Genomic DNA, 243,793 nt, shown 5'->3' with positions numbered 1-243,793 from the left:
GCAATATATTACATATGACATGTCATGTATGGGTGTAACATTACTCATACAGTAACCCTATTGCATGAATATAATAAGCAAATACAGCATGAAATAGTTTGATCAAGAAATGTCACTGTTCTTAGCTATTTATTTATTTATTTAATCCCTGATTATTCAAAAGTGGCTCCAAAGTGGCTAACATTAATTATCACTGATGCTACCCAAAGTGATTAGGATTAGGGTGCAAGTAGGGGGTTTAGGGATGCAAGTGGCAGACCTGCCAACCTACCGAAGTCAAAAAGAGGGACATTGAGGCCAAAACCTTGTACTGACAAATTCAAAGACTTGAGGTGTGCAATTCAGGGAAGGTTTTGCAGGTCTAAATTTATCACAATAGACTACAGAGAAAGCAAAATTTTAAAGTGAAATTGGCATCATTTTCTGCTGTTCTTACATTTAGATTTGCCAACACTGAACTTTTCAGAAAAAAACAGGACTGTCCCTCTTTTTCACTTTGGAAAACCCCAAATGAGGGACAGTCCCTCAAAATGAGGGACAGTTGGCAGGTCTGAAGTGGGTAAATGCTAAATTATCTGAAAATCAAACTGGCCCTTTGCCATACGGCTAAGCGTGTAGTAGCAAACATTTATGGGAGCTTGTCTGGGGAATTGGCTAGGGTATCCCCCTTCATAAAAAATGTTTTTCCTCTTTTTCTGACTAAATATCATCCAATTCCGGAAATGTAAAAAATTTTAAAGGCCAAATTTCCAGAAAACTTGCATCCCCGAGGGTTAGAATAAAGAAATTATGGTTAGGAGCTCCAGTGATAATAAAATGCTCACTTGCTTTGAAAGCAACAAATATTGACAGCATATACATTCCCTACTAAATACAGCACGAAAAAGGAAGTCCATACTTGTTCGAGTGGTCAAAATTATGGTTATGTTTTATCACCAGCAAAGAGGATGATGGGATACCAATCACTCTGGAGAAGTATGTCGTCCAAGACATACGAAACTGTCACGTCAGTGACAAAATTTTGGTTTTGTAATATGAAAACTCCTAATTATAACATTGAAATTGATTAAACATGCAAAATTTTGTAAGCTGCAGTTTAATACCTTCACTTCAAAAAGGAGTTCCAAATCATAACATTTTAATGATTATGTAGAAAAATGGTCAATGAGATCACATGGCATAAAATTGCTTTGACTCGCCTGAACTGAGTGGTCGTCAATGTGTGCCTTGGATCCAGAGAGATAACACCGATATCACAGAAAGGTAATGATTTACGTTGCCATGATTACAAATTTATTTTAGTTTTATTAGTTTGCACAATTTTCTGGAATCAAGAGTATGATTTGAAATTGAGATGAGATTGGATGCAGCAAATAACATCAAACATAGTCCCTCCTGGTACAGGAAGGTTTGGCCAATCATGTGCCAAGTTTTCTGTATTCTTTGTATATATTGGGCTTCAGTTGAAATACATACACCCCTATGGAAAACATGACCTTAATCTCCCACATAGGGGGTGTAGATTTTGAATGGAATAACCCTTTCAGGTAGTCCCATTTGAAATTCACACTCCCTGTGTGGTAGATTAAGGTCATGTCTTCCATAGGGGGTGTATGAATATTAACTGGAATAGCCCAATTGGCATTGTCACCTATCATGGCACCTAAAATACGATTCATGTGGAAATTGACCATTCCTTTGGACTAAAACTACTTGTAATTACCTCACATTGGTCAAGCAATGGGGCTTGATTTGTAACCTCTACCTACAGCTGGCCTTTGAGATGACATCAATGATCTGATTTGGTTGCACTCCAGCGTTTCCTCTATTTGCATATTTTGTTTTTCAGAAGTCAGAAGCAGAAGTCAAATTGGTATGAATCAAACCCAATCCAAGCCTTCAAAGACAGCTTGGGGCTTATAAAAGGTTTAACATTTCTAATGCATTCCAACTCTTTGTGAAATTGGGTCACAATTACCAACAATGTCTAGAAACAAACCAATTTATGCAGGCATTGCCAAGACGCATAGCATGGACTGATTACGTACCCATATATCTGCCCAAGATTCTGGCAAATACTGCTATCTAATGATTTAAAAATATCCTTTATTCATAATTGTTGATGCATTGCTATTTCCCAAGATACTCCCCTCCCCAAAAATAAAAAAAATTGACGACACAACATATAGGACTATTTCTAGAAACAATGGCGAGAAATTGTTTAAACATTGACATTTACAAGTGTTTTTGTGAAGAGTGTGTGTGTATTATAACATTTTTCTTTATTTCTATTTACCAATATATACAAGAGAAAAAATAACAAAGTATCAAGAGATTAGCACCACAAGGATGTGCCGATGTGCTAACAACCTGACTAGTAGGCATTTTGTGCATCAGAAGAACATTTTTAGAGTCCAATTTCAGCAAACTTTGAGAGAATCAAGTTAGATTCTCACAAAGAAACCAAGAATGCATTGAATCGTATGAATTGAACTAGGAGAATATGCATGTCAATGTTGATTTCGGCACATTCGGATGCTTAAGAATCGGATAAGATTCTTACAAAGAAAACAAGAATCAGCTCAACTGTTTATTCTGCTTAGAATGTATATGGTTTTAGACGAATCAAAGATGATTTCTGAACCTTCTGTTGTTCAAGAATCAGATTAGGTTTTTACAAAGAAACCGCAAATCAACTGAATTGTTTATTCTGCTTCAAACGTTCCATTGTACAAGAATCGGATCAGATTCGCACAAGGGATGCAAAAATTAAATGAATCTTTTGCTCTGCCTAGAATGCAATGCTTTCCTGCCAATATCTCACATATCAATTGATTTCAGAAAATTGGGATCTGCATAGAATGCTCAGTTTCAGAAATTGCACATTACGTTTAGGTAAGAACATCACACATGATTCTGGTCAACCCAGCACAGCAGACAAATCAATGAATTCATACCAATATGCAATGGAATAAAAACGTGTGTAATTTGAAGATAATCCATGATTTATCCCAGCATGAATTACAAGAAGCTGTATGATTATGATTCCAATGATTCTTGGCTGAACTTGAACTCTTAGTTATCAATTATCAATACACAATGTACTGTTTTCCCCAATTACAGATGTCAGCAGAGTTGCCACTAGGTGTCATTTTTCATACAATTGGGTGCTATTTGATGGAACTGAAACACCTTACATTGTAGCAATCCCAGCACTTGAATCGCTGCATTGCACGTTATCTGTAGATCCCATGGGTACTTCTGTTATCCTTGGAACACAGGATTGCCACAAGGTTATTTAATACAGAATTGAGAAAATTGATCTGGTAGACTAAAAAGTACAACATTACAGCCTATTCTGCTAGAATATGGTCTTTGGGCTCAATTTGTCAAAATTCATTATTTATTGGGATCTCCTATATTAGACTCAAAAGACACTAGGACAGTTTTGCTGATTTAGGTAAATTAATTCCACTAACTGGCAAAACGACCAGGTTTGCCATACCCACGACTTGGTAGCCCAATAAGGCGACTTTGTTATTGTCTTGCGACTTTGAACTATTGCCTTGCGACTCTAAATGGTCACTGCAATTTTGAAACTTTTAAGCTTGAGTGAGAAAATATAAATTTTGGTCCATTTTGAATGTATTTTGCTACAAAAACAACCAATCATGAAGGTTTGAAGATTATTTTAGACTAATTTTGTCTCAAAATGCCCTCTATAAATTGTTTTCTGGTGACTTTTTTGGGTGCATTTTTGTAAATTGAAGTATCGCACTCACGATATGGCCTTGTGGCAACCATGAAAAGCATTCATAGTGCATTTCTTTTTTTATCAGAAATTGAGCTGCAACTGCTTTTGAGGTGTCAATTGTTGTGACTTTAGCTTACAAAATGTATCAATTTTGACTGTACCCAATAGAAATGGTTCAGCTACAAGCAGGTCTACATTAAATCTCACCCTGGGTGGCCTCCACTGGGACAAGGCATGGCCGGGTAACGTACAGGGTACCCCAAACCAAACCATCCGTGTGTGGTTAGGGTTAGGACACCATGTGTGGCGGGCAACTCTGACATGTACTATGAAAGGGAGGAAATGACAGATAGTCAAGATATTTCTACATGTAGCTACCTACATATTTAGTATTAGTATTGTACAACAATCAAATAGGTGCAGCAAACAAATGCACCTTTGTGTTAACGGTACAAAAGATAAAGAGTCCAACCAACTGTTCCCCACAGTAGAAATGATACATAGTTTGCAATACACTATCAACTTTTAGTGGATTTGAAATGCTATGGTGATACTATTTTGCAGTGTATTAAATCGTTCCAAATATGTCAGTCACTTTAGTAATAATTTTAATGTTGAAACGCAACAATCACTGCATCTGGATGTCACTGGGCTATTCCATCTAAAATCCACACTACCACAGCAGAGGGAGTATGAATTTCAAATGGAATTAACATATTAACCAACTCTATTTTAAACTTGCCCGCCCCCATGGGAGATTCAGGTTGAATCTTTATCAGAGGTTGTTATCTCACAAAGGCCTTCTGTGTTGGAAGGTGCTGAAATATATGCACGCCAAAATAACCACTTATATGCAATGTGTTGCAAATCAACATTTTCAAATTGATCCAGGGATTAGTTTTGTATAATTTTGTATACAATATTGAAACTATTTGATGATTTGTGTGTACACATATTCAATCCCAACAGTCAAGTTAATAGTGTATTGCAACAATGAACTCGTTCAATGAAAGTATGACTGTATGCAGTTCCAGAACCCCAATTTTGGACATGGTCCAATAAATACAACACACCTTCCAAGGTACACGAGATACCAACATTCATATTGCATAATACGAAACAATGGACTGAGTATGTCACAGTGATTACAGTGGAAAATGTCACATGTGTTACCTATACTGAAATCAGAAACTGGTAGCGGTTATCAGCGTATCTTTGTGAAGAGATTCATCAGGTTTGCTGATAATCATATATTGGGCTATTCCATTTAAAATCCAAACTACCCCTGCACACCGACACCGCCTGGCTAATAATTATTTGGTGCAGAAGGGACACTAAAATGAATACACGGGATCGATACACGAGAATTGCTATGCACGATTTTGATATCAGACGAAAATCTTCTGATACCGGGTTAGAAAATGATGAATATCTCCCGTCATGATTTTTTTTCAAGAAACCAGATTTGGTCTCATAAACTTGGAAATACGTGTTGAACAGATATGATAGTCGCTAGAATGCGCTTTGAAAATTGGCCGTGCGCTTTGAACTCAAAATTTGACCATTTTATATTGCGTTGGTCCTGTTATGGACTACAGCGTGCAGCGTGTAGTACAGCTGCACTCACTGTAGGCAGTATAAAAGTCGATGACCATTGACCTCAATGGGGTATACAAGCTTAATCACGCACAACCAAGATCGATTACCCGGCTATTGTGAGTAGCCTTAGTTATGTCCCTCGACTAATTATTAGTTTAAAAGAGCTTTAAAGGTTTGAACCAAATGGCTAATCGTGGCTGTGGATTTAACCTACCATGGCGATTCCTGCCATGAAGATATAGGGTCGAAGACACTGTGCCCTGTGGAAGATTTTGAAAATATCTTCTAAATTTCAAATGGAATGACATTAAGCAGCTCCATTTGAATTTTATACACCCTCTGAGAAAGATTCAATCTGAATCTTCTACAGAGGGAGGGCGAGTTTCAAATAGAGTTGTTTAATGTGATAATTCCATTTGCAATTCATACTCCCCATGTGGAAGATATTTCCAAAATCTTTCACAGAAGTAGTGTGGATTTTAAATGGAATAGCCCATTGGAATCTTCCCCACAAGTTAGAGCTGTTGTACCACCAGGATGATTGGACATCAATCACTCTGAAGAAGTATGCAGACCAAGACATCTGGCAGGCCAGTGTCAAATATTTCGTTTTGTAGGATAAAAATTCCAAAATATGGTTATCAGCATAAACTATCACAATTTAGGCACCAGAACCAAATTTGTTTGATCTTTGGATCGAACGTCAATGCCGCTTTGATGCTTGTAATTAATGAACTATCAACTAGTTAACCAGAATTACTGGTGAATTCGTATTGGTCAATATAATTACATGCAGATCCATATGTAATCACAATTAACAATAGTCAATTAATTGATTTTAAAATTGATAAGGATCGACCAATCATCGATGGTCAATCGAAAGATCAAACTAATTTGGTTCTTTTGCCTTAGCCATCGTGCCATTTTCATAGCTGAAACTTGGATAGACCAGACTGTACACATGAAGCAAATGTATGTCTGAGCCATCCATACTCAACCTGTACAGAACTGGCTGATCATCTTGTGTGGTGTTGTAAGCAGGAGATATGTCACTCGAGTCAAGAGCTACCATGAAGTATACACCTGATGTATGCCATCAATCTATTCCGTAAAAGTTTTGACTATGAACACAATAACAATTATACCAAGGATACAACGTAACTACAAAGCAGAATCCCTTTAATTACAAGATTTCCAGCACATATTGTAATTACTCAGTGCCAATGATTGGCTGCTCGTGCAATACGGACGGCAACAGTATTATGCCCCACCCAGTTGGTGGTCATGAATGTTGGTGGCAAACATGTAATCTCTATAATGCTGGTTTCATACTTTCCTGCCACTTGCCGCTCAGACGATAATTTTGCACCAGAAACACTAGCGGTGACCAGCGGCAAGCCGATATATCGATCACTCCACCGCTTTGCCGCCACGGCAGCACTGCTGGGAATTGAATTCAAGTCAACTCGGAGCGGTGCCGCTCTGACGTATGAGAACAAAATATGATTTTGGAGCGGTGCTGAGCGGCCAGAGTGGCTTTCAGAGTCATGCCGCTGCCGTTCATTGTTGTGCCGCTCCGCTTGCAGACAAGTGCAAGCGGCATGATGAAGCATCACGACACTCAGCGGCAAGTGGCAGAAAGTATGAAACCAGCATAAAAAGTATTCTGCTTTTAGTTTTGTACACTTGTCAGGTTATTAACGTCCTGAGTTCTGGTATCATCTAAAGATTGACCACCTGTTGTAGGCATCCACACACACACACCCACCTACTGTAGTTTAAACATATACAGCCACCTTTTACAAGTCACAAGATGAGTGTGCAACTGTGCATGCAGTAGTAACAACTTCTGGACATAACTCCTGTATGATTGAAGTCATCGTATCCCTTTAAATTTGTGCAATATTAATTGCACATAATTTCAGCAATTACCACTACAGCTTTACAAATTACAATCTATAATCATTTCTTTCTATATAAAAATTCCCAAATGATGATAGTAACTAACTTGTTCCCTCACTAGTTTGATCAAAGACAAAAGACCCGACTTGCAACATTGTGTAACGACATTGGGCGTTGAGCATAGCCATATTCTATGTCTAGTGCCTGTTGTTCGACCTTTTAGGAAGAGCTTTGCTACCCCCGATCACAAAACACAACTCTAGAGAGCCTTTTATAATTGATAAAACTAGCACGGTGTACAATGCAACGACTACTATGTATTACTTTCTTACTAGTTTTTAAAATTGAAAACAAGAGCAACCTTTCCCTACTCTCACAGTGGACATTTGGCCATATCTGTAAATGTTGGGAGAAGCAGCCATACTACACTGATAAAAACACCATGAGATTCCTTCGTTTCCAGTAGCCAAAAATTTTCCACACTATGAGCACTTTCCGTATCCATATTGGGCACTTTCCGAATCCAAATTGGGCGCTTTCTGCAATGAGCTTCCATCTCTTGAAGTTCAGATGAAATTCTTCACAATGGCTGCATCTTTTTTATCTGTCATAATTCCACCTGTTGCATCTTGCATCCATCTGCTTTCTTGGAGTTAACAACGAATAAACATCAAGGCCTCGATAAGTATCTGTACATGTGGCAGTCATGGCGGAAGTAAAATGTGCATATATCCAGTATTTCATGTGGTTTTATAGCAATAAAATATCTTCTCAGATTCCGGCAGTACAAAAAAATGTAAAATACCAACCATCTGGACATGAATTCGGTTCTCCGGCCAATGCGGTACAAAAAACTGACGACACAATCCTTCGTGTAAAATTTCCAACTGGTAAAGTCAATCAAACAAGCAAGAGTCAATCTATCATCTATTCGTAGAAAAACAATGAACGGGCTGCACTACGACGCACTATGAGTGACGCACTACTAGAGCATTATGGGTAATGTGCACACTAGGCATGCATGTGGACATGGTAATGTTCAGCCTCTGTGCTACACAAACAATGGAGTGCATATGATGTACACTGAGCACACAAGTTACACTCGTATCTCTCAATATTAAGTATACATTCTATGGGAATGTGATGCATGATTAATACTATTCCAGTTGAAATCCATAAGACTTTAACCTCAAACACAGGAAGAGTGAATTTCAAAAGGGGTTACCTGAATGGGTGACTCCAATTGAAATCTACACCCTCTGTGTGGTAGATCAAGGTCATGAATGTCTTCCACAGGGGGTGTATGGATTTCAAGTGGAACAGCCCAATGGTGTGTACATCTGGCACTTTTTTGTTGTTAAACCAGAAATTAATTAACAACTGGTATCTTTGAAATCATTAACATCACAAAGCTTCCTGCATTTAAAATTTACTTGGTAAATCCTGTTAAAGACAGAACCCAAACAAGTATAGGGCCTATATTACAAATTCAGTTTGCGGTGCAAATGGTAAAAGGACAGGAGATTCACTATGTTTCCCTTCCATTATAAGCCACATACAAACATGGCAGAGTCACAGATATCCGAGGCTCCATAAGGTAAATTGCTGATAGCGATCGTTAGGCAAAACTGATGCATGCTGAGCTCAAAAGCGGTTGAATTCGTCACCAAAGATAGCGGACTCAAGCCCTTTAAGTTCCCAGCATGCATCACTTTTGCCTATCGATTGCTATCACCAGTATACCTTATTTATTATAGGCGCTGTGTCAGACAACATGAAAACATTTAAGATGAGAAACAATTTCCTTATTGTGATAATTTTGATACTCAGATGGCCTACCGAGCAGTAATTTACAGACAAAAGTCATAAAATTAAAATTAAATATGTTGTGCGAACTTACTTGCTATAAAACTGTTGGAAAATCAATTCAGAATCCTCTGTTTGATTTCATTACTCAACATTTTTTTACATTCAAGGACATCACTTTTGGTTTTGATTGCTTCAGACGGCGATTGGTATGTGGACAAGTTTACGCACATGTGAAAAAATTAAGCCTTTTCAAATAAATTGAGGGTATACATTTGTACGCATCTGACACAGCCCCTTTCAATGTACACGCAAACCAGAAGAGCATTTTAAAGGGTTAGTGTATGACAAAAATATCACACATGTCAAAAAAACATTCTGTAGAGAGCAAAGTTCAATGCACTATGCACAGAGAAACTTTTTGTTATTCCTTGAAGTGTTTGGTCATTTTACAATGATGAATATTATTATAGTATTACTGTCAATTAGGCAACAGACAAAAAACCCTGTTCTACGGGCCTCAACCGACCTACATTTTCCACTGTTGGGAATTTTTTTAGCTGTATGGCCTTAGTGGATTGGTTTTGACTGAATTTTAAAAAAAAACAAATTTCAAAAAATTTCAAAAAGATGTTTGCAAAATTTTTTTGCAAAAATAAACACAAAAATCCCAACTGACCGACCCTACATGGCAAATCCGTCTGCCCGCAGAACAGGGTTGTTTCTTCTTCATCACCGTACCCAATGATTATCAATTTACAACCAGTAAAAATAGGATGAAGGAAACTTTCAAAAATACTGTTTCGGTAAAGATATTCCATGATGTGTAACTTTGGCTCAGTGTGCATCACATGTACATGAAGTAAACACAAAGGACTGCACTTGCAATATCATCTCAATTCATTAAAAATACACAAAGAAGGGCGAGAAGGAGAAGTGCGGTAAAATGTGCTAGAGTCTGTCTAATCGGAATGATTCCTCTGTCGCCTGATCAGCCACCATGTCATTATCAGTGAGCATATGCAAAGTGTCGATATCTAAAGGGTCTAGTTTGATTGGTTCTGGGAAAAAAGGATCAGAATCAAAGCTGTCTATGTGGTCGACACCGCCAATTGCACTGCTGATTTCTTTGGGCAAGTCTTGCCTAGGAGGGCTTTCACCAACACCTGTTAACAACAAAACAAAAGAAAACGTTATGTTGTCAACTATAAAAGGAAAACTACAATGATAAAATACCTACAGTGTAAATTTTTATTGAATGAAACCAGGTTTCAACGGCTTTACACGATCCAACCGCAATCGTATATCGCGCATTTCAAACTACAACGCGAATGCACAACATTGGATACAATAATGAATATACTAACCAATCACAAGTGCATTGACATGGTTGGATTCACTTCCGGGTTATGCACGCACAGTCGCCCATATTGGAGTACATCACACAGTATACGTAAAAAAACATCACGCTAAGTCAGGCTGTGTTTATTTAATTGAAATTTCTATCGTAGTGTTCAGCATGTATATAATATATGTGACATGATCTGCTCTATGGGGGGCAAAGAAGGCATTTTTGAAAATTGAGTTACTATAATTACTACCTTATACAAACATTAGGCCGTCAAATACAGAACACACCACAAAGGTTTAGCATACTTTGTTCTAAAGTTATGAAGTTTTGTGATGCCTATTTTCTTATGTATTTTATTGTTTTTTTACTCCATATTTTTGCCTTTATCAATTTCTAATTTGCCACCTTTGGCCCCAATGGACCAGATCATGTCACAAATAACCTTATTTAAGTATTTATTTTCTCAAAGTTTATTGAGAAAAATTAGAACTATAACCATAATGATTTCAAGTAGCTGCTCAATTATCATATTAGTAGTATTTAATGTTTATAAAAAATGTGGTAAGTGATGTCCAAAGACCCATACATTGCAGACAATGTTCACAAAAGCAATGTTGGAAATTTTCAGAGGACATTCAGGACCTCGATTTAAAAATCACTGGGCCTTAACTGACGACATCACTAGAAAAGGGTCTATAACAAGAAATTCATGGCAAAAACCCCCAACATTATAGTATTTTGTTGATAAGCTTACCTGTGAATATAATATCTGGTATTCCCATAGCTTGATTTTGTGCTTGTGTTGTCAATAAAGGAAAATTTGGATAAGCTGGCGGTGGTTTGTTCTGCTGAACTTGAGACTCGTCTAACATGTAAGACTGGCCATAAAATGTCTGAAAGAGTAAAATAGTAAAATGGTCAGTTTAATCCTGGCAAATGATTCAAATCGTTATGAATTTGGCAGACAGCCGAATTCGGATTCGGCTTTTGGTAAACTAATTTTTACGCATGCATTATTTTTGAAATAGAGAACAAGGGATCAATGCATATCAATTTTTTAACAGAGATCAGATGATACCAGCATAATAAGTAATCAAAAGAGGGCAGCATACAGGGTTAGCTAACAGTGCATCGCACCGTTAAAAAATTGATATGCTGCCCTCTAATTAAAAAAATAATGCAAGCGTAACATGAATTTACCAAAAGCCGAATCTGGATTCAGCTGTCTGCCGAATTCATATTATGTTTTGGATCCAATATTTTCCCACACTTGGATTCATCAAAACATAATAATGCTTGTATTGGGATTTAAGCTGTTCATATGAGGACAGATTTTAACCAAAAGTCTTATTAAAAAAGTCTTGGTACTTATTACTTCAAATGATCTTTGACCTCAGTATATGACCTTGAACATCACCAAAAAAAGCAAGAGCCGCTTAGATATTGAGAGCGATGGATAGTTTCACAATACTTTAGGGGACAAAAGTCTAAGCTTCCCTGATTTAAGCGAGTTATCTAAAGTTGAAGTGTGGGATTTTGTGTACATGTTCTATGGCACATTCAATTCTATTATGGTACCGCAAAGCATAATGGGATACTCCCTTCAGCTGCTGTGGGTTACAATACAGCTATTTTTCTATTACCAGCCCATTACACAGTGAAACAGGAGATGTCAAAATTCATAACCAACTTGCTCAAGTAGAGACAAAATATCCGCTCTTCATGCCAGCAGTAAGCAGAAGCATACATTAGGTATGCAACTGTGTCACAATTATTCATTCCATTTGCATGACATTTCACATAATCTGGCTCCGGCTTTGAATTTTTAAGCTAAGGGCATCAAAATGTGACTGCAACATTATATGAAATATTTGCCACTTTTTTTTGGTCTTTAAAGAATAGATTAAAGCACATGATCAGCTAGTACATAAATGGGCAATTCTTTCATATTGCTGCATCCTAGCTGATGCAGAAAGTCAGTATTCTTGCCCTAACATAACAAGGCCAAATAGAAAAAGGTAATTTGATGTTTTATTTTGACACTTTATTGACACTAAATACTACCACTTATGGTTTTATCACTATTTAGTAGTATCAAAGATAGTCTCCACGGCAGCCAGTTTGGTTCCGCTCCCTGCACACAAACAGTCTGCCAATGATAACGAACGGGTCCTTTTTGATTGGCTAACGGTTTTCTGACAACGTCAAACAAAGCTTTCAATTGGTCGATCGGCTAAACGGCTACTTCATTATTCATGAGCAATTTTGACCCGCCATCTCGCCAGCTGACTGAGGTCAATCAAGTTCCCATATGTACAGCTCTACGGCTACATTAGTGTAGCCAATCAGGTGTTATAAGTGGCCATTGGCAGACTGTTTGTGTGGAGGGAGCATAACCAAACTGGCTGCGAAGGAGACTGTATCAAAGAGATCTGGACCACACACAAAATAAACAGGATTTATTACCACTGAGGATCTAAAATATGCAATATTGGACCACAAGTGTCACCCCTTTACGTGCCCTCAATTTTGGTTCATTTATACTTGTTTTTTTGTTTTTTAAATATTTGACATAATAAAAAAAGCCACCTAGACCTTTGACCGCAAAAGCCTGCTAGCACCTCTGAAGGACACACCTAAGGATCCGTCCACTGAAATTGCATCAAAATCCATTACATTCAGCGGACAAAGCATTTTGAGCAATTATTAACCTTTGACATATAACATAGCTTGTACCTAACTACTCACAGACACTTGTGTCCACGTTGCATGGACAGAAGCCTATGGAAATGGGAACAATTTAAGAAATCTTAACTAAATTTTAACAATGACATCCCATTTGAACCCTTAAAACAAAATTCATGCATACCTCTGAGGAATCCTTATCCAAGGTTGCATAAAAATCAATCACATTCTGTGGACAAAGAAGAATTTTGAGAAATTTTGGAAACAAACCTCAAATGACCTTTGACCTGCAACCTTTGACCTATAAAACATATCTTACCCAATACCACACTACTCACTGACACTATTGCCCATGTTCAATGGACATGACCTGAGAAACTTTGGCAATGGGATCAATTTTAGAAACCTTAGTTGGACATCTAGGTTGCAAAACTCCGACTCAGCAGTACGCAGATGTATTCACAGGGACTCACAGCCGACATACCACAGAGCAGGGTTGTGAGTCAGTTACATCATGGGTGGCATCTAGAGGCATCAAACCAGTTGTCCTTTGAATATAACATCAAAGTCGTAGCACTCAAACACCTTATATACACATTTTATTGCATTTTTGGCAGCCACTTTTTTGACCATAGAAAGAAAAAAGCGCAGTGATTTATAGTGCGCTACGTACTGTACATACAGGCATAAACCCACAAGCCTCATCACAATTTACAGGAATTTGCAAAGTAAAATGTTGCTCTAGCCCAAGACACACCATATATAAACCATTTAGCAACAGACACCATACCATTTAGCAACAAGCAGGGACCAGCAGTTAAGAAGCACACCCTCATTTACACACTATAATAAACCACTGCAGCCAGGATCAGCTCTCAGAGTTCTTGTACCGAATAATATGAGACATTAAGCAGCTAGTTCCTTCCCCATGGGAACTATATATTAATTAAAATTTTATAACAATGATCCCATATGACCTTTGACCCCAAATTCCTGAGTACTTCAGATGGACACCCTCACCCAAGTATCACTTTACTGATGCGGCATAAAAACCCATCCCACTCAGTAGACACATTTTGAAATATTTTAAAAAATAACCTCAAATGACCTTTAACCTGTGAAATGTGTCCTACAACATAGCCAGCCTGATACTTCCCTTGTGTCAAAGAAGGTACTTTATAGTTTTGAAATGGGAAACACCTTCCACATACACAGACAGGAACGTGGGCTGGCAAAGTGTCCCAATGAACATTTAATCAGGCGACACAAACTTGTAGTCCATGAGAAATATGATGCGCAGTATACTGTATAAACCCTTGTCTACCAGAATTTAAACCAAAAGCTAAGTTTTACAATGGCCTGCTATTTGCTCAATGTATTTCGAAACACTAAAAGGACCTCACTAAAAATGTGTGGATTTGACATTTACCCACAGAATTTGATACTCAATGTTATTGAGGGAGAGGGGGCACAGCACAATCCTCATAAGCCAAAGTGCATGTCTCCTTTTTCTAAGGTCAGTCTTCTCCTTAGCCCAACAAAAATTATTAACAAAATTTCAAGTTTTTTATTTTGACAAATATATCTCACAAACATGACTTTTTGATTTCAATAAAAACCTTAAGATAATAGATACATCTGTTAAGCATCAAGCTCCTACTATACATAATCATATTCTGGGGAAGCATTGCCTAAATAATGCATGAGATATATAGACACAGGAAATTAGATATTGAGTGTTTAATAATTAAAGACAATTCAACATTAAGAAACGTAATTCATTTCACACTTCCTAATATTCAGTTTTTGAAATGTTTTTTTTACAACTTGTATGATGGGATGTATTTGAGTTTGATAATTTGCTTTTGAAAATAATAGGACATCGGAACAGAATTAAAAGATTGAAAATTAAATACTTTGACTTCCAATTCTCACAAGATCAGAGCATCAAAAAGACCCTATTGAAGTTAATCTTGTTTATGGGAATGCATTCTAAGAAAGCCAACCCCAATTTATTATCTTACTACCCTTGTGCTCTTCCTAACCCTGATATTTAATCACCATATTGCCATGCCAATGCATAAACAAGTCCTGTATACAATGGTTGATTTATGTTAAAACATTTATATCAAGTTTGACAATGTACAAATTATGTTTGACAACAGTAGCTTTTGAGAATATTCATAAGGTAACCGAGTTGCTCCAAGAATCACCTCAAGAACAACTACTTGACATCTTTGAGATAACAGGTTTTCCATCTCACAACAAAAATCTTGTTTTGCCAAATGAAACCCCTAAATCTTAATCCTTAATAGTTTTGCAATTGAGGGAAATGAGCCAAAAACATGCACTTTTGCTTGATTTCTAATCATTTCCATCACAAATTTAAAGAATTGGCACAAGTCTAAGCATTGAACATTTTGAGTCTAGTCTATGAGTGGGCTCATAAATTTTATGTTAATTTTGATAATTGGTTATAAATGGTATTAGAAAATATGTTTTCCAAAAAATGAGAATGCAAAACCTGAAATTAGTCTTGGTACAAGTCTTTGGGCTTGATTGACACATCATACGAAAAACACCCCAACAACGCATGTATTGGTCCTTATTTTCAAAAATTGGCCTAATATTTTATTTGACTTTATTGTCAGTTAGAATAGTAAGTAAGGATTAGGATTTACCAATGTTTCATCGGGCAAAACAGGATATTTTTTCAGTCCCAAAAAATTACTGCTGTGTTTAGTGTTTTGGTTTCCGACTATCACTTGTGTAGTTGTGTGGACTTACCTACAACATTGGTCTATACTTCAATTAACCTAGAGTTTGGAAGTGACATTATTTGTGATACAAGCATGCCAATAAACCATCCTTGTATGTGTGTGTATACATGATCAGGTTATCATTCCCAATTTGGTACTGGGACCGATTCGATACTGGGACCAATTTGATACTGGGACATGCAAAAAATGCTCATACATCACTTCCAAACTTAAGGGTGAAACCAAGTATAGTCCTGTGGTTTGCTTGTCTCCTCTGTAAATCACTTAACAATTATTACAATAATTTGTACTTGGTAAGGCTAAAACCACTGAGTGAAAGTAATGGTCCAAGACCTTGACAGATTTTCATTTGCAATGCGCTGTTCCAGTTGAAATCCATATACACACCCCCTATGGAAGACAAGACCTTGATCTTCCACACAGGGAGTGTGAATTCAAATGGGGTTACCTGACTCGTCCATTTAAAATCTATGGATTTCAACTGGAATAACCCAATGATTTGATGGGACTTACTTGATGGTACTGTATTCCCCCCTGCTGTGATACAACTATTGAAGGGTCCTGCATCATGCTGATTTCCTGAAACTGTTGTTGTAATGCATTGGTTTCCTGTTGCTGCTGTAAATAATAGGCGTCTGGATACGCCGGACTGCCCGGCGAGCCTGCTGGAACGCCGGGTGACGCTACCGGGGAATAGCTCGGGTTGGACGCTGGCGACGTGGGTGATGCACATGAGGTATTCACTAATGACTGATGGTTGTCCCTGTATTGCTGCTGTTGTATTACGGCGACCTGAAAAGGCAACATAAAATGGTTGCAATGAGTTACATGAACCACTCACAGTATGCGCATAATGCAATATACGCATTATAATGCAATTTTCATAGCTAACATTTTTGTCACTCGTCACTTTTACAGAAAAAGCTATCTGCACTATTAGCTAGCTTTTCTCAAATTGAGCCAGACAAATCACTCAAATTTAACCACCTTTGAAATTATACAACAAAAAAACGTAATTTAAATGTTAAACCAGCCAAAACAAATTGTGACCTTCTATATACAAGGTCAAATATATATGTAACATTTTTCTGTACTTATTTTTGCTTGAAGTTACAGCATCCATGCAACATGATAAATGAGGAAGAATAACAATACCAAATAATACCACCTGTCTAATTTGGTAAAATGAGAAAGTATCTATCTCAGATGGGTAACTGGTTAATTATGTGTAGCATAACTTGGTTTAATAATGATGTTGGTTATTGCTATAATAGAAGCTGTGGAACAATATATTAGCTATATAATGTGAAATTAAAAAACCCAATGCAAAGAAGCAACCCTCAAAACAGGAAATGGACCCAAGAGATATGCAAAAAGCAGCAAAAAATCTGGTCAACTACAATTCAATACCTCGGGAACATCAGAATGCATGACTTCTTTTCAAAGATGAAATGCAGATGATATCATGCATTCTCATGTTCTCCGCCATTACCAAATTGAAGCTTCAACCCCAGTGTACCATGCTGGTGCTATGTATCAGCTGCAAGCATGCTTTTTATTTTTTGGAATATCATAAATCTACCTCAACCAATCCTGCATTTGATACTTTTTGGTTAATTAGCCTATTGGTTTTCATTGGATATCTTTGGTTGCAATATATTGCCTTCTTTTGTAAATTATCTCTGCTGTTATCACTGCAGCAACATACCCTAGCATTGGAACAAACCTTGGCCATATCTAATGATGGACCATGATTTTGTTGTTGTCTCTGCTGCTGCTGCTGTTGCTGCTGTTGATGCTGCTGTTGTTGTTGTTGCTGCTGTTGTTGTTGCTGCTGCTGTTGAGCCTGCTGCTGCTGCTGTTGTTGTTGTTGAGCCTGCTGCTGCTGTTGTTGTTGTTGTACTTGATATTGAAACATATTTACTTTCATTATTTGTTGGCGTTGTGTCTGTTGGTGATCAATGCTCGTCGTATCCATACCAACAGGCTAGAAAGACAAAGAGAATAAACAACTTGTGTCTTTCTTTTCACTGGAAGTGTCCTTTATACAAATACGGTTCACCTTCTTGTACAGCTAACTGGTGAATACATGGTATATGCACATGTACTATGGTTAACACTACCATTCGATAAATCACGTATGCAATACATCCAACTTTTTTTCACAATGAGCACAACAACATCAACATCATGTACGGAAGCATTCACAGACTTCAAGAAGCAGCCAAATTTAGTTTTCCATCTTCTAAAATCTAGGTTTGGTTGCATGCACTTCATGTTAACAAGTTAAAGTTTTGAACTTCGCTGATGACTGTTAGCACAGGCCAGTGATGATTAAACTCAACAATAACATATAGTTTTATTTGTATTTACTGTATAAGTGGTAATTTTTGCGTACTGTTATTTTCACAATTTGTGGTGAGAGAGACATAGAGCAATCCACGATTCCTCAATCCTGCTCTATACTTATTACACATTATTACATATTTTTACAAGGTGCTAATATTGTGGTTTGAACTCCAATCACGAAAATAAAACCCTCACGAAAATAAAACCCTCACGAAAATTACAACTTATACAGTACTTACAAATTTCAAGTTGGGGTGGTCTTCATGTAAAGTTGGGGTGGTCTTCATGTAAATGTTAGTTTACTGCACAAGTTAATTTTATGTTAGTAAAATATATGATTGCATTGAATGCCTTGCATTAGATCCACTTAGCATAGGAGCAGAAAGGAAACAAAACTGGTCAAATTGATATATTTGATGGTAAAGTCCTATTTGAATTAATATCCACTATTTAAAGAAGAAGTCCAGCCAGAGCAGTTCTTCTGGGGTGAACCAAACCTGCCTGTTTATCAAATTAATCAGTGACAAAGTTATCTCTGAATTTGACAGGTGCTTATTGATGTTTTAATAATATTGCATCAATTAGCACCTGTCAAATTCAGAGATAACTGTCACTGATTAATATGATAACCAGGCAGGTTTGGTTCACCTCAGGAGAACATCTTTAAAGAAACAATTTGATCCAATATAACAAGGGTTAGTATTTTATCAGCATACATTATGCTGCCTAAATGGCAAACGGGAATATTTTGATTGTGGTTATCACAAGTTATTAACTTTTTTCACTACCAAAAATTGTACTGCTCAATGTAGTCACTGTCAGAAAGAGAAATTAATATAGTATGTCTCGTCTCAAGTTAAGAGTAATGCCAAGTTGGATTTCGCAGTGGCAGATTTTAATCGTGCGTATTAACCTAATCCCGCGGGCGTATACACATGTGTAGAGGGTGATCTGTCCATACGCTGGCGACTCAAGTGCATAAATGCAATGATTCGAAGCTACCTCTGCAAAATCCACTTGAGACTATGCGCACTGTAGCTAGTCACTCAGTATGTTCAGGACATTTTCTGCTTCAGAATAAGTCGACTGCTCAGTGCCAGAAGTGGGTAAGTGCAATAGCTGCCCTGTGAACATTTGTCAATTTACACACAGTATATTGTACTCATCTACACATGGCAGTTCTTGCACTTACCGTTGAAGTGTCATAACGAGGGGTTAGTGCAAGATCTGCCCAATAGACATTTGACAATTTCTGCATTCTATATCATACACGACTAATAATACGACACCTGGCAGCTATGCATTGGGGCATTCTTCCACAAACTCCTCAAAATGCATGGGTTAGGGGCTCTTTAAAAGTCTTGATTAACAAAGTTTTCAGCTAATTTATGAAACATCAGGTGGTGCAAGACTGACATATCAGATGAGAGCCGGGGGGTCTTGAACTTTGATGATACACATTTAATATATCTACCTAGTTTTAAAGGCTTTGTTAAACTCTGCTAGTATGAACATGTAAAACTTTTAAACATCTATCACTGCAATGGAAATGGACTAGAATTAATTTATTCACCAGGAAACACTCTGTTTGTCTGCTTGCATAATTGTAAGTATGTATTAAAATACATGAAGTGTGTTAAAGTGAGGTAAGTCAGATTTGGTACAAATTTATTTTAAACAAATCCAAAATGTGTTTTCTCTCGTTTATCAGGCACTATTACTGTTCTTTTCAGAAATTACTGATCATTTACACCTGGTATTGGTATTCTTTTGTACTTTTTTGCCAATTTTTAATGTCCTTTTTTGTTGATATAAATATGGTGACCATGAAATTTGCATTTTGCCAAGAAAATTCTTGAATAATTATATTTAATAAACATCCTCTCATGAATAAAATAGCATAATTAGGAATTTTTAGCAGCAAGTGTTGGCATTTTTTTTCATGCTGAATGACAATAACTTGACTCAGGAGGCAAGCTTAATGGAATTATCAGTTGGGCGCTTAATAATTTGTTTTCTAACTTGAAAAGTCACTGGTTGGGTATCAAGATTCTCTAGATCAGTGGTGGCCAACCTTTTAGATCGCTGCATTCAATCATTTCAATGTTATAAATACCCTTTCTTTTAGATATTCGTAATGTCCGTTTTTGTAAGAAAAGGCTTTGCAGGCTGCATTGGACATCACCCAGGACCACATGTGGCCTGTGGGGTCGCAGTTTGGCCAACTCTGGTCTAGATGGCTGTACACAATGCCACTGATCTTGCATACCTCCTGGTGAATAAAGCATTACTTTGTACTCATAGCAAAATTTCATGCATATCATAACTCATTCACAGCAATGGATGGATGGATGGACGGATGGTTTTTGTTTGTTTTTTCGGTGAGAAACCCTACCTGCGGACTATGTTGATGTTGCCATTGATGTGACGTCATTGCAATGGGACTGCTAGGGTTACTCATAGGTCGTTTCTGCAACTATATACATACACCAAGGAATGGCCAGGCAAAACATGTTTCAGAAAGACGCATATATAGAGTGTAAAAAAGGGTAAAACAAAGATTTTATCAGGCATTATTTTACATGCTAGTCCACATACATAAAGAGAATTCAATAAAATTTGATTTACAAGCATAATTGGCTCTTTCGACTTAGTTGGACATGGGTCATCACTATTTCATTACAATTGATAAATTAAACCGATATTGTTCGCTTTGCTTTCTGTTGCTGTAATAAACAACCAAAGAACCAATTCAACTATAAAATAAACCCACACCTCTGATATGAATACATGGCCAAATCGTCATACAGGTCGATCAAATGGCTGGTTTTATTTATCCAAAAACATTTGAAAACATTACTAAAATAATGTTAGCAAGGTCTCCAACACCCAATATTCTTGGTTGCTTTACCGTTTTCCTTTTGGTTTTGGAGGTTTTTGGATTTTCACCTTTTGTCTTTCTTGGTGCTTTTGAGGTGCTTTGGACTGAAAGCGCTATTTGCCAGCGTAATGATATGTGTAATCCGATTATCACTATGTTAACTGGATCACGCTTTTGAGTTCTGCACCATGATCGGAATGATCGCAACACAAAGTCTATGGCATATACTACTAATTCCAAAAGGTGCGTGATCCAGTTACCAAGCACTATCATAATGATCATAAGCTTCCAAACTGAGTTGAGTCGGTTCTCGTTCCATCTATTCTCTTTAGTGGGAGTAGGAACTCCACATGGAACCGACAGCATTATTTTTGTTGCTGCAATTTTGTTTAGAGACCAATAAAAGAATATTGCCTAGAAATTCATATACTACATTCACTATCATGCATACCATTTTCCTACCTAATTTCTATCCCAACAATATAAAATCAAATTTTCAGGCACATGCATAAAAGGATTGAACAGCCAAACAATAAAAAGAGATGTAATAAACTTTGGAATTGACACAGAATTGATAGAAAATATCTATTTTATATGAATTATGGCAGTGTACTTAGAACAGAATATTACAGAATATATTAACATGACCCTTTACAATGTCAATATTTGCAAATGTTAAGCAACTTTGCAATTTATGCCATTTGTTGGATCGTAAGCGCAAATAAATTTTAGCTTTTAAAAAACATAATTGCTGTATGGATTACACTTCATAACAATTTGTTTATAGTGTTTGCTTTCCTTTTAAGTAATACATTAAAAGAATATTAGAGCAAAGCCCCTGCTCCTCACACAAAGCATTAATATGAAAGAGAATATCTTAAAAGGGGAAGCGGGATAGTCTTCTCATTACTATAAAAGTGGGTGTTTTTTTTGCAGGTTATTTTTTTACACTTCAACAATGATGAACATGTTTACTGAAATTATGTTTCATACATTGCCTTTACAATTTTGGACACAATGACACAAAGCAAAACAAAATCCACTTTTAGAGTACAAAGAAATGTCAATCTTCCGTCACCATTAAAGTTCCCCATATAATCAGACGAGAATTAAAATAAATTGACCACAGCACCTCTGTCCAAATCATGTATCATCATTTTCATTAACCGTTTGTATTCTTCCATTGTCGTAATACAATTCAAGGTTAGAATTTCAGGTAATAATCTGTAAATCGATTCTTACCGAATTCTTGTTAAAATATACGCACAAATCAAATTTAATCTCATAGTCTGAACAGATTATTTGTGAAGATCAACCGATCCTTACAAATTCCTCTACAGGAATCAACACCGATTTCAATAGCGTGCAATAAAATTCTAACCCCAAATTGAACCGGTGCAAATTTACATACACTCTGCTGTTTTCCAAATTTGATTAATGAATGACAATGATGTTAATTGGACACTGATGCTGTGACTAATTTGAAATATTAGGCCGATGGCTAATATCGGACATGACAACCCACTCACCTGTGGACTATACTGCTGCCGCCTTTGGTCGGCCGCCGCTCCTGCGATAGGACTACCAGGATTACTAACGGTCCGCCTCTGAAGCTGAGGACTGATTTGTGGACTTATCTGTGGACTATGTTGTGTGGGCGACACCACCCCTGCCGTGTGATTTGTTGTGGTGATAATACCCAGTGTCTGTGCAGGCATGCTACTCGACAGGTTCCCTGTGCTACCGGCGTGGTTATACGTCTGGTCCTCTGGATCCAGAGGTGTCGGTAATGGGGAGGGGATGTGTAGGTTGGTCAGGTCAGGAAGTGACCCTGTGTTGTTAGATATAGGTATGGGTGCACTTGTGGCTACCTCATTTGTATTTTGCTCTGACGGGCATATGCTGGAACGAAAACAGATGTGAAATTCAATTAGCTTTTGTTTTTGTCATATATATTTAATAGTTACATAACTATTACTTAATAGTTGTACCCATAAAGCTAATTTCAAATCAGACATAATTATCAACAACTTATTTGAGAACATGACGATAGCAAAGTTTATTCTCTGGACAAATATATAGGCCTATATGTTCTGACGTGGGATTCAAGCTGCGATCAATCGCACCATCACGACCCATTATGGCCATCCGTATTTCGCAATATCAAAATGATGACTGTCGTACAACATTCAGACTGCGATACTGCATCACAAATTACCTTCTCATAGGCATTTAGTTGACCACAATTGAGACTTTTTAAAAGGAAATTGTACTCGAAATTGATCTCAGTTGGGATTTTTATTGGACTGGTTATGCATTATATTAATAAATTCTTGTCCGAAAGGGACGGGGTGAGGATTTTTCCACATCTACTTTTCCTGTCGGATCACCTTGACCAGGTGTCACATTTCTGAGCATATGCAGCAGAAATTGCGAAAAAGGCTCATTTCCAAACAGCAAAAGTAAGCAGAATTACAATGTTGATTGATTGCTTTGTCTGCAACTATATTTATCAGTTCCCCATTTCATCCACGCATCTGCCAAAATATAACCTACAAATCAATTACATCTTGACAATATTTGATCATCTTCCAAGTCGCTAATCTCTTACTATTACTTTTAATAACATCAGATATTTTGGGAAACAAGGAAACCAACCATTTCTATTTTTAAAATCAAATCAAATTGAATCTGAGAAACATGTGTGATTGACAATTCTGGTAATAACATGCAAGTACGAGTCTCAGAAATTATATAACTGCGGAGGACACCTGTGACTTTTATTAATGTCATCTACTGTATAGCAGGCTGTTTTCAGTCCAAATTGTTTACAATTTTTCTATAACCATAATAAAACATGTTGACCCTGTTTTTAAAATGGCAGCTGTAGAAAATTGAATTATATTTGTTATTTATAAGCTGGAAAATCAAAATACTGGCTGCGCACCCGTACAAGTATCGCTGCCTTACTAAGGACACAACTTGAAATGGGTGCTTTATCAAAATGTTTGGTATTGATCGTCAGTTCTCAGTGATTATGGACAAGACTGCTTCATCAAAATGCAACATAAGATCCACCAATTTTGTTAGATTATAAACTATAAAGTTGGGCCATTCTAAGAGGATCCTATGTTGCATTTGGAAGAAGCAGTACTTTTCAATAAACACCAACACCAATGGGTACCAATCATTGTGATACATCCTGTATCCTCAAAATGTGTTTACAAAGTAAGGGGTAATTTTGAAAGGGACAATTCCACCACATTATGTTTATCACTAGTATGTTTTAATCTGTGTCATCATGTCTCGAATACAAATGTCATTTCCATGTTATCCTTTCTGCATGCACATGTGGGTGCACACTCACACTAAAAATTAAAATAACAAAAAAAAAAAAAAAAAAACTTTGCTAAATTTGGACAGTTTTCTTTCATATTACTTGACAGAAACACTCAGGCCTTTACTTTTCACTGATGTTGGTCCTCCAGACATTCAATCTAAGAACCAATTTTCTACTGTTTGGGTGAATGCCTTGTTCACTTTCTAATATTAGAAATCTTCCATAATATGTCACTTAAGATTTCTATAACAAATTAACCATGAAGAACCTGATCCTGTTCTCTCAGACAGGCATCCCTGGATATGTGAATGTACTAAACAAACACATGTACATACATGTATGTTTACATCAAAGGTTATATTTCTACCAGGAAAGACCAAAGTTTACCGTTTTATGAAAACAGAAATATAGCATGGAATTGGCAATTTTGAAAAAGGAAATGGAAATATTAAAAAAACAAAAATCAATGAAGTAATAAAACAAGACAGTGGAGTGTCTATTATTAAAAACAAGATTTTAAAGGACATAAATGGTTATTTACCCATTAACCCCCATGAGAACTACCTGCCAATTGGCCAAAAAGAAGTTTTCATTATCAATTGGACCAATCAGCAATATTGTTAGAATAATTTCATCACACAAAAAAATTGGGGTGAATTATTTGCAAAGCTCCATTCTGACTGGTGATTAAAGTGAAGATATCATGTGATTGACCAATCAGAGGCAATGTTAGATCGGCAGGTAGTGCCCAGGGGGATAACAGACCCATCAAAACATTTCTTACTTATTTAGGTAAGAAATTAGGTAAGATCATAGTAATGTAGTTTTAATTCCTTATGAAACAACTATTTTTGTACGTTTTTAATGAAAACAAAAAAATCTGGAAATTAGCATGTTTGTAAAGGGAATTTGACTAAGTAAAACGGCAAACTTTGGTCTTTAATTACCAGCATTTCAGTTCTCAATTCTTTTACAATTTTTTTGTTCAAAATTCACAGTGGCAGAGTCAAAAGTGAATTTGCCTCAAATTAAGAACCATAAAATCAGTAATAGATTGGCATGCCTTAAAAATGCACATGTTTTTTTTTAAATTTAAAACAATTTATTATTTTCCTGTTGGTAATGACATGTTGTCAAAATGGTGGATGACCTGAGAAAGACATTCAATTGTGTACAAAAAGACACTTTTTGGATGCATCATCATGAAAGCAAAATAGTTTCCATTTTTTCTTACCAAAAAAAAAATGTCATTTTGTAGATGTTGCCATGACTGTGACATAATTTGCAATGTCATTTGTCACATGTAGATTGAGTAAGCATCCACAACTTATATATAGGAGTAGTAATAACTGGCTATGTTCCAAATAAATCATAATTTTGATAATTAATAATCAACAAGTCCTTCCTGGTTAAATCAATGTAGGTGGGATAAATCAGGTTATTATAGCACAGGCTACAGCAGACTATCAACTTAACATAATTTTGATTGCAATTTAAAACAACATACCAAGATTGGATGGACATAGACGCTCTCCAGGACTTTGTATATTTATTGTATAAATTGTCTCAACCAGACATAATGCCAGAAAAATGCTCATTTTTTACTATTCCTTGGTTTTGTCGCTTTTGCTTTGAGCTTTTTTGCACCATAAATTCTTTCTATGTAGGCTTGCGTGTGGTATAAATGTACAATATCATTATTGTTTCATTCAACCTCATAAAATTATTTGGCCAAATGGATTTTGCAATAGGCAGCACAATTTTGACCCAGCTAGGGTTAGAGTCAGATTTAAATAGACGTGAAATGCAATGTGTACAAGGCAGTAAAAACATATTGAAAAGTTTTTACTGCCAAGGACACATTATTTGGGTGTAAAGGATAAGGCAGCAACTTTTCTATTTTTGTGTTACAAGAATAGAAATAAAGGTTGCTAACTTGGGAGAAAAAATCTGAAAATAGGTACATTCCCGAATTCTCTATACCTTACTGTAGTCATATTTTTGCCAAAATAGGGACATGGTAAAATCGCTCTCTTTTATGCTTTTTGTTTCTGTAAAAATAGGGAGTTGGCAGGTATGTATAAGCGAAACCCACTAAATACTCTGCAAAGAATGTGCAAGCTTTATTGCGTTCCATACATGCATTTAGAGCACATAATTTCAAATATAGTGCTTTCATGTGACATGTTTCGACAAATCACAATGCATGATTTTCGATAGGGTGACTGCACGAAGGTCATTGCTTCAAATCGTTGTCCAGAAGACATGGAAATGCATGGAGTACAAAAGAATCAATACGACTTTAACAGGTGACTGGTTTTGTGCTTTATATGGATTTGCATGTCTTCTGGAGGATGATTTGAACTGATGACCTTCTGTGTAACCGCCCTATGATGGGTCATGAGGGTAATAGAATTATGGCTAAAGGATGGAAGAAATGGACGTAGTGACAAGAGGACAAATCGGTTACAACAGATGCAGCTTCATACAACTTACTTTATTCCAGGTACTTCACAGGACCTTGGTCTATTTTGAGCTGACTGTAATTAAGAAAGTAAAAAAAAGTAAAATGTATTAAATACAGAGTGTAATATCAACATTTCAAAATAGTTTGTATTGCTTATCATATCATATCATATCATATCATACACATGTACAATACACTTTGATACAAAAATTAATTCCATATCTAACTTGTGTGTTTGTGTGTGCTGTGTGGGAGTTATGTGCTCTAAACATCAATTGCAATATCTCAAGACTTATAAGATGTTCAACCACTATCATCTTGATGTGCATTGAAAATAAAAATATTGAAGGAAAAAATATGCAACATGAAGCGTAATTCAGAAAGAGGTATTGAATAATTGTCTGTGCATGTTGTGTATAATTTATTCAGTAGACATCCTGTGTAATTTTACTGTTCAATTAACATAGTATTCTATAAACATGATTAATGATGTCATTAACATAACTGAATTGTCAACCATTAATTAGTCACTGAATGGAAAATTAGAAAAGAGCTGCAGAATGCTCTTCTGGTCTCTTCAAAAACAGCTTTAGAAGAGCTGTTTGCACCTGTGGCCATTAAAGCATAAAGAATTTAACTAGTCATCTAGAGGTGCTATAAATCGCTCTTGCAAATGCAACTTAAGAAGAGCTGTAGAGGAGTGATTGCTCTCACTCCTCTAAAACAGCAGTCCCCCCTTTTTTTGTTGTTGATTTGTTTGGATTTTGACAACCCTGGATAACCCAAGAAAGCCTCTATTGAAGCTTATTTCCATTGGGGTCCATTTGAACACCGGGACGGGTTGGGAACAGTCAGGGGTTAACACCCTACTCTTTTCGAAACTGGCTGCGAAATACATGTACAGGTATGGCTCTCTGCACACGGGACCGACGGCTTAGCGGCCCCTCCGAAGGACGGAGTACTTTCATGATTCATTTACCCAATTCTAAATAAACCATGGGGGGGGGGGGAGCGGAAGTCTGAATTTAATCTACAGATGTTGCCAATTAATTTCAGATTTTTTTTTCCAAGTCAATATCCCAGCAAATCGCCACTGCCGGGAATTGAATCCGGGACCTCATGCACTAAAGGCAAGTACCCTAACCATTGCGCCACGCTCTCCCTGCTACATTACATACTGTATAATGTTCCAACCAATGCAAGGCTATAAAATAATTTCAATGGTGAATGTCACTAAAAAACCAAATGCTATGCTCCTTGCAGCTAATTAGTATAATATAGGCATTAGGCATTACAGTCCTGTTCATAATTGCTATAATAGCCCTTGAATATGTATTTATTTGATCCCATACTGAAATGAAATGAACAATGATCATATCAATTGTATGTCTATGTTCAGCTAATGTTTTGTACATTGTACATAACTGGAATTACACTTAAGCCCCTTTGATTGATGGTTTACTTCTTTAGCTATCAACATAATACAATCCTTATACAAAATTAATGCCTTTTTATAAAACAGACTGCAGCCAGGGCCGTGGTTATTCCCTATTCACAAGCTTAGATAATATGTTTTCATATTATACATATAATATTAATGTTCCAGTGAAACAGAGCAGTTAAAGGTGCATGATCTTATTGACTTCCTCAACCCCACCCACTTTACCCCGTAAAAAAAAGATTTTCTTATAACCCCTGCAAAATGTTAGGCCTGAAATATGTTCCTGTAGGAGATAAGAACAACATGTCTATGAGCCACTGTGATACGCATTTTACTTATAGAATCCAAACCACTGGAGCAATTCTACTACAAACTTGGAATTATGTTAGGGTGATGGGCCTCAGTGCCAGGATAGAAAACACCAAATGTTATTATTGGACCACCCACCAATTCCTCCAGGGTGGTGTGGTCTTCAAACGGAACATTTGGCCCATTTATCTACCATTTCAATTATGTTGATGGTATATTTGAAACTATCACTGTCGCCCATTTCATGTTATCCATCACTGTACTTTGTTCAAGGTATAAGTAGCGAAATTGTTTATTGTTACTGCAGGCATCAATTAAGTCACAATGCTTGCATAATTCACATAAGCGTGCGCAATACACATTACACAACGCACGTTTAGCATTCAGTGCACTTAAAAGGTTGAATAAAGTATACATAAATCAGCTGTGTGCCTGTTTATCAACTTAAATATCAGTTCATCAACTTGCCAATCTAGCCAACTATCTTTGATCAAACTATAGATGTTAAATAACAGTTTACTGTTTACAATAAAGGAGATGTGTTACCTAGGCAACATGTTTGTGTGAGTTTCTCAAGTGGTTCAAAATTTGACAAGCAAAGAGAAGAATCACACTTATTTGACTTGGTAAATTATTTATAACCAAACTTGACACTCAATGAAATGATTAACAAATACGTAAAGATCATCCTCCTTTCACTGTTTTTGAACCAAATAAGAAACATAATTTCACATGTGCATAAGCTCCTATAATGGAATCAAAGCATTGCAGAAAAAGGGAATGGACAGCACAAAAATATAGGCACTTTCTACTGTTTCCTCTTTCTTGTGGAGCATGAACTGCCCTGCATAACGGTTGGAATCATGGAATGCAGTACATGTACATGTGCAACAGGTGTGGGTATGGTGTAATACATGGATCTTAGGTTTCTCTATATTAAAAGTCAGTTTGTACCATAATTCCTTCCCACAAGGTAATAGGCATATTGCATAACATTACATCTAATACAGCTCAGGGTTTATTTCATATATCTTTTGGTTTGGTATTGCAATACTCATACATGTAGGCCTACTATTGGAAGGGATTTTGGTCAAATTGACTGCCAGGGTAAAAACCCAGGATAAACGTATTGGTAGTTATGTAACCCTCTCCATTATTTCTGGTCATTTGAATGGTCTGACCGTATCCTGTGACCATTTCTCATCATCATGGACCATCAAATTATCACCCATGTTTATGATCACTGTCGTCATCAATTTTAAAGGGACTTGCACAAAAGTGTGCACTGTGCAAGTGGCCAAATTAAACCTGTGCTTGTTTGTGTTAGTAATACCAGCCGACAGAATTAAGATTACAATAATAAATGATTGTTATTTACAATTTGTTTGTTTGTTCAAACCATCTTTCTTAAAGAAACATGCTCAATTCCTCAAGGCACTACTGTCAAAAGCATGTTACAGCATGTTGGGCATTTTGAAAAAGATGAACAAGGCCCCAACCAACAACAAAACAGAAACTGTTTAGTTCTCATCTTTTAGCTGTGTTTCTACTAAGAATTATTTTCTCTGACAGTGTTGCAACCATGGACGAAAGAGATAACGGACCGCGTACAATAAGTCAAAGTCTCCGCATCACCCGATAATGAGGGCCGATTGTTCCAAGAAATGCAACAGGTGAGACTGCTACGCATTTATTGCATATTTTTACAGTCTCGCGAAGGCGCGCAACGCCGCTGGCTTGATTGTTAGACAAGCGGCACGATGGAACAATTGGCCCTCATGAATATGCAAGAATTCATAACATACAATGCACAGGGACTTTGACTGATTGTATGCGGTCTGTTATCTCTTTCGTCCATGGTTACACCGTTATTTATTAGCAATATTTGGATTCACCTAAAACTTAGGTGGTGAGTGAATATGATGATAATTTACTCTCTTTGATGGCTGATATTACCAATGAAATCACCTGGTAAGGGAACAACAAAACCACGCCATCCCAATAAGTGCAAATGCCTGCTATAAATTACATTTTCAAAAACAGAACTTCAATGGCAATTTTATATTCCAAATTCTGAAAGTATTTGAAATCAGAAGTAATTCCAACAATCATGCCAGTGTAAATATGTGTTATGAAGAAGAGGTCATTTCATCTTTGATGTCATCAGAACGTCAATTCAAGATATATATTGAGACTTATTTCTGGACTGCAAAGCCCAATATACATTTTTTGGACATTTTTGTTCAATGATGACCTTTCTAGTTGCAATCAAGTAGCAATTTTGACATTTCGATATATATTTGACATCCAATTTGATGCTGAAACGTCCAATATTGTGTCGCTATCACAAACATTCACTCGCATTTTACAGATATCTTGATCTTACAGAGCACCTTGCATTTAATATATCATTACTATTTGTCTAGTATCCTCTAGCACAAAATTAGTTTGAAGTCATAGAAACAAGCCATGAATTAACAAATTTATTGAATAAAATTTTAAAAACAAATTGATCATTTCAAATAAGTGCTTTTAGTTCAATGTAGGAGATCCTTATTTTTGCAACAGTTAAGAATTAATATTTTTCCTAAAGATTTCTGAAATGAAAAGGTCAAAAATAATACACTGGATTGCACTTTGGGGAGTTTGATATAACTAACTTTCATAAAATATTCATTGTTCACTGCACTTAAACCAAGCAGAATGTATACATTCTAAATCCATTATGACATGTTAAAAGCCAATATCGAGTTATTGACTACAAAAAGAATTTTCCCATACACTAACAAATCTTGAAACAACAGTTCTTCTTGCTATTTTCTTGGAAGGAAAACTGAATCACAAACCCATTTCTTGTCCCAATAAAAAAAATTGAATTGTCATTATCTGCTTATTATTATTCTTATAACAACAAATAACTTTAAAGGTTTATACAATTGAGCAAATTCACCACTTTTATGTGCATGTACGCGTTGCTTAATTAACTAAAAACCATTAGGAATGTCTAAATACCAAATAGCCCCAAGTACAGACTCCTAGCACTGTTTTTAGAAGGGACAAACTCAATAATAGATGGAAAGAAATAATTCGGAGATATCTCCCTGTGACAGTCACACTATTGCTTTGAACACTTTCAACTGTTTATGAATAATAAATGGAGCTTCATATAATTTCTAATGACTGCTATTCCGTGACCGCAGCGACAAGTGGGATTATGATTTCATTTAAGAAAAAGACCACCAAGTGCCATCCCTCCACCAAATTGCATCAATACATCTTACCAGTTCTGAGAAATTGCACTCACAACCTCAGACGGACGGATGGAATGACGGACAGACAACCAAGAAACATAATACCTCCGGTGGAGGCATACTAAATCAACTTGAGCCAAAATGACAAAAACAAAAAACAGGTATTTTTAATTACATACAGCTAAAAGAAAATCCCCAAAAACCCAAAATCTGGGTTGGCCGAGGCAGTAGAACAGGCCGGGTTTTTTTTGTCGCCTCAACCCGAGACAGTTAAATATTGATAGATTGCAAGATAATAAATGAGCCATGAAATATTGTACATGGGCTTGAATGATGAGAATAAACAATGAGAATAAAATTGCTAAAAACTTACTGGTAAAATGATATTACAAGGAGAACAAGATATTTATTTATTTATTTATTTATTTATTTATTTATTGGAACATACACTTTTGTATCAGTGGCACACGCCTAACCAGCGGTGCGTTCAAAAACAATAACAAACATAGTTTTACCAGTTTGCTTGATGTGCACATCGTTTATGAACGTTTCTGTGCAGACAATGTGTGCCACGACAATGTTCACATTGATGTGCGCATCTATTACAAAGGATTCTGGTATTTACTGAAAAAGGTCTATTGGAAAAAAATACCCTAAAAAAAAAGAGTTAAATCTTGCTCAATTGTCTTGCTAATCACAAAGGGGTCAATGATCAATTCGTCAAGACTGAGGTCTCATACCACACCCGAGGTCTTCGATTTGATTGGAACATTCATCTCAGTGCAGTCAAAGAAAACCTGATGTATATGGTGCAGAATTACACATGCCATCCTCTCATAACACAGGTGCTTTTAGTTTTCCATTGTAGTTCAATGCACTGATGAAAACACACATGTATTTCACTCAACAGTGTAAATGACCTGTTGTGTAATTTCCACTATCTAGAGGGCATGATTCAAGGTGTTCAAATATTAAAATTATCATATATAATGCAGTCCTTGTGAAGTGTGTCTCTAGGAGTGGTGTGGTTGGTTAAAATTAATGTGCATATTTTATCAGCAAAATGCACAGGCATCATAATAGTTTGTTTCTGTCATTGTACATAATTTTGTATTGCTGTAGATCCGGTTGTAATATTTTGGGGCATTATCCAAACGGTGTGATATTTGGTCTACCTACCTGTAATGTCTATATGATACTCGCTGTCATCTACCTTGTGGGCACTTGTTCAACTTGTAATAGGCGAAAATTACTCGGTTACTGTGACATAAATTAAGTTTCAATTTTCGCTTGTGTTAAGGGGTCGGTCACCCACCTCTGAACAGTATTTTTTGTGGGCCTGAGATCACATCAGACATATCGAATTGCATTCTGAATAAGAAGAATGCCCTTCTGATATCAAGTAATTTTGATTTTTTGAAATTTGCGATGTAATACAAATTTTATGGCAAATTATTAAAAATGGATATTTTTAACATTTAACAGTCCTCGAAGTAAGAAGAAGTATGTACACTTTAAGAACATAACATTAATAAATGTTAATTTGAGGACTGTTAAATATGAAAAATAAAAAATTTTTTTTTTTTAATAATTTGCCATAAAATGTGTATTATATCGCCAAATTCCTAAAGTCAAAATTATTTGATATCAGAAGGACATTCCTCGTATTCGGAATGCAATTCGATATGTCTGATGTGTGCTATCATGTCCCACAAAAAATACTGTGCAAACGTTGTTATCCGATCGCTTAAGTTATCCGAATGTGTGTTATTTGCACAATATGCATATGCATTGCACCCAATTGCATGTATGCCATCTTGTATCAATACAGGATGGTGTTATACGTCTTTCCCATTATGAGTTGAACAAAACATACCCAGGATTTAAGTGATGAAATCAAAGTAATATTCATACACTCCATGACAATGACTAAATCATAAAATTCTGCACAGCTACTCAGTCAAAGGTACTCAACAGGTACACCTTAGTTACCCTCAGCAGCAGCTTTTCTAGATGTAACCAGTAGGATTCTGGCTGTGTACAATACATTGTGAATTCCTAGTTTCACCACAGCCTAGTGTTTACATTTAATGAGCTAGTGCCACTTGACTCATCACAGTCGAAATGAATGACGGAGAAAAAAATGCAATCCTGATGTTTGGCTTACCTTTTTTGAATCCCACGCATTGGCTTTAAGTGTATCTGTACCTAACAAATCTATTTGAGAAAGAAAAACAGACAAAATATAATGATACGAGTTAATATTTCTCATAAATCTACCATATACAGGTTTAATAACATTCAAGTTGAAGATATCTGGGATTCGGTAGGTGTAGCTAGGGAAATATGCAGATTTAGGCAAAATCAATGAAATCTAGAGACATGTTTTTCGTTCAAAATGGCATTAAGGTGTGGCTCAGTGGATTGGAAAATTGTTTCATCATCATAGGATGAAATATGCGAGTACTAGTCGAAGTAACATATTTTACAGATTCTGGTAAATGCCTTCAAAAATTAAAAGCATTGTATGTGGTTTGATTATGTAGTACTCTGTTATACTTGTGTTTCGCGAAGACACCCCCACACACAAAGAGGAAAGATGAACAAAAGAAGAAAAACAAGCCAGATAGAATAAGGGAAGAGAGTGTCAGAGTGAGTATGGAAATAACAGGGAAAATAAAAATTAAAAAAACAACTAGATGTGAACACAAAGCTCCATTTTACACATTGTCTCCAACAAAGAAACTTTCCAATAGGCCATTTTGGAAAATCTCAAAAGCCCTGACAATTTCATTTGCGACAATCTTTACTCTGCATCGATGTATGTAGGATTCTGGACAAACAGATTTTCCAAAAAAGGTGAATTGTCCATTTTCAAGAATACAGAGACCAAGATGCCAAAGATCACAAAAATATATTTCAGGGCTAAAATTTATAATTTTAAGAAATAAAGGTAATTTAATGCATTATCCTCTAGTCTACACCCAAGTAATGTGTCCGGTAAAACCGTTTTTACTGCTGAGGACACAATATTTGGGTGTCAGAGATAATGATACACCCTTTATTCTTATTCTATTACCACAAAATAGTGCAATTTAAAGAAAAAATATCACTCCCCACCCCCCAAATATTTAAAGTTGTTTCATCAAGGTTACTTCAAGGTGGAGCGTGTACGCGTAACCAAAGCGTAAGTGACGGTGTGTATATAGCAGAAATATTGTACACGTAACCAAGCGTAATGCTTTGCGTAGAATGTGTTATGGTACTTGTAGTGCATCGCGCTTCGCTGTGTACTGTTGTTTCAACTTGTGCAAGATGAACATAAAGTTCATTGCCCTGGCCACTTTATTGTAGTTAAGGTCTTTCACGTGATTAATTTCGACAAACCACACAGCAATTTCGAATAATGGGTCGTGGGGGAAATAAAATGCATACGAAGGGCCAATTATAGCAGATTCTGTTACAGGTTCACAATAATAAGCTGTTAATCATATCTTGGATATTTAACGATAGGGAGTCACAAAATCCATTACAAAAACTATTGTTATGCAATATTAAAAGATTCAAACTGATCAAGCCATTGTTACATTGCCCAGTATTTATTTTTAGCACAGCCAAATATATCTTTTCTGAGAAAATGGGAAATATAATTGCTCACAGACAAAGGCAATATTCTTGGAATGCTTTAGGATACCTGGGAGTAGCCTTCTTTTATGCAATCTTTATCTTCAATTCTCTTTCTATAAATGTCAGCATGATGAAAAAATAATTTTTTGGATTTGTAGTGCAGGATGCCAATCCACAGGCCTCTGCAGATTTTTGCTGACCACTGGTGGCCCAAGATTCACCTTAAAACCATTTTAAACATTCAGGGATGCAGCACAATATACATGTGGGCGCTGTCTCCTAGTCTACCTACATATACATATTACATATCCATCACAACCAGGATCAGCTTCACGTGTAACATAAAGGTAAAACAAACCAAGGAAAATTAGGCAGTTGGTTCCTTGTCCAGGGAAATTTTAAGTTACAATCCAAACTGTGCAAAATTGATAGGCCACTTGCATAGTTAAATGACTTTCCCTGCTCTCCTCATTCAGTGTTGTATACCATTCACCAAACGCCTCAATTCCGAAATGCGTAACATGTTTGCTCCAACATTGCTTGGTGGGGGCGGGAGGGGGGGTTGAAATAGGTTGGCATCAATACAATTAAAATATCATACGGTACATAAACTTCACATGGACAAAAAGTCGAAAACCATGTGCGCAAAATATGAACAAGTGTCCCAGGGAATTCTGCACTTGATTGTAGTGCAATTATTATTAGAACATTTTCCATCCTTCTGCAGGGATGCACTTGAGTCTGATGAAGTATCAAAAGCGCTAACTCGACTGACTATAGGCCTTTTAGACCCGGTCCACAAGTGTTTTTTCCCGTCAATTACAATTGTGTCATAATCGTAATATTATGATATTAGTATCATGTGTCCGCTCAATGTCATCAGCATACTACAATTATGCCATCATTCCCGAATGATGAAAATTTCCATCATTGTGCCGGTTCATAGCATGATTGTGTGTACGCATTTTGCCGTTGTATTTATGTTTATTCAATGGACTTGGTTAATAACCAGAATGGATTATGACACAATGACGAGGTGCTGACTGTGCAGACACTCTCATCATACATTTATCCTAATTGTGTCATAATAGGATAATTACAAACACAATGACGAAAATATACTTGTGTGGACTAGGTCTTACGTTAGGTTTGAGCATGATGCTCTAAGCCGATCCCATCAAGACCCAAGCATACGGACTGACCCTATAAACAAACAAACAAACCCTGAGATGGCTACCTATCCATCTAGTATCTACCAATACACATTAAGTAACAAATGTCAACATATGCATGAAAAGAAACATTGTGCCTAATTAAATTGCCGGCGTCAGCTCGGCTGACAGATTGACTTAATATATTCAATGCAACCCTAGCACTTAAAAAAAACTTTACAGTTACAGGACATACAATTATAAAGCTAATGTTCTTCTAGATCAAACAGCAGATATTCGCAATGAAAGAGAATTGTTATAATAACTATGTAATTGGTTATTATGAGTAGTAATTGCACTAATCAATCATGTCAGAAATTCAACATCAATTGCTGAAATTAACCCCACCCACTCAATTTAACACAAACCTTGTTTATTGTTATTACATGATGTATATCATCTGCAACGCTACAGGCAAAATATCTAATTCTCGATCATGAGAGTCTACTACGCAAAGACCAAACGCTTACGGAGCAAGCACAGCTTTTGAAAATTGACCAATCCTAAACGGTCGTTAATACCAGGCAAGGTCGAGGTTTGGTAATGTAGTTTGTGTTATTACCACGAAAAGTGCGCTGATGCAACAGTACGCAGGAGGTACGTCCTGCTATCTATCGACTTTTTTCAGCATTTTAAAATCTAATTACGAGTTTTGATTGTCATATTTTTTCCCCCGACAATGTGTTGAATTAGAAATCATGTGTCGATAATAGGCCTAATGATAACCCCCTTGTCAATGTCAAGTGCCCCCCTCCTGGGCAATGGTACAAGTCCTGTTAGATAGATCTCCTGTTATCCTTAATGGGGACATACTGCAGAATCGTGCAGCTTTAAAATGTTTACCTCACATAAAAAGATGCTATAGCTCTCTACAGTAAACCATATTATTGAATTGTACATATTTGTTTATATTTCCAAGGATCTATTAGTTATTGCATCTCATTTTTTGTTTTGTTTTCTATTCGATCGCACTTGCTCCACATATTAAAAAGGGCAGCCCTGTAAAAAGGAAAACAAACCCTATTCATTGTCTGTGTTTTTCTTACCCACGCCGGTTGAAACTGAATCCTGAGACACATTTTCATATTTTACGGCAAATTTCTTTCACCAATGTTTAAAGAACTGTGAAGGAGGCTTCAACAATGTCTGCAAATTACATTCTATGAATTGAAATGAAGCATTTAGGATTTGCTTAGAATTAAAATTTTACAAATTTCCATATAAATGTAGCTGTTCTACTCCCTTTTCAGCTTATTTTCTGACTTGTTTTTACCAATAATAACCCATATTCAATACATTAGCATAATACAGCTTAGTGTTTCTGCTACTTTTTGATTAACTTCTAGAAACGAACCAACAAAATGAACGTGCCAAGCGTTAAATGTCACATACATATCTAGAAATAAATAAAAATAAATGCTCAGTAAAATTTTTAAGCTGTAAAATAGCACTAGCAGTATGACGGTACTGCAGCTGATCGCCCACAAGCTAGCTCACGAGGAATTGGGAAGTCGGAGAAGATGGGATCAAAATAGCACATGTGACAACGCGGGCCAAAAATAGACAAGGCTCAGTGCTGCATCTTCAAAAATGGGTTATCTAGGTCACTGCACTCTCACTCTCTTCCTTTACTCTCTCTGGCTTATTTTCCAATCGATTACCACAATCTCTTTATTGTAGGTCTGAAATTATAAAAAACACTTGCTGGTGGCGTGTGGTAAACAGTGTAACATCTTTGGCTATACAAGTTTATTTTTGTCCAGTGTGGATAATCTTTTTACTCCAAATTGGTTCGACTTTCCCCCCTGTAATATGTAAATTGAGCATTATTCTAAACAGATGGGGTGGTGGTACATGTGCCTGTGTATATATTACGGACATGACATACGTACATTGTACTTGGTACGTCAAATGGTAGTAAATATTTGGAGTCTACATACATGTAATCATACATTTTCTGACATATAGAATAATGTAATCTGAAAATGGTTCACAAAATTGGGGAATTTGTGCAAGGTGTTCATTCATCCACACAAGACTAACAATGCAGCAACAATATAATATTTTCTCTCCCATGACTGAATAAGATCTGCAAGTCACATTATTCCTACATAAAAGACTTGGCTAAAAGGATACCCTCTGGATTAAAGATGATGGGTAGACAGAGTAAAATGTATTGACTACGTCTTGTCTCATGTTAAAGGCAAATTTTTTTCTCAAGTTAGAGGTATAGTAGGACCCATGGGTTGAAGTTTTTGCAAAGGTAATGAAGGATTTGGGCTTTGTAAAAGAATATTATTGTGCACTTGTTTATTCATATTCTTCTTTCAGAGTTACTTTATAACATCCTACACATATAACTTAACCCCCTGAGCACTACCTGTCGATCTAACATAGTCTCTGATTGGTCAATTACATGATATCTTAACTTGAATCACCAATCAGAATGGAGCTTTGCAAATAATTCCACCCCATTTTTTTGCATGGTGAAATTATTCTAACAATGTTGCTGATTGGTCCAATTGATAATGAAAACTTCTTTTTGGCCAATTGGCAGGTAGTTCTCATGGGGTTAAGTTTCTGCAAATTTAGTTTGATGCACCAGATTTGAAGTGCTGTCAAATCATGCATCTTATCTGACATACATATTATGTTCACAGTTCACAAAATGGAAGAATTGGTGCAAGGTGACCATCCATCCACACAAGACTAACAAAGATGTAACAATATATATTTTCTCTCCCATATGACTGAATAAGATCGGCAAGTCACATTATTCCTACATAAAAAGACTTGGCTAAAAGGATACCCTCTGGATTAAAGATGATGGGTAGACGGAGTAAAATGTATTGAATTATGTCTTGTCTCAAGTTAAAGGTAACATTTGTCTCAAGTTAAAGGTATGGGAGGACCCATGGGTTGAATACATATAGCCTTTGCAAAGGTAACATGCAAGTTTTGGGCTTTGTAAAAGAAGAATGCATTTTGTTTATAACTCTTGCTTTCTGAGTTCACACACTTTGTGTTGTGACTTTCTGACATCCCACACATGTAGCAAAGTGTCAGTTTCTGCTAATTTGGTTTCATACATCATATTTGAAATGTGCTGTAAAATATGCATTGCACTAACATCACCTTTAACCTAACCAGTGATAGTTTACATTGTATATCTTATTCGCTGTCATAGTGCACATTAGAATATGGCCGTTGCTAGGTCAAGTGGCTCACACTTTCTTTGTTACGAACCACTGATCGAAATGATCACAACACAAAGCCTATGGCATATCAAAATTCGGAACAAGTGTATGATCCCAAGCTTGAACCAGTAAACAATGGTTACTAACGTGCACTACAACAGCAAATTTATACTATTATTTATCAGGTAATTTATCCCCTCTGAATTGGCTAAATAAGTGAACCTGGTTGTATCTTCAATTGATGGTTCATTTAAAACAAAACAAACCAATTAACTATTCATTCAATTTCACTTTTGGTTAAAAAAATCATAATGAAATCAACCACAGGTGCTTCCCTTTGTTTTTAAAGAATAAATGGTTTCAACCATCATGTAAATCCGTATGTGCTAGGGGCGAAAGGGAATCAGCATCAAGGGTTCTTATGTGACAGCTCAGACATGGGAAAAAGAGCAAGACACATGGTCCCCCTAACAAGGATTACATCAAGATGTTGGCAGAGGATGTAGGACTAACTAGACCTGACATCAAGAAGTGTGCTGGTTAGAGCAGTTTGGAGAGCCAATATGGGAGTTGGACTACAGGAGTCCCCATGTTAAGGCAAACATCATGATAGCAATTAGTATGGTATTATGATTGTTTTATAATTTTACGGGCGGTGTTATTGCTTGAACGTGGAGAGCAGGCTGGGCGCAGCGTTTTTTCGCTAGCCTTCACCACTGAGGTCCTGGGTTCAAGCCTTGACCATGCCCAAGGACTGTCTGTATGTGCACTTGGTTTATCCCGATCCATGCTCGCTCTCGTAGGTTTTCTGACACTGTGGTCCACAGGGCCCAAAGGCGGCAAATTTGAAATTGAGATAAAAGCAAAAATATGGAGTAAAAAAACAATAAAATACATAAGACAATACGCATTGACAGAACCAAGAATGCAAGACCTTTGGTGTTTTCAATATAATGATAGCCTAATGTTTGAATAACAAAAAAACAGGTAATAATTGTAGGAACTCAATTTTCAAAAATGTCTCCTTTGGACCCATGGAGCAGATCGTGACAGGTTTTACAGAGAAAAATGTCTGACATCCCTGAAAAAAGCAGTAATCAGGTTGTGGTTTTACAGAGAAAAACGTCTGATAACTCTGAAAGTAATGATGAGGGAATAAAGTCAACTTTTTTTTACGTGCAAGCAGGAATTTTCCCAATCAGAACACCACATTTTGGAAATCTTAGAAACCCTAAAATAAATCTTGGATGGGCCTCCTTATACAGGGGTGTGAGTGACCTCTATTGAAAAAAGAGGAACTTTGTTCAAAAAAAGAGGAAAAGTACTGAAATATGCTCAAATGGACTGAAAATGAAAGAAAAAGCTAAAATTTTGCCTCAAATAAATTTCCAAAAAAGAGGAATTCAGCTTAAAAGAGGAGATTTTACACCCCTGCTTATGATTAAATATACCCCAAGACGAGAAAATGTACAGAACATCCACCTACAGGCAAAGTCCCTGTGCTTTGTATGCTGTGCACTCTCCTATATTAGTGAGGGGTCGGTCGATTGATCGGCCATGTGTAACAAATCGCGCCAGCCATGTGTGCCTTTGTGACACAGGATAGAGCATTGGGTGTCTTCGGCTTTACGCGAATGGCTGTATGTGCATAGCAGTTTGGTCTCTCCCCTGTGAACTTTCTGTTTATGCACCCCTTCCAAAGCACTTTAACAATGAGTAATAAGGATAAAATGCTAGTTGAAAATCACAACAAAATATTAAATGCAATTAGCTGTGACACTTGTTAAATGGTTATTGTTTCTATTAAAATGTCCAGCCTGACTTTTGGCAATTATTAAGCGCCCCCCCCCCCCCACCCTTCAGATGATGTACACCTGAAGCCATAAGTAAGTTGAATTCTGTATTTTTTACTTCTAGAGTAACTTACCTCTCCTTGGTGAGTGTAAAGAAGATGGTCCCTGGAATGGGTCACCTGGGTTCATTGCACTTGTGTGCAGAGCTGAATCTGAATTTGTCCTGTAAACCACAAACAAATCAACACAAAACAATTGGTTAACTCTATGTTATTGATAAGATCTCATCAAATTACAGAAAGCAAAATGATCTGAAAGGAGAAATGTCAAAATCACAAAATTGATCAAACAGTTGGGTGGCTCACTAAGAGTTGGGTCAGAGGTCACTTTTACATTAGATTGTAACAGGTAAAATTTTTCTTGGGTTCATTTACAATGCAGACAAATATCAGGGACAAGAGCACTTTAGTGACAAGTTTCACAAATGTGACCAGTACACCACGAATGAGCCGTAAATGTCCTCAATTGTATTCTGAGTTACAGTGTAAAATGGGCATGAAGGTCGTATTCATAGGTACCTCAATTTGGTGCTACGTGTACCTCATTTAATGAGATACACGTAGCACCAAATTGAAATACCTATGAATATGACCTTCATGCCCATTTTACACTGTAACTCAGAATACAATTGAGGACATTTACGGCTCATTCGTGGTGTACGGTCACAAATATGTAACACTGAGGAAATATAAATCTGGGAAGTTTTCACAGTCATGTCCCTTTAAAATTAATTTTGAGCCAAACAAATGAGGTGGAAAAAAAATTGCTATTTAATTCCATCGCCTATGTCGCCAAATGCATGTCACTCTATCCTTTTGATGCGTTATGACCATCCTGTTGCATGAAGATGATTGAATTCCGAAATGAGTTACTTGTCAGTAAATCATATATTGGTACCCATAACAGACCCTACAAATTGTAATACAGACTTGAGCTGGCACCGGTTATCCACTAAAAAAAGGTCACCTTTGCCATAATAGTGTCCTATAATGAGCATCTTGAATTTAACAAATCGCTAAGCCTACATATAAATTGTAGATGTGCAAAGTTCTACAAACAAAGTAGTCCCAAACAAAAATGTTTGGTAGACTCATAACCGGTGCGATCTTACCTTTCCGATGTTGACTAAGATACTTCTTGCATCGATCCCGAGATGCGGAAAAACCAATAGTCATTTTGTCCCACATAAATGAATAAATAACAAAACCCCCGATCCCCGAGTGGACTCACCCATTCGGTGACGTCACACACGATAATCATCCCTTATCCGACTTGGGCAGCCCCTACTCGCCAAACTTGTAGGGGGCGGCGGGTCCGGATAATCAACATCGGAAAGGTAAGATCGCACGGTTATGAGTCTACCAAACATTTTTGTTTGGGACTAGACTCAGTACACCGGTCGATCTTACCGCTTCCGATGTTGATTAAGATACTTCTTGCATCAACATCTGAAAGATCGATCTAGCAAGTAACCGACGGATGGAGGTACAAGATTGGCCAGCATCTGATAAGGATCGGGAGAGTGGGTAGCATGGTAATCGCGAGGTCAAACTATTTCCCCCCCTCACGGCCGGGAAACAGAAAGACTACGTGAACAGACAAAAACCCTGAACTGAAAGTTCAGTGGTTAAGAATAGAAACACTGGTTCTTACCATGTTGGAATTCTGATTGTCCGCAAAACACCTGATACCCAACGGCGATATTAACTCCGCAGAAGAGCCCTGGAGAAGCTTATCGCCTGGTCGTTGGTGGACGTTCTTGTAGTAAACCGTGGAAAAGGACGACGGGTTCTTCCAAGACACAGCCTGACAAATCTCTTCTATGGGGACCCCCCTATGGTAGGCCCACGAAGATGAGATAGATCTGGTTGAGTGGGCCTTGGGGCGAGCGTCTTTTGCCGCCCCTGAGTCCACCAACACCTGGACCAGCCACCGTGCCAGAGTCTGTTTAGCGGCTGGACCGTGCGGTTATGCGTGAGTGATAAATAAGCGGTCATGAGCCCCTCTTAAGGTTTGTGTTCGGCCAAGGTAGTGCTGTAGCGCCCTCACCGGGCACCACAACCTGTCTTCGGCTATTGATTTAACCCTGCCCAATACTGGGGAGGAAGAGGGCGAGTGTCGGAATGTACTTCGCTCATTTTTGCAAGGAAATCCGGGCGAAGAAACAGCGTCGCTCCGTTGTTAGTAAATACGGAGGCCGACTTCGAGACTGCGTGCAACACTGAGCAGAGCAGTCCCGAAGCCAACGCCAGAAGACAGGCCGCCTTAAGAGTGACGTATTTAAGGGTCGCTTTTGACAGGGGCTCAAAGGGGACCCTTAATATACTCCAAGACTGTGTTGAGGTCCCATGGAGGGACCACCTTCCTTTCGGCGGCGCCGTTGAACATACCGTCGAGAAGAAGACTTAGGGACCCATCTGAATTGATAGTCGACCCGTCTTCAAATCCCCGATGAATCGAGAGAATGGCTGACTTATAGTTGGCTATCGTTGCCTGCTGAAGTCCTGACCTGAACTTTTCTGTCAGAAAATCTGCCACTAGAGGCACAGGGGCTCTAGTGGGAGATGTATTTCTCTCATCGCACCATGCGTAGTAGGGAGCCAAACGCTGACTATACGTGCGGAGGGTAGACTCGCTCTACCCCGGCGATGAGAGAAGCAGCTTCTGATGAAAAGCCTCCTCCGCCGCGACGTTCCTGATAAGGGCCATGCAGCTAACTGCAGGTGCTCTAGTGGTAGACTTGGTACCTCTCCTCCGGGCATCCGGAGTAGATTTGGTAACTCAGGGAGTACTCGCGGCTGTGCCGCTAGTAGATCCACCATTGGTCGAATCCTCAGTTGTCTCGCCAGAACGGTGCTATCAGAATGCCGTTGCAATCCTCCCTCCCGATCTTGGTCACTACCCTTGCGAGCAGTGAGATCGGGGGGAAAGCGTAAGCAGTCATTCCTCCCCAGTCTACGGACAGAGCGTCCACGGCGAATGCCTGTGGGTCTGCGACCCTCGAGCAGTACACCGGCAGCTGATGATTGCGATGAGATGCGAACAAATCTATCGAGGGGTGGTACATCACCTCGAAGAGCGTCTGGGCGACCTGCGGAGCAAGGGACCATTCTGTAGGTCCCGACACCTTTCCTCGTGACAGATCGTCCATGCGAGGATGTTGGTGACTCCTGCAATGTGCATCGCTCTCAACGTAATCTGCCTGGCCTTGCACCACCCTATCAGGCGTAGTGCGTGCAGGCACAACCGTGGTGACCTTGTGCCCCCTTGTCTGTTGAGGTAGGCTACCACGGTTGTGTTGTCCGTTTGGACAACGATATGAGATCCCACGATCACCTTCTCGAAATGCTGGAGAGTTCTCTCCACTGCCCAAAGTTCGAGAAGGTTGATATGGAACTCCGTCTCCGTGGCCGACCATAGGCCCGAGACTGAGTCCCGTGGATGTAGCCCCCAGCCCAGCTTTGACGCGTCGGTCGTCACTACGTGGCGCTTTTCGCTGGTGCAGGGAACCTGACACCTTGAGTCAAATTGGGCTGATGGGTCCACCACCAGAGTTCCTCTCGCGCGATCTCCGACATCGGAACCGCGAGGGATATTGGGTGACGACTGGGCCTGTAAAAGGCTAGAAGGTGTAGTTGTATAGGCCTCACCGAGATCTACGCTCTAGCCCTGCACGACGTCTACCATACTGGCCATAAGGCCCAAAACCTTCATCCATGCCACAGCGGGTGCTCCCTCTGACTCGGCCAAGAGTCGGGCACACCTCGCCATGTTCGTCACCCTCTCGGGTGAGGGCGCCGCGATCCCCTCCTTGAGGTTGATCTGGGCCCCTAAGAATAGTGGTGTCTGCGTCGGGACCAAATTGGATTTCTTGACGTTGATCAGAAATCCCAGGTCCCGCACCGTACGGACTACTAACTCCACGAGACACTGTGTCTCCAGTGGGGTGCGTCCGTAAATGAACCAATCGTCCAGGTAGCAACACATGTTGACTCCCCTGCGCTTCAGGTACGCTGCCACCGCTTCTGACCAGGAGTGTAAACACTCTGGGGAGGTGGACAAGCGAATGGCAGGCATCGAAACTGGTAAGTTTGACCCTGTACCTTGAAGCGTAGAAACCTCTGATCTTGAGGTGCGATCGGAACATGCAGATATGCGTCCGAGAGATCTAGCGATGCCGCCCACATACCCTTGATGGGGCAGGCTAGCACCGGCGAGAGTCTCCATTCTGAACCTCTTGGGCCTGATGAACTCGTTCAACGGCTTGAGGTTCAGAATGGGCCTCAGTCGCCGGTCTTCTTTGGAGCCAGAAAAAAAGTGCTCCAAAACCCCTTGGTGAAAGGGGGGTAGACCGGGACAATCGCTTGCTTCGTGAGAAGCTGAGTGACCTCTGATAGTAGTGCCCGGCGCTGGGGGCCGTCTGGCGGCACTACCGTGGACCTCTGAATCGTGCAGGCGCACGAGGGGTGGCTGGTAAATTCCAGCCTGTAACCCCCACTGACCACTGACAATACCCAGGCGCCCGGTGAGATGGCATGCCATCTCTGGGCGTAATGCACAGCGGCCGCCCACAGGGGAATCCCTGTGGAAGTCCAACCTGCCGGCATGGACTGTCGACCGCCCGTGCCCTCAGGACCGATCTGGTTTGCCACCCTTAGAAGAACGGCTCTTCTTAGGGGGCTTGCCATACTGATCCAGAACTACTCTTGCGCTTCCCAGATTTTTTGGGAGGTGCTGGAGTAGCCTCAGGCTCGGGTGTAGTCTGTGGTGCGCGTCCTGCTGAAGCCGGAGCTGGCGCAGAAGAACGCTTAGAAGACTTCTTCTTCTTGTGCTTCTTCTTAGCCTTACTGCCCTTCCCTTGGTCAGGGCAGCCTCTGACTTCTTCAGAGTGCTCTCATTGGTGGCCTTCTTTGCCCGGTCCTCCACCGTAGCGCAAAAGGCCTGTCCAAAGAGTAGCCCCTGTCCCACCGAGTCAGACTTCTTCATTGCTTCAGCAAAGTCGGAGCCGTAAGTTGACTGGAGGGACAGACAGGCATTCTCCCGGCGGCGAGATGACATCCTATGGGCTAGGCCCATAGAACTCTCGTTGAGGTTAGCTGTTAGCACCGCTAACAGATTAACCTCATGGGAAGAGTTCCGACGTTGCCCGTGGTCGTTCGCTACCTTCCTACCGAGGTGCTCGGCAAGCGTGGTAGCGCGCTTAGAGACTCTGATAAGCGAGCGTGCTCGCTTATCGATGAGCTTTAGCTCCTCCTCCCACTGGGGGAGAACGACCCGTCGCCTTGGCCGCTAGCGGCAGGCGCTATAACGCCTGGATCCATGTCAGGGACCCTGAGGTAGGTTTCGTAGTCCTCCTGCGAAACACGCAGTGGAAGCGTGCAAGCACGCACGCGGCGTCAAGCTCCAGCGAGCCTGACAGCCCTACGAAACCTACCCTTGAGGTCCGCCGGGAATGCAAGTGCGGGCGACCCTTGTGTGGACGCGCTAGCTGGGCATCCTACTGAAAGATGCCCTGGTCCTCCTGAACGGACTCCTCCTGAGAGAAAGCCAGGCCCAAACCTTGGGCCACACGGCTCATCACCTCAGCGGTGTCCGCAGGTAGACCATTGCTAGCGAGTTCCTCACGGGGAAGCGGGGGAAGGATACCTGAAGCTAGCTGCACAGTCTCATCAGACTGTGAGTCGCTACTGGTTTCAGCTTCCGGCTCCTTTCCCTCGCCTTCAGACTCTGACTCACTCTCTGATGAGGAAGAGATCTGACGACGGGCATCTGAAGGTGGACAGGGAGGTGTCGCCACCGTGTGGCTAGCCAACTGAACACCAGCAGAAGAGGGAGTACTCCCGCTAGACCCCGAGATGCTAGCTATAGCCCCCCGGGAGCCGCACGCTCTCGCTGCTGTCGCCCTAGCCATAGCAGTGTGCGGCCTACCCTGAGCTGTATCAGGGTTAGCCACTCGCCGCCGGGTTGGGTAACAACTGGTGGTACTGCTTGCCCAACGCTAGGCGGCACTTGCCACGGTGCTAGACCGTGGAAGAAACCACCCTGCGGCGGATACCACGGGGTATACCCTGTTGGTAGCTGACCCTGAAAGGATCCGCCACCAGGGAAACCCCATGGAACGGCAGTACCAGTACCGCCTCCCCCCCCCCTGTTGCCACAGAGACTGTGATAACCAGGACGAGTACTGCGGTACCTGCGTGGTTGTAGCGTAGGTGCCCGGTAGGGCTCCGGCCGCGCACCACTGTACCCATGCCTCACAGCGTTCCCCGCTAGAGGATCAAGCCGCAGTGTATGGGTACCCCGCTATACTGGCTGTCCCTTGGCTAAAAGGAGCTTGCCTAGTATCACGGGTAGCTGAGCGTGTATACCCTCGATCAGTCACCTCGCTACCTGAATAGGCAGTATCAATCAATGGAGCCATGCTCCGCTGAATAGATAGTGATCGATCATAAGAGGGTAATTGACCCATTGACTGTAATGGATCACCCACGCTCCGCTGGCTCTCGAGGACATAAGTGGGTTGTTGATCAGCCAGGCTGTTCAAACTACCTACCCTAACCTCTTGAGCCTCGCCAAGGTCGCTGTGTGTGGCGGACCACTCACGGCAGCTATGGGCGCGTGCATAGTGGCTACCACTGAAGTCAAGCCGTAGCTCGCCCCCGGTAGCTGCCACTGTTTGCACTTGGGTCGCTGTCCCGTGAGAGACTGCGAGCCCAACCCCGGTATAGCCGCTAGCCAGTCCCGGAGGACAGCCGGCAGCCATTCCAAGGCCCAGGGAATCACTCGGCGGTCCCACCATGGAACGCTGCCGTGTGACAACCCCAGTTGGTTCTGCTAAGACTACACCTGAAGCGTTAGCCCGGTATCGTCTCTGCTAAACCCATGCACGCGTTTCATTCGACCCTTGCGGGGAACGAAAGGCGTGCTGCGTGCCGCGGATCAACCCAGGCAAGCCCGGGGGTCCACTGGCACGCTGCGTGCTACAGACCGGCCGAGGCAAGTCAGCTGCACGCTGTATGCTAGGATTCAACCCAGGCAAGCCCGGGGCACCCTTGGCATACTGTCCGTCGCCGGCTACTTCGCGGGTGCTAGACCGCTTGTTACAGCCAGCAATAGACGGGTGTCCACCTGCAAGAAGCTCGCTAGAGATCTCACTGGTAGACTGGTACTCGCCTGTTAGGGCAAGTACCGCCCTGCTGCCTGCTACTAGCTTAGACGTAAAGTCAGTGCTTTCGCTGGCTGCTAGGCCTTCGGGCTCGCTAGCAGTCCCCCGAGGGTCCGCCTGCTTGCCCGGGACCGGAGCCCCAGAGGTTACCTTTTAGCGTGGCCCTTGCCGCCTCGCTAGTACCTACCATATCAATCTTACCTGTAGGCTTCTGTTTCTTAGTCTTCGCCTTCTGTCTGTGTCAAGACCTAAACGAGCGCTTACTTTCTAAATCCTCGAAGTGGATGTCCGATAAGCCTATGCAAAAGGAAGCACACTTATTTGATTTAGAGCAATCCCTGTGGGAGTAGCAGAGTGGATGCGGTCCCACTCTGGTACAAGGGAAGGGCATGATTGACAAGGCCTAGACATTGTAGTAATCGGGAGCGTACAGCACTACCCCCAACACAAGCTCAAGCCCAATAAACAGACCCACACGCACAGTGGCTGACGCTGATGTAGTGGTATGATATAAAAATATATATACAAAGGGATGAAAAACTGAAAACCTTTTGGGGAAGATTTGTCAGGCTGGTCCTTCGAAACCCACCGAACTCTTAGCAGTAACTCGGCCATCAGACGCCAGCATTGAAAGATATAACGTAGAGCACACCATAAACATAGCGATAATCACTCACCATACATGTATACACAGTACTGTACAAACATCTATTGTAACTTACTAGTCTGTTATAGTTGTTTTACGTGAGAACAAAAATAAAATGGCGTCTTAAGGGCGGCTATTTTGAAAACGTGTGTACCGTGATCTGAACGGAAACACACATACAAGCTAAGTTTTTGGATCGTTTTGTCACTTTTCTAGCGAAAAATGTCGTCAAAACTATCTCCCTAGCGACTATACTGGTTGGTTTTTACCTCAGTGTAACAAACAAACTGTATATCTCGTCCTTTGGTTCGTAATGATACTTAGCGTTGGTAAAGAAAAATCCACACGCCTATCTCATCTAGAAACCAAGGAGGATAAGGATGATTATCGTGTGTGACGTCACCGAATGGGTGAGTCCACTCGGGGATCGGGGGTTTTGTTATTTATTCATTTATGTGGGACAAAATGACTATTGGTTTTTTCCGCATCTCGGGATCGATGCAAGAAGTATCTTAATCAACATCGGAAACGGTAAGATCGACCGGTGTACTGAGTCTATAGAAACAAATATTGATGTTAGGTAATACAAACTTGACATTTGATCTTGCAGATCCTGATACATTTAATATTAAAACCCATTCCCCATTGCAACCAAAGACTGGTGAATGTAAAGCTACCATTTCCATTTGACAAAGCAAGGGTCTATAAAACATGATGATTCTGTAGTGTAATCTTCACTTTCATTCTAATCATACCACCAGTGACTCAGTTCCAAAACAAAGATGTTTCAACCATGGTACTGCCTTATAGAGAGACTACGGAAATAAATCAAACAATTTACGAACTCTAGGCCTGACGCATGTAAACGTACATGGACAGGTGGCCATTTAAATGTTTAGAACAATCGCTAAATGTGTAAACGTAACAAACAATTATATAGTACAGAAATTGGCAGCCTCAATGAAATCACGCCCTTCCAGACTACAACAACACCTGAGTAGGTAAAAATGTTGGTACCGTAACATCTTTACTTGAAATCCTTGTTTCATTAGTATGATAATAGATCTAATATATACCATTCATAACCTCCGCATATGACGTCCCAATCAAATTGCTCCTTAGAACACATAAATGCATACAGGTACGGATGTATATTATCCATTCATAACCTCATTAATAAACGCGATGCGTGCGATCCAATCATATTTTATTATTTGTGAAAACGCTAACGCAAATCGAGGTCATTAATATCTCACAATTGACCGCAAAATGCGTAATTGTTCCAATGTCGCACACAATTGACTTCTGCGTGCGCAGTGTTGTGCGTCCAACGAACTGCTGCTGCGCTGGCTGCCGTAGATTTGGATTGCGCGCTACCATATTTGCACAGATTCTGATACGCACTTTTTTTATTGGACGTTTGTTTTAGCCTGATCGATTTTGGGAAAGGGAAGATGTAAAAATTGTTTATTTTTACAAACTTTTGAGGAAAATTTTGTGTTATTTTGTAAAGTTAAAAGATCAAAGTGACAGTTATGAATGAGGTTAATAACTTTGCATTGGTAATATGTCGGGCATTGTGAAAAATCTAAACATTTTGCTTTGGACCTCGGAATATCCCTCGGGGCTCGGGATATTCCTCGGTTCCAAAGGCAAAATGTTTAGATTTTTCACAATGCCCTCCAAATAACCGATGCGCAGTTATTAACCTCTAATCCACGACTTCTATGTGTGGTGTTGTCTCGATTTATGTGGCACAATGACTTCCATGTGCGCGCATCTTATGCGTTAAAACTATTCTCTTGTGCGGAACTACCGTATTTGTGCATTTCACGATTGTCCAGTGCTGTAATTGGTCACTCGTAATAAATCCTTCTTTGCATAAATATTCAATTAGTTATTGGGAAATGGCCATGCGTTTTGAACTCAACACCCAAAAAGGGTGGTGGTGTCACACTTTTGACTATGATCGTTTTGTTTTTTGAGTATATCTTTGAGAGTAAAGAAGCTATGGCAATAAATTTGGTACCAAATGAAAGCTAATATATTAATGATGAAATATGGAAAGTTACATGACGGTATCTTGAACAGAAGCAGAATGGCAATCAATCCAGTGACCCAAGTCAGGGGTGGTGGAGGCAGCGGCTCACCATGTACAAACTCAATGGGAAATTTCATTTTTGGTGCCTCGCAGTGCAAAAATGTTGAAATTTTCTTTAAAAACTAGTGTACATGTATATCAATAAATTTGGTATCAAAAGAAAGCTGACATTGTTATCTGAACTTTTATTCTGTAAAATAGTTGAAACAATAAACTGCTTTGAGCTAATGATAGGGGCATGTGCTTTGAACTTGACATCTAAAATGGGTGAGTGGCATCACATTTTTCACTGTGATCATTAGGTTTTTTAATGTATCATTGGAATAAAAATAGTTTTGATAGTAAATTTGGTATCAAATGACAGCTAAAACACCAATTATTAATTATGGAAAGGTGTCAATAAGGTATCTTGAACATCTATAGAATGGGACTCAATCCAAGTGGCCAAGGCAGGGGTGGTGGAGGTAGCGGGGCACTCTGCACAAAACTGTAAGCCAAGTTTTCATTTTGGGAGCTCGCAGGCGGTGTGCAAATATGTTGCCATTTTCCTTAAAAATGAGTGTTCATCAATAAATTTGGTATCAAAAGAAAGCTGACATTATTATGAACACTTTTATTTTGTATAAAGTTAAAATAGTTAGCTGCTTTAGGGTATATGATAGGCTAATGTTCTCTAAGACAATAAGAAAAATTAATTCAATTTCGGTCACTTTTTGAAGGGTTGTATCATTTTACCAAAGTGATAACCCCCATACATTTATATATTGCAGGAAAGCCCTTACTCTAATCTATTAGAAAATGACATAAAATAAGATGCAGGGGTAACACAGAAATGTTAGTGACATTATACCCCTGTACCACTGTCAGTTGATGTTTTGTCTCATTCACATAAAGGTAGCATTAGAACGTTACATCTGTCAGTGTTTCTGAGTCTTTTGTTGGATTCCTTGTTCAATTTCCTTTCAGAAAATGTATACTTTTATCATGCTGGGGGGTATAGTTTGAAAAATATGGGCATTTGAAGGTGAAAGAGTGTTATGCAATTTCAAAAATCAGTGTGTGACTTAAAAGTCGGCGAGGTTAAAACGCATGGCCAAATGCATTTTAAAAAGTAAGTTATTAGATTTATAACTTTGCATCTATCTGTTATTCTTCAGCTATTGTGAAAAATCTAAATATTTTGCTTTGGACCGCAGAATATTCTTTGGGGCCCAGCCAAAATGTTTATATTTTTACAATGCCATCAGAACAATTATAGATGCACAGTTATTAACTTCTTATCAGTCTCTGGGTTGATCCTCATGTCATGAAAATGTGAAAACAACTGCATCGGAAGAACAGTATCTTCAAAAAATCACTTTTCAATAAATGTGAATCCTACAAGTTGTGTCATGCAGTCAGTAAAAACTGACATAAATGGGTGTACATAATTATTATTTTTAAATTACCAAAACATGAACGAGTGTGATTGAAGCCCAAGAGGCACTCCTGTGCATAATTGTACATTCTTTTAGTGCACACTCTCCTTCATAAATAGCAAATTCGGAGTTAAATACAGATTGTTTAAAACAACAAGTCGTTGTAATCACCTAATGACATCGCACACAATTTTCCTAAGCCCTCAGGAAAGAAGTCCATTACATACAAATTTTTCTCCCATGATTTCACTTTTCAAAATTGAATATATAATATGAAAATGGGGAAGCTTAAAATTTTTGACAATATATATAGCTCCGAGGCCTCACAGAAATTCAATTACCTAGTCACTCAGCTCTCAGCTACCTACGAGCTAACAAGATGGACACAACACAAGTCGTGGGGCTTTTTAACACTGGGATTTATTAAGATAACATGTATAATTACAAGTCTTTCACGCTTCCACAAGGCTTAAGCTTACATCAATAGAAAATGCTTGCTACTAAAATAACATCTGATGAGTAAAATTTATCCGCCAAGCCAAAGCAAGATATTAGAATTCAATAACCCGGTTCCTCTTCAACGAAGGAGATGTAGGTTCAGGGCGCATATATGGCTAGACTATAAATTATGTATAAATGCCAATGTTTGTGTTATTCAGTCAGAATCAGACGTTAAGTGGTGGAAATGAGTGTGTACAATCTGGTATTAACCGCATGACCCATATACAGCCTGTCTCAAAAAAAATTGTGCAAGTGAAAAGCGCCCTCTTTAGTAATTAGAAAATACCGTTGTGACATGATGCTTACATCAACGTCAAGGGCACAGTCTTAGCTCTCAAATGCCGTTTGTTCTGTTCAATTTGCTTATTTCAATTTCGAGATATGTTTATTTAACAACGAAAAGGTAAAATCATAATTGTGCCAATTTGCTTATTTCAATTTCGAGATATGTTTATTTAACAACGAAAAGGTAAAATCATAATTGTGCCACTTTTACTAGGAAGGAGACCCATATAGAACACATGATTTGATGCCAGTAGCATTTAGGCCAAGAAAAATTAGTTGTTTGGTTGTATTCCACAACCTTTCTGGGGTAGGTGCACTGGTGCAGGCAGCGAGGCAAACTTTTTAAAATTTTCATAGACCAGACTACCCATGGAACTTACCAATGAAACCTAAAAGTTGTGAATAAGGATACTTCTTCTTCCATATTAGTGCCTCCCTCATATGTATGCGTATATTACCACACTGCGTAGAGACAAGCTGTACTTATTTTTTACTCTGGAACCTAGAGTGTATTTTTGAAGTACAGTCAACAGTACCGGGATGATCCCCTGCTCTTTTTGAATAGCCTGTGACGTTCTTTAACGTGTACACTGCATTAATGTGAGAAAATAAATGTACACGGGACCGACGGCTTAAAGTGCCCTCCGAAGCACTTAGCAAGTAGAGTAAAGTGCCTTGCTCAAGGACACAAAGATTCGAACCAGGGACCCTTGGATTCACAGTCCAATGCCTTAACCGCTTATAACTTCATTTATGTTTTAACATGTCCTATGTGCACCTCGCAATATTGGGAGTTACATGAAATCACACTCTCAGCAAAGTTGTGATATTGCGAGTTGTACATTGGACAATGGCGGTCATCTTGGACACATAGTAGATGGTTTCTTCCATCCACACTGATGACCAACTCATCCATCCATACAGTGCACATAATTATTTATACCAGGGCCGTAGCAAGCGAGGCGGCCATGGCCACCCAACTTCCAGAAATTTGTTATGCTTTTCTTCAATTTAGGCATTTATTCGCATTTTGGCCACCCTACATTTGCAACCTTGCCACAGCCCTGATTTATACCCCAAACAAAATCTTGGACATGAAGATTATCTGATTCTGAATTATTTATTGACCATTTTCGTGTCATCAGTAATGCAATCAGAAATGTCAAAGAAAGTTGTTCCACTTTCTTCATATAACTCAACTTTGAACCAAAGTATGAGCCTGTGTTTATTGTTTAGACTTTGCAGGCACTGTTGCAAAGTGTGTGAAAGGACTTACACATTGAAATAAATGGCATAACTGCTGTCTCTCTGATGCACAACTGACAATGATTGATTATCACATTAGTTGTATGCATATACATGGTGTAACATACATGCATGTACATCACAACATTTAGCAGTCACCCAGGTTAACAGTGCAATAAAAATGCACTTACGTGGTTATGCATGACTTCAAATTGATAGTGTAATGATGATGGAAGTGTATGAAAATTAACGGGGAATTGGGTGGGGTGACAGTCACCTACATACATGTTCTCATAGGTTTCTGCAACACATGCTCAAAAATTTCACCAGAGCTGGAAAATTTCACCAGAGCTGGAAAATTTCCAAGGAATATAAACTTACCTTTTCCCTAACATGCAGTTGTCAAAATTTGCAATCCTCGGGCAATAGTTGGGACTTAGCCAGGGATGTATCAGCTCAATGTGTCCCCGCACTGTCGGAACTTATATGGGGATGTAATGCATCTCAATACGGCTGGGGACCTATCTGGGATGTTCTAAGTGAGTACTCTCAACTGTGGCGGGTCATATGTAGAAGAGACACTGATCTGTTCTATCGATTTACAAGGGGAATCCAGGTTCTTTGATGTAATGCTTTGAGTTGTGAGAAGTCATGTACGTTTTACACGGGAACTTAGCCGGGACTGTAGCATGTAATTTCCGAAATTACACCCCTTCCCACCTAAATCCCGCTCCTGGAGGGCAAGGAATGCAATTGACATGTAAGCACCAAGACTAAAATTAACAAACAACTTGAGCTAAGTTGGTTTAGCTGAAGAATAATGAAGAAATTTCCACATGGAAAATTTTCAAAATGATCATATGGAATGAACTGGTGAACTTTGCAGGCATACTGTTGTTTTATTCCCTACAGTACCATAACAATCACTCCAATGCCCACTGCTATCTACTGAAGACAGCAAATGTGTAGATGCACATGAGTACCTAAGGCAGGTTCATTAAAATATAAAATGCTCTTTAGTACCAACAAAATAAATCAACTAATGAGGGACTAACAATATGAAAATTGTTCCAATTTTTAAAACTTTCCATGCATTATTCATTAAGGGGGTACTACACCCCTCGATAAATTTGTGTCTATTTTTGCATTTTTTCTCAAAACTAATAACACAGTTGTAACAAAAGTTATGTATATTATAGGGAAGAATCCAATTACTACACTGTAATTTCAGTGACCCAAGACAAGCGGTTCGTTATTTATGATAAGAAATAAGGTACCGCTAGGATGTACCTCATTTCCGATCATATAATTCTGAACCGCTTGTCTTGAGTCATTGAAATTTCAGTGTAGTAATTGGATTCCTTGCCCCAATAATATACATAACTTTTGTTACCACTGCTTTATTATTTTTTGAGAAAAATGCAAAAATAGTCACAAATTTATCACAGGTGTGTAGTACCCCCTTAAGCAATAGGTTAGTTCCTTTCTTGAACCTTTCACTACCCAGGTAGGCAGGCCATTGAACCCCATTAACCAGATTAACAGGGGGCCACAACACTGCTACATGTACTATATATCCACTATCACTATGAACAAAAGCAGCATCTGTTTGTCAAACTGGAATGCAGGGGCCATTTAAATGTAGTATTGTATAGTATTATGTAAAACCTTTGCAGATCTGACCGGTGAAAATTGTGCAGTTTTTCATTTTCAAGCCAATATTGAATATTTGCTATAAAAAGAAGTATGCATTGCAAAAAGTTATTTTTAAACTGTATTTTGCAGTTACGGTTTCAGGTGTTTTGATATTATTTGAATCCTTCACTCGGGCATTTTCCTGTCTCTCTACATCTGTGTGATGGAAATAAAATACATAAGTGATAAACATTTCGTACAAGATGCATGAGAAAACACAGACGGTGCATCAATGTTTTGAATAGACCGCAGACAGTAAATTCCATGAAGTAAAAATATCCTCTGTAGATCTGTATGAGGAAGGAAAGTGTAGCACCAAGCTAGGGCGAGCTGCATTTAAATGAGCAGTTTCTAATGCTTGCTGTGACCACCTGAATACCTTAATTAAAGGAGTATACATTTTTTTAAAAATTTTTTAATAAAGTTTTCTAACAATCCAAAAATTAAAATAAAGCTTTATAAGCAGGCATGAAAACTGGTCTTGAAAAACCCCACTGAAAACCATGTTTTTTTTACCATTTTCTGTTAATATGATATATAGAAATATGCTGAAAAACACAGGTGGCGGATGACATGATCGAGCCGGCAACTTGTGAAACCGCCCGGCCGTATGGCATTTTCCAATATAGTCGGTTAGTTTAGTGGGGTTCATTATCGAACCCCAACGGTTTTAGCTTGTATTTATATTATTTATCAACATAGGCCTATTTGTTTGTGATATTTCAAGCCTTTTAAAATTTCAAAATAATCCCATTCAATTACACGGTTGACGTTGAAAATTTACTGAATTTAGAGAATGCAATGCGGCCACCACCTGGAAAAACACTGAAAACAATAACAAAAAACACTGAAAACAGCTGAAAATTTCGGTGTATCCTTCGTAAGAGAATACCAAACAAATCCTAAATCTAATCCCAACCATATAACCTTTATCCTATCCGTAAATCCTAACTCTAATGCTATCCTATTAGTATTTTGTGCTCTCTTACACTAAGGATAAACCAAAATTTCCATGCCTGTATAACACGTTTACTACCAGGAATATCTTTTTTCTGTCAAACACGTATAATGGTTCACCTACAAATAACTGAATCGAGAAGAAAACCCTTTTTTCATACCTATGTCTTAGCAAATCCTATTTTCATACCTATGTCTTAGCAATTTACTAAGAAATGAAACTTATTGTTCATAACCTATGGTAAATTAGTGGAAGCCTATATATGTTAACCTACAAATGCCCCTTTAACTTAGCGACACCTGTTTGCTTACAAACTGGAATATAGCATGAGAAGTTGAGTGATGAGAATGCTGATGAACCTTCTTATTTTATATTAAATGTTGCTTATAGAGGGGCTACTGTTGTTTGCAGGGTTGTATCGTAATGTGCACCTCTGTATTAAGGTTGGTCTGAACCCTGGAATTATGGAAACTTTTCGGGCCTCATAACTTCTAAATTGTTGGTCTAAAGTATATAAAAGTATACATATTTAGAATGGCAAAGACTTGATAAGTTCATCTGTGAGGTCAAATTTGGGCCAAAATGGCACTTTTGGCCCAAAAATCCCAAAAATAACGGTTTTGGCCCACTTCTTTTTGTGCACCATAACAAAAAAATTCTTGGGCCAAAATTTAATTTTTATTAATTTTTAAAAACTAGATCAAAATATCTAGGACCCGTTTTTTCATTTTTTTGAATTTTGAGCAATTTCACCAAAAATATTTGAAATTTGTGCCAAAATTGGGCTTTTTTATGATTTTTTTGAAAAATCAACATTTTTTGACCATTTTTGGCGCAAATTTCTCAAAGTTAGTCGAAATTCAAAAAAATGAAAAAACGGGTCCTAGATATTTTGATCTAGTTTTTAAAAATTAATAAAAAAAAAATTTGGCCCAAGAATTTTTTTGTTATGGTGCACAAAAAAAGTGGGCCAAAAACCGTTATTTTTTTAGATTTTGGGCCAAAAGTGCCATTTTGGCCCAAATTTGACCTCACAGATGAACTTATCAAGTCTTTGCCATTCTAAATATGTATACTTTTATATACTTTAGACCAACAATTTAGAAGTTATGAGGCCCGATAGTTTCCATAATTCCAGGGTTCAGACCAACCTTAAGCAGGCATTTCATAATTCAAAGCAAATATTTTATAATTTGAAGGGCAAGGTCTAATTAGTGGACTATTGCATGGCACACCCCTTTGTATCAAAAACATAAAATGTGCAATTTTTATGAAAAACATAATGCTTGTTTTTAATTTGTGGGCATTTCTGTAAAAAGTGTGTTTACATTGATCAGGGTTTATGTGCAATGAAATCTGCTTAAGAGTATAAGCCAAAAGAAATGTTTGCTTCTCAAGACTTTTGCCAAAAAACTATGTGCTTTGTTGTTGTTGTTGCTTTTAGTAAAGGGTATAGGTGTTTTAACAAACAAACAAAAAAAAGCTTAAAAACATTTTTTTCACCAAAAAACGAAGCCCTGCGCGTATGGTTACATGCTACGATGGCTTTCACATATTGCAAGCATGTTTGAGGGACAATTTTGTTTGTTTTTTTTGTGCCCAATATGTCACTTACTAAGACCCCAAATAATAAATGTCCTATACCTCAATGCTAAAGGAACATAGATAGACCTGTATCTGAGTGAGATCACTTAGCCAGGAGATCACCTCAGCAACAGCAGTTTCATGGCTCTGACCAGAACTTATGTAGTAAGTCTTGCATAAATTCTGCCTTAACATTATTTCAAGAATTGCACAGCACAACATATTGCAAAAGTCAATTGTTACTAATTTTATGGCTAAAATTGTTAAATTCTCAAATGCTTAATTTAATTTTCTACTTAAAATAACAATAGGTAGTATGTGCATAAACCTTGCCAGAGTCCCAAAATAAACTGTATTTCTACCATATGAACACAAACATCCACCAAAGACCTTGCCAATCGATCATAATTGAATATGGATTTACGAAGCAGGTTAATGTTTGAACATAATACACATGTATACAAACCCGTGTTTTTATTTTATTACAAGCAAAATATGCACATTAGCATAATTGCAATAAGCAACATACCTACTTTTTTTCAATAGTAAGTAAATTTACCATTTTTGTATAGACACACATTTTAACAATTGACCATTAATATTTTTATTTCAAAATATTACAATTTTTACAAACTTCCATAAATTGTTAATGTTATTGAATTACCAAGGATGTGATGCCCCAGAATCAGTGCACAAATTGTGGCATTGGCAAAGCAAGACAGCATCCAAGTCACCTTGCCATTGATATATACTCATGTCCCAGAACTACCAGAATGTATAAATTACTATTTCAACTTTAATTATGCCATATCACAGCAAAACAAGATTTCCACAGCAACTTATCCCTATGAATTAGAGAAAAGCAGGGTTTTAAGCGGCAAGACATTTCTTTCATGAAAGCTTTTCGCAATACACATTTTATAATGTCAAAATCCACATTACATTTAAATTTTGTACGCTATCCTCCTGAGAAATCAACAAAATCAGAATATCAAGTTGATTTAGAATATTACAATCTTGATTAGGGCAAGCTAAAATGTAATACCAACTCACATTAACAGCAAAATTAGAACATTCATAATTTTTACTAGAATCCTCTTACTATCTCCTTGCAACTCATTTTTATAAAACAAAACATCCCTCAGCGATTTAATTAGACAAGAAGCACATGTCAAATCTGCATTCATTAGTCTGTAAATCTCACATAGTGAACAAAAATACGCATTTCGAATGGTATCAAACTCACAATTTTTTTATCAACATGTAGGAGGAGGTAGGTTTGCAATGAGAAAAACAGAACTAGCTATTTCATCATGATTACAACCGACAGTGAACAATGAAATTACATAAACCAATATTTTTGCCAATTTCTTAGATCCAATAAATCAATTTTCAACATCCTAGAAGCTACTTGCATTATTTTTTCCATGACGCAAGACATTTTACGAAGCAACATTTTAGGTTGTTCATGCTTTAGAATTTATGGTACTAAATGTAGTATGTTTCCCTCAAAAACAGCCTAATTTTGGAATAAATTTACAATTTTTCCATTCAGACAATCCTCTTAAATGCCAATTTCATTTTCACTGCACCAAAATTTCAACATAAAACCCATGGTCACAACAGGGCTGTCTTATTTAGAATCACCTTAATGTGAAAAACCATTACATGTGTTGCAAAAAAAATACATCTAGCGCATTGATCACTCCTGTTTCTTTTTACGTTTCATAATATGCCAATAAATCATCCGCATCTCAGAAGCTATTACCACCTAACCGGTAGATCAACATGTTCTATATGAAGCAACGATTTTGGATATGCAACAAAGCTGGTCTGTTCAGAATCACCTTAAAATGTGATAAACCACTGCATTAAAGAAATACATCAAACCCCTATTTTTGCATTTCCTAACGCAATAAATCAATTTTCAGCATCCTTGCAGCTACTTCCATTATTTTCAAGGTATTCTTAGGAGCTTCACTAGGAACCTTCACCATGTTGTTGTAACATGTTAGCACGCAGCCAGGTTCCCAACCACCCACCCATTTCTCAATGACTACGTGGGCGAGTGCAATACTAGGCTACTTGCTTGTAAGGCAAGATTATATCCTTCTTTGAACAGAGCTACAGGCCTGGACACACTTGTCACAGGTATTCCTTTTCATAATAGAACTAAACCCAGTGTAAATTATACTAATGTCATCCTTATGTTGCGTGCAGTCTGTGGCAGAGTCTACTCACACTACTACGTATCACAAGTGCTATGAAGAAAATAATTGACAAGTTCTTACTGCATCAATGGTGTAAATAAATGGTTGCTTTTCTACATCACAAGAAGGAACACACAATAGACCTTTAATTATCTATATCACCCTCCTGATAATTGCATAATATATAAAAAAATTATGTAATAAAAGTCCTGTTCTGCTCCAATAACTGTTTAGATTAATAGGTGTAAATATCATGTGTGAAAGCAGCTGTTTCTTCATACCCTATGATATAGGCAGTGTTCGAAATAAGCACTTATCCTCTTGTCCAAAAATCACTGGGGACAACCATATTGAGCTATGTACTTATCCCCTGGACAACCACTATATTTTACCTCCAAAAGTATGACACATTTTGGGACAACCAAAATGTCTTGAGGACAAGCAGAATTTATTTCGGACACTGGATATAGAGAAATAAAAGAAAAAATGTTAAAGGGGATGAACCTGTGTTCACCATTCACAGGTTAGAGTACCCATCTTTTATTTATTTTATGACCACTACCATCTCCACTCTGCATCTCCACTATTAACTCCGATGTATACTCCACATTGTAGTCATCTGTCATGGTACGTTTAAATGAGACTGCAGCAAACCAAATTTATGACCCAAGTCTGATGTATACTTCACATTGCAGTCATGCTACCATGTCTGCAATGAAATTAGAGCCAGAATTTTAAGTCCTCTGCGATGAAAATTCTCATCAAGAGATGGATTTCTAGTCACCAACAAGAATTTTGTTCAACGATATTGCTGCGCTGGTTCCGATTAGCTGCTGGGAAATCAACGTCAGGCAAACACCAAAAGAAGAATGAAATTGTACAGTCACATCATCCTTGCAATATGTATATCGCATCATTTATACCTCAATTTAATCATGCAATGCTACATTAATATTGGAAAAAGCATTGCGAGATACTGCGATTATGGAGTATACAACAGCCTTTACTGGTCTATCCATAAAATTCTAGTGGTCAATCCATCAACAACACATTTATATCAAGAACTTCATCATCCTTCATGGAGAATAACACCGTAGCTAGATTTTGTAAGTGTATTTTTAGTACCATAGACTGATAATCACTTAATTCATACCTTAATGCCCACGAGAACTATTCACCAGTAAGCCAGCCATGTAAATGCAATTTTTACCTTGTTAAGTGGTACGTAAATACTTTAGAGGTACGTAAGAGCTCATATCTCTAGTCGTCTCTTCATATCGTTTTCCCTTCTTGATCTGTGTCTCTTGTGTCTCGCTATCATTCTATTGTTTTTATGTCTTGTCACTCTTTTTTGTCCATGTCCATCATCTCTCTTCACTGTCTCCCTCTTACATCCTCTTAGCCATCTATTAGTATTGCACTTATAACATAATTATTCATGTTTAAGGGGTACTACACCCTCGATAAATTTGTGTCTATTTTTGCATTTTTCTCAAAACTAATAACACAGTGGTAACAAAAGTTATGTATATTATAGGGGCAATTCCAATTACTACACTGGAATTTCAGTGACCCAAGACAAGCGGTTTGTTATTTATGATAAGAAATAAGGTACCGCTAGGATGTACCTCGCTTCCTATTGTATATACTGAACCTCTTGTCTTGAGTCACTGAAATTTCAGTGTAGTAATTGCATTCCTTGCCCCAATAATATACATAACTTTTGTTACCAGTGTGTTGTTATTTTTGAGAAAATGCAAAACAGTCACAATATACCACAGGGGTGTAGTACCCCTTTAATATAAAAGCATACTTTGATGAGTATGTGACTTGATCGACAATAATGCCAGGAATATTGGTAATTTTCAGGCAACCAATTTTTGACTATTGCCTGCCTGATCAGGCAAGCTAAAAAATTAAATTTGCTGCAGCCTGTACAACATTGTCAACTTAGAATGAAAAAAATAACAACACAAATATGATTAAATTAAAGTAAAAAATAATTATTTTGGTCACTTTATTGATATATATGTTTTGTTTGTAATTCATTAGGCACGTCAAGGCATGACGGAAAATTAGTATGGGTGCTCCGTAAAGAGGTCTAACCGACATGTGACAAGATTTGAATAATGATGGAAGCATGAATAAAGGCTAGTCTGTTGTTTACCAGTCTGCTAGCTCTCATTGGCAAGGTAGCTCTATATACATTTAATCAAAATACACTACCAATACAGATCACAGAATATACACAGCTTGCTTGAGCCAACGGTTTAATTAGTAATGCAGCATTAACAGGTTTACTTTCCATGGAGAGTCTCAAACCGAGTAGTAATTCATGCAGGATTTGACAGCCAACTTCTTCACGTATATTTATAATAATAATTTATAAGTGGAAGTGTATGATGTGATTGACAAAGAGTTTATTTTGATTTGTACAATATTAATATATAAAGGGGAAAATTAAAATAATCATAATTATCATAATCATAAGTTCAACTCTTTTGAAGTAAGCAGTATCAAATTTGGGAAAAGGACAATTTGTAACCACTCAAAATACGGTACTGAAAACTAATGCACACAAACTGTAGAATTAATTATCTTGTGCATGTGATCATGATATCTGTAACCATGAAATACAATCATATTTAATTTGCCATAATTTTTTGTCCATTACACACAACAACAAAATTAATTCCACTTGTAAACATGGAGATTTCAAATCAATATTCATATTTATATCATATGACATTACGATTTAAGCCAAACAGTCACCGCTTCTTAACTCTCCTAGCTGCATGTAAAACAATCATGAAAATGCTCTTGGCATATAGGTGCATTTTAAGCAGCCTACTATTCACCTGAATACAAACTCCCACGACACTAGCATGCCAAATATTGTCAATACTAGCGTGGCACACACAGTTCACAATGAAACCTGCGAATCATTGGTAAATTGACCAGTCAGAGTGACTGATCAGCTGTCAACGATCAGCGTTAATTGCTTTATATAGCCCGTCTCAACATACAGCATCAACGCACCTGGTCATCTATAACCACAGAGTTAATAGTTATTAATTGATTAGGTTATACTGCTTTTTATAATGTATGTATCATTACAAGTTGAAGAAGTCATGGATTAAATATGCATACTATAAGTATGTGATTATCTGGGTTTTTTTAATGTCAGTTTGAATATGTATGGGATCTTTACCCCATGAGAACTACCTGCCGATTGGTCAAAAAGAAGTTTTCATTATCAATTGGACCAATCAGCAACATTGTTAAAATAATTTCACTATGCAAAATAATTGGGGTGAATTATTTGCAAAGCTCCATTCTGATTGGTGATTAAAGTGAAGATATCATGTAATTGACCAATCAAAGGCAATGTTAGATCGGCAATACCAAATCAATAATTAATTGCCTTTGACAGGGGTGTTGGGGTTGGGGTACACATAATCGTGGCCAAATGCTTTTCAACATGGAATGAAGCTCAATCTTATAACATCATCTAAAGATTTTTCCTCCATTGAAGAGCGTTTTCCTATGATAACGCACACTCCCTGTGGATCTACAATGTACATAGCACCTTACTTCTGCCCATTGTATCCACAGTCAATTGCTAATGGAGATCAATCGGGTTTTATTATTGTCATATTCTGAGCTGCTCTAGACAATTGCCCCTTTTGTCTACTGCACTTTTATTTATTAGTACTAACATCTTGGCATGTCAGATTATTGTTCGCAAAAAGCACTCTCAACACAACAAAGTTAGGACTATTTTAACAGATAGGTTGAAAACATAATGGCGACATTTATACATGTACATTTGTATTTACAACAACAAAAAGGAAATACATTTTTGTCTGCCAAATTCCAGTAAAATTTTGTCCTGAAAAATATGTGTAAATAAATATTTCACTAATTTATGCTTCCACACAACTTCTGATAAGAGAGTAAGGAGGCGGAGGATACGGACACGGTTGAGTAGCAGTTCATATCAAATTTCAGTCAACCTAATCGTTCATCGCCAAACCATCACAAACGTAATAAAAAACGCTGTATAATTTCCCATTTAACAGTAATTCTGATAACACGACCATTGCAATACTGTGCCTTCCATGACAAAGCAGCTTTATTGGCTAGTTTGATTTAAATGCCTGCTCTTCTTTTTTTTTCTTTTTTTTTTATTACAAATTTTCTATGGTCAAGTTTTTATTAATCCCATCTCCTCTGCAGGCGCTGATCCTCATCATCCTCTCCCGTCTACACTTGACCCCTACGAATACCTGCTCAGGTGTAATTACCCCGAGAGATTCCAATATCCTCTTGGATTACCACTTTCATCCACTCGGATAAATCTTCTAAAGTCAACACCTTTTTATCCTCAAAACACCACTCTTTGGGTGGCTCAATATGTCTCTGCGTTGCTCCCACATTTGCAGTTTTATCTCTCTGCTTTGATTTGACATTTTGCTGGATATATGCCAGGTGTTTATTGCTAAAGAGTTGCAATAATACAAGGCGTATCCACACAAACGGCGCTTTGCTTAAGCAACACAGTTCTCAAGCAAAAACTTTGTTGAAATCTGCCATGTGCAGAACTGCCTTGATGATTCTAATCCCCAAAAGAGATCTAAGCGATATCCCAATATCCCAAAGTGAACCCCCATGTGAACTTCAAGTGTTACATGTTATGCTGTTTGAACAAGTAATTTTGCGATTTTTCGGGTGCTGAGCTTAACCTCTCACCTGGGAAAAGAATTGGAGAAGGACAACCAGGACTCGACCACCATCTTGATACAGGCATGAGGCAAAAATGGAGTATTTGGTTTCCCTCGGAATGCGATCGAGGCAATCATTGTCATGCAAGCCCGACATGGATGATGGGCGCATTTGAGAGACACAGAATTGTTTTTGTTCATCTCTGCGCACTGTCGGCATGGACCCGAATACCCCAAGTTTCTCCCCATAGCTGACGGCGCTATTGTATGTGCGGCATAAGGAGTCCGGGTTCTCCTCTAGTTCTGTGGACCTGGGTTAAGTTTTATTTAATATGGTTTCATTCGGAATACCACTAGAAAGGTAACAGTCAGCTTCCGGTTGCAATTCTAAAGCTGACATCATCAGGCATCGCAAAACTCAAGGATTTCAGTTTTTGATTGGAGTCGTGTAGACATGCTGTCGGGAATTACCTAAGGAATCGTAATTCTCTAGTACGCAAATCCGTAAAGATTCTATGACCATCTGAACACGGCTAATACGGTTTATGCTCAAGGATTTGATCTTAGCCTAATTGAGAGAAAGCTGTGCTGCTATAAATCACAACCAAGGCTGGAAATGTTGAGCCAGACTGAGATTTCTGGGGCAAATGCAAGTATCTATTCTGAGAAGAAAAAAATCATCAAAGTCAAGTTCATTTAAATAACTTGTTTTAAAACTTGTCCTGTTCCATTTGTGCAGATTAATGAATTTGATCAGTATCTGCAAAAACCTGTAGGTAACATTTTCAAGTGCATTTGCATGGTAGGTGAATCACTCCTGAAGTCCAGAACTTCAAGGATTTATTTTTTTTTAAACACAGAAGATATGTACAGAAGATATTCCTAGCTTAAAATACCAATGGCTATCATTAATATTGCTTCACTAAACAGTAAAGGTAGAGAAAACTGTTTTCAAGTTACAATGTTGAGAATGGGAGATTCTTTTTCCTGAGCAAATACAGGAAATGTTGCGACTTATTTAATCCTACTCCTCCTAGTGATTTTGGCTATTGGAAAGGAAAGAAAAAGGAGAGAAGATGAACATAGAAGTTGCTTGGTACCCCTGGGTTTCGATCGCATGAACCTTTTGTCTTCCATGCAGTGCCTCGCTGACCGGTAGCCACCTGTGTTTTGCTGGCCTGTCCAACGAAACCGTGTAACCTTTAGGGTGATGGCACCATCTCATCATGTGGGATGCATGCATGCGCATGCATGTTTTGTTAGTTTTGGCATGGTTAGGGTTAATACCTACGTAGAGATTGACTGATATGGCAAGAAAACTCTTACTATTGTCAGACTACACACATTACAAGCCTAACCCTAACCGTACCAACCATCAATTCCAAAAGCATATGCATGGGCAAGAATCCCATGTGATGCGATTGCGTCATCATGCGAACAGTCATATGGCGATGGAAAGCTTGGCCGGCCAAGCTAACCCCCCACGGCAAGGTAGGCCTATCCACGTCTCTGGCACCCGAGGAGTCGGTGGTTCAAAATCGCACCAGAGAAAAAGTTTTCTCTTCTATCTATCTTCCTTCCTTCCCCCTCACCAAAAAGCAAGTAGGGCATCAGGGTTAATGTTCACAAGCAAACAAAAGAGCAAAAGATTTCAGTACATGTGTGTTAGATAATGTTGCATAACCTAGTGCAATGGATTCATTCAGTTTGCTTTTTTGTTTTCATTCTACAAACTGGCAACCCCAACAATAGCGACAGTTTATCAATAATTAAATTGCGACTTTATACGGGTAAGCCCCCCGAGATCCCCAGAAATAGACTGTACTTGTGGCAAGTCATCATTGTTGCACTATAATCCCGGATCCAAGCAAGATAGATTGAGATGTAGGGCCTTCCACAAGCAGTCTTATTAATGCTAATAATACATTGAGTATATTTGAAATGCAAGGGATCCCCTTCAAATATATTTTCATTTCTACTCAATGACTTCATGGTCTTGCTTCGAGATGTCCTCTTAATTGCTTGTTGAAGCTGGACAGCACATAAATTTCCATGACGATATGTATTCACAAGTGCATTTGGCAGAATAGTAAGTGATTCACATTTCATAATTATACAAAATGAAAGATATTGAATTGCTAATGTAAAGACTTGTGTCTACTATTACTTTTTCAAGAAATTTATCTGAATTAATTTCAATTGAACTGAACTTAATTGAACGGCATAAAAAAGAAGTGAAATATGTTTCACCTTACCCAGCTAATGAATCTTTTCAAGTGACCATAAAAAACTAAGAGAGAAAAAGAAACTATGACTCAAAATAGTGTCATTCAAGAGGCGCAATTCATTAACCTCCATTCCACTATAAAAAAAAATATATCAAAATTTGACCTCAAGTTACGGAGTATGAGTTTTAGTACCCAACACATTCAAAGGTCATTCGTGTACAAACAAATTGAGGTTAAAGAACTGAGCCCTGACTCATGAGAATGTTTGAGGTCCTAGTTTAGAGAGAATCCATTAAGTGAGGAAGTAACATCTCTGATGCCACCACAATGACAGTATGCCTGCCGGCCTGATTTCACACAACACCATTTTGGCATGAGCCAGTCCTCTTCATTCCCATCATGATCACATTATATGGGGAGTGATGAATGAGTGGGTATGTATGTACAACAGATCAAGTGACCATACAGACATTGTATAAAATGTATCCCTATGAATCAATATAATATCATACTGCTATTGCTGATGACAATAACCATAGCAACCACATTGAACAATTGGAAGATTTATCAGCGCGTTACCTTAAGGTGGTATTGGATGCATTTTCTAGAAATAAGGAAATGCTTTGAGCATGTTTTAAACAGATTAATTGAGTAGGGTAAAGTACACTGATCAATATGCCTTTTGTTTGAAGCAAATCGGACATACGGTTTCTATACTACATCAAATTAAATTTTCTTTGTATCTTATTGTTTTTATCAATAATCAATATAGTTAATGAACTAAAAGGACTGTAAAGGCTCATTAATATGTAATTTTTGCCAATATTTTGCTAAAAATCAATGCATAAATGTTCATGGTACTTTTATTTTGCATACTTTTGCCCTGAAACTTGGTCAAAGTGTTTCTAATATGTTCTAATGTATTATATAGTGAAGCACCCCTCATTTGCATATTTGCATAATTAATGAGCTAATTTGCATAAATGCTAATTAATTATGCAAATTAGGGCGGCTAGCTCATTAATTATGCATAAATTATCTGGAAGTCATTAGGAACACATTGACCAAGTTTGAAACCAATATTCTGTTAAATAAAAATGTTATGAACATTTATGCATTGGATTTTAGCAAAATATTAGAAAAAATTACATATTAATGAGCACTTTCAAGTCATTTAGCTCATTAACTGTATTGATTATTGATAAAAACAATACAATACAAAGACATTTAAAATGTATGTATTATGAAAACCGTATGTTCGATTAGCTTCAAACAAAAGGCATATGGATCAGTGTGCTCTGCCCTACTCAATTAATATGTTTAAAACATAAATAGAGCACTTCCAAAATGGGTCCAGAACCACCTTAAAGTGAAATATGTTACATATAATGGGTAGCCACTTGAAGTTTCATTTTGGCCATGTTTCCTAATACTTATACTTGGCATAATTATGAACATAATTATGAATAATCCTCGTTCGGCTGCAGTTGCTAGACGGGTGTTGAATGTCAATAAATCACAAATTTGATAGCATAAAAACCTGGATTTATAAACAATGCCTAAAGTTAGGGGTGTAGGGTCAGACTGTACTGGGGCAACTTAACTCAAAGAGTCTGTGGTAAGGCGAAAACTCAAGTACATGTGTGTCCTCTGTTGGATCGCTACTCAATGTGTGTTACTATTGATATTTGCTCATGGTTACATGTGTGTGTGTTTTCCAAACTACATTTACTGCACCAAAGTTGCAACATGTACCTCTAAATAAACTCCAGTGACAAGTATGCACAGTTTGTCATGTTGGATTTGTAAACTAATGGTACGGTATTTACCTCTACAGTGAATCATGTACACACAGCGAGTAGCGTTCACCGTCGTGAAACACACTAATTGGAGAAGCACACTGTGAGCAAGCACTTATTGGATTCAGTGTTTCTAGTATTTCAATCACATGGTGATGCCCAATCGATGACTAGCTGCTGCCTGCCATTTGTGTGTGTAACTCTGTACTGAGCAATCACTACACATACTGTTTGAGGAAGATACATTGTATGCCTGTGCGTTCACTCAGGAGTAATCTCTACATAATGCTAGTAAGCCTCAAACATATCCTTTGCTGAGTGCAAATGTGAATTATTTACTCTTTAAATTTTGTATGGTCATTTATCGCTGTCAACATTGTGTAATATTTTGTACGGTTTTCTTGATTTAATTTTTCCAGCCGTCATATTCGTATACAGGTATATCAGTAAAAAAAAGCATGATTTTGATTTTTTGGGGGGGAGGAGGGATTTTTTTAAATTAGGTAAATCAAATTTTATTGAGCTCTTTCTTTCTTTTTTTTTTTCTAGTAAGAGCACTAAATGTGTTTTTATACTGTTTTGAAGCTCAATTTTGATGATTAATTGGTAGTATACTCTTTAAGATCTTCTTTCCGTGTAGAAGGGAGTTTCCCTGAATCGCACTGCATCCCTGTTCAAAGGTTGGCTTCCCTCTAAGGTTTCAGTTTGAATAACCTTTTATCATGATACTTAGTTCTCTTGTTTTTAAAAGCGAACGAGTAGTACAAGATAGGTGAAGTACACGGCTAATGATATATTTACCAAACTGTGTGTGTTTACTACTAGCTTGTATAATGAACAACCATTTATTTGCCCATCTAATAATATCTGAATTCATGGAAAGTACTTACCATACTCAATTACACATGCATAAATAGAGTAAGTGGACTTATTCACCATTCTTAACAAACCATTTTTTATGGAAAAGTTCTTGGTAATTACTGCAATGGAAAACTATATCCACCTGATTCTATTGGATTTTAGTTTTTATTGCCTATATTACTGTCAATTCACAAGTTACATTTGGAAAACCAGGCTCATTTTCGAAGATATGTGTGTAAAAGTATCAAACATGTTTATCCATCCATATTGTAGAAACAATATCAAAGGACACTTTACTTATTACTTAAATTCAGAAACCATGCTCCAAACAACACAATGAAACCAAAAAGCACATAATAATTAATTGAATTGGATTTTCGAGTCGATGGATATGAAAAGTATGATTTACAATGTATAAAATTATCTAGATTCTTAGAATATTATCTTGCCGCCCACCCATCTGCAGTCTTTTGAAATTCAATTCTCATGCACTATAACACAAACAATGAATTATGAATTTATCAATATGTACCTTGCCATAAATTAACCTTTCTGTAATCAGATTTAATAACAAGATTTTTTTTTTTAAACAAACATCAATTCTGCAATTTCATACACCATTCACCGGATATCCTATTTTATCATCAAGGTTTTATGGTAATTCCAAACAAATTATCATAAAATTTGCATGTCAGAGCTAGATAATTGACCCAAAAGCTAGCCTGTAAACCAGTGACATCCACTTGACAGTATTTATAATAAATTAACTGTGTAACTCACACCATACTATTTTATCATAAATTCAATGCAATGCAGAATGGACCCAGCTACGCAAAAAAACCCACACACACCACAAAATCAACTACAACAAACAAAAACTAATTTAATGATATTGGAATTTAGATGTAACTATATATAATGAAAGACAGAGATAAAAAGACCAGTTCGCGTCTGAAATTCTGACAACTAGACAGAAAATGCCATAATGCGCAGGTCAGCAACCAATCATGGTGCGCCTTTGCCCTGACGTCTGACGCGAACTAGTCTTTATCTCTGTCTTTCATTATACATAGCCTGAATGGAATCAATGAATGATCCAATCAACCTACTTATGTCGCTAAAATAATGCTATGCATTATGGAACCTCATCATTTACATGATCACTACCGCACAGCATCCTGGGATATGGTCACTTACTACCCCTTATAATCAGAGAGCATTTCAATACATATGGGAATATCATCACATTACTGGCAAGGATGCATACAGTTGCATGTCCAAACAACTCTCATTCACCATCTTATTCACTCATAGTATCGTTCCAATTCAATTGTATACGTTGTTTCTGCTTGAGGTTCATTTGGCACAAACATGATGGAGTGTTAATGAATTCAGCAGATTAAAAAGAAAATTCCATAAAATGATGGATAAGATGTTTTTTCCCCTCCAGAAACATTTTTAACCATACTGGTAAGATTATTATATTCTGACAGTATATTATAATATACATCAGCTTAATTTATTTAATGAGGATTTAAAAGCCGCAATTTTAAGATCATTTCAAAATACATTGTAAATGCATATTGAAAATCACTTCAGAAATCTTTGAGCTGCTTCATGAAAGCTGAAGGCAAAAAGGTCAATCACCTCCTCATAATATTCCATATTAACTGTATCAAAACACACCTGGAACTGAAATTGTACGGGTATTTAAATCAAAGTTACCCTTGCATATTAATCAAAATAAAATCTCATGAAACTGCTTATATTCAAGTCCATAATCGTAAAACCTTCCATGCATCAACCAGACCAATTCTCATGCAACTGTGGCCTTTCTAAGTTATAACGATCCACTCAACCGAGACAAACCAAAACCTGGAATGGCCTAAACAAACCAGGAGCTGTATTTCAAGCATGACTGATGTCGTTGTGCAGGGCTCATTCTAAAAGTGTTTATCTTGAACTTGAATGGCAACATCACAATGGTCCTAATAACTGTTGACCTTTCTTACATGCCCAATAATAAGGTCTTTAAACATCAAGAAAACATGTGTGTATTCTTTTGGTTTATGATGCAATGTATCATCTCCTTAAAAGCCAAAGACCGGCAAGAGTTAGCCTTTGAAAGTGAATGATAACCTCATTAGCATAAAGACACCTATAACAGCTATAGTCTGTCTCGTCTCAAGTTGAGAGTAACACCATGTTGTATTTCACAAATCGCACACACTAACCTAATCCTGCAGGGTGTATACACACACTTTTAAGGGCGAAATGTCTGTACGCTGGCGATGCAACCATGTAAACGTACTGATTTGAATCTGCCACTGCGAAATCCAACATGGCGTTACTCAACTTGAGATGAGACACACTGTAGTGATGAACCGATCGACCCTAGATCTGAATCTGCTGATCATTTTGCTTGTAAATGGGCGGATTTGATCCTGATCTGTAAAACCAAACATGCTACACCCTACACACCTTGAGAATATACAAGGTAAACCAAACCACACACCTCTGATAAACACTGCAGAGCAATCAACTTTTCCAGGAAAAATAGGTGTTAGCTAATTGCCGTCATCAATTTTGAAGCCTAAAAACTGATTTTACATGAAAACAATTAACTGGTTCATTATATCGGTGATGGTGACCGATCTAATCAACCAATCATCACTGATAATTGGTGCAAATACGTGTTACACATTGTGTGAGCAGAAATCTAACAAACACTGGCTTTTTTTTTTCAACATTGTTTTTTTTTTTCTGTGTAGAATGTAATTTTTGACTCTTGCAGATCACATTGACCACAACCTTAATCATTATGAGAATTAAATCTGTTCAAAAAGCAATTTGATTCCTTAAATACTTTCACATGCATAGTCAATTACACAGTTCTGTGCTGTGTACTGTACGTGTATTGTTCACTATGATATAAAACAAAAGATAACCAAGACTCCATCTATCTCTATTAGCAATGTCAAGGTCCATTTTGCAGAATCTTTGCAGAACACAGGTGTGCATACCCATCTTCAATTAGCTCCCTCACAATGCATTGAACAAATGCATGTACAAAACCTCAAGGGTGCCAACTTGGCATCTATATGTATATCATCTACTGAATCAATGAACATGAATAGCTGCTTGCAAACTGCCATCGTGCTCGTTCGGAATGATCATCCGATTTCATTCAATTTTGCAGAAATGGGAGCAGACTTACGCTAACCAATCCAAAGAAATTTATAGATCGGATTCTCCTCAAGTGCTTATAATGACAAAGACAAATATTTCAACAAATCTGCATTAAAATATGGCAATCAACTCAAATGTCCATAAATTGAGCACAACAAACCATTTTTAGCTATAACCAACCTTGAGATATAACCAAAAGTGTTTGATTTTTTTGTATACTTGTATACAGTTATTTTTAGCAAACTTGAATAGATCACAGAAACTATTAGTATTATGTCCATTTCCAAATGAATTATCAGCATTGAATAACATTGCAGCCTGTCAAATCAACAAAAGTACTGAACATAAAAAAATTTGCTTGACATGAATCTTGTACAACTGTCACTGATGGCTAGATTTGAGTTTTAAGGAGGGTAATTTATAGCTCTCCTCAAAAGGCTCACTTCAAACTTCTTAGGAGTGCAATTGATGGGTCTCCTTCAAGCTGCGGACTAATTGGAATGGCTTAAGTTCCTGGTAGGTCTCCTATAAACTCCCCTCATCATCATCAGGAGAGTAATTCATAACTCACCTCACCTGTAAGTTTCAAGAACTCTGTATTATAAATATTTTATTCTCAAATAAATGGACCAATGATGAGTGTAAAGTAAATGCTTTGATACATGGTGATGTTGTTACGGATTTGACGTGACTATCATATGTTTCACCTTGAATTTGGAAGTGATACAGGTGCGCATTTCGCTCACATCGCAGTTGAATCGTGTATATACACGAGCATACAGTGGTGACTTGTTGGCAAGCTTAACCCCATGAAAACTACCTGCCGATTGGCCATAAAGAAGTTTTCATTGTCAATTGGACCAATCAGCAACATTGTAAGAATAATTTCACCACACCAAAAAATTGGGGTGAATTATTTTTGCAAAGCTCCATTCTGATTGGTGATTAAAGTGAAGATATCATGTAATTGACCAATCAGAAGCAATGATAGATCGGCATGTAGTGCTCAGGGGGTTAAGGCAATGAAGTCATCACTACCAAAATTGAGTTGAAACAAACTATAGTGGACAGCATGCATCATCATTAACTAGTTACACTGTCATCATCTTCCCACTTTATATAAGTCCATTTCTTCAAGAAGTAATTATCTTCTCATTCCTTAAGCTTCACTCTAGGGTTTGTTTAGAACTTTGCCTAAGCAATGAGATTACATCAATATTTTTTCCACTTACCTTCTCCAACTCGTGTCACTTGGTGGTGACAAATATGGTGCTGTGTATGGTGTTGTGTCGTGTTCAAGCGAGTTAAGGTAAATATAGAGTAGCATCAAAATTGTACTGATGTAAAAAGAATGCACACATTTCAATTGGTTAGTTTGATGATTTACAGTACATGCAAACATAAAATCAGGGATGTAAGTAAGCCTGAAGAAAAAAATCCTGAAAATCTGGAAAAAACCTGGCAAAAGCGCATGAATTTGGGCTAAATAGCCCCAAAACGGGCTGATAATAAATATAAGTACGGAAATTTGGACACATAAAAATCCTGAATTCAGGATTAATCCTACAAACTTACATCCCTCATAAAATAGAATTTCCCAAGGAAAATAAAATGGAAAGATCGGAAGTATAAACACAAGTTCATAAGGGAACAAATTAAAAGTTCAATGACATCTCAAAAACGAAAGTTCTATGTTAGGGGAGAGAGGCAAAAAGGCAGATTATACTTGTAAAAACCTCGTTAAAATACCAAAAGTTGATCTTTCGGGTTGGAAATTTGGAGCAATTGCAGAATAGGGTGCAACTCTATTGGTCTTATTACAAGACTGCCCTACCCAACACTAAAACCCCGTAAACAAGGACTGGACTCAAATCTAGCAAGTTGCACCCTATTCGGTAATTGTACCGGAAATTTCAACATTTCACACCTATGTTTCAAGGAGGGGAGGATAAGCTCAGCCTCAACAAAACACTCGCTTGTACATGTAGGGTGTCATCATACTTTTGGTTTCTTCCCTAACTAGTACTATTTTAACTTGTAGTAAATGATTTGTCAATGGCAATCTATTCTTATTTCCATTTGACCGGTAAATATAAAGTACACTGAGTTAATCAGATGCCTAATTCACAATGATTTCACCTATATTTATCATACCATATATAGTTTTAAGTAACCAATCAAGAGATTACAAGCAATATGTACCACTCAGAGTTCACTCATTGTAGCTTTACGATTGTTCTTACTAGAAATCCTTAATACTTATGATACATATCATTCATAAGAGTCTAAATGGGCCCATTGTCACTTACGATGATTGTATCCAATGCATTGTCTCTTTTTATGAATGAAGCCCCAAAGGAATATTGAGAGCGAATCCTTTCCGCTTCTCAAAATTCAAAAAATACTTGGCAAGCTTATAATCACAGTCTGCTTTATAATGCAAAATGGGGAAATTAATCACAGATGAAGCAATCATCCAAATTTTGTGCAGTCAAATATTACGCAGCGACAGGCAAAAACAGCTGAATGTTTGACCCACAAAATATGCTTTGGGATATTTACAATTTCAGCCATTTGTTATTGTGGGCAGCGCAATCACAATAAAAGACCATACAACATCATTATTTTGGCTAAACAGGCTTACTAGTGTCCTGCAAATTGGAATTAACAATGTCCATCTAAAATGCTGTGCAACTACATTTGTATAGGTTGGTTCTTTCAAACTAGGAAAGCATTTATACAGTAGGGCACATATTTTTCTCTAGGAAAGCAGCAAATGATTATTTTTGAGTCAATCAAGAAACAAGAATCTATTAATGAAGTACCATACTGGATTTGACCTAAATAGCACACAAAAGCTTAAGTCGGACATTTGTGAGGGGGCGGGGGTTTATTTATACATATTAATACAATACAAGCTGGAATCACCTTAATTAGCTATATAAGGTTTGATGACAATTTTGTGAAGACATTTGACCAAAATGTATTTGTACTGAGTGCATTGAAAGGGGGGGGGCACTTTCAGTAAAAATGTCATTTGAATGAACAAAGCATGACAAACGTTTGCGTACACTGCATGACAAACTTGAAAAACCCTGTAGAGGTACTTATTAGGGAGGGGTGTTAATTAGGTTGCGTAAGGTAACTTAAAATGTACAATAATTAACCAAATGGTAATCATTAATAATTTTAATCGTAGAAATGTACTGATGGATACATTGTTTTTAATGGACAATGGTAAGTCAGATAATTTGGCACTTGCTAACCTCTCCCTGCTCATGCACAAAAAAAAAAAATGATATACATGTATTGCTTAGCAAAATCCAACCACACCCCACTCTACCTATTTAAGGAAAAGACCACACCCTAACCTTTTTCATAATTTTCAGAGATTTTTTTCAAATTTTCAGTATAAGAAAAAAGGTTACTGCACACAGATGATAGCTCTTGGAAAGTGACACCCATATAATTTTCACTGAAATTGTATCATGTTTCATAGAGTAATAACACAGAGTGATGTATTGATTCAAGAATTTGAAATGGAAGATTACTCAGAATAATTATCCTCACTATTCACCTCTTACAAGTGCCATTACTACCAACAACAAATGTGACGTGTCATGTCAAAAGGAGACACTTTTGGGCAGGATCGTAAATAGAGAAATAGCCAAAAATCTGCCCGGGGTGATTTTTTCACAATTTTGGTTTGTTGCGAATTTGTGATGTTATTAATGTTTAAAATATTGTCTGGTAGTTTCAGACCGGAATATAACTGGCATATTGTATTTTTTGAGACATTTTTCAAGGTAATTCCTACTCTCAACATTGTCAATAATATTTTTAAAGGCTGATATCTCAATTTCCAATTTTATAATACCATAACTTACAAACTCAATATCTTCGCTTAGGAATGTCCGATTTCATTGGGGAAAACGGCGCTGTGGAGCAAAATATCTCTTTATTTAAGATATGTAAAAACCTCAAAATTGATAACCTGCCCAAAAGTGTCTCCCATGACACGTCACAATTATCCTCACTATTCACCTCTCACAAGTGCCATTACTAAAAAAAAAAAAAAAAATGTAGATATTTATATAGCGCTTTATGCCGTAAACAGCCTCAAAGCGCTTTACATTTATTCCGCCATTAGAATATGTCGGAACCACGCTTGCTGCCTACAAATGGCGCAGGGTTCATCAGTACAACGACTGTGACTACCCCTAACAGCTTCCCATTGCACCTGGGTGGGGTTGTACTACAAACAACAAATGCGAGTGACGCTCAATACTAAAATAAATTGCCATTCTGACTTCAAATCTAGTGCTCAAAAATTGGTCACAAGTCAAAAAAGACCTGTCAATTTTAATCTTAAACAGTTTGGGCAAGAAGGACTCATCCGCAATAGCTGCCACATGCTATTATTTTAGATGAGAGTACAATACAGAATACACAAGTTGTCAAATGTCTACAAGGCAGCTATTCCCTTCTTGTACTAACTTCCTCAATTTTACCACCATGTCTGTCTTTGTATGAACTGGATATCCCGGTGAATCTTTTTAAGTCATACAGGTATCAACTTTCCAGACATACTATTTTTTCCCGACTAAGCCGGTGCAAATGGAAGCAGTGCTCATTTTCTATCCGCCGAAATAAAAACTTAACAAAAGCATGTGTTTTATATCCAGGTAACTGTATGATGCATGGTATTTTTTTACACATTTTTGCTTTTCTTTGTTCTTGTTAATTTGAATGACTATGTCCAGGTACCTAGACTAGTGCAAACATATTTACTGGTTTTAATTTCATGCAAGACTAGAAATGCCCAGTGCACAAAAGTAAACATTGCACAGAATTTCCATTTTTACAGTTTATGCATTGGATGTGCTTATTCATGCATTTCTCAAAACACAAACTAGATGAATTTGAGCACTGAACAGTGAAATCATTAATTGAGCAACAAACTTGCACATTGATTAGCTAATAGCGATATGAACAGGATCATCAATACTTTTTAAAGCAGAAATTTGATATGTGCGGGAATGAGGGCTTGCAGTTCTCATGTAATCTTCAGAAAATTTAATGTTTTAATTCAATGATAAAATGTATGTATAACATAGGCTGAACTGTTTATATCTTTATTTAAAAGCAAAGTAAAAAAAAAAATATTGAAATGTCCAAAAAATTATTGAATTGATGCCCCAGATGTGAAATAGTCAGAAATACACAAAACTAGTTTCACCAAATTTGATTATGTGACTACATATTGCAAGAAAAATGAAACAAAGTCACACACTCACACTGCTCCTTCTTTTAACCAGTAAATGAGGACCCTGGATATTCAACATGACCTTCAAATTAGACCAATCTAAATAACAACTTTGTACACCTGCAATTGTGAACCAAATCGTAGACCTGAGCAGTCGCGAGGAGCCTTTATTTTTCAAAGGAGTACGCTTAATGTGACTACTTAGTATGATGTGAACTTGAATTTTATGTTACTCGCAATGTGGGGCAGTTAAAGGAACAGATACCATCTGGTTGCTGTGTCTGCTGTAATGTAAAGTGTATGACCAACATCCTCGGTCGAAGGTGTGTTTACAACTGCGTCCCCCCCCCACACACACACATGTATACAAGGGATGAGCACCTGCTCTGTACTCTCAAGGAAATACTTAAAGTGAAACCCCATCCTTGCAATGCAGCCAATGTGGTACGTAATAAGATATTTCCAAGTATTCAACGCTTCAGCTATTTAATGTATGGAGAATACTATACACCGACTGACCCGTTCCGGCAATGCAGCACTTCCTCAATGATATTCATATTATAGCTTGATTCCATTAAACATTCACTAGTTTCAGTCCACAAACATCATCAAGCGTGCCGCACCGCTCTCTGAACAAGCTCTGTGCGTTCAACCACACAAAATATCAGCCGCAATATTGACAGAAATTAAATCATCATCCTATCTCTGTAATGGGAATTAATCATTTTGTTGAAATAATATTTTCTGTTTGATGCTGGTGTGTTAATATTTACTCTCATAGCCATGTGATAGTGACACAAAAAATATTTTTGTAGTTGATACATGTACTTAGTAGTTTAATAAGCACTTAAGATGAGCACTGAACATAAATAGTGCAGAGTCATTGATTGCTACTCGCATGCAATCAAAACATGTATGATGAATAGCAGCGGTTCACTTCAGTTTTACATACCGTACAAAAAGCATAAATTTGCATGTTTTTTCAAAACAAAAGGTTAAAAAAATATATTTTTCATACTGTTACAAATCAAAAGACGATGGCCTGATTTCATCTCATGCAATTTCTATCTTGCTTGAATGACCTTGATCCTAAACCTACTTGGGAGCTACATGTAGCTTCAGGTCAATATTGCAATCTTTTTTGATATGAGTGCCAAAATGTGTATTTGAAGACCCTACAGAATACTTTGTTAATTGAGGCCGTAAGCCTTTCTCCATCTTGTGGGTGAAATCTAATAAATCAATTTGTTTTTGCATTTTCTTTATTGTCATGGGTGCAAATCCGTGTACTCTTCTGTAGGTTATCATATGATTTCTTTTATACTTGGAAGGTAATTACATTGATTTATCCACAGATGGCCAAAAATGATGTCAGGGGGTTAGAATTTTGGTGAGAATCCACTCATTGATTCCTGCAAACATTGATTCTGGTTAAACAAATGTCTGTGAATCAAACTTGATTCTCATAAACTTTTTATGTTTACACGAGAATGATTGGGTGAGAATCAAAATGATTCTCACAAAAAACTATTGCAAACATTCTTGCACTCTGCAATAAAATTGTACCCCTGCGTCACAGTGGGGACCTCCCTATTATGTCACTGACCAAGCTCAAATAGGTTGGGCAAGTTATTGCCAAGGTCACTTTTAACATGAATATGTGTCAACACAGCACTTACCATGGACCAACGCTTCGTGATAGCGCAATATTTTAAAGAATTCTTCGAGGTAGCTACCTATGTAATAAACTTGTGATGGTTATCACAGAATGCCTTTTCATGGTCGCTACCATGATCTTCACTCTACCTAAAGTTAATTTCCATGAACTCGGCTCAAGATTGAGCCACAACTTGGAATGATTGACCGGTAAATCGGTTTCATAGTGATTAGTGAGCTGAATTGTATTCAAGTGTATTAGCCAGGTTTAGGGGGCGGCAAGTCCTCTGAGGATTGTGGGTAATATGGTGACCTCCAGACAAAAATTGTTGGCTGCAAAATTCCTTTCCCAGAGGTTTTGTGTGTAAAATTTGGTCAACTTCAATATTTTGTATTTTAACGAGAACATAAAGAGAAGAAACATTTCTGTACATTCAATTCCGGTGAAAACATCCCAGAATTTCCGTAATAAAATGTTTAAGAGGGTGATATGACTGATAAAATGTCACTGTCAAGGTCAATTTCAGTAATGAAAAATCAAGACACTTTCAACCTGAAGACATCACAAGCATCTCCCCAAAGCCACGCTTTCATTTGCCCAATTTTTAATTTTCTCATTTTAGTTTTTTTTTCAATAACACATAATTTACTCCAGAAGGTGAATGTACGATTCCTGAAATCGGTTAAAATCTGTTTAGTTAAAAAAAATTAGTGAATGAAGGATGAAGTAGTTTTGGTGACAAATGGGAATAATTCTAGCAGATTTAAATTACAAATACTGCAAGAAAACCGATGAAAACTCTGCACGTTTCTATTCTATGCCCTTTCTACGATAAATATTGAGGTTTCAGGGCAAGACACCATTCGCAATAGCTGCCGTGTGCTATTTTTTTAGATGTGTACGACACAGAATGCAAGAAAATTGTCACAATGTCTACAGGGCAGCTTTTGGAGATAGGGCCTTCTGGCACTAATACCTCAATATCCTGCTCAAATCTGTGAACTTTGAGCAGGTGCAATAAAAAAGACATTCTGAGTCTGAATAGGTCCCTATAGATAAGCCTAGTTTTATCACAACTCAAAATCGTTCAATTTCTCTCATTTACTATACATTTACACCTACTCATCCACTGTCAAAATCAAACACTATTCCAATTATTGTTCGTTTCATTGTTGTTTTATGTCTTACTTGTTTATTTTGGGTGTTGATTTATTTTAGATGAAAATTATTTTGAAAATCACAAATTCATCACTCTACTTCATACACTGTTGTTTTTTAATATCACAAACGAGAGAAACAAGGCAGTTCTTGAAACCAAAAGTCTTGCCTGCTTTCGTGACCACCTGCTTTTTTGATGACCTTTGGTAACAGGAAATCCTGATGATCCCCACAATGACCTTGACATTTTTGTCTTACTTTGGTGGTTGTTCCCACCAAATTTCATGAACCTGCAACGATCTATGCAGGCGAGATGAAAAATGATAGTAAAACCAACTTTTAACTCATATCTTTTTACTTCTAAGGTCCTTTCTGCAAATTCAGGGTGTCATATGTTTTGCCTCCTGCAATATCAAAATTGAGCTTTAATTTATATTGTTTTTACACCCCAAAAGAATGTTGTTTAGAAAGCCAAAATACACCATTCCATGATGTTTGGAAATACCCATGTACAGTCCATGTCTGCTTGCATGCATGTGGGGTTCTTACAAGATATTATTAGGTATGTTTAGAAAAGGATATGTGTCTTCTATGTGTGGCTGCTCCTCTCGGCGGTCTGTAACTCCTGTCAACAAGCCCTGAACGACCTGACACACCACTCGCTTTTATATCCTCTAAGCTATGTAGGGCATTCTGCAAGGAGAGTAAGAGAAATCAAACAAAATAATTACGATGAAAAACAATCATGATAATGACGCCTTTGGATATTTGAATTCCATACTCTGTCTGCTTTCATGCTGCAATGCTTCTCCAGTATTATGCTGCTGTTTGATAATGGGCGACCGACTCCCTCTGGGACAGCAAGATCCGCATCAATGTGCACTCTCGTGATCCGCATCAATAATGATCCGCATCTATAATCCGCATTATTTATGTGTTACAGTGCATGGGCATTGTTAGACGCTCGTGTCATCATGTCATCTGCTAATACACAAGTGAAGTACACATCTGATCCACATCTTAGAGGTGCGCATTGATGCGAACTTGTTTTTAGTATGGAGTCACCCAATGGTTATTCAAAGGATGTTTTTGGAGAAAATGTGCAGTACAGAGATGGTACATTAAAACTGTTACAATATTTTATCACTATGGTGCAAATTCCTTCTTTCAGTAGGACAGCATTATAGTACTTGGGGACCGTTCACAACCACTTTTAGGGAGGCCTGATGCAAAAACATTTCATCACAAAAAAATTTTGGGACCCCCCTTTTCAGATATCAAATATTTCAGGGCTCCCTTTTTGACATGAAAATTATAGGTCAACATCATAGAAAAGCATTAGAAACTCAATTTTTCTGGGAAAATTTGTGGTCAATTTTTCAGAGCCCCCCCTAGGAGGGTCAAAACTTTTTAAGGGCCCTTTTTTGCATCAGGTCACCCCTAACAAGTGTTTGTGAACGGTCCCTTGATACAGAGCTTTCTTCAATGTACATTTGAAATACTGGTAAAATAAAATTGATAAGATTCAAAATAAAACATTTTCTCTTCTTCCCATCATGCATTGCTCTACAGATAACTCAACTGTTCTAGTAAAATTAATCATAAGAATTAATAAGCTGAGCATGGTGGGAAGATGGTTGAAAAGGTTTATAAAACCTTGGGCATTTCCAAGACAACTGAACCTGAGATGTGAAAATTTTAAATTAATTTCAAACACTTAGTTTGGTTTTATATGGTAGCCAAGGGTTTAAAGTTTAATTTATGCAAATTAAAAAGACTACATATATTTCATTAATTTTATACTCAAAGAAATTTAAAAAGAACCAAAATTCATCAGTCCTCAATGTTTGGAAATGCCCACTTTTCTAGAATTAACCCCCATAATATTTAAGTTGCTATGATTTTTTTTACAACAATGCTCTAAAACAAACTTTACAAAACTGCAACAGAACACTAGCCACTTTCAAAATAATTTGCCCCAAATTATTGTGGAGAAGAGATCCAGGTATAAATATAGGCAGTAACACCATTGCAGGCCTGAAATGTTACTTGTGGTCCCCACAAAAATAGCCCTACATTGACTGATTATGCACTATCAAAATAGAGAGCTTGCACATCCAATGCTAACAATTGCAAATGACAGTCTTAACTACTTGTACTTTCCAATAACAAAACCACATGTTCCCAAGAGTGTGTTAACCAAAATGTGGCTACGATTTGATGTGGTGTAATATCAGTATTTTGAAATCATTACTTCATCTTCACATGTATTTTACCGGTACATACATATTTGAGAGATATCTAACACCTTGGATACAAGCCATCATATGGATAAGGTAACTTTCAACAAGCACTGATTTTCATAAACTATTGATTGACATGGATTCTCTGATGTTGTGCAATGCGTCCAGCACTCTAGCTAAATACTCCCCAAGGGATTCACCACTTTAGCGGGATTTCCCCTATGTGAAAATGGGGATTTCCCAGACCCACTTTTCTAACAACAAATCCTATTGTCATCAGCATGATTCAACTTTTATGTCCATTAAAAGAGTTTCATTCTTTTTTGCAGTAATTTCTGTGCACAAACTAAAGTGGATACCATACATATGTATGAAAGCTTTAGTAAACCAAGCCATAAAATGTACATCTTAAAATAAAATTTAAATGATTTATGTGAATTCGCCATCGAAGTGAACAGAATTAACTACATTACAATAGATGAATACAATTGTAATAGATTGCCCTGCACTACAACGTTCACGCGGTACTTTTGCATTTGCATTTCACTATAGATGTCAAAGAAATGCTAATCACTCGCACCAGTAAGATTAGTATCTTTGAAAAGAGCAGTATTATATTCAATTTATGATTGCAGACATACACAGGTGATGAGTGCAACCTGCTTGTAGTGCAGGGTGATCTATTCAAAAATGTGAATGTGTGTAGGGAGGTGTGCTTTGCTGTTCCTTAATTTGCACAAGTCATTTTACTTAATTCCATCTTTGGCAGACATTTCACAAAATACTTTAGTTCACCTGAAGTTCCTCGAAAATGCATTTCAACATCACATAAAACTTGAGGTGAACCAAAGTTTATGTACTAAAGTACCTGTTAACAATAACATGAACAGTAATTCAACCTAGTTAAATGGTAAGTAAAATACTACACACTTATTTATTCAACCCCAATATTAGGTAAATAATACCACATAGGCTTAAAACATTTCCACATAAGTTGTCCTGTACTTGACTCATGTCCTACAAACAAATCCAAACAGAATACTGGACACCTTCCAACTTCCTTACAACAAACAACATAATCCAGGTTAGAGAGAGGAAGTAAGTCATTCATGTTTTATGTCAATTGTAAAGTGCATCCCTAAAGTAGACACAGTGTTGCCTGATATTACTAACAAACAGCCCATTTGGGTTACTTTTGAAGACAACAAATTGTCTTAACCTGTCTCATCATTGGTCAGTAATCATTATTACAAACTACACCTTGTATTTTTTGATTGTCTACTTCAAGTTTTCTTGTTCTCTTTCCCTCATAGCGAGCCGTGTTAATCGAGCTTTGGGTGTAATTGGGCGCCAAATCATCCATCCACAGCCAGCAACCCTTGTCATTGACAAATTTGGCAATCAGATTGATCGAATCCCAGAGACACTAAGTGACATCTTTGTTCATCTTCTCTCCTTTTTAGTTTCTTCTTTCCCTTCCAAGAGCAACGGTTAGGGTGCCCGAATGGGTGACTCCATTGGAAATCTACACCCCCTGTCTGTATATGGGTGTATGGATTCCAAGTGTAATACTAATAGCCCGATTGTTTTCCCCTTAATGTAAGTCTAATTTTTTTATTTTTTTTGATCTTTTAATGTAAATCAGTAAGCAGCCAAATGACATTTAAGAGTCTAATTTAAATGTTAATAAATTTAATATCATTCACTGATCTGATTAAAACCAATGCAAGGACTTGTGAACTTTTGAATTGCTGAAATTGCATTTTATCTTTGCTGCAATCAGCACAACGGGGAACTTGAGACTGTAAACAGCACATTGGAAAAGACAATTAATACTATGTCCCAAAATTAATCGAGTAACAATTCCAACTATTAAGATTTAATTTTATGTATGTTTTATTTTCATTTATTTCCTTATTTTCATTCATTGATCAAGTCAGTCATTCATTCATTTATCATCTCTTCTATTTCTTATATTTATAATGTTAAGATGAGATATACTCGCAAAAATTAATTGTATTTGCTATGGTTGCTATGGAATATTATTGCTGCCATCACAACATCCAGTCTTCTAAGAAAACAAAATGAATGAAATAACTCAAAATCCCGGCTCAAATAGCTTATCCAATCAATCCCAGTTTAATAGAGGACCTTACTTTCATTTGCAAAACCTATTGGGGTTTAGTTTAGTTTTGTTTGGAGAATAAACAATTTATTGTTTGTTTTTGGGTAACATAAAACCCATCAACAAATTTCTGCATTTGGAAGCTTTCATTAAGAGCACTCAACACAGTTGCCTCTTAAAATGCACTGCTATTGAATTTAGCTAGTCATGGGTTTACTTAGAGGGTAGACTTAGAGAGAAAATGCAATCTTGCTTTTTCGTGCTTTTCTCATTTTTTAAAGAATCATTTCTAGCACGATAATCTATTTCTGTACCGCATGGTTGCAGAATTCGACAACTATTGGTAATAACTTTAAAATACCATTCTTATGCCGTGGTGGCATCATGGATGTGTCTGGAAGGGAAGTCCCCTAATGTGGGCTGTGCGTAGTAAGTGTAAGTAACTCAGTCCTTGTAATAAAAAGAAAAATCTTTTCCTACAATAAATGTTTCAAGCTATGTTAACTGAACATAATTAACGATCCATCTTCAAAGACTAAACATTCAGCATGTCTTACACGTCTTAACCTTTTCCTACCTACTTTTCTCTTAATAACATGATTCTCAAGGGGGCAGTATTTTCAATGGTACCAGTCTTTATATACCTCATGATCCAAATTATACTTTTCTTCCACTTCTATATGCTACTACTCATCAAAGCCTGTTCAGCATCTGGATGGTACCTCACAACAAGATGATAACACATTTTTGTCACTTTTTCAAGCAAAGAAAATTTGGCCTACTTTGTATTCACCAGGCTGACATGAAAATGCTTATACATATTGCCAATTCCATGCCAAAAGTGCCTTTTGTAACGTCCGTAACAAAATTTTAGAACATTATTGCTCAAACAAGGAGCATTTATTTCAAACTTGCTAATCATGCCTCCATAGATTGATGTCACACCTACTTCAAGATAGTAAAGAAAAAAATCTGAGGAAGCACCTTGACAGTTTTTTTTCGTTATGAAAAACGTTACGGACGTTACATTTGAGATAAAATGTAACGTCCGTAACACTAATTCAACAGTGTAGGATGATACAGGAGTATTAATTTCAAACTTACTTTTCATGTTTACATAGAATGGAGTCAGGGCTTGCTCAATATAGTTAACAGAAAAAAAAAAACACAGAATTGAATGGAGATTTAAGGATATGTACCATCTGTCAAAAAGGCAGGCACTTTCGCGTAACGTCCGTAACGCTTGTTTCTAATTTCTGTAGCTAATTAACAAAGAAAGCCAAAACAAAATTGCTTCATTATATTGAACATTAGAGTGTGTACTCATAGCATACTAAGAAATAAAGTGTTATCCTAACAGCAAACATGTGTGCTATTCACTTAAAAGTTGCAAGTTGCATGTATCTGTAACGTCCGTAACGGTGGAATTGGCCATATGTAAGCATTCTGATATGAAATAAATGTGCACTATGAAATAAAGCATCTTCATCTTTACGTTATCGCAATACTACTGATTTTCAGTTCAAGCTTACCAGTAAGGCAGCATGACTAAATCATCACAACTTTCGACTACGATTTGTTGATCGGGTAACAGAGTTATGAAAATAACAGGCGTGCTACAAATTGCACTTCTGGAAATGTTAAGGCAGGCTGTCAGGTGTGCTATTAAATTGCACTTGGTAAGAAGTTTAGGAATAGAGGTGTGCTATAAATCGCACTCGGACAAGTGATTTATGGTGTGCAAGTGCACTCGCGCGCCTAAAACTCATTCCCTGAAGGAGACTAAATAATTGTTATTAGTTTTGTTTGGTGCTTGATTCTTGTCATTCCAATTCTATGAGCTGTGTAAAGTCTTTGTTATTATTATATCTTTTTCTACATATTAGGACTGCAAACATTATACTCTAACCGGGTACATTGCTGCTCAAGCAGCAGTCCCACCATATTATGTACATTATTATTATCATATATGTTATTTCTGTTATCAGGATTGTTACTATTAGTATTATTGTTATATTTTTTTTACTATTATTATTATTATTATCACTATTATTACTACTACTATTATTATTAATATCATTTTAGTATCACATCTGTATCAGTTCTCATTGATTGGTGATAAAATGAAATTAATAAATTGGAATTGAAAATTGAAATTGAAAACTATTTGTGTCCCCAAAAAGGCGCAATAGGGGACATAAAAGATAAACAAATTACACCACAAATTGCTTTGTATCCGTTTAAATTGATCTACTTATAGTTCATTTGTGAGCAAAATTTCACACATTTTGCTGAATTTTATACAGCTACAACTAAGTTCTTTTAAATTCATGATATTCATGTTTGATTCAGCTGAATGCTATATCAACACCATGCAAGTACGAGAATGCCATAGCTGCTGCATGGTATTTTAAAATTGCATGAAATTGCATAATTTGTAAGATGGCCAGGTCTGGGGCGGTGGTTCTTGAGATAGTCCCTGATGCAACTCAAGACACCTGATATAAAAATTTAACCCCTGAGCACTACCGATCTAACATTGCCTCTGATTGGTCAATTATGTGATATCTTCACTTTAAGGGGGTACTACACCCATCACATTTTTTTGCGGGTTTTTTGCATTTTGTGAAGAAATGAGAAAAAAAATGGTCAAAGTGGTATGCAAAATGAAGGGGCAAATCTTCTCGTTCTATTGGTGGTATTGATAATAATGTAGCTTACATGCTTTTAATTGTACAAGCCAAAGAGAGGTACATGATGACCCCATCACAATTTTGATCATATTTGCAATTTCAGAACTGCTGACGTGAATCCACTTTACACACTTATTTATCAGCAATGGCAGACCCTAATAGTACCAAAATATTTTTTATTTTGGAAATGCATTAATTATGCACAGCTTTGAAAACACAAATATGCATCAATTTCATGTTATCAATGAAATTAAACTTATTTTCCCCTTCCAGTTGACAATGATATGCAAAATTTGTGTTCACAAGGCAGCACATTTGTTTCAGGTTTGATACGGTTGAAATTAAAGAACAGTCAAAACAGTCAATTTTCAGTATTAGGTGAATTTTTGCTCAGTTTTCTGAGAAAATAGAAAGCTTACAAAACACGATAATAATGTGAATCGGTATGTTCACAATGGTAAAACCTCAATATTAAACTGTTGGACACATCCTAAAACTTCATGTGTAGTAACGGTTTCGTCACTTACCTGTAGCGGGTGTGTATTCCTTCCACTTTGAGAAAAAGACGAAAAATCCGTGTGAAACTTGGAACTGATAAAATCACTGCTCGCTCAAGATAAGCCGGCGAAATCGACGCCATATTTTTATAATTGGTTTTGACCTTTGACTAAGGTTGCGCGATACTCGATACCGCTGGATTCTCTGATACCGACGCTGCGTTTATACCGTATTTTACAGACATGACAGAATAGGCCTAATGAATTATTTAATGGAACGTATTGAAAAAAATATTAGGAAATTGAAAACAAATATAAACAAATATTCTAATCTCTCATTCTCTATTAGCGACTTCAGGTAGCGAATAAATTGTGTGGTAGGTCTAGACTATCTCCAACTCTAGTGTGATGCAGAATCCCGGGTGCAGAATTCACTGCTTTTATTGGAGTATAAATGATCCAGATCCAGATCTCGCAGCCTGGCTCACCGCTAGGCCTAGGCCTACATTGTACAGTGTTTTGAATAATCCAATGGATTGTCTATGGGATATGCACTCAGCAGCACATCATGGCGGGTATTGGCGGGCATGTAGGCCTACACGATAAAACATTTCAGGGTGTGTTATGTTATATTTATTACAATTAGGTAAAAATCCCGATTTTGAAAAATGTTACGGTGCTTTAAATAACAATTGTTTTCCTAATGTACGTACATGTAACGTCACAAAACACTTTTCAGCTACCTACCGTATCATTCACATTTAGAAGTGTACGGTATAGAAACTAGTTTACGCTGAGGGATGATTTCATACAATTTTTAACAAAAAGAATTTTTCACACATCTGAGTTTTGGTGACCTTGAGCATTGTAAAGTGGCAATGTTCGATCCCAATCAAAGTAATTGCAAATCTTTTACAAAATAGGCCTATTTTCAGTACAAAAAACACGGTTTAAAATATGTTACGAAAGATTTGAAACTAGCTAATTGTGGGCCTATTGGTTTTGTTTACAATCAACACACAAATTGTGTTAATAATGTTTTAAACTTAAATTGTCAACAGAAAGAGTCAGCTGATCATCAGGTTTTATGTCTTCTTTTAACAAGAGTGGAAACAAAGGAACCCAAGAATGTGCAAAGTTATTGAGTTCGGCTAGAATCTCAAATGTAAACTCCGAGTCAAAAATAAGCTTTGTTTCATTAATTAAAAAGAAAGTTGTAAAGTTGTTGTATCTTGTTAGTAAAGTGAAGTTTGCTACTGTTTTTATTATTACCTGTGTTGCGATTCAAATCCCACAAAGAGTAAGCAAGTTCGTTATTAAATGTGGTAGGCCTCAGTACCCCCCTCCCCTCCCCAACATACACATTGACTCATTTAAGGCGCGGATTCAGGGGGCTGACGGCCCCCCCCCCCCAAATAAATAAATAAAGAGAAGAGAAGGGGAAGAAAGGAGAAAAGGAGAAGAGAAAATGGAGGAAAGGAGGAGAAAACTAAATTGCACGTAATTGAGTAGGTTTGATGTCTAAATAATCGCACAGTAGGTCCTATATAGGCCTCAAGCGATTATTTTAGGTATTGCTTGAAGGCGGGTCCTCGTCCTAAAAGCATGTGAAAATTACTGCATGGTCCGCCCGATATGCAGGGCCCCTCACATTTTGCCACCAAAGTCAGTATTAAGACGGACTCCATACCGACTTCATCGATTTATGCATAGTGCCAATCTCAAGTTTTGCAAATTGAGTTCGTGCCCTTTTTTCTGTTTTTCAAAAGCAATTGATTCAAATAGTAGTGTAAAAACAATGCACCGAATGGCTTCAATTCGACCTTCATCTTGCAAATTTTCAAACTTCTCAGGGGGAACATCCCCTCAGACTAACCCTTATAGTAGATAAACATATGATCATTTTCGCTCTTCTTCCAACATTTGCAAATTTAAGCCCTATGTTAACACAATTTGCGGTATAGGCTTACAGGGAAAACTTGTCCAAGGAAGGTTTCATGGACCATCATTTAACAAATTCGCGGCTTTTTACACACTAGTACCAAAATGGTCCACCAAAACACTTCAATTTTCTTCATTTTACACTCCCCTGCGTAATCGATATACAAGTGGCCATTTTCGCTTCTTCTTTCGCCGATTTATGTTTAAAACAATTTACAGGCCTACGACAATAGGGAAACTTGTCCAAGAAAGGCTTCATGAACCGCACATTTCACAAATATTCGGCCGCCAAACTAAATTTTTACACCGTGAGTAATAGCGCCAAAATTGTCCACCAAATCGCTTCAATTAGATCTTCATTTTGCACCAGTTTCTTATTTCTGAGGGGGAACATCCTCCTCAGACAACATCCTGCGTCATGCAAGCGCAGCTCCGCGACCATTTTTATTTAATTTTATTTAATTTTTTCTAAAAATTCGGCCGCCACCCCCTGACTGCTCTAGATCGACAATCGACAAAAGCTGGTATCGCCCATCCCTATGGAGAGTGACATCCGTTGACATCACAGACCAGGCGGTGATGGAAGCGATATCGCCAATTTTGAGGTCGCCATTAGATTTAACACATAATCATGAAATCGTTACAAAGAATTCTAAATTTGTTATGTGGTGTCAAAGCAAAATTATCTTACTCTAAAACCGTCGGGGTACGACAAAGTACCCCACTGCAAGTATGATAATTTTCTATTTGTAATTGCTAACCGTGTATTTTGAATGGGGCTGTCAGTGTATCTTCGCCAGCCTCAGACGTCACGTGTTGCGCTTCCTCGCCGCCTGTCACAGACGTAAAAAGTGGATCGCTAACAAAATAAGCGTCCTTACCAACCAGTCAACTTTAAGACAAATAGGTGAAAAGACACACTTTTACAAAGTGTTTTCATAATTATTTTTATTTCACATGATCCGTGCATATATCGCCTAGCTATAAATGAAAAAATATTTTTTTAGACCAATCAAACCAATATATGGGTGTAGTACGGCCTTAATCACCAATCAGAATTGAGCTTTGCAAATAATGCACCCTAATTCTTTTGTGTAGTGAAATTATTCTAATAATGTTGCTGATTGGTCCAATCGATAATGAAAACTTCTTTTTGGCCAATCGGCAGGTAGTTCTCACGGGGTTAAAGCCACTAACTAGCAAGTCAAATATTGTACATTTTTGATTGCCTGCTATTTTAAAATCCTGCATAAAGCAGCAGTTGTCCACATGGCTTTGTTGGGACTACCTCAGCAATATATCATCTTCGCAGAAATGTGAGATACCATTAATAATGTAAAGCAGAGAGGAGCTCTAGTCACACTGTATATTTGCATTTCCTTTGGGCTCCTAAAAACTGTGTTGAATCTTATATTAAGCTGGGCTTAGTACAGCCAAGGTTTTTTAACGTAAACACTTCAAAATGCTCAAATTTCCCTTGAAATTTTGCGCTAAAATTTACTGCAGACAAGAGGAGTGAAATGCTATGTTTGTTTTCTTCAAGATGGATAGTATTTTTTTCTCATACTCTGTCACACTTTCTTTCTTATATTTGGTGTACATGTATTTCTGTGTCTCTACATGCACACCACATAGTGTGTGCGCATGCAATGCATGTGAGCACATTATTCTTTACGCAAATATGTTTTGGGTGATCCATCTGGATCTGGATATTTGTGTCGGTACTCGGTAGAACACCTCCTAAAAAAAGGCAACATCACCAACTTCTTGCTGCTAAATGGATGGACGCGGCTACAAATTTAATTTATCTGGAGCTGAATCGCTTTCTTAAAACTGGCAAGTGTTTGTGCCTCAACAACTTTTTCTGGTAAACTATTCCATTCAGGTATGGTTGCTGGAAAGAAGGTGTCCCCGTACCGTCTGGTTTTGTACCTAATCTGGGTGAATTATGATCCATAATTCCTTTTTCCCCTATTGAATTTGTTTTTTATGTTGTGCTGACAAGGATCTGAAAATATTTCACCCTGTAATTTAAATGGCATATAGTCCCTAACCTTTGTTATTTTTATGCAGCAGTCTTTAGATCTGTATACTTTAAATGGATAGTACATGGAAACAGCATCCATTTCAGGAATAATGAGAAAAAGAATCACCAATCTGCTTAAAACTGGCTATCCGTCTGAAAACCCCAGTAGAAATGTTGAATGAAATGTTCACTGAAAGAAAGAAAAAGGCCCAGGGCAGTGTTTCACTGCAAGGAACAATAAAGTAATCTATCGGTTAGATCATGTCCAAAGCATGCTCAAGTAGCGTAACAACTACCATGATGCACGATCCTCGTGCTTGTATGTTACTGTTACTGTAATGCCCAAATTTGTTCGTGTTTGCATTTCAAAGCACAAAATATGAATATACTCTGTTCTAGCAATGTCTTCTTGCTAACACCCTAGTTGTTATGATTGTATCAAAAAAGTTCGCCTTTAATTTTACTGCTCTTACAAACATTATCGGGGCTATTATTGTATTACCTATATAAATCCATAGTCAAATAGCAGCAAGCTTTACATGAAACAGTTGAGTGCGACTAGTGCCCTTGCAAATACATTAGCTAATTGGGATTTACCCTACCATTTGGGACGCATTATCTAGCTCTACTATTTTACAGCTTTCATCGATCAATCACAACTTCTCCAGCAAGCATCTCCGCTGCTGTAAATTATTTGTTTTACCTTTCACACTAACCATTCTTTGTATTGCTACAGCAAATTATCACATGCACAAAACACATTGATGTATTTAACCTTACGAGGCTAATGTTATGATAGACTTGTAAGTGATCTTTGAATTAATTGTCACTCATCCAATTTGACACTATCTTGGCATGAAGGTGTCATTATTTAGCACAAGAGTCACTATGGACCACAATGGCCTCATCCCAATGGCATAGTTCAATAACCTCAATTAAACAATCATAGTGAAAATTTTGACTTCAAGTTGTGGAGTATGAGTTTTTGTAGCCACATTTTTAAAGGTCGTTCAATGAATGTACAGATGTATTGGGGTTAAAGAATTGTGCCCTGATAGATGAGCATGTTGTGGATCCTAGTGAGTTCAGGGATCACAAACTTACAATCACTGTGTTTCAAAATGACCTCATTTCCAATTGCATAGTTCAATAACCTCAACAAGGTAAAAGCTCATAATTTAACCTCAAGTTCTGGAAAGTGTGTTTCTGTACCAAATGCACAACAAAAGGTCATTGGTTAAATTGGTATGTTTGAGATTCTAGGTAGCGAATGTAACTAGCATAGTTTCAAGCTATAGCTTTAAAGCTTCCTAGGTTGTCACACTTATTTGTCTGTGATCCCCACATATTCTTGAAAATTTGATAACCGTAGGGATTTCCATATTGCAATGTGCAACATGATCATTTTTTAAGTAGGACATCAATATTATTACATTTAATACGACATAGGCCTACATTAATATGCTTTGTGCAATTTGCTCTTAGATTAACACTCTAACCTTAAATTTCTAAAGTTACACAATTCCCTGGCGACATGTAAAATTTACCAGCAGCTCTTAAAGGGACACTGCAGTGAGCAAGTCTGGCAGCTTAGAAAAGATCAAACGAAATGCTATTTATGATCTCAGCTGGGCTGAAACTTATGAAATCTGTACCTGAGACCCGTTAAAATGATCATTCATGTGACACCACTTCCCTATAAATAAACATGTAGGAGCGATACAGAGGTTATTTATTTGTTTCTTTAAAATTTTCTTTTTAAAATACAAGCCTGAAATTGAGCTCTCACCAGAGAATTGTACCATACACAATTAGAAAGTTATCTACAGTGTTACCATATTTGTAAATGCACTATTTCAACATCAGCATGGGGTTGACCGCCTGAGTGGCTAAAACAGGGTTTCCAGCATAAAACAATATTTCCTGAGTTTTCCCTGCTTTTTTCCTTACAAATTCCCATATTCTATGACAAATGTTTCCACTTTATCAAGGTTGTATTTTAAGACAACCTACATGTACGGAGACTTGGAGATCTCTAAAAGTATGAAATATGAACTCAGTCTATGGTTTATTGCTGAATGGTTGCATTACATTTTGGTATCATACACTGTATACGTGTATGCCAAATATCACTGCCTTTTGGGCCACTCAAATTCCAAAGTTTTCCCTGATTTTTTCTGCTTTCCTGAAATTTTCCCCATCTAATTTCCCCTGTGCCTGCCAGAAAGAAGAGGATTTTTCACATTTTTGGTAAAGAACAAAAATACAGAGGTGGGGTGGCTTGAGTCCCCAAGCATCTAGGAAAGCATTTCCCAATGTCAAAAAACACATTTTGAGCCTGAATCCGCAATTTGCACCACAAGTGATGCAATTACGCATTCCTGCATGCAGTAGTCCTAAATTATACTGTGTCTCATCTGAAGTGTCGAGTTATGCCATATTGGATTTTGCTGTGAAAGATTAGAATCTTATATACAAACACATACATGTAGAAGGGTGCTTTGTCCATACGATGGTGTGATGCAAATGATTAAACGCAACGATTCCAATCTGCCACTGGGATATCTAACATGGCGTTACTCTCAACTTGAGAGGAGACACACTATATAGACGAATCCGACGAGCCAAGTGATGATCAGGATTAAGTCGGCCATCCGCGCCAAACTAGCTTAGTTCATTTGGATTGCGATCCAAGACGCCCACTATAGCGAGCGCATGAGCGCGAAGCATTTGTGCCGCATCATGGGAGCGGTAAACAATACACGCCTATCATACTGGTGTCGCGTAAAATGGATGGATGGCCCCCAGCTATGGCCGCCAGTGAGGTGTAGGAATGTGGCTCTGATTTGTCTAGATAGTTAAAACACTATTTTGCTTTCAAGGCAAAATATTTCAGCATGTCCAAACACATGATACATTCAGGTAATGACATTTTACACGCGTACGGTACTACTGACATATTTTGTCAATGTCATGCATTTGTTCAGTACCATTAAACATGAACTTGAATTGAAACTGGTACAAAGGGTAATTATTTTTGAACCAAAACAAGGTTTTCTTGGTAGTTCTCCCCAAAGAAACATTTACAGTCAAGGCCCTGAACAAAATATGACGTGCACGCATACTGCCCAGGCAAAAAACAATGGAAATTGTGATGATGTGTGCGCATACTGCCAGGCAATGACGTCATAAGTCAACTCATCTATAGTCCACAAGGTGCAATTTCATCCAACTAAGCCCAATTCAAAATTGATTCTCACAGTTGTAAACTCATCCTGCCAAAATCAATTTAACTTACTGTCAATTTTGATTCTTGCAAATTAAGTTTACATGTACAAGAAATGAATTACGACTATGGTAAATTTTGGCTTCCTTGAGGCAGGGATCAGGGGTAGCATTTTAAGGGGTCTTGGGGTCCAGGACTCCTTGATTTGGCAGGTCCCCGTGATTTGGAACCCATAATTTTATATGTCTGTGTAGAATTAGATGCATGCACCTCTTTATTTGCCAATTTGACCCCTGAACTCAGCAGGTCACAGCTAACCCTGGAAGGGATGTCAGTGCTTTGTTCCATTTACTTGTTCTACTTCTTGTTCCAGTTAATACTGCATCCACTGGAGCAGACACTGACATCACTGCCTCGAGGAAGCCAAACGGACAATAGTTAAACATTATTTATCATAGAGCAGCTATCCACTGCATAGTGACACCACAGTGCAAATTGTACTTATTTATCTAGATATGTTCAAAATAGATGAAGTAAAAGTTACAATTTTTATAAAAAAAATGTAAAAAATATCTGTCCCACATTTCAGGGATCAAGTTTTAAGGCGTGTGTGCGATCGCACACATTAAATCGCCTGTCCGAATGTGATTTATAGCACACCTCAATTCTTAACCTTCTTACTGAGTGCTATTTAATAGCACACCAGAAGGGCGATTTATAGCACTAGCACGCCTGTTATTTTCAAAACTCAATCCCTGATGACATTTGATGTTTTCTAAAGGCTACATTATTACAAATTGCACATGTTGGTTTGCCTTTTTTCTTAGATTCCTTTTTCTGTGGTGCACCAACATCTACCCAGATAGCGCCGGAGCTGGGAAATGTTGATCTTTTGATGTTTGCTAAAAAGGCTACATTATTACAAATTGCATATGTTGCTTTGCCTTTTTTCTTAGATTCCTTTTTCTGTGGTGCACCGACATCTACCCAGGTAGCGCCCGGAGCTGGGAAATTTTGATCTTGAAATCCTCAATATACATTTCAATGTAGAGGACTGTGACATGTACATTTTTGGCACAAAGGTAAACAAAATATGCTTCACCTTCCATGTGATATGACATGTCTGACTTACTGAGCAACATATCTTCAACACTTCATGACCGAATAACAATACTTTTGCATATATTATTATATTAAACCTTTACAGGTACTCACCTTTTTCTGTACAAGCTAGCATCATTATTATAAACACCACTTTATATATCAAACATGTTATTTTAAAGTGACAACAGAAAAAGCTTTACTCAAAAGGTAAAAATAGAAAACATTCATGATCACAACAACATAATGAAAACAGGAAGAGAATAATATTTTGCATCATGCATACTGAAGGTAACTGTGACATGAAGATGGTGGTAGGCGCCACGGTGTCGACCTTTAACCCCCAACCCCACCCTCGTACAAACTGCTGCCAGCTTGCAAGACAGAAGAAGTGCGCCGAGATAATAGTGGCATAAATGCGGTACCAGCAGCTTGCAAGCATGATCTTCCACCAGCACCACAGATGTATGTAAAAATAAAGAGTGAATGATAGCGTTTTATAAAATTAGCAAAATTTAGATTGAAAATTGTTCATAAAAAATGTTAGTCAGAAAGAGAGAATATGATTAGAAGCCCAGTAGCAAAGATAGATCTTTTTTTCTGAGAGTAAAATAAAGAAATATTTCTTGAGGAGAGCGTAAGGAACCATGCCAAAGTTGTTAGTTTTACCGTCAATTACCTGGTTATGGGTATGGGCTACCACCGCCTGTGTATGGCAATTTGGCGGCGGCGTTTGCCAATTAGGCGCTTCAACTGGTTTTTGCACATGGAATGTAGTGGCACCTACCATCATAGGCTGCTGTATAGAAAAGAACAACAACGGTGGTTATAATGATAATCATGACAGTCAAGCAGGCTACATGTTTTGTGGTCATGGCATGCACACACAATAATCACACAGCAAAAAAGAAACAGCAAAAATCTCATCTATACTATAGATAATAAATATTAGTTATCCCAACTTCCCAAGCTTGCAAATCACTGTTTTAATACTTTCGCTTTGCTCCCGATATTGCCAAGCAGTGCTATGTTGCATCAAGGAGAACATCACATGATCACAAGCATGAAGAATTCTGCTATTCCTGTCCCTTCCGAGAACATGTATTTTTATTATGCACCCTCCTCCCAACTTAACCAAGCATAAGGGCCAACACCCATTCTCTTTTCTTTTAAATTTTATTTAGAGCATTTAGCAAGCATGATTGGCATTTCAAGTATCAAAATGTGTGTTCGTATGTTGTCTAATCATTGTTTTTGAGCACACACCTTCAAACCTTAATTTTTGGTTGTATTATAGTTAATTATCATTCTGATGATTGTTGTCAGAAATCACAGGATTTGTAATAATTATGAAGCAAAGAAAACTGCATAATGAAGGCACAATTGTTAATAGACCTGTTATCGATTGTCGTATGTGTCGTATTTTTGTCGATTTGGTCCTAAATCCGACACTTCACAAGAAATTGTCCTTTTTCGACACTTTACAAAACTCATCAAAAAAGAAAAAAGAAATTTCCATGCTATTTTGTCCAAATAAGCTTACCGTACGATCATGTTTTCATCAGAAATTCTAAAATTACCCCCCCCCCCCCGAAGTTAACCCGAACCCGGAAGTAGAATGAACCAGGAAGTGTGTTCTATCGACTTTTTCAGCATTTTTTTGATCTCATAACGAGTTTCGACACATGTCGATTGTCGTATTTTTTTCCCCCGACACAGTGTTGAATTAGAAATCATGTGTCGATAACAGGTCTAATTGTTAATCTACTGATTGAATCTGTTTAATGAAGGAACAATAAAAATTTAATGATAATCATGATATAATGAAAGCTGACATTAAATGAAGGAACAATTGAAAATTTACGGATTGATCATTGTTTGATCATCTTTTTACCCCTTTTTCTTTCATTACGGTACCTGTATTTTGTCATGTTTGGATAAAGTCTGTGCTACAGACTGTGTACCTACATGTATATTATCCATAGGTGCCCCTAGTTCATGGCATGTTCATGGCATGGTTTTATGTATTTGGGCTGTTATTTGCTATATTAGTGGAACCAATGTTTTTTTTTGCATCCTTAGACCTCAAATGATAAAAAATGTTATTTTTTTATATGCCCTTAGGGTTCCCACAAGGGGTCAATTATTGACTTTACTTAATGTTGTAATGTAATGTCCCGGTGCAGTACTTAGTTCGGGGGAATATAATGTATCGAATAAGTCAAATGGCAAAAATATCAAATATAGAGGTCAAAGTTTTAAAATGGTCCAATTGAAATTATCAAAACTGGTCTCAAAAAAGCCTCAACATAATCAATTTCAATTTTTATTTGTTCCCCTTAAATGTAAAAAAAAAACACATTTGGAGCCAAAATACTCGATTTGCAACGCAAAATTTTCGTAATTCTTAGCAGAGTTACTTATACCCGTCATCTTTTGATTCATTTAGAAATGGATGAACCATATTGGATCTACCATATGAAAGCTCTACATGTACACTTAGTCCGTTTCGAAAAGAGTAGGATAATGACACCTGCCCATCCAGTGGTGTAGCGTGGGTCTTCAAATTGGGGAGGGGGGGCACCAACCATGATGGGGGGGCCGGGTCTGATTGGGAGGGGGGCACAAGCCATTTTTCAGCAATTTTCCTGTGGGATTTTCTAATTGCTGCAATCGATCAGGGGGGATGTGCCCCTATGATACTATGCCATTGTGACCATCCCAAACCATCCTGGTGCTGTATGAGTATCCACACACACAATCTAAGGACAGTATTGACTGGAGCACCAGTATTAATAAAAAGGCTGCGTAATCTTGGAAATGGCACTCCATAAAAGTGAACAATGAACTTATGGTACATAAATTGATAACATTCACCTAAACATTATGTACACCTTGTTGCTTAATTTTGACAGCTAAGAATCAAATAACCTTGATCTCTTGTTCTTGGTGTGAATTTGAATGCTTAAATGGTACACAACTGCAGGGACTACCTTTTGAGGAGACTTGACTTGAGAGCAAGAGCAATTACTCTACTGCTCTCCTTAAATCTGATATAGAAGAGTGATTTTTAGCTCTCCTTAGTTGACCATTCTCTCCTTACATTCTATTGTAAATGCTCTAAACAGGTTACCTTGAAGGCTCCAGAAGAGCTATTTAATGCTCTCCTGTAAATTCCAAAAGACAGTCCCTGCAACTGACGTAATCCAAAGGGTGATTCCGCAGGGGTAGCACTAGGTTTTTAAAACCAGGGGTTCTGAAAACCCCTGAACCCACAGAAAATCCAAAATATGGGGACGCAAACCAAAAACCAGGGATTTTTTTTTATTTGCAACTGTTTTAGGAGCTTTCTATAGCCAGAACAGTGAGAACACCAACAACCCTTACCAAAAACGTAGTCCTGACCTAACCCTAACTCCAGCCTTTACCTCCTAAACCCCTACAATACCATCATGCTAATTAAATCCTAAAATTAAAATAATTCAAACCCTTAAAAACTGCAAATTTCTGAAAAATTACGATCACACTATGTGACTTTGTTGTGTAAAGTCAATCATTAATTGTCAATGGTGCAGAATTCAGCACCCCAAATATGACAGGCGCCCCTGTACTTGTATGAAAAGTTTCTATTTTGCATCCAAACTAAAAAAATAGCGCTGTGCACGCAGAAACGCAACTTAGCGCCACCACAGGACTGATTCCATGAAAACAGGGACAGGACCCAAAATACTCAGAACTCTACAAGTGCTACAATGGTAAATTTGGTGAAAGAGTTTGACATACATGCTTTTTTAAAATCATGGTCTATGCCCCAATGCAAGTTTACCATAAATTTTCTTCAAAAAACCTGGTTTTATAGCATGTTTTTTGTTTTGTTTTTTGCAATACTGTTTGTCCAATTAACTTAGAGAGCCTGTTTTTATTACTTAAAAATAATATTTGTTTTGAAAAGACCTTTCTCTGAAGAAAATATTTGTTTGATAATAAAAACGGAGTCTCTACGTTAGTTGGGCAGAGAGTAGGATTTAAATTTTAATTTAATTATTTTCTGTGATTTTTCTTATGTACTGTACAGTACATGTTTCATATCTCAATTTGTTCATATCTTTATTCTTTATCCATGGGCGGACAAAGTGTAATGCGAGCAACTGTAATGTGAGTAACAACTAACAATACTTTTCTCCTCTATCTGTTACACTTAAGTTATTCCATCCTTATTTAAACTTCAATGTACCGGTATAAACTCAACTGATTATAACACACTTTGTTTGAGGAAACTTTTGAATTGAAATCATGCCTATTTTTTGCATGCTTTTTTGAATAAATTTATTAATGCAATTAACCAGTTTCTCATCAGTGTCATGGAGAGGATTCAGGACTTTCTATACCATTCTAAAGGTCAAAGCCTTGATTGTTAGGTTTGTTACCAAAACAATTGAAATTTCAGCAAGGGAAATTAATTAAAAACCACATACCGTATTGTTTGCAATAAACGCCCCGGGGCGTTGCATTTTTCCAAAAGGGGGGCGTTTATTGGAAGTGAATTGTCAGTGAAAAAAGCTTAAAAATCGTGTTCAATTTCCCGATGGTGCTCCTATTAAAAGGAGGGATTTACGACTATACATGATGGCGGCGCCCACGGAAAAGGATATTTTCGTGGGAAATACAACAAAATTACACCTGTAAGTGCATGGAATTAGTGAAATTCTACCATAATTAGGCAATGAAATGGATGGGAGTTGAGTCATGTAATAGGTTTTGTCCATCAATTTAGCGATCGTGACTGACATGACTGATGCAAGTTTTAAGCTTACCTACACGATATGTCATGGAAATGTTCGCATTTTTGTCAATTTTTCACAGAAAAATTGGAGGGGGGGGGGCGTTTATTAGAGGGGAGCGTTTATTACAAACAATACGGTATTACTGAATGTAAAGAAGCGTATTCCGAATATCATGGAATTGATGTGCCGGTCGGGATTTGTGTTTATTTGTTCAGTTTCCTCTTGTAGCGAGCAATTGTACCCCATTGTGTTTAATTCGTTCTTGTGTAGGATACATACATTGTAGCCCTATTACCGACTTTATTTATCATGGAATTGCCCAATACCATTATTTCCATAATTTAAAAATTGGCAAAATTGGGGATTCCACTAATTCTAATTTATAAGGCCTACATTATGTAAACTGTACAGTATACATTTCATACATGTAATATGTCCATTGTCCAAATTTTAGGTTGATTCAGAAGCTAGAGAATGTGATTGGCTCATACAGGCCTACATTGTAAAGTTTCTAATGCAATAATGAGGAAAAGGTCAATGTTTTTAGGGCAATATCATAGCTCAAATTGTGTACCTGATGATTACACAATGTCACTTCTCTGAATCTAAGAAACTACTGGCGCCTAGTAGAATGTGATTTTGGAATGGCTTCAATATATGATGGCTTTTCTAACACTGGGGACTACCCGGTACTTTACCGACTACATTTTCTACAGGAATGCAACAAAATGTAGTGATCCTGATCAAAAGATGTTCAACACTAAAAATATTTAGATAGAACACATTATTTGTACATGACTTGTGACATGTACAGTTTGTACACTGAATGTTGACATGAGAAATTTGGAATAAAACTCTTCAACAAAAATTGTCACATCCCAATTATCCCACATAGTTTGTCCATGGCTGGGAGATGATTAGATAAAATTGTATTGTACAGGTCATCTAAAAAATGATTAGTAATGATGGCCACTTTATGAAACATAGATCTCAGTACTAATAATTGAATGTTTTGTGAATGCTTTGTCACATACAATAACATTAAGGGGTACTACACCCATTGATTTTTTTGTACATGTTTTTGCATTTTGTGAAGAAATTTAAAAAAAAAAAAATTGGACAAAGTGGTATGCAAAATGAAGGGGCAAATCTTCTCGTTTATTGGTGGCATCAGTATCAACGTAGCTTACATGCTTTTAAAAGTAGAAGCCAAAAGGTGGTACATCACTGATGATTTAAATTCACTTCATTTTGGAAAGCTTACTATCAACGGATTTCGTTATAACAAAGGATTTAATGTATTCTATTCATGTACCCTACTTGAACATGTTGAATAGAATAAATTATGGTTTGTTATGAAACACGCATCTGAGTTACTAGGATACAGTAAACAAAAAATATATAGGGCTAAAATGACTTACTAAAATGGTTTAAAAGCACTTTGTATGTAGATATATTTTATAAGTTCAGGACATGAGGTGATGAACATATTTATGTACTTCCAGGGGTCGAAATAAGCGATAGCCCGATAGCCATGGCTATTAGGTTTTCTGTCGGGCTATTGGGTTTTATCTCCATGTAGCCCGTCGGGCTACAGGGGTTTTCATGCGCGCAGAAAAATGAAAACATGTGAAAGAAAAATAAAAGCTTCGATCTCTAATATTTACGGCCTGTCCAGAAATTATGTAACATAAAATGCAATGTAACAACATTTGTTGAAGTGAAGTCACCGTAGCATTGTAACATAATTTAAAAATAGAAATAAAATACACTCCACCGACATAATTACACAGATTGCGATATTGTCTAGAACCACTGCTGCTAAGTTATTGCAGTGCTGAATGATGACACGTACATGAGTTGGAAAATTTTCTAATTCTAGGGATCGGAAAGAAATGCTTTGTGGGTGGTGTGTAGAGATATGCCATCGGTGAAATACGACACAATGATCGGCCGTAAAAGAAAAAAATGACAAAAAGTTACCCTTGAATTATGTTTTATAGTCATCATACTCCGGTAATTCAATAAATATCATAATATTTGGCCTAAACTTGAACTCATTTGCAATGAAATGTCATTTTTATTGAGAAATGCATGGGTTCCATGTGGTGTCAATGGTGTTGAATTCTGCACTTTGCAAGTTTACTGCATTTTGTGGAATTCGCGAACTTTTATGGCATAAAGCAACACATTTATAGTAAGTAAACTGCTTGGGAACTTTCTTAAAAAGTGAGATAGTTGGTTACAGACGAGAATCGTGGCGTGAAAAGCGAGATCACATTTTTTGCCGGGCTTTAACTATTTATACCATGAATCTATACCGGTAACACATCATTGTAACCAAAATCACAAAATCTGATACCAATTAATTAAAACGGTACATTCAATACTTGACACATTCAAGATTAAGAACCCTTCATTTTAGGATTTGAGCGCATATTTTAACATTTTCAGGGGTTCAGGGTTCTGAGAACCCCTGGTTTTAAAGCCTAGTGCTACCCCTGATTATCAGGCATGAGAATTTTCAGTTTAAAAACTGAATTCAGTTTTTTTTATAGTCAAAATTTCCGCAACTTTATTTAATTTCAGCCTGTTTTTGGTACTTTTTGCCCAATTTCACGCGCATTTTCAGTTTTTTCAGTTTTTTTTAGGAAAGTGCAGTCTCATGCCTGGATTATGGAGGGTAAGGGTTACTCACTAATAACTGAATATTTGAACAAACGATTGGTTTGAATTGTGCGAAAACAATGTCTTTTTCAGGGCTATTGAATTTCCTTCAGGGCTATCAGAAAAAATGGCTAGATAGCCCGGATGGCTATCAGGAAATGGTCCCTTATTTCTACCCCTGTACTTCATAAATTTGCAAGAAAAAAAAGAAGAGGGGTACTGATGAAAATCAGGGTATTATTCCCCCTTAAAGCCATTCCAAAAATCACATTCTACCAGGTGCCAGTTTCTTAGATTCGGAGGACTAACATACTAAACATAACATAACAGAAAACTTTTGGTGCGCTGTTCCTTATGATTGACATGCTCGTAGCGCTTACATGGATCCGTGGAAGCTAAATAAGCAGAGGTGTGGCCCAAGAGGTGTTGAGGGGCAGTGCCCTGGTGGGTGGGTCGGGGCAAAGCGCCAAGGCATTATTAGCCAGAGGGGTGTCCAGGTGTCATTTGGACGCCCTGTTTTCAATTTGGATACCCTAAAATTCTGATTTTTATAATGGAGTGAATAGGAAGTGGACACCCTGATTTTGTAGAATAAGGTATTTTTGACCATTTTGACACCCCAAAGACACCCCTCTAATGCCTTGCAAAGCGCCCCTGAAGCTGAAGCATTTTCAAGGATGGAGACCACATTTTCCACATTGTGTTGATTTCTTTAACAAAATTCATCCCTTTTTTGTTGAATTACTACACTAAATTTTATTCCAATTGGAAGCAAAACAATTATCGGTATATAATTCATAAATATATCCCACATCGACTTTAAATGCTCATAACTTTAAAACAAAGGCCCAAATATGAAATGTTGAAGCAAGAGGAGGTAGAGCTCTTTTTAAAATACTGGTACATGACCGTACATCTTTCCTAAGCTCCACCATGATCCAACAGCCCCATTGAAGGCCAACTGTTTATTGGGATAAGTCTAAGCCTTTGAAATGTTATTGAATGGTGAGAATATTGCCATGAGGTGAAATATGGACTGTTCCATTCAACAAGGCTTTTTGGAACAGTTCATATTTCGCCAAATACATTCAATATTTGTTTTATACCGTACTGTATATAAGTTCCCTTTCTTCCACTTAATTTTATAAATCACCAGGAAAACAAAATAAATTAAAAATATTTAAATGTTTAGGCCTATCTATTTTAGAAGCAAAACATCCGCATCTTATGATCTATAATTGGCGAGTCGAGGTGGAAACCTTGCACGTATATCAGCATTGAACGTTTACACTGAGCAAAATCTACATGATTTTAATGTGGTTTACAATTTTTTAATGTGGTTTACAATTTGATACAATCCACAAATGTGCTGGACACTGGACTGGACAGTATTGAAACAATGCGCATATGAATTTTATGATGCACACACTTGCACTTTTAATCAGAATCAATGTAATAACCACATGCAACTGGTCCCACCACTGTAAGAAATTGTGCATACATGCAGGAAACTTTCTCATTTGTGAGTCTCTGTGATGAAAGGCTACATAGCTAGGCCATCGAACACTGTAACACCACAGCACAGAGTCACAGTACCGTACTTACGATTCTAAAATATGACACCACGCAGACTGAACAAATCACACACTAGATTGCATTTGGAATGGTCAAGGGTCATGCAACAATTTGTGGAAATCCTTATAGAATACCTTACTGCTGTTAATAGTTTTTATTGGAGGTCTTTTAAAGAATGACCTGTAGACATGTAGGATATTCTAGAGGATAAACTTTAGAGATAGCTTTTGTCTTGACACATCCATGCATCTGAAAAATTATTATTCAAATTCAATGCAAACACTGGTACCTTAAACTGAAAATTTCCAGAATGTGTGTTGCAAATTACAATCTTCATGTATCACATTCAATGTTGTTATTAACTGTTATAAATGTGAATTATTATGAATTAATTCCTCTATGACTAGCCTGTATCCAAGTCTTGTAACTCAACTTAACTTGCTATGATACAATCACAACCAGTGTCCGAAATAGGGAAAATATGGAGGTTGTCCCGAGGACAACCAAAGCATAAATTCTGCTTGTCCTCAAAACATTCATTTTGGTTGTCCCCAAAATGTGTCATATTTAAGAGGTAAAATATAGTGGTTGTCCAGAGGATAAGTACATATCTCAATATAGTTGCCCCCAGTGATTTTTGGACAAGAGGACAAGAGGATAAGTGCTTCTTTCAAATCAAACACTGATCACAACACAAACAAAGTCAAATCCAGACTTCAGACTCCAACAACACCAATTAACTCCAATTAATTATACATTTCAGATACTGTAATTTGTAAAGACTTCTGCTATCAACAAATGTTACAATCACAAAATCATGCAAGGGATATGGGTAATTTACACCTGACACAAGTATATGCATAAGTTTTTCATCATGCATATAGACTTGTGTATTGACAGTACACTATCCATGGCAGCCATTACTGAACAAGCCATGTCATGTACACACACAGTATAGTAAACACACAGAATGTCAAATGACCTGCTCTCAATCATGCAGTTATCTTACCTGCAAATCTATCGAATTGTTGAGTTGATTAACATTGGGTAATGATCCACCTCTATATGCTCCTAATGTTGGTGCTAATTGTAGATGATGTGATTTATGTTGCGGCTGCAAAAACACGGTAGAAAAAGAAAATTATATGTGAAGCTTCTGTGGAAAATAATACATACAACGCAGTGTCCAATGGCCATGCACTGCCACTGTGTACGAGAAAATAATTTGGGTCGAACTACCCTCTGAAAAAGGGCTAATTGTACGGCATTTTAACATTATCAGATACTCACCCTTGCCACTTTTGAAACCTCATTCATAATCTGTTCAAAAGCAGCCGTTTCTTCGGCTTGCTTTTGGTTATGAAGGGATTTTCTCGCTAAATTTACGCGGGCTCGACATGATGGCTGCCTATCCCTTTTGCACTATGTTGTCATTTACCGAGTTTTGCTTCGCAGGGGGTCAGGGATATTGACCAATCACGGAAGCCGTTATAACGCGTGATGGCACACAGGTAGTCTACCGAAAGTGGACTGTGTTATTTTTAGCTCACATTGACTGCTGCATTGAGCTGAGGTACCATGTTACCAAAATTAGCTCTAACTTCAAAAGCAAGCCGCAATTATCGGGGCAAACCACCAACATTATTATGTAATTTTATTTTCTACATGGGGATCTGCTTAGACAGCCCTAGATTTTATTTATTTTTCATACTTGCATTTTACTAACAAATCCAGCCAGGGAAAAAAATTAAAGCAATTTAATTTTACATGAGCTTTACATGATTGATAGGCCTATGGTCAGAGTTCTGTGCATTTCATAAAATCAATATATCAATGGTGGTGATGGGGGGGTGAAAGATAATAAAAGCTCCTTGTCAATCCCAACGCAGTAGGCCCTACGATTTCCGTCAAATTTATATAATTTTGTTATTATTATTATTATTACTCAAAATTCTGTAAGCCTATTAATGATAAAATTAATGAACAGGAAAGTTCACTGTTCATTTTAAGGGATCTGGAATGAGCGTTTTGAGCGTTTCGACGGTAATTTTTGTGGGACATGAGAGCACATCAGACATATTGAATTGCATTCTGAATAGGCCTACGAAGAATGTCTTTCTGATATCAAATAATTTTCATTTTTTGAAATTCACAATAACATACAAATTTTATGACAAATTATTAAAATTTGACATTTCTCACATTTTTGATATACAGTCCTTGAAGAAAATTTTATAAATCTAATGATATATTCTTAAAGTGTATGTAGCTGGGAGAAAAGCCGACGATCAATTGAAAATTTTGACTTTTCATATTGAAGATATGGATTTTTTCCCAAAAGACCTAATTTTTTGGTGTGTTTTGGAAAAAAAAATCCATATCTTCAATAGGCCTACGATCGAACGGTCAAAATTTTCAATTGATCGTCGTCTTTTTATCCCACCTACATACACTTTAAGTATATCATTAGATTTATAAAGTTTACTTCGAGTAGGCCTATTGTTAAATATCAAAAATCAATTTTAATCATAAAATGTGTATTACATTTCGAATTTCAGATTGTCCTTCTGATACACTATTAATTATTATTGTATAAAATGTTAGTTGGAAAAAAAAAGAAAAATGTTCAATATGAAGGCCCAATTGAAGCAGTTTGCAGTTCATTTTAAGGGTAGGGCCTATTTTTGGGTAAGCCTACTTAGACCATTCACGGGGGGGGCATTTGATGATATTGTGTGCCCCCCCCATCCCAAAATGTGGAGGGACATGCCCCACCCCTATCTCCCCGGATTAACGCCCGTATTGGTCGCAGTTGTGAAACAAACTTGGGAATTGAGTTATTTTGGTAGAGCCCTTCCTCCCCGTACGATTTGAAAAAATCTGACCACCTACCTTTAGCCTACTCTTGTATGAAAAATCACGGGGGTCAGTGAATGTGGGACCGCTGAAAATTGGGTCATTTGGGTGCCATTGACTTTCTGTCAAATTGTGCAAAAGTTTGCGAAAATTTGCAATTTTGAAAAAATTGTAATTTGTTCAAAGAAGCTTCAAAATGTGCGAAGCGCGCAAAAAGTTGCAGATTTGGTGTAAATTTCTAAAGAAAAAAAAAAAGGGTAGGGCCCTATTGTTCAGGCAAATGACGCGTGTACCGTTGCATTTTTAAGCCGAAATAATTGGGATAAATTCTCATATGGGGAATTAAATTGCTCTACTTTTCCTACAAACACTACCAATCTTACCGAATCCATTTAAGTGAAAGATGGTCAGATGGAACATTATATTTTTGTTTCATAACTTATAAACACTACAAACGGCCTACCAAAAAATCGGGTGTTGAAAGAAATTGTGATTTTATTTTAAGAAAACTGAGAGGGGTATCACTTTAACATGTTTAAGAAGCAAAATAATTCATGTGTTGTCCTACAAATAAAACCGCTATGCATAGTTCCAATTAACTGTAAATTCAGACATGTTTAAGACCCCTTTTCCAGCATCGCTGTCACCCAAAGACCCCATATTTTTTTCGAACACATGCTCGGTCACCAAAGACCCCTCCATTCTTTCTGTTACCCAAAGACCCTTATTTTTAAATTGAACAGCAACTTTCATTTTATGACTGATTTTGTTATTCATTTTGAAATAACAAAGCAAATTGAAACCATTTACAACTAGAAATTCAATGTTCGAGGCTTCTTTTGGCTCTCACCCAAACATGCCAAAGATCCCATTTAGTCACCCAATGCTCCCCTAATTTAGGTCTAAACGGTCCGTCTCAGCTCTTACTCAATGACTCCATATTTTGTACATTTTACTCTCACCAAATACCAAAAATTGTGCTCCCACCCAATGACCCCATATTTTTTTACCTAGCCGGGACACCGGCTAGGTCTTGTGATGCTATCGGATCTTTCTTCTTACCTAGCCGGGACACCGGCTAGGTCTTGTGATGCTATCGGATCTTTCTTCTGCTTCTTTCTGCTTCTTCTTCTGGCAACAGATTTCAAAATGCTTCTTCTCCTACATGTTACATCCTACAATGACGTCACTTGCACATATGCATCGGCTATATCCAGTGTCTATAGGATGTTCACAAATTTGGGGTCAAAGGTCATTAAGGGGTCATTTCCGGTATAAAACCAAATATCTTCAAAATGCTTCTTCTGCCACAAATTACATAGTACGATGATGTCACTTACACATATGCATCGGCTATTACAGGTACAAAAAAGTTATTCTCCGATTTTGGGTCAAAGGTCATTAAGGGGTCATTTCCGGTCTGAAAGCTAAAAATATTCAAAAAATCACTGTTTTTACAAATTACATAGCAGAGTGTTGTCATTAGCTACTAACCAGGGTCTTTGGGGTGTCTACAGTTTTGGGGTCAAAGGTCATTAAGGGGTCGCTTCCGGTCAAAAACCAAAAATCATCAAATATGTTCATTTTTTTTAACCTCAAAACGTAACCAGACCAGAGTAACATAAACTTCATATATGCATTAGTGTTACTCGATGTATGCACGGTATTTTTATTAATTTGGTCAAAGGTCATTTAAACGTCATTTCCGGTTTGAAGCTAAATAACTTCAAGAATTTTTATCTCCATAACTAAGCATAGTAGATTTTTTTAATTTAAACTGTAACAATGCATTTTCTCGGTGTATATAAGGTTTTTTTAATATTGGGGTCAAAGGTCATTAAGGAGGTCAAAACGTCAAATTTGCACAAAAAAAATGTTTAAAATAACGGAAAAATAGCTGTATCTCAGCCTATGGAAGACGGATAAAGCCTCTACATGCTACAGTGATGCACCATTAAGGGCTGGGGTATGAACGTTTGGACAGTATTTATTTTGGGACATTAGAGCACATCAGACATATCGAATTGCATTCTGAATACGAAGAATGTCATTCTGATATCAAATAATTTAGATTTTTGAAATTCGCAATTTAATACACATTTTATGGCAAATCATTAAAATTGATATTTTTGATATTTAACAGTACTTGAAGTAAACTTTATAAATCTGATGATTTATACTTAAAGTGTAGCCTATGTAGGTGGGATGAAAAGCCGACGATCAATTGAAAATTTTGACCTTTCGTATTGAAGATATGGATTTTTTTTTCCAAAACACTAAAAAAATTAGGTCTTTGTGGGAAAAAAATCCATATCTTTAATATGAAAGGTCAAAATTTTCAGTTGACCGTCGGCTTTTCCTCCCTGCTACATACACTTTAAGAATATATCATTGAATTTATATAATTTACTTCGAGGACTGTTATATATCAAAAATTTGAAAAATATCAAATTTTTATAATTTGTCATAAAATTTGTATTATGTTGTGATTTAAAAAAAATGAAAATTATTTGATATCAGAAAGACATGCTTCGTATTCAGAATGCAATTCGATAGGTCTGAGGTGCTCTCATGTCCCACGAAAAATACTGTCGAAACGCAATTAACGCTCATTTTGGATCCCTTAATGGTGTGAGATGTCCATAATAGCCGGTCAAAGGTCAAACTTTAAGTTAAGACTGGCATTTCCGGCCCCAGCTAGGTCCAGATCTGTAACCAGATCTAGTTACCTAGCCGGGACACCGGCTAGGTCTTGTGATGCTATCGGATCTTTCTTCTTTCTTCTTCTGCTTCTTTCTTCTGGCAACAAATTTCAAAATGCTTCTTCTCTTACATGTTACATCCTACAATGACGTCACTTGCACATATGCATCGGCTATATCCAGTGTCTATAGGATATTCACAAATTTGGGGTCAAAGGTCATTAAGGGGTCATTTCCGGTATAAAACCAAATATCTTCAAAATGCTTCTTCTCCTACATGTTACATCATATAATGACGTCACTTTCACATATGCATCGGCTATATCCAGTGCCTATAAATTATTCACAGAATTTGGGTCAAAGGTCATTAAGGGGGTCATTTCCGGTCTGAAAGCTAAAAATATTCAAAAATCACTGTCTTTACAAATTACATAGCAGAGTGTTGTCATTAGCACACATGCATTGCTACCAACCAGGGTCTTTGGGGTGTCTACAGTTTTGGGGTCAAAGGTCATTAAGGGTCGCTTCCGGTCAAAAACCAAAAATCATCAAATATGTTCATTTTTTTATATCTCAAAACGTAACCAGACCAGAGTAACATAAATTTCATATATGTATTAGTGATACCTGATGTATGCACGGTATTTTTATTTTTTGGTCAAAGGTCATTTAGACGTCATTTCCGGTTTTAAGCTAAATAACTTCAAGAATTTTTATCTCCATAACTAAGCATAGTAGATTTTTAAATTTAAACTGTAACAATGCATTTTCTCGGTGTATATGAGGGTTTTTTTATATTTGGGTCGAAGGTCATTAAGGAGGTCAAAACGTCAAATTTGCAAAAAAATGTTTAAAATTACGGAAAAGTAGCTGTATCTCAGCCTATGGAAAACGGATAAAGCCCCTACATGCTACAGTGATGCACCATTAATGGTGTGAGATGTCCATAATAGCCGGTCAAAGGTCAAACTTTAAGTTAAGACTGGCATTTCCGGCCTGGAGCTAGGTCCAGATCTGTAACCAGATCTAGTTTCTTCTTTCTTCTGGCAACAAATTTCAAAATGCTTCTTCTCCTACATGTTACATCCTACAATGACGTCACTTGCACATATGCATCGGCTATATCCAGTGTCTATAGGATATTCACAAATTTGGGGTCAAAGCTCATTAAGGGGTCATTTCCGGTATAAAACCAAATATCTTCAAAATGCTTCTTCTCCCACAAATTACATAGTACAATGATGTCACTTACACATATGCATCGGCTATAGCCAGTGCCTATAAATTATTCAAAGAATTTGGGTCAAAGGTCATTAAGGGGGTCATTTCCGGTCTGAAAGCTAAAAATATTCAAACAATCACTGTTTTTACAAATTACATACCAGAGTGTTGTCATTAGCACACATGCATTGCTACCAACCAGGGTCTTTGAGGTGTCTACAGTTTTGGGTTCAAAGGTCATTAAGGGGTCGCTTCCGGTCAAAAACCAAAAATCATCAAATATGTTCATTTTTTTATATCTTAAAACGTAACCAGACCAGAGTGACATAAACTTCATATATGCATTAGTGTTACCCGATGTATTCACTGTATTTTTATTTTTTTGGTCAAAGGTCATTTAGACATCATTTCCGGTTTTAAGCTAAATAACTTTAAGAATTTTTATCTCCATAACAAAGCATAGTAGATTTTTTTTATTTAAACTGTAACAATGCATTTTTGTAGTGTATATGAGGTTTTTTTTATATTGGGGTCAAAGGTCATTAAGGAGGTCAAAACGTCAAATTTGCAAAAAAATGTTTAAAATTACGGAAAAGTAGTTGTATCTCAGCCTATGGAAGACGGATAAAGCCCGTACATGCTACAGTGATGCACCATTAATGGTGTGAGATGTCCATAAACTTTAAGACTGGCATTTCCGGCTCCGGCTAGGTCCAGATCTGTAACCAGATCTAGTTATATTTTGCTCTCACCGAATTCCCCTACTGTCAAACTGTCAAAGTGTCAGCCCTACTCTCTAAACATATGCAGCAAACACAAAACGTTTTCGACATCATTCGCAAAAGGTTGTCAGAAAACGTTTAAATGCCGGGTTATATAAAGGTTATATTAAGGGTATAAAACGTTTTCATAACATCAAAAAACATTTTTTGATAATCTACTGCCCAGCAAACACAAAATGTTTTACAGAAAACGTTTAAATGTCGGGTTATATAAAGGGTATATACAAACGTTTTGCTATAACATTCCAAAAACATTTTTGAAAACTTGATACAAAACATTCTAAACAGAATGTTATTTTGGGGTTGAACAAATATTTTGCGAAAAAGATTTGCCCAAAATGTTTGCAATAACGTTTTAAAAACGTTTTCATGACCTTTATATAACCCGACATTTAAATGTTATTAAAACGTTTTGGTAAAAACATTTTAAGAACATTTCTGTGTTTGCTGGGTGCAAATATTTTAACATAATGTTATTTAAGTGAAGTGAATTTAAGTGAATTTTATATTGAAGTGCGCCCTACACCCCGAGACGTTTGCACTCAATATTGAGACAAATAAAGGGGACACACACGAGGATTGGTATGGGTTCTCTGTTAAGGCCAAAAAAATTGTCTGCTTGTCCATATATCACTTTCAGAAGTTGGGTCGGTCGGTCGGTCGGTCGGCCTGTCGGTCGGGAAAAGTTTTTTTTTCTTTTTTTTTCCAAGTACCAAAAGTATTAATGTGAAATACCTGCTTGTACGAGTATATACAATAATATAGACAGCATTGGCTGTATACAGTAATTTGATGCTGTCTTCAGTAGACAGCATCTGGTTGTACGAATTTGATGCTCAGTCTTCAGTGACAGCATCTGGCTGTATACAGTAATTTGATGCTGTCTTCAGTAGACAACATCTGGCCGTATAATTTGATGCTGTCTTTAGTATAGACAGCATCTGTTTGCATACAGTAATTTGATGCTGTCTTCAGTAGACAGCATCTGGATGTATACAGTAATTTGATGCTGTCTTCAGTAGACAGCATCTGTTTGTAGGCCTATACAGTAATTTGATGCTGTCTTCAATAGACAGCATCTGGATGTATACAGTAATTTGATGCTGTCTTCAGTAGACAGCATCTGGTTGTATACAGTAATTTGATGCTGTCTTTAGTAGACAGCATCTGTTTGTATACAGTAATTTGATGCTGTCTTCAGTAGACAGCATCTGTTTGTACAGTAATTTGATGCTGTCTTTAGTAGACAGCATCTGTTTGTATATTAGTAATTTGATGCTGTCTTTAGTAGACAGCATCTGTTTGTATACAGTAATTTGATGCTGTCTTCAGACAGCATCTGTTTGTATATTAGTAATTTGATGCTGTCTTCAGTAGACAGCATCTGTTTGTATACAGTAATTTGATGCTGTCTTTAGTAGACAGCATCTGTTTGTATACAGTAATTTGATGCTGTCTTTAGTAGACAGCATCTGTTTGTATACAGTAATTTGATGCTGTCTTTAGTAGACAGCATCTGTTTGTATACAGTAATTTGATGCTGTCTTTAGTAGACAGCATCTGTTTGTATATAGTAATTTGATGCTGTCTTTAGTAGACAGCATCTGTTTGTATACAGTAATTTGATGCTGTCTTTAGTAGACAGCATCTGTTTGTATACAGTAATTTGATGCTGTCTTTAGTAGACAGCATCTGTTTGTATACAGTAATTTGATGCTGTCTTCAGTAGACAGCATCTGTTTGTATACAGTAATTTGATGCTGTCTTTAGTAGACAGCATCTGTTTGTATACAGTAATTTGATGCTGTCTTCAGTAGACAGCATCTGTTTGTATACAGTAATTTGATGTTGTCTTTAGTAGACAGCCAGAGGATGTTTAAAGACATTCCCACAACCCAATGGGGTTTCTGACCGTGTATGTCTGGCTTTTGTACACATGTGGTACAGTTGACCATACCTTGCATTAGGATTGTGTGCAAATATCTGGTGTTTTCATCCTATTATTTAACATTCAAAACATCGAGACTTAGGAATAAAATTAATGCAGTGGGACAATATGAATGTTTCCTGTAAGAAACTCAAATATCAGTCCTAAGTCTCAATTATTAGCTCGTTGGCTGCAGTTTTAAAATGACCATTTTGTGTGTGTGGCAATGGGGACTTTGCCTTTAAAATTAGGTTATATTGATCAAATTTCCCAATCATAGTGCATTGTAGGAATGCCTTTAAGCCTCCTCTGGTAGACAGCATCTGGTTGTATACAGTAATTTGATGCTGTCTTCAGTATAGACAGCATCTGTCTGTCTATGTATAGGCATATCAGTAATTTAATGCTATTTCAAACGCATGAAAACAACTCCAAAAAGCTATGACGTCAGTAGACTTACCTTTACCAACCCACTGATCATGCATGCTGATTGTAGAAGAGATTGGTGGTACTTTTGAACCCCTGCTTCAACTGGAGCCTGATGTAGAAGACCCGTGGGCTAAGTTCAGAGACACCACAAGCAAAATTACTGAAGAATCAGTTGGTATTAGGAGGGCTCGCCAAGTGGGATTGCCTGAAGTAGTCTGGAAGATGTGCCACTTAAGAAGAAAAGCTAGAGTCTTGATGTTAAACAACCCCTCATCTCCAAACAAGAACTGCTATCGGAAGCTGAACAAAGGGGTCAAATATCAAGTGAAGCCGTGGAAAAAAGCTTCTTGAACATGTTGAAAAAGACGTTCAAGAAATAGAAGAAGCCCATGCAAAGAACAAAAGCCATGATCTCTTCAAGAAAGTCACTAAACTAGCAAGTGATAAAGCCAAAGTTCAATCTGCAGCCAAAGACAAACTTGGTTCACTGAAAACAGCCCCATAACGAAGTGCTTGGAGGAATACTTCAGTAAACATCTGAATACAGAATTCCCCAGAGACTGTAATATAGGCCTACTTAACTCCATCCCGGAGCCTGTTAACCCCGCTACAGCAAGTTTGCCCTTTTCAGTAGATGAAGTTGAAGAGGCCATCAAGAAGCTAAAACAACATAGCGTGTGGTTGGAATAAGATCTCAGCAGAATTGTTGAAAGCAAATGTTTTTGAAGATCATCAACACCGCCTGGGCTGAAGGAAAAATCCCCGAAGACTGGAGTATACTCCAGTCTTCGGGGATTTTTCCTTATAAGGTCTAATAACCCCTGTGTACAAAAAGGGCGACACACTGGACACAGCAACTACAGAGCTATTACTCTCCTGTCAACTCCGGGAAAAGTATTCTGTGGGATGGTTCTTAACCGAATACAAGGAGTTACAGAGGCACCTCAGATGCGGTATTTACAGTACGCCAAATCTTTGAAAAGGCTAAAGAAAGACGCATGGAAATACACTGGAACTTTGTAGACTTCAAAGCAGCATTTGACACCATGTGGAGGGAGGCCCTTTGGAAATGTCTGCGATCAGTAGGAGTAGATACCAAACTGGTGAACCTCATTGCAAAAATGTATGAGCAAACCAAATGCTTTGTCGTGGTAAATGGAAAGATCACCGATTGGATTGAAGTCCTAGTTGGTGTTAGACAGGAATGTCTTCTCCCACCATGCCAATCTATATCTGGAGTTTGTCATGAAGGACATCCAAAATTTAGGCTCAGGTGTGCAGATGGGTGACATGTGCATTAACAATATCCGATATGCAAATGACACCTGACTCATGGATATGGACTTTGAGAACCTGCAAACTTCCACTAATGAATTTGAAAAAGCATGCAGCAGCCTGGGAATCAAAAATTAACCCAACAAAATGCAAGATCATGTCTGACGATCCAAGAGATATCATGCTGAACCAAATGCCCATTGACAAAGTAAATAACTTCGTCTTTAGCACTGTGCCCCCAGTATAGAAGAGGTTATTAAACGTCGCACAAAGTTGGCAACGTGATGGCTTTCCACAACTTCCTGTCCTCCATTGCTGTGTTGATGTCTGCTGCCTCCAGACTAGTGTCATCTTCCAGAATGTCAATGTAGGTCAGAGCAGGTCTTCCAGGTTTCCGCCTCCCATGATTGGGTGTCCAATGAACCATTTTTGATGCGGGCTCATCACTTCTGGAACAGTGGCCAGCAAACCGGGTTCTTCTTTCCCTGATCTTGTGGCTTAGTTTGGGAAGATATCGATAGGTCTGCATTTGACATATGTTCCTTCCAATGCACATTCAGAACAGTTCTTAGCATGCGGGTGTAACAGCCATCCAGACCCTTTGCATCTATAAAGCAGCACCGACTCCACTGTTGCAGCAAAAATTCGAAGTTTGAAACTCCTGGTAAGAGTTGACCTCCAGATTTTCTTAAATTTACTGCAAGCCCTCCATGCTGCTGCTTTACGTAACTTTACATCCCTTTCTGTGCTTTTCATCCAAGCGCCTAGGTATTTGAAGTCATCTACCTCCTCTAGTACTACACCCTCATTTGTTGTGATGCTTTCACTCCTGTTATTGTAGGACATATACTTTGTTTTACTTCCATTCATCTTCAGTCCCACTTAAGCAGCTGAAGTCTCCACTCTATGAAGTAGTTCTTGTGCTTGGTGTATTTCCTCAGACAACAGTGCAATGTCGTCAGCAAAATCAAAGTCTGTCACCACGACTGGGCCAACTCTCCTACTTCAATACCTATTCTCAGTGTGCAAAGTCGAGGACAATCACAAACATGTACGGGGCGAGGGTATCCCCATGAAGTACTCCTGCTAAGATTTCAAACAATTCTGTCTCGCCATCTGGTGATATTACTTTGGCTTTTGTGTTTGGGTACATTTTGCCAATAGCTTCAACAATGAGTTCCGGAATACCGTAGGCATGGAGTATCTTCAACATCTTGCCTCTATGGATGGTTCAACATCTTGCCTCTATGGATGGTATCGAAAGCTTTCTTGAAGTCGATGAATGTTATTATCGCTGGCAGGTTATGCGCCTTTACCTCTTCAATCAGCCTACGTAGTGCAAGGATGTGTCCAACAGTCGTTCTACCAACTCTAAATCCATTCTGATTTGTTCTTAGATGCTGGTCAATTTCAAGTCTAATCCTATTAAGTATCATTCTGTTGTAGGTTTTGGCTACGATGGAGCTTAGACTGATATCGCGATAGTTGTTTCCTAAACCAGAGAAGATGAGAATCTTCTCTGCCTGAACTAAGGTCTCCTGAATATTAAGTATGGACCATTGATCCGGTTTCTTCCCTTTGAGAAGAGCGTCATTGCAGAACCCTAACACAATGTCATAGGCTGCATCTCTTCAGTACTTCTGGAGGTATGTTGTCCTCTCCACAGCTTTTCCCTCAACCAAAGATGCTTTAGCTTCTTCATATTCTTCTTTGTCAAATGGCCCCACTTTAATATCAAGCTCGTCTAAAATTGGTGTTATTTCTCCTTCCTCATCATCAAGGGCAGGAGGGCTTCAAAGAAGGCCTTTGAAGTGGTTGTACCAATTGGTGACCCTTTCACCTTGTGTCTTTCCCTTCAACTGACCTGTACTGCATGCCTTTCTACCAGTGATGTCGTTGATCAGTTTCCAACTTTCACCATGTTTGGAGTTGACATGCGCTCTTTCAACCTCTTGCAACTTGCCATTTAGATCTGCCTTGATAACTTTGTTGTATACATCATCAAGGTTTTTCTTCGCCTTCTTGCACTCCTCTCACAATCAGTAGTGTCCAGTTGCCTTTATGACTCTTGGATCACGAGAAAAGTTTGCCCTTCGAGATCGCTTCTTTGCAGGGATGATCTTCTCAGCTGCTTCTTTGTTGGCAGCGATAAATCGGCTGTACTTATCCGTAGCTGTTTCCTCCATGTCTTCAAGGATTTCAAACCTGTTGTGCACTTCTATGGTGTATATCTTTTGGATATTTCTATCAGTGCTCAGGGATTTCAAATCGATCTGGTTCTTCCTTGGAAAAGTCGTGCTCTCTCTGAGGCTTAGTCTTATTCTTGCCGACACTATTCTGTGATCGGAGCCCACACTAGCAAAGGTGTTGTATGCCTCAGCGTTCTGCAGACTGTTCCTCCATTTCCTCCGTATGAGTATATAGTCTAGTTGGTAATTATTCCCTCCTGGGCTTGTAAATGTCCATAATTTTCCAGCTTTCTTGCGAAACTGTGTGTTCGCAATGATGAGATTCTTCTCTGTTGCTAGTTCCACAAGGTACTTTCCATTTCTGTTAGTGGTGTCATGGTATGTAAATTTAGTGTCTTCCAGTCCAACTCTAGCATTGAAATCACCCATTACTATCAAGAGATTATGAGCTGAGATGAATTCAATGGCTCTCCTCATACTATCGTAGTGATTCTCTACTATGTCTTCATCAGCTACGTTGGTTGGGCAATATGTAACGATGACAGTTGTTGCTGGGTTACACTGGAAGTTTGTAATAAGAATTCTGTTGTTGTGTGATCTTACACTGGCTAGTGAATTTTTTGCATTTTTGTTCAGTAGGATTCCAACCCCTCCAACTGCAGCTGACCAATCACAAGGTGACTAAAAAGATCAGATGTGAAAATCTATCAATTGTGCACAAATTAATTAAATCAGAGTTTTAAGGGATCTGGAATGAGCGATTTGAGCTTTTCGACAGTATTTTTTGTGGAACATGCGAGCACATCAGACATATCGAATTGCATTCTGAATACGAAGAATGTCTTTCTAATATCAAATAATTTTCATTTTTTGAAATTCACGATATAATACAAATTTTATAACAAGTTATTAAAATTTGATATTTTTCACATTTTTGATATAAAGTAAATTTTATAAATCTAATGATATATTCTTAAACTGTATGTAGCTGGGAGGAAAAGCCGACGATCAATTGACAATTTTGACCTTTAATATTGAAGATATGGATTTTTTCCCAAAAAGACCTAGTTTGTTTTTGGTGTTTTGGGAAAAAAATCCATATCTTCAATACGAAAGGTCAAAATTTTCTGTTATATATCAAAAATATCAATTTTTAATCATTTGCCATAAAATGTGTATTCCATTGCGAATATCAAAAAATCAAAATTATTTGATATCATCAGGACATTCTTCGTATTCAGAATTCAATTCGATATGTCCCACAATAAATACTGTCCAAACGTTCATACCCCACCCCTTAAGAGTATGCACATGGGCAAGTGGACTACGGAGAAGTATGGTCTGCCAAGTGATGTCAAATGAGAGAGAAAAAAGTAAAGAATAGGCCTACCCACCGCGGATGCCTCATAAGACCTGGGTCAATATTCATATTTTGAAATGCCAAGAAGACATGATCCCCGATTGTGCACGTGAAATCACACTAGTTTGGCTGAAATTTGTATTTTACAGATTTCTAAATTTTCAGACCCTCCCCGGTATCGAAAAATGTCCAGTGTCAAGATATTTCGGTTTTCGTGTTACCCATGCAGCAGAAAGAAATGTTTACTTTCGTGTTTTTTTAATTGTTTTACTTTCTTGTGCTATCTACCATGTCTACTGAAGATAGCAAAGCAAACAAATGTTTCTTTCAGTAACTGCTACTGAAGATAGCTATGTGAAAAGTGTTTTAAATTTCGTTTTTGAAAGAAATGTTTACACTTCCGTTGCTTTCATTGTTTTACTTTCTTGTGCTATCTACTGAAGATAGCAAAGCAAACAAATGTTTCTTTCAGTAACTGCTACTGAACTGAAGATAGCTATGTGAAAAGTGTTTTAACTTTCGTTTTTGAAAGAAATGTTTACTAACTTTCGTGTTTTTTAATTGTTTTACTTTCTTGTGCTATCTACTGAAGATAGCAAAGCAAACAAATGTTTCTTTCAGTAACAGCTACTGAACTGAAGATAGCTATGTGAAAAGTGTTTTAACTTTCGTTTTTGAAAGAAATGTTTACTTTCGTGTTTTTTTAATTGTTTTACTTTCTTGTGCTATCTACTGAAGATAGCAAAGCAAACAAATGTTTCTTTCAGTAACTGCTAATGAAGATAGCTATGTGAAAAGTGTTAACTTTCGTTTTTGAAAGAAATGTTTACTTTCGTGTTTTTTTCATTGTTTTACTTTCTTGTGCTATCTACCGAAGAAAGCAAAGCAAACAAATGTTTTTTTCAGTAATTGCTACTGAAAACAGCTATGTGAAGTGTTCTAAATTTCGTTTTTGAAAGAAATGTTTACACTTCCGTTATTTTAATTGTTTTACTTTCTTGTGCTATCTACTGAAGATAGCAAAGCAAACAAATGTTTCTTTCAGTAACTGCTACTGAACTGAAGATACGAGGGCCGGTCAAAAAGTTCGTAGAACTCGGTATGCTACTTTGTCGCACGGTATTGAATTTGGTTTCATTTGAAAGCTTGTTCCTTCAAAACATTACTGCAAAGATTTTATATTTTTGCATCACTGTACACGGGCAGGTCACTCTTCAGAGGAAGCTTACCTCCATGAATTCACAGGTACTACCAGAAGTGAATACATGGTCATCATGGAAATTACTCCCGACGGTGGTGAAAACTCAAATAAACTTTAACAATGTAGAGTTGTTGTAAATGGTAATGAAGTCCTTGGTATTCAACAGCAACGAAATGGTTCTTAGAGTTCAAGAATGGAATGAGCGTCCTTGAAGATCATCCAAGGTCCAAAAGGCTTGCTGACGTCACCACTAATGATATACGCGCTGGTACAGTGGCATTGATAATGAATAAAGAGCCAAATAAGAAAGATGAGGTAGCCACAAAATATGACAACTCTGATGAATGTGTTTTCAATATTAATCCATTAACATTTGGGTATTCCAGGGTGTCTTCTAGATGGGGTCCCGGAATCTTCATGCACAAAATTGATACCAGTTGACATATTCAGGTCCACACCTTCTATATACTTAGAATGAGGACCAAGGCAAGTTTAATCTATATGTGGCTAAAGGTGATAAGACATACATTAATCACTGGAATTATGAGTGAATTTAGTGGAAGAACCTGGATCTCACACCCCTAAGAAGATCATCACTCGGTCACCGTAGTGCAAGGTCTTCATCGCTGTTTCTGAGATCCAGGGATAGTCTTGATGACAGATCATTTGCGAAATGAAAGTACAATCATAGGCATATATCATACAATTCCGATAGCAAAATTGAGGCAAACCATCATGTGAAGAAGGTTGATGGTAGGAATGTGGCTGTTCTTGGATTGTGTCCTGTACGCTATTCTTAGTTTGTCAAGCTGCCATTCACGACAGAGGGGTCAGTTAATTAAAGTAACCATATTGTGGTTCAGGCATGACCTCCAGTTAGTGAAACCTATTTTAGAATTTTAAGTCCTACTTTCATAATATCAGGTTTGCTGGTGATCAATGCTGGTGAGCCTTCACCGAAGAGTGGCTCAAGGAGCTTTCGGAAGACTTCCATTTTGTTGACATAGAAGGTTTCAAGAAAATTTGCGACGGGTGCATTAAGGTTTGTAATGACCATGCTAAAGAGAGAGATAGAAAGAATTTGGCTAGTACTCTTTCAAGTACCTTGTTCTACGAACTTATTGACCGCCCCTCGTAGCTATGTGAAGTGTTTTAACTTTCGTTTTTGAAAGAAATGTTTACTTTCGTGTTTTTGAATTGTTTTACTTTCTTGTGCTATCTACTGAAGATAGCAAAGCAATCAAATGTTTCTTTCAGTAATTGCTACTGAAAACAGCTATGTGAAGTGTTCTAAATTTCGTTTTTGAAAGAAATGTTTACACTTCCGTTATTTTCATTGTTTTACTTTCTTGTGCTATCTACTGAAGATAGCAAAGCAAACAAATGTTTCTTTCAGTAATTGCTACTGAAAACAGCTATGTGAAGTGTTCTAAATTTCGTTTTTGAAAGAAATGTTTACATTTCCGTTATTTTCATTGTTTTACTTTCTTGTGCTATCTACTGAAGATAGCAAAGCAAACAAATGTTTCTTTCAGTAACTGCTACTGAAGATAGCTATGTGAAAAGTGTTCGAACTTTTGTTTTTGAAAGTAATGTTTACACTTTCGGTTTTTTTTCATTGTTTTACTTTCTTGTGCTATCTACTGAAGATAGCAGAGCAAACAAATGTTTCTTTCTGTAACTGCTACTGAAGGTAGCCATGTAAAAGTGTTTTATGTAGATGCAGAACTCTAACAAATAGAAAGATAACAAATTTCCTTTCTTCTTTCTGTCGTTTTCTTCCTTGAGCAGTAGCGGCATCCCCCCAATATTTTCTTTGTTCCCCTCTCTTCCCAGTCAGGAAAATCACAGAAAATCCAGTTAGGGCAAATTGAGCACTAAATTAATTTAAAAAAATGAAAGAGTAAATCTGAAGGGCAAAGGAAAAGAAAAGGGACAAGGAGCCCCTTTTGCATCACAATTCACCCCGATCATGGGCCAAAATAGTGTAAAATACAAAATTTTTGCTCACGTTTTCATTTTGATCATGTCATGGGCGAAATAGTGTCAAATTCAACATTTTTGTCCGCTATACACGCACATCATCCAAAAAGCCTTTTTGGAAGTGAAAGACATGTACAGTCTGCTACTGCTATTTTTTTCAGCTGTGCCCCTGAAATTTGATTTCCCCCCTGACCATTAAAGCTGGCTACGCCCCTGCCTCAGTCCCGGGGCTTTATCTTCAGTACACCTGTTTATTCGTAACTTTTGCATCTCAAGTTCCAAAGATTTACTATTAACCATGCACTAATCATAGTTCTTTTTTGCTTGTCAGTTTTGAGGACTAATTTAGCCCAGACAAAAATCCCAGACACGCCACTGTTAGTAGCCACTAATGTATAATCATGCACTCATTAAACTCATTTGTTTTTAGTAATAAACTTTTATTTCATAATACTTTTGTTACTTTATAAAACATGTTAGATACTTTAGAAAATATGCATTGTAAGTTTAATCTTTAAAAAAGCAGAATAACACTAATGTAGCATTTGAGTTCAACGACCAAAACATCACCAATAACATCGACATCAGAAAACAAAAAATCGACTGCTCAGTGCCATGTGTAGAGGAGTACAATATACTGTGTGTAATTTGTCAAATGTTCACAAGGCAGCTATTGCACTTGCTCACTTCTGGCACCAAGCAGTCAATATAGTCATATTTTGTCACCCTTATATGTACAGGAGAAAGAAGAATTACGCATTGCACACTAGCACAACTAAACAAGAAATTACAAATTGAATTACAAATTTGATCTTGTGCGCTAGTTTGGGTAATGTTTCTATGTTCTAGTGTATGATGAGCAATCCTCTTCCCTTGTTCACCCTGATATGGTTATTGCATAATTCATGAGACGTCGGATAAGGTTGTAAGTGCATAGTAATAACAAAGCACTTACGACAGCATTCAAGCTTTGACTTACATTTGGCGGACACACGTGTGAAAAAAATATTTAGGGGCGAAAACAGTCAAAATTCTTGATTGCTTAAATGTTTCTAGGGGTAAAATGTCACATATTTTCAGATTTTGGCACTTAAAACCCCTTATTTTTCACTGATTTTGATAAAAATTCATTTTTTGGTCCAATTTTGGCCGAAAATGGCCGTTTTGGGGTGACAAAAATTTTGACTTGCTAATTCCCTGTGAGTGTATGAACATGAAAACTACTGAGTAGTGCCTATTTTTTTATGCTAATTATGTGACAAAGGTACATTTGTGATATTCAAATCATTAAATGGGATAAATCTGTTTCTTTATTTTTGTAACAGGGTTAGAAAGTTGGGTGTCAGAGTGACAATTGATTTGGGAAAAAATCCAATTTTCGCCTTATAATGAGCTTGAAAAAGCCATAACTCCTCAATGGTATGAGCTATTGAGATGCTTTTTGTGTCTTTTTGTTCAGTATTTCACTAGCTAAACAGTGGTATAAAACTTGACTCAGTTAAATGTACTGACAAAAATTAAAGTAGTAATATGTTACCCCTCCCCCTAACATTTCGGCAGTTGTGAAAAAAATAAAGGCCTTCGCAAAAAAAATAAGTTCTTCAAAACCGTGAGGTTTAAGGCTAAACAAATATAAACTTGCTATAGCCTAGACATCCCTCTAGAGCAAGTTTATATTTGTTTAGCCCTGAGAGTCCCAGTTTTGAAGGACTTATTTTTTTGCGCCAATTTTCGCTCAAATTTGAGGGCTTCGGGCAGAAATATGCCTGTACAGTGCTATGGGGAAAATTTTCAAGTTGACAATTATGCATTTTTTTTTCAGATTCAGTTTCTACACAAAATTTCACCCCAGAAAATGTTCCTTTAAGTAGGATATCTTTCACTTTAAGTTCCCACCATTCTGTCTGCCAAACGTAAGTCAAAGCTTGAACGCTGTCTTACGACCTCCTTGTATTTTACTGACGGCTCAGAAATCACACACACACTTTGTTTGAGAAGAACAAACACAAAAATGTTTCGAAAACTTTATAAATGCATTTTGGTTGGGTAAGTCAAAACGTTTTTATAATGACATTCAACTGTTGGATTATATAAAGATCATAAAAACATTTTAAAATTTAGAATATTTTATATGAAAAAAACAATATCCAATAACATTTTAAAAATATTGCCAAAATGTTATTGCAAATTGTTTTTGCAATATAACTTTATGTTAGAATGTTTGGTAGCAAATTGTCGATGTTTTTGAATATATTTTTGAATGTTATTTAAATGTTTTATACCCTTAACATATAATCCTGCATTTGCATATTTTGTGTTTAATCAGGGTTGTCACTAGACTGAATTTAGTGCCGGCTAAATTTCCATGATATTTGTCCAAAATACTCTGTGTCACTTTCCAGCTGTTTTTTAGGGTAAAAAGTACAATTTCTCTACTTTGGTGCCGGTTGGCAAGTCCTCATATTCCCTTGAGTGCCGGTTGGTCTGCCTGAGTGCTGGTTACTACCGACCAGCACCGACCAGTGTAGTGACAACCCTGTGTTTAATGGTCTTAGAACCTTGGAAGACTAACAAGATCTCTTTTATATTCCCAGAAACTGGTCCTCTTTACTTCAAATTAAGACATATGGGCAAGAGGCAAACAAAGGCCTATTCAGCCTGTATTCTTCAATGTCAAAAATCTGAAACGGAAAGTCTTTCTCCAAAAAAATACAAGGGTCTGGTTTCTTTGTACAGTAAAAACTTTTTTCCCAGTTAGGGTCAGTCAGTTGAGGACAAACAAACAACATTGTGGGAGTCTAACTGAAGTTAACAACAGGAATCTGTCAGATTAATTTACAATACCTGAAGAATAGTAGAATACTGGTAACTCTAATATGAGGTGTTTAAAATTAAACGGTTTAAAAAGTTTGTGTAAACAAGTTTTACATTCTTTGTTTATCACACAAGTATACATATTACATGTTAAAATCTAGAAAAGGGTTTACAAAGTCTACAAAAATATGTTTTGGTTAATATAATAAAGCACCATGTTTAAAATGGGTTGTAAGCAATTTACAAAACCAGAGTTGAGCAGTGATAGCTGTTCTAGTTGACACCTATACACCCCCTATCGCAGACTTAATCTCTCACACAGAGGGTGTAGATTTCAAATGGAGTCACCCATTCAAGTAACCCTATTTGAAAATAATGCTCCGTGTTTGGAAGATTAAGGCCCATGGATTAAGGTCATGTTTTCCATAGGAAAGTATGGATTTCAACTAGAACATCACAATTGGAAGACTATAATATGACAAACATGATCAATGTTACACAATATGACAGGTTTCTGTTTACCCTGATAAAATTTTTGTTTGCGTTTTAGAAACCATATTTGAAGGAAATACTGTTATTGTTTGTTGAGAAAAGGAGTATGGTATCTCATATGTAACTTACAATAATATATAAAAATATTTGTTCAAACACAATAATAACATCAAATCCTGAGTATTATTACAAAATCAATAGGCACATCGTTAAATACTATTACTATTTGTCAACTATAAGATATCACGCACAACAAGAACAAATCAACAAAACTGGTAATACATCTAGAACAACAAAACTACTCTACTAACATTGTACTACATTGTCTGTGGTTGGAGTACTTTTTTATCAATAACTTGTTTTGAACGATGTCTATTCCAACCAACAGGACATTACTCCAAAACCAAAAATCTTAAAATTTTAAAGTTCATAATTCAATGATCTACACGAATAAAAACTGTTGGGAAAACATTATCAACCAAAAGGCCGAGTTCAAAGAGACATTACGAGAATTTTCCATACACTGAAAACTTTATCTGTACCTTTCTTAGCTTTTTCCCATGTTTGAAATGACAACCATATTCGACCTACATGTAATTAGTACCCTCTGTAAGTACCCTACAGAAGTGGTAACTTTCTAAGTATTCCTTTTCAATATCAACTTAAATTTGTCAAATTTCCAAATAAAATGACTGACCCCAGTAGTGTGACTGACCTCAGTAGCATGTAGCGAGCAGAATCTTGGTCAAAATCAAGTTACCTCCACACACGGAATACAGCAATTCCTATCGTGGTCACTTCCGGGGTAACTTGATCGCTGACCAAGATTCTTCTTTCTGCCAGTAGCATAGCCAGTATTATAGTGTGAGGGGGCAAAACCAAATTTTGTCCCCATTTGCCAATTTTTTTGTCCCATTTTAATTAATTTTTGGACACTTGACTCTTTGCGATCCCAATTTTATCCTTGAAAAATGTCTGTGGGGGGATTTTTCCCCAATGGCTAAGCCTTTTAGTGACCAGGGCGCTCTAATCAGGTCAAATACAGACTGCCTCTGCTACAATAAAACTCAATCCAAATACATTTTCACGCTGTGGTTAAAATTCCTATCAGGTATATTTGTTTTAAAATAACTTTTCAAGTACTATTAGAATTCTACATCTATAATATTTCAATAATAACTTTTGCATGGAATGTAATCTACATTCTGCAAGCATGAACACTTTTAAACATCAACTACATGTATGTAGCGTGCAAAGGCATACACACACGCTACACCATGCAAGTATTATACATCCGTAAAACCGAACAGAATTTAAGGTCAGTATGCACAAAACAAGTTAGACCATGTCTAACTTAGATCATGTCTAACTTGAACCACACCGTGTCTAACTTTAGACCAGATCATGTCTAACTTTAGACCAGCCAATGTCTAACATAAACCTGGTCTAACTATGGAGTCTACTACAGTCTAGTTATGCGGAGAAAGAAATCATTGGTATTTACATACCTTATTCTACATTAATGTAGATCCTGTATATGGGGCATATACATGTAGCTTAATATTAGATAGCAGCAGATTAACTTTTGGAGTTTGCTAGGAGTAAAGAGAAAAAGAAAACAGAAAAAGGATCCCTCCATAGTTAGACCAGGTCTAAAATTAGACCTGGTCTAACTTGTTTTGTGCATATATGGACCAAAGAGTCTGCATTGATTTGGAATCATCCTGTGTATAATACTATGGTAAATTTCGCCATATTGGATTGGCACGCCTGGAGATTGAAATACTACCAGTTTATGAGTTTATCGGTAAAAGCGCGAAATTGATCGATAAGCATCATCTATATGCTAGAGCATCAAAATGTTCACACATGTAGAGTTTACAAATGAAGCGAGCATCATTGGCATGATGCATTACACACAGCATGCGCTGTTTTGACCTCCATTAGCGTCACATCATCATGGCAGAGTCCAGACTAGTTTATCTCTTTGGTAAAACCTCACTTGCCATGCACAGAATTGATAGCTTACATAGTCTTTGTAAACTTATGATTTCTGCTATAAGCCCCAATTATAAAATTGGTAAATTGGTAAACAATAATCACAACACAAGTCTAATCAATCTACATACATTGTACACGCACTAACATAAACAACACTTATTATCAACATAAAATTGTTACTTTTTTATAAATAAATAAGATATGATATATATAATGATACAACCATGTACAGACTGTACTACAGTACCATACAAAGGCATAAATCTTTTTCTCTATACAAAATAATGTACAGTACAATAACACCACCATTTCAGGGTTTGAGTAGCTACATGTAACTATAAAATGAGTCACTTTCAAAAACAGTACGAGCAAGGATACGCTCAAGGGTAGCAGTGTAGGCATGTTGCCAATGTGGTCGACAATAAGGTTTGCGTGAACGAACTCAAAAATAGCGCAATTGATGCGAGCGTACACAAAAGAAACTTCGCGCATATGATGAGCGATGTCGCCAGGTCGGGACGCTGTACCGGCGTCAGCTGAATTTAAGAACGCTTAGCTGGTACACAGGCATGGAACATTCCAATCTATGTGTTTATTAATCTATGATTACCAGGCCCGTACGCAGGATTTCATTGGGGGGTGCTGATTTTGAACAAGTGGACTTTTTTCCAAAGGGGGGAGCAATTTTATGAAAAGTAGACTTTCTTCCCAAAATTTTGGCCTTTTTGTCCAAAAAAGCGTAAAAAACCTGATTTTTTTCCTCGCTACGCTCGCAAATCCTGAAATTATAGGACTTTTTGTATACTTTTCCAACCCCGCACCCCCCTGCGTACGGGCCTGATTATTACAACAGTCATTTCAATGCTTTCACCCAGCATTCACATTCAAAACAAAGAATTATGATGTAAATTAATTGCTAAAGATGTCATAAATGATATAGTCAATGGTTATGTTAACAATCACCTGTTACTCAAACTTTGATAATTATGTACAGCCCTGATTGCCAGCTAAACACACTCAAGAAAAGAGTTAGCACACCTTTTTAGGGATTCAATCATATTAACAACGATTTAACAACGATACTTCCGCATGGTTTACTTTGCGAGGACAGCGTAAGCTGCCCGAACGAAATAAAACACGCAAACACAGCAGACATGAGTTGTCAAATGGTGAGTGAGTGTACAATGGTGATAGATGATTGAATCACTTTTAAACAACAAAAACAAACTATGTATGCAATAGATCATCTAATTTGCATGATTATTTCACAAGGAATGTAACTTAGTTTTTTACAAGTGTTGTGCGTAACGTGCATGGACACTTCTGTTAACTAGCATTTGCGTGTAATGCTACTGTAAAAGTGTGGAATCATCACCGATTAACAATGGTTGGTTCCTGTACAAATGTATAGGAAGAGTTGTTGAAACATACTTCATAATTACATTATAAGATCAGTTACAGAAGGTTGCTGATCACAGTGGAATATGAATCAGACAGCCAAATGCAGCTATAGCCCATTTGGCTTCTTTGAGGCAGTGACATCAGTATTTTGTTGCAGTTACTTGGGAGTTTACAGATGTACTGCTTTTGATTACATGAGAAAACAAGGCAGTCAAGACACATTCATACTGCGCTCACTGGTGCACACACTGATGTCACTGCCTAAAGGAAGCAAAATGTATATAATATACATGTACATACGGGCAATTCCACGGTAACTCGTGCTACACTTTATGGCGTCCTTTTACATACTTTGTGCTCCAGCTTTTAAATTGATTTGATTGGAATCTGTATTTTTTGTATTTTAATACCCAACATTCAAGGCTAGATCCTCATAGTATTGCTAATTCAGGATATCAACTTTTGTATGTATGGGACACCTGTAAAATCGGTAACTCGTGCTACGAGCAGAGGACATGCTTAAAAATCACTCATTTTTATTTTGATGGTGTGCTAAAACAAAAAACACTAAAGCCTTATTGATTATATGATAAGTAATTGCTATAATAAGGTTTGTTTTGGTATACCTTAAAAAGTTGTGCCCCTCATAGTTTTATATTGACTGGCAAAAACATGGTAACTCGTACTACGGTAACTCGTGCTACAGTTTGTCCGCCATATATAAAATGGTATTGTTCATCTAAATGTCAATTTTTTTTTTTTGATAACAATAACTCAACAACAGGTGTAATGATCAAATAACACAATCTATGTACAAATAACCCCCAAATAACCCATCTATGTACAAATAACACTATTCAGTGTATGTACCAGCATACAATGTACCACACACATTACATACAAACATCCCAGCCTTACATACGCCTTGCTTGATCCTGTTTGGATATTTTATTCTAGGGCTTAAATTTAAACAGTTAAATTGAACAGTCAACAATTGATAAAACTTTTACTTCCATGTTATTTGACTCTAAATTCCCTCACAAAACTTGTAATGTTCATGGTTATTTGCTCTGTAAGTTTTTAAAAAATTGCTTTCTGAGTTAAAGAATGTTTGGTCATCTTTTGGTTGAGACCATTTCCTGCTTGGTGCAAATACTCTACAGTTTGCACGATTTCAATCACTTCACTAAGCTGGAAAATGAGCCTCATTACACTCAACAACAAACCAATTTCCAATACAAATCTCAGAACTATACAAATCTCAGTATCAACAACGTCACTGTGGCTGTTAATCTCAGGATTTCCAGTATCTATTTTGTTTGTTTTATTTCTTCTTTTGCCTCGGTTACTCATTCAGTGGATGTTTTAAGGTACATCCTCTGTTCTTCAATGAGGCCCATATTAATTGATTGCGTTGGTTCTTAGGCTAGATCCTAGGGGGTGGAGGGCTAAAAAATTTGGTTGCATCATTTTGACCAGGTATTGATAGTGGGATATATGCTAAATAGCATGTTTTTTTTGAGACTGTACAAAATGTACAATGTAAAGTCTTTGAGCTTTAAAAAAAGGACTTTATTGGTGTGTGCAAAAATTTTGTATAAATAAATTTACACTATTTTGGCACATGATCGGGGTGGAAACTGGCTCCTTGAATCTTATCTCTATCTTTGCCTTCCATATTTTTATTTATTTTTATTTTTACTTTAATTTTCCTGCGACAGGATGTCACTTTTCTCTTTAATTTTTGGCCCCCACACATGTGTGGTTGCCTGGTTGTTTCTTTCTTTCTTTCTTTGTTCGGCTGTCCGGGCGGAAGCAAATTCATTAATCCACTGTACAGCTCCAACACAATAACTACAAACTTGGTACCGGTATGGTGATAGAATAATGGTGGCTTGATGTGCTGTGTAGTTTTGTGTTATGTTATTTGCATATTTATGAATATTAATGAGCTTATTTACAAATTTTGCCTACATTTTCATTAATCCACTTTGCAGCATTATAAACACAATAACCAATCAACTTCAAACTTGGTTTGGTTGGATATGGTGGCCTGATGTGCTGTATAATTTTGTGTCATGTTATTTGCATATTTATGAATATTAATGAGCTTATTTGCATATTGCATATTATTTTTTATTTACAAACCTTTGTTATTTACACACCTTTGTGTGTGTGTGTGTATGGGCACCTTAATTACGACTGCATAATTCTAGTTTGTCATGGGGCAGGCTGCCCCCCCCCACACTGGCTACAATGCTGCTAGAAAGCTGTTACCAATATCATGGTCACATATAAATGCATATTCATGTAGTTGGGAGATCCTCTATTGCTGCCAAGTGGTAGATTTTGCATTACCTTTGCTGGTACAGGGGGAGGTGGGCTATGGTAACTTCGTGCTACATCGGTAACTCGTGCTACTGGTAACTTTCGTGCTACAGTTTTAAATGGGTCATTATTATGTGATGGATAGTGTTTTGTATATTAATTTCTTATTTTTACTCAAGGCACTACTAGTAGAAGGAAAATAATAAGTGGCATCAATTACATTGCCAACATTTTGAAAATACATAAAAAAATGCATCTTTCGGTAACTCGTGCTACGCCATATTTAGTGCTATGAAAACGCAAAAAAAAAAAAAAAATAGTTACCAATACCATGGTCACATATAAATGCATATTCATGTAGTTGGGAGATCCTCTATTGCTGCCAAGTGGTAGATTTTGCATTACCTTGCTGGTACAGGGGGAAGTGGGCTATGGTAACTCGTGCTACATCGGTAACTCGTGCTACTGGTAACTCGTGCTACAGTTTTTAATGGGTCATTATTATGTGATGGATAGTGTTTTGTATATTAATTTCTTATTTTTACTCAAGGCACTACTAGTAGAAGGAAAATAATAAGTGGCATCAATTACATTGCCAACATTTTGAAAATACATAAAAAATGCATCTTTTCGGTAACTCGTACTACGCCATATTTAGTGCTATGAAAACGCAATGAAAGAAAAAAAAATTAGTGGGGGATTATTTAAAATGTGTTGGATGTTTCTTGAAGACCATATTTCAGAGATATAAAATGTATCAAATTTAAAAGAAAAGTGCCCATGTTTAATAAAATAGGCCCACTTGGAAAATATCTAAGTTGAACAGGAGCTTTTCACTTAAAATACACTCTCCAAAGAAACTTCAAAATAAAACCCAAAATGTTAGAAAAATGCCAAAAAAAGTTTATAACTTGAACCTTGCATCTGTTTGGAATAATATAAAAGTTAAAAGAAATATATATTGGCAATTTCATTTTTTTGAGTCATGTCCACTTTTGCTTGGAATTGCCCATACATACATTTTAGCATACTACTTATTTACAGCTGAATCAAATCCCAGCACACAGCAAACTATATTACATGTCTGCAGAGTTCAAGCTTACAATATGTTACATACATATGTACTTATATGATACACTACCAGATTTCTACATGTATTGCTACCACCCCAGAGGTTCACTGCTGCCAGCTACTTTGTAGTACCTGTGCAGCAGCAGCCTATAGTACCAGTGTGTGTACCGTAATATGTGACTCTGATGTGCGCTAACAGTACCAATGAAGTAGCTGCATGGCAAACTGGCAGTGTACATCTGGGGATGGCATCAATAAGACTTTAGTAATGAACATTTTACACACTTTTAAAGCACTCCTGCATCTGGAGTGTACGAGCACTAAATACATTATAAAAAACAACAGAAAACTCAAAGGTCTATACATGAGAACAGAGCAACAACTAAACAGATAAATACATGTACTGTATGTTTTAAAGCTTTCTTGGATTTAAAAACAGTGCTGCATTCCTTTATACAAGCACTTGAAGCAGAACCTTCCTGATTGATACTGATTAAGGATTCCAACATGTTGTTTTTGCCACCACAAAAGTATAATACAAGTTGTATACTTGTCCAACAGCATACCTGTTGAAAATCCTAATCTATATCATTGTAAAAATCTATCCTGCAATTTCTTTAAACAATGTATGATATACTCGGAAAGGGAAAACACTATGCTTCAATTATCAATTGTGTCTTTATACCTTTTGTATCGAAAAAAGAAGAAAGCTAAATGTTTAATTGAATTGATAGCCATTGTATTTTCTCCAATGACCTAGATCATAATTTGTACACATAACGTCATTACATCAGTTGATTTGATCCATTAATTCAATTCAAAAGGACATTAAGAAATTTGTCACTGCGGACCCACCCCTACACTGAATGGCTGCCGATTCCTTGTAAAACAAAAAGATCACATAAAGTGCTGACATCAGTTTCATGTCTCATATCTCCATGTAAAGCCCGGGGTACTCATGTTTGGTTTTGGTAGGGACGTGCCGCTGAGAATTTGAAAGTGGACCCATAAATATACTAATTTTTCAAGAAATTTTGACCCATTGATATACCAAAAGTCCAAATTTTCGGCCGAATTTAACCCAAATTGTCTTAGTTTTTACAAATTTTCCTAAAATTTTGGCTAGATTAAAGAAAAATTAGGCTATTTTCCGAAAAAATTGAGAAAATTTTGAAAAAAGGACCCATTCATAAACCAAAATAGGCTTTGAAAAAGGGGTCATTGATATACCAAAAGGATGAAAACGCTACCCATATTTGCAGCACGTCCCATTATGGTCATTTGTACTGAGTACCCCGGGTGTAAAGCACAACCTCACAATAACAAACATATAGACTGATAAGACTAACTATCTGAATCTGTATCATCAGAACTGGGTGAAATAGAAGACACCGACTCAAGATCCGAAGGCAAATCCGTGTCGGAAGAATCCGCATCTGAACAGTCTGATGGTTCTGTAGAAGAACAGTCTGATGGCAACTGTGATGATGAGGCTTGATTACCACTTGTCATTTTAACTACCAATTTATACTTCTTCTTTGTGTGCTTCCTTTTGAAATGATCTTCAAGATATCTTTTTGCAGTATATTTCTTAATGCAATAATTACATTGGAAGAGTTTTTGTGTCCCTCCATTGTGTGCGCGCCTCTCATGTCGAGTCACATGAATGCTAGACCTGAAGGCCTTATCACACCCTGGATGAAAACACTTGTATGGTTTCTCGCCTTTATGCACTCTTTCATGAACATTTAAATCTCCTTTTTGCCCAAAACTTTTGGCACAAAATTCACATTTGTACTTCTTGTGTGGTGCATGGACAGATTCAACATGGTAACTAAAAGCCGATGCAAATGCAAAGCTTCTGTCGCAGAATTTGCAGGGGAACTTATTTGTCATCGGTTTGTGCTTCTGTTCATGATAATTGACATCATCTCGCGACGAAAAATATTCGTCACAGTACTGGCACTTGTACGGCATTGCTCCTGTGTGCCTATTTTCATGTCGTTGAAGAAAATATTTTCTTGAAAAAGACTCACCACATTGTTTGCATACAAATGGTTTAACACCCGAATGAGTTAACATATGCCTGGTTAGATCTCCTTTGCGAGTATACTCTTTGCCGCACTGCTCGCATAGATATTTTCTCACAGCCGTTTTTGTTTTCTTTTGCTTAGGACTTGTCTTTACAATGCATTTATGTTTGACAAGGTATCCATTACTGATAAAGCACTTTTCACATTCATCACATTTGAATTGCTTACATGTTGACACATCTCCATGCTGTATCACATGTCCTTTCAGGGCTTCTGCAGTCTTAAATGCCATGTTACATTTACTGCAATTCACCGGCTGGCTTTCATTACTACCATTATCTACTTCAGATTTGTTGGTGTGGGTCCTCTTATGCTTAGTTAATCCTACTTTAGTAGACACTATTTTTCCACACTGATCACAGGTGTACACAATAGGAGTCTTTGGTGTATCCTTGCCACCTTCAGACCTCTTGGGTGATTGCAAGCCACTGTTGTCACCACCAGACCTCTTGGGTGATTGCAAGCCACTGTTGTCACCACCAGACCTCTTGAGTGATTGCAAGCCACTGTTGTCACCACTAGACCTCTTGAGTGATTGTAAGCCACTGTTGTCACCACCAGACCTCTTGGGTGATTGCAAGCCACTGTTGTCACCACCAGACCTCTTGGGTGATTGCAAGCCACTGTTGTCACCACCAGACCTCTTGAGTGATTGCAAGCCACTGTTGTCACCACTAGACCTCTTGAGTGATTGTAAGCCACTGTTGTCACCACCAGACCTCTTGGGTGATTGCAAGCCACTGTTGTCACCACAAGACCTCTTGGGTGATTGCAAGCCACTGTTGTCACCACTAGACCTCTTGAGTGATTGTAAGCCACTGTTGTCACCACCAGACCTCTTGGGTGATTGCAAGTCACTGTTGTCACCACCAGATCTTTCGGGTGATAGTAAGCCAGTATCAGACCTGGGAGGTGATAGCAAGCCACTGTTGTCACCATCAGACCTGGCAGGTGATACCAAGTACTTCTTGTCATCAGACCTGGTAGGTGATACAAAAGTTGTTCTATCAGAAGCAGCCTTTCCAGATTCTTCATTGGAAGTATGCAACTTTTGTACATTGTCGGTGTTTATCCAATTCAGTATCTTTGCTTGTTTTGTGTGCGTACGTTTGTGAGTTGTTAACCTTGCTTCACTGGAGAAAGACTTTTCACAGATATTGCAAGTGTGCACAGTTTGCCCATTACATTTAGCTTCACCACTTACTACCACAGATGTCTTTTGATGAGCTGTTTCATCCGCCACTACAGGTGAATCTGTGGAAGTGTTCTCACCATTACCATTATGAATGTGCATAGTGTGACCAGTCATTTCATCTTCACCATTACTCACTCCAAATCTTCTTCTTTTTGTAACATGATTCCTGAGATGAAAACACGCCATTGCTCCATCTGAAAAAGTCTTATTACACTCATTACAAGTGTAAAACGTTTCATCATCTCTTTTGTTTTCACCTTTTGATATCTCCAACCGTTTTCTTTTCAGATGTGTTCGTTTGTGGCCAAGTAATATCGTTTTGTTGTCAAAGGCTTTACCACACTCATCACACCTGTGCAACAAAGGCTTGTCCATTTCATCAGGACTTTTGGATATCTTTGGTTCTTGAACATGTGTTCTTCTGTGGCTTATCAACGTCATCTTACTGGAGAATGTCTTCTTGCATAGATCACAGGTATACAAAGTCTGTCCATCCGAAGATTTAGTCTCGTTCAGTGACCCATAATATATCTTGGATCGTCTTACATGAAATTTCTTATGGGCATTCAATGTGTCTTGGTTTGAAAAAGCCTTTCCGCAAAAACTACAGGAGTACAAAGTTTCTCCATTGAGTTTTTCCCATCGCACATTTAGAGGCGTTGTTGTTGAAGAAGTAAGGGTCAGGTCAGGTCCATTTGTCTCATTTACATACTCCCTTTTATCACAATCCAGTTCATTTGTATCTTCTCTCATCAGTTGGTCATCAGAATTCTCTACATCATGTACATTTTGTACAACTGACTCTTGCGTGCCTTGGTCTTCCTGCAAATCATCTGATTCTACACCTTTCTTTCTGTCAAGTAACTCAATACCTTGTTTACCATCAAGTGATTCTATATCTTGACTTCTGTCGAGTGACTCTTTACTTTCCTTTTTATCAAGAGACTTTATATCTTTCTTTTTGTCAAGTGACTGTATACCTTTCTTTCTGTCAACTGTTTGCTTGTGAACTTTCTCTTTCCGCCTTTCCTTTTTGAGATGTTTTCGCAAATGTTTCGCCAACTTAATTTTGGATCCAATTTTTTTATCACATATCTGACACTTGAAATTTCTTTTGTAGCAGTGCTTCTTTTTATGACTAGTTAACTGCTTCTTGGACAAAGAGGAAAAGGAACATACATTACAGCTGTAGAATTCCCCCTGAAGATGCGTTCTTTGGTGCAGCTTACAGACGGATTTGGAGGTGAAACTCTGACTGCAATACCCGCATTGATACGACGTGCTGTACCGTTGCAGGAAATGGACCCTTTCATGCGCCTCTTTGACGGGTGATTTATTAAAGCTTTTGGGACAGTATCTACACTTGTAGAGCACATCGTTGTAGTCTTCACTACTAGGTGGTGACAGCATGGATGAGATTGTCGTGACAATACCGGATGGGGGGCTGTAACGTACAGGTGTCGTTGCAATACCTGGCATGTAATCATAGAAGAATGGTTTGACAGGAGAGTAATGTACAGGTTGAACAGCATGGCATGCCATGTGTCCTTCCAAACCAAACTTACTAAAAAACTGTTGGCTGCAAACATCACACTTAAAATATTCGTCCTCATCTTCGCAGTCAATGACATCTTCATCACTTGATGGTTCAATTATCTCTTCATTGCTTCTTTGGTTGTAACCTTTTGGAAGATGTTCTTTCTGTTTCAGATGCTTGCTGCTGTGTCTCTTGAAATAGTCAAAGCTGCTGAAGCGTTTTCTGCAGTACCGGCAGTAGAAGGGTCGCAAGCTGAATCTGAATCCTAGGGTGTGGTTTTCATTTGTTGAGGTCATTGTCCACCTGTAGCAAAAATTCAATTACATGTTGTTAATATTTATTTAGGATGCAGCAAAACAAAGTAAATCTAGTGAAGGCTTTAACATTCTAATTTGCCATGATATCTTGTTTAGGTTGTCAAAACTTTATTGCTAGGTAAGTGAGTGGTCATGCTTTATTTTCATTATGAATGTGGGGATTTTCACCAGAGTAGGTCAGCTTATACACTCCTCAAAAGAATTAAATGATCAGTTGAATATAATCAGCATTTTTGAAAACGTTGGATATAATGATAATATTATTGATAATTGTGCTTGATATTTCATTACATACCATATTTCGTCAAATAGTCGCCCCCTTCAAATAAACGCCCCCCCCACCACTTTTTTCAACCAAGATGTTAAAAAAATTCCGATATTTCCATGCTATCTTGTGTAATAAGCTTACCAAGCTGCTCACATGGTTGATAATAGCAGCAATAAATGGCGAAAATCTGCATCGGCAACCCGGAAGTGAACCAAAAGTCACGTGTCAAAAGTTCATAGTTCGTCATTTTAGCGTGACTTTTAAGCTTACCTAATGATTTTAACGGAATTGTCGATTTGGATTTAAATACGGTAACTTGTTCCCTAAGTTGTAAACAAAATTCACTCATTACAAATATCCGCTATCATCCACATCTTGAGGGGAGGGGGGGAAAATGGAGGCTAAAATGTTGATTTTGAAGCCATTTTTCATACGTTACCACGTTCAAGGTCAAGTCACATATTGAGATGGGTTTGTGTATGTGATGTGTTTGGATCTATACGTCACATTTATAAGATGCCCTCAATGTATCCATGGGGAGGGGAAAGTCATTAATGTAACCGCACAAAAGATGATCTCCCGGCCCCCTCCTCACATATCTGAGGGTAGGGGCTCCCTTAATAGTGCAACGTAACACATAAATGAATACTCTATGTGTTCTGTCGTTCTGTACCATTTAATGATCACCTTTTAGACTCCTACCCTCGGAGAAACGAGGAGGGGCCGGGTGGTCATCTTTTGTACGGTTACATTAATGACTTTCCCCACCCCGGGGATACATTGATGGCATCTTATACCCACTAATGTGAAGTATAGACCCACACCCACGTCACATGCACAAACCCACCCCCAATACATGTATGTGACTTGACCTTGACCGTGGTGACGTTTGAAAATGGCTCCAAAATTGAAATTTTGGCCTCCATTTTCCTCCCTCCCCCTCACGATGTGGGTGATGGCAGATATTTGTAACAAGTGAATTTTGTCTGCAGCTTAGAGAACAAGTGATATTGAAAGATCAAGCGCAATTATCAATAATATTATCATCATATCCAATGTTTTCAAAAATGCTGATTCTATTCAACTGATCCTTTAATTCTTTTGAGGAGTGTATTTCCCCTTCTATCAACAAAACGAGCCCTACATCTCCCACACCACGGATAGCAACCAACTGGGACTTGTTGCCTGTTGGACAGGTAAGATCTGAACCAAGAGAGGAGTGGACCGGAAATACCAACAGCTCTGAGTTTAAGGAGCAGAGAGGGCTGTGGTGGACACGGTCAAAGGCTTTGGATAGATCAAAGAGCCATGGCGATTTAAATCAATTGATTTAAATCATGCCAACCCTGCCACTGATATACATGTATTTGGCAAAATAGGTGAAGGCTTTCTTGGATTGTGAAATCAATCAGTGTGGTAATATTCAGTGTTTCAGTCCAGGTGTGTGTGTGTATGTGGGGGGTCGTACTTGGGGGGTTATTTTTCGAAAAATCTAAAAAAGACAACCAATGTCTAAGGATTTTTTTCTTCAAAACAAAAACCCATGTCGTAGGATTTCTCATGAACAACCCAACATGTTTCAATGGCCCACATCATATTAACCTCACTACATTTCTCTTTCCAGTGTTACGAACTGTAATCTCACAGAGGTTGTTCACTGTTGGCTTGGTTGCTATTAATTATAGATAATGTTGTTGATTTTATAGTTTATATATTACTGTGTTAACTTATAATCATGAAAGTAACTTTAAATTGGCACTTTGTGAACTTTTCATTTTAGAGGGGTGGGGTGGGGGTATCCCCGATCTTCAAAAAGGGTATCCTGGTTCATCAGTAAATCAAGAGACCAGAAGACACTTTCTTTGAAATAGTGTCTCTTGGTCCAGATGCTCTTATTTCAACTTTGAGACTAGTCTACTGTAATAGACCATTTTAATTTACCATCCCCTAATCCCTCTGACCATGGAAAATCCACCAATCCTGTTCTGATCCAACAGCTCAGCTATCCATGAGAAAAATGCCCGGGCAGGGCAGTCACTGGGGATGTGTTGTTTTATGCATGGAAAGGTATGAATTGTTTATCAAAAAAAGGGAATGCAGAGCAGTCTACTTTGATCCCTGTTGCCAAGTGCAATGGCATCTGTTAGATTCAGTATTGATGTAATACTAATTTAATGTAGGCCTCCACCATAGGTCAGTCAAAAAACATGATATTGGAAACATGCATTTGGAAATAAAAGTTGGGACCGTTAGCAGGCAGGTATACAAACCTTCAGAAACCGGGGTTATTAGATTTGCCTTTTTATACTGACCGTATGCATATTGTCAAGTACTACAGGGATCCTAATACGAAGACAGCAGAGGGTTGTCATTGGAGGTGAGAATTCGGACTGGGTATGTGTCCAATCAGGCGTACCGCAGGGCACAGTACTCGGTCCATTACTATTTCTTTTATATCAACGACCTACCGGACAACATCACCTCCACGGTTCGACTATTTGCCGACGACTGTGTTATTTACCGGACAATTACGAACGACTTTGACGCTGACGAACTGCAGACAGACCTTGACCGGTTATCAGAGTGGGGAAAAAAGTGGCAGATGAAGTTCAACCCAGAGAAATGCTTTGTGCTTAAAATGACTCATTCACATAACCCCAAAAAACACAGTTACTCACTTGCAAACACCATCATTAAAATCCCTCATTCACATAACCCCCAAAAACACAGTTACTCAATTGCAAACACCATCATCCAGGAAACAAATTCACACTCATACCTTGGAGTAGAGATATCCAATGACAAAATGGAACAAACATATCAATAACATAGCAGCAAAAAGTAACAGGGCACTGGGTTTTGTAAAAAGGAACTTACACTCATGTACAGAAGACATCAAGTAACTAGCCTATCAGTCATTAGTAAGACCATCATTGGAATACAGTTCGGCGGTATGGGATTCCCTACACTTCCGACCAAATTCACCAACTGGAAGCAGTGCAGAGACGAGCCATCCGTTTTGTCAAACACAACTACGACAGGAGAGCTAGTGTCACAGAAATGCTTAAGAACTCTAAAGACGCAAAGACGTAAGATAGCTAGACTTTCAACATTCCAGAAATCATATCAGGGTTACCTGTCCATCCCTATCCGAACACTACTACGCCTGGTCACGCATCCTACTTGCCGTACCCACAGCAAATCATTCATAGAACTGTCAACAAAAAAGGACTGCTTTAAGAACTCCTTCATACCAAGAACAGTAAAGGAGTGGAACAGCTTGCCTTGGAGTCAATCGTTAGCATTGAAGAACCCAAGCAGTTCAAAGCACAAGTAACAAATCTCCAATAGCTCACCATTTAGCGCACACCATTTCCCGGTTCGCCTTACCCCACCAGGGGTGTTGAACTGTAGGCCTACCAAGAAAAAGAAGAAGAATTGGGGGCCAAACGTGTTACATGCTCAAAATTAGAAAAATAATCATGCTTTCACACAAAAATGATTGCAGTTCATCTCATGTTTGTCAAAAACCTACAATTTTTACATCATCATCAAGCTGATAGTGTAAGGAAGACAATTTTGCAACTTTGAAGTTGATATACAGGGTGCCACAAATATCATATAGGGTGGAAAAGTTATATTTTGGTTCAAAAAGTATAACATTTTGTTTCTCTCTCACTTACTAAGATAAACACAGCTGTTCTGCTACGGTACTTTTTAGATGTGCTAATAACATTGTAGGCTCTCAAAAAAAGCAAACTTGTAATGGTGAGTTATGTTGCCTAACTGAGCCCTACAGGGTGTTCAAAAGTCGCATAATTTTTATGAATTTTATGACATTATCAATCAAAACTTTTTTTCTTCATGCGCTACACAAAAACCAATGGCATATATTTGAATTCCTCATCAAATTTCCTTCTAAAAAGTGTGAACTTTTACAGAAGCAGGGTAACTTCTTCAAGAAATATGACATTCAGAACATTTCGTAGCATAAATGCATACAAGTATCGTATAGGAAAATCCTAGAACCCATGACACAGAATGTAGCACACATACAACAAATTAAACTAGCTTGAATTCAAACTGGTCACATTTCCTACTAGACATAAGTACCAAAACAATGGTACATAATCCATCCCAATAGTACCTTGCTGGGTTATGAAGTTAGAAATAAATTTGAGATGCACTAAAAATCAATATTCCCTATACTTTAACACATGCCTCAATCGTAGGCACCTCAACCGTAGGCACCACACAGTGTCGACACCCAGTATTACACCCATCGAATGTGTGTCATCAGCCCTCAGACACACACACACAGGCATAGCCATAGAGTTGTGCAGTAGCATGTTTTGTTGACGTTTTTTGTCAATGTTTACATCAATGACAGAAGTACTCCCATAATTGAAAACTCAAATACAAAGGACATATCAGTTTGCAATCTTAATGTTATGCAATCAAGTTTACAACACATCAGTCGTACAATGGGCAGAAAGTCACCGAGTCATGCCATTCAAGTACGGTACCAATATTAATTACTTCAAGTGGCCAGGTACTGGAGTGACCAGATAACCCTGTGTGATTTCCATGTTATTTTGCAATAACAAAACTATGTTTTCCTTGATTTTGGTATGAAATTGAGCAAATAGAATTCAATGTCATGTCAATAAGGGCAACTAAAACTGATGTGAGGTAAGTTTTATCTGTTTGGAATCTGTATTGACTATTCGGAAGGAATTACTGCAATGTAAACAAACTAACTCATGGCCCATATGAACATTGTGTACTGGTTTTCAGTACCCTGTTTTCCATGGGTGACTGTAGGAACCCATGGATTTGATCCATGTAACCCAGTATTATATAAACTTAATACTGGAGTCCTATCTGATTGGCTAGAAATCTATCGCTAGATCGCTCAGTGGTAAATTACAAACTCAAAATGGAGAGATGTATTCAATCTGATATTCTATGCACATATCATGTCTTTCAAGTTTCATGACATCGGAAATTGGCGCAAATTTTACGGTAAAAGCAGTCATACCTAAAAGGATAAAATTCAAATTGAGAAAAGATTCTAGGTATGACTTGTTGTACTACATGATTGTCACTGACACTGACTCCACCAACTTCATCATTCCATGCCAAGTCATGAATGATGAAGCTTATGAAGTGACTTCTCATGTAAAGTTGTTTTCTTTAAACTTCCGTGGTCGGGGTACGCGCTGGTGAATTGCGATCGCGTAAAAGTGACAAGGTCGCCTACTACCGCGCCGAACAGACAACCAATGGGTCAACCGACTTGTTGTCAAGTGTATTGATCAGCCAATCAGCGTGATTGCTTATTTTTTCTGTGTGTACGCTCGTAGACGCTTGGACCACGGAAGTTTAAAGAAATTAACTTTAATCCATTGTCTGATTGACATTACATTAGTCATCTCAGCTCATAGTTAGAAATAGTTTTCAAATCGATTTGAAATTTCAATCACACTAATTATGTAGTAAACATACGGTACCTCATTTTATGTTCAGGTGTTTTTCCTGATGCATCATTGTCAAAAATGTAACAGTTTTAGTAATTTTTTGTGACTCTATTTCAGGATTTGTCATGCCGTTTCGAAATTTTCGTGCGCAATTTAATGGTATTTATAGCCCGTCTTCCACTTCCGGTGTTTATTTTCCTCAGACGGTGCAGGTCATAACTTATTAAAAATCAAGTCAAAAAAGGATAGAGGAGGGACCCAAGTCACCCAACTAGTAAATTATAACAAAATGTCTTTTTTTGTGGACACGATGAGGATATGCTTATATTAAATTAAAAGGTTCAAATTTACTTTACAAAAACCAAAACAAATAATTAGAATAAAAAAACAAAGCCTGATCAAGCGCATTGGTGATGTCTAAAGCCTTGCCGCCCGTTTTGTAGGTTTGGAACTTTTCGGAAATAACCCTTCCTGAGTTATAACCAAACGCCCACTTACATTCAAAAACATAAATTAATGAGTCAAGGTACTCTGAAAAAGAATATCCTACCCCTGAATATGTTGTCAAAGAGTCTATTGTGTTTCTACACTTCATTTTGTTTTACTTTTCTAGTTTGTTTTTTGTGCACGCTATTAAAAATAGCTCTAAATATGGGTATTTACATCGATTCTGCTATACAAAATAAAAAGGCCCCTCCTCCTCCTTTTTTTCAAAAACCTGGACGTGAAACATGTTTTTTATTTTACATGGACTTATCAATATGGAACTACACCTTTATCTTGACAATTCATTTGCTCGCCCTATTCCTTTTAAAGGAATTTTTATTCAAAGTTTAAAAAAAGCATTAAAAGTCTGAAATCAGATTGTTAAGGAGTTTTCATAAATACTTTGGTGGTGGTGGGGGGGGGATTGGAAAAGTTGGAACCTCCGACGTCAAAAAAATTTTTGATCCCCTAAAAATGGTGTATTTTTTTTGATCCCCCTTTATGGTCTAAACTTTTTTGATCCCCCTTCATGTCGTAAAAAGAAACCAAAATATACATGGTACAAATGCGGCAAAACAAATTTGGCATATTGAAGGTAAACTGGTGAAATATAGTACAACACTGGAATTAATTTGCGCGAAGCACAAAAAATTGGCACTTTTCAGTTTAAAATGACCAAATATGGGGTTAACATGGTTAATTTTGGTTAGAAACCCATATACAGACGTCAACATTGGGGGATGATTGTATGGACCATCACCCCTATCAAAATATTATCCCCCGGGATCTACCCCTATGGTCATCAACTCATTAGCTAAAAATTACCGTTTGGAGTTATTACTCATTGGAGTCATAGTGTCACACCCAATTTGTAAAGTGCGCACATTTTGTTGATTTGTAGCTTGAGATTACAAAATTGAACACTTAACATTCATGCGAGCGGAGCGCACAAAAATTTTGGAATGTACATGCCTTCTCGTACATTTTACCCCGAATTTTACCCTCAATTTTTTGATCCCCCTATCCTAAGGACTGATTTTTTTTATCCCTTTTAAGACCCAACATTTTTTTGATCCCCAATATTTTCCAACCCCCCCACCAAAGTATTTATGAACACTCCCTTACCAGATACCAGTGTTTGATTGTAAGGCCGACAGGGGAGGAGAGATAAAAAATCCTGATGGAATCTGGAAAAACCTATAGTGTGGAATCATACCCATATATATCAATTAATAGGATTATTTTGGAATAAAACAGCAACAGAAGTTATCATTTGCAATGTTTATTTTCAGTTCTGATGTAGCATCATGTATGTAAATCATCTTGTTACACATTTCTTCACATAATTTGTAATTTATACAGAAGTTCTATAATTTTATATACTAGTAATTTAATTTTCTATACTATGACATGATATTGAAAACTACACATTACACAACTTTCCTGCATACTACATGTATCAGATACATGAGTAACAAAATGCAAGCTCAAGACAAGAACAAGGCTTAAAATTGTTGATATTTCTTTAAATTCCTTGACACAATTCTTACCATTTACTACCAAACACTACTTTCAATCATAATTGGGAAGGGGAGGGAAAAGAAAGAGCGAGTTAGAGAGAGCAGGAGAGAGAAAGAGGATGATAAAGAGATGATGAGATCCTTCAATATCACACCCTTTGTGAAATCAACAAGTTTTGTTAGGTGGTACTAACTACACCCTTGATAAATTTGTGACTATTTTTTGCATTTTTCTCAAAAAAATAATAACACACTGGTAACAAAATTATGTATATTATAGGCGCAAGGAATGTAGTTACTTCACTGAAATTTCAGTGATTCAAGACAAGTGGTTCATTATAATGTTAAGAAAATAAGGTACATTCTTGCGGTACCTCTTTTCTTATCATAAATAACGTACCAATTATCTTGAGTCACTGAAATTCCAGTGTAGTAAATGGATTCCTTACTCCTATAATATACATAACTTTTGTTACCAGTGTGAAATTATTTTTTGAGAAAAATACAAAAATAGTCACAAATTTATCAAGGGGTGTAGTACCACCGTAAGTTTATGTACATCTTAAACATTTTTTGTGAAACCAAGTGAATTTTTACTCACAACAATATTTCACCAGGTACGACTGATATAGTCATCTGATCCACCTTTGAGTGGTTTTCAGTTTGCAGACTTCAGGGTAAGTAGATCAGATGACCATCAGTCATTATACCTGATGAAGTCCTCCAAAGTGTAGGAAGAAATATTGTAGCAAGTAAGAATTTCATGCGTTTTTGTCAAACAAAAATCTTAAATGTTTAGGAATTTTCTGTTCGAAAATGTACATTAACTGAACAAAATGTTGTTGCGAGGAAAATTCACTTGGTTTTGTCAAACAAAAAATCCAAAATGTTTAGGAATTTTCTGTTCGAAAATGAACATTAACTGAACAAAATATTGTTGCGAGCAAAATTCACTTGGTTTTGTCAAACAAAAAATCCAAATGCTTTTTTTTACTGGACAACCAGTTGGATTGGATCTATTGAATGAAGAAAATTTCATTAGGTTACTAAATTTGAAGGAACATGATCAAAACATCGAGGGTTGAGAGCTAGAAAGCAATAACTCACAATCACCTGCTCCCACAAAATGAGCATAAAGTCGCCAGGGCACTAAAGAAGGTAAAGTCCATTATCAAACATGACAAAATTCAATAGAAAACAACAGAACATTCTGGAGGAAATATTGATTTTTGATGACCAAAGCAAGGAGCTATACTGACATGTTTGGAATGATTTTAATGGGTATAAAATAATGATTTTAAATCTGGAATATCTGATAAATTATTTTGTTAACTTTACATGTATGCTCATTTTGTGAGAAGTGGTCATAGTGAGTTAAGGCTTTCTGGTTCGCAACATGTAGGAAAATAAATTACATAGCCAACTGATTAAGCCAAGTTATTAAATACAATGTATTATCAACTGTGAAATAGGAGAAAAACACTTCGTACAAACAAAGAAAATGTTGTGCTATTGAGATAACAAACAAGAATAAGAATAACAATTAATAAATAAGAATAACAATCTTAAACTACTAGATCTACTACATGTAACAAAATAATGCAAAGTTTTGCAAACTTTCAGCAATCCCAATAATATTCCTTTTTTATCCCATCACCATCATATTCTTCTTTGTGTGTGTGTAAAATAAATTTAAGTACACACACTTAAATTTATTTTCAAGTATCTGACAAGTTTATGGAGATTTTCAGGGTGAAGATAAGATGGGATTGGGAAAAGCATACCATCTAAATACTTTAACTTACTAAAATTCCAACTTATTTTAACCTACTCAACTCTTTTTATTCAACATGTAACAAAATCTCATTATGAACAAGTTTTCTAGCAGTAAAACCTCATTATATGGAAATCTGATACAAGAAAAACCCTGTTATAAAGAAGTATTTTTCCAGAACCAAGATACAAAATTCTTTTGTTATTCATTGTTTTTACAACCCTGATATAATGAAATTTGGATATAAAGAACTAATTTCTCTGTCCCTGACAAATTCGTTATAATGAGTTTCCACTGTAATTCAAACAAAAACCCAAAAGACAAATCTCCTCCATGTCAAGAATACTTTTGTCGTTTGGTGTAAGACTCGCTCAACAAGTCATACTCTAATTACCAGGGGTACGACCCACAGCAGCTGAAAGAAGTAGCCCATCATGCATTGCAGTATATCTGCATGCTCCATAGCAAATGTATACAAAATATAAACAAGAGCCGATGACTTTCATCAAGAAACTCCATTTGATGGAGCCACATTCATGGGTAATCATATAACTTTTTTATTTCAATTTTAAATGTGAACTCTGACAAAAAAAATCATAACTAAGCCAAGACCAGGGCTTTGGAATTTTAGATTTTACTGAAAAAATTTGACAAAAAGATCCATAACTTTATATATTCCTGTTGCTCAATTGATGGTCAACCCACAGATGAGACAATAATATAACAGACTATCCACCAACAGGTTAAGCCCCAGCATCACCTGTTAATGATGGCCCATCGTTCCAATGAGTGTATCATACAAAACTGCTATGCACATACCGTATATTTTTACGTTCTTTCGCATAAACACGAAGACACAAATGGTCTATTGTGTCAGGCATGCAACGCTGGCGGGATATGTTAGATACACTGTTACGCATACGCACAATTGAACGATTGGCCGTTATTAATATGCAAGCTAGAATTCACAGCATAAAAAGCATGGGGACTTTGCCTGTTGGAAGATGGTCTGTGTACTTTCTCGTCTGCAGGTCCACCATATGAAATATGGTCAAATCCAGGGCCTAGATTTCGACGAGAATCAAAGAATCGATTCTCGTAATGATTCTCGTAAGATTCGGTTGCGAGAATCAACTTCTCTCATTGTATCATACAGTAAGTGCAGTGACTATGATGGATTTTGATTCTCGCAAACCAAGTCAAAATGTAGGCCCTGATTAATCATTTTCTTCAAGACTGTTTGTACCATGATTATGTGTACCATACAACAATTACCATGGGGACCAGTTTCATTTGTAGTTTCATAACTTGTATGTATATGGGCTCAATATTAAACTATTACTTTACCATAATCAAAAATCATACACATGTACAAACTTTTTCTCAATGTTACACATTGAAATTTATATTGTATTTGTAATAAAGCTAATATAATTACTAGCACTTTCTTCCACCATGAGGTTGAGCTAAGGATGTTTATTTAAACAGAAACATGACATATTTCAACAAGTATCAAAATTATACCACAGCTTATCACACTAATTTAGTGCCATATCTCAGGAACTAATTACATTTAGGTCTCAAAACTTTGTAAATATATTCAGTTCCATTCATAGATTTTGAAAGTTTTGTCAAAAGTCAAGTTTCCAAGTCTATCAATAATATCCAAGGTGATTTGGACACAGCGTCACTGTCATTCAAAGACCCCATATTTTTGTACCAACTCATGCTCTCGCTTCCACAGACATACTGAAATAACAAAATAAAGTGAAAGAAACCAACCCCCTGGCTATTTAACATGGAGTTCTATGGCAGATTTAAAGTCATAATTATGACTTTATGTCAAAATTGCTCTGTTGACCTACAAACACAACAAATTTGGCCGATTCCACTTAGGTGTAAGTTGGAACATGTGTGAACATTACAAATATGTGACACGATCAAGGGAAATGAGTCGGATGTCGCTAATATTGTTTTTGAGATATTGGCAAAAACAGTGTTCAAATTCTTTTGTTTTATATTGTTTTCAGCGATTGATAAATTGATGTAACTTCACAAAGAAAAGTCGTATCAACATGGGGTTTTCAGTTTCTGAAAGCTCTAAATGTCCTATTTAGAAACATGTGTAAAATTTTCGACCAGTGCCGACATGTGACTCATTCCCCTTGATCATGTCACATATATGCAAAAAAAAATCAGGCAAAATTAACCAATTTCATAATAAGATTATGGTTTTAAGCTTGTTAAGGGCAGAAATACATCATAACAAAAGTTTTGGGCATTTCCCCCTCTTGAGAGAAATCAGGCACATGGGGGAAAATTAATGACAGTATCATATAACACCCTTATATAATAAGCCTTGTGATCTCCTTTATAGAACCTGGTATAACTAACACCAATCCTCTTGTATGTCAGCTTTATTTGTCCCAATATTTGAATGCAAACCTCTAGGTCATGCTCCCCTCCAACCTGCCTTAAAGACACTTTAAAGAACTAGTTTCAATTTGTTCATTTGGGTTTGCATGGGACTAGTTTGGAGTTTGGACACTCACTAAATGGCCCTGAAGCTCTGTAACCCAATGATCTCATAGTAAAATTAGTCAGAATGGCAAATGAATGAACACAGCATGATGAACACTTGCACAGTGATGGCGGAAGCATTACAATTTAGGGGGGGTCAGGGGACGAGCATATTTTGGTCCTGTTTTACAGGGCCTTGTTTTTGCACAAAAAATTTTCAATTTCAGACTATTTTAGCCAAATTAAGGCGTTTTCTGCTATTTGATGGGCCAGTGCATGCAAAATTGCGCAATTGCACCCTATTTGGGCCCGAAACAGTGTTTTTCGTGCTAAAAAATAAGATGCACAGGGCAATTATTGCTTAATTTTCTATTATGATTTTTAGGGAGGGTGTCCCTCCCCTGCCAAAATTTAGGGGGGATGTGTATGTGTCCCCTTGTTCCCCCGCTATATGCACTTGCATACACCGTGTGACACGGAAGTGAATCCAACTCATCTTTTTGATTTTGTCCTGTTATATACATCACATGTTGTTGTGCTCATTCATTTGTCATTCTGACTGTACAAGGTCCAAAAACACATTTCTCACCCAATGACTCCATGATTTTTTTTGCTGTAATTTTTTCTCACTAAATGGCAAATGTCCATCCCATTACTATTAAATGAAAATATCAATCAGCACTTACACCCGGCACTTACACCTGTATCAGTTTAATATTAAAGTACCCCTCCCTTGAAGGCTATCTGGATTGGAGAAAAGCATTCCCTACATGTACATGCAGATAACGTTACTGGGCTTACTCTAAATACAATTGCACTATTTAGTATTAGTGTGCTTAAATATTATTGCATTTGTACAAATTTATATCCTGTCACACAATGGTATACGCTGGGGAAGTGATGTAATATTTGGATTAAATACCATAGCAATAGGTGAAAACTATTTTTTAATACATCACGCTGCACTACAAGCAGGTTGCACTCATCACCTGTATGTCTGCAATCATAGATTGAATACAATACCAGTCTTTTCAAAGATACTAATCTTACAGGTGTGAGTGATCAGCGCAGCGTGGTATATTCAAAAATTGTTTTCACCTATTCTTATCTGATTATTAGCACTTTGCCAGTGTATAAAAGACTTTAATATGTTTACACATTCTTCTTTGATTCATCACTTATCAAAAATATTTGACATCATAATCATACTGCATGTTTCTACTGGGGGAATGTTATAGGGTGATGGAGTTTGGAGTATTACTGGTTAACGTGCTCAGTAGAAACAGATCGGTTCGGAATGATTTGCCAACCATTTGACCACCTCATGAGCAGATCATGCCATGTGACACTGGAATGTGACACAGTTGCTGGAATGCTGGCTGATGCACATCATTTCTTTATGGATCTGATTGTGACCTTAAAAGCAGCTTGCGAGTCAGGAAAACATTTCCAATACTTCCAGTACACACCACATACAACCCATATTTTTCGCTTTTAGTTGAAAAGTGCTGGTTGTTGTTGGATCAGACTATCAGTATTCAGTAGCCTGGTAATTCTAGTTAACAATCAGTGCCCAGTATAAATCAGGGATGTAGCTACAGTGGGCGGTGGTGGGCGGCAGAGCCCACCACTCGGTTTTGGAATCCATCACTCGGCTCCAATTTTAGCATTGGAGCCCACCACTCAGAGGCCAAAATTGCACCATTTTATTGAATTAGTGAAAAGAATTTGGTCTATTTTGGCAAACAATTTCCAAATATTCAAGATTTTCATCAAATGCCACCCAGCACTAAAAATATCCTAGCTACAACCCTGGTATAAATACAGATAGATCATGATATACCATAAACGTTCGCCTAATGGCGCCCCTGGGCTCCTTTGCCTTGGGGTGAATTTCATGCACCAATAAAGAGCTCCCTCCTTTAAAAACCCAACAAGAATGAAGGGTACGTGCCCTTCTAAAATTTCAGTTATGTCAAGAGAGCCCATAGTGCCATTAGGCGAACGTTTACGGTATAACCTTTTCAGGTTTCTAGTACACAGGCCTTGTCTTTTGAGGCGAGTGAGAGCGACCACTCGCCTAAAATGAAGCTGAGGAGAGTTTTTTATCACTCGCCTACATTTGGTGTAATACTAATACAAGCGATTAAAATCACTCGCCTACAGCTCACCTGACAAGAGGAGAGTGATTTGTCACTCGCCAGCAATTTTCAAAAGACAAGGCCTGATTACATTTATAATAAAAATTTGAAATGCTGATTAATGTTCATAATTACAATTATTATTATCATTACAGTTGACTTTAAAATTATACATTCATATAGCAGTACAACTGGCTATTTCAGTTGAAATCCATATACTCCCCATGGAAGACATATTTCCCACACAGTGGGATTTCAAATGGAGTTACATGTACCCACTTGAAATTCACACTGTGAGAAATCAAGGTCATGTCTTCCATAGGAAGTGTATGGATTTGAATTGGAAGAGCCCAATACAAACATGATACAATGACAATGACAGATTGATAGTACTTTACCAAGTACATTGTATTAACCCAAACCACAAAAAATCTTACAAAATCTTACGAGGAAAACCACTGCGCATGCATCCATCCCATGTGATGCCATGATGCAATCGCCCTAAGTCATATACGCTGCATATGCAGATTCGTTGGCCGAGCCAGTGAAACCCCTGTGGCTACAGGTCATTGATCTTGTGCTTGGTAAGCGAGTGGTATAAGGTTTGAATCCCAGGAATGCCAAGTGACTTCTTTCTTCACCTGCTCTCTTATGCCTTCAACAACAACGATACATGCAGACCTATATTATTTTTCATCTTGAGTCAGGAAGGTCAGTGCACATTTTATTGGTCGCAGCTTGATATTGCGAGTGTTTGCTCAAAGCACTGATGTTTAAAGATGTTGCATTGATGTAGCAGCTGCCTCAATACGTCACTGACTAGCTTAGATAAAAAACAGTATAGACCATGCCCAATCGGGCCCATATACACACACTAATAGTTCAGACTGTTCACCAATGTCAGGCAAAGTCCCTGCATCACCTGTTAATGAGGGCTATTCTTCCCTGGTGTGTGACATTATACAAATATTAACTGTCTATGAGTGTGATGGTCGAAATATAAGCACGAGGTGAAAGATGGCTTGTTCCATACCACGAGCCGGAACGGCGAGTGGAATGGAAAAATACATCTTTCACCGAGTGATTATATTTCGACCATTACACAAATTTAAGACAGTTAATATTTGTTTTATATCACTCATGCATAAATTCTATTACTAAAATACTATTTAAGGTAGGAAATACATTTTTTCATCAACATAACACCATGTTTTGCCGTGATCATTGGTGATATACTTCACATTTTGGGGTCCACCCCATAACTAAATCGGTGAGTCCAAGAGTCAGCGCACGGCTTGGCGCAGGCGCACTACGGCAGAGCACTATGATGGTAAAGACTATCACACAGAGAGGGTGATAGTAAAAATGATAAATGGTAATCAACCAATGAACTGTCTAGAATTTATGTACATGTATGAGTGATATAAAAACTACTCTCATTTGTTTGAGACCAGTTTCCTGAATCACAATTCGCCAGTGAAGTGTTATGTGTAATCCGATTATCACTATGCCAACTGGATCACGCTTTTTGAGTTCTGCACCACCATCGAAATGATCGCAACACAAAGTCTATGACATGTACTAGTACTATCAATTCCAAAAGGGGCGTGATCCAGTTACCAGGGAGTTATGTAACCACTTCGCTGGCGAATTCAAAGCAACTTTACCTGTGTGTACTATTGATTTGATTGCCACTCAAAATCATATTGCAATTTTCCCCTGGTGTACAGGTCATACTAAATCTTGACTATTTACTTCACTTTGTTCAGTTTTCCCATGGTGTTGCATAATATGATCGATAAGATACCTCTTTTCAAGGTAACTTTTACCACATCGTATGCATTCATTTGTTCTCACGCGATTCTTATCGTGAGTTTTCTCATGTCTAGTCCTGTGATTTTTCGACACAAACGCTTTGCCGCATTGTTCACATTTGAATGGTTTGACACCTGTATGTGTTCTAGTGTGCACCATTAAGTCCGACTTCTGTGCAAAAGCAATTGGACATAGAGTACATTTAAACGGTTTTTCCATAACATGAGCGGATCTCGCGTGATACCTGAGACCTGAATTTGCGATGAAACATTTGCCGCATATCTGGCAGCTGTAGGGTTTTACTCCAGTGTGAGTCCTTTCATGATACGTTAAACTATCTTTTGCTGGGAATGTCTTTGAACAATATTTGCAATGATAGGATTTGTAGCCCATATGAGATTTTTCATGCTGACTTACATACTTTTTGTGCGTAAACGATTTGGGGCAATACGAGCAAACAAAGGGACGTTCTCCCGTATGAGATCTATTATGACGAACCAAATCATTCAGGCGTATGTATACTTTGTCGCATTCCTGACACTTGAATGGTTTAAATCCTGGATGATCCTTCCTTGCATGCTGGGTTAGTGCAGACGGACATTTAAAGTGCAACGCACAAATTTCGCATTTCAGTTCGGAGTCTAGTGGTTCGGAGCATCTTGCCAAGTGTCTAGCTTCATGTTGCGATAAAGTGCCAAAATCTTTGAAATGACTTCCGCAAAATGAACATGTAGATGGTTTCAGGCCAGAGTGAACTCTCAAGTGATTTTGCAGATCGCTTTTGGCAAATCTGGAGGTGAAAACCTTCTGGCATTTTGGGCATTTTTCTTCAGTGGATGGTTTGTGAGTTTTCAGATGGGCTAAATAAGTTGCTTTTGATCTTGTGACGTGTTTGCAGATGTGACATGCATAAATAACAGGATTATCGAGTAGATACCCCTGTAGCTCAGGTGTATTGTCTGCAGTTTGAAAGCCAATGGATTCACTTTCATCAGGTCCTTCATTTTCACAACTTACTCCTTCAAAATCACTTACCACACTTTCCCCCAGTATTTGAAAACACAAGTCCCCATCACCCTGCTCTGTAGCATTATATACACCATTCTGCCACTGTTCTGTGGAACCTGAGTCACTACTTCCTGTGTCCACCACAAACTTGATTTTGCTTAGTTCTGTGGTATGAATTCTACGATGGGCACACAAACCAGCTTTGGATTTCAAAACGCGAGGGCAGATATCGCACTGATGTGTTACATGCGATGTACAATGATGCTTCAAAGCTGTTTTGCCTTTACATAAAACATTGCACACAATACATTGGTATATTTTCTTTTTCTTCTTCTTCGCCTTCTTTTTTGACATCTATCTTTGATGTAATTACGCTTGTCTGGTGATTCACGAGATGTTGGGGTACGCTTTAACGGAGTCCCACCTGAAGTATGTTCACGTAAATGTTTTATAAGATCAGATCTGTCTTGGACAGGTAGTTTACAGTATATACATTCATACCAGCTATTTGAAACTGATACCTTCATCAGGTGGTTGCTACCATATTCATAAGCGAGACTGTGAGATGGACTCCCGCTTGCTTTTTGAGATGCGTATCTGATTTTGTGTCTAAGCATATGTCTCCTCAAGGCATCAAATTCACAGTAGTATCTTAGACACAACCTGCAGCTAAAAGGATGCATTTTGGCTGCATATATATTTCTTACTTGCTGTAGTGAAGTTTATCAAAATTGTCAGTGTCGGTTCATATCAAGTCCTATAGCAGACATCCAGTTGGCCAGTGTCATTGTTGGCACCATATCTGAAAATACAATCATATGTAACAAACTATGATATGTAAAATATGGTTAAAAAACATTAAAAAAACTTTAAGGTGGATCATGAGGCATTCTTCAAAATGCTATTAGCATGTTTCAATCATTGAGTAGGGCAAAGCACACTGTTCAATATTCAGTGCCGACAAGGTGGGTAAGGGGGTGTGTTACCCGCGCCCGGGGTCCCGTAAAAAGAAAAGAAAACATACTTCACTATGGGTCCGTAAAAGCAAAGAAAAGGGACCTCAAGGGCCTGTAAAAAAGTAAAGAAAAGATATCTTGTAATTAAGGCATCTTTTCTTTGCTTTATATTTGGCCAACTAATGTCTCTTTCTTGTCCATCAAGGTATCATTCCTTTTACGGACCATCTAAGGTCTCTTTTTTTCTTTTACGGATCCATTAAGGTATCTTTTCTTTGCTTATTAAACTTTCATGCGTGCCCAACTAAAAGGTCTCTTTTCTTCCTAATACATATATTTCAGTGGAATTATGCTGTCTGCTTTTGACACAATGATCATCCTCGATATTTATAATGAAGACTTTGAGAAACCAGTGGAGTGCAGCTTAATCGTGGGAACACTCTTTTAAAGGGGAGTCTTGGAAAGCGTTTCCCCATGATACGCCCATACCCGGACCCCAACCCTCTTATGAAGAAAATTTACCTTGATTTAGTATGGCTACTTAGTATAAAGTTTTTTCTAAATTTCACCCCCCCCCCCATTATCTATCGTATTTCTCTGGTTTCCAGCAAGGTCTAGCCTAGAAATAAGAATGTAAAGCTATCAGTGAGCAAATTCTTGGCTAGCACAGAGGAGAGAGAAAACAGAGAGCTTACCACCAAAGTCTCAGCATCACCCGATAATGAGGGCAGATTGTTCCATGAAATGCGACAGGCGAGACTGCTATGCAATTACTGTGTATTTTCACGGTCTATCGCATAATGCGTAATCGTGAAAGTACGCAACACAGGCACGCAGCGCTGCACTGGCCTGATTGTTAGACACGGCGCGATCGAACAATCGGCCCTCATGAATACGCGAGAATTTACATCACATAATACACAGGGACTTTGACTGTTGATACGTATTCTGTAGTACTCTGTGTTGGCTAGACTTTATTTAGACAATTATAACTGCGCGCGATCTGTTTTGAGGCAATACCGAGGCCCAAAACAAAACCCGACAATTTCACGCAATGACTGTAAAACAGATGGTGCAAAGTTATTATTGTCATTCATTACCGCCAATTTACAAATTTGTTCCATGAAAATAACATATTCTTTTGCTTAAAATATGATTGAAAATGTATTTTCCTTTCACCGTTTAATTCGCAGTTAATACGCGATCAACAAGTACGCGAGCTTACTCGCAGTGATTACGCGTATTTGTTTGCGCGAAACAATACGCAAACGCTGGTCAATTGTGTGCGACATTGGAACAATTGCGCATTTTGCGGTCAATTGTGAGATATTAATGACCTCGATTTGCGTTCGCGTTTTCACAAATAATAAAATATTATTGTAGGTATCCCAGGCAAACCTTAGTTAACACATTTGCTAGTCAGCGAAATTCGCCTAGACAGGGGCCCAAACACAATGCATATTTATATAGAAATTTGAATTTTTTTCAAGAACAGGTCGGTGAAGGAAACCTAATATGTTTTCTATACTTCACTTGACCCAAATATATGATTTTTTATAGTGATGAGCCACTTGCACATGGAATTTTAGAGGGATTTTGATAGCAGTTCCATTAAAAAAAGCTGCTATCGCCATAAGACTAAGATCTAGAAACACCCCTAAATGCTGTTTTGGGGAATTTTGCTGCTGAATCTTTTTGATGAAAGTCAATCTTTGACAAGATGTAACTTTGTTATGGAAAGTGCATGACAAAAATGTTTTCAGTTTTGGCTTTCTTTACTCAAGCCGGGCTTTAATTTGATATGTAAAATGATGCAGTTTTGAGGCAAATTTGAATTCACCTAGCATACCTAATTATTGGATCGCATGCATCGCGTACATATTAATGAGGTTATGAATTTAGGCATTCCTTTACTTTAGGGTTTTTTATTTTTACACGTAATAGTTGCCTTCTGCACTGGTTAGGGTTTAAGGGTTATAACACTGTACTTCCACAAGGCAGCTATAACATGTAAGAATAAAACCCCCTATACGCCGGCGAAGTTACGCAATAATCGGATTAACTACCATAGCAATAGGTGAAAACAGTTTTTGAATATACCGCGCTGCACTGATATGTTGCGCGGTAGGCCTACCGCTCTGCATTGAACCATATCATGTTTATCACTTGCATCTGTAAGATTAGTATCTTTGAAAAGACCGGTATTGTATTCAATCCATGATTGCAGACATCAGTGTCCGAAATAAGGAAAATATGGAGGTTATTTTGAGGATAACTAAAGCATAAATTCTGCTTGTCCTCAATACATTTTGGTTGTCCCCAAAATGTGTCATACTTTTGGAGGTATAATATAGTGGTTGTCCAGGGGATAAGTACATCGCTCAATATGGTTGTCCCCAGTGATTTTTGGACAAGAGGACAAGAGGATAAGTGCTTATTTCGAACACTGGCAGACATACATACACAGGTGATGAGTGCAACCTGCTTATAGTGCGGCGCGGTATATTCAGAATTGTTTTCACCTATTGCTATGATAGTTAATCCGATCAATTACGTAACTTCGCCAGCATATTAAAGCATGCTAAGTAAAGAAACGCCCGAATTTATATTAAAGCCATATTATAACATTTCTTTAAAAATAGATTAGTATTCATTTTCAATAAAATGTTTTAGGCCTACTGTCAGATATGTCCCCTTTTAATTTTGAGCTGAACAAGTGAGGTAAAGCAAAGAAAATTGGAATTTACTACTACATGTAGCGCCAATGCATGTTACTCCGGCGGTTGTAATATGGCACGATCCTCTGGCATGTGTGTGTGTGTCCCGCACGCCGTGTACGTAGTACTGTGTTGACATCAGTGTCCGAAATAAGGAAACTATGGAGGTTATCCCGAGGATAACTAAAGCATAAATTCTGCTTGTCCTCAATTACATTTTGGTTGTCCCCAAAATGTGTCATACTTTTGTAGGTAAAATATAGTGGTTGTCCAGGGGATAAGTACATAGCTCAATATGGTTGTCCCCAGTGATTTTTGGACAAGAGGACAAGAGGATAAGTGCTTATTTCGAACACTGGTTGACATCGAATATGCGTTCGACTAATATTTCCATCGTAATAATAAAACGCCGGTTCCGGCGGTTTATTCAAAATCTCGGATTTTGACAAAACTACAGCACCTGAAGTCTTGATTTTTGCAGAGAATCTTTATTTTCTAAAGTACATTACAATCGTGCAAAAACCTGAATTAAAAATTTTTTTGAGCCTAATCAGACAGGGTCTAATTCTGCATAAAACCGGGCAGCCTTATTTCTATAGATCTGCTGCGCATTCAAATTGCATTGTATTGCATCGTAATTTCATTTGTGTCTATGCTAATTATGTTTACACAACATGAACTCACGTGTTTTCAAGCAAATTCGCCGATAATAGGTGATCAAAAGCGATCGGAATGTTACAAAAGTACAGATCGCATTCAGCTTACTTCATATGAGATGATCTTTGGAAAAAACGGCATAATTTGTCTTGGTGCTTGCGGAATGCCATGCAGTAAAATATTAAAACGTTGCGGCAATTCATGATTGACAACTAGCAATCAGCGTGTCCTTCGTATCCTCCGCTGTCAATTTCTTATCAACTCACTAATTCTCACAAAAGCTTTGTGTTGATTACGTAATGTGTGGAGGCAAATTGCAATAAGTACAATGAAATAATGAGTAGGGCGGGCTCCGAGGCGGGTTTCTTTAGCCCTAGAACTCTGGCCATAGTATCCGTTTTTACTTCCACTAGGGCCAGAGTAGTCCGACGAGTAGGACCTGTTTTTTTCTTAGTTTACCAACTATACTCTAACTCTGATCGCTCAAGAAAGATTAACCACAAAAGTCCACTAACTGCTCCTCCCGAAGGGGCGCGGTCACTGGACTTTCGCGATTCGTCTTTCTTGCGCCATGTGAGATAGTGATCATAGTGTGAAATGTGTATAGTCTGGTAACTTAGAAATAAAAGGTCCTACTCGTCGGACTAGGCCAGAGGCACTTACATTGAAAAATTTGTTGGAGATGCTTGAACGATCCAGTACAAAAAATCAATGCTTGATCGAACCAATACAAATGTATGTGTCTGGTCACTAATTAACATGATAAAACCCACTTGAGAACACACAATCGCCAGTCATTTCTAAAGATGCATTTATAAATACTCAATCGCTTTTGCAGAAATCTGAATCGCACGCATGATCAGTGTACTAAATCGCCGTCGTATTTGCCTGCTGAGCATGCGCATGAATCGCTGTTTTTCAAAAGCGACACGTAGGCCTATATTGACACCCTTTGCTCTGTCGGTCAACGTTCTCTAGAATTGCACACATAACTTGTGCAGTTAACGACAATGATTCAGTCTGATGATGAACAACCCATGGGTATAAACACAGCTTTACACAATGACTAATTTACATAGGCACAAAAGACCGTGTTCATGTACCGTTACTCAGCCAAACATGGCAGAGTGGGTCCCGGATGACGGTACATGTTCCTATCTCGTCAACGTTATACCTTTCCAACAAGGAAAGAGATACTGAAAAGCGAACGCCTAGGTTTCTTCTTCATCTTACGTAACAGTATTGTTCTCCAAAAAACCCGGAAGCTTGTCGTTTGGAGCTCTAGCTGAAATACAGCAAGATAATGTAAGATAGTAAATGTAAACCTGTATCGAGCTAGGCCTATACTAAAATGCAGTAAACCTTTGACGAGCGCGTATTGTAAGGATACATCGCGTATTTACTGCGTTGCATGCACTTGTCTCTGATTGGCTGCTAAGGCGATATGTTGTTGCTGAGTGGAAATTTATGAATGAATTGTGCGCCGTACGCGTTGTTAGCGCCGAATTTGCAACATCACGGTAGTCGCGCTCGTCAAAGGTTTGCTGCATTTGAGTATAAGGCAAAATAAAAAAAAAAAAAACATGTTTCACGTCCCTCCCCGCTTCCTTTTTGAGGTTTCCTCAAATATATTTTATTTTTGAAATTCAGTAAATAACTTTTAAAAACATATGTCTAGGCAGTTGGAATGCTTTCTATAGCCTTTATACAAGAAACATTTTAGGAAGGTTTTGTGATCACTGGAGGGGGTGTAACTCTCAGAACAACAAATAAAAAAGGGCCTCCTCCCTTTTCCCGGCATTATTGTATACGCTAAAACAGCTCTAAATATGGGTATTTAGACCAATTTTGCGATAAAAGATAGAAAATAAAAAGCCCCCTCCTCCTCCTTTTTTTCGAAAACCCGGACGTGAAACATGTTTTATTTTTTACTTTGCCTAATAATAATATGGCTTTAATAATATTTTTTGGTGTAAAAGAATTGCAATTGGCTATAAATTTGCCTTTCCTATAGAATCTGTTACTTAATATACCACAACTTACAATTGGAAAATGTTTATTCTACTATAAACAGATATATATGCTTTTGATATGGATATTTCGCTGTATAAATACCACAATCCAAAGGCAAAGACTCCGTTTGCCGTTTTTGAATTGTCCTCCCCCTCCAAATTCTGCACCTTGGGTAGCACTTTTTGGGTCCACGTAGAGCAGGTTATTAATATTAATGAAGTGACGTCATGTGCTGTGTTTTGTGCATACAAGGTGATCAAAAAAGAAATGTATCCAAGTAAACTTACAGTCCTGATAAAATATCTTCAAGAAGAAAAGTGTTTTTCTAAGTTGTTTATTGTTCTATGGGTGATACAAAATGAGATTCGCTAATACCTCAAGAACTGTATCTTATAGGTCAAACTTGTCTGCAGATGATGAGAGGGCTACCGGTAGGGCCTAGCCATTGCTATAATCATTGAAAATCCCACCCCTGCATGACGGCTATAACCAAGACTTGGGATCATCGTCTGATCCACCGAGTCAAGCAAAAGAGCTCTTATAAAGGTTGAAGCATATGCAAGATAGGCCTACACTAAAAGAGGTATGAAAAGATCTGAATCTTGTATACGGTAATGATCTATAATAGCTTATAATAGGCCTACGGTAAAAAAAACATGAGGTCTATCCCAAGACATACCGGGTAATAAAAGATCTGAAATGTGTTTTAGGTCAACTTTGAGGGTGCTGAGCTCGAATCATTTTAAAGAAAATTTCAGTATTTTTATGATAATCATTATTATATAGGCCTACTGACAAGATATTGCTGTCAGTGCCTCTGACAGTTACAAAAGATCCTGTAAGTTCCTGTCATGCCTGTAGGGTTAGTAGGGTAGGACAAAATCTTTCTTCTTCTTTTTCCATTGAGTACATTCCTCCGTAGTCATCTATCACTGATTTTGTTACTTCTTTGGAAATAACAAAGCTACTTGAAACCATTTTCTAGAAATTCAATTTTCGAGGCCTTTTTTGGCTGTCACCCAAAGACCCCCGTTTTTAAAAAGGTCATATTCTCACCCAATGCCCCCTAATTTTAATAGATCTCTCACCCAATGACCCATATTTTGTACATTTTGCTCTCACCGAATGCCCAAAAACATGCTCTCACCCAATCATTTACATTTTGCTCTCACCGAATGACCCTAACTGCGAAAGTGCCAGCCCTACACTTATGATAGCCATTTCATATTGAAGCCCCCCCCCCCCCCGGGAGTAGGCCCCCTATAGTCGTACTTGATATGTAGTGAAACCGTATCTCTATCTCGTTTTCTAACTTTTTGGTTTATTCAGAAGAACTATGAACATATCATAAACAGATGATTATCCCAATCATATGTCGTCTTTTTAGTGTAAGTATGATGCTCTGAAAAGAAGCTTAAAGAGTCGTTCATTCCTTGGTTAGCAACTATTTTAAACTGTTGCGATTTGGTAGTCACAGCATGCAGCATCTTGCGAATGGCAGTGAGCTTTGGCAAAAATTGCATTGATCAGCGAGTGTGTAGAAGAATTCAAATATACTTTTGCAGGTCCTGAGGTTCTTGAGTTAAAATGTTGTAAAGTGTTTGACAAAAGTGTTGAAGTTATCAAAGTATAATGATTTGTAGAGTGAACCTTGCAAAACATCAAAGTGTTATTTTTCAATAATGTATTGATTTAGATAATGAAAAACCAACAATACCTCGTCTACCCTGAAAGAAACCTATTTTATTTCTGTCTCTTTTAACATGTTTAAAGGAGTATTTCGTGATCCTAGCATCCTCTTTTTATGACATTTTCAGTACATATCCACAAAAAAAGCACATTCCCAAAATTTCAGTTGATTCCGATATTGCGTTTGCGAGTTATGCATGATTATGATGTGTATTACACTGCTCTATAGACAATACGTTGTAATTTCGTTCTGGTGCACCAGAACGAAATTCAAATTTCACGATATCTTTGCTAAACGAATTAATCTGCAAGAAATATTTTGTACATAAACATTATGTAGCCAGAGGTTTCCAGTGATATAAAAATCTCAACTTTTTTTTGAGAAAAGTGGGGGGATGAGGCTGTGGATCACGAAATGCCCTTTTAACTTCGTGGGTCTTAAAAGGTTAAGGTTAAGAATATTATATTTAATGTTTTGTTCATTTATTTATTACTCAAAATCAAACGGGGACATGTTTGACAGTATACAAATATTAACTGTCTATGAGTGTGTCACAGTGTGATGGTCGAAATATAATCACGAGGTGAAAGATGGATTGTTCCATTCCACGAGCCGGAACGGCGAGTGGAATGGAACAACCTTTTACCGAGTGATTATATTTCGACCATTACACGAATTTAAGACAGTTAATATTTGTTTTATATCACTCATGCATAAATTCTATTAATAAAATATTATTTAAGGTAGGAAATACATTTTTCCATCAACATAACACCATGTTTTGCCGTGATATACTTCACATTTTGGGGTCCACCCCATAACCATATTGGCTAGAATACTTTGCCATAACTAAATCGGCGAGTCCAAGAGTCAGCGCACGGCTTGGCGCAGGCGCAATACGGCAGAGCACTATGATGGTAAAGACTATCACACGGAGTGGGTGATGGTAAAAATGATAAATGGTAATCAACCAATAAACTGTCTAGAATTTATGTATGAGTGATATAATATTAAACAAAAGATATAGGGCCTACTAATCTATTTTTCATGAAAATGTTACAATATATAGCTTTCATGCTACTACTTGCGAGTAGACTTATATCTATTTTCAGGAGTTTAGGACTCTGGTAATCGATTATAGCTGATTATGCCCACAGAATCCATATGATTGGCATCCTTCTCTCAAAAGCTCATACAAAAACAATTCTGAAGTTTAGGAAAGTGTAAGTCGAGGAAGAGAGTCTAAGTTGCCAAAATCCTAATTCTACTAATTAGAATTCTTTAGCACAATAGCTCACAATGGAATAAACATCGTAGGGAAAATCATACGCTAACACCTGCACCTGTCCATCACTGAATGTGAAATGGCGCCCTCTAATAATTTCATGCTACCAACAGACAAGGGATCTGCTGCCATCACTTCATAAGACACGTACCTTCACATTCAGGTGGGTACTCCCTTTTACAATTACCCCATCCATGCTTCCATTAGTTTTTGCGGTGTAGTTTAACCCTAGAACTACTGAGCCATATTTTGTAACACGGACTACGAAGGGGGTTGTTGCATCCCCACTAATTTTCAATTATAATCTTCATACCATTTTATAGCTATGGGTCTCTTCTATCCAGTGATATAAAAAATAAGTACAAATATTCCCCACATAATATCGCTATGCCTATGACGTCATAATGTGAGGGCGTCCATCCATGCAAATTTGGGAATTTCTAAGTATGTACAAAAGTATAGGCAAAATTGATTTTCGGCAAAAAAGTTCTTGTGCGATTTTCACCGAATTTTCTCCTAAATATGAAAGGAAATACCTATTTTCAACTAACTAACAAGTGAAAAGTCAGAAACTCTTGGAACAATTGCACAAGAGCGAAATGAAAATCATTAGGGCCTCACCAACCGTCCCCTTCTCTCTCTCTACCACCGGCCGGTCCTACCACCGGGTAAGTCCTGGGGTAAAAATTTACAAAGGATGGATCTACGATTAGCTTAGGTTGTTTGGGCGAATAACGTTTGTGTAAATGTTGCTTGGTGATGCAAGTGGTCTAACTCAAAATCCATCCGCATTTAGGAACTTAATGGTAGCAGGTTCTGAGCAAGCATGACTTCTGACAGAGTTTGAGAGTGAACATACATGTTATTGTTATTGCAACACAGTAAACTTGTCAAGCACAAGCACTTAATTTGTCTTAGAAAATCACTATGGGTAATCCATTCTTAGATGACACTCCTGAACTCCTTGCATTGGATACCGGCAACGTTATGGATGAGTCTGTAGTCAGCACAGTCCACTCTATTGAATATTTAGGAAAGGAACAGCGAACAATTACCACAAGGTCGTTATTTGAGACCGTGCGGCAGTCTATTATTCAACCTATCAAGAAGAACTCACTTTCCCTTTTCAGCTGTTCCTCACGGAAGAAGTCAACAAAGCAGACAAAGAAGATTGCAAGGCTGAAGGGTGATTACGCCTTTTTCCCGACTTTATATTATGATGCAACATAGATAGGATGATATGAGCAATTCTTAGAAAACCACCCATACCCTTCTTCATCTGAATCTGATCTTCTCACAAAGTTAGAACAGAGGAACCAGAAAGATCCTCCAAGAAAATTTGATCCTTCAGCGTGGATGGAGCCGCTGTAGCGAATCTTTTTATGTGTCCACAATAATATTGATATATTTGTACCCCATATTTTAAGGCAAAATTCCGACTTAATTGATGTGGTATGGGATACTTATACCACTAGCTGTATCTAAGAGTCCACACGTGAAAAGCGAGGCAGAAACATTTGCCGTAAAGTGGATGGTCGCAATAAGATACAAGGGAACCGGAAAGACTTTCTGCGTGACTCCAATAACAAGCAAGAACTCTTTGCATTCGTTCCAACAAGGTTTCAACATTAGACTGCTCAACTGTAAAAGAGATCTTCATTTGGCCTACATCTGGCATTTCTGTAGTTGGTACAGGTATCAGTCACCAAATGTCAGAATGTGATTATGAAGAAACAGACACCAGATTACTAATTCACCTTCAATATGCGTTGTGGGAAATAAATCTAGTGCATGGCAAGTGCGCACTGTAGATGCTGATGTTTTGGTGATCCTCATTGCAAGTTACACCATCTATTCACTCATCGGGGTTGCTTTTGGTACAGGCAAACATCTTATCTCCATGTTTTAATATCTGCAAAGTTCTGGGTAAAGGCAGATCTTTCGCCCTCTCTGTATGCCGGTTTCACTGGCTCTGAAACTACGTCAGCCTTCTTTCAAAAGGGAAAGAAATCAGCATGGGAAGCCTGAAGTTGTTACCCTGATGTAATTCAAGCTTTCATTTTTATGTCATGAAATCCTAATGCTCTGGTGGATCTCGAATCCCCTCATTTCGGCCTTTTGGAACGCTATATGTAGTTGTATTTTATGACAAGACCAATAACCTGGAGTCCAACAATGAGTTACGGAGAGTGTTGTTCTGCCAACAAAACAAGTCAATGGAAGATATTCTACCCAACGAGGATGCTCTGCTTCAACACACAGAATGCGTTGCATACCAAGTTGGTATGATATCTGGAGCATCAGTGAATTGCTCGAGCTACATACTCCATCGCCAGATGGATGGGGCTGGACACAGGAAGGCGTAAATCAACATTGGATCGCCATCTACATTACTCTTCTACTCTCATCCAAAGCTTGCAGAGAACGTGCAGACTGTATAGGTAAAATGAACCACGACTGCAGTGGCAAGTGTGGATGCGAAAACATCAATCTGGAAGTGCACAGTACTTTGTGATTGTAACTGCAATATTGTGATGTGCCCTGAGTAATTTAATCCCGGGGGGGTCACTCTCATTGTGGCCTGTACACCATCCGCGATAATGAAAACGCGTAAAAAGGGTCGTTTTTTTCGTGGGTAGGCACGATACGCGCGTATCGCGTTTAGGGTGTCAAAAACATGAAAAATTGGAAAAAGGGTAACAAAATTGCAATTGCTAAATACGCGGAAATGAAATTTAGGGTATGAAATTTGATGTTAGGAATGAAATCCCTGTTTAGGGTGTCGTTTTAGCCAAGGGTTAAATCCTTGTTTAGGGTGCTTTTCAAAAGTTGACATACTGCAGTTACTGTCCGTTTTCCTATACACAATACACAGTGCTCTTTCCCATTGACGCGTGACCCCTACAAATAGCCCTACGTTAACAGTATGGGGATATGACTAGTTAACGTCGCTGTGTGAAAAATAACCGGCCAATATTAAAAGTACTCTTCTAAAGTTCTAGAAAATATAGTTTTTAACATGTCCTAAATTTTTAGCTAATTTAGATGTTTGGAAATATTCGTACTTTGGTGTTTTAGTTAATGTTATAGGTAATAGTACATTGCCTAGTTAACGTCGCTGTGTGAAAAATAACCGGCCAATATTAAAAGTACTCTTCTAAAATTCTAGACAATATAGTTTTGTAACATGTCCTAAATTTTTAGCTAATTTAGGTGTTTGGAGAGGGTCGTACTTTTGTGTTTTAGGAAGGATATGTAAACGACAGATAACACCAAAAATATGAAGAAATTATTTCCAAACCGTGTTAAGTCAACAATCATTATGTTGCTCATTTTCAAGAATGCTGGTTTACAAAAAGCACGCCATTGTCTCATTTCGTGAACAATGGTACACATACCATTGTTTCCTTTCGTTTCCTTTATAATCGGTTACCCAACTGAAGCTTTAATACAAACTTTATTGCGATATCGCACATGAAAACAGTCACATGTGCACAGCCAGAGAAGATCCGATTTAATCAGTTGAGCTGTTTCAATGAGTGTTATCTTGGTTTAATAGCTTTTAATGGGGTTAAGTCCTGCAAAGGTCGAGATGAATTCTACTGTAGACATGACTGCATCATGATTATCGCGGATGGTGTACAGGCCACAATGGGAGTGACCCCCCCACCCCACCCCGGGAATTTAATTTAGGGGTGTGAAGGAAATCCCCCCATCTTTACATGGGATGATCCCATGTTATCACATCCTTGCCTATTCCATGCTGGCCTATTGGTTTGCTAGTTCAGAGTTAAAAATATAATAAACCAGGAACTTGTTGCTATGTGTGCAATGGAGCAAGATGGAGCCAGCTAGCCAGCTCCCATGCAATTTTCTTGGTATTATAACATTATGCAACAATAGGCATTCGTCCTTGCATAAACACTCATTATTTGCGCTTGGTTAAACACTCTAAACCTTACAATTAAAACAGTATTTTTCAGTTTCTGAAAACCACCTTACCTCCAATGTTATAAATACGGACTATTGCATATTGGGGTGATATTTTATATACTATATGGTACGGTGTTTTAAAACCTTAAGATATCTGAAGGTTAAAGTTTCATGTTTATCAGAGCTTTCAATCTTAATAATTATGCTCGTAGAATACACTATGTAGGTTTATTATGTTGTCAATTTTTGTATAATGAAATATGATAATAGATTCCATTCTACTGCATATCTTCCTTCATTACCAACCGCAAGCAGAGGGTTGTTTTCCGTGGTCAAATGTCCAATTTTGTTTCTGTCCTCTCAGGTGTGCCCCAAGGGTCGGTGTTGGGGCCACTGCTTTTTAATATTTATGTCAATGACCTCCATCTTCACCTCTGCTCCAAGATTCAGAATGATCTTACTACGCTTCACTGGTGGTCAGAGAATAATGCTCTCCAACTAAATCCCCAAAAGTGTCAGGTTATGTGTATTACCCGTCGTAAAAATAAGCCTTCTCCAATTTATCGTGTGTCAAATACTAAGCTTTCTCAAGCTAACAGTCTTCGTCTTCTTGGGGTTCAGATCTCTTCTGACCTCACATGGAATGTACATATATCTTATGTAACCAAAAAGTGAATCTTAGGGTTTTCTTAGAACTGTGGTTGGGAACGTCTCAAACAACTCAACATCATGGATCTTATCAACAGAAGGAAATATTTGTCTATCTGTTTTGCCTGTACTTTTATATTAAATTGTAACGCTTTTGGTTTCAGCAATTGGTCTGTAAACACACGTCACTTAGAAAACTTAGTTTTTAATCATAATATCACACCCAAAACTGACAGTTTCAAATTTACCATTGCTGTAAATTTCCCTCGCCTGTGGGCTGGTTTGCCAAATTCTGTAAAGGATCATTTTATATTGTACATGGGCACAAAGTCTTTTAAAAAACATTTGAAAACTTATTTAGTAAATAATAGTACTGAAGAGCAGGACTCTTAAATTTTGTTGTCTCGGTTTTCTGCTCAGTGACCTACTTTATCCGTCTTCATGGCCTGTGTTGGTCTGGTGGGTGGGAGTGGGGTGTTGCTGGGTGGGTTGGTTGGGTTCAGGTGGGCCGGGGAGGAGGGGGTTGGTAAATCCATGTGTCTGATAGGTAGGGGTCACTGAGCAGATTTCCATCTTGTAATAATGTAATAATGTGTACATCCATATCGGGAGGGTGGGCTGTCGGCTGCTGCATGTGTCTCTTTTCATTTGTTGGCTTTGGGTGGAAGCCGGACTCGTCCCGTGTCCCGGTCGCTTGGAGTCATCCCCGGGTTGCCTGGTTTGGGAATGTTTTCTGTATTCCTTCATGTAGGCAATGTGGCATGGGGATGATTTGGAGTGGCCTCCACGTGGCATGGGTCTGGTTTTTGTTCCTGGCTGGTAGGTGGGGGAGGCGCATGTGGTGGCTGGCGGGTGCATCCTTGTGATGTGAATGTACACACAATGGGTTTAAATAGTGCAAGTATATCTTTTTATGTAATTGCCCCAATGGGTTGGAGGAGTCACACCTTTTGGTGACAGTGTCTTAATGCTTCTGACTCTTCCTGGCTAGCCCATTGGGTCTATTTTACTTTTGCTTCCTTTTGTATGTATAGCGTAATTTTACTTTGCTTTTTTGATGTATTTTAGCCGAATTTGTAAAATAAAAATAAAAATAAAAACCTCTTAAATTGTGTCAACAACCAGATATCTAAATACAAAATCTATATGATATACATAATGTACATTCCTGAAGGACTTAATATAATCCCTTAACAACTCTGGCCATTTGTGAGATTTATGAGATTTTGGCACAATAGCATAGTACAATAGAGAGTAAAACCACAACCTTGATGGGCCAGCTCCCATCCTTATTCCATCTTCACAGACATGGGATACATATAGCATATAATTCTAATAGTAAAAAGATGGAATGAAACATCGGATACGAACGCATACTCCATCTTTTGCATGGAATTGGGATGGGATCATCCCATGCAAAGATGGGAGGGATTTCCTCCACGGTTACGGTTCGCTATCTCTAAGGTTCGCTATCTCTAAGGTTCGCTATCTCTAAGGTTCGTTATCACTAATTACGAAAAAGGTCCGCTATACCTAAGGTTCGATATCACTAATTTTGAAAAAGGTTCGGTATTTCTAATGTTCGATATCACTAATTTTAAATAAGGTTCGCTATCTCTAATTTTAAATTAGGTCCGTTATCACTAATTTATTGAAGGTTCGCTATCTCTAAGGTTCGCTATCACTAATTTAAAATAAGGTCCGCCATCTCTAATTTTAACAATCCCGGTATCCCTAAGGTTCGCTATCTCTAATTTTAAATAAGGTCCGCTATCTCTAAGGTTCGCTATCTCTAAGGTTCGCTATCTCTAAGGTTCGCTATCACTAATTTCAAATAAGGTTCACTATCTCTAATTTTAAATAACGTTCGCTATCTCTAATTTTAAATAAGGTTCGCTATCTCTAATTTCAAATAAGGTTCGCTATAGCGGTCCTTATTTAAAATTAGAGATAGCGGACCTTATTTGAAATTAGAGATAGCGGACCTTATTTAAAATTAGAGATAGTGGACCTTAGATTAGTGATAACGAACCTTAGGTATAGCGAACCTTAATCGAAATTAGTGATAACGAACCTTAGAGATAGCGAACCTTAATTAATTAGGGATAGCGAACCTGAAACAGAATTAGTGATAGCGAACCTTAGGTATAGCGGACCTTTATTGGAATTAGTGATAACGAACCTTAGAGATAGCGAACCTTCAATAAATTAGTGATAGCGGACCTTATTCAAAATTAGTGATAGCGAACCTTATTTTAAATTAGTGATAGCGAACCTTATTTAAAATTAGTGATATCGAACCTTAGAAGTAGCGGACCTTTTTTTAGGTATAGCGAACCTTTTTCTCTATTAGAGATAGCGGGATTCTGATCTCCATAGGCTTTACACGTTAGTGATAGCGAACCTTAGAGATAGCGAACCTTAGAGATAGCGGACCTTAGAGATAGCGGGATGTCACCTCCTTCACACCCTTAATTATTTAACTTTGTTTACAATTTGAAAGTATTTCATGAGATGGGAAACCCCCTTGCACTTGCAATAGTTTGTGGGTTATGGCATGTTCTAGGTTAATTCCCTTTCATTCATCAGGTGATCAAAACAAACTGAATCAGTATTAATATCATAGGAGATTTTCCATATTACTCAATATTCAGTGCATAGTTGCACCATCAGGGGAATCAATGATAACAGATTGTGAAATGGACATGATTTTTGGAAAGTCACCATAGATTGTGGGTATAAAAGCTGGAGGCTTGAGTTTGGACTGGACAGAATGTCATGGGAGATTGTGAAACTCCACATGTGTGTGATGGTCTTCGTGCTTCAAAAAAGAATATATTTTAACCAGTTTACATAGCCAATAATTGAGCTAATTTTAATACAGCAACGAAGGAGATTGCGAGCACACAAATGTGCTCTTCCTCATCAAAGGATTAAAGTTCTTCTGTCGAATTGCTGGAGTTTGCTGGGTTTATGAAAACCACACAACTGTCAAATACTGCGGAGCTGTGTTAAAGAAATCTGTTCCCTGGAGAAAGAGTGATTGGTGAAAGAAATACCATTTTTGGAGAAAGCAGCGCAAGGAGATATATTTGGGGGATAAGTGATTGGAGAAAGCAGCATCATCAAAAACATGCTCTCACCCAATCATTTACATTTTGCTCTCCGTACTGCGAAAGTGCCACCCAGCCCACTGATCTCTATAGAGATCAGTGATACAGCTCTACACTTATAGCCTTCATATTGAAGTGCCGGGGGAGTAGGCCTGCTATAGTCATATCTCTATCTCGTTTTCTAACTGTTTGGTTTATTCAGAAGAACTATAAACATATTATAAACAGATGACTATCCCAATCATATGAGTCTTTTTGTATGTTTGATGCTCTGAAAAGAGCTGTTCATTCCTTGGTTTAAGGTTAGCAACTACGATATTTTAACTATTGCGATTTGGTAGTTCACAGCATGCAGCATCTTGCGAATGGCAGTGAGCTTTGGAAAACATTGCATTGATCAGCGAGTGTGTAGAAGAATTCAAATATCACAGATATACTTTTGTAGGTCCTGTGGTTCTTGAATTAAAGTGTTGTAAAGTGTTTTACAAAAGCGTTGACGTTTTCAAAGTGTATGATTTGTATGTAAAGTGCACTTTGCAAAACATCAAAGTGTTATTTTTCAATAATATATTGATTTAGATAATGAAAAACCAACAATACCTCGTCTACCCTGAAAGAAACCTATTATATTTCTGTCTCTTTTAACTTCGTGGGTCTTAAAAGGTTATGGTTAAGAATAATATATTTAATATTTTATTCATTAATCAAAATCAAAAGGGGACATGTTTGACAGTAAATGATATTAAACAAAAGATATACTAATCTATTTTTCATGAAAATGTTACAATATAGCTTTCATGCTACTACTATTATTATTATTATTATTATTATTATTATTATTATTATTATTAACAGCATTTATAAAGCGCCTTTACTAGAGGACAAAGCGCTGTACAAAACAAAGCAACCTTAAGAAATACAAAAACATTTTAAAACAATCAAACCCTTAAAAATAAACACATAACATAAATAAAAAATTATTAAAAACACGATACATGTACAAAGCAATGATTACCATCCTAAAATTAATGCCAAGATGAAAAACAATCCTTATTATAATGTACAGAAGTAAAATAACATAACTGATATGCGCTAAAAACAATTTCTAACAAATAGGCAAATATACAAAAGTCAAAAACACTTTATAACCAGGAAAATCAGCAAGGAGGCGGTGAATTACTTTGATGGGTATAAAAAAGTTTTGAGTTGTATCTTGAAAGTACGAACAGAGTTGCATTTACGCAATGATGTCGGGATGGAATTCCAAAGTCTTGGTGCGGCTGCTCGAAATGCATTGTCACCATAAGTACGACGAGTGCGTGGAATTTGGAGAACATACTGCAGTTACTGTCCGTTTTCCTATATAAAATACACAGTGCTCTTTCCCATTGACGCGTGACCTGTACAAATAGCCTACGTTAAAAGTATGGGGATATGCCTAGTTAACGTCGCTGTGTGAAAAATAACCGGCCAATATTAAAAGTACTCTTCTAAAGTTCTAGAAAATATAGTTTTGTAACATATCCTAAATTTTAGCTAATTTAGATGTTTGGAAATACTCGTACTTTGGTGTTTTAGTTAATGTTATAGGTAATAGTACATTGCCTAGTTAACGTCGCTGTGTGAAAAATAACCGGCCAATATTAAAAGTACTCTTCTAAAATTCTAGACAATATAGTTTTGTAACATGTCCTAAATTTTTAGCTAATTTAGATGTTTGGAAATACTCGTACTTTGGTGTTTTAGGAAGGATATGTAAACGACAGATAACACCAAAAAATATGAAGAAATTATTTCCAACCCGTGTTAAGTCTGCAAACAACCATGTTTCTCATTTTCAAGAACGCTGGTTAACAATAAGCACGTATTGTCTCATTTCGTAAACAAAGACCACACACAATTGTTCTCTAGCGCTCGCTTTATAATCGTTCACCCAACTGAAAGTATAATCCCAGCTCATTGCTCCATTGTACGTTTAAAGCAGACACATATGTTGTGTGTATTTAACCAGAGAAGATATGATTTAATCAGTTGAGCTGTTTTCAATGAGTGTTATCTTGGTTTAATAGCTTTTAATGGGGTTTAAGTCCTGCAAAGGTCGAATTGAATTCTACTGTAGACATGACTGCATCATGAGTTGTTTATTTTCGAACCGAAGATTAGTTCTGACAGGTGAGTAATATGCGAGAGTGTTGGTGAGGTATGAAGTGCCGAGTCCATTGAGGCACTTAAAAGTGAGTAACAACACCTTGTAAACAACTCGTTTCTCAACAGGAAGCCAATGGAATCTGTCTAAAAGAGGCGCTGAAGGATGATATCTATCAGTCCTGAAGACAATTCTCGCAGCACGATTTTGAAGTTGCTGAAGCTTTTTCCTGTCCTTCGATGAAATACCGAACATAAGAGAATTAGCGTAATCGAGTCTAGACAAAATAAGTGTGCGTACAAGATGGTGACAGCTGTCAATGGTGATGAAGCGGCGAATACGATTCACATTCCTGAGATGGAAATTAACAGATTTAATGATGGCTTTAACATGGTCCGTCATAGACATGTTGGCGTCAAACGTGACTCCTAGGTTTTTGATTTTGTCAGAACGTAATGTACGGGTATCACCAATTTCCAAATAGATGTCCTCAACTAACTTCATGTTATATGGCGACGCCGCGATAAAAAAAAGAGTGATTGGTGAAAGAAATACCATTTTTGGAGAAAGCAGCGCAAGGAGATATATTTGGGAGATAAGTGATTGGAGAAAGCAGCATCATCAAAAACATGCTCTCACCCAATCATTTACATTTTGCTCTCCGTACTGCGAAAGTGCCACACAGCCCACTGATCTCTATAGAGATCAGTGATACAGCTCTACACTTATAGCCTTCATATTGAAGTGCCGGGGGGAGTAGGCCTGCTATAGTCATATCTCTATCTCGTTTTCTAACTTTTTGGTTTATTCAGAAGAACTATAAACATATTATAAACAGATGACTATCCCAATCATATGAGTCTTTTTGTATGTTTGATGCTCTGAAAAGAGCTGTTCATTCCTTGGTTTAAGGTTAGCAACTACGATATTGTAACTATTGCGATTTGGTAGTTCACAGCATGCAGCATCTTGCGAATGGCAGTGAGCTTTGGAAAACATTGCATTGATCAGCGAGTGTGTAGAAGAATTCAAATATCACAGATATACTTTTGTAGGTCCTGTGGTTCTTGAATTAAAGTGTTGTAAAGTGTTTTACAAAAGCGTTGACGTATACAGAACGTAGAACAACGGACCGATGACCGAACCCTGTGGGAGACCATAGCTGAGGCTTTGTACCGCAGATGAACCATCTGCAATACACACACGAAAAGAACGGTTGCTGAGGTATGAGTTAATCCACTTCAAGGCAGAACCAGTTATTCCGAAGGTGTTCAACAGCCGATTCGACAAAATTTCGTGGTCAACGGTATCGAATGCGGCTAAGAGATCAAGCATGACAAACGCGACAGCTCGGTTTTCATCAAGTGCTTGCAAGATGTCAGATTTAACACAGAGCAAAGCCGTGTAATGCTCTGTAAGCGGACTGGAAATCTTCAACCAAACAATTTGGCTCAAGGTGATCTTTAATTTGAGCGCAAACAATTTTTTCAATGAATTTGGACCAGTAGTTGATGTTAGATACCGGACGAAAGTTCTTGAGGACGTTTTTGTCCAGAGTTGGTTTCTTAATAATGGGGCTAACCACCGCCTCCTTGAGTTTAGAGGGAAAAACACCATTGTCAAGCGACTTGTTAATGACAACTGTAAGTGAATTTACCACGATATCAAGGTTATCTTTTAAAACACTCATTGGAATCGTGTCCAGAGAACAGAACTTATTAGCAGCAGAAGCTACCATTTTTTGAACTTCAGTTGCAGTGACTAAGGAAAACTTACTCATCGGAGGAACGGAGTTGGACATACATACATTACTACCAGTGTTGTAGTCGAGTCCTCACCATCCGAGTCCGAGTCCGAGTCCGAGTCCTTGGTGTCCGAGTCCAAGTCCGAGTCCGAGTCCCTGCCAATTCCTGATGTCCGAGTCCGAGTCCGAGTCCGAGTCCTCAATGTTCGAGTCCGAGTCCGAGTCCGAGTCCTTTTGTATCAAATTCAAGCCCCGGGGTTTTCACCATACTTTATCAACATAGGCATATACTTAACCAGAATTTTAGTTCTATATTATTTTCTTGTAAATACATAATTTGCTAGTCCCACCTAGCATGCCTAGTATTGTTTTGGAGCCCAGGGAGGGGTGAAATTGCAAAAAATGCTTATCCCTCTCGGCCTGCCAAAATTGCTTGCCCCCCCTCCCGGCATGCCAAAAATCTTTGCACCCCTTTGCACATGCCATTTATTGGGGTGCCAATTTACAAACTTTAAATGGTTTTGATATATGTTGCGAGCGCAGCGAGCAGGGAAATTAGCATTATGTAAACGTTTTCGTACTGTTTTCTAAGCCTTTTTAGAGCGTTTTATTTGAAAGATGCCCCATATGTGCTAAAAATAGCTTGTTCCCCCTCTCGGCTTGCCAAAAATTGCTTTCACCCTCCCTTTCGATCGGTCAAAAATATTTTACCCTCAATTTTACCTTCCCTTATGCATGCTCATAATTCTTGCTCAGCTCCATAGGTAGCATATCTTGGAAACAGAGATGCTCCAGTTCATTGAGCCTAACACTTTGAAAATTGCAGCTCTTTAGCTCAAATTTGGAAACATTTTTAATTTGTTAGCTCCAAAGCCTATAATTTGGCCCAATTTTAGTTCACAGACCTCCACAAATATGTTGAAATTTCAGTTCATCAAACTCCTATTTTGCCCCCAAATCCGTTCTTATATAGTTCCCAAAGTTCGGCGCCGCACACCCCTACCAAAAATTGAACTTGAGTGCCTCAGAGTACGGTATTATTTATTATTCATGTTCATTCTAGACTTGCGTTTAACAAAGCAGTCATGTCAAAACAAACGAATATGATTAAAATCCATTTGACCAATTAAAGATATTGAACTGAAAGCAAACTTGCTTTTTGGTTGTACTTTTATTTACAAACTGAATTTATTTGCATGCAAAATTACGGTACTTAAATTAATCATGTGATGTGATCATTGATCAAGCATAAGAAGAAGTTTACAATGAACGAAAATAAAAGACCTAAAAAAGTCCTATTTTGCCGGACTCGAGGAGGACTCGAAGCCGAGTCCCCGAGTCCTTGGGGTCCGAGTCCGAGTCCGAGTCCGAGTCCTTAGCTTCCGAGTCCAAGTCAGAGTCCGAGTCCTTGAAAAAAGGACTCGAGTCCGGACTCGAGTCCGAGTCCGAGTCCCGAGTCCTCCAACACTGATTACTACTTAAATTACCATTACCATTACCATTCATCTCCAGCTCACGTCTAATTTTGGCAACCTTCTCGGTAAAAAACTTGGCAAAGGAATTACTCAAGTCATTTAACGAATCACAGTCTGGTAAATGTACATTATTTGTGTTCAACAATTTGTTAAAAATGACATACATGTTCCTACTATTTGCTGACTCAAGTTTTTCTTTGTAGTATAATTCCTTAGCAGTCTGAATTAGTTTATTTAGAACATTACATTGCTCAACATAAGCGTCATGATCGTCATTAGATCTTGTTTTACGCCATTTACGCTCATAACGTCTACGGTCTCGCTCCGTTAGCAGTAATTCGGACAGGGCCTACTTTTCTTTGAAAATCGATTTGTATAATTTCATATCTATGTTAGTCATTAATAGGTTAGCATCTTTCATTTAAATCAGAACATGCCAACCTCACGAAGAACATGGTCCCTAAGGACACCACATTGTCTCCAGTAGCCATATACTTTTAACCGGAACTCATCACCATTGCACCTTTCGCGCAGTGATTTGGTGTATAAATGCGCCCTTAAACATTTTTATACAGGCTCATGTCATGTTTATACTTATTCGGGTGGGTACCCCCTTTTACCAGAGCACCCACATTAATTTTTCGTTGACAATAGGTTTATTTAAAGTACTAATTATGCATGAAGTTTAACACATCGTTTTTGGGTCAAAATGAATTCTCAGGTGGTGGTCGCCGTGCATTCTCTAAGTTCAGTAAATTTTCATCGTCAACCGTGTAATTGAATGGGATTATTTTGAAATTTTAAAACGCTTGAAATATCACAAACAAATAGGCCTATGTTAATAAATAATATAAATACAAGCTAAAACCGTTGGGGTTCGATAATGAACCCCACAAAACTAATCAAGTATATGGAAAATGCCATACGGCCGGGCGGTTTCACAGGTTGCCGGCTCGATCATGCCATTCGCCGCCTGTGAATTCTCGCGATTCATACGATGCGCCGCCAACGTTTTCTGAGGCGAGTCCAACATACGCAGTGCATCATAGGAAAATGTCATTCAAAGCTCACGTAATACAAAATACATCATGATTATAGTCTGGGGGTCAAGTAGGCAGTAGTGCAAAATGGGTTTGCAAGTGACAACCAGTATACTTCAGAACACTTTTTACAATGAAAATTATTTGTGCAACAGAGTTATTAAGCAAAAATAAAAAAAACATAAACAAAAAAATTGTCAAGAATTGTCCAAAAAGGAGGTGGGCGGGTAAGAGAACCATTTATGTATTTTATTTTACTTATGCTGAAGGGGGATTAAAGAAAGAAATAATTTTACGTTTTTCAAAACAAAAACAACATATCCAAAATTTTGATAATAACACAATTTTGATAATGACATATAGACATTTACTATTATAATTGCTTGGTAACAATGGGGTAACAATCAACAACAATAATAATTCATTATTTACACATGTGGATAGCCATGAATATGAACACTAACTACTATTTTTTAATCAATTTTACATTATGGGAGTTATGAAAAAGTTCAATGTTTCACCATAACCAGGGACCGTATTCTATTATACGGTGCCTGGTATAACGCAGCTAGCTTTATATATTTTGATTATTGTAAATGGTAAAACTGCTGGCAGGAATATTCATTTGCATTTTTTATTACTTATTTTATCATATTTTTGGAATAATGTGATATAATCACCTACAACAACATTATAATTAACTCTCCCACATGCACCTTTCAAATGGACAGTCTCATTTTAAGGCAGCTGTGTACTCTCAGACATGCATGTAGTAAAAGTACAATAACTTTGTAATTATTAGCGCAAGACATATAAAAGTATACATTTTTATAAAGGCAAGACATCAATGAATCTTAATATAAATGTAGATTTGGTGTAAAAACAACAGTTATGAAGAAAATCCCCAAAAAGTGAGTTTTTGGCAATATTTGTTCGGTACATCATAACAAAAAAACACTCTTTCCAAAATATTTTATTTTGTTTTTATTTCAATCTTGAGGCTCCATTCCAAAAACGGTTTTTTAGTTTTTGATATTGGCCTTATTTTTTGAGATATTGACCATATAAGGCATCAAAATGAACTTTTAAAATTCACAAACGCCTATTTGCACAAAATGATGCCTAAAATTGGAAATTGACCAAAATATAAAAAAATGGGAAAATCATTTCTTAAGTCGATCATGCTTCATACGATGATCATATTTGCTTACCTATTATTTGAAACACTTCAAATTTATCCAAGTAGCATAAACATCGAACAATATTCTATTCGACTACCATCACTGCATGTATGCACACAACACAGGAGCACTCACAATAGGCAATTGAACCCTACTGGTAGCGCTGTGTTGAAGCTACATGTATACGGGATAAACTAGTTAGCATCATATATCAAAAAGTATAAAAGCTATGATTTTAGTATTTGCTCTATGTTTCAATTACTTATTCTTTTCCAAATATCTGAATCTTTAACCCGACACAAGCTTTAATAACGGGGGAACATACATTTTTATTAAAAAGAAATCCTACCATCTATCCAAACTCGCCGTGTTATTCCAATGCACATTTTGCTTCACCGGGCAGCCATTTTTTGGTCGTATTGGAAGATTGGTGTCATAAAACCGCCATAGGTACAAATTTAGTACTCTCTGTCAATCAATTATGGCTTATTCTCTACATGTCAATCTTTAAATAATTGGCATAGACCTTATAATAACGGTGGTCCGCCTTGATGAGTAAATGACAGCAAACAGCTGCAAACCAGTGAAAAATACTCCAAAACTTGGTCAGTGGAGCTCAGCTCGTACTCATGTATGTCAATAGCGTCATTATGGATTGGATTAGTCGTCCGTAGCGGACAATTCGGTCGCTCATTGGATCAATATTATCAGGTGGTAATAAATTTGCATTGGACCATAGATTACTATATAATGGTTTAGTACTGCATATATCGGTTTAATCTTCAATAAGCGGGTTTGTGGCTGGAAAGGTCACGGTGAATTTGCTGTGGACGACACTGCACTATGCACTATTTTCTCTTCATACAAAGAGCTACATTCAAGTATAAGATCATTTGGCATGGTATATTATATGTGTCAGATCTGATTATTATCACTGAGAGTGAACAAACATAATGTGTAATGTTAACTATGGTTTATTTCATCATATAGTCAGATCAATGTGAGAAAAGAGTAAACAGTCCCCACCCACACCCCATCCAAGAAAGGGGGAATTCGAAATCAAGTTATCAATTCGTTCTTTTCCCGTATACCTAGATCGCCCCACCTTACTAATAGGGTCTAGGGTTTGCTCTACTTCAATTTTAAGCCATGTCATTTTCCTGTTTCACTCTTTGTAAACTGAGCTCAAAAAGAAACTTATAATTTTTTACTACTTGTGAATCACAAGGTGATATCTTAAAATACTGTCAATCAAAATGAACCAAAATTACACACAGGATTACCTTAATACTCTACTCAAAACACATGTCAGTAACCAAACAGTTATCCAACTGACACAACAGCAAAATGCACTGTCATGGGACAGCTTCCTGGACTTCCTTCACTTTCACAGCCCAACATTTGGCACCCAGGACAAAAAATCTGTGAGAATGCACACAAGATCCTTGCACAGATGATAAAACGGTGCTGCTTTCTGCTTTTCATACACTTTTTTCATGAAACAGGGCTGGGCTGTGAATGTGGTCCAGGAAGCTGTCCCATGTCAGTGCATTTTGCTGTTGTGTCAGTTGGATAACTGCTTGGTTATGTGTTAAGAGTAGAGTATTGAAGTAAATCTGTGTGTAATTTTGGTTCAGTTTGATGGACAGGATTTCAAGATATGACCTTGTGAAAAATTATAAGTTTCTTTTTGAGCTCAGTTTATATATATCATTCTCTGGTCAATTTCACTACTTATGCCCAGGATTTGTTCGTGCAAATGTCTTTTAGTCAGAAATGAAATTTATAAAATAGGACCAACCTTTTGGAAATTACTGTAAATTTCCCAATAAAAATGGGGGATGAGGCTTTTGATCGAGTCAAGGACCTTTTTTTCCACTGCGTGACATGACATCGACCGTTGCTCATCCAGCAAACGGTGTGAGCAAAATCATGATAAGCAGCTGAATTACGGGGTTTCCCCAAATGTTTAACGGTAAAACCCGTGGGTAAACACCGGGGTAAAACAATATAGATAAAAGACAAGAGTCTGAGTAAAGGTTATGAACCTCGGTTAAGGCGGGTTGGAGGTCCCATATTGTAACAAATAAAGCTTACACATAAGGGAAATGGCACGGTATGGATTCTATAAAGGAGATCCCATGGCTTCATATAAGGGTTGTATGATTTTTCTCAAGAAGGAGAAAACGTCCGAAAGTTTCATTTTGATATATTGTCGGCCTTAACTCAAGAACAGCAAAACCTATGGAAATAGAAGTACCGGGTAACCTTCTTTCTGGTGTTTATATTATTATCTTACGCCCTTTGCTGTTATAATTCGTAGCAATAGATATCCATAATAAGTACCAACATTGTTCTATTTTTTAAGAGTTGAAATCAGACATATAACAATAAAATTATAATGAAACTTCAACCATAAAATAATATATTAATGGGCTAATAAATAACTGCTCCCCCCCACCCCCGGGTAAGAGGTCAGTCAAAATTAGCTTCACTCTAGGGTCACTCCATATGAAATCAAGGAGGCGCCCCACCTGACCCCCTCAGATTTGCTTTATATTTTAGTCATATGTTGTACCTGTAAAAATATTAAAAACCTGCAAATTGAGGTCTGTAGCTCTTACGGATTTGCTGTGGCAGCCATTTAAAGTTGGAGTAGGGGGGTCTAAATTTGAACCCAAAAGTTGCCCTTTAGATAAATTTCATCTTTGGGAGTCTGTGCCTTCTTTATAAAAAGAAAGAGAGGCCTGAAACTTTTTATACACACTAACTGCATGCCCAATTTGTCAAAAAATAAAAAATAAAAAAATCTGTAATTGCGCGTTGTGTCACGGGGTCATTAAATATGCAAGAAAAAATGTAATGTTTTGTAAACTGGCAAGTTTAGCCCCCTAAATTCACATTTTTGTCAGATTTATTTTTTGCATATCCAAAAAATTGAGGTCACAACTCATTTACATTTGGAACAGCGCCCTCACGAAGATGAAATTTATTGCAAATTCAACATTACCCCTTTTTCAAAAAGACGTCGACGCCGCTGTGTGGTGAAAAACATACCCTTTTAGACGTTTTTCTTGGCCACGGGTGCGTAGCAAGTCAAGTAGTGAGTGACCCCCCCCCCCGGGTTGGGGTGGAACATAAATATTGACATAATGCATATTGAGAAGCTTTGAGACTCCTCTCCCCGATTCAAAACATGGATGGAGTAAAATCAAGTCCTCTCCCTACTTATTATGTAGACGTGTGACCAGGCAAGAACGTAATCACCATAAATACCATTATAATAATCACAATCGATTAATGGCTTAGCTGTGTTTGCACTCCCATATTGAGACAAGATAAACCAAGGGGGTGACACTAAATTCACGGTTGTTCTATTAGCAACGCAAAATCTATGAAAAATTCAGCTGGTTTACTAGCTAGAAAGTGAGGCCAGTTATCGATCCGTTATAGCTCATTATGAATAATTCATGTTCGACCCCTTGGATCATGTTAATTGAGTTTGGCAAATAACAACGTTGTTAGTTTTGCGAACTTTGCCTGTTCAATGAGAGTATAGCGCGCCCCCAATACATCTGGGCACAAAACAGGCGAAAACGATCCAGTTTAATGAAATGGCGGACGGGTATTCCCATCAGGCACCAGTGATATGAGCTGATATGTTTTTTCAAAGAAAGTCTACTAATTTGATATGAAATGACATTTTGCAATAGCAAAGTCAAAATTAGGACTTGCTGTCAATAATATGAAGGAAATATGTGACAGAGGCAAGGTGGGAAATACAAGTGGTATTTAAGTTATAATAACCTTTGATACCCGACCTGACCTTCCATCATGGCGCCTTATTCGTCTTTATGTATTTCTATTATGCTCTCAAGTAAAATAAAATACCCCTCTGCTCTGAGCAGACAATGTTACTTGGCTCCCAGCATGAATTATTGATTTTATACGGAAGTAAAGAAATGCACAGTGTATGTGCATGATGTGCAAGCATACTCCAAATATTTACGGTAAATCTGAATAGTGGTCACATGTTAACATATCATGTGCTCGGGAAATCACGTGGCAACATTTTAAGATTTCAGGCTTGTTTACTAGTTAATTGCCATTTGTACTCTTTATTATTTATCTTTGTTAATTAACATATATTTTAAATGCTGATAAATCGTGGTTGGCTACCCATGATATCTGTTAAATTCAATGTTTTATGAATATAATTCTACCACGCAGAGGGGGTCACGCAGCAGAATTTCACATCACCTGACTTGCTACATTTCGAAGCTCTGCTCTTCAAATTCATGTAAATTGCAAAGTTTATACATTTAATATATTTAATATGATACTAATTTTTTGTTATAACCAACTGGTACACGAAATATACTAGCTTATTACCTATACAGAAAGGTGATTATCAGCCTTCACTCAGCAAATTGACATGCCCGGCATATGCAGCCATTCTCCGTCTGGATAACATGACTGTCGCCCTCAATACGTCTGGGCGCAAATTTAAATAACAATACGCTATTTACATATCAATGCGGCCTCATGCTAATTAAAGCTGCCCCATCCAGGAGTTCATCTATGGATAAACTGATACACAAGGCAATGGTATGGGTTCAATAAAGGAGATCCACAGGCTTGGTTTCCTCCCAATGTGCATGATTTTTCTTGGGAGGGGAAAACTAGTCACGATTTTACGTTGTCAATATTACTTTCGCATGGACGGACATTTGTTTGCGGGCTCGCTAGGATTCTAGCGAGTAGATTTCTTGCAATATTTGGCTTATTTACCATCCAATTTATATCCTTCAATGTACCTGTATATCGTTAGCATATCAAGCGCAGTCAAAAAAAGTTTTTTGATGTTTCTGATCGTCACGATGAAACATTAAAAAAAAAAAAACACGACTTTCTCAGTTCTCCCAGCCATTTTGTTTACTCGTTGTTATCGACGTCACCAATTAGTCTCGACCTCACTTGTGCACATGGCTGTATCGCGAACACGACTTGACGACAGAAACCGGCTGTAGATGAGGTGGGTCATCTCGTCACTTGCATTGTTTCACCACCGATCACGCTATTCGGACGTAGGGGGGTCGACGGCTTGGAAATTATCTTTAAAGTATCAGAAATTCCAAGTTTAATTTACTTGGATACATTGAATAAGATAACTATGATTTGGAGATCAGATATGTGAGTACCAATTTTATATAAATTGACTGAATTGCAAGAAAAATTGTTGAAATGTTTGAGCCAGTCTCAGTGTACAAACCAGGGCACAAACGGCGTACACGAGACTGGCAAGCTAGTCTAGGGAAAACCTACAGAACTTTCGTTTTGATATTATATTCAGCCTTAATTCAAGAAGCGCACGATATATGGACATATAAATATGATTATTAGCTTCCTTTATGAAACGATACTACTACGGGCATAAAACGTCGAGTTAAAAAAAAAAGTCGAATGAAAAAAAAAGACGTCGAGAATGAAAGGATAACATCGAGTTTTAAAAACGACGTTGAGATCAAAACTGAGAATACTGAAAAGTGCGCTGCAGTTCTTTAGTTAACTGCCTAACTGGAAAATATGACTCTGTCATCCCACTCGCCTTAAGTGTAAGTGACTTTCAAATGACTTTCAAATGACTGTTTTCGTATCAGCAAATCCTGCTTACGTTGCACTGATAGTAATGACTAAAAAGTAATTAGACTATATATATTCAAATTTGATAAGAATTTTGATATCAGTGGTCCAAATTGTATAAAATGTAGATTCGATTGGAATTCAAGTCACATCGAGGAGAGCGTTAATAAAAGGTATGAGTCATAATCTAAAATCATTAACATTAAAAGAAATTAGACATTTTAAACAACACTGCTCAATGCGAGCGCTAAATCACGTTACTTAAATGTAATAGTATTATTGTATTTTCTTCTTGTTTAAATTTCAAACAACATCGTTCGGTGCGAGAGGAAAGAGTTACCAACGCGGTTCTGCTTTCGCTTTGCATTACTAAGGATATAGTCCGGGTTCGAGCCCCGATCGTTCCTAGACTCTCGCAGATTTTTCCAGGTACTTCAGGTTTCCCGCATCTAAAAATTTAGCTTACTTCCCGGCTATCATTGTTGTACCGACTTTGTTTCCCGTATTGATTGTTATAAATAATTGTATTGGCAGAATTTCCCAATTTTGCAAGGGTGCGCTCACATTATGACGTCATAGCGATATTATGTGGGGAATGTTTGTACTTATTTTGGTATCACTAGATAGATGAGACCCATAGCTATACAGTGTATTAAATATAATGGTATATGAAGTTTATAATTGAAAATTACGGGGTTGCAACAGCTCCCCTCTTCTCTTTGGCTCAGTAGTTCTAGGGTTAAAGAAATAATTTAAGACGGTAAAATCAGGACTCAAATATGCGCCTAAACCATCCTTCTTTATATGTTAAAATATTGTATGCAGACGTGAAATGCATGGAAATAATAACGTAGGCTATTCATGCTGTAAAAAAAATTATATACAATTTAGAAACTAGTATTAGGCAAAGAAGAGAAAAAGAAAAAAAAGAAAAGAAAGGAAGAGGGGAGAAAAAAGAAAAAGAGAGGAAAGGAAAAGAGGAGAAAGAAAGGGAAAAGGGGAGAGAAGGAGTGGTAGCTTAAGACATAGGCCGGCCCTAGGGCCTGAAGCCCCAGGGCCTGAGGCATATGCCCGAGGGGCTATGCATACTGAGGCCTAAGGTATATGCCTAGGTCGCCCACCAGGGGCTTTGCCCCTGGACCCCACCAGGGGCCCTTAAGCGGGCCTCTGGACCCCTAGCGTTTGTCGCTCCGCTCGCTACGCTCTATTTTTTTCAAGGGGCCGGTCTTAATCAATTTGCCACGGCCGCCTAAAACAACCAGTCCGCCCCTGTACCTATAGATGCTGTATTTATTGAGTTATCGTGTACCTCATTACGTTTGGGTTTTGGAAAGAACCTTCTGTTAAATCATGCATGACTTAATTACAAATCTCTAAATCCCTTTCGTCTTATCTATTGATATTTTGAATAGTGTTTATCTTTCCCTAATAGATTATGATACTAAATGAACAATCAGCTTGGACAGTTCGCACTAGGCCCTACATCTCATAGGACAATGAAGCTAGCGCCCTGATCGATTCTTCCTGCATATCAATATGCTTCATTTACATTACATTACAGAGGTCGGACACTAATCCCAACCATAACAAACCATGTAAACAATGATCACCTATATTACAGGTGATATTACAGGTCTATATAATACAGGATTAGATTAGTAGAGCGTGTTTATAGTGAATATACCGCATATTGAGTATACCGTATACGATAATCCTTGTATATATACCGATACCCTTGCTGTTTATAGTGAGACACAGTTACCGCACAAATTATATACCAACTAACATTATCGTACATTTGCAATGACCCTGAGGTCACACGGGGAATGTGTAAATATTGTGGCGCGAGCTATAAACAGCCCATTCAACAATATGATCATGGCGGTGAACATGTAGCTTCTGTTTTGATAATTCTTGGGGGTGAGAATCGTTCCGAATGTCCTGCGCGCATCCTACGCATCATGAAGAAGCTCCCACTTCCGGTAATACCGCACACAATTTATACTGGTGTGTTTACAGTGGGAATATCTCGCCACAATATCCTTCGGTTTAGAAGGATATCGATGTACCGTACATACATATACTGCTAGTGTTTATAGTGGGCAAGTATCCGGATAATCTCTAACCGGGTAGAAAATGTACCGCAATGTACCGCACATCTGCTCCCACTATAAACACGCTCTATGATCTATTTGCAAGTATTATTTTGATTGAGCAGGAAAGATGTGATACTATCTTTTTTATAGTAGTCTAGTTGCCGGCGTCAGGTATAGGCCTACATAGAATGGGTTTTTTTAAATGATGATGACATGGACGCAGACATAGACTGTAAGGTACTAATTTCGAGGAGCATAACAAACACCAAATTGGTGTCATAACAAACACCAAATTGGTGTCGTATGACCTGACATGCATGCATTCTTTTGTCGAGAGTTAACATGGTCTTTCAATTTGTGCCGAGTGTCCTTGGCAGACTTGACTATGCTTCAGTGGTCATGAAAGGATTCAATAGATAACCTTAGCCCCACTAATCCCCAGCTATTGTCTGAAATTGCTCCTCGGAAAATATATTATAACAACTCAGTCCTCAAATGATAGTCATATAACGACCAAAAGATAAATGACTGACTATCATTGAGGACTGAGTTCCGCAGTCTAACATGGACGTACTGGTCATTATACATGATGCAAACTCATAGGTGTTGTGCGTTTGGCAATTTGGGAGGGGGTGGGGTTCATAATGACCCCATAGGATTATAAAATCAAAATTTCGAATTGCTCAAATACCTCTTTCAAATATATCAAATTATTTACATAAATAAACAAAAACAAATAAATAAATAAATAAATAAATAAATTGAACAAATTTTAGCGTAGCATTAAAATCATAAATATAACCATTGCTGGCAGGAGGACTCGAACCAACGATATTGATATCAGCAGTCTGATGCTCTACCATTGAGCTATGACAGAATCTAGTGATGAGGGTCGAGTTTTTAGCTTATACAGTGTTTGTCTGTGATAATGCCGCCTCGTGAAAGAAAGAAATATAAAATCTCAATTTGTAATTTAAATTTATTTGATAATTTTCTAACCTATATTTTCTTTAGAGCAGGGACAAATATTTCCCTCTTATCTAATTTGACCGCTATATAAGAATCTACTTCTTTTATTACTGATTTAATTTCGCGATTTGTTCCATTAAGCAATATCAAAGATTAATGTCACACATCTCACAACAGATATTTAGTTGGCTTAGTGGTTTTGCACAGTGCTATTTAACCGGGAGGTACCGAGATCGATTCCCACCTCTGCCTGCAATTTTTTTTAAAGACTGGGAAATAATAACCTGACATTCGCCGCTGACATTCGTACTGCAGAAGCGGAGTTATAACTTGTTAAACTTTGCTCCTTCCGTAAAAGGGTACATTATTTTGGCACTACATTATTTCTTCTTTTTTTTTCACATTGCTGGTATTAAATATCAAATGGTCATAATTGGCGGTCACTTCAAATCATCCCCAACTGAACGAGGTTCAGGAATGTCCTCTCATTGTTAATTGTTGGTCAACCCACCACTTGAGAATAAAGGACTATGAATAGGTGCAACAGGATTACCTACGGGATTATCTGAAGGATATAATTCTGTTCTCCCTCCTTTTCTTACATCTTCTCTGATATGTGCTAGTGTCAATGGTTATTGTTAAAAGGCAATAAGGTGTGTAATTGCAATATTTCCTCTGAATAGGAAAGACTCTCTACATCGAGTTATGTATGCTGGTGGTTCGCAATAGGGGCCTACTGTTATCTAAGAGAAGGTATCTTCCAAATCCAAATCGAAATGTAAATCGTCATTTTACCGAGAAAATGAACATTGATATAATGGCCGTTGAAGTTTAAAGTGGTCGCATTTTGCACTTTCATCGAATCTCACTTGAGAATGCGGCAGTTTTCGTTTTTCTACCTTACATTACATGAACATCGGGTAAATCCACGGCCCCTTGAGAAGTTTGAGCGAAATCCATTCATAACTTGATATTTAAATCGGGGAAAGAACTTGAAAAAACCCACATTTTATCAGCTAAAACGGAGCCATTTGACCACTAGGTTTTTGTGAAATGAGCGTTTTGAGCGTTTCGACAGTATTTTTTGTGGGACATGAGAGCACATCGGACATATCGAATTGCATTCTGAATACGAAGAATGTCTTTTTGATATCAAATAATTTTCATTTTTGAAATTCACGATATAATACAAATTTTATGACAAATTATTAAAATTTGATATTTTTCACATTTTTGATATATAACAGTCCTCGAAGTAAATTTTATAAATCTAATGATATATTCTTAAAGTGTAGGCCTATGTAGCTGGGAGGAAAAGCCGATGATCAATTGAAAATTTTGACCTTTCATATTGAAGATATGGACTTTTTTCCCAAAAAGACCTAATTTTTTTTGGTGTTTTGGGGAAAAAAATCATATCTTCAATACGAAAGGTCAAAATTTTCAATTGATCGTCGGCTTTTCATCCCACGTACATACACTTTAAGGATAAATCATCAGATTTATAAAGTTTACTTCGAGTACTGTTAAATATCAAAAATATCAATTTTTAATCATTTGCCATAAAACGTGTATTACATTGCGAATTTGAAGATATCAAAATTATTTGATATCAGAAGGACATTCTTCGTATTCAGAATGCAATTCGATATGTCTGATGTGCTCCAATGTCCCACAATAAATACTGTCTCTTTTAACCAGTGAGAGAAAAATTACGTTTTCCTATAAAGGGCTCTGATAGCAACGTTTAGACAGTATTTATTGTGGGACATGAGAGCACATCAGACATATCGAATAGCATTCTGAATACGAAGAATGTCCGTCTGATATTAAATAATTTAGATTGTTTGAAATTCACGCTATAATACACATTTTATGGCAAATGATTAAAAATTGATATTTTTGATATTCAACAGTCCTCGAAGTAAACTTTATCAATCTAATGATATGTACGTAAAGCGCAGGGGCTACGGTATTTTACGAGAAAAAAGTCACTGCACGTTGGCGAATGTAAATTCTCGATGATAAACTAGTTGTGACGAGCTTGCGTAGAATGGTGGACAGGGCTGTTCCTAGGGATTTTGCCGCCCTAGGCAAAGCCTCTCCCGACCGCCCCACCAAAGCATACCAAAAAAGTGTTAAGGGGGGTTACCCCCTTGAAAACTCATCAGTTTTGACCTATTTGTATACTGTCCACGACCGTTTTCCTCAGTGGCGTAGATTTTCTTCTTCATGGGGGGGATGGGGTTGGAAAAAATTTCTTGAAGTATAGTGAATTCAGCACCGGGCGACATAATATTTATGGTAGGCCTAAAAATGCGCTCATTTTCATTGTTCTCATTTTTAAGCTAAACTGTTGAAATATGGTGCAAAATGGAATTCGCACGAAGCGCAAAAAAATTGCACTTTTGAGACTAAAATACCCGAATGTGAGGTTAATTTGTCAGAAACCCACATACAGGCGTCAACATTGGGGGGATGATTGTATGGACTTTCCACCCTGGCTAAATGTTGGGGGAATTTACCCCCCTCCCCATTCCCCGGGATCTACGCCTATGTTTTTCCTTCTTTTCTGTATTTTTATCCCACTTTTTGTTCTTCTTCGGCACTTAGTGTTTTCTATTTCTTTTCTCCTCTCTTTTTTTTCTATTTTTCTTTCTTCCTTCTCTTTTTTCACCGCCCATTTTCATCTTCCTTTTCTCCGCCCGTTTTTTCTTTCTTTTTCTCCGCCCCATTGCTTCTTTCTTTTTCTCCGTCCCGTGTCGTCTTTCCTTTTCTCTGCCACGTTTCTTTTCTTTTTCTCAGGTTCCCCTTTCCTTTTCCGCCCTGTTTTTGTTTTTCTTTCCCCCCATTTTTATTTTTTCTCCAAATTTTTCTTTTTTCCGACCTCAATTTTTCTCCCCCTTTTCTTTCTCCATTCCCCTCTGCGTTTGCCGCCCTATAATTAATACAAGATAGCCTTTGACTCCCACTTTCTGATAAGTATTTCGCTTGAATTATGTTACTGTCTGCTTTTGCCACAATTATCATCCTCGGTATAATGAAGACTTCGAGAAATCATGGGTGTGCAGCTTAATCGTGGGAACACAAATTGCAAATTTTCGTGCATTGTGCCCTTCAATGGTCATTATTTGATAATTTAGTTTAAAATTGGCAATTTTCTCGCGCGAAAGTTGTTCAGAGAAACTTAATCTGGGAACAAAATGCCACATTCAAATTGCAAATTTGTGCGAGATTTGTGCACATTTGTCTTCTTCAATCATGAATGTTCATATTTAATTATTGGAAGCTACACACCATACTTTTGGTCCGCTTCAACATGTGTTCAAGGATTTTACACCAACCTCCCTCACCCATGTCAAAAAGAAATTTACGCGACTGCTGTTGCCTACCCCCTACAAACACACACAATTATGAAGTCCTGCACCGTCATCGCTGAACAAAGGGGCCCGTGTCGTTCATTTTACCTCCGGGCCCGCAATGGCTCCGGCGGCACTGGGGTTCGGACTATTTTTACTAGCAAGTTGTGAGCTCAAACGAGTGGGGTCCAGGGATCCGCCTTAGATCCCCTGGTGGAGTCCAGGGTCAAAGCCCCTTCCTCGGGGCAGGGAGTGGAGTCTCAAGCTCACGAGTTTTTTTAAAGGCCTTTTCAAAGCCTTTACATGATTATCTTAAAAAGAGTTTTTAATTTAATAACGTATTCGAGATTTCCAAGTTGATCATATTATACGATAATTATTTACTTCTTTTTCTGGCGAGCGTTTAATTCATTGTGTTAAAAATAATTTTATTTTACGACCACTCAAACAGTAAGAACTTTCTTCTGTTGAGGTGTTTATTACTGACAACATAATCCCTACTATTTTGTTTCCAAACCATGCACGCATAGTCACATCGCGGAAGAATACATGGATTTGTGCACAATAGATCTAGATCCTGAAAAGAAACGACAGGTAACCTACTTTTAGCCTTGGTTCATTGTGTTAAAATTATTTTATTTTATGACCACTCAAACAGTAAGAACTTTCTTCTGTTGAGGTTTTTATTACTGACAACATAATCCCCACTATTTTGTATTTTGGATTTGTACACAAAAGATCTAGATCCTGAAAAGAAACGACAGGTAACCTACTTGGTTCATTGTGTTAAAATAATTGTAATTTATGACCACTCAAACAGTAAGAACTTTCTTCTGTTGAAGTGTTTATTACTGACAACATAATCCCTACTATTTTGTTTCCAAACCATGCATGCATAGTCACATCGCGGAAGAATACATGGATTTGTGCACAAAAGATCTAGATCTGAAAAGAAACGACAGGTAACCTACTTTTAGCCTTGGTTCAAGGTATTAGCCTGTTTTTCTTTCACGCTCACTATTTTCATTAAATAATATCTAGTTTATTCACGATGGTCTAAATGGCTCTATTGCTTAAGTATGGTTAAACCATGTCAAACCATATACTCGGGGTTGGGAACAATAGATTTGGTCTAGAACCTGGAATTTGAGTATAGTTGCAATTTTATTTTGCTTTTCTTGATTATTTTTTATATGAACATCTTAAAAATCGTTTTCATTACCATAACCCGACATTAAGATGTTAATGACCATACCCGACATTTAGATGTAATTTTAATATGCTATATACGCGTTTTGGTTTTGGTCAGAGCCCAAAGGCAAATGTTAATAACGTTTTGAAAAAACATTTTACCTATGTCTCATCTGAAAATTACCATACGGTAGATATATATTTAAAGCATCCCTATTGAGTTTGTCGAATGGCATTGAAATATTTTAAGCACGGATTTTTAATTATCACTGCACGGATTTTTAATCTCACTGCACAAACGTGCCAGGAGGCACGTTAAAATAGCCCCTGGTAAAGTGTATGTAGCTAGGATGAAAAAAAGCCGACGATCTGTTGAAAATTTGGACCTTTCGTATTGAAGATATAGATTTTTAGATCTATTTGGGGAAAATGTATATCTTCAATATGAAAGGTGAACATTTTCAATTAATCGTCGGATTTTCATCCCAGCTACATACACTTTAAGTACATTATAATTAGATTTCTAAAGTTTACTTCGAGGTCTGTAAAACATCAAAATTTAAAAAATAAAATACAAGCTAAAACCGTTGGGGTTCGATAATGAACCCCACAAAACTAACCGAATATGGAAAATGCAATACGGCCGGGTGGTTTCACAAGTTGCCGGCTTTATCATGCCACTCGCATAGTTAGAATACTAGCGGGTACCCATGCTTCGTGCGGGTTCCCACTAGCTGAGAAAACGGGAGCAATTAGTAAACGGGGACAATCGTAAGCATGGTAATCGGTATCGCCTTTACCAGCTCAATCACGCAGTTAGTGATGTGATACCATTGTTGCCTCCATTTTGCAAACGATTCTTTCTTTCTTTCTTTCTCTCACTTTTTCAGAAAACTAGATACGTGAAACGAGTTTTAATTTTATGTGGCCCTATAGAAAAATGTTTGAAAATAGGTTATCAAACAAATGTTAATAAATTAACAATAATAAATTAACAATAATTTATTAATGTTTCTGTGGTTTATAAATTCAGCGTCATTTCACGAGACTTGATTCCACGTGCACATCATTTTGTTACTTTGCCCACGGCCATATTCGCACTGTACTTGGAGCAATGCACGTCATAAGCAACTTCGGCAGCAGACAATTCGGCTGAGTAAAATATGTGCAAGCACTGACCCGACGGTTCCTGGACGTTCACAGGTATGTGTAAAGGCTGTACCCTATATGTGCCGCGGGGTAGAGTAATATATGGTGACCAGGGCGGGGGATGTGGGGGATTTGTTGGTAAGGGGAGAGAGCAAGCAAGTTAGGCTATAGCTGGTCAGGGGGGGTAACTTCTTTTGCACACATAATACTGTATGTTTTTAATCTTATGATGGTAAAAGGTGTATGAAAACAGTATACGAAAACGTTCATATCTGGAATATTCCTCGCTACGGAATAATAGAGACTTGAGGTTTTAAAACCAGATTCCCACAAATTTTACATTTGCTAAAGCGGTGGGGGTGGGGGTGGGGTGGGTGTTGGCACACCAAGAGGTGGGCAAGCAATTTTTGGCAAGCAATTTGGAATTTGACCCTCCTCCGTGGCTCATTGTTAATATTGCACATCCTCGTATAAGGAACATTTAGGAGACGTTAGGGGAAGGCTTAACAGTGGCATAGCGTCATAGGGGAAGGGGGGGGGGGGGCGTGCGCCTCAGTCGATTTGAACTTTTAGAAAATCCCACAGGAAAATTGCCGGAAAACGGCTTCTGCCCCCAATCAGACCCGGTGCCCCCAATCATGGTTGGTGCCCGCCAGGATGACCCACGCTATGCCACTGAGACTTCAAGGGGTATAAAATGTTCTTAAAACGTTTATTCAAAAATATTTTAGGCAAAAATTTTTGCACAATATTTTGTCAATAGTTAAATAACACTCTGTTAGAATGTTTTGCATAACGTTTTCAAAAATGTTTTATAAATGTTATTACAACATTTTTATACGCTTTATATAACCCGACATTTCAACATTTTCTGTAAAACGTGTGGTTTTACAGAAACATAGGTGATACCGATTACCATGCTTACGATTGCCCCCGTTTACTAATCGCCCCCGTTTACTTAGCTAGTGGGGACCCGCACGAAGCATGGGTACCCGCTAGTATTTTAACTAGTAGAAATTGAGGACGGGCTATATTATATAAATGAGTCAGTGAAACAGCACAGTGGTGAAACAGTGGTGCTCGAAGAAAAATACCAATTTTTTGGACAAAATAGGGTAGAATTGAAATTATTTACAAAAGTTCTAAAACAAATCCAATATAAAATAGGTGATGTTGACATACCTCAATGATGTTTCGTGCTGTAACACAACACTTTCTCAAATTGAATGACCAGCTTTGACCATAGCCGTCTGTTGCTTCCTGGTCGTAGCTGACGTAGTTGGCTCTGTTAGTAACTGGTCATAGATATGCGGAAGGAAGTAGTTACCACAATCCCTGTTGAGTGTATTAGCCTGCCCCCTCTTTCTTATCCAAATGGATTCCTTTATGTGCCTACTTTTCCATACATAAACCTGGTACCCCGTTAAGACCTATTGTGGATTATTTTGGTTCCATCATGTACGAGACCTCAAAAGAACTGGCTCGTATCTTAGGTCCTTTGGTAGGTCAGACCCAACACCACATAGTCAATTCAAAAGACCTAGCGGAGGGTCAAACGGAGATTCTAATTGTCGCCGAAGACAATCACGTGATCGGATTGGGACGAAGCCAAAATAAGAGACATTGAAACCAGCAGGAAAAGAAGGCACATAAAGGAATCCATTTGGATAAGAAAGAGGGGGGCAGGCTAATACGCTCAACAGGTATTGTGGTAAATACTTTCTTCAGCACATCTATGACCAGTTACTAACAGCGCCACCTACGTCAGCTACCAACAGGAAGCAACAGACGTTTAAGGTCAAAGCTGGTCATTCAATTTGAGAAAGTGCTGTGTTACAGCACGAAACGTCATTGAGGTATGTCAACATCACCTGCTTTATAATTGGATTTGTTTTAGAACTTTGTAAATAATTTCAATGGACAATCCTGATGAATCTATTTGCGGATTAGGGTAGAATTGCAATATAGTTTACTCGTTTTTTCGCGTGCATTGGCCTATCAAACACCAAAAATCACCTTAATTTTAAGTCTAGTCTGAAATTGATATTAAATGTCCCCTTAAACCAGCACAAAATAATGCTCCCCCCCCAAAAAAACCCAAACTTTAATACTTCCGCCACCACTGAGTTATGCTACTCCGACCTGATATTTAAACGTACGAGTAAACTGCAAGGATCGTCCAGGAAAGGTTCTCTTTTCGCCAGCCCATTCGGGGCTGGTACCTGTTTCAGGTTTGGGGTCAGTTTACTCAAGAGATTATATTTTAGTGGTATTGGAATGATTTTTTTTTTACTTTTTGTGGTTAAATTTTTTAAAAATATTTTAATTCGATTTGTTAGGAAAAGTAAGTATGTTTTGCCGTTTCAACGAACGAAAACGAGTGAGTATTACCAAAGTTATGTTTGAACTAATTAATTATGACTTTAAAAGTTTAAAGGCCTAAATGTAACAATAATAGTTAATATATATAGCGTCATATGGTCAGCAGAAGAAAATCTGACATCACCTATGATGTCATATCAGTGTCCTTGACCGGGTGTCCTTACTCCTTGACCACTGAACAGCGTGATATCATGTTGATAACAGATCTATAGAATCAAAATCTTCATCATATCCTCGGATCATATCACAGATTCTCAACAATCTGTGATCATATGGACCATATTGATGTGAAAGTAGTTATCTATCATATCCTGTGTCGTTTTATGGATAAAAATGACTCAAAATGTTATTGATGAAATGGTTGCTATCATAAACATCAGTTTTGTCTTTTCAACGGGAAAAATCCGATGCAAAATAAAGTTTTTAGGGCCTAGCTATAATATGGGCATAATTTATGCATATAGTATTGAACAATGTACCCCATTTGACATGCACTTATAGATAAATAAATTGTCTTACTTTATTAATTTAATAACTTCTTTATTATAAATAAAATGACACATAACTATTTGATTCATAAAATTACATTCAACAAAATGATTGAAGAGAAAACACACAAGGCACTAGGCAGACTGTAATAGAATGGAGTATGTAAGATGCCATGTCCATAGCTTCGCAGGAGTTTCCGACTAGCAATCAACATGATCAGCACATTCAGAAAAACACAGTTTAAGAGTGAAGATTGTAGTGAGTAACCAGTCCTTTATAAATGTGCTGGCCACTATCTATTATAATATAGTAGGCTTAAACTATACATTGCGAATTAATTAAGTTATTTTAAAATAAAATGTACATGTAAGTTAACTCAAACCGGCAGTGTATATATCGAAAGCAGTGAAATCGGACATTCCTAAGCGAAGATATTGAGTTCGTAAGTTCTGGTATTACAAAATTGGAAATTGAGATATCGTGGGTAAAAAGCTGAAAAGACAAAAAACCCAACGACAACAACAACAACAACAACAACAACAAAACAAACAGACCAGAACAATTTGGAGTACATGTAATGAATTAAAAGAGTTGACATGAGATTAGGAATTAATGTTTTCTGCTGTTTCAGTGTGCATGCTCTCATCGTTGATGGTTTGGTCGACTGTCATGTAGATGTAAGCGTGATCCTAAAAATGCCTTTCACATTGACCAAAACTAATTACAAGACCTCTTCTACATTGAGGCTGGCTTTCCCTTTTAAAGGGAATTTTTATTTATGTCTATGCTTTTTAATAAGTTAATTATTAATATCGTATTACTGAAGTGCGTGCACAATAAATTTCATAATTTTCAATTCTACTATCTTTAATACGAATTTGTTTCTAAATATGATTAGTCCCCCTAATTCACAGGGGCGGCGCCACAAGGGTGCCGGGCGGCCTCCTCCTATCACTTGCAAAAAAAGGATAGAAGAAGAAGAAGAAAAAGAAGAAGGAAAAAGAAGACGAACCAGAAACTGGCGGCACCAGAGGGCATTGGGAGGGGGCAAAGTAAGTCTCAAGGTGGGAGGACCGGAGGAGGGGAAAAATCATACAATTCAGCGGAAAGTGATTGTTTTTTTATTTTACTAGGGGGAAATGGGAGAGGGGGTGTAGGCATTTTATTTTATGTGGATTTTATCCCCCTCAGTCACACCCCTAAAATCGCGGTTACTGTCGGAAATGCGTTATAAATAATGGTCAGAAAATAAACATAAACATTGTCAAAAAGTTGCACCAACTGACTCCATTGAGGTTTTTAGTTTCAAAAATTTTCCAACTTGTGACGGGGGAACATCCCCCTTCAGACACCCCCACGAGACGAATTAAAGCCTTTCATACATTCATATTTACATCGTACCCCTAACAAAATACATTGGCGCCGCCCCTGAATTCATGTAGGTACCGTCCCATAAGATGCACATTGTTCATGGATATTGTGTTATGCTTTTGTCATGGTAAAGATGCAGTGACATAAAATTAGAAATATTCTTCAGTAAGTGAATAGGCCTCCTGACTAATTATATTTTAATTTTCAAATGCAGAAAACAAAAGAAGGAAAAGTCCCACTAAACATTGGCACCTTGGTCTTACAACAAGATTCTGACGGTATACCGACCGCGATCTCTCTTTAGAGGTGAAGAAAATGTCTGACGTATTAAGCAAAAGTGAGTTAACAATTGAATACCTGAGTGGAAGAAGGGCCCAACTCCATCAAAACTGTTTTTAAGATATTAAGAAAGACAGAATGTTTTTATCTTATGGGGATCTTTAATAAATGAACATGTATTACATACATTTGAAATTATATATGATGTTTCCATGGCAACGGTATAGGTCTTTTAATATACCGTTACAATACGAGGTGGGGTTGGGCCTGGTACGTGTACGTGGAAGACTATTTAGAGACTGGATTTTGGCTCATCGTTCACACACAAGGAAGAACAGTCTGCTGGCAATAAAAACCTGGGTCTAACTCATTTTTGTAAAAAATTGGAGTTGGGCCCTTCTTCAATTATTATACAGTGGCGTAGTCAGGTTTTCGGAACCGGATAACACAAACTTGTTACCCGGCTTGTTACGTGCTAGCAAAGCGACGCTTTCACGTATTTTTGTGGCACCTAAGAGCACATCAGACATATCGAATATTTTGAATACGAGGAATGTCCTTCTGATATCAAATAATTTTGATTTTTGAATTTCGCCATAATTATAACACACATGTTATGGCAAATGATTAAAAATTTATATTTTTGAAATTTAACAATACTCGAAGTAAATTGTATAAATCTAATGATATATAATAAAAATGTATGTAGCTGGGATGAAAAGCCGTCCATCATATGAAAATTTTCGTATTGACAATATAGATTTTTTCCCAAAACACCCAAAAAATGTAGGTCTTTTTTTTTTTTTTTTGTATATCTTCAATATGAAAGGTCAAAATGTTCAATGGTCGGCTTTTCATCCCAGCTACATTTTCATATTAATTTGTAAGCGCTCTTTTAGCAAAGTTATAGTTTATTGAATTTACAACTGTATGACTAAACAGGCGAAAAAACTTTTAAGAGATAATTTTTAACTTTTTAAAGATAATTGGCCATTGCTCATTGACACGAAGCTAGTATGTGGACAATATAACATGATATAAGTGTGCTCTTTCATTTAATGACATAAGGTCGTTTTCAACAGATTTTTCACATTCGCGTTGCTATAAACATTGAATTGCGTCCGGCCCCGGCCCCCACTGATTACGCCACTGTTATTTATTATCCTTATGATTGTCAGAAAACAAGAAAAATACTAGAAACGATGTGGTCACAAACCACGCCAAGGTTTTTTATATAGATTATGACTAATGTAAATGCGTGTGTGCATGTGGCGCCATCGTGTTATAGTTACTATGAAGCTAATCTAGGGAATTAGTCAAAGGAAAGGCAGAAAGAGATACCGGATTTGGAGTTCCAAAAAGGAGGAATAATGAACGGGAAAATGGAATGAATAAAACGAAATGAACCAGATGAAACTGAATTACGTTTATGAAATTGATTGTGATTTTACATCAATTAACACACGGATCAAAATAATAAATGTATGTATTTATAATAATTGACCTTACCCGAATTATATTGCTGCATAATTGAATTTTATACACGCGCTCATTATGACAACAGTAAACTCGTTGTCATAAACCAAAAGCCTAAATATAACATCAGGGACGAGATGATTGCGTCCGCACGGTTTGGATAGCCAAACAGAAGTGATATAGGCCTATTTATCTAAACATGGGTAATACATCGTCTCACGGCGTTCAATAGATGCACGGATAATACGACGTGCACTCGACGCAAGTGTATCATGGCTTACGGCACTATGATCAATATTCAATTATGCCAAGACGAATTATCGTCACAACATTTGGCTCCCTCCAGGCAGTGACATTAGTGCGTGCTCCATTGGGTCGCGTGCGTTGACTCAAAAAACTCGCGATCAAAGGTGAAGTGTATATATATATATACACGCGAGAAGTAACTGCGACACAGTTCTGACGTTACTGCCTCGGCGAGTACCCGCTAGTCCGAAGGACCGCTAGTCCGAAGGTTTGCTAGTCCGAAGGTTCGCTAGTCCGAACACGTATTTCAATGGAGGACGTGAGGGTCGCTAGTCCGAATTCGCAAAAAGGTTCGCTAGTCCGAAAAAAAGGTTCGCTAGTCCGAAGGTTCGCTGGTCCGAAGGTTCGCTAGTCCGAAGGTTCGCTAGTCCGAATTTATTAAAAGGTGCTCTAGTCCGAATTTTAAATAAGGTCCGCTAGTCCGAATTTTATATAAGGTTCGCTAGTCCGAATGATAAATAAGACCCGCTAGTCCGAATTCTAAATAAGGTCCGCTAGTCCGAATTTTCTTTAAAGAACCTGATCAGCGCCATACACCGGTCTCAAAATGTATTGGAGGTGTTTGATCAAATATAGCGTGTTACCTGAGTAGGTGCACACAGGTTCACAACATTGTTCATGTTTTGCAATGTTTCTTTAAAGGTAATGATGGCAAGTACATAAAAGTATACATTTTCAGAAAGGAAACAATGCAAGTAACCCAATAAGTTTCCAAATCGATGAAAACTGTATATTTATGTTCTAAAGACACAAAAAGTATACATGGTATAGATGCTGTTTTGTTTTTCTAAAGTATTTGAATATTTATTCCTTTTAAAAATTACTGATGTAGGTTTTGCAGAATGAAATTGCAATCAAATATACACCATCGCCTCAATAGTAATGGATATAATTCAAAACAACAACGAGAGCTAGGCCTATTATGAATGTCTAAAATACAAACTTTTCTATTTATTTTATTTCTTCATTGATTACTTTCTCTATAAATCCTTCTTCCTTTAATTTTTTCTTTCTTTCTTTCTTTCTTTCTTTTTCTTTCTTTCTTTCTTTCTTTCTTTCTTTCTTTCTTTCTTTCTTTCTTTCTTTCTTTCTTTCTTTCTTTCTTTCTTTCTTAAATTCGGACTAGCGGACCTTATTTAAAATTCGGAATAGCGAACCTTATTTATAATTCGGACTAGCGAACCCTAAATCAAATTCGAAATAGCGGACATGATTTTAAATTCGGACTAGCGAACCTTTTATATAATTCGGACTAGCGAGCCTTATTTAAAATTCGGACTAGCGAACCTTGTTAAAAATTCGGACTAGCGGACCTTATTTAGAATTCGGAATAGAACCTTCGACTTCGCGGACCTTCGACCTTCGGACTAGCGGACCTTCGGACTGCGAACCTTCGGACTAACCACGAACCTTCGCTGGTCGGGCCTTCGGACTGCCAGCCGAAGGCTCGCTAGTCCGAAGGTTGCAGCCCGCTGGTCCGCTAGTCCGAAGGTTCTCTATTCCGAATTCTAAATAAGGTCCGCTAGTCCGAATTTTTAACAAGGTTCGCTAGTCCGAATTTTAATTAGGCTCGCTAGTCCGAATTATATAAGGTTCGCTAGTCCGAATTTGAAATAAGGTCCGCTAATTCGAAGTTGATTTAGGGTTCGCTAGTCCGAATTGTAAATAAGGTCCGCTAGTCCGAATTTGATTTTAGGTTCGCTAGTCCGAATTGTAAATAAGGTTCGCTAGTCCGAATAAAAAACGTACAAAAAACACGATAATGTGAGTATTGCCGACTAGAATTCGGACTAGCGGACCTTATTTAACATTCGGACTAGCGAACCTTATGTAAAGTTCGAACTAGCGGACCTTTTGTTAAATTCGGACTAGCGGGCCTTATTTATCATTCGGACTAGCGAACCGTATATAAAATTCGGACTAGCGGACCTTATTTAAAATTCGGACTAGAGCACCTTTTTTTAAATTCGGATTAGCAAACCTGATTAACAATTCGGACTAGCGAACCTTTTAATAAATTCGGACTAGCGAGCATTCGGACTAGCGAACCTTCGGACTAGCGAACCTTTTGTTCGGACTAGCGAACCGTTTTTCAAATTCGGACTAGCGACCGTCATGTCCTCCATTGAAATACGTGTTCGGACTAGCGAACCTTCGGACTAGCGAACCTTCGGACTAGCGGTCCTTCGGACTAGCGGGTACTCACCGTAACCACTGCCTCGAGGGAAGCGCTGTTTGGGTAGTGAGTGGTGACCTACACCGGGATATTCTAAAGCACCAACCACCCCATCCTTGGCCGAGAGGTATCGTCTGCCATCTGTTCAGAATCTCGGATGCTTTCAGTTTAGGTCATGTAGAGTGGACACTCTACATAGGTGTGTATCTGGGCTAAGAGGGCTAGCCACCCTCCAGCCTCAAATGGACGGATCAAAACGGAAACGACCCATAACTGCCCAACGGCTACGTGAAATGGACCTGATTTACTAGAAGTGAACATCATTGGACTACTTTCGAACATAGGTGAGCTGTCCAATCTGTGCCATGAACTAAAGCCACCCATTATTGTCATCGTGGAAACCTTCTTAGATGCTAAACGGGAATGATGGTGCTGACTGTATAATTATACCAGAATACTCCCTTAGCTGTCGTAGAGACAGGTCTACATCCAACCAAGGAGGGATCGCCTTTTATAATTGCCTGGAGGGTATCGTCATATTCTTGATCCAGAGAACTTGGAGCTGATGTAGCATTCAGTAACAATGAAGTCACAGAAAATACTCTTTGCTGTTGTCTATGGACCAGCTAGTGCTAACAATGATATCACCAGCTATCTGAACTCCACTACCTTGTCAAAGCTTTCTGAATTCAATGCACAAATAGTAGTTCTTCTTGGCGACTGCAATGGCCAATACAAGGAATGGCTTGGCAGCCGTACAACACATGTTGCTGGAGATGTGTAATGCTCTTCGTTAACTCAATTTGTCAAAGAACCTACCCGGGAAGACCAGGTTCTTTTAAACTGAGCGCGCGTGCCGAGATAAATAAAGATAAACCCTACAAGCGCAAAGTGTGGCAGTATGATAAGGCCAACTATGTGGGAATGAGTAATTTTCTTGCATCTGCAGATTGATCTCTTGCACTCCAATCTGGTGACCCAGAAGAAGCTTGAAGTAACATCACCACTTATTATCAGTGATACAATGGAGATTTTCATGACAGCAAAGCTTGTTTCCACGCAGACTGGTAACAATGTATGGTTTGATGACCACTGCAAACGAGCAGCAATAAAGAAGCGCCGCTTATTCAAGAAGCTTATAAGAAAAGAACAAGGAAAATAAGGATAATTTTACCAAAGCTAGAAAAGCTAGAAAGGAGTACAATCATGCAAAGAAGGTAGCCAGAAGGATCTTTAACAACAGGAAAGAACTCTCAATTGGCAGCCTCAGCAGCAAGAAATGGTGGAACACTGTTAACACCCTGTCTGGTAAGTCCACCAGAGTTGATATACCATTGCTGAAGGATAGGCGTCAAGTCTACACTGTAGACAAAGCTGAAAAATTTTGCCAGACCTTTGCCGCTAAATATCAGCGGAAGATTCTGCTGCTGAAGTTCAGCATTCAGCAACCTGCTCAATGGAAAAGATAGCCTTCAAGGTCAAAGATGTTAGGAAGTTTTAGCTTCTCCAAGGGAGTTTTGCCAAGCCTTTGGAAGACTGTATCTGTCAATGACAGTCTAATCAATCTATGTACCGCCCCATCTTTCTGTTCTGCAACATCAGCAAGGTCATGGAGGCTGTTTTACAGAACCAAGTTCAGAAGTACATCCTTTGAAACCCACAGATATCAGATTTAGGCCACACCATAGCACAGGTGACATCCTTACCATTCTGACCAAGAGTGGTCCAACTCCCTGGACAGAGGCAACGAAGTTCGTCTGATTGTCCTGGATATCAAAGGAGAAGTCGACAAAGTCTGGCATAATGGTGTGATGATTTGATTATTTATCTTTGTTTACAAAATTAGAGTTCTTTTAGAGCTGACATTTTTTGATCAAAAATAAATGGAATCTTTTCTAATTTTGGATAGTTGGGAATCCCCTTTTCTAGAATGTTCATTGTGTTGCACAATTGGGAAAATCTCCAAGATTGAAAAGTGAATATGACATCATGTTGGGGAAAAGAACATAGGAAGCAATGTAATGTGAAAGGTTAATGTTTACAATTATTCTTGGGAATTTCCCAGATTGCATCATATGTTGTGAAGATGTGAATGAAGTAATAAATTGGCTATTAATAGAATGGGACTTTTGTGTTTGGTATAATTATAAGCAAATATAAAGACAATTCTACACAGTACAGTGTTGTTGTGGGCTAATAATGTGCTTACACTCCAAAGAGCACCCTTTTGGAGATAGTCAACTGTACAAGGATATAAAAGTCTTCCGTGGACTTCACAGAACAGTGATCTTCGCATGACAAGTGAATCAGGATATATATCAAGAACATTGACATCAGAACTCGAAAATTAACAAGAAGAAGAAGTTACCATTATCAAATATTCATAATAGATGTATTTGATTGCATGTATTTTTGTTTATGTATCAAATCATTATAAATCACATTTTACTTTTGATTAAAAGACTCAGATATTGTTAACCTAATTAAACAGTGTGTTTTGTTGTGCATTCTGAAATGAATTTGGGAAAAAGGTGTTTTGGCCTTGAGTCATTAACGACTCGTAACAATGGCCTTTGCTCGAAACTCATGGCAAAATGAGTTTCCGGGAAGCCCACCTGGATAAGCAGCTACCTGACAGATCGTTCCATAAAAATTGTCTTATCTGGCTAGTCATCAAGTACTTCCTCCATTAATGCATCAGTTCCTCAGGGGTCAATATTGGGCCCATTTTTTCTTCTTTGTCTTCATTGATAACCTGGGTGATGAGTGTGAAAACCAATTCTACCTCTACGCAGATGATACCACCTTGTTTCGTGAGATTATATCTAGAAACAACCCCGAGGTCGTTACTGATAGCCTGAACAAAGACCTGGGGAAAATGAGGATCTGAGCAGATAGATGGAAGGTGACCTTCGGGCCATCGAAATGTAGGCAATGACAATATCAAGAAAGAGGAACCCAACCAAGCTAGATCTTCTGTTTGGTACCACCAAACTGGCTGATAAGGAAGAGCTGGAGATCCTGTGAGTCACAGTCGACAGAAAGCTGACCTGAACAAAGCACATTACTAACGTCGCATCCAGAGCAGGACAGAATGGGTGCTCTGAGGAGAGTTGCAAATAAACTTAATGTCAGAGGCAGAACAACTGTTTACAAGGCTCAAGTTCGCAGTGTGAGGTAAAATTTTAGAACTTGGTTCAACGTTGGTGGACATAAACCTGCGGAGGAGGGGAACATGTTACAAATCAAGCGGAGGTTATTTGAGGTCAATCATAGTCACCTGGGTCAAATTTCAAAATTGCTCCGATTGGGCTCAAAGTTGGTAAACTAAACCTGAACGTGAACATGTTAAAGACCAATAATTGCCCACGAATATTATGTGAATACAGTGATCGAACAACCGCGACAACAGCGCAAGCCGAGAATCGCCAAATTCTAGTTTCTATTTTTATTTTCGTCTTTTTAATTTAGCATTCAGGGTAGAAGAACAGATGGAAGATTTCACAAGGCATCTTAGAATAGTGCTTGTTGGACGGTCAGGAGAAGGAAAGAGCTCAACAGGAAATACCATCTTTGGAGGGAAGAAAGTCTTCGACGCCAACATATTTGCAAAAGCTGTTACCGCCAATTGTCAGTACCATTCTGAGACAGTGACGATCAGCGGACGCGATCGTGGAGTACTTGTCGTAGACACCCCTGGCCTTTTTGACCCTGAAAAACCTATAGCGGTCATAAAAAGAGAGATATCAAAATTCATCGTGGTTTCTTCCCCAGGTCCGCATGTTATCTTACTAGTTACTAAAATAGGTAGATTCACAGAAGAACAAAGAAAAACGTACCAATATTTTTGTAAGTTGCTCGGGGAGGATGGTATGAAACACACCATACTTGTTCTAACGGGCGGAGACAGTTTAGCGGAACAGGAGACAAGCGAAGAGGAATTCGTTGAAATGTCGAAAAAATCTGTAGCTTTCAGTGCAATGCTTCAAGATACAAAGGGAAGATACATTGTCATGAACAACAAGCTTAAAGGGGATGCTAACGAAAGTCAAATACAACAATTGTTTCAGAAAGTCGAACAGGTGATTAAAAGCAATGAAGGGGGATATTACGCAACAGGGGTGTACACACACGTAGAAAAGGGTCTTCAGGAAGAAGAAGCTGAAAAACGAAAGGCACTGTTTGTCACATTTACTGACAAAACTTCACAATACAGACAGAAAATAAACGAGCAGGAACATGCACTTAAGAGATCCGATAGCGAACTCAAGCGATCCGCTCGTTTATTAGATCACAAAGATGAGCAATACATCCAAATGCAGAGAGAGTATGAAATAAAAATGAAAAAGTTGAAGCAGGAGGTAGAAGCGTCCAGAGAGAAGCTTACCGAGGCACAGGCATCTTATGAAACCGAATTGGAATCCATTCGAGAGGCAACTAGAGACGCTATTGAACGAAAAGAAATACATGTATCGCCATCTTGGTTCCAGGGTGCCAGTGGCGCACTAAAAAAGATATTTGGTTTGTAAATTGTGTTCGAGTGAGATCTTTGAGAGAGAAATAGAAATAGAGAGACATACATACAGACAGACAGACAGAAAAAGAGCTGTAGCGTAGCTAAAGGGGAAAGTAGGACAGGTGATTCTCCCGATTAAAGTAGTGAAAGTCAAACATTTTGCCCGCTTCGCATGCATTTCAACATAAATAGCCACCGCTCGCCCAAGCTAAATTTCTAGGGAGCGATTTTCTACTCGCCATAGACACTAAATACCGCTCGCTGCAAATCACCAAAATTGCATTCAATTAAGGCATATATTCAAGTTTCAAAACTTTCAATGTATTCGATCGCAATTAAACGAAAGAGAGGGCGTCAATAGTGCGTGAGTGTTTCATATTGGCACCATGCTAGCGAGTGATTGACCACTCGCCATTAATATCTAGACGTCAAGGCCTGAAATAGTTTTTTGAAAGACCGTATTAAGACCGAAATTCAACTTGTGTTGATTGTAACCAAATTATTACTATTTGTGCATATTTTTGTGCGCAATTTGCACCGGGCGCCACAACCCCTAGCTACGCCACTGAAAGAGATACAGAGTAATAGAGACACAGACACATGCAGACAGATACGATAACAAACAGTCAGTTGTTGGTTGTGGTTGGTATACAACATCATTTCCTCAACTGTGCCTGGTCACGGCGAGAATGATATAGGGCCTAATACCTGATTCAAGATTTTACCTTTTGTCTCCCACTTGTTTCTCGAGATTCTTTCAATTAACCTGCTTCAACTTCTTAATAATCGTAACCATCTCCTAAAAATCAACAAAATTACATAAATATTTCGTTTTTCTTTGTTCTTCATAAACGGGATTGCATCAATTAATCAGCTAAATTTTAATCAGCTTTCCTCGATAGACAAGAAAAAACATACATTTGAATTCTCACGCGCAGTGCAGTTTTGTGGGTTAAAGTCCAGTTTTATTACTAGTTGTAGCAGAACTGCCAAGAGAATGTATATTCATACAGAGATAAAAATCATAGCGAAAACGGAAAAATGCAATCACTGAAACTAGGGTTGCACGACTAAGTTGAGCGGTGGTACTACTCAGTAGGACATGGTTATAGTCGACTAATAGCCCAGTCAAATTATGAAATCACCCACCACTAATTGCAACAGTATCCATTTCATATCCGTCCACTCCCAAAATCTCACACAAAATTTTTCAAAAGTCTTCTTTCTTAAGTGATTCATAGATTAGATATTGGTATTGGAAAATTGAAATACATGAAGTATCAAATATAAGAGATGTATATAAAGTGAATGAAATCTGAGATATAAAAATTACCAATTAAAAAGGCACTACCGGTTTCGATCCTATTAGCTTGGATCTCGTCAGGTGCAAGGTGTAATACCGAATCTCCATAATACAGGGTGTCCCAGAATGATTTGTACCGTGTTTGCAAAAATAACTAAAAATAGAAGACGGGCAGTGTATCTATTTTTGATACCAGCATTATAATGTTGGACATGTCTCCTACTTATTCTGTTAATTTCAGTACGCTACCTTTATTTGTTTTGGCGTGGCATGCAATAATGTAAAATCGATGAAAAACGGCTCGCATACCTTTGAAAAATGGCACGATACGATTAAATGAAGAACGTGTGATGCTTGGCACAGCATTTCGACGACAACTACTGTTGGGGCTGCGCCTTAAAGCTTGCGGACAGCTGCAATGTTCGCTTAAGTTCTTACAGTCTTAACATGCTTACGAGAACCTGAAGCTGCGCTCTGCCGATTCCTGACAGTTCCGTGCTCGTCAAACTTCTTTATGTTATACACTATCGTCTAATGAATCTTCTTTGCGTCTCAACATAGCTGCCGGTTTGCCAGTAAGTTTTTGAAAGAAATCCACGCTGCTGTACAGTAAATTGAGGAGCCGTCTTTTCTGTACCACAGCCAGTTCGATCTCTGCAAGCATTTCAAATGACATGGACCTCACACCATAATAAATATATTTAAATCTACCGCCAAATAGAGAATGGGATTAGGCCACAAATCTTTAATTCCATATAATGATTGCTTCGTAACGTCATAAATAATAGATAGATCGGCTATTTATTGGAAATATGAACAGGGCACAGCTAAAATACCTGCATAACTTTTTCCAAATAACTTTGTGCTGAACGGTTAGTAATGTTACAGATTTTCAAAATAGGTTGTGTTGTCAAAACTTAGAATTCACCATTTTTACGCAATCTTCTATAACTTCTACAAGAAAGGTCAAATTTTTAAAATCTAAAAAATCTGAGAAAGCTAAATATATGTAGAACTTAAAATGCAAAACAATATGACCATTCAACATGCCCTTTATACCTAAAAAATTCCATCTTTCCCGGTACAGATCATTCTGGGACACCCTGTATAAGATTTGACTAATGTCATTTAGAATAATAGTTTTAGTTTCCAGAGTAAGGCCTATATAATTTAGTTGTAAAAACTGATGTTAAGTTTGAGTATGACAAAGACAAAGAGGTATGTCATATAGACGAAGGCGAAAAGTTCTTAAGTGATTCATAGATTAGATATTGGTATTGGAAAATTGAAATACATGTAGTATCAAATATAAGAGATGTATATAAAGTGAATGAAATCGGAGATATAAGAATTGCCAATTAAAAAGGCACTACCAGTTCCGATCCTATTAGCTTGGATCTCGTCAGGTGCAAGGTTTAATGCCGAATCTCCATAATATAAGATTTGACTAATGTATTTAGAGTAATAGTTTCAGTTTCCAGAGTAATAGTTTCAGTTTCCAGACTTATGTTAAGTTTGAGTATGTTGCACTGAAATTGTATAATATAGGTCTATAATATTATGTTAGAATAGTTTAAAGTTCCATAATAATTTGCAAGTCCTCATCTGGTGGTAGCTTTGCTTTGTACAGTTTGTCTTGAATATTGTTGGCTCTTTTTAAAGCAGTGATAGGTGATTTGGGAAAAATTGTTTTAAGTTTCCTACCGTTTTCAATGTTATTCCAATATTTCAATATATTTTTTAAGAGTATATGATTCGAGATGTCCTGTGTTACTGTACTTAGTGCTAAAGACTAGGGTAGGTAGTTAGATCTTTTTGAGTGTGAAACTATATTTCTAATTCTGTTTATGAATTCTCTTTTGTAGCCTATGATTATAAGCTTTTAAGTGAACAGATTTGAGCGTTCAACTGCATCTTCCATATTGCTTGAGTTTCTAATAATTCTTAGAAATGTGGGTGGAGGTGTTCTGGTGTGTGTTATGGCACGTATTTTGTCCAGTTAAAGAGATATTGGTTTAGGCCTACTCGGTGAAGAGCCTGGTGTCTTGATTAGAAAAACTTGATATCTTGACCCAAAAAGCTGCTTTGTCGATCAAGGAACCAGGATTTCCGACATGGTTTCTTGTTGAAAAAACCAGGGATGGTCTCATATCCCTGAAAAATAAAAAACCCAGCGAGGTATATTTCTCTCTTAGTGGTGCAATGATACTAAACATCTCAAAAAAAGTAACTAACACCCCTTAAACGATGGCTATTATTCAAAATGTGGCTATTGTATTACACATCTGAAAAATGCGTTGGAAGCAGAATTTATTTCTGCGCATTTTGACACCTCATTTGATACGATAGCCCAGAAAACAATAAAACACAGGTCCAGATTTGAAAGTTGCACTTACATACAAATTTTTACAATACAAAAACACCCAGATATCATTATACAGATTTCCTTCCATTACACTGAATACAAAATCAATACAAATCTTGGGTTCCATTGATTTAAATGTACGCTGTGACGTCAATATTTAGTCAATTGCTGCAAATGAGGTGTCAAAATGTGCAGAAATAAATTCTGCATCCAACGCATTTTACAGATTTGTAATATAACCACTCGTTTTTTAATAATAGTCATTATTTAAGGGAGGTTAGTTACTTTTTTTGAGATGTTTACTTGCCATACGCTCGGACCGTGGGTACAACACAGAAGCGATCACGAATACGCTGTTCAACAGTGTACTTCGGTTATATTTATAAATGCGCTTTTATAAATACGCACGTGACCCATAGGCACGACATACCTAAACCAGCAAGCCTGACCAAATCCTCATGCATTGAACACTATACAGAAAGGGATAGGAATTCTGTAGATAAATATTATCAAATTTAAGTAATAATTGAATTGCAAAACTATTACACATTTTGCAATTCCGAATTTGTAATATGTTATCAAAAACAACATTTTGAAAGTATTTGACGACGAAAAAAATATTCAACGACGGAAACGTTTACAATATAATCACAAAGTTGAACAAAACAGACAATTTTGCTGCACAACAGTCTCATGTCGTTCCGCCTTTGCATTCAAATGTAAAGGAAGACCACTCGCTATGTAGAAAGTCACTTCGAGACTTACTGTCTATAAGCTGTTATTATGGCAGCGCGGAGGTGGTCACGTACGTATTTATAAAAGCGCATTTATAAATATAACCGAAGTACACTGTTCAATTTGCACACAGAGTGATCGGAGCCTAACTAACGCGGCGCATTTGAAACCGTTATGGCGACGCCCAGTGATAATTAAATTAAAAATTGAAGGTTAGTTTGCGGGGTTCATTATCAAACCCCAACGGTTTATGCTTGTATTAATATTATTTATTAACATGACCTGTTTGGTTTGTGATATTGTAAGCGTTTTAAAATGTCAAAATAATCAGTTCCAAATTGGAAGTTTCCACCTGCCAAAGTTACCTGTGCATGCCAAAGTTGCTCCATTTTACGGTTTAAATGTACATTAGTTGAAGCACTTAACCCTTGTCCTGCCAAAGTAGTTTAGGTGATACGCTTTAGGGGGGGGGGGGCTTTTGCATTTATCCACCTGTTCTTTGGTACCATTGGATAGCCACGGGTATCCTCTATCCAGTGATATAAAAAGAGGTAATAACATTCCTCATGTAACGTTACTATGACATCATATAATTGGGGATATGTACAAAGTAGGGACTATAGGCCAATATTGATTTTTCATGGCTAATACAAATACAAATACGATTTAACTTTGACTATTAAATATAAACCGAAATCACTACACTGCAAAAAATAGTTTACTCAACATTCAGCTCATGTTGAGTTTTACTCATTTGTGAGTTGTGACCTATATGAGCTCAATTTTTAGTATTTTTTTACTTAACTGTTGAGTTGTGACCTTTTTACTCAATGTTGAGTAAAACATTTTTTGCAGTGTATTCTAATCTAATCATCAAGTTTGAACTCAATATTATTTTGTAAGAGCAAAATATCGCTGTGCCCATCAACTATTGTATTAATATTAGTGTATTAAAGGAACTTAGGTGACCTCATATATTTGGAAAATCGAATTCTTTAAAACTTTTGTGTAACATAAAATGTCGTCTCTTTCAAGCATTCATGTAAAAAGAACACGTAAATATACCAAAATTTGATTATTTGTATCGAAGTCAGGTTGATATGTATCCTGGCATATAAACCAATAGTTGATTATTTGTGTCGAAGTCAGGTTGGTATGTATCGTGACATATATACCAATAGTTGATTATTTGTATCGAAGTCAGGTTGATATGTATCCTGGCATATATACCAATAGTTGATTATTTGTATGGAAGTCAGGTTGATATATATCCTGACATATATACCAATAGTTGATTATTTGTATGGAAGTCAGGTTGATATGTATCCTGGCATATATAGCAATAGTTGATTATTTGTATCGAAGTCAGGTTGATATGTATCCTGACATATATAGCAATAGTTGATTATTTGAATCGAAGTCAGATTGATATGTATCCTGGCATATATACCAATAGTTGATTATTTGTATCGAAGTCAGGTTGATATGTATCCTGGCATATATACCAATAGTTGATTATTTGTATCGAAGTCAGGTTGATATGTATCCTGGCATATATACCAATAGTTGATTATTTGTATCGAAGTCAGGTTGATATGTATCCTGACATATATAGTTGATTATTTGTATCGAAGTCAGGTTGATATATATCCTGGCATATATACCAATGGTTAAAAGTCAGGTTGATATGTATCCTGGCATATATACCAATAGTTGATTATTTGTATCGAAGTCAGGTTGATATTGTAACGCGGCTGGGCCGCGGTGGTGAATACTGAGAATCCGGAACCTGGAACGACTGGACAAAAAGACAAACTGTACGAAATGCCATCTAAAATGGTGAACTATTCTTATTGAGCGAATTTCACTGGTTCTTAAAAATATTACTCATGGCGGGAGCTTTCGACTGATGCCAGCTTGTCTATCAGTTTGGCAATTGAGCAATTTAGGCCAATCAGAAGTCAAATTTCTTTGTGATATAAAAATCAATAAATAAATTCAGAAAATAATAGGCTTCAGCCTATTTAATTAATTTTGAAGTCACTGGCAGATTTTCCACGTACTTTCCTTGATTCTGCTTAAGATAGAACTGCACAATTGATAGAATAAACTGGAAGTTCCTTTTTAATTCATAAAACGACGAGTGTGCCTTTAATCCATAACACCTAAATTCAGAGCCACCATCTGCATGGCATGCATGCACATCATAATGCAAGGCTAAGCTTAGCCTTTCTTGAAGACTAGGAACTTCCCCTTTTATATTCTATCGTAATTAAATTAAGATGATTAAACCATTGTTTAACAGTCACGATGAACCAAGATGTCCAAGAGAAGCAGAAGGCCCAAGAGCCTAAGTAAGCTTAAACTTTCCAGGCCACCTACAGGCGCTAAAAGTTTCAAGGCAGCAGCCTAGGCCACCTAAGCTTACCGATTTATGACGATTTGTGACTGTAAGGATGCTAAAAATGGTGCAGTTCTATAGGCCTATCTTCGAGGGAGACAATTAAGCATTCATGGGAACCAAAAATTATTAAACTACGAAGTGGAGAAAGCTAGGCTAGCCTTGAAAAAGGCTCGAAGATGACAACCCACTTTACACTGCTGACATGGCTGCATGTCGTCTGCTACATTTTGACCATCATTTTTGGCTGAAAGTTCCCATAAATTGCATTAAATGTCTTCCACATCGAAGCTGAAATTTAGTGAACCAATGTCAAGGAAAGCGAGGCTACGGCAGTGAGTGGCAATCACTTCCAATGCCCGATGAGTCTCATTTCAAATCTGCTGTGACAGAGCTGACCAGGGGCGTTACTGCCCCTGGCAGCGTCAAACCAAAAAGTGAGCAATTTTGGCGAGCAGCCGCTTTTATAGTGAGCAATTTATCGCGAAATCACGCACAAAACGAGAGTTGAGTGAGCAGAAAAATCACTTTCCTTGCTCGCGAGCAATTTATCGTACTTTCTCGTGAGCAAGAAAACAGCACATTCTGCTCACGAGAACTCACTCACCGAAAAGGTTTCTGATTGACTGAAAACATGAAAAACAAACGCGGCACAAACCCAGACAAGCGAGAATCCGACCATAGACATCCCCAGACGGGGTCGATCTCCAGAATGAAAAGCGAGTTGCCAGGGCCGCAAATTTGACAGAATCTTTACTAGATTCAGAGAATTAAGCCCAAATCGACAAAGAACTGGCAACTAGTAAACAAATCAAAACTTTCCCAGATCGAAAATATGCACGAAACACATCATTTTAAATCAATTAATTTGAGCTGAAATTCATTTCAGATTTCAATAAAAGTAATTTAGGTAGTATTTCCACCTGTGCTTTGCTGTAAACTTTTATTAATTTGCACAATAAAATAATTTGGATCATGAAAATCTGGCGATAAAATCAGTGACTGGTGAGTAATACAAATACTCTTCATTCAGGAAGCTTATAAAATGCATGACCAGAACATCGAAATCGAGGACGAATCAAAATTGATAAAATTTGGTTATAAAAATCATGATAACTAGTCCAAGAGAGATAGGTACGTGTAACAATACAAAAATAAGACCATAAGCCTCACACGAGCTCAAATAACCAATTTTAGAGAATGAGCGAAAATCCATTTTCGTTACAATATGTATCCTGACATATATGTGATGCGATCAAGCAAAATCAGTCGGAACTCGGAAATATTGATTTTGAGATATAGCCAAACAAAGGAAATATTTCCTTTTGTTTCCTTATGTTTTGGAAACTCTTTAATTGCTTATATCTTTGGAACTGGTTGTTCAATTTCAATGGGGTTTGCTGCAAAATACTGCTTTGTAAATGCTTTTCACTATCATATAAGAACTGAAAATTGAATATTTCCTAGTTCCAACTGATTTTGCTTGATCGCATCACATATACCAATAGTTGATTATTTGTATCGAAGTCAGGTTGATATGTATCCTGGCATATATACCAATAGTTGATTATTTGTATCGAAGTTAGGTTGATATATATTCTTGCATATAATACTAATAGTTGATTATTTGTATATAACAATATATGATTATTAATTTTGTATCGAATTAAAATAATTTTCTTATGATCAATCATAGATGGAGATATAGTTTTTCTTTCCATCCTGCCTTTGGTGATATAATGAGCACCCACAAAAAGAAAGTACCCTTTATGTAGGGGCCTTAGTTAAGGAGTTGTTTGGAGGTGTCTAGAACCGGATTTTTACGTGTACCATGTAAAAGTATGATATGTCCGGAGTGCGAAATGGTATGTTTCCAAAATTGTAAGTAGCATATTAGTCCTCAAGGTCATTGCAAAGTGAACAATAATGTAATTCCATGGCCTGAATCGATTGTAAATGGCGTTTTTAGTGCGTTTACCGGTGATTTAAGGAGAACAAAGTGTATTCTTTTACACTGAAAAACAACATTTCTACTTTCCTACATATCCTTATGTATATAGCCCAATATAGGTACGTTATAGTGGCTTTAGTTATGGAGTTGGCTGGACGGATCTAGAACCGATTTTTTGCACCTACCAAGTGAAAGTAGGATATCTCCGGAGTGTAAAATGGTATGTTTCAAAATTCCAAGGTCTATTGCCATTTGGTCTAATACCATTTGGTCTAATTCCCGTTTAGTCTATATTCAATTGGTCTATTACCAGAATGGCTAATTGCCGCTTAGTCTAATAATCATATAGCCCACTGTCCAATGACCATTTAGTCTAATAACCGTTTGGTCTAATAACCGTGAGGTCCAATACTCGTTTGGTCTAATAACCAGTTAGTCTAATACGATTTCGTCTCTTTGCCAATTCGTCTAAAAATGGCCATTTCGTCTATTACTGCTTACATGGCGTACGGGCTGTAAACACATGTAACGAGACGAGCACGTGTAATGAGATGAAATGAGATGTTAATTATTGTTTATAAAAATATGAAATATAATGAAGAAGAGCACATGTAGCCAGCAGGTATTGTATATCATGATATAGCCTTCCTCTTTTAAAGGTAAATATAATATAGGCTCATCATGCATCACCGGGAGTGCCAAATGGTTATCGGACCAAAACTAAAAGTTAGACCTGGTCTAAGTGGAATTTAGTCCCAGGAGAAAGGACATTTTCCTTTACATTTGCTTAAGTTATTTTATATTATGTTTGATCTTTGCATTTAAATCTTTAGAATTTGCTAGCTACTCTAGGAAGGAAATCAGAGTAAAGACCATTCCTGAAGGAATTAAATTCCACTTAGACCAGGTCTAACAACTTTAGACCCGGTCTAACTCCTTTGTGCATACGGACCAGAGTGTGTTACAAATAAAGCATTCTTGTGTCGACTCCTCAGTGGTAGCGATTGTGGATATATCTTTACCGATGCAGATGTGGTTATTGGACTTCCTTACTTCTTATGCACTACTTTGGGCCATATTACCAAGTAAAATTATTGCCTTCAACATTTGTCATTCTATAAGGGACATATCGACGATATCAGTTACACCCTTCCTCAATATCAAGTCTATTTCAGATACCTACCTCCAACCAACTCCATAACTAAAGCTGCTACAAAAGAACTTCATCTTCGGAGATATCCTAAATTTCACTTGGTAGGTGGAAAACGTCGGTTCTAGTTCATTCCAACCAATTCTATAACTAAATTCACTATAACAAAATTACTTTATGATAAGACTATACGCATCAAGCAGATTGTAATTTTTGCAGCCATCTTGAATTATGTAGAAAAAGGGATTTTTTTTAGTGAAAAAGAACACACTTTGTTCACTTAAATAACTAATAACGCACTAACATAACAATACCATTTAGAATCGATTTAGGGCATGGAATTACATTATCTGTGATGTAACCTTCAAAAAACAATCAGCATTTTAGGCGTCACTTTCCATATGACCTTACGGATTAATGTGCTACTTTCATTTGTGGAAACGTAGCATTTTACACTTCAAAGATATCCTAATTTTACTTGTTATGTGTAAAAAGCAGGTTCTAAACCCCTCCAACCAACTCTATAACTAAAGCCACTAAAAAGTATCGAATGGGCTATACACATAAGAAGATTATCATTTTGGCAGCCATTTTGAATTGATGCAGGAAAGAAGAATATTGTTTGATTAGTGAAAAAGAACACACATTCTCCTCTTGAAATCACCGGTAACACACTAAAACGCCTAAAATTACATTGTCTTTGATTAAGACTTGACATAAATCGGTATATTAAGGTGTAACCTTGCACGTGATCTTGAGGATTAATGTGCAACTTTCATTTTTGGAAACATACCATTTTACACATCGGAGATATCCTACTTTCACTTGGTAGGCAGAAAAAGACGGTTTTAGTTCCTTCCAGCCAATTCTATTAAATTCACTATAAAAGGTACCTAATGATAAAACTATACACATAAACGAAATTGCCATTTTGGCAGCCATCTTGAATTGAAGGAAAGAAGGAATATTGTTTCTTTAGTGAAAAAAGATTTAGGGCATGGAATTACATTATTTGTGATGTAACCGTTAAAAATTCGGCATTTAAGGCACCACTTTCCACCTGATCTTACGGATTAATATGTTACTTTAATTTCTGGAAACATGCCATTTTATACTTTTGGAGATATTCTACTTTTACTTGGTAGGTGTAAAAAGTCGGTTCCAGAACCCTCCAATCAACTCCATAACTAAAGCCAATATAAAATTTTGATGCGGGAAAAAAGAATATTGTTTGTTTAGTAAAAAAGAACATACCTTCTTCTCTAAAAATTCTTTTTGTAATCGATTACATTACCTTTGATTAAGCCTTTAAAAAATCGGTAAGTCGTCACCTTGCACGTGTGACTTTGAGTACTAATGTGCAACTTACAATTTTGGAAACATACCATTTCGTGCTCAGGACACATGTCCCTATCATCTGGTGTGTAACAAAAATCGGTTCTGGAGGCTTCCAACGAAACGTTTATTGCTCAGACCCAGCTCATAGACTATTAGGTTCGTGTGGTCATAATCTTTAACACAATTAATTGAAAGCAATTAATCATGAAATGAATGCATGACGAATTTTGGTAATAGTTGCAGTATGATACCTCATCGCACCTTGCGGAAAAAGAAATCAAAATAATTAACATGATTAAGGGCTGGGGTATGAACGTTTGGACAGTATTTATTTTGGGACATTAGAGCACATCAGACATATCGAATTGCATTCTGAATACGAAGAATGTCATTCTGATATCAAATAATTTTGCTTTTTTGAAATTCGCAATTTAATACACATTTTATGGCAAATCATTAAAATTGATATTTTTGATATTTAACAGTACTTGAAGTAAACTTTATAAATCTGATGATTTATACTTAAAGTGTATGTAGGTGGGATGAAAAGCCGACGATCAATTGAAAATTTTGACCTTTCGTATTGAAGATATGGATTTTTCCCCAAAACACCAAAAAAAAAAAATTAGGTCTTTTTGGGAAAAAATCCATATTTTCAATATGAAAGGTCAAAATTTTCAATTGACCGTCGGCTTTTCCTCCCTGCTACATACACTTTAAGAATATATCATTAGATTTATATGATTTACTTCGAGGACTGTTATATATCAAAAATTTGAAAAATATCAAATTTTTATAATTTGTCATAAAATTTATATTATATTGTGATTTTCACAAAATGAAAATTATTTGATATCAGAAAGACATGCTTCGTATTCAGAATGCAATTCGATAGGTCTGAGGTGCTCTCATGTCCCACAAAAAATACTGTCGAAACGCAATAAACGCTCATTTTAGATCCCTTAAGCAGATAAATGACACATTATCAAAACCAATAAGGGAAGCAAGATCTAACTCAAATTACCAAATGCTAATTAAAGTACAGATTTCATAGTCAGGTAAGCTACCATCGCTGCATAGACAGTCATAGTCCGGAGGCGGAGCAAGGTAGGTTGGTTGATTATTGTTCTATTTGTGGTACAAAATGAGATTCCGAGGGGTGTAAAATTGTCACCCATGGGCATGGGCGTCAATCTCGGGAGAGGGGGGGAAGGGGAGGGACATGGGGACACGTCCCTCCACATTTTGGGATGGGGGATACAATATCAAATGTCCCCAACCCCACGTTTCGGCAAATACTTCCCCTGGTCTTAGTACAGCCTGTCTAAAAAAAAATTGTGCAAGTGAAAAGCGCCCTCTTTGGTAATTAGAAAATAACGTTGTGACATTATGCTTTCATCAACGTCAGGAGCGCAGTCTTAGCTCTCAAATGCCGTTTGTTCTGTTCAATTTGCTTGTTTTAATCTCGAGATATGTTTATTTAACAACGAAAGGGTAAAATCACAATTGTGCCACTTTTAATAGGGAAGAGAGCTGTACATGTAAAATCAATGATATAGCTGATGTTGATGCGTCTGATGCACTCCCCCTTCGGGGCTCGTGCATTAGATGCATTATTTGCATCAACATCAGCGCGCGTGCATTAATTTGTCTAATTTCTCTCCCAACAAGTAATATAAACTTATATGGCCCGTATGCACAAAGGAGTTAGACCGGGTCTAAGTGGAATTTAGTATGAAAAAGGACATTTTCCTTTACATTTTGCTTAAGTTATTTTGCATTATTTTTGAACGTTGCATTAAAATCTTTAGAATTTGCTAGCTACTCTAGGAAGGAAATAAGAGTAAAGGACCATTCCTGGTCAAACTTAATTCCAGTTAGACCAGGTCTTCTAACTTTCGACCCTCTCTAACTCTTGTGCATACGGACCTTAGTGTGCAATATTTGTTTGTCTTTTAACATGTCTTGAGTGACTAAGAGAACAGTATTTACCATGATAAAATCATTGACATGCACATGTATTTAATTTTACAGCAGAATGTGAAATATTTATTTATCTTTTCGGTGGAAAAAGAGAATCATTATTCCTGCATCATCATCATGATAAAATAGTAAAAACAATAAAAAAAAAAATTGTATTGTGTAGGCCTAATTGATGCATTCTTTTGATTTCACGAAGGAACTCTTGATCAACTTGATGTTACATGCAAAGCCCTCTTCCCTAGTAAAGGTGGCACAATTGTGATTTTACCCTTTCGTCTTTAACTAAGCATATCTCGAGATTAAAACGAGCAAATTGAACAGAACAAATGGTATTTGAGAGCTAAGACTACGCCCTTGACGTTGATGTAAGCATCTTGTCACAACGGTATTTTCTAATTGCCAACGAGGGCGCTTTTCACTTGCACAATTTTTTTTGAGACAGGCTGTAGACTTACTGTAAAATACAGGCAAATGCCAAATATGGGCATTATGACCAATATTTATGAATATTGCAAGGTACCTATAGGGAAAATAACCGGATGGTGTCCAAATTTGGCTATTTGAATGAACTGTAGTATGAATGGCAGGGCATTGGCAGCACGCCGTCATTCACATCCACATTCACTACGAAACAATGAAATGCTTGGTTGAAATTACATCAGGTACCTGTGTCGGTTTTTTTAATTTTTTGATTTTTTTGGCATGTATATTAAAATCAATATTAATTGCATACGTGCAATTGGCCTTTACCCTTGAGTGTGTGATTATTACGTAGTCAATTCACAACACACGGGTGAATGGGAAATGTCCTCTAACTCTAACATCAAAAGTCTAATTTGCATAAATCCAACAATAGAGAGGTGAAATTTCAAAGTTGATTAGATCTGATTAAAAACCTTGCCAAATGTATTCTTCTCATGAAGAGAATTAAGCCTGAAAGTATTGTTTGACTTCCGACGTACAGTTCTTGCATTAGGCAAAGAGGTCAAAGATCAAATGTTGGTCTCCACAATGGTCTACAATTGAAACATGTTCCGATTTTGTCCCAAATTGTTTCTTTGGTAAAACAAATAAAAACATAAAAATAGTTTGCTTTGGTTTAGTTACATTCTGTAACATCAGAAAATATATCAAGGTCAACAAAGCTCAATGGGCTTTGACCGTTTTTGCTCTGCTACCCAGGTAACAAAATACCTGAGATATGGAAAACTATTCTTTGCTTCATATGTTTTTGCAAACGGAACAATCAGAGGCATTTTTAAAAATCAAAATCAGATGATATTTTGTCCTTTGTACTCGGAACCCAAATCTAACAAATCTAACATTTAACCTCAAGAACTGCACATCATAGATAGGTCAAACTTGTCTGATGATGACAGGGATACTATGATTTTCACCAGATTTAACTAACTTTAAAATCCCACCCTTGCATGGCGGCTATCGCAAAGACTTGGGATCATCGTCTAGTACAAGATCTGAATCTTGTAATGATCTAACTATTATCCCAAGACATACTAAAAAATCTGAGATGTATTTTAGGTCAATATGAGGGTGCTGATTTATGGGCGCTATTTTATGATAGTTATCATTATTATACATGCACTGACAACATATTGCTGTCCTGCCTATTACAAAAGAACCAAAACCCTGTAGGGTTAGTAGGGCAAAATCTTTGACTTATAGTGAAACCGTATTGTTATCTCGTTTCCTAACTTTTTGTTTATTCAGAACTATGAACATAAACAGATGACTATCTTAATCATATGAGTGTTTTTGTAAGTTTGTTGGCTCTGAAAAGAGCCGTTCATTCTTTGGTTTAAAGAAACCTATTTCTGCCTCCTTTAATTTGATGGGTCATAAAAGTGCCGCTTAGATTATGGTTAAAAATAATATATTTAATATTTATTTATTCATTTTTTTAAATTTTATTTATTTATTTATTTATTTATTTATTTATTTTTTATTTATTTATTTATTTATTTATTTATTTATTTATTTATTTATTTATTACTCAAAATTAAAAGGGGACATGTTTGACAGTAAAAGCTATTAAACAAAACATATACTTATCTATTTTTCATGAAAATGTTACAATACGGCTTTCGTGCTACTTGCAAGTATATCTATTATTAGGAGTTTGAGTGACTCTGAAAAGCACCGTTTGTTTGGGACTATACAGCATGCTGCTTATTCCAGGTTCGCTGATGATGACTACGGAGTCGTTTACTTAAGCCGTCTCGATTCTTCATGTCGTTCTGATGATTTTCTCTTTTTTTTTGACGATGGTCGGTTTTTTTTCTTCAAAGAAGCTCTCTTGTCATTCAATAATAAAATGCTTCTTCGTCCAAATAATTCACTGCTTCACTTTTTACCAAACTATATATTTTAAATGTAGCGGATTCAAACTCAGACACAAAACAACTCTCAAATATTTCAGTGTATCTTATCTATATGTATGGATTCAACCCTTTCTAGAGCTCTTTTGGTTTGGTGGGCCCCTAGGAAATGAAGCCAGTTTTATTATAATCGATTTAACAGGCCCACTAGCAATATTAAATGATGTCTCACCACTACGGAATCTATATGATGGTCATCATTCTCTCAAAAGCTCACACAAAAACAAATTTGAAGTTTAGGAAAGTCTAAGTCGAGGAAGAATGTCTAATTTGCCTAAATCCTAATTCTACTAATTAGAAATTCTTCAGCACAATGGAATAAACGTCGTAGGGAAAATCATCCAACTCTAACATCTGTCTTATCCAGATGATGGTGGATGCGATATCGCTATTTTTGACGTCGCCATTGGATTAACACATAATCATGAAATCTTCACAAACAATTCTAAATTTGTTATGTGGTGTCAAAGCAAAATTATTTTACTCTAAAACCGTTGGGGTTCTGCAAAGTACCCCACTGCAAGTATGTTAATTGTCCATTTATAATCGCTAACCGTGTATTGTGAATGGGGCTGTCAGCCTTGTATCTTCGCCAGCCTCGTACGTCCGTGTTGCGTGTCCTATGCCGCCTGTCTTATCACTGAATGTGAAATGGCGCCCTCTAATAATTTCATACTACCAACAGACAGGGATCTGCTGCCATCACTTAATCATAAGATATGTCAGTTTGTTAAATATTATAATAGTCTATTAGGGGCTGTGCAATGATTATGAGCTCGGGGGGGGGGAGAAATTTTGGCGAGCCGAGAGGGGGGGGGCAAGCGATTTTTGGCACACATTCATGGGGCGCCTTTTAAATAAAACGCCCTAAAAAGTCTTAGGAAAACAGAAACTCTTTCACATGCAAATTTTCCTGCTCGCTGCGCTCGCAACATATATCTAGACCATTTGCAAATTGGGATCGCAAAAAATTTGGCATATGCAAAGGGGAGGGGGAGAAGATTTTTGGGCGGGTCGAGAGGTGGGGGAGGGATTTTTCGGCAGTCCGAGAGGGGAGGGGGCAAGCGAGTTTTGGCGGACCATTCAGAAATTTTACCCCGTGGCTTATAATTATTGCACAGCCCCCTTAGGCTCACTAGCACTATTGATGTCTCACCACTACAGTGAATCCATATGATGGCCATCCTTCCCTCAAGTCTCAAAAGCTCATACAAAAACAATTCTGAAGTTTAGGAAAGTCTAAGTCGAGGAAGAATGTCTAATTTGCCTGAATCATATTTCTACTAATTAGAAATTCTTCCGCACAATGGAATAAACGTCGTAGGAAAAATCACTCAAACATCTGTCTTATCACTGAATGTGAAATGACGCCCTCTAATAATTTCATACTGCCAACAGACAAGGGATCTGCTGCCATCACTTCATAAGACATGCACCTTAACATTACTTAACCATTATTCGGGTGGGCACCCTCTTTTACAATCACCCCATCCATGCTTCCATTAGTTCTTGAGGTGTAGTTTAACCCTAGAACTACTGAGCCATATTTTGTAACACGGACTACGAAGGGGTTCTTGCATCCCCACTAATTTTCAATTATAAACTTCATATACCGTTATGTTTGGTACTAATGTATAGCTATGGGTCTCTTCTATCCAGTGATATAAAAATAAGTACAAATATTTGCTATGACGTCATAATGTGACGGCGCCCATGCAAATTTGGGAAATTCTTGGTATGTACAAAAGTAGCCTATATATAGGCAAAATTGATTTTCGGCAAAAAAATTCTTGTGCGATTTTCACCGAATTTTCTCCTAAATATGAAAGGAAATAACTATTTTCAACTAACTAACAAGTGAATAGTCAATAGCTCTTGGAATAATTGCACAAGAACTCCCTTGTCCTTATCAGCTGTTCCTCGCGGAAGAAGTCAACAAAGCAGGCAGAGAAGATTGCAATGCTGAAGGGTGATGTTGCGCTTTTCTCCCGACTTTATATTATGATGCAACATAGAGAGGATGATATGAGTAATTCTTAGAAAACTACCCATACCCTTCTTCATCTGAATCTGATCTTCTCACAAAGTTGGAACAGAGGAACCAGAAAGATCCTCCAACAACCTTTGATCCTTAAGCATGGACGGAGCCGCTGTAGCGAATCTTCCTATGTGTCCACAATTGATATATTTGTGCCCCACATTTCAAGGCAAAATTCCTACAGAATTGATGTGGTATGGGATACTTATACCACTAGCAGTATCAAAGAGTCCACATGTGAAAAGCGAGGCAGAAACATTTGCCGTAAAGTGGATGGTCACAATAAGATACAGGGGAACTGGAAAGGCTTTCTGCGTTGCATACCAGGCTGGTATGGTATCTGGAGCATCTGTGAATTGCTCGAGCTACATACTCCATCGCCAGATGGATGGGGCTCGACACAGGAAGACGTAAATCAACCTTGGATCTCCTTCTGGATTACTCATCCACTCTCATCCAAAGCTTACAGAGAACTTGTAAACTGCAGGGGTAAAAGCAAGTGTGGATGCAAACAAATCAATCTGGAAGTGCACAGTACTTTGTTATTGTAACTGCAATATAAATTAACTGAATACATTTAACTCTCCAACAAGACATTCCAGAGTCCAAGGTGAGACTAAAGAACCAAATCTTTGTCTACGCAGGCAATATTTTGCTTATTATATGGTATACACACCATCTTAGGGACAGTCTTCATGGTCATCTGTGAATCAGTGCTAACAATAATTGTCTTGTATGTTTGCAATTATATACCGGTATCAATATGCGTGGGACCTCATGAATAGTGATTATCGCTGTCCATTCTGGGAGGTACAGTTTGTTATAATTCTAATGAAAAGGAAAGAAATTATTGATACTCTATACCTAAATATTTGCAATTGTCATTCACCTTCCATTAATGTCCTCTCTATCTTATTGATTGGTCTTAAATTACAACCCATCTTAGCATTTATTTATAGTATATTATATTAATTTTGAATTAATGATAACTATATATTTCTTTTTTATTTGCCATGCTTAATGAAAGTAATACTCACATCACTATGTCTTAGAAAACTTTTCACAACTAAAATATTAATACATGTAGCAAGGTGCGATTCAGATGCAAGGCTGGATTTGAATTGCAGGAAAATTTGAAGATTTCTGAAATCAGTCGGAAGAACATTTCAGAAATAGAATATACGGTTGAAAAAGGATTGTAGAAGCGGTCTTTGTCATTGGTATTTAAGGCAGTCATATTCAGAGGACCTTAAAAATCATTTTGCTATTTTGTGAACCTGGCAACATCCCATGTACAAATTCAATGGGATTTTGCAATAATAAAAGACTAAGTCAAACATTTTTTTGGAATTGAATGAAGAATTGGAATGAACTTTTTATACATTTATAAATCTGTATGATTTCAATTATGTGCAGGACATCGTAGCCGTGAACTTCATGGCTATAGACGAATCCAATTTCACGCATTCCTACACCTCAATGGCAGCCATAAATGGGTCCCCCTTGGGTCTTTTCCACCTAAAATGTGACCCGGCAGCACGAACGAGCCGTAAATTCCCTAAATTGTATGCTGTGTTACGGTGTAAATTGTGTACGAAGGTCTTATTCATCGATAACTTAAGCTGGCCCGACATCCGTCTTAATTTGATAGTCAAAAACTAATCAATAATCCTATTGTTGAAGTGGATAATAAGCTTCTACCTTAGATGGCCGGCTATATAACTTTTAATAGCTCTGGTCTTTGTTTGCTTTTGCTAAATCCTGTTCAAGTGGTGGGTTACCAGGCATTGTATTTTGTACAGGTATGCATAACCAACAATTAACAATGAGAGAACTTTCTTAAACCTCGTTGACTTGGGGATGATTTGAAATGACCGCCAATTATGACTGTTTGATATACATTGCCAGCAATGTGGAAAAAGAGACATATGTAAAAACGTAAAAAGCTATAATTTTGTTGAAGGAGCAAAGTTTAACAAACCATAACCCCGCTTCTGGATATCGTTTGAAGTCAAATGATATACCATTTTTAAGTTTATGATGTTTATCTTTTAAACATGAAATAAAACAAAATTGACCGGGGGAGGAATTTACGGCTCATTCGCCGTGGACGGTCACAAATGTGAAATGATGTGACCTTGGCAGGGATATTGAACTGCATTCCACGTAGACAAAAGAATGATGAAAGTTTACAACACAATACAATTCAACATCGATTTTTAATCCACCCAATTGGGCAGTAATAACACCAGTTTTGTGCAGGCGGGACCCAGTAATGGCCGACTGAATTCTGATCGTCACTTGGCTCGTTGGATTCGTCTATAATCGATCAAACTGAGCAAACTTGAAAGTAATGTGCTTTATCCAGTTTGAGGAATCCCATGATTGATAAATGTTTGCATAATCTCAACAGTAGTATTTGTTTGACTAATTATCAATTTTAAAACGTTCATATCTATTTGAACCCGAAGTCCGATCGATTTTACTCAATTGTATACAACTTCCGCCGACAGGTGACGGAAAGATGTTATTATGACTTATTTGGACAAACGGGATGATGCTGAAACGATTATAATTAATCTCATTTTCCTGAAGTTGTTGACCCCCGAGATCACGGAACATCTTTAAACAACCGATGGCAATAAAATATTATCCAATTATTTTCTGAGGCACAAACATACGAGTGGCGTAGAAGCGACATAAAGAAACCTCATTCACTGCGATATGACTATATGTTTCCAGAAAATGATATTTAATCATTGATAAGATCTTTGATACCTCAATTGTTTGTTCAAATGGTGTTAGAGCTTATACACTCCTCAAGAAAATCCCCAGGGAATAATAGCCTGCTCTGAAACCTGTTATTCACATGACTGTGTTAAGTCAACGAACCCAATAACCAAGGCGGGTTTATTATTTATATTGATATATGTGACCGTACACCACGAATCAGCCGTAAAGTCGGCTCACGGTCAATTTTGTTTTATTTTGTATTTAGAAAATATATATCATAAGCTTTAAAACGGTATATCACTTGACTTCAAACGATATCCAGAAGCGGGGTAATATGGTTTGTTGAACTTTGTTCCTTCAATAAAATGGTACATTTGTCGGTTCTACATGTGTCTCTTTTTTCACATGGCTGGTAATAAATATCAAACGGTCATAATTGGCGGTTATTTCAAATCATCCCCAAGTTAACGAGGTACGAGAATGTTCTCTCATTGTTAATTGTTGGTTATACATGCCTAGACAAATTACAACCACAAACCCACCACTTGAACATGATTTAGCCAAAGCAAACGAAGAGTAGAGCTATTTAAGGATTCTATAGAAATAGGTATAAGCTTATTATCCTCTTCGGCAATAAGATTATTGATTGGTTTAAAAAGTGTTTGACTGGCGATAGATATCAAAAGAGACACATGTCGCTCCAAATTGAGGTACCTATGAATACGACCTTCACGCACATTTTACACTATAACTCAGAATACAATTTGCCGAATTTACGGCTCATTCGTGGTGTACGGCCATATATAGAATTTGTTGCAGCTGTTGATGTTTCGGTGTAAGGTTGTTTTCTGAAATGATGTGAAGAATATCCACTCTTAAGCTTTGAACGTACGCAGCTTAATGAGACCATCTTATACATATTATTTCAATCATAAAAACATTTTTACTAATATGGAAAATATTAACAATGTAACATTTTCTATTTTACTTGATGTTTTTTTCGAGCACATTGTTTGGCTTAGCAAAGGTTTTATGCAAGGCGTGTGTAAACAGAACTGTGACGTGACAACGTTACCCTTCCTCGAATAGTTGATTATATCTGGTTCAAACTAGGCCAGAGATGATTCATACTGACAATATCGAGATTCCAATGTTTATATAATAGATTCCCATAATTCCCTGCGGTGATTAAAAGGTGCTGCTGTTCAATAATTTATACCAACGTTTTGAAAGGTAGTTAATTGTCACGGCTCATTGGATGTAGCTTCCGACACGTCTACAAAGTGCTGCTCCAATTAGGCGTCCCAAGATGCGACGTTGCTTGTACTTCTACGTGATCGACCTGTCGAATAGTGCAAAAACGTTGCAATAAAACATAAAACATAAAACATAAAAATAAGTGCTGTATTTTTCTAGACTCGGAAGTATGTATTGTTTTTATATTAATTATATATTAGGCCAAGTAAAATAAAAAACATGTTTCACGTCCGGGTTTTTGAAAAAAAAGGAGGAAGAGGGGGCTTTTTATTTTTATTTTTTATCGCAAATTCGGTGTAAATACCCATAATTAGAGCTGTTTTAGCGTGCACAATAATTCCTGGAAAAAGGAGGAGGCCTCTTTTTATTTGTTGTTCTGAGAGATAGGTCCCCACTAATTATCACAAAACCTCCCAAAAGTGTTTCTTGTATATTAGCAAGGCTATAGAAAGCATCTCTACTTCCTAGATATATTTTTTGAAAAGTTATAACTGAATTTCAAAAATTAAAAATATAATTGAAGAAACCTCAAAAAAGGAAGTGGGAGGGGACGTGAAACATGTTTATTTTTTTATTTGGCCTTATATAGATATGTGTACATTAACATTATCATCAATGTAAGGCAAATGCTATTATTCTAATAACTGACAGCTGGAACCAACAAACCTACAAACAATTCTGATAGTAAAGTACATTGTCCAGTTAAAGCAACCCCATGCATTACAAGTGTACTGCAAGTTTCAAGGATATTGTGTAATGCCCGATTACATTATATTTACAAAGTAATCTAACTTTGTCTCTACTACCACGAAGGTTTTAAAAGAATTTCAAACTAACCATCACTAAACTGTAAGAATATAATATATATTCTTACAATTTAGTGATCGTAAAAAGATATTGGTCACGTTTACAATTTAAACTCACATTGTTTCAAGCCCAAAATTAAATACAATATTGTCTCAGGGCGTATTATAAAGTTAGATACACTTTTTGGTTGTCTAAGCACTCCTCCACATGAAATATAGAGTTACAATATCGACGAGCCATATAGGTTTATTTACAATATCTAGTTTGCTTAAAGTTTCATACACATCAAGTCAAATTGTGAATGACACAGTACAAAATGACAATGTGCAATCGCATCAACCGTCATTCATGAAAGAATTGTGCCTTACTACTTCTGTCATGGATTTTGCTTTCCCTATAGCGTATCAGAAATTAGAAACCCTCCTCGATTTCATCAATGTCCTTGGAAAATATGGTTATCCCCTGAAGGTTGACAAAGACCTGTTACGACTGTGAACGTGTAGAGTGGGGATTATCGTTATTTTATATACCGCATGTAACCCACTCTGGTGCCCAACTTAGTGAATTGAATTAAGTGGTGCCTCTTAAGGTACTGCTTGAAAAGGGAAGCAGAGTTGGTAATCATAATTATTAGCTAAAATTGTAACATATTTTCATGTACTTGCAGGCTCGAACTGAAAAAAAAGAAATAAAACATTCAACTTTGGAATTGGGAATATTATTGTGAATGGTGATAAATTTAATCCGTTTAATTTCAAAATATGCATCTCTTCATCAACTGATACGTAGTGGTCTTTCCATCTTTAAAATTGGTTATCTTCAAGCTTGTGTGTTAAATCAACATATTTCCAAAAAAACTTAAGTTTCAGAATTTGACTAGATGATTTTACGTGAAGGGTGAAATCAAGCTCTGAACCTGTTGGAGTAGCAAAAATGTAAATTGAAAAAAGTTGTGCCCTGCAGACTATGCTAAAACATGAACAGTTTAAAAAAACAAATGTTGGGCTGTGAAAGTGGAGGAAGTCCAGGAAGCTGTCCCATGACAGTGCATTTTGCTGTTGTGTCAGTTGGACAACTGCTTGGTTACTGACATGTGTTTTGAGTAGAGTATTAAAGTAATCCTGTGTGTAATATTGGTTCATTTTGATTGACAGTATTTTAAGATATGACCTTGTGATTCACGCGTTGTAAAAAATTAGAAGTTTCTTTTTGAGCTCAGTTTATATATATTTTTAAATAATAAAATACAATATACTTGAAATTCTATGTCATACATTTCGCAATAGAAGGCAAGGACGCAGGTTTGCAAGAATGGGTATACGCACACATCATGCAACCTTAATTCATTAATGATTCAGCACAACTTCAAGAAGCTGATCAACCATTTCAAATTAAACGTCAACGTCAAATTGGTCTGCCCATTTGACACTCTGGGATTGCAGATTGATGCATTTAAATTAGTTTGTATTTGCATCCTAGCATCCTTCTCTTTTTATGACATTTTTCAGTAGATATCCACGAAAAATGCTTATTCCCAAAATTTGAAATGATTCCGATTTTGCGTTTGCGAATTATGCATGATTATGTGTATTACACTGCTCCATATGCCACTGTTGTAATTTCGTTCTAGTATACCAGAACGAAATTCAATTTTGACGACATTTTTGCTAAACGAATCAATCTGTAAGAATTCTTTGGTACATCACCATTATGTAGCCAGAGGTTTCCAGTGGTATGAAAATCTCAATTTTTTGGGAAAAAAGTCGGGGAATGAAGCTGTGGATCACGAAATGCTCTTTTAAGTGACTGTTTTGTTATAAAATAGCAAAATCGTATCTTAATCTCAAGGCACTGGTCACGGTTACGTTTCGGCGTGTACTTCCTGATTTGTATGGCTTCCCTCACATTTAAAATGTGGTTTATCTACGAACGCTTATGAACATTCACTCGATTTAGATCTTTAATACTTCCATTGTTTGATCAAATTGTGTAAGAGCTTATATTACCCTCTAGGAAGTCCCTCGGGACGAACAGCCTCTTCCGAAACCTGTTACTCACATTATTATGTAATGTCAACATGAACCCGCTAACTAATTTGTATGAATTTATAGAATTCGTTGCGGGTTATGATATTGATGTTTCAGTGTGAGACGTTTTTTGGGTTGCAAAGAATTTCCAAGTCTATGCCCTAAATGCACATAGCTTAATGTTAATATTTTAAGAACAAATATAAACAATGTTAAATTCTGTATTTTACTGAATTTTTGCATATTGTTTTGTTTGACAGAGCAATGGGAGGGTTACGTAAGACTTGTGTAAACAGAACAGTACAGTGACAACGTTTACCCTTCCTCGAATAGTTGATTATATCTGGTTCAAACTAGGCCAGAGATGATTCATACTGACAATATCGAGATTCCAATGTTTATATAATAGATTCCCATAACCCCCTGCGGTGATTAAAAGGTGATGCTGTTCAATAATTTATACCAAAGTTTTGAAAGGTAGTTAATTGTCACGGCTCATTGGATGTAGCTTCCGACACGTCTACAAAGTGCTGCTCCAATTAGGCGTCCCAAGATGCGACGTTGCTTGTACTTATACGTGATCAACCTGTCAAATAGTGCAAAAACGTTTGTAAAATTTCAATAAAACACATAAAACCTTATTATCTTTCCATATATTCTTAAAGTACACCTTACAGTTTAGTGATAGTTTCTAAGACATTGGGCACGTTTACGATTTAAACGCATATTGTTTCAAGCCAAGAATTCAATACAATGAAAATGGCTCAAAGATTATGTTTTTCAGATATGCCTTTACTTCTCCACATGAAATACAAAGCTACACTATCGACGCATCACATCATGTAGGTTTACAGTCTTTATTTTGCTTAAACTTTCATAAACAAATATAAATCAAATTGTTTATTCCAAAGTACAAAATGCAATCGCATCAACCGTCAATTTATGATAGAATTGTGTCTCACTACTTCTGTCATGGATTTTTGGTTTCCCCTATAGCTCACCAGAAATTAGAAACCCTCCTCGATTTCATCAACGTCCTTGGAAATATGGCTGTCCCCTGAAGCTTGATAAAAGATCTGTGACTGTTACGACTGTGAACGTGTATAGTAGGGATATTGTTTTATTTTATATACCGCATGTAACCCACTCTGGCGCTCATATTGGTGAATTAAGTGGTATCTCTTAAGGTACTGCTTGAAACGGAAAGCAGACCTTGAAATCAAAATTATTGTGACATGTTTAACATATACTTGCAGGCTCAAATTGAAAAAGAAATTAAACATTAATGTTTCTGAGAAACAATGTTAGGTTTTACTTTAAAATGATATAGCGGAAATGGATCATGTGTCCGTGATGAACATGAGAAACATATCGTTTGAAATTCTTTTAAAATCTGAGTGGTAGTAGAGGCAAACAGGCTAGTTTGTAAATATGATGTAAATTGGCATTGCACAATATATTTGATAACTTGCAGTAGAACTAGTCATTCATGGGATTGCTTTAACTGGAAAACGTACTTCACTGTCATAGTTGCTGGCAGGTTTGTTGGGTCCGTGCATTAGCGCTAATCCGGCTTGAAACGTGGGATGGGGGACAATCGACCTGAATGGTCAAAAAGTGGCTGAAAAGAACAAAAAATGTGCTATTTTGTATGTCCCCCTGCACCGGGGTTTGACGCCCATGGGTCCGTGTATCCGCCAATCGTTTGCCGTTTTTCATTTTCAAGCAAGACAAACGACTGAGGTCCACTATGATCGATTATTGTTTTCATTTCAACCTAGAAAAATGAAAAAAAGTCCATTATGATCGTTTTTTTCTGATCTAGTCAAAAATACGAATTTCTCTTATTTGTATTTTTGTATTTGTGTTACCTGTGTAAGCGTGTATGAACCCCTATGAACTAATTCAGTCAAGTTGTTCAACTAACTGCATATCAAAAATATGGAATACTAATAATAAAAAACAAGATACATGGTAAATGAACATAACATCTGATCCAAATGTCACCTGTTAGCATGATGGTTTAATAAGCCAACGAGTTGATGTAAAAGTGTGCGGAGTCCTGTGGGTTAATACCAGTGCATATAGAGCAATATACATGTATATTACGGTGCATTGAACTATTGTGAGAGCAATGTCATTGTGCGTTTTTCAGTTGTAGGCTAGTCAAATTAAGCAAAATAAGGGGGTTACACACCAACACACCATTCATTTCAGAAAAGCATATTTAATGACACATCAAAATTCCAAGTAGTGGAACAGTGCCTAATTTGCATAAATCCAAAATGGCCGCTTATGCAGGGGTGACAATTTTTGTTAACAACCATACCAATTGTTCTCGAGTTATAGGCAAAAAGGTCAAAGATCAAATTTTGGGCCCACGGGCGTTTACAATTGAAATATGGTGCAATTTTAATCCAACTGGTCTCAAATGGTTCCTTTGCCAAAAATAAATCGAAATAATAAAAGTTGCATTGTTTTGGATGTTTTGTTACATTGGTAACACCACAAAATAGGTCAAGGTCAACAGAGGTCAATGGGATTTAATCTTCTTTGCCATGTTACCAAGGTAACAAACCACCTGAGATATGGCAAACTATTCTTTTTATTGAATGCTTTTGCAAGCGGAACATTATGAGACAATTTTTTTAAAATCAAAATCAGAGAATTTGTCATTTTTGTCCCCCTGTGGAGTCCAAATTTTGACATTTGACCTTTCCCCCTATAAATCAAGAAATGTATATCGGAGATATGTCAAACTATACGTTTTCTGAATCCTTATGACGAGAGCAATACATTGGTATGTTTTTTAGCAAAATGGATTCTGTTGCAATTAGTGGTGGGTATTTTGTTTTTTAAATTTGACTATCCTATTGTTGAAATCCTATTGATACACGTTTTATATAACCTGAAAAAAGGGTAAATTGTACCACTGCCCCATTGCTGACACACACTGATACAGAGATAACATTTTAAGTGACGTCATGTCAACGAACTCACTCAGATGGACTAAAATGACATCAAAAACGATAATGACCATTATACGCGTATTTGAATTTATGATTCGTCAATATATTCGAAACGTGTGATAATGATAAGAGAGCGATGGCGACATAGAAACGTTCTAATAATAATAAGAAAGCATATGTCAAGTCGACATATTTGATTTAACTGTCTTATAAAGTGCACGACACACGTGGTTAAATAAACTGCCGTTTCTTCATGCAAATTAAATATTTCAGACATTTCCAAATTTACGTTTACGTAGATATTTAAAATATAAATGAAATGATAACCAAACATTTCTGAAAACAAAAAGTCTCTAAATAAGATAATGAGAGGAGTACAATAAGAAAAAAAGAAATGGTCGAGTAAATAAGAACTGTTCGCCTGAACTTGACGTCTGCAAGTGAAGGGGATACCAATCCATAAATAATTTCTTTGAAAGGAAAAGCTTGTTTGTTACAAAGAAACCGAGAATTTAAGTAACGACCTGATTGTATTTCTATTTATACGTTAACTGTAACTTGAAAGTATTAGGTAAGGCAAATGCTAACGGGTCACCGTGATCACTGATCAACAATGTATTTACCTTGTGGGATATAAAACACTAGTAACCATATCTAAGGATAGCTTTGCAGGCTCACTTCTATATTTTCATTGCAATGATTCTGTACTTCTATTATTTATTTACGAAACATTTCTATATAGATGCCTCTATTTAAATTATTACAGTTATTCGTTACTAATAGTTTCTAATTCTGTGAAAAAGGAGAGTATAAATTCCTGTAATACAAAAGCAATCAGTTGGTGAAACACTAGTCACCATTTTATTTTGTAAATTAAATCTAATACTGGAACTAAAATTTGCAACTCACTTTGCTACGTTTCGTCCGAAAACTTCGGACTTCGTCAGGCATCTGATTGATGATGTTGTGATGACGCCAGGTGTTGTGACGTCAGACGGCGAGAAATGTCTCGTAACGCCGGGTCGCATACGTGTGACAACTGGAAGCGGAGTCCCCCTTTCTTGTTAATGGCAGGCTCCTCCACCATGCCCACTCTCTCCCAAATTGATTCTCTGACTCCTCTTTCGACCCAACCCTCCTCTCTATCAAGGATGACTGCTTCTTCAGGATTAAAGAAGTGTTCAGTGTTCAGACGAAGTCCGAAGTTTTCGGACGCAACGTAGCAAAGTGAGTTGCAAATTTTATTTCCAGTATTAGATTTAATTTACAAAATAATGTTTGGAACAACTGGGTGAATTATCTACACCAACATATTAATCATCATTAATAAAATGGTTTTGCTTGTTTGTTTTCTAAACATTACGGATGGCATCCGTATTTTGTGGTTTCTGAGCTGCACCACTAAGTTAAAGCAATATTGTAACATTTCCATAAAACTAGATTTACAATGTTAGTTTTCACTGTTAGATTTTGTCCCCTTTTAAATACGAGCTACACAAATGAGGTAAAACAAAGAATATCGCTGTTTAATTCCTGTGCCGATGTCGCCAATACGTGTTCCTCCGATCCGTCGGTTGTGACTGATGTCGGTCATCTTGATGTGTTATGAACATCCTGTACGACATGGCCGTACATTCACGCTTTTAGAAGAACTTGGGCTATTAAATAAAAATATTTGGCATTTGACTTTGGTTATTTGGTTAGGTAAATACCCTCTTAATGACCTTTGACCCCAAATTTGTGTTTACCCCATAGGCCCCGGCTATAGCCAAGGTCAATGCCCAAATCTCATCACTGAACCATGTAATCTGTAGGAGAAGCATTTTTGGTAAAAATAACATTTTAGCCAAAATTACTGATCCGTGACGTTTGACCCCAAATGGGTCATTTCAGGTGTAAAGTCTGAGGTAGTGGAGCTTTTGCTTAAGTGTGGTCATAATCGGACAAATAATGTTGACGCTAGAGCAAATTATATTAATGACCTTGAAATGTTGACAGAAGAAGAAGCAGAAAATTCTGCAGCCGAAGCTCGGCTGGACTAATTTCGGCTGAAGTGTGCCTTGGTGGAATTGAGTTATGTTCTATGGGGGCACGGTGGCCTAGCAGTACAGGTTCTGACTCATAATCGGAAGGTTGCGGTTCCGAGCCTCTGTTGTCTCTCTCCACCCAGGTGAATAAATAGGTAGCGGCTTATACTGTGAAGGTAAATATAATCGTTTTGCGAGAGGAGGAGTGGACCCACTGGCCCAAAATCACTTCGGAAGAGAGATGGGCAATCCGGCCTGTAAAATACAGGCATATATGCCCTTACCTTTTTTACCTATAGAACTGCTTGAATCAGTATGGAGACCTTGCAATCAAAATTGTACGAGAGACACGCTGGAACTGAAAAAAAAATACATAAAACATTTTACTTTTTAAATGATTACGAGGACGTAAGTATAATAACTTTGTTTGGGTTTAATGAAACAGAATAGGTTTACTATTAAAAAATGGTATCTAATCGTTGCCCTTCATTAACCTTGTTTGCCCTAGATCAATCCTCAAGTCAAAGTAAAACTGACCCTCAATTCTGTCATGGATTTTTGTTCCCCCTATAGCGCACCATGAATTAGAAACTCTCTTCGATTTCATCAGGGACCACATTATACGGTCCATAATTCGGTCAATGTGTCGACAAGAGTGGTGACTGGTACCGATGTGAACATGCAGAGGTTTAATAAAGGATAGAATAATTTAAACAATTGTAAGTGGTTTTGATGAGGACGTAAATATTAACATTTTACATGTATATTAACTTTGCCCTCGGGTTTGGAGAAGACATTGCCTTTGATTCAGGCCTCGAAATAAGAATAAAAATCCAAGCGTCCTCCGGACCCTTGCCTTGGAAATTCCAAGGGTCCTCATCAATTTTCAAGGGTCCGACCCCGGACCCTTGCCTTTGAAATTTCAAGAGAGAGAATTGGCTACGGTGATCACGGTATATAGATTGTAGAATATTGAAAACCCGGGTTGAAAACTTGATGGGGAACAAAAAGAAAGTGCAGGGAGCTGGACGTATAATGTGAATCAGATTTTTCCAGTGAAACAACAAATCTAGGATTTTCTGCTCTTTGCTTGGTTCAATTTGTACGGGTCACGCGGATCCGTACCGTAGGAAATTTGCGGGTCCTCACCTACTTTCACGGGTATTTGACGCAAGGACGCGCCTTATTTCGAGCGCTGCTTTGATTAACTTGAGCAGTTCACCCGGGCAGTTCATTGACGTTTAAACTTCTTAACCTTAGGGAATATATGTAGACGAGCCACATACAATATCCTTGACAACTTTTCATTCATGGGATTGCTTGAGCCGAAAAACGTACTTCACTGTCACAATTGCCGGTAGCCTTGCAATCAGTTACTAATCATAATAGCATTTGCATTTTCATAACACACAACGATGGGCCTGCGTTTTACATCTCTGTTGCCCTTTTCTGATCTCAGATCCCCTGCATGTTAGACTGGTACCCCAAGATATCAGTTACCAGTCGTTGCCAACGGGGTTGCCATGCAGCATGCCTTGAGCAAGGAGAGGTTATACTGGCAGGAAAAGACATACACACTAACAACAATATGTTTCAATTCACCTTTTTGTTCTTGACCCATTTACAGCCAAAAATGTTTAATTATGTCTATTGTTTAACAAATGTTAATGTGGAAACACTTACGCGGTAATGGATTCTTTGACAAAACACTATCCGTGTTTGAAATGAAAACATTTTCAACTATTTGAGCTCACATTTGAAACCCGCCTTTGAATATAAATTCGTATTACTCTGTATAACAAAGAAGGTGTCCCCATGGCTATAGCAAAACATGAAGAGTAACATAATATACTACAACGTTTTGTCTCCAAACATCACGCAACATAAAGTCACGTCGGTGAGTTTTGCAAGATTGGCTGTACGCTGTACGCACATTTCACATTAGCAATAGTTCTGCATGACTTCATTTCAGCTAAGTTGGTCAACCGCATCCAATGATTGTCAAATGACATCAAAGATGATTACATGCTAAGTCAGAAATGTGGAAAGATAGCAAGATGTATGTTAAGTCAACATAATTGAATCTGTTATAAATACGTTACATTTCTACGAGGAATCCCATACATATATGGACTTCGTCAACTTTCAAGAGCTATTTCCCGGGCTATTACAACACTCGGTGGAACAAAAGTAGGAAGTTTTGTATTCTTTTTTCCCATTGAAGTACTAAAATACCATGGCCAGTAAACTGCCACCAATCAACTGCCAATCGCTTTTTCTCAATTTATGTGCGGCTGTTACTGAGTCAAACCCTACCAATGCATTAATGAATCTGACATTAATTTGACGTTACAAAATAATTTTTGCCCAGAAATCCAAGATGGCCCCCATTTGGTAGAGCGTAAATGTGATTTTTGAATGAAAGCAGAAGCATAAATGTGTCATTTCCGCCTTATCTGGGGTTCATGTCCCTTATATGGGGTTTAAACTGCCTTATCTTGGGTTTACATCCCTTATCTAGGGATAAGGCGCCTTACCTGTGGTTTAGACGGCCTTATCCTGGGTTTACGTTCCTTACCTGTGGCTAAGATGCCTTAACCTTAGCATATAGCAGTCTAAACCCAGATAAGGCATCTAAACCCCAGATAATGCGCCGTAACCCCAGATAAGGGACGTAGACCGCCAATAAAGCAGTCCAACCCCCAAATAAGGCGCTTTAACCCTAAATGAGGAACATAAACCTAAGATAAGGCATCTAAACCCCACATAAGGTGCCCAAACTCTAGATACGGGTCGTTAACCCCAGATAAGGGTCGTAAACCTCAGATAAGACATCTAAACCCAAGATAAGGCGCCTTAATCCCAGATAAGAGACGTAAACTCAGACATGACAGTTTAAACCCCCGATAAGGCGCCGTAACCCCAGATAAGGGACGTACACCTCAGATAAACCAGTCCCAACCCCAAATAAGGCGCCTTAACCACAAATAAGGAACATAAAACCTAATATAAGAGAAGTAAAACCCAGACGGCGCCTTATCTGGGGTTTAGACTGCCATATCTGAGTTTACGTCTCTTATCTGGGGTAAGGCGCCTTATCTTGGGTTTAGATGCCTTATCTGAGGTTTACGACCCTTATCTGTGGTTAACAACCCTTATCTAGAGTTAAGGCACCTTATGTGGGGTTTAGATGTCTTTTCTGGGGTTTATGTTCATTATTTAGAGTTAAGGCGCCTTATTTGGGGTTTAGACTGCTTTATCTGGGGTCTACGTCGCTTATCTGGGGTTAGGGCGCATTATCTGGGGTTTATATGCCTTATCTGGGTTTAGACTGCGATATGCTAAGGTTAAGGCATCTTAGCCACAGGTAAGGAACGTAAACCCATGATAAGGCCGTCTAAACCACAGATAAGGCGCCTTATCCATAGATAAGGGATGTAAACCCAAGATAAGGCAGTTGAAACCCCATATAAGAGACATGAACCCCAGATAAGGCGGAAATGACACACTTATGCTTCTGCTCTCATTCAAAATCACATTTACGCTCTACCAAATGGGGCCATCTTGGATTTCTGGGCAACAATTATTTTGTAACGTCAAATTAATGTCAGATTCGGATTTCTTGGGGTCGACTTACCGGGAAAAGTGTCTTTGTACACGATTTTAGGTAATCTGGTTCAAAACTTATTTTTTTCAAGATGGCGCCGGCGGCCACCATCTTGGATTTCTGGGTAAATATGAGTTCGTAATGTCAAAGTAATGTCAAATTTGAAATCCTTGTGGTCGACTTATCCAAAAAGTGTCTTTGTACACGATTTAAGGTCCTCTTGTTCAAAACTAAATTTTTCAACATGGTGCCGGCCACCATCTTGGATTTCTGGGTGAAAATGATGCCGTACTGTCCAACTAATGTCAGAATCGGAATCCTTGTAATCGACCTATCCGAAAAAGTGTCTTTGTGCATGATTATAGGTGCTCTGGTTCAAAACTTAAATTTTCAAAATGGTGGTGGCGGCCATTTTGGATTTTGGCCTCTAGCGAAAAATGCCGGGATTTTCGCGAGGGACATGGTGGCAATTTTTTTTCTAAATGGTCCATAGAAGTTGAATCAATCGTCAAACCTTACTAGCCAGAGAGTGGTCACCAAAGTGAACTTTTTCCCCTAACTAATAAATTGCCGACTTACACACAGTAACACAGATATTGCTCTGCCCAAAATTGATTTTTGTGATATACTAATATCACACATTCCGTAATGTAAAAGATGCTAGTTTTTCAAGATGGGTTACAAACACAGTCATGTAGCCTTCACCAATAACAAAGTAAGATTTCATATCAACTAAGGTGATCGACCATTTCAGCTGAATATCCAATATCAACGTCATCGTTTAATTGCATATTAGAAGTATGGAATAACAGTGCTAAGTATGTTAAATCAACATAGCCATGATTGATTCGTCATCTGTTATTAACACGATATAGTGTTATTATACGGTGTTATAATCTTAATAATAATTTCGTTGGGAAAATAGAATGCTTTAATATTTTCCAAATGTGATCTGCTCTCACAAAAAATTGGCAAAATAACTTTCTGATATATTCCAGTTTTGACAATAATATTGTATACCCTTTAAATCATACCAAACATGTTGGGATGGCTCCTTGTGCTGATCTTCAAATATCAATATTTCCTCCCGAATTTCTTTTGTTTTCTATTGAATTTTGTCATTTTTAATAGACCGTATCTTCTAAAGTG

The 243,793-nt window shown here is 37.4% G+C and overlaps 4 protein-coding genes across 4 annotated transcripts; all 4 read right to left on the bottom strand.

The window, feature by feature from the left end:
* Nucleotides 1-9,663: 9,663 nt before the first annotated feature.
* Nucleotides 9,664-108,770, bottom strand: LOC140159006 (CREB-regulated transcription coactivator 1-like). The gene is given in 15 exon segments (XM_072182315.1): nucleotides 9,664-10,227; nucleotides 11,167-11,305; nucleotides 13,282-13,326; nucleotides 16,391-16,669; nucleotides 17,586-17,864; nucleotides 20,622-20,702; nucleotides 22,637-23,009; nucleotides 26,944-26,987; nucleotides 34,083-34,132; nucleotides 41,878-41,966; nucleotides 75,645-75,703; nucleotides 83,076-83,186; nucleotides 108,381-108,485; nucleotides 108,662-108,737; nucleotides 108,739-108,770. Coding segments are annotated over 15 exon segments (1,977 nt in total). The 3' UTR covers nucleotides 9,664-10,012.
* An 11,832-nt stretch (nucleotides 108,771-120,602) lies between these two features.
* On the bottom strand, nucleotides 120,603-136,675 carry LOC140159518 (craniofacial development protein 2-like). The gene is made up of 2 exons (XM_072183008.1): nucleotides 136,634-136,675; nucleotides 120,603-121,433 (listed from the first exon to the last, which is right to left on the bottom strand). Exons 1-2 carry the CDS (start codon nucleotides 136,673-136,675, stop codon nucleotides 120,603-120,605), a joined length of 873 nt encoding a protein of 290 aa, XP_072039109.1.
* Nucleotides 136,676-136,709: 34 nt separating this feature from the next.
* LOC140159517 (uncharacterized) lies at nucleotides 136,710-146,434 on the bottom strand. The gene is made up of 2 exons (XM_072183007.1): nucleotides 146,327-146,434; nucleotides 136,710-140,531 (listed from the first exon to the last, which is right to left on the bottom strand). Exons 1-2 carry the CDS (start codon nucleotides 146,329-146,331, stop codon nucleotides 136,748-136,750), a joined length of 3,789 nt encoding a protein of 1,262 aa, XP_072039108.1. The 5' UTR covers nucleotides 146,332-146,434; the 3' UTR covers nucleotides 136,710-136,747.
* Nucleotides 146,435-154,575: 8,141 nt separating this feature from the next.
* Nucleotides 154,576-164,044, bottom strand: LOC140159005 (uncharacterized). Its single transcript, XM_072182314.1, has 2 exons — nucleotides 163,931-164,044; nucleotides 154,576-158,359 (listed from the first exon to the last, which is right to left on the bottom strand). Exon 2 carries the CDS (start codon nucleotides 157,909-157,911, stop codon nucleotides 156,466-156,468), a length of 1,446 nt encoding a protein of 481 aa, XP_072038415.1. The 5' UTR covers nucleotides 157,912-158,359; nucleotides 163,931-164,044; the 3' UTR covers nucleotides 154,576-156,465.
* Nucleotides 164,045-243,793: the final 79,749 nt, after the last annotated feature.

Source organism: Amphiura filiformis, chromosome 8 (assembly GCF_039555335.1).
Source record: "Amphiura filiformis chromosome 8, Afil_fr2py, whole genome shotgun sequence".
Taxonomy (NCBI): domain Eukaryota; kingdom Metazoa; phylum Echinodermata; class Ophiuroidea; order Amphilepidida; family Amphiuridae; genus Amphiura; species Amphiura filiformis.
This window is presented reverse-complemented; position numbering and strand designations above follow the sequence as displayed.

Coding starts and splice junctions, on each gene's coding strand:
- LOC140159518 (XM_072183008.1), bottom strand. CDS start 136,675: ATGGGACGTGCTGCAAATATGGGTAGCGTTTTCATCCTTTTG. Junction 121,434..136,633: donor GTAGCGTTTTCATCCTTTTG/GTATATCAATGA, acceptor TGATCTTTTTAG/TCACCTTGTGATTGGTCAGC.
- LOC140159005 (XM_072182314.1), bottom strand. CDS start 157,911: ATGTCAAAAAAGAAGGCGAAGAAGAAGAAAAAGAAAATATACCAATGT.